This window comes from Ciconia boyciana, chromosome 2, assembly GCF_034638445.1.
Source record: "Ciconia boyciana chromosome 2, ASM3463844v1, whole genome shotgun sequence".
In the NCBI taxonomy this organism is placed as follows: Eukaryota; Metazoa; Chordata; class Aves; order Ciconiiformes; family Ciconiidae; genus Ciconia; species Ciconia boyciana.
This window is the reverse complement of record NC_132935.1, coordinates 25,482,997-25,771,354: the sequence shown is the minus strand read 5'-3', so window position 1 is coordinate 25,771,354 and position 288,358 is coordinate 25,482,997. Positions and strand designations below refer to the sequence as shown.

General features: G+C 41.9%; 2 protein-coding genes and 1 long non-coding RNA gene across 7 annotated transcripts; all 3 read left to right on the top strand.

The window, feature by feature from the left end:
- Positions 1-801: 801 nt before the first annotated feature.
- On the top strand, positions 802-10,010 carry LOC140646861 (uncharacterized). Its single transcript, XR_012040588.1, has 3 exons — positions 802-2,162; positions 7,715-7,924; positions 8,450-10,010. It is a non-coding gene; the product is annotated as an uncharacterized lncRNA (long non-coding RNA).
- A 36,325-nt stretch (positions 10,011-46,335) lies between these two features.
- SDC2 (syndecan 2) lies at positions 46,336-108,519 on the top strand. Its single transcript, XM_072852139.1, has 5 exons — positions 46,336-46,661; positions 96,726-96,837; positions 103,930-104,063; positions 104,862-104,997; positions 106,269-108,519. The coding sequence occupies exons 1-5, from the start codon at positions 46,602-46,604 to the stop codon at positions 106,430-106,432; spliced, it is 606 nt and encodes a 201-aa protein (XP_072708240.1). The 5' UTR covers positions 46,336-46,601; the 3' UTR covers positions 106,433-108,519.
- Positions 108,520-118,762: 10,243 nt separating this feature from the next.
- On the top strand, positions 118,763-285,231 carry CPQ (carboxypeptidase Q). 5 transcript variants are annotated; one of them, XM_072851189.1, is made up of 10 exons: positions 118,853-118,902; positions 120,122-120,223; positions 126,873-126,942; positions 142,806-143,262; positions 159,464-159,671; positions 185,508-185,715; positions 226,906-227,017; positions 244,255-244,346; positions 254,404-254,605; positions 284,643-285,231. In XM_072851189.1, the coding sequence occupies exons 4-10, from the start codon at positions 142,836-142,838 to the stop codon at positions 284,801-284,803; spliced, it is 1,410 nt and encodes a 469-aa protein (XP_072707290.1). In that variant the 5' UTR covers positions 118,853-118,902; positions 120,122-120,223; positions 126,873-126,942; positions 142,806-142,835; the 3' UTR covers positions 284,804-285,231. The 5 variants fall into 5 exon arrangements, with proteins under 5 accessions (XP_072707289.1, XP_072707292.1, XP_072707293.1 ...); XM_072851188.1 differs by lacking the exon at positions 120,122-120,223 and having other exon boundaries at positions 118,763-118,902; XM_072851191.1 differs by lacking the exons at positions 120,122-120,223; positions 284,643-285,231 and adding an exon at positions 284,238-284,324 and having other exon boundaries at positions 118,763-118,902.
- The last annotated feature ends 3,127 nt before the right edge of the window (positions 285,232-288,358 follow it).

Sequence of the window (288,358 nt, the reverse complement as noted above, 5' to 3'; positions counted from 1 at the left end):
CATAGTTCCTAATAGGTTGGGTAAAATTACCCTGAACATTACTATTTTTCTTGTGTTGGACCATTCATTTTGCTTGGGTTTTATACGGTGTCTTAAAAAAATCTGACAGCACTGGGAAAACAAACCTTGGGGAATGATTTGCAATTATTTATTGTTCGGATGTTATGTGTGAACGGGTGACTCTGCAAAAGAGCCCACAAATGGTTAGCGTTTATGATCTGGATAAGACATATGGGAGGCTGGAAGATAATGACTGACACGGGGGAGGAGGGAGAAATATTATTATACTGATGTTGTGTGAGCACTGTAGAGGAAGTGAGCCTTTAAAATGTGAAACCTCCAGCACTTGAAATGATAAGCAGTGCCTACACAAATCAGCTTGTGGGATCTGTTTCTCTTGCTAAATTGCCTTTGAAGGTTGGGGGGTTGTTTTGCTTTCAGTTTCCCCAGGGAAGTTTTCCCGCCTTTCTAGTCTTGTCCGCTGATCAGAACTACACCCCCAGATCTGTAGGCGTCTGTATTCCCGTGGCAGGCTATGATAAAGCCCAGTGGTTTTTTGCACAGTATAAATGATTGTACTTCCCTGTAGGTCTCGAGTTCAACAGCCACAGGAGACTGAGCCTGTCAGCAAATGAGCCCTTCATGGCTTCTGCTTTTTTAGTGAAGTGTGGGTTTCATTGCTCCTGACAAGTGCATCTCAATATAAAAATCATGTGTGCAAGTTGACTTTTTTTTCCACCTTTTTTTTTCCTGTGGAAAACTTTTCTTTGCCTTCCTGTATTTACTCTCTTGCTTAGGGACCGAGGACTAAACACCTGCCTGCCAGCTCCGCTGCCGAGCCCAGGGCTCCCCCTTCCCTCAAGGAACTGCATGGACTTTCAGCGACTGGTTCATGTTCAAGTGGCCTTGGACAGACTGAAGATCCTGAGAAGCTCCTCCATCATGGCCTGCTTCAGCCTTTCCCGCTGTCACTGAGCTGGAATGAGATGTGGGCAGCTGCCGATCTAGGATAAGGCCACCAAAGCTGGGGGAGTTTTACCAGAGATGGATCCATCCATCCATTTAAGTGAATCTAAGGCCAAGTTACTCAGGTTGCCTATTTATGCCCATGATTCACTAGGTTTGATTCAAACAACGAACTACAACATTGCCTTATACTGCGGGCAGTCTGGGTACCCAACTCGTTTAAACCCCAGTTTCTTACTGGGGGGGGAATTGCTTAATGCAAGGCTGGCACCTGGCCCTGTGACACTCGACTGGTATCACAGATCAGTATCTCCAGCAATACCAAACCTACCAGCTCAACAGGGAAGACTATATCAGCTCCCCCAGCCTAGAGCCACATAAACGCCTTTTCCTTGCAGAGCAGCCACTGCCTTCCTGAGCTGGCCCAGCCGGAGTGCAGGAGCCAGCCATGCCAGGAAAGCACGGGACCTGCTCTTCTCATGCTGCCGTGGAGCTCGCACGCCACCGGCACCATGGGATATCACAGCCCGGCTGCCGTTCCTGCTCTCAGCTGGTGGCCAGACACACGTATCGAGCCTTCAAACTCGACTCAGGCAACAGGCACAGGGGTGGAAGGAGGACAAATCCCAGACATATGGCATTCTCCCTCTTTTCTATCCCCTAATCTTTCCTCTGGCAGCCTGTGTTTGATCACTAGCGAGTCCACGTCAGCTAATCAGCCCTCACAGTGTGCCCTGAGTATCTCCAGCTGGTCCTCACCAAATGGTGAAAGAAGTTGCCGCGCTTGGACCTCATGAGAGAGACCCCTGGGCTCCCCTCAGCTTCCCCACGAGGGGAGGGTGGCAGTGAGTGGACAGGCGGACAGGCTCTTACCAGCCCGGCACACACAGCACCACATCGGTGATGGGAAGTCCTACCAGAGAGCCCCAAACCAGGCTTGAGTTATTCTCCAAACCTCCCGGAGCCTGCAGGAAAGAAACAGGGTCTTGTGTTCACCAAGCACAGAGCCAGCTACCTCCAGGGGTGGGCAGTGATCCTGTGAGTGCTGGATAAGTACAGCTAAGAGCAGCCAAAGAGGACACCAGCTCCAGCAGAAATGTCTACGTGAACAGTCGGGATGGAGCAGGAACTTTACGCCCCATCTCCAGATGAGAAACTACAGACCTTGAGAGACTGACTCGGAAATGGGACAAAAGGTAGCAATTGTGTTTGTTTATCATTGTAAAGATCTGCCTCACCCTCTGACTTCACCCTTCCTGTTTCAGATGGGTCACCCTGCCCTAATTTTCAGACAATATTTTTGGATTTCACAGAGCCACGATGAAATCTGGATAAGTAAGAGCACAGAGGACTTTCCTGGTAGGTTTGCAAATGCAAGTGGGCTTGGATTCAAGTCTGGAGAACAATGTGGTGGAAGAAGTCCTCCTCTGGAGTACGGCATTTTCCCTACAAACCTCTCCGTTACGGAGGTGGCCAGTGGCAGGTTGCAGTGGCATGACCAAAAGGGCCAATACGGGAGTGCGTGGGGCTACGGCTGGAGAAATCTGACCTGGCTGTTTCCCGTTTAAGCTAAACCTCTTCCTCCCCATCAGGAATAAAGGTTAACTCAGCTGTGCAAACTAATTTCTATTCAGCCGCACGTGGCCATAAACTGTACGTTTTGTTCCTGACAAATATGAGTATGGTATTTGCTCTGAAAATTCACCGTTTCTCATGCAAAATCTTTCCCCTTGCCATTTGTCTCTGTGATATAATTTTGCTTGGCAGATGGACAGTGCAGGAGGGTGGCCAAGCTGTGTGGGAAAGAGTGCCCAGGATACAGGGTATCCTCTTTTCCTCTGAACTCTTGTGCAAGTTTTACTCATTTAATATGGTGAAATGCAAATGGAAGAAAAAAAAAGTTCTTCCAAACTGTTGAGCGCAAAGGGAAGACATCCTCCAGTGAGAGGATAGACGGGACAGTGGTGGATACAGCCCATGAAAGAAAACTGTTTCAAGTCCTTTTCCAGCTTGGAGATTGGATTTAACTAAGGGAGCTGTCGGGACTCAGAGCTATTATTCAAAGATGTAGCGTATTTTTTCAGCTGCCCTTGCTGTATCTGCTTGTCTTTGCTCTGGATGTAAGGGCATGGCATATAGACTTTCCTAACTAACTGGAAGGAAGCATCTATCTTCACTTGACTGATGGTTTTTACCAAAGAGCATCCATCGTGACCAGCATGTCACAGGACTCATTGTACAATTTTTGGTAGCCTTAAGGGAGGCGTTTCAGACACATCTCTCAGTTACTCAGCCAGCTTTGCCGCTGCGTAACAGAGCTCGTTGAAATGGGTCTGTCTCAGTCTGGAAGTCACTCCATGAAGAATTTTTCAAGGATTTGAAAATTTAATTTTTAAAAGCTTCCCACTCTCTCCCAAAATTGGCAGGCTCTGGCACCCTCTTTTTCTGGAATTATCATCTCTATCCTGTAAAAGCTATGAAATGACCTACATAATGTCAGTGAGGCAAACTGTTCTAAGAAATTTCTGCTTGAGCTTGGGAAGTAACAGAAAAACTCTTCACGTTAATATTTTATGTTGCAATGTCAGAAAATGCATATATATAAAAATACAAAAAAAATATTAAAAAGTATATATATATATATATATATATATATATAAAGAACATTTGCAAATCATTTCCTTAGCTCTGGGAGCTGGGAAAATAATGAAGAAAAGTTATTAGATAATATTATGCTGTTGGCCACAGAGCTGTTTCGAGGTTATTATCCAGCCTGTTGCTCTCGGCACAGAAGAGCTGACTTCACATTCTGCCTGTTCCCAAACCCATCACATTAAACACAGGACTAAACCACAAGCACAGAACCGAGGAGCATGGGAGAAATGGAAAAGCTATTCAAGAAGCTGGCAGTTGACAACAGGATCTTGAAAAATGATTTCCTTGGGTTCAACAGAATTTCTTCTTCCCCCGCTCCAGACAGGCTCTGCTAGGAGACAGCTTGGGCCACTGTGGTTGAACCAGCTGTTGAAATCCCAGCCAGCTCCTGAGCGAGCGAAAAACTAATCAGAAACTGCCTTCAGCAATCTCTGCTTTCCTGAGCACGGCTGTCTCCTCGCCCAGGCAACGTGCTGCCCATCGCCCAACCAACAGGCAGCTTATTCCTTCTCGGGCATCAAGCAGGTGCCTCTGTCTCCTGGCCCCCCGATTGCAAGACCCCTTGGTACTCATTTAGCAGCACACCCATGCCTCCAAATATCATTGTCTCTTAGCATGGGGATCTTACCACGCTGGTAGAATCACACCTAATAGTTTGATGAGTCCTATTTGAGATGAGATGATCGAGGCATGTTGGGGGGGTTTGTATCAGCATTTTAAGACTCCAGCAGGTCAACCCTTGAGGCTCAGTTGCAGCAGAACATCTTTAGGATGCATGTCAGGGCTAGGGCACCATTTTCAAAAGCACCACAGAAATGAGAGGCTCAGCTGGAAAGCTGGAGGAGAAGTCTAATCTGAGAATGCCTCTCCAGGGGTACCTTTATTTAGCCAGTGAAGCTTTTCTGATATTGGTACAGCTCTATTGGAAAAGCTTGGTGGTCTGCTAGGCTAGTAACATGAGCATGAGCCAAATCAGCTACACCAGGGAAAAGTTTCTGATGTTCCTTGGTTTACCCACGAGCTTCCTGCCAGCACAACACTATTGACCTAGGACCAGAGCTGTTTGCAGACCTGACTGACAGTACATCTTTGACCAAGAGACCAACGGGCCAGGAGGCAGAGCCACCTGCTCCAGGCCTTGATTTGATGATGGGTGGCGTATTGCCCGGGCGAGGAGGCGGCAGTGCTCAGGAAAGCAGAGCTTGCTAAAGGCAGTTTCTGATTAGTTTTTAGCTTGTCCAAGAGCTGGCTGGGATTTCAACAGTAGGTTACAAAACCTATTCAGAAGACCTCAATTCTGTCCGCTCCTTTGCCTTAGTGTTGAGTATGGACATGCACCCCGAAGACCAGCGCCAGCCCCAAGGCAGTCCTGGGTTCAAAGGCTGAGGCAGAATTTAGGTTCTTGAAGTATGGACTTTCACTCCCTTTAGCAGTCTCTGGCAATCCCATCCCCATGTCCTCACCTTTAATTAAATGGAGGACACTTCAAGGCAGAGGGACGACAATGCACGTCCCCTGTCTGTGCCATTGTTTGCAAGACCAATCTGGATTAAAAAGGACTGGTGTTTCCCTGGTCGGCTGCCCACCCTGGCTTGCTGCATGGGTGTCTGTGCCGTGGCAGAGCAGAGCACCACGAAGCCACCCTGTCTCTTCCAGCTGCACAAAGAGCTGAGCTCAAGCTTGCCCTGCCATGCGCCTGTGCTGCTAATCCCATGGAAAAGGCAGAGATGCTGAGGCTGGACATGTGGTTTTAGCAGTTTAAACATAAGCCCAGCTAGGGTTTACACTGAAGTCCTGTCCCTGACGTAGCAGCTGACACGAAGATACCTGTGGCTGGCACACTTGGGGTCCTCATGCCACAGAGGTGGCCCCAGCTGCAGTCCTCCAGCGGTCCTTCTCGCTCACATGTGCTGCAAACTCTTCTCCAATGATTAGATAAGAGGAATTGCCCATTTACTTTCATTTCAGCTGTGCGTGACTGGATCAAAGGATGTACGCTCTCTTTGCTCCAATTACACATTTTGGTCTAATGTAGTCCAGATGGCTATTTCATTTCAGCCTTTATATTTATTCATGGCCTTTCTATTTAACTTTCCTAAAACAAATACTCACTCATAGGCTTATATTAATTCAGGGACAAGAAGTGCCTCAATCAATATGTTGAGGTTAAGTTTCTACACCACAATAGGTCCTATGTACATAATTTCTATTTTTATTACCCCACTGCTAGCCTCAGATATATGAGCAATTTCTTTAAAGAGTTTACTTTGGCTTTTTCCTAAATTTAAACAAATTACAGCTCTCCTGATTATTAGATTTACAATATGCAGATATTCTTTCATTGACCTTTCAGTTAAACCCTTCTGCAAACTTTGGCTGAATCTTAGTAAATTTGCAAAAATACCAAGGAGCCCAAATGTTTGCCAACATGATATTGCACCGCCTCTGACTGTGGCTCGGGTGTCCAGCAGAGGATAAAATTTGTTGTCAAATTTAAGTGCAATCCTGCAACCAACGTGTGAACGCAAAGACTGGAAAAGCTCCAGAGACCAACGAGACAAGATACCGAGACTTTTCAGTTTACATCTACATCATCTTTCAAACTGGAGCTGAAGGTTGGGTGCTGTGAATTGACTTAGATGATGCCGGTGGAGAGCTGAAGGCAGCACCCAGCAGGAGGTGTCCAAGGAGGGGGCAGTGCCCTGCGCTGGGCTCAGCAGCGAGCGGAGGGGAGGTGGGAAGTCACTGTTTAATCTGTCTGGCATTTGATTTGGGCTTTTGGTCCTTGTTTGGATAACGGGATTGCAATTCCTCTCGGTACACTTACAATAAGAACATCTGAAACTCGGCTGCAGCCAGGCAACAGACTTTCATTTTGGGTAATCTGATTTTAGCTTTGGTGATTAGCTGCTCTGTTGTCAATGGCCAAATCTAATTGTCATTGTAGTTTCTCTTCTGGAGCCAATACGTGCTAACATCTTACAAGCTGGGTTTTGCTTCACACCTTCTATTCTCAAGTAATGTCTCCCAAGACATTCGCAAACAGAGAGGAGGTGATTTCAGACCTAAGCGTGAGGAAGCTGGTAGCAATCACTTGTCAGTTTTTCTGTTGCATAAAATGGACACAGTGAGCCACCTTTTAACATTCTGGGCATTAATATGGGCTGGAAAATCTTATATATATATATATATATATAAAATATATATATTTAGCATTCCTAATATAAACATACTTTTCATGACATATGTTAGATGAAGTTTTCCAGAACCAGAATTTCTGCAGCATTTTACACGCATATTTTTATGTCTGTGAGTGACTGCTCTAGAAATCAGTGTGAAACTGGGACTAGATGGGTCTCCAAGTTTCACTGGAGATTAGTTTTTGTTTGTAAAACAGTTTCCTCCAGAGTTTGTTTGATATTAAAAAAAAAAAAAAGGATGGGGAAACAATTTATTACAGCTTTTCCCTCCCCTGCCGACCCTGTTAAATCAAAAGGCCAGTTAGAAATGTAGAGTTAGCTTAAATACAAATCCTTAGCCTGGAAGGAAAAGGAGACAGCAACGACAGTATCAGGACCTGTTTCTTCTAATGCCACTTTCCTTTTGGATGGACTTCTGCACCAAATGAAGCTTTAGGCTTAGATCTGTAGCCCAGCTTCCAGCCCCACTGGCTGCTCCTGGGAGAAACTATTCCAGTCTTTTCCCTGGCTAAAAGCAGAAATAAAGTGCTGTGATGGCTTGGAAGGGCAGATGAAAGACAGCCTGCTCTGTTGTGTGTGGTGGGATAGCGTTGCTAACACCACATGTGTATAAAACAGCATCCGTACAGCACCGCTCAATAGCCTTTGGACTCTCCGCCCATGGAGCTCCCTTTGGGAAACTCTTAAAAGCCGGTTGAAAGTCACCCCCAGTCCATGCTTCAAAGAAAACCCCAAAAAACCACACGTGAGAAAACAAGCGCTTTCCAATGAAATTACCTCAGACTAACTGGAAAAGCAGGAACAGTACACAATCACTCTCAATACAGCGACATAAGAGTTTGCCTGCTACAAATTAAAGTCCATCCATCTGTCAATATTTCTTCAATTTCTAGGCCACCAGCGTGCTTGCTTATCCCCAGCTCTGAGCCACGCCAGCCGCCGTGGGCGAGCACATGCTGTCTGCGACTGCCAGGATGGACGGAGGCAGGACCTGCTGGGCTGGACGCCATCCCCGCCAGCCCGCTGAAGTTTCTATGTGGCTAAACTGCTCCTACCCCACTGCTAACGACCCTAAATGAGGCATCTAGTTTGTTTATAACAGGGTGGGTAAGGCTGGGGCTGGCCTCAGGTGCTTGACCTGGGCAATATTTTCCCCATCAGTTGGGGACTGCTCCTCTCGCTCCCATCGGTCCCCCATCAGCACTGGCTGCCACGGGCAAGGGACCACCAGTCTTGGTGGCAGCATGTGCAGAGACGGTGTGGGAACAAGGAGGAAAAGAGGAGAGGATATGGGGTTTTGAGGGCTTATGAGATACTCTTTCCTAAGGAAGGACGGGGAGATTGTTTCACTCCAAAACCCCCATTGGCAAAGTCTTCGGCAAAGAGCCTTGGCTAGAAACGCAAACTGTAGCTTGGCTTCAGAGTCACTGTGCATGCCTTGGGCAGTACAAATACTGTGTACAATACAGTACAATACAAATACAGTTGCTGTGGCTATAAGAAGAACTGTTAATTAGTCAATTTTCTGGGTAAACAATAAATACACATGTTACGATAAAATCTGACCACAAATTTGCTGGTTAGAATTTCTGTCCCTTAAATAACATCTTTGTGAACATGTTTTCCAGATGCCTTCCCAGACTTACCCACGCCAAACCACCAGGTACTTTGGAGGGCATAGGCTCGCGTGGGGCCAGCAGCATGGGAAGACAGCACAGCATTTTGGGTTACTGTCACCAGTCCCTGCATTAACAGCTGAAACCTTCTGCAAGAACTTGGATTACAGCTATTTGATGCATCCTGCACACACACCTGTAATGATAGCATAGAAATTGAATAACTGTTAACGGTGTTGAAAAGAGGAGCCAAGTTTCTTAACTGTTTGCTGTTATTATCTTGGATTCACTTTCCTTTATTGCTGTGATTTTCTTTCCTCTGTTTTAACTCGGCCCCACGGGCCATCTTTAGCCAGATTACTGACAACTGATTTAATCGGTGTTATAGGGATGAACTCTGAGAGGGTCTGATGGCATAGCACGAGCTGCCTGGAGCTGGCAACCAGTCATAACGTACCCCACTTAATTTTCCTTTTCTATTTATTTTCGTAGTGTTGAGTGTTGATGCTGTTCTTCATAAGTGGATTGGTTTTGGACAGCAACAGGATGCTAAACAGTTTTGAGAGTTCGTTATTAGTTTTAATAAACGTCACTGTAGTGCCAGATGGGAATTTAACTCATGGTTGGAAATCAAGAGGCCATCAGTCCTAACACCCAGCTTGGCTGGACAGGCTGGGTCAATTCTTCTTTTGGGTACCTCTGTGTGGAATAAGGCAGTGAGAGCGCAGCGCTAGGGAGCTGGAGGCAAAGCAGGTCATTAGGAGCCATGTGTCGGGTGCTGGGGAATGGACCCTGTGCCAGGCCAGCTTGCACCCAGGGGCAGGTTTGACTCCTTCTGGCGAGGCGTATGCTGGGGAGAGCGATGTTTGTGGGTGGCACTGAGTCAGTGGTGCTACCAGCTCTTCTGGCATGAGATCAGTACCTAGGAAGCATTAATTTTAGCAACAGAAAGTGACTTTGTGTTAAGGGGAAGTACACAGAGAGCTTTGAGTAAAAGGCACGTGACTACAAAGTAGGGTGATTACTTCCGAATTGTGAAATAAATGAAAGTGACTTGTATATTGTCTTTCTATGGTGGTACTTATAGACAGCAGTTGTGCAGCAGCATTTGAGTTTCCTCTCTGGAAATACACTGTAGACCACAGGAAATTGCTAAGTCTAAATAAACGGGCTTATTAACTAAATAGGAAAGCTACCAAGTCCGGACTCCGTGTGATCACATTTCCCATTATATTCTGGGAACTGTTTGAAACTCAGGCAAAAATCCTGAAACTTAAAGGAGCTGGAGCCACGTGGACTGTCCCTGACTTCAGCACAGCTGCACGAGGACCGAAGCGTTGAGTCATGCAGCCTTACTAGTAGATATCTCGCCGAACCTTCACAGTGTGGGATCTCAGACAGCTCTGACTACCTGAAATTTTGGATTGCAACTCTCCCATTTCCTTGCCATTTTCTCACTTCTCTTACCTTGTTATGGAGGCTAACTTCACACTGTGGAGCTAATTGCTGCTGGCAAGTCAGAATGTGATACTTGTCATGTGCCAGAAATTGCTGCAGCCGAGCATGCCTGCTTCTGAGATGCCACCGAAATTACTTGCCTTGGAAACACTGCAGGTAATGGCAGGATTGTATTAACTTAATACTGCCACGAGGAGAAAAACAAATCTCAGCGAGGCAGGCACAAGAGGCTGGTGCTGCCCACAAGACATATTGGAAAAATATCATGGTGAAAAAATGTTGTTTTAAAGCCATTTGATTCACTGGTTTCCTCCTTGGAAATGTAAAAGAAGTGGAGAAAAATACCCTAGAAATAGAACAGAACTAGGCAATACTCACGTTCAGGAATAAGAAGGAACCTTTTGCTGCCAGACCATGGGCAATGATTGACTAAATGCCATCATCAAAGGTTAATATCTGAAAACAGTACTGGCCAGCATTTCTGTAGCTCTGCACAGCATGCCAGGAGTCGGCTGTTTGATGCTGCCAGCAGTCCTCTGGGAGCACAGCTGGTACTGTATGGATGGAAAAACACAGAGCCTGTAGCTTCCTAGGAACTTGGGGCTCCCAGGTCACTGAGAAGTGGTCCAACAACTCATTAAAGTAAGTCCTTTACTAAATGGATCAAGCTTCATCTTAAAACTCTTTGGCTTCTTTTGTTCCCATGGCCCTGACTAGGAAGCTGACCCACAGCCTCCACGTCCTTGGATGGCTAGAAAAGGACTTACAGACAGCAGTTGCCCAGGCCTTGCTTTGGTGAGCTGGAGGAGCCAGCCCGATGCAGTCCTGTCTAGTAAGAAGAGACTGGGGCAGCCAGAAAGCCAGAGAGGTGGGAATGCTCTTCAGGAAGCTCCTGAGGTGTCATTCCCCTCATTACCCAGGTCAAGCAGCTGCCCAGCTGTGCTGCATCTCCCCTGACCATGCTCCTGGGCTTCCCTCCTCCAAAACCCGCAGCAGGGACAGGAGGGGTGCGTGCGGCCAGCTCCTGCCTTGCTGCGCGTCGGGCTGCCCCTGGCACGAGCCCTGAGGCCCAGGAACTGAAATCCTCCTGGTTTGGACAAGTTAGACGTGGCCTGCTGCTCCTTCCTTGCACTTTTTTTCAGGCTTAGTTCATCCTTTCCAACTGCTGGTAGCCAGAATTGAACACTTACTTCTGGGTTACATCTTACCAGTGGCTTGAAAAATAGTATTGACAATTCCCATTTCTACTGGAAATGTCTCACTACTTACTGCACTGTCTGTCACATTGCACTGGTGATTTATAGCCTGACAATAACTGAGGCACCTACATCTTTCCCTTCCTCTATTCCTTTTAATTCCTGGTTTATTGTAGGAATCCTCATTTGTTACCCCTGAAGTCCTGAATTCCCACTTTTCATTCCACTTCTTTAAGTCCCATCTATTACCTGTGCCTTCAGAAGAGTCACCTCATTCCCCCCATCCAATATCCCATTCCAACCTGGCAATATTCTGGAGCTCTGTGTCACAGCCAGACTTTTTTAAGCCACTCCTGTGTTTTGTGTCAAGACCACTTATGAAGATATTAAAAAAAAAATCAGTTCTCAGTCTAATCTCTTAATTAATGATTCATAGTTTTCCATTACCTATTTCTTTTTCTTTCTCATTGTGATTTCTCATTGAGATCCCCTCTCCCCCATTTCAAGAAATAATTCCCCTTGTGTCCTCCAATCAGTTGGTTCACTGAAGTCCAGACAGATGAGATCTGTGATCCGTAAAATTTCCATCATCTATATGATCAGCTCCTTATTAAAGAAAAATCTCTACATCTACCATTTTATCCCATTTTCCAGTTACAGTGCTTGTAAATACCTTTCCCTACAAAATGTATTTTAAATTGTGCAGAGCCTCCCAGAACTGGACTTCATGGGGGTTAGGGAAATAGTCTGAGGATTACCTAGGTGGTTCTCCTCTCTGCTCCCTTTTTAAATATAGGGCTTTCAGTCTCTTAATTCTCAAACTGTCCAGTGCTGTTCCTGATGTGAGGGATTTACTACAACTCATCACTATCAAATCTTCACTTTCACAGAGCAGGTCTTCAAGGAAGACTTGAGCAGGCTGAGCTCTCTCAGTATTGCTTCTTCCCTGATACATCATGGTATTTGATGATAATGTGGGTGGCTAAATGACGCAAAAAGTGGATTGACTGAGCATTTTGGAGGGGATGTCTACACCCTGCAGAGAAAAGACAAGGCACAGAGCGGATGGGAAAGGGCATGGCTCTGTCAGGATGGCAGGGGGCCAGCCGAGAGGCTGCCCCAGGTCGCCTTCAAGCATCCACCACTTCTGCTCAGCGTCCCGGGCTGAGCTGTGCTGGAGACTGATGCGCCCGCTCTGCGCCATCCCATGCAGCACATGGCTGTGGAGGGCAGAGACAAGCCCTGCGTCGCCGAACGAGAGCAAGTCTCTGGCTCTGCCAGGGAGGAAATGAGTTCAGGCCTTAAAGATGAGAGTGGCAGGTCACTCTTCCTTTGTGGAAAGGAGCTTTGATGTGCAGCTATCTCTCTGTCCAATTAAGAAGCAAGGCTAATGAGGGCTGTCCTGCAGGAAGGCTGCTGGCCATCGCCTGAGCCGCTGCACAGCCCAGAAGCACAGCTCTGGGCATGAACCCGATGGGACTTGGCTGACGTTCACCTAAACACCCTGCAAACCCCTCCGGAGTCAGCCTCTCCAGCAGAAGAGCTGGATCTTGACATTGATTTCAAAGCGGGTTTGAATCATTTGCAATTTTGTATTACAGCCACGTTACGCTTGAAGGCAGAAGTGTCCACGAGGGTTGTTCAAATCCTATTTTTCTTCTGCAAACAAAGGAGCCCTTGATACCAAATGAGTGACTATATCCCCCAACTATGCTGGCCTGTCTAAATATGGAGATATTAGTAGGCATTTATTTTCATTGTCCGAAAAAGGAGGAATTACTCTTTCCATTTTTTTTCTAAATTTTAATGGGGAAAGGAAAAAAAAGCCATTTGGACAAGGACACTTTTTTATTTTCCCAAGAAAAATTACTTCTCTGTGTGCAATACTGGCCTTGCTTCTGCAACAAAAATATTCTTTCAGGATATTTTGATTATGTCCCTTGGGGGGACATCATCATCAGCTGTTTTCCAGATGTTTTAGTCCTTCTTAATCATACTTTCTCCTAGCCGCGAGATCTGATTCAGAGCCGAAGAACGTCATCCCATCCGGCACAGCTCTTCTGAGTCCCCAGGAAGTGTTTGGGTTTTGTAGCTTACAGACACGAATTTAATTAAAAGATAAACTGAAATAAATCTATTTACAGTGTAGTTATACATACAACACGCCATTGGCAGTCTAGAGCTACCAGCATTGCCACTAGGAGATACATGTTCAGGAGTTTATATCTCATGTATTTTATGCATCAGGTTGAACTTTATAACTCCACCCCGGGGAATGCAGGGTGCCTTGCTATCCTGAATACTTGCTATCATCAGAAAATGTTCTCACCTTGCTGCCCACCTCTTTGTCTAGGTCATTTACAAGTCTATCGAACAGCAGGTCCCAGCACAAATTGCAGAAGTCTCTTGGTAACCTTCCTCTGTTGCAGAAAGTTATGTTTCATTTCCTCTCTTGTAACCAAGCCTGCAGTTTCCCCAGGGCTCTGGTGAGGAGTTTTGTCAGAAGCCTTTGGTCAAGGAGCCCCAGCAAGCCAGTCTGATTCTCTGCATCTGCCAAGAGTCAGTGCGCAGCCGTTCCTCCACCAGCTCCATGACGCAGGGATCTGCCTTTACCCCAAACACCGGTCTTTGGCTTTTACATTGAAGTTCTCCATCAAAAAGACTGTTTTGCCCATTGCCCCACCCTCTGCATAGTCATTTATTCCTGCACGTAATAGAGGTAAACTGCTCCTTAACCAAAACTGTACCCTCCACATTTATTTCCTATTGTATAATAATAACGACTTGTTGTATACTCCTGCTCTTAAAAGTAAATTGGCTGTGTATGTCTCAGGGAGTTTACACAGGGCCTTGTTCAGTGAGGCCCAAGCTGTGAATGACACCTCTGGGATCCCCCCGAAAGCCTAACGTGCAGATGACAGCCCTTCTGTGCAACTCGGATCGTGTCTGCTGCACACATTGCCATCCTGATGTTTTCCTTGCTCCACTGAGGGATGTAGTCCCCAACTAGCAAAACAAAATGTAGGAGAATTTGTGAAAAATTAAGCTCTGACTATTTCTAGAAAAGCAGGTTGGGGATTTTTTGGAAAAGTATTTTTTTCCATTACTTTCTGTAAAAATTGAAATATTTTCTTTTCATCGTTCTTACATTATTCTTCCAGGAATTTTTGTTTTGAGGCATGTTGAGTTCAATGAATTTCTCTTCTTTTCATTCATAAAGGACCAAGTTGTACAAACACATGAGCATGGCAGAGCTTTATGGGGAGTGGACACATACAGCTTTGTACACACTCTCACTCTCTGTTAGCTTCCTAGAAGCATATCAGCCAATATTTTTTTTCTTTCAGAAGGGAGGGGAAAAAAAAGATCCTGTTTATGTGGACATTGAAAATAAATATTTTTTAAATGGATGCCAAATGCTAGGCTAACAACCTTGAGAGCTTGGCCACTCCTCCTAAAAATGCAGATGAAGGGAAAACTCTCTAAGAAGTTTCTCCATGTTTTACTCTGGATTTTTGCAGTCATCGGACTCCTGGGATTTGCAGTTTTGGGAAGAAGGATGTGGTGTGGCCCCTTGGCTTCACAGAGCCTGAGAGCGCACAAGGTGTCCTGTTGCCAGACTGAAGACAAGACCTACCACCTCCTTCCCACTCCCCCATCCCCTCTGCTGGGCAGAGCACGGCAGAGCCATCACAAGTCAGGCTGAGGTCATGATGCCACCAGCATCCTGGGATGAGCCGAGAAACCCTGGCGCCGACCATAAGTACCTGTGTGCCTGGGCTGGGGAACTGGCTGGGAAACGTGGTCCTGCTGGGCCGGTCTCAGCTGATGCGGTTGCTCATGTTTCTCTTATTTTCCTCCGCCATATGTAGACACATGCCAATACCTTCCCAAGGCTTGTTACTAGCCTGTTCTGAGCACACACATTGTCAAGGTTTGTTTCATCCTTCCTGGCCATCTCATTGCTTCTTTCTCTTCAAATACATGTTGCCAGCCAGCTGGGATAGCGGGTCTTATTTATGTGTCCATACTTCGGCATTTTGCTACTGCACTGGGGTTGTGACTCCATCCATTCTCGCCTTCCCCATGACAGGATCAGAAAGGAGAAAAGAGCCCAAACATCACAATTCTCAGAAATATAAGGTAGAATAATTATTTTTCTGCCGTTTATTTTTGTCTCCAGTCTACCACTGCCATGGGAGGAGAAGCCCACAGAAGTGGACAGCAGAGTAGGTGGATTATGCGAGCCTGTGCACAGTTCCCGCCACCGCCGACCTACCTCCAGGGGCTGCAGAGTCCCGCAGAGTTGGGAGGGGAAGTTTTCCTGACGTGGGAATGCCTGAAATTGTTTGGGCACCTGCTCACATACTTCCACAAGTCTTGGTTAGGGGGAGAAAGGACCACAAACCACAGGAAGAAAACATATACTAAGAATTGCTGGGCTTTTTTTTTTGCTTTTGCAAAGGAAGCGGATGCAGGTAAGCGAAGAAAGGAATGCAGTTTCTAATTTCTTGACATTTGATTATTCAAGTGCATAAGAGGTACAGCAAAAAACTAACCTGCAGCTTGGCAGAGTACAATACCATTATCCCATAGGAAGTATAGACCGTTTATTTCGGTGCTCTCTCTTTCTGATTTATAACTCCCATGTAAACTCTGTGCAGACTTCACAGAGCAGGACTGTGGCAGGTTCAAGGATTAAGGTCTTTACTGTACAGTTACATTAAAACAAACCTCGTATTTGCCAGGGGCAGCCTCCAGTTTGTTTTCATAAAGAGGAAGTGCACTGAACTTCTTTGTGGAGACTTCACTTATGATCTTCCTCATTTTATTTCCCCTTCATCTTAAAATAGACCTTTTAGGCTGAAAGTTGATGGTTCCACTTTGTACATGGAAAGCATAACAGAACAGTGTGAGATGAAGTGTTGGAGCTAGTCCAGAATGACGCAAGGAAGAAAACAGCTTCAGCTGCAAATGCTGAACCAGTCAGGATGTGAAAATCATTTCTCTCCTTCAAGCTGAAACAAAAATGTAACTGAAAATATAATTTCTGGGCAGCATGAGCAAGAGTCCCGGGATCAGTTGTAAAAAAAAGGAAATTGTTTAAATATATGAAGTTTGTGTTAGGACCTGTTGGAGGGCAGACAAGAAGAAATTATTTCCTAATTGTGCCATACATTGTAGAGGTTCTCCTCATTTATTCTAGTCACATACATACGCACTGATTCTTTTACTATGAAGAGTTATTTAGCCCACAGCGAACCACATTTCAATGTGCATGCATTGTAAAACCACTATAGGAAGAGAGTTTAGTGAACAGTTAATGACTTCCTTAAAAGGATTAGTACAGTTAACAGTTGAGAGGATGTACAGCTAAATATGGCCCTTATAAAACTTAGCAGATTCCATTAAAAAACAGACGTGCAGGAAGTGTCTAGTTCCTATTAGAACTGATTGTACACAGTTGCATGGGAAGAAATAAATTTAGTGTACAGAATTTTACATCACATCCTTTGAAAGCACTGAAATTCTCTGGGGTCCACAAATCTGTGCATCTGGTCCACATACACATACATACACACACAAACAATTAACTGGCGTGCAATTACTTTAAAGGAAAATGTGCATCTAAAAGTCAGAGCCTACACATCCTGAAGTGAATGGCAATGTCCTAATGACGGCAGCAGTCCTGGGCTTGGTTGCACCCGAATCTGCAAGTTAGGCTCTCCCTTTATTGATACTGCACTCACCCAAGGGGCTCCATGTCTGTGCAAAAGAGGGGGAAATCCATTCCTGTAATTTCTGTGTTAGAAAGTCATTCCATTCTCTTCTTTGATCTAATTTTCTATTTTGGAAATTAAAAGACAGCTAATGCTAAAATTTCCTTCATTAGATCGATCATTTATTATGAACAGCAACTATGCATTCAGTCTCACTCAAGCTAATCGATTTTATGGGGTTCTGCATGTTTATTTTCAAGGTATTTTCACGAAAAAGATCTGGAGCCAGAATCATCTAGCATTGAAAGGTGGCTGTTCACAGGAGCCTGAAAAACCTTTCTCAACTGTATTTGAAATGATTTTTTAATTCATTTGCAAGGACATCGGAGAATCAATTTGCCTCTAGCCATAGTCCTGACGCCAGCGGGTAAAGCCAAAGAAATGACCCAGAGAGCATCAAGACAAATCCCTGATGAAATTCAAGGCAAAATTGCCTACCAGAGCCTAAAGAACTGGACTCAGAGGATGTTCACGGACCCAGACCCAAGCTTTTTATTCCCCAAAGAAGACTCACTTCCCATTGACACCCAGTGAAGCTTCAAGCCTGTGCTGTGAGGATGCCCCAGCTGGGTTCAGGACCTTAGGAGGAGGGAGGTTTCAGGAATTTTGGGCTGCCTGCAGACAGTGCAGGCTCTCACCTTTGAGCAGTCGCTTGGGCTGCTCTGTGGTCCACAGTGGGGACAAAAGTCATGAGGGGCTTTCTTGCTCCTCATGCTTCCCTGAGGCCTGGCAGCTGAGGAGTCAACAAGGAAAGAATTATTTTAAACCAAATATCCTTGGAAACTCTTACTCTACAGCACCCCAAAATAATGATGGGGTGCCCAGTCCATCATAAAGAGAGAGGTTAAAAATTCAGATTGACAGAAGAAAGCAGCAGCCATCCGACCATGGAAAAGTCCTTCTTTGGCAGGTTGATAACAATGTATCTCTGGTAGTGACTTTTTTTTCATATTCTAAGAAGAAAATTAAACCAGTGTGGCAGACCCATCTGGCCTCGCAATACCAGTAAGCAAGAGGGCAGTGAAGAGTATCACTATTGCGAAGAAGAAGGTTTAAAAAATGAAAAGAAGAGGACTTTTTCATTGTGAGGTCTGGGTTTTATGTTGTATTTTTATTACTACAGATGGTTTTGTGTGGAATATGATGGCTATCCTGCTGTGTTGGAAGAATTATGTTCAATTTAAAAGCCTGAATTTCCAGTCTACAGGTTTTGTAGGAAATAAACAAACAGTTTCACACAGGAAATGAGCAGAAGTCTCTCTGCGGCACACAGCATTTGCAAATCATTGATTTGTCATCTGATATTTAATGCCTTGCATCGAGAATATGGAGACAAAAAGTGAAATTGAGTGAATGACACTGTCCAGCACCTGCTACCAGGGCAGAATTAGTCTTGGCTCTGACCAAAGCCATGCCTTGGCAGTTCCACAGTCCATTAGCCAGCATACGGGGTTGTTTCCACTGGCATGTGCTGGCTTTGGTACAAAGCCTGCACAGCAAAGCCTCCATCCATGGCACTAGCAGGCATTTCTTTAAAATGATGTTACTTCAAAGCTCTGGGAGCACGCTATGTTATGAGAATTCAAAGCAGCAGCAGAACATTATTGAACTGCATGCCTAACTCATTGCTATTATTTACCATGTGGTAAATGTTAAATATTATTAATAAATATTATGATTTACTATGGATTTCAAGAGCCCCTGAGAACCACAGGAAAAGAGCTGCAGCAAGTTTTTTGATGTTCTTCCTAACTGTTTCCTAACAAAGCCTAAACAATTCTCCTCTTTAATACTACCCAAGCAACGGAAATGTTCAGTAACAGAAATATGTATCATTTTGTACAGTGTTGCTTAGAGGATTCCTCAGTTGAATTTATCAGGTGAGGACAGGATATTGCCATGTTAAAAGTATGACTTCCCTACATCAGCTAATCCGTGTTGCTTCTTGGGACATCAGTAGATTGGAAAGACATTTTAGTTTTACCCATTAATAGCAGCATCAAGCTTTTAATGAGCAAGCTTATCTTCAGAAACAGCACCAACAACCAGCTTGCTAAGAGCCCGTGCAAAATGAGTGGAGTCCCCAGCATCTCTTGTCACATCCCTTTTCCAACTCTGTTGAAGTGCTTGGGCTAACAGCCACTCTACCTGTGACTTTTGCATAGTTTGTCCTGAGTTGGAGTGATACATGTATGTATTTACGTATATAAAAACATAGGCAGGTTGTAGAGGTGTTGCTTAGAAACCTCTTTTAGCAACAGAATCGGCAGAGATCTGCTTCTGCTGAGTCTGAGTCATAACTACTTAACAAGGGCTAACATGAGCTGCTGCACAAGACAGCAACTAGCTCTGGCATGACTCTTGTAGGGCTGCCACCAACCTCTTCCTTGCCCTTTCCAGCCTAACCAAAAGGCCACTAGCATTGCTGTTAGCACAACAGAAGTCCTAGTACATATGAAAAACCTTATAATTTGCCATATTTGCCCAAGATATCAGTGCAGGCTCAGGAGTTTCTTGCCTCTTCCTGCCCAACATCGGCATTTCTGGTGTGATTCAGGCTGCTGGTCCAAGGGCAGGCAGCAGCTGCCCCAGTCCCGCAGCAGCGTTGCTGCCATCTGCAGTCCTCTGTCGTGGCTTGGACCTGCGAGGTTTGCCCAGTGTCGTCGAGGATGGAGTTCGTCAGCTCAGTTCTGTAACGTCACCTAGCATCATGTTCCCAGGCACAAGGACACCGGCGGCCACAGCTGTCTCTGAAGCCTTCTCAGGCAGAGTGGCTGTCTCAGCAGCATTTCCTTCCGCTCTCAGGGTCTGGAGAAGTTGACACTTTGCCCACCCAAGGTGACATCCTCATACAGGCTGAGCAAGGTCTCCCAAGCACTTTCTCCATCTTCAGTGCAGGAGATATCCATCTTCTTTCCAGCTGACGGTTTGTTCATTCTGTCTTGCATCATTCTCTGCTGCTTCAAGCCAGCAGCCCTCTGAGCGGATACACGACAGCCACCCTCCAGGCTCATGTCATGCTCTTCACAATGCCCTTGCTCTGTGGAGAACCTGTTGTGTCCCTTCTGTTTCCTACAGCTCCATGTAGGGCAATGTGGCTTTTCCCACCATGTACCATTTGGTGCCGTTTCTGTGTGCAATCCCAGTTCAGGCTCCCCAGACTTTTCTGCCTGATGCCTCTTTTCTGACAGCCGTGGGGGTGCCTGCTCTGGCTGTAGGACCGGGACAATGCCTGTCGTCTGTAAAGTTAATTCTGCATTGAATGGTTTCCTTTGCCTGTCACAGGTTAAACCTGGGGCTTCCAGCTCCCTGCTACAAATGTCTTCAAGACACAGGTCCTCTCAGTAAAGATGAAGATCAGAAAAAGCTGGGAGAGGTAGGATTTATCTTCATAACAAGCACTGAAGAAAGAAATTATAGTTGTCAGAGCTGTAGTGGCTTTTTCTCACAGCCATTTTTATACACTAACGCAGTGACATGTTGAGACTCGTGTAGTTAGACCACCACACTATTGCTTTGACACCACCAAAAGCCCATCAGCCCACGGTCTTCTCTGTGGCAGTGGTGGGTCAGGGTGACGGTCAGTCCTTCAGGACATGCTTCAGGAGCTGAGGGAGGCAGCCTGGCAACTCACATTGTCTCTTAAGAGCAAACCCTTGGGCTGACTGCCTGAATGACCCTTAGGTGAGGTTTAGGATGACCCAAGTGATGTAATCCTAGGAAAATCTCAAGTATATCTTCAGGGGAGGGGTATTCTCCAGAAGCCCCAGCAGACAGTGTGGGTGCCCATCCCTCTCCCAGACTAATCCACCAAGATTTTCCCAAATCCCCCCACAATTCACCTGGACACTGAGGCCACTACCCTCTATCTTTAGCATGCCACCACTGTTAGCAGGCCTCTTTTACCTATGGAGATGGGCTATACCTTCTCAGTTATTGATTTGGCAAAGCCGTAGGACCACAAAACACCTTCTAGAAGGCTGTTTTCCTAAGAAAGGCTCCAGCAAAGGAAGGATGCAGCCAGGCCTCAGCCAGGCTCAGGACACCTATGCCTGGCTGGGAGGTGCTGGGTGGTAGGCTGGCCTGGGAGATCACACAGAGGGCTTGTAATCGTGCCTGTGACCTCCTTGGAACCAGCCACAGTGGGTGAAGGTGTTGACTAAAGCGGTTATTGCAAAGCCAACATAAAGCAAACTGCCCATCTGAGAACACGTGTGAAATGGGATGAGGAGTAGAAGGTGCTGGCCACTGGTGGTCTGTACAGCAGAGGCTGTCCCAGCAGCCCAGGCTCTGGGGCTTGGCTAAGGAGAGGCTGGTACTGCACCAGAGCCTTGCTCTGTTCCCTGAGGAGCTCCAGGAGGAGGATGAGAGGAGCAATGTCTGAGGTCTCCCCCAGAGACATTGTCCAAGAGCCAGACCTGCATGCCACCATGAGTCTCCACTGGCAGTTTAGCTGAGAAGGTGGTTGGAAACATGGTGCAGCAATAGACCCTGACTCTGATGGCAGATATGTTGACTGTGCATTAAGTGAGGTCATCTCTTCTGTCTTCATTTTACTTTTATATTCACTCTTTCTTGCTTATAATCCCTGAATAGAGCCAGCCTTTGCTAGACTGAGAATATAAACACATCTTTTTATGCATATAAATTCAAGGCCAAAGCACATGGCCGTGAAATTGGAGACAAACAGGACAAACCATCACAAGCAAAGACGTGGGACGCCCCACTCAACTCCTCAGAGGCCACTGGCTCCCAAGGGGACTAGCCGAGAGGGAGGTGGCACGTCCCTCCAGCCACCCTCCGGACGTGCCCCAGGGCCAGCAGCAGTATCAGTCCTCACCCCAGGCTGGCCAGGGCTCCTGCCTTTGCAGCAGCTGGCCGGCCGCCGTGTCCTCAGCCCCGTGTGCCCGGCTCCTTGCACCTGAGCGCAGAACATGCACGGGGTGTCAAGGGTCTCCCTCAGGGAACCCCTAACGACATTAATGGGTGCCTCCAAGTGCAAAATAGCTGCAGCAATGCAAATTGGAGGGGGATCAGCCACTCAGGTGCTGCCCCTGCACCTCTGTGGCTTGTCACCTATACCGAGTCATAGAATCATAGAATGCCTTGGATCGGAAGGGACCTTTACAGGCCATCTAGTCCAACCCCCTGCAAGAGCCCCCAGGGAGTACGTCAGGTACAGTCCTGGCTAATGACTGGTGACATCTGCGCTTAACACTGGTCAAGCCCTAGCCCTGCCTTTCTCAAAACAGGCTTAATAATTATTAACTTCAGGCTGGATGAGGAGAAAACAAACATTAACTAATAACCTTGATTTCATAGTATACACAAAACCAGTTGGTTTTTTTTTTAGTGTTGGCTCCGCTTGACTTTCTATTTGCCTGGGAAATGCTGATCTGATGCTTTGCCCCCCTTCCTGCAGTTTTATATGGAGGGAAGGACAGAAAATCTGGAGTGATGAATCAATGATGCAAAGTGAAGTCGGAGATGTGCCCAAGTCAGCGGGTACACGGCTGCACTGACAGAACCGGGGCTTCTTTTCTTCCCCTTACCTTATGAAGTAATTTGCCATCATGTCAGTTCAATTGTAACTAAACCGGCTTCTTTTCTTCCTTTTTTTTTTATGATGCACTCTGCAGTGCTTCGTGTAGCCTGAGGGTCTTGAATGGCATGTAAATGGATATTTCCCTGCAAGCTGCATTCTGCCATACAATCACCATCGTCTCCAAAGTCTAAAAAGCCAGAGCATGATGTGAATTATAGGCTTTTCTTCTCCATGTGGGGCTCACAGCTTATAGTCCTAAATTACATTTTGTCAGCCTGTTAACAAAGCAAGATAGAAGACCATTAAAAATAAGCTGCGGTTATGTAATTGTTCATGAGTGTCTAAATATTAATGTCAGGACTCTGCATAATGGCAGTGCTCTAAATAATCCTTTTTAGCCTTTGTAGTTTAATCTTTATTCATATTTTATCCATTAGTTACCTTTAAATAGCATGGTCCTTTTGATAAGTAAGAGGCTGTGAATAACATTCACTGAAATTTCAACATTCTTGACTTTCACTGCCGCAGTTGGAAATGACCGTATTGCTGAGGCTGCTTGGTCTTTGGTATTTTAATTGCAAATGAACTACACAACCTGCAGCAGTTTAAACAACAGGAACAACAAAAAAGCAAACATCCCAGTGCCCATCTCCTGCCTCTATCTACTGTCTGCAGAGGTATTTGAAATCTCAGCCCACTTGCATTATCAGCTCTTAACTCATACCACTTTTCTACACGGTGTTATTTACCGGCTTCCAAAGCTTACCAATAAAATGCTGCTTCAGTGATGTCAAGGTGATGAGATAAAATGATAAAAGGCAGCAATTAGAAGCTTTCGTGCTGTGCCTAACTAGCTGGCAGTGTCCACAACTGATCTATTGTGTTAGTGAATTGCCAGGCTTGGCTGGAGGCCCCAGCGGTGGGCACCATGTACGCTGTGACATCCAGCTGCGGAAGAGGAGGGTTCCATTTATTTTATGTGCTCTCAATATGGGACAATCCTTACCCTACCAGGGCTTTTATCTAGAAGAAAATACATGAGCAATACCTGAATGCAAGGGGTGTGATATTTGCACATTACAACAAGGACCTGAAGTGATAATTCACTATGTTGTGGTAGCAGGCTGGACCTTGTGCATGGGCAACCAAAGCAACCCGACAGATCCTTCTCCTCCCGTCCTCCTTACCTGTCAGCACATCAATTTACCATATGGTAGCTGCTCTGCCATGACGGGGGGCACGTGCAGGCTTCATCCTGCTGCATGGGCAGAGCACATGGCCACCAAAGATGGTTTCCCCCTGCCCACCACCCATCGCACCACGGCACCCAGAGCCGTGCCAAGACCCCTGCTGCTACGTGAGGGGATCTGGCTGGAGGCTTGGCAAGCGGCATGCGCGGGAAGGAGCAGAGACAGGACCTGGATGCGGCCAGGGGATGGGTCTAACAGGAGACGAGCTGACTTTGGCTCACAGCCCCATTTGTAGCTTTTGCTCGCAGCCCCGCATGGCGAGGACAGAGTCTGTGGGGCGGCGCTGCGAGAAACTGGCATCGAGTACTCATGGTTTTGGTGAGGCAAAAATAAATTTCATAAATATCCTAGCCCTCCATTTCTTAACAAATGCAGCGAGAATCTCATTGCTTCAATATTTTGTAAATAACTGACTGTATCAGCTGGTTATAAAGTTTTGAAATCTGTTTCCAAAATGCTCAGTAATTTGTTTGTTAATTTAGATTGCACTTACTTAAATAAAAATAGCCAAGCAAGAGGGATTGAAAAACTGCAAGAGGACTTCCAGCAGGGGAACTGATACTGTTTAACTCACTCCATCATCGTTGTTTAGGACCATAGCCTTTCTCGTGTCCCCCCAGCGCCATGGGAATGCCACACAACCACCTGAGTAATAGCTGTCGTTAAGGAATTCCTCAGCATTAGATTTATGGGCAAGGATATTTTCTAGGTTGAGACACAGTCTTGTGTCTGAAGATCCTATTGTGAAAGCTTTGCCATTGCAGTTTGGTTTATAAGGAAGTTGTGACAACCATACGCGCTGATGAGAAAGCACTACACGCTGGTGCCAAATGATTCACGGTGTCACACTGGAGCCTGTTGCAGAAATAGCTACTGGTAGCAGAGAGCATCCCAAACTCTGGCCTACAAAGCAGATCCTACAGTGTGAAGCACGTGGAAGTGATTCTCTCTCCTTACTTCCAGCTGCTGAATTGCTTAAAAGGTTGCTAAAAATATGACTATTGCTTAATATTACCCTTATATGTAGTCTTTCTGCAATATCATCTTGCAAGCTGTATGGGGAAATCCTCCCACCCCTGTGACAAAAATATTTGATAACTCTTCAGAATCTAAATTTTCCAGTGCAGGCATTCACTTTCCCTATTTTAAACACATCCTTCCTAGTTTGGTCAAATGAATGTGATCATTAGCTCATCAACGAGGTGAAAAGGAACCCTCAAAAGAAAATACACCCAAACCCTCACTTTTTGTTAGCCTCAAAATGTGCTGGCGGCTCCTGCGGTGGGGGAGGACTTGTGGGGAGGGCTCGCTGCCAAGCTTTGCTTTTCCACAGCCTCAAAATCCTGCTGGGCACTGGCACTGCCCAGCCCTTGGTGGAAGAGTCGTGGAGCAGCAAGGGGGCACGGTGCACTGCTGCCCTGCCCCAAAATACCTGGGCTGAATATCACCCTTTTTTTGGAAATATCTATGTGGATGGCTGGTTTTATGTTATATCAGGGCTTCTGTTGATGGTAATAACTTTAAATGACAACATAAATTTTCACTCTTATTATCCAGACTCTCTAGAGCACCCCAACATCCTGAATTAAGGCAGAAATAATTAGGTACCATTGCAGTTTCTAAATGTTATTTGATTTTGAACAGCAACTTTAAGGAAATCAATGACAAATAAAAATTCAGTGCTCTGATTTTTTCTGTTGAGGATTTTGGGCTGCTAACCGAGCACTAAATCAAGGCAGCATTCAGAAATTTGGTACCATAATGGGTGACACTAAACATTTTTTCAAGCTTTGCAGAGGGGTGCAAAATGATATACTTTTCACAGTAAAAGCCTAGAAACTGCTTGTGCATACAGTATTTGCACAAGGTTAATATTTTCTTTTTATGTTTGTGCCTCCGCACGTGCCCCTACACAAGTGTGCCCACGTATATGCACACACACAAAGTTGGTAAAAGAAATCCACATTTTTAATATTTTTTTTTAATACTCTGGGTTCAGTTTGCTATGAATGGTGGAATTATCTTACTGGCATTTTGACAGTGTTTGGACCGCTGTCGATGGCTACAAAAATCCCGTGGAAGTTTGATGAACTGTAGAAGAAATGTGTCTTTGCAGCAGAACGGCATTGTTTTCTGTCTGTTGTTCTCGCCTCTTCTCTTTAAAATACTTCAGCCATCTAATCCGGGATCAGAAATGACACCATGTCACTTAAATTGCCAATCGCGCAAAACAAGTCCTGAACAGAGAGCAGCTGAAACAAAAAAAGTTTGTGCACAACCCGTATTCTGTAAATCATCTGTCCAAGCAATTCAGTGACTGCTTACGAATAACAAATACATTTGAAGAAATGGGTGGAGGCTTACAAACTGACATGATAACCACCATCCAGGGTGAAGTATTCACAGCCCCCAGCAACAAGTACTTTATGATCAGGGAAAAATTGGAGTGTGGTACCTAGGAAACAGGTAAACTAAGGGGGGGCAGATTTAGACTGGATTTAAGAAAGAAATTTTTTACAATGAGGATGGTGAGGCACTGGAACGGGTTGCCCAAAGAGGTAGTGGAGGCCCCATCCCTGGAAACATTCAAGGTCAGGTTGGACGGGGCTCTGAGCAACCTGATCTGGTTGAAGATGTCCCTGCTCTTGCAGGGGGGTTGGACTAGATGACCTGTAAGGGTTCCTTCCAATGGAAAGCATGCTATGATTCTATGAAATATTTCTAGGGGAGTCTGCAGTGACCTTTCTGGGTTGCCTGGTATTTTGAATTGGGCAAGGTTTTTGTGGATCCTTGCAAGTTCCTACGAAGCTCTGATACCTCCCCGATGTGCCCCTGCCTTGGGGAGCAGGGCTGCAGGAGAGAGGACGGCCAGCCACCATCTGCTTCAACATAGCTGAAAGCAGAGGAAAGACGATGCTTGCCCCATGCTTTTGGATGTTTCCAGCACTGGGCAGGAAGTTTTGCTGGGAAACGCTGGCAAAAGGTACCGGAGACCTTTGCAGGAAGCACAGGGAGGGACGGCGAGGGAGGAGGGATGCAGGGAGAGGTTCAGCGGCGTGGCCATGCAAGCAAGAGCTATCGCCCAAGCAAGGGCTGACGCATTGTGCCTTCCACGTGGCTCTAACCCAGGCCCCAAGGCAAGGAAACCACTTCCTTTCTTATCATCATGTCTTAAACACAGCCTGCAAAAAGCATATGTGAAGAAGCATGGAGTAGTTACGGTTTTCAACAAATGCTGTATGCATGCCAGAAATAGGATTTAGTTCTTTGCTGGCTTCCAGTTCGTGTTAACAAACTACACTGAAAGCGATTGCTGAGCAAAGGCAGAACCAGAGTGAGCCACAGAGGGCTGAGAGGCTGTGAAAAATGAATGGCATCCCTGCCCTGCTACCCAGCGTGAGTGTGGGCTGCACGGTACCGCTGGGATCCTACCAAGTACACTCACTGACCAGGCATCACATATTTTCCACCTCCCTAACCGAAAAAAAAAAAAAATTGCTATTTTCTCTTTGAAATCCTTGGGAACTCTGCTAGAATAAACTCTCTAATCCTGTTTGAACAAGTGTGATTTTATATTCTCAGTGTTTGCTTTGCGTTGCATTACAAACCCCCATAGCCACTCACTTGGAAAAATGCTTGTGGCTCAAATACGTTGAATAGCTAAAAACAAACACTGTTTACTCTTCTGACTGAATTAAAAGCATTTCATTTAAAGTGTTTACAAAATCTTCTACATATAATAGGAATTCACTGCAAAGCCAGAACAGCGCTTTTAGGACTTTTTGAAATCGTTGCCGAGTAATCATGGTAATTTGATTATGTTAGCAAGACTGTTTAAAAATTCAGGAAATTGGGTCTCTATTCAGTAAAATGAAAATAGGTTGTAGGAAAGAGGTACTCGGGCATTAAACGCTACAAGACGTTCTGCTGTAAATTGCCAGATGTTCCCATGCGGCGTACTGAACGTAGTGAAAAGTTTTGATTGAGGATTGCAACACGCTGTACAGAGTAATCAAACCACCCTCAGGCAATGGGATGAAACTCCTTGTACCCGGCTGGAATTATCCAGTGCAGCAAGTTCCTGTAATCTCCTGGCTCCATGCATGGAAGCGGCTCACACAACCGACCTAGCGCACACGTTAAGAGTTTGTCACTTTGGGTTTCATCAGTCTGTGCATGTGCTTGGCAATAGATACCAGCTCTGGACAAACACTGCTCATTGGAAGTCTTGTTTATGTGACTGCATGCCCTGTGCCTTAAGTACCTTCTGTACCTGCCCTGCCTGCATGCAGGAGCCATTTAAAATTAAAATTGCTGTGAAATAAGTCCTGAGGAATTTGGCTTTTATTGCATTTTTCACACTTGGGGTATGTAAAACTGCGGTGGAAATTCATCAGCTGGTAGCAACCATACAACCACATTGCATAGGTAATTCTTGGGCACAGCAGCTCCGATGGCTCTGGATGCCTATTTCAGCTTGTTTAATGGTCAGAAGGAATTTTGGCGACATCGCTGGGGTTACACATTCACTCTTCTTGTTTCGAGGAATGCCACAGGATTGATCTCTGACCTGGAGGGCGACACAGAGGTGACCTCCACTACAGGAGGTAGTGGAGGTAGTGGTACCTCTGACCTCCCTTCTCCAAAGGACCCAGCTGGGTGATGCTCAGAGCGGCAGCCCGCCAGTCCTGGGCTGCTCTGTGAGTGCCGCCCTCAAGCACAGTGATCTTGAAGCAAATTTTCCTACTTGCCTATGCTTCAGTTTTAGCAGCAGATATACTGATGCGGGCCAGCCCTTTCCCCTGGAGCTGCCAGAGGTCCCCAGCAATTTGGTCAGGATGTATCACCACAGGAGCAACAGGAGGATTTTTATGCAATGGGCACAGCTGGAGAAGATACACCTGCACTGTGCCCACTGTGGTTTCGGACCCGTTTCCAGCTGGGATAAATAACAGAGCTTCTGGGAATGCTCTGCACCTGCGTGGTGTCGGAGGGGCAGCACCAAGGGCAGGGGAATGCCCAAAAGGTGAGGTGCAGCGGTTTCAGCTGCCCTCAGGATCTGGTGTCGGTACCAGAGGGCAAGTGTGGACTACCTAAGCTGGAACACCGCTGAAATCCAGAAATCACTAAGAAAAGGTGATTCCTCCCTGGGATAGCTGTGGCCATGGGCTGCCTGGGTCTCCTTTGAATCCTTCTTGCTGGTGTCCATTTCCACGAGAGGCTGAACCTTTCTCTCCCCCCATGTGTGCAGATTTCAGGAACCTCTGCAGGAAAACCTCCAGTTTCCCTTAAGTCAGCGTGCCATCACTCGTACCTTCGCCATGTCCACCATGGTGTGAGCAGGCATTTCTGGCTTCAAATGATGCTCGCCCACCCTCTCTAATCTCAGTTTCTACCTGTTTATCCCTCACTTTTGGGAAACTTATTGTGAAGCTGGTACAGATGTGAACCTCCACCCACCAAGTCATAACTCTGATGAAAATCCCTACACCATTTATACCTCCCAAGGGTTTTTCTTTAAGCACTCTTGTCACCAGCACATTTGGGATCAATTTCGAATTTTCATTAAAAAGGCATACTCCTTATCTGTTATATTGTCACTACTTGGTACATCTTTCTAATACTCTTCAAAGAGCAGGTCCAGACTAGAAACACATGGTTTTTGTAGTCTGTAGAATACCCTTTAACAGTTTCTCCATGGAGTTGTATCATGGTGGGGTTACTTTTCTTTATTCCTTTTTGTTGGTGCTGTGACCATAAACTCCAGCAAACTCTTGTGAGAGATACGCAGGCAGGGAGGGCACCCCAGAAGAGCAGGCTGGCAGAGAAGGGCAGGAGGCCCAGTCTGCATGGCTGTTTTCATATTGTGCTGCACCATGGACCATGCAATGCCTGGGCATCAAAAGCACAGTTACAGAGGCAGCAAAATACAGCAAGAATTTACGAACATGAGTGTAGCTGCATGTTGCCATCACAGAGAGCTGGGGGGACGCTGCTCTCGGATGTTGATGTGGAGGAAAGCATCATCGTGTGGCATTCGTGGAATTCATCTGTCCTCTCTCCTGCTATTGACACCAACAATTCAGCAGGTATAAATTCAGGGTTTGGGAGTCTCTTTAGACAGAAAGGACTCGTACTAGCCTGTAGTGGACAAGGACTCCCTGCAGGGGCTTGCACGTCAAGTCAGATCCTCAGCCAGCTACAGGTGGAGGGACTGAGTCCGTCTTGGTCTCCCTCCTTTCCTGTAGCCTAAACCCAACATCGATCCTGGCAGCAGCTCATTCTGTGCAAAGCCCTTCAGCTGCCGGTACCTGAGGGGGTTTGAAATCAGGCTCATTGTGCTCATTCAGCCTTGTCTTCTCCAGGCAGGACTGACGGCAGGGGTTGGAGTCATGCACCGCCGCTGCCCAATGCCACAACATTAAGGACTTGGCTCCTCACAAAGCCCTTTGAAGGCATCGGTTATACGGTGCTCCTTGGGCACAGAACGATGTGCACATAGCTTTTTATTGATGTGATGCTGGAACACCAAGAGACAGCAAATTGAATTTAGCCTCTTAATAGCATTTATTTAGATTTGCTTTAGTAATGGGCAAGAATAAGGGCCTAAGAACCCAGGAGACTAAAAACCTTTTAGACGCTCAAGATCCTGAGCAGAGTGAGGTGAATCTCCAAATGTCACGTAAAAGGCACGAGTGACTCGGGACTGTGCCCCGGCCACTGGCAACAGAGGGAATCCTGTTGCCTCTGAAGGAGGCGAGCACATGACAGCTCAGAGGTGTTTTGTCCCCTGGCTTTTGGATACTACATGGCTTAAGAACAGGGGTCATAAAGACAGGGTCTTAACTGGCATGAAAATTAGCTTTCTACATATCTATAACAAGCTCTCTCTCTTTTCCAAACATTTTGTAAGAAGCAAGGGAGATTTTGCAAAATCCATACCTTGACTATCAAGGCTTGAAGATGCAGTGTTCTAAGCTGCTGAAAAAGTATAAAATCCTTCAGCAATGGATTTATCAAAATGCTTAAGTGAACTCTTCGTAATGTGAAGTGGAGCTAGTATCCTTGATAATATGGTTTCTTACTGAGTTAAGTAATAACATAGGATTTTTGAAGCAAATCAGCTCTTGGAGCCTACTACTGTCACTGTGCTTTTTCATCTCAGGAAATTCTGGGGACTATAACTGGTGAAGATTTATTTCATTGTGTACTTCTGAAGAAAAATCCATGTTAGAAAACAAGGGCTGGAGCTGTGGCAGATGGTGCTTTTCTGGAGAAGAAATTAGTGTTTAATAAAGATTGTAATAGTGTGAACCAGATGTTCATCTCACATTTTATCTTTGAAAAGATTTGGGAGGATGCGAGATAGATACATATGTGCATCACAGATCTTGAAAAAATACACAACTGGATCCCCAGGGGCTCATTAAGGGAGGAGTAACTTTCTGCGAGCCATCAAACTCAACTGAAAAAGCAAGGTTTGTTTAAGCTGTGACTAAATATCTCCTAGGAACTCCCTTTCACCTTTCACATGGACAGAGCACTCCAGAAGAATAAGGGTAGCAGTAATTTGGTTTTCCAAGGAAAATGGTGACTCTAGTTTCATCAAGTATTTTGGAAAATAATACTTAACTAAGTGAGGAAAGCTCGTAATGAAATGCTACTCTTATTGGGCTTTGTCTCGCTCTCCACTGGGATGCAGACGTGAGTCCCTAGCTATACAGGACAACATTTTCAAGTGCCCTAAGTATTGGGCCTTCCAGCAAAGCACGGCTATATTTATTGTGTCTGAATTGCTCCTGCTACGTGACAGCCTCCCAGTCTTCAGTGAGCTGTCCCAGTTTCTTCCCGTCTGGTGGAAAAGTGCTCCCACCCCTGCAGCTGAGCTACCCGAAGGCTCAGCCTCGTACTAGGTGCTCCTGGCAGAGCAGAGGCGTGAGGTCAGGGCTCCCAGTCTGGTGCCGAGGTCTTGTGACATGACTATTTTAAAACCTGTGGGCCTGTCACTCCCCTGCCTGTGCCACGCACCCCTCCCAGGGTGAGGCTTCACCTCGGCTGCCGGCAAGCAGCACAACTGTGCTTGTACTTCTGCTCAGGTACGAGGTCCTCCCTCCATCCGTCTCCCAGGGCTGGCTGGTGTGAGAGTGACTTCACTGGATGTGGCTGTAGAAGATCAGATATCTTGACCTTGTTTCCCTCTTGCATTTACAGTAAACAAGTCCTTGATTCCAACCAAGATCTCCTGCCTTACTATCTTAGCAAAAATACACCTTGCTGTAGTAAAGGAGCTCTGGATGGATAAATGCCTACAAACACCTCTCCATGCCGTGACTGAGCCACTTGCAGTCCCAAGCCAATGAAGCTGCCATCGGTGTCTCTAGGAGTCGGATGCGATCCCTTTGTTTTTAGGTGGAGGTTCATTCCCAAAAGAGCTCGTGCAGTAAGTACCGATGACGGCAGCGGTGTTACTGCAGTAAGAGCAGGTGCCCATCATAAGATGTAGTATTTATTAACGGCTCCTGTTGTTACTATAAAAGCTGTAAGTTCTACATGTACGTGTGAAAGGTGAGGTTAGTCAATGACCTGTAAGGTGGTTATTTAGCATTATCATCTCTCTGTGTGTACATGTGTTTATCCATCTGGGAAAAATTCAATTAAAAATGGAGGCGGCAAATATTTCAGCTGCAGCACAGCCTTGCAGTGCCACGGCTCCTGGCAGTGCTGGGAGCAGCATCCCGGGAGCAGGCAGCGCCAGGACGGAGGCACCAGCACAGCCTCTGAAGCAGGGTTACTCCTTTGGTTGCGCTGCAGGCCTGGCTCCTGGCTCCTCGTGGGGTGGGGACAATTCAGGGGTGCTCTCCGATGTCAGGGGCCTGGCAGCACCCATGGCTGCTGACCTGGGAGCGGGGGGAGCTGGAAGCCCTGTGGGAAGAGGCTGTTCCTCCAGCAGTGGCTGCCAACCTGCTTCAGTCCTTCCTGCCACAGCAGCAAGAGCTGTTCTTCGTTCCCTGTTTTTTGAACAAGGATTTTGTCATAGCACTAAAATAACGACCAAGGGACTGTGAATTTTACTTAGGCCTGCTGTGATTTTGGGTCTCTTTCCTGCAAGCCAACAGGGAGACCAAGTGGGTACGTGCAGGAGAGTCTCCATTATGTGGAGGGAGACCCTCTGAGTTCCTGCTGCCCTCCTCTAGCACACCTCTGCAAGCCTGCCTCAGCATCCAAACAAACTCAGAAAGCAAGGATGCTCAAATTATGTGAGGCACATTGGAGAAGCACATGGGAAATTATCTTACCTTAAGTCCATGGTGGACATAATTGCCAGGATCTTTTTTCTGGGCATGGCATTTGTACTTCTGCATGTTGCTGGAGGATTCAATGCCATGGCCATTTTTGCTGTTAGAGCTCAAGGTGTACTATCTGAAGAACTTTGCAGTATGTTTTGTATAAACACAAAAACTGCATTAATTAATAGGATTTTAATTAAGAGGACGAGCTACATCATGCACACTTAAATTGCTTTAGAACTGATTTACATCAATTTCTTTGCTATTAGTCAGTTGTAAATCAATTAAATATGTCCACACAGAGGACCTGACTGGTATAAAATGCAAGACTGATTCACAGATTGCTTGTACTTACATTCCAGTTCAAGGTCTCCTCGCAGTGAGGCCAGACGCTATCCTGTAAACAACACACTTATCTTTTTCAGCTTATTGTTTTCTTGTGGCTCAGATACAAAACTGAGCTACTGTCATTTGGTTGTGGAGGAAATGCTTTAGCTTAAAGCTCTCCCACCAGAGTTCATGCTGAGTTGCCTCACCTTGCAACTAGAGCAGGTGAGGAGGGCACACAGATGATTATTGACATCTATGGGAGCTCATCTGATGCACGGTTAGTTACTTAACTCGGTTGTCTGCTGGAGCCCTTGGACTAAAATAAAGGTTATTCTCACTGACAGCATCTTTTGTGCATGCAAAAGCACAGGAGAGCTCATTAAGGACTTTATTCTTTGAAATTCTTAGGAGTCACACCAAACCCCCATGGCTACTATATGTGTCCTTCCAGAGTCGGAAGTTAATGAATTTAAAATGTTCATTACAGAAAAGAAGAAAGAAGGAAAAATCGTAAGTGTAATCATCTAACATTAGTGAATAATTTGGAAGGGAAATAAAGATACTTTTTTCAATGTGAAGATATTTGCAAGGTTTTCTAGCTTTCCTGTGCTACTACAGGCGCATTGCAGCTTGTACTGTCAAGCCAATCCTACTTCTGTGAATAATTTCATAAGAATACTAGAGTAAAAGCAGCTGTGATCTCTGAAGTGAGGTTCACTCCAGAGAGAGCACACGAATATTCAGAGCCCTCCAGCACAGCTTGGGAACAGAGGCTCGTTGGTGACCAAGGTGCAGCTAGCATTACACCTGGAAATCAGCAACATCATCTACCTAAACCATCTGCATATTTCTATGGCTTAAAAAGGACAATGTGATTCTCCTTCTTTGTGCCCATTGCTAACTGTTAACATGGGAAAGTCATACCGAATTTAAACTAACTGTTCAGAACTGTTGAGATATCCTTCTCTGCTTGTCCTTGCCAGTTGCAGTTGTCCATTATCCCTGATCCTTGTTCATGCAACATCTAACGAGAGAACCTTGTGGGACAGAAGCAACAATTTTCCTTGTGCCTAAAGAGCTGTTGTAGCATTTCAGGCAATGTATAAGCAGATAATTTGAATAGCACGTGTGTTTACAATTTTCTTGGCCACAGAAGACCTCTTCTTCACCTTTGTCCCAGGTTCTGTCCTGAAGGACTCCAGCACTATGCGGTGTCCATTGCACATTAATATGCTGGCAGGGGCAGCTACTGCAAGCCAGCATGCAGAGGAAGAGCAATCCCAATGGCACACACATGGGAATATTCAAGGGGCTTCTGTTACTCATATGGGTTGCCATTAACAAAACCGGGCCTTTATGATAATGTTTATGACTGTGCCTACTGACCCACATAAAGAAAGAGGGGAAGGAAGAAAGCACCCACTGCCTTTGTCAAGGTGCAGGAGATAATTCCCACTCTAGTGCATGTTACTCTTTTTTCTCCCCACTGCTTGCACCCTTCTCCCTCCCTCCTATCCTCCCATTTCCTTCCGCCACTACAAAGCCCTTCAAAGATCAAAGTCATCATTGACCATGAGTTTGCACAATGTTTCTGCTTTGACACTGGCTGGGAGCCAGCTGGCATGTGTTAAAAACCATCATCAGAATCTGTTTAATTACTGTTCCCAATGCAGTGTTTTAACAAAACACTGGAACGGACACAGTTCCAGCAAGCTGATGCCCAGTGATGGGACACTGCAGCAGTGCAGCCATGACTTTGATGTTGGCTGTTTTAATTCTTTTTTATTTCATACTATTAATCCACTTTTTGGCCTGCTTTGAAAAGTTGTCTTTGCAAACACAGTAAAAGCAGATCTCTAAGATTTTACCCAATTTAGTATAAATTTATTACTAAAAGAAGTCCCATGTAGATTTGGATTCAAAATATATCACTCACAAAAAAAGACACTCTTTCTGCTAGGGCTCCCCCCATCTATGACCTGCTGCTGGATAAGGACACTCTCCTGGCTAGCCTTGGAGCTGGGGGTTAGCACGGTGCTCGGCTGCTAGAGGCAGTGCTTGCAATTAGTCTAACTGTTAATGAGATGATAAACCCATTGTGGCTGCTTCTAAGCCTTTTCCTGACCTTTGATATATGTCTTGACTTCTGGTCCTGCCCATAACCATTGGGTGGTTCCTCTGGCTCACACCTTCTCTGGGTTCTTCCCTGATCCATGACCATGTATTCTTGCTGCCTCCGGGGGATCACACACAGCACAGGGCAGGTCAGATCACAGAATCACAGAATCACAGATGTGCTGGGGTGATAGCTGTGCAAAAAGCAAGTGTGGAAATCTTGGAAAAAGATTTCTAGCCTACGGCTGCCAAGGCACTGTTAAAGATAAGTGCTTAACAAGTTCCCAAGTGCTTCCCAAGCATTCATTTCTGCATGGCCTACAGGCGACTCGCACAACCAGCAGGGCTAAGGAAAGAGATCTACATGGGGAGGAGAGCTCCTAATAACGCCGTTTCTCCATTAAAATTTGGCCACTAATACAAGGCATGATTGAGAACGCTTGGCCCAAAGCACCAGAGAACACAGCAAAACCCTGAGCGTCACGCTGCTGTCAAGTGGGTGATGAGGTGGCGTTGGCTGGAGCTGATGTTTGTTGTATAAATGATCGGTGGCTCAAAGCACCAAAGAACACAGCACAGAATCACCCCAGATGCGCCCCAGGTAGCCAGTGGTTACCTGCACTGAAGGACCTCGTGCTGTACCTATCTGTAGCCAATGGCACATACCTCCCTGTCACCCACAGTCTCAATCACCTGCAGTCAGCCAGCCCCCGGGCACGTGCCACCCTGGTGAGCAACGCAGTCTGGCACAGGGATGCTCACAGCTACCGCTACCATTGCAACAGGACAACCAAAACCTCTACCCTCCTCAAACTGTGCAGCTGGATACCCTCCTGGTCATTCCCCATTTTGTATCTAAGATGTTGCACCTCTGGTGGCTCTGCCCACATGCCTCTGTGGTCACACTTGATCAGACTTGGTCTCCTTGACTGGAGGAGGACAGATTCAAAAAATCTGCATAATTGCCCAGAATTATACCACAGGATTGACAGCCACAACACTCCAACCAAGTGCAGCCAAACTGTGGAAATGTAAAGACTACATGGAGCAGGATAAGCCTCAACTATCTGGTAGCAGCTGAGCATCCAGCCCAATGTGCAAGGGAAAGGTGAGAGCCTTGCTGTGCCACTCCAGCTGGAAATGACATCTGTGAGGCTGCAACACCGTCCACTGAGAGACATAATCGGGGCAGTCTCTGGCCAATGCACAAGTTGTCCCTGTTTTGAGGAGTGAGATTGTGTTATTACGACCACTTTGACCACGGCTAGGTACCCGTCAATCTTCTTGACACCCAGGAATCTGAACTGCAGGGGCCCAAGGCTGGATGGGGATGACAAGGCAAGTCCTGCAGCCGAGGACGTTGCTGTCCTGAGAGACGCATCCTCTTGTGAGCCAGGGAACCACTCCTGCCGCTCTGCAGTAGATGGCCTCTTTGGCAGCTCGAGGGACTGTGAATAATCCTTTTGAGCTCCTGCCACTAGTCCCAAAGTGTGATCAGTATGCAATGACGCCAGTGACATAGTCTGAACCTTCTCCCACTTCGAGTGGCTGGGTTTGAACAACAGTGACAAGAAAAAGCCAGCATGTAGGGGACATTCAAAAGGACTGTCCTTCACACAGATCCTGTGACAGGAACACAGTCACCCCCTCAGATCACAGGACAGAGTTGCACACAAGTCATGTGTTAGGGACTTATTGTCCTGGCATACCCACCTTGCCCCTGGTTCATGTGACAAGTGCATCTTCTTGTTCTGCTTCCCACATCCCATCACACAGCCTGATGTGGACCTCAGCCCTGAGAAGCCTGAGCCCCGGGGTCTTGCTGCAGGGCTTTTGCCCATGCTCAAAGCAAAAGGCAGATGGGGCAATTATTCATCCTGCTCATGACTGCTCAATCCTGGGGCAAAAATGTGCCTTCAAGATCTCCAGGATGCTGGACTGGGAGCCTCGGCATCCAGGGTCCCCCAGCAGGACACAGCATGTGCAGCGGCTGGGGCATGCAGCACTGTGTCTTGTGACGTGGTCACGTTTTCACTTCTCACTTCTCACTCCTCTGCTGTTCTTTCTTGTATATTAATAAGCTTCATCTCCTCCATGGTGGAGTTGATGGAGGGTTAACTGCTCGGGGCTTTTGTTCAAAAAGACATGAGAAGCTTCAAATACTTGGTCACCCTATCTCAGCAACTGGGGTCTGCAAAACTATCTGGGCATTATCCTGAGGATGAGGGTAAAATCTTGCCCTTGGAGAGGTCAAATGAGAATTTTATCATAGATTTTATCATATCCCTGGAGCTGACATTTCCCCCAGTGAGATTTCTAGCACTTTAACTGGGTGTTCAATTAGAAAGACCGCACATGATGCTGTCGGACTGGTGTTTAGCTTTTCTGCTTCCAAGCCTGGCTTGACCTAAGACAAGAGCTGGGAGTGGAAGGGAGGAAGGAGAGACAGGCTGGGCAGGAAACAGAGTCCAGTGAACTTTTACAAACCTTAAACAACTGCAGTTGGCTGGGATTCAGGGTGTGAGATGGACCAAGGTTCAGGGTGATTTATTTTATCTGGAATTGTTTCACATCTCGGGATGTAATGTGTGGGGTTGGCTCCCCCTCCAAAAGAAAGTAGGTGTTCCGAAGGAGGCTTTCAAAATGATCATCCATTTATCTGTAGTGCAGCATTCGCCTTCTCTGCATTCACAAATTTGGAACTAATTCCCTGTACGACATAGCATTTAATGAGTTTGTCTCCTGAGTTCTGCAAAGCATTTAAAATCCTTTTGATGGCATTTTCTCTTTAGTAATTAATGTCTTATCAGTGAGTTTTGCAGAGAACAATGGCCTGATTCTCCTCCGATGCCATTTTACATCTCTGTAGCTTCACTGACTACAAATGAGTTACTCCTGCTTTGCATAGTGTGAGAGGAGAATTAAGACCTTAAGCCTACCACTGTTTAATCACATGCTTTGAACTCATTTTCTCTCATTCAGAATTTGTCCTTTGCTTGCAGCCCTGCATAATTCCCATTTTACTATCATTAGGAAGCTGGTCATTATCGAGAATGTGTGTACTACCCTTTGATTTCAGAACTCCCAAATGAGGGATGCTCCAGCCAGGGGAAGCCCCACACCACGTCATCTCACGGTGGTAGGTGGTGGCTCTTCTCCTCACCTGGATGTCAGACTTCCCTCGGGGACTGCTCTACAAGCACTGAGGGACACTGGTCATTATTTCATTTCACCCCTAATAAGCAGCCTCTTCTACATACCTGATCAGTTTGCAATTACACTCAAAAAAAGAAAAGCTTGTAACATGAAAACGAAGCTTTTTCTCTAGCATGGAAAGTCCAGCTGCATTTTCTCTTAGAAACAGTCAGACCATAGACTCTCCTTATACTGCAGACTAATTTGTTTTGATGCTAACAGGGTGTATATCCTGAGATTGAAATAAATATGCTGAAACACGTATGACCTGGACACATCTTTATTTTATTCTTTTGGCTCCAGATCCAGTTCCATCCTGAGAAGGTAAAAACACCACCAACACAGAGAGAAACAGAAATGCGAAAAACCCAAATAGCTGTGATAAGGCTTGACATAGACAGATGCTCACTTGCTGTTGGAATATATGTTTTTTAAACATATATTTATATATTTATACCTGAACAATGAAGTATGAGCAGGCAAGAGGTAGCAGATACTGTTTTAAAATACTTTCATCAATTATACACAAATCTGGACTAACTGTAGCATGCTCAGGATATTATATGGGCAAGTCCTGCAGTATCTGTTTACTCCCATAAGTTAGGAGGTGATAAGTGGTGTCAATTAATTCCAGTGATTTTTTCATGTGTGCAAGCATTACTCATATGGGCACAGATTTCCAGGGCCAGACAACAGAAATCAGTTAACCCAAGTGTGACATGTTGTGCATTATATTTTAAGAGTAACATTAAGAAAACCTTTGCTATAAAAACATTTAAGCTACAAAGCAAAGTGCTTGGAGAAACATCAGAATTAAGGTTGTCCTTGCAGCTAATGCCTTATGATACCATCTTTAATTACAGACGTCTTTGTCATTGTCTCTGTAGCTTTCAACTTCTGCAACAAAACGCTCCACGGATCTTACTGACAACATTATCTCTCACTACACAGCCTATTATTTATGCTGATCATCCAATGCAGAGAGTTGGGGCAGGCAGACATCTTCCCATCGCTATTTGCTGACAGCAGAGGAACGTGGAGCCTTACGTCCGGCGATGGTAATTTCGAGGCCTGGAGGAGAACGCAGTTGCCCAATGATGGGCAGTCATCATCTTGTCTACGGCAGGACCGTCTCCCTCCCCTTATTCTCCCGCCCTGCTTTCCTCCCTCGCTGCCCCTGCGAGTGTTACCTACCGTGGGTGCGATGCCCTGGCGCGTGCCCCTCTGTGCCAGCGCCTTCCTCCACCCTCGCTCTTGTCCTTCTCCCACTGTGCTGCTCCCTCCCCATATCCCCCCTCTTCCTCCTCACTCTCCAACTCTTACAACCATTGCCCCTCTCTTTATTCCTCCACGAGTAAATCAAATTCCTTTCTCTTCCCCCTCACTGTGCAGGCACACACAGCAGACCTTGTCTCGCAAGTGCTGAGAGGAAATCTACAGCCAGCCCTTTTATTTGGAGACCAACCGCAGAGAGATGTCTGTGGCTCTGAGCTGGAACATGCCTGGCCTAGATGGGATTTTTAGATGTCAGAATTTAACAGGTCTCTACCAAGCACGTACAAACTGCAAAGACAGTAATGCTTAGACATGGTCCAAATTTGGGAATAATTTCCCAAATGTGTTGAAAAGCAAATTTCTGGTGTTTGGTTGACTCCTTTTGCCAAATTTTTGCTCTTTGCTTCCATGCACGGAGGTAAAACATCTTCTCAGAGAAATGTTTGAAGGAATTTGTCTTACCATAGACAAAATAACATACTTTCTCCTAACCTTGCTCTTGGATACAGATGCACCATTCTTGATAAAACTTGCAAAACAAAAATAAAATGAAACAAATAAAGTCAGCCGGAGGCTGATACCCAGCATAGGAAATTTCAGCTTGATGCATTAAACTTTGGCAAATGTATAAGCAACTGACAACAAGATATAATAATGAAAAAGTGTTGGGCAATCTCTGCACCTATAATTCATAACTCCTACACGTTTTAAGATAATGGAAATTACTCATGTTCATCAGGAATTGAATAGATGCCTCTGTTATTACTTGTATTATTCAGTTAGCAACAGCAGCCAAATGTATGTCTAACTGACTTTCATTAACTTCAGCAGTATACCTGGCAGAATTAAAATCTATTTCAGTTCAGCCCTTCCGTATTTTTCTCCTGATGTACCGCATACAAACCTTAACCACGATATCATCTTTTGGGATAATAAACTAAATCAACAATGCATTTCATTTGCAGGGATCATCACGTATGAGACACTTCCAGGTATGCAAATGTCTCAGGCAAATATTGAGCCATGGCTCTAAATGAAACTTTCAGAGATAAAGAATTATCTTTTGTATTTTAAAGGTACATTTTGTCCTAATAGAAAAAAAGGAAGTGTAATAGCCTTGGCTAGAATGGCAGAGCGGTAAATTTTACCCTCAGGAGGCCAGCACGAAGTGACACTGAATTTCTTACGGCAGTTAACATCCAGAGCCAAAGCTGGGGATATAATGTTTCTTTGGCCAAGTTTCATAATTTTTTGGTGGTCCTAGCTGTCAGTATTGTGTCATTCGCTTTGCTTATGGTGCTTGGTAGGCATCTCCCCTGGAAAAGAGACCCTCAAATCAGCAAGGGACTCGAGGCACGTATTTTACATCTAAAAGCTTCAGCAACTTGCTGAAGAGCAGGGAATGAGACCTGCTCTAGGAGCGCTGCCAAAGCCGGGCTTTAATGCCAGGTGTAAAGGCTTTCTTTGAATCTGGATGAGTGACTAGTTCAGATGTCCCCCTCTAGGCGGGGGTCACGACTTTCTGAACGTAACTCTTCTGGAAAGCTGGCTAACGCCATTCTCGCCGAGCAGGAGATTACTCCAGATCCCCCCCACCCGCCCCTCCTGCAGCATCCCCCTCTGCAGCCATCACTGGAGCAAAGCCCCCAGCCTAGGTTTCTCCCTCTGTCTCTTGGCATTGATACTCACTCCTTTGGTTGCACAACAACAAACACAAACCAGCTCCATTTTCAGGCTGCTCCTGGACTGCTTCACCCAACCCACCATCTCTTAGGAGGCTGCTGCTTGTGCTCTGCCTGTAATGCCAGCCTTTTATTTTCCTCTTTATTAGGCCTCCCTACCACTATTCTTTTCCACGGAAAATGAACAAAACAGTTTTGTTTGCTGCAAGTTTTCTGTTGTCAGTTGTTGCCCAGCTAAGTTGCACACCAAGCTCAGACTTTCTCTTGCATTCATATAAAGCCCAGCATTATAAACCACCTTATAAACCACATACAGTCCAACTGTATGGCCCTGGCAGTGCCCCAGCAGACACAACAAGCACTGGTTGCTCAGTGGTGCCCTTAGCTCCTGCCATGCTGTTGTTTCAGCTATCAGGGAGCGCCCGGTTCTGTGCAGACGTATTTTGTATTTCATATCTAACCAAAATAAACAGATAGATGGAATAAAAAATAAATAACCTGCATAAGTCTATGATTCAGAAGCTGCATAGCAGAAGAGGCCTTTGAATCAAAGAGAAACAAAGATGTCCCAGGGTATTTTGGGGACGCTTAGAAGACGTACCCTTGGAACAAGAGCCTGTTGCAGAATGATGCATGTTCATATAATTACACTGTTAAGAACTGATGCAGAAAAGAACCATACAGTGATGTGTTACCAAAAATTGGTGCCACCTCTCCTGTGGTTCAATGGTCCCATGAGCACCAGTCCCATCCCACCACACATCCCTGAATTCAGGTCATAATACAGAAATGAACACGACTGCACTTGCAAATATTTAGTGAGACATTTCTATAGAAGAGATGGGTAGTTCTATTGTTCTTAAATTAGAAGTATAAAATTTGGGAGTTTGGGGATGTAGTAATAAATCTCACTCTGAACTGTCCTACCCACATAGTTTAGCAAGTTTATTTCAGATCATTGCTGGCATAGGTTCAAACAGATTTAATGTCAGCTGCTTTCTTCCTTTTCACAGGTTCTGTTACTCTTTGAATAAGTTATTTGGGAAAATTTGCCACCTCTTATGACCTTGGAATGTGATGCCAAGGCTATTCCATCCTGGGCACAAACAGAGCCACGGATCATTTATACAACAAACATCAGCTCCAGCCAATGCCACCTCATCACCCACTTGACAGCAGCGTGATGCTCAGGGTTTTGCTGTGTTCTCTGGTGCTTTGGGCCAAGCGTTCTCAATCACGCCTTGTATTATTGGCCAAATTTTAATGGAGAAACAGTGTTATTAGGAGCTCTCCTCCCCACGTAGATCTCTTTCCTTAGCCCTGCTGGTTGTGCGAGTCGCCTGTAGGCCATGCAGAAATGAATGCTTGGGAAGCACTTGGGAACTTGTTAAGCACTTATCTTTAACGGTGCCTTGGCAGCCATAGGCTGGAAATCTTTTTCCAAGATTTCCACACTTGCTTTTTGCACAGCTACCATCTCTTTCTAACCACAGCTCTTCCCTAAAATTCCAGTACCTGCATGGCATATCCCACTAAAAGGGTCCTGCAAAGCCCTGCCTGTGCTCTGTGGTACTCCTAGCTTTAGAAATGTTTGTGTTTGTGTGAAGTCACTTGGTGCTTTGACTGCACAGTGCAAATGAGCCAGAGCCAGGAACATAGGCTACAAATCCAGAAGGTTTATTTCCCCCTAGGAGAGACCCAGAGCTGAATTTTCAAATTTGGTGGACATTTGGGTTATAGTTGGGGCTTTTCTATAGTTGGGTAGCTGACAACCACATTGCACACACTACACGCAAGGTCCTCTCGTATCCTTCCAGCATATAACACATTTTGTAAAAATAAGGCTTTTGGTGAAGTTTGTCCCTTAATCTGACATTAATCCCACTCCAGGCTCATTTGACTCGACATCGGGGTTGTGATTGGGTGGCTGGTGCCTCTTGAAGGGCTGGGATGCTGGGGGTGGCACAAAGGCAGCGTGATCGCTGCCTGACAGTCTGCATCAGAAACGCCAAGGCCTGCAGCTTTCTCTTAGCAGCTCCATCTCATCGCCTGTGATTACCCTCTCGTCGCAGTTCTTATTACATAATTCCTTTGGGTTAAAAACACTTGGTTTCAACTTCGTGCTGGGCTTTCCACTTGCCTCTGTCCCTATAAAATCAGGGCAGCAAGAGGAGCAGGTGCCGGAGCACTTGCCTGTGATAAGGTAGCACAGCCGTTCTCCATGGGACCATGCGTGGAAATGCTGCTACCACAGTATGGTGCTCCCAGCCGGAGGGCTCAGGAGTGGGGGTAGGGGCAGCAAGTGGGTCCCAAGACAATCTTTTGCTATTTCTGTGACCTACAAGGGTTATTTCTTTTCTCTTCTTTCCTCCTCACGCTCATTTCTATCTTTCCAAATCATCTCTCTGGCTTCTGGTCTTCAGTTCTGCTCCTTCTAGTTTTAGTGAGTGTGCTTAGCTTCATGCTTGGCATCAGAGATTGCCCCCGCATAAGTTTAAGGATGTGTGTAGGCATTTGGAGGTTTTGCAGGTCTTAGCCCGAGTCCTTCATGGGCACTGCCCGTATGGACACTCGTGGTCCATGAGGAGCCCATTAGCTGCTGCTGCCTTTGCCTGAGGAAGGCCTTCCCTTAGCTGGTTGCAGATGATATTTTGGTATTTGATAGATTCTACTGAGTACTAAATCCCTGATAATCATGGATTGTTACATGAAAGAAAAGGTGAGCTTGGTTTATTTATTAAAGATGTGCCTGAAAGGTCTGAATGCTAAAAAAATACCCTACTGTAGTAAATCACCTGCCCCTTGGTGTCTGACAACCCTTAGGATGCTTCCTGTACTCAGCTTCTCTGTCTCCACATTTGCTCTTTTATGTTATTTGTTTCTAATGTGGCGTTCTGTTTTCCTGCTGTTAAGGATCCTGCCAGCATAAGGAATGCTATTTCTGGTTTCTGCTTTGACTTGGGGCAAGTTGCAACCTCTTTATCTCTCCCATCCCTGCAGATGGGGGTGCCTGTAAGACCCTGCGCCTATGTGAGGTTCTACAGATTTGGCCCAAGCAGAGTTTTCCTCCCTTTGCTTCACTGCACTTCACTCACTCGCATCAAACACTGCTGAAATCGTTGCTTAGTTGGATTGCAATCCTGCTGCCTACCAAGGAAGAGGATACACAGAATTGGGTCCTAAGTATTTGCAACATACTTTGAAGGAGAAGGATTCTATTAAGCAATCTGTTTAATATAAGGAATATATTAAACGATCTGTGTGTGACACCCACGAGGAGCAAACCACTGAAAATCTTATAAGATTTCAGTGGGGAATACAGCCTAAAAATCAGTGACTCGGCAGGTCCGGAAGGTGGATCTAGAAATAGCAAGCATGGCAACTGTTGAGAGGTATCATGTTCCTGGGACTGGGTTGCGCGCAGCGAGAGAGCTCCAGGCGTGGCCACCTACCCCTCTGGGGACAAGGGTCCTGCCGCTTCCCAGCACAGAGCCAGCCGCTGCACCCACACTGCACAAGGATCTCCAGGGATGTGTGTTTGCCTGGGAGAGGCTGGGAAGGTGATGAGTGGGGTGAGGGATTGCTTGTGCCAAATTAACTTTATTTTGTTACATGGCATTCCTGTTTTGATAGGAAGGCAACCAGAGCGGGAACTGAAGGTGGTTGGGATCTCAACACCACCCGTCAGCTGAAGCGCTCCACAGAGCACTGGGCAAGCATGGCGAAGGGCGTGGAAAAACATCTGCCTGGGAAAAACATCTGCCCGGGGAATCCCCCTGGGGTCTTCTTTCCCCCTCCAGGGCTGGGGTCCTCTAAGAGGGATAGGTTTTGCTAAAACAAAAGAGACCATCACGATGCTTGTGACCATTTGACTCAGGCTACAAAACGCTGCCTGCAGCCTTTTGAATTAAATCACAAGTGGTAGTTTGCAAGCGAGGCTGATATATTTTGCTTTCCTGGTCATTGCTCCTTTCCCGTGTCCAATGACTGATGTAATATATGGACACGTTCAGCGGTGGAAACATGCTGGCATAGGCGAGTGTATCGGGCTGAGGCTCCTAAGCTCTGCAATACCACCATTTTCCCCAGTTGAGAAATACCACGGACTAGTCATAGCAAGACTTCTCGTTTTGGCTTCTGGAGCACACATTCTTGGGGCTGTCAATTCTTGCAATATTTATTTTGAAGACATAGCTCCTGGATCCATGTAACTAGGTGCAAATCGCAGCCCTCTCTTGCTTGCCACCCCCTCACACCCCTAAAAGTTTCTAGCCTTCTTGTTGAGGGACAAAAGTCCGAAAAACCGAACCGTGGGGCAGAAAGCCAAGTGGAGACCCCAAATGGGCTGGCATTTTGGGACACCCCCCTTCCCCGTGATTTTTAACTCCCCCAGGCCTGGTTTTTCCGGCACCTGACGCTGCCACCCAGGCTACCTCGGGGAGGTGGCGCGGGCCAGCGATGCGAAAGCCGGCGGCGGAGCGCTACCATCGCGCGGCAGCGGCCAGATCTCCCTCGAAACGAGGGAGCCCTTCCACGTCCCCGCTTTTATAGCGGGCCAGCCCTCGCTCGGCCGGCCCGCGGCGCTGCTCATGTTTTCCACTGGGGGGGAGGACGAGAGAGGGGAGAGCGGGGCGGCGGCGGAGGAGGAGGAGGCGGAGGAGGAGGGGAGGGGGGAAAGTTGCTTGAATTTGCGAGGGGCGAGAGCCGGCGGCGGCGCGCCGCCTCCTTCCACTGGCTGGGGGAGCTGCCAATCTGTGTTGTAATCCTGCAGGAATTTCTGCGGGGTTTAACTGGGAGCCGCGCCGCCGCCGCCGCGCACTCGGGGCGGAGGGAGGGCGGCGGAGCCGGCAGCGCGCAGCCTGCAGCCCGGGCGCCCCAGCGCCGCGCAGCATCGGGCCCGCCGGCAGCGGCGGAGCGGAGCGCGGAGCGGAGCGGAGCGAAGGAGCGCGCCGGGCCGGAGGGCGCCCGCGGCCCTGCCCCGCGCCCCCCTGGGCGCCGCCGCTCCCCGGTTTCTCCTTTGTGCCCGGCCCCGGGCGGCCGCCGCGGGAATAATGCGGGGCGTGTGGCTAGCGCTCACCGTCAGCTTCGTGGCCTGCGCCTCCGGGCAGCCGGTGAGTGCCGGGGCGGGCGGAGCGGAGGGGAGGGGGGTGGCAGCCCCGCGGGGCGCGGCGGGACGGGATGGGACGGGACGGGGGCGGCCGCCTCGGCTCCGTCTGCCGAGCGCGGGGCGCGCAGTCCCGGCCCTGCCCCGCGGCGTCGCCGCCCGCCGGGGCAGCGGGCTGGTTCGCGGGGGCATCTGTTGATAGCTGAGCGCTCTGTGAACAGCAGGACCCCCCCCCCCCCAAAAAAAAAAAAAAAAAAAAAGAGACCCCTAACACCCACGAAGCCAAGCGGAGCACCCTGCCGCCCTCCAGCGAGCCTCACCCGAAGTTTGCCGCGACGACCCAGCCGTCTGCCAGCCCCGGCCCCCCCCCAGTGCCTCCTTCCCTGCCGCCGCGGGTCGGGGGGCTGCCCGGCGGCCGTGGGGCGGCGGCGGCGCGGGGTTGGGTCCGGGAGCCCTCGGGGCGCTGCGTCCCGCGGGGCTTCGTACCCGTCCCGGCCCAGCGCTGGGAGCCGCGGGGCCACCGTGTCCGAGCGGCCGCCCGAGGAAGACATCGCCTCCGCCCGGCTCCGCGGCGGTGAGACGGGAGCGTCTCCTTGCAAACTCAACCCGCCCCGGCCGGTTGCTAAAAAGAGCAAAGAAAGCTGTAACTACCCTTGGCTGCGCGGCTCGGGACCCCCCAGAACCTTCGGGTACGCCGCGCTGCTGCGCCTCTCCTTGCGCGGGTGCGCAGCGCTGCGCGCCTCCCGGCCAGCCGCCTGTCCCGGCCGCGGAGCCGCCGCTGCTCAGTGCCGGCTGCGCGGAGCCCGAGCCCGCCGCTGGCCCCGCCAGCCCTTCCCCTGCGGGCTTGCTGCGAGATACTCGGAATAATGCCGCTGTTGACACTTCTGCCGAGCCACAAGTGTGTTTGCTAACCGGGGACCTCTGCTTAATGCCATTAACTCGGCTGCCGGGATTTGTACCTCTGGAAAAGCCGCTCTCCGGCGAAGCGCTCCCACCCTTCCGCGGCACGGAGCCGGCGAAGGCTGGCCAGAGGGTTTTAGACTTTTCCATCGGTGGATCTGAGATTGTCGTGGGGGAAGGGGGCATGCGGATGACACGGTTGCAGTGTTTGGGCAAATATTAGGAAATAATAAATTGAGGTTTCGGTATGAAATTAAAAAACCATGACAATTTAATCCAATTAAAATGAGCTGCTCCACTGAACTAAATAATGTCACTAGCTTGAGTTAACTTTTGAAGTTGTCTAGCTATTGTATAAATTAGCCCAGTCACAGCCTTCGTGAAATCTGGCTCATCATTAGGGATTTCTAAGGATACAATTGCAAAACACTTTTCTTAAGGACTAATTAAAAAAGGGTTGTGTGGAACACCGACTCGTGTTTCCGCTAAGTATAACTGCACTGCAGAAACACCCTTGGCTAATGAGGTACAATATACTTTTAATTTTATCGAAACGCTGTTATTACGAAGTCCTCTGATGGTGTAGTAACTATTAAACTGCCACAGTAATTAGTAAAGTATTAAGTTTTATGGTTTTTTGCCTTAGGATGAACACGCTGCGGCAGCGTGAGGCGGGTAGTCGGGGCGTACTGGGGCAGGGCGGTTTGGGGGGCAGGGGGAAGAGCGAGGGGGGGGAGCCTGCCTGGCCCTGGTGCAGCACCCTCGCTGCTGCCAGAAAGTTGTGGAGAGATTGGAAAAGTAAAGCGAGGGTGGGATTTTTTCCTTTCCCCTGGCCCCCCACCCTTTTTTTTTTTTTTCTTTCACTGTGTCTGGCAGCAGCTACGTGGTCCCTTAAGGTAGGATTTTGTAGACCGGTCTCTGGGAAAAGATAGATGCCAAATCTCTCGTCTCTGCAGAAGACTGTCCTGGTGATAAGAGGAATTGTATATGGATGCTTAAAAAAACCTGCTAGCTCTCTGGAGCACTGTCAAGTAGTTTTAGCTCTAAATTTCTTCTCCTTTGTTCAATTCTGATAGTTATTATTATTATCTAGGCAAAGCTGTAAGGTAAAGATCTTGTTTCTGATGAAGTAAATTATCCAGGAGTTTTTGGAGCTGGGGAGGGGAAGGCAGCAGGAGATTTTGTTTCCGAAAGCAGTGAGTTCCCTGTGTTCGCTTCATGTAACCAACAAACCCCTTTACTGGGGTGGGCCAAGGAGATGTCAGAACTGTGTTAAAAATGTACTGGAAATGAGACCTGCCACGGAACCTGGGAGCGGTTTGTCCGTGCTGGGTGCACGCTTTATGTGCCCTGACGTGGGCTGTCGCGCCGCAGATGTGCTCCGGTGCGCTGTGCCGGCTCCCCTGGGGGAGCAGCCATTTGGGGACATGGTGGGGACGCAGAGGGTGAGGGGGAGCCTGACCTGTTCGTGCCAACCTGCGCGTGGTGGCAAGCGTTGCAAAGGTGGTGGATCGCAGGCAGGGCATGCGGGGTGGTTTGCTGCCATCAGCAGAGTGTGCAGTGAGACGTCAGATGAGAGTGGGGTCTGGTAACCCTGGCAGGCCTGGAAGGACATGGGGGATTCACCCAGGCTTGGCTGAATGGCAAAGAATAGCCTTTTTAGCTACCTTGAAGGTTTTCTGGTTTGCTTTTAGGAGAGGGAAAGAGAGCGACATGAAACTGCTGGAAAGAAAAGGCCAACTCTGTAAATGAGAGGCCTGATGTGCCTTCTGAAAGGTTGGGTCCAGTCCTGATGATAGCGGGAGTCGGCTCTTGCTGGTTTTAACAGCACCAGAGAGCAGCGCCAAATATCCAGCTGTACTGGTCAGCTCCCATTCGGAAGAGGCTGATAAACCTTTCCGTTTCATCCTGGTTTGCAGCAGTGGGACGAATGGTTTTCCAGAGCTTGTGTGATGGTCTAATTCTCTCTGCAAGCCCAAGCACGTGTTGGGAGACTTTGCTGGCTAGCGGGTTGTTCTGCGTACCGCAGCGTTACAGTGCTGATCTCCTAACAGGAGGTTAATCGCGGCTCTCCTCTTCCTCAGTGAGGTTTCTGGAGTTTGGAGACTTTGCTTCACGTCAGCAATGCGTGTGTGGGATTGGTTTTTAGGCTTTCAGTAGAATAGAGCACTGGGCCATCAGCATCAACTGGGTGGTCTTTCTGGTTCTTCTGTGAGCATGCGAGCACTGATTTGTTGGCATAAATGTAGTTATTGAAAGATGATCCAAGGGTAATATTTGGTATATTATTCAGAAATATTTAGTATTTTAGAAGCACGATGCTATCATTTTCCTGCATTTGTTTCTAATGGTTACTTTGCTTTTGGAATTTGGAAAATTAATAGTGTGTTGGAGAGGAGGAATGTTTTTTTGAAAAATGCCGCTAGACTTTGGAGACAGTAATTAGAGGAGAAGAGAGAAGGGCTGAAGAGATAGGTGGTGTTTCAGATTTATATGCCGTGCGTGTCTCTCCTAAGCATGTTAAATCTGCATTGCCAAGTAAGTTCCAAAGAAACGTAGGAAATTTTTTAGTCTTGATTTATTTCCACCCTTCCTCAACTCACGTGAGCTTTTTCTTCTCACTGTAGAATTAATAAATATCCATCCATTGCTTTTTGTGGCTTGGCAGCGCCTCCAATCAGCCAGCAGCATCTGCCATGGCTGCTTCCCTTGCTCTGGCTGAACATCTGGGTGCTCCCATCCAACAGCCGCCTGCACTGCTGTGCTCTGGAAATTTGGGGGAGCTCTGGTTTTTGCCACCAGTCTTGGGTATTATGATTCTGGTGCTGCAATGAAGCCACCCCTTATCTGGATGTTCTCAGGAGCTACTTTCTGGGAATAGGTTTCCCTCCCAGGTTAGCTTATCTTTTGAAAATTAAAGAACAGATGATTCTTGACCCGAGATCAAACACTGAAGCAGTTTCTCTTTTTAAGATCTTAGCCTCGAGGTCTGCATTGGAACTGACTTCATATTCAGGCCTAAAGTGCAGAGATGTTTTCTCTGCATTTTTTTCTAGATCCTTATCGAGGAAGTAGATGAGAACCTCGTCTTCAGGAGCAAGTCGGGACAAATATCTCGGGGTTTGAAGTCGGGTACTGGGATTGTGGTTCTTGGGCAGATGATACCTCTGCGGTAGGTTTGAGGCAATTGCTGCAGCTAATGGGATAAAGATGGTGGATTTTGGAGAATGAGCCATAAACCTTGGGTTTGTTTGAAGTTTTGATGGATCTAAGTCTCTGTGGTCCTAATCTTAAATGTAATCTCAGGATGACCAGATCAAGGCCTAATTTCTTGGCTAGCAGAGGTGTGAGTTTTGAAAAGCCCCACTTCAAACACACAGCTACAGTCTAATGCCTCCAGAGAGGATGGTGGAGGGCTACCTACCTGCTGTCATTGGTGGGGAACATGGTGTTTTGTCAGGGAATCCTGAGCCTGGAGAAGAGCTTGTTCCTCCCTGCAGCAGCTGAGCTCTCTGCAGAGCAGCCGGTCATTTGCAGAGCTCTCTGTTTGCCCTGCTCTTCATGGCCAATTGTCTTTATAAAACGTCAAGCAGAGGCATATGGATGGCATTTATTAATTACATTATCTCACCAAATTGACTTTTGCCATTGACCAGTTTAAACATTTTCCTTACGGCAAAGAATTACAGGCTTTAGTAAGGCTCAGCGGCTGAACAAAAGGCTCTTGTCTAGTTACGGAAAAGTACTCTTTTGTCTTCTGAATAGCTTTGACTGACTATGATTTTTAACAGAAATGTTGTGTTTGAGGCTGACAAGCTTATTCAAGGCCGCATGTAAGACCCTGCTTGAATGTAAGTCATAAAGATGTCCTCTGTGCTGCCGCATTTGAGAGAGGATGCACAAGTCATGAGCAAGCAGTTTGGTCCACATTCAAGTTGCTTTGCTCTCCGTGTTGTAGCAAGTATGAGAGAATTACTTTAGGTTGTTCTGCGAACAGCTTGTTGTTTGGTTATCTTTGGTCCATGCTTACAAGATTATGATAAACTGCTATCTATAATCTTTTCAGGACTAGTAATTTATTCATAGGTTACGTGGCACTAACAGTGATTTGGGAACAAGATTTCTCTTGCTCCCATTGAAGTATAATTTGCAATCTCTCGAGTAAAGACTGCATTAGTGTTTGACCCTGTAATAATGACATTTCTCTGTACGTATGTTGTTTTCTTTATTAGCTCAGCCCTGAGGGATGCTTTCAAAAGCATACTAGATATTTAGGCAGAGATACAAAATACATGTAATCCTCAAAAGTATTGGAAAACTGATTGCAGTAGGAGAAAAAATAGCGTTTAACAACCGTTTGCAACAAGTATTTTTGCACTGAACAAATGATTTTTGTTGACATCTCAAGTAGGGGATTCATTTAAAGTGAAATAGTGACTAATAGGGCGGTGATGAATCTGGAGAACTTGGCCTTGTCTGTAGATAGGCTATTAGTGTGTCACGTAAGCTGTGCTTAACTAAAGCCTGAGCTGGACGCTCCATCTGAAATCACTATTTTTAGTTTATATATAAACAACTTCTTCAGAAATCTCCCTTCTAAGCTAAATTGTTTTGTTCTAAAGGTGGATTGATTTGGGAAAGTTCAAATAAAAACCTGTTTGGCTGTGTTTGAGTTGTGAGCTTGAAGATAAATACATACTTTGTACTCTTATTAAAGGTAGGGAGACAAAGGGACTTGCAGAAGGTCAAACAGCCTGTGGTATACACAGGAACTGAATCAAAATGTTCAGAAACCAGCATTGTGATTAACAACCAGAATGTATTGTCTGTATTTAAATACTATGTTGTCAGACATGTTTTGTTCCTGCTTGATTAACCATAGTAAAGCATAATTTTCTCTAGAGGTGCTTCCACACTCTTGGAGGTTGCTTGTCACCTTTCAGATTGGTGTCAAGTGGCCCATCCCTAATTTTTGAAGTGTATTTCGGAAGTGTGACCGTAATGGTCTCGCAGAGCTGTAGGAAACAGTGCTGCTAAAGCAATATAGCCTGGGAGGTGAAGTACTTCTTGGGGAGCAGTTGGGTGCATGACTGGTGTAGCCTCAAGACTAAGGATGTTTCGAGAGAGAAGAAAAATGTAATGTGCTTGCTGCCACATGAATGAATAACCTAACTAGGTCTTCCATCTCTCTACCTTCCCCAGGATCCTCTCTGGTATGTCTGCTTATGTCCCTCCATTAGTTGCACAAGTAGAAGCAAACTCTCCTTTTTCTTTGGGCTGAGCTGCATTAAATCCGGCTGTGGTAACTCTGCAGTACCTGCAGGAACAGCTGGCTGGACACAGCAGCTGGAGGGCACAGCTATGACCAGCCAAGCCCTGTGCGCTCGATCTCTTTTGGCTTTAAGAGCTGAGTCTTGTTTGCTTTTTGGACTGGGGTTTGCAGGGGAAGGCTAATAATGGGTTTGAATACATGGCGTATCTTGCAGGCTGTGGAGAGGAGAGATGTCCAGGAGATTCTTCCTTTGCTGGGTTGTTTATCCCTGCTTGCTCTGGATGTGGAGATCCCAGAATCAGTGTGTCACTTAAACTGATTACGAGGTGAAAGCCTCCGCAAAGCCTTTCCTTTCAAATCCCTTTTAAGTGTTGTGCAGTTCCACATTCAAATATGCAGCTGCGGAGGTGTGACATTGATGGTGTTCTTACTATTTAAAATGGAAACCTGCAAGGGAAGCAAAGCGGAAAGGTGAAGCTAGTTCAAAGTAATGGAAACGCATCATCATTGGGACATCTGAAAATCAAGCTTCTGTTGAATATAAATTTGTGACATTGCATAAATAAAAATAGGTATGGCTTATCCCTATAAATAATAATAGTGTATAATTCCTGCAGCAAGGATGTGCATAAAATAACGCTGCTGAGAAGCAAGATTCTGAGTTTTCTGTGGAAGGAAGGTTGCAGAACACCCAGGTCCTGTCCTGGCCGTGGGACTCGTCTCCTCCCAGTTGGGAGCTCAGGGGCACTCGGTACTTGCCACGGGTGGCAGTGCAAGCACAGTGAATGGAAGCGTGCAGCAAGGAGAAGGAGCATCCATGGACAGGGTGTGTGAAATTTGGTTATGTTAGTAACTGGCTTGCGTAAGTCTCATTGTAAGAAAGTGAAAAGTTCTCAAGAACTGCTGTGGCAGCATACGATGTTAGAAGATTAATGCTTTAGGATCACTAGTGACTTAAGCATCTGTAGCACGTTGTCGTGGTTTAACCCCAGTCAGCAGCTAAGCACCACACAGCCGCTCGCTCACCCTCCCCCCTCCCCACAGTGGGATGGGGGGAGAATTGGAAAAAAAACAAAATCTGTGGGTTGAGATAAAGACAGTTTAATAGGACAGCAGAGGAAGAGAAAATAATAATAATAATAATAATAATAATGATAAAATAATGTACAAAACAAGTGATGCACAATGCAATTGCTCACCACCCCACTGACTGATGCTCAGCCCATCCCCAAGCAGCGATCGGTGCCCCCCAGCCAGCCCCCCCAGTTTCTATACTGAGCATGACGTCGCATGGTATGGCATAGCCCTTTGGCCAGTTGGGGTCAGCTGTCCTGGCTGTGCCCCCTCCCAGCTTCTTGTGCCCCTGGCAGAGCTGAAAAGAAGCTGAAAAGTCCTTGACTGGTGTAAGCACTACTTAGCAACAACTAAAACATCAGTGTGTTATCAACGTTATGCTCATACTAAATCCAAACCACAGCACTATACCAGCTACTGGGAAGAAAATTAACTGTATCCCAGCTGAAACCAGGACACATGTGGAAGTCACAAATCTCTTTCTCCATGGTAGAACAAGAAAGATGACTGGTACTGGAGGTAGATAGGAAAAGTTACTAAAGTGCCATGTATATCTTCTAAATTCTTGTCTTTGGTGGAGTTGCTTATAATTTTCCAGTCATGTGCTCTTTGATTATTTCTCATCTATGAAGGCTGATTTTTTTGAATACAACATCTGAAATTTCATGAAATGAAACTTCTTGGCGTACGTGTGAAGTTAACGTGTTCATGGAGACTGTCTTCCACAGAGCATTCAGCACTAAGCTCTCTGCAGCTGTTGCAGTTCTATCTTGGAAGGTCTTTGAAACTTTGTGTGTGTGTGTGTGTATTTTATATAGATCTTTATTCTACATAGATCTCTATTTTACATAGATTTTTATTTTATATACTTTTGTGTGTGTATCTTTTACAAAAGGCAGTGTGTCTTTCAAGTGTCAGGAAAAGAAATGCCCTGCAGAACATGAGGAGGACTCCCAGTTAAATAAACAGAACAGAATTGTTCTCAAAATTGTCTTAATTCTCCTGGCCTGAATTAGGATGGGAAGAGCAGCTTCTCTGACCTTACTTACTAGGAGAAAAAGCCTAAAACAGAAGGTGGTCTTTACAAATGGTTTTCCTCTTGTTTCTTCACTTGTGATTTACTACAATTTTGTAACAGTTCTCCTCCCTATGTATGATTTGATCCTCTGTAGCTGCCGCAGGTGCTTATGGTTTGATTCTCCAGCACAGCCTCCCCTCTGCCCTCAAAGCCCTGGTAAGGGGACATGCATGGTCGTTGCTGCAAAAATGTGAGTGACTTGGAAAAATTTTGTTCTAAAGAGAAAAACTGGGAATAGTGGTTAGCATAGGTCTGTACCTGACCTGGCCAGGCTGGGAGGTCACACCAGAGCTGTTGAGACCCGAATGGACTCCTGGCTCGGCTGAAGTTGTCTGTCCATGATGCAGCTTGGGTCAATTGAATTTGCCTTTTCCTCCCTTTTGACCAAAACGCTTTGGTGGACACGTCTGTCTGCTGCGTGAAAACGTGGCAGAGGTCTCCAGAAGTTTCCAGAGAGTTTGGCAGTGAGGAGGAGGTGGGTGAGGAAGCCCAGTGGCAAACCATGAGATGGTTTCTGCTCTTCTGGTAGGAGCTGTGGTCCTTCCTGTGGAGCAGCATAGAGTGTCTGTTGGCGTGCAGAGGGGAGGGATGACATGAGGGCGTTGAAGAAGCAGCAACTCTGAAAACTGACTATAAAAAATACACTGATACCATTTAACAGCCTTATCTCCAACCTATTGAATCATGTTGGGATACCTCATTACCACTTAATGGCCTGACTGTGCAGGGTTTGAGGGTGAGGAAAGTAGGTACCATGGCCACCTGTTAAAAACAGACTTAACCTCCTTAAAGCATGCAGGATGTTGGAGGAGACAGGGTGTTAAAGTTAAGTATGACTGGCCGTCTCCCCTATTGGAAATGCCTTTCTCCCTGGTGGTGTTTAGTGTTGAAGAACAGGGCCATGTTCTGCAAGGGGCGATCTCTGTGCCTTTGCCGAGGGTCAGGCTCACTAATAAATAGCCTTTCTGCTGGGGTGGGGAGGCAGAGCTGTGCCCGTGCCACTGTGCTGGGCCTCACGGGATGAAGGGAACTTCTGAGCTCCTGGTAATGCAAGAGCATCGGGTCCAAAATGGTTTGAGACAGTACTCTTAACAGTATTGCTGTGCTGAAAATACCACTTCTCGTCTGTTTTGTAACTGTAGGGCATTAGAAAGGGGAAATGACCTTTCTTGCCTTTTGTTCCTGTTCTTACTGTGACTCACAACCTGAAAAGCTTATTCTACCCTTGGCTTATTTGGGGTTTTGTGCTTTCACTAATGCTGCTTTCTTGACTGTATCTCTCCCACTTAACCAAGAGCTGGTGACTTGGCATCTTGGTGTAGGTCTCTTCTGGTGGACACCTGTAATTGGTCTTCTGCCTGGTGGCATAAATTGTCATGTACCAAAAGCCAGGTAAACTTAATAGTGATGAAGGTTTCCTGATGCTTTTTTTGAGAACCATGAATCTTGCCTGTGGGTTAAAAGAAGTCTTCTGGGCTTGTGAATATTTACTAATGCTACTGAGGTCATGTGCCTATCATTTTATTTTTTGTTTTTCTGACCTTCTCTGTCTGCACTGGAAGAATTAGGCAGCTTTGGGTTATGACAGAAAAAAATCTTAGTTTGGGAAAAAATGTGGTGCTTCTATAATGTACAGATAGGAGTCTTTGTGATACTTCTTCACCATGTTACTTCTTGCTGTTTCACATTAACATCTGAGGATCTTATCTCCACTGGTTTAAATGTGTGAAGGTATTTGACTTGAACCTGAGGAAGACTGAGGAGAAAACTTCTTCTGGCAGATGCTGTCAGTCTCAAAAAAAGTAGGTGGGATCCCTTGTCATGAAGATTGTGGCTGTACAGACAGTCAGAGCTGGCACAGTTCCTGTGTAGTAGTGGCTCGCATGACATTTCTGTATTTGCGATCAGAGATGAAGGGGTCCTGAGGGAGGATTAGCAAGAATATTTTTTGGGATTTCTCTGTGGCTTCCTAGAGATGCACAGAAAAAGCTAATCCCCCTCTCTCTCTCCCTCTCTCTCGTTATTTAATTCAGCTAATCTAATTGGAAAACCTCCGTAGAGCAGTCTCCGGCAGCTAGCTGTAGCAGCTGTACAATTAGTAGTGTCACCTAATGGGAGAGCAAAACAAGGAGTGGTAGGAAACTGGAGGTGGATGTTTCTGTGTATCTTAACAACCCTCCCAACAAGCAAGCTTGCTAGAGTTAACTCAGCTGTGAATTTTAAGAGCGTAAAAAAAAAAAAGGAAAAGTCTGAGTTTTTAAAGACTTAAAATTCTGAATGCCTCAATTTTCTTACTGCCCGTCTTGTTATGCTGTTAAGCTCCACAAAAGGTGAATTTGACCCCAGAGTTACTGTTTTGGCTATATAACCCCCTTTTACTCTTTGAAGCATTCAGTTTTGGGGTTTTGGCATTGTCATAGTTAATTTACAGATTAATTTGTAATGAAGTTTACACAAACATGTGGGGCTGGTGAGGATGTGGGGGCTGGTGGGCTCTATTGCCCATTCCTCGAGGTGTGAGCCTCGAGGCTGGGTGGGGAAGAGGTGTATAATTAACACCTTTATGTATCTGGGGACAGTTCTTTGGCCTTTGCCCTCCCAGCTTGACTACTGGAGTATGCTTTATTTGGGGATAGCCCTGAAGCCCATTAAGAGCAGGAGCTGGCATGGAGGAGAGCGTCAGCCCCGGGGCTGACCGTGCTCTGGCGGGGCAGGAGGTGACGGAGCCGGTGGCAGTGATTGCTCCCTGGCCGCACGGTTCAGGGCTGTACATAGGCACCAGAGGGCAGGGACAGGTTTGCATTTGAATTGCCAGCTTGGCACTTTCTAGCTTTACATCATTAATTACATGATGCTAATGTCATTTAGCCATACATGTATATTCAAGGAGTGTTTAGTTAAGAGTATGTGGGGGGCAAGTCATAATTTCCCAATCTGTGCGGAGTTATGTGGTCATCACATTTGAAATGTGTGACCCATGGTTAGAAAGGATGGGTTTTGCAAGGGCTATTAACCGAGTGACATATGTCAGGGACTGGAAAATGTAAGCTATTTATAATTATCCACAGGTGGAGAGGGAGGCAGCAATGCACAGTACTAGTAATAATTATCAGCAGTATAGAAGTTCATCTCTTAAGCCATTGGGTCTAATGCTCTAAAAAGTATTTGATCTGAAGTCTGGCAAAGCCTTCAGATGGAGCCGTTCAAAGGCATCCTGACCTAATTTTGCTGCAGAAGTATGCGAGCCTTCCTTGTTCCCCTAATTTCTTGCAGAAGGTTTCAATGATAAAGTCTTCATCCCCTACACGTGCATATATTTTACCACAGAGCATTTGAATAAAAGCAGCCATTACAAGCCAGGTGGTAAATATAGCATGCAGCTTAACAGAAATGACCTTCAATTAAGCAGAGGCGGGTCCTTCTCCTGCGCTTTGCAGTTGTCAATTAGCTTTCCTTAAGACTTTTTGTTATTTGCTGGGTCTTTTTGTGACTAATTGCAAAGCCTGAAGTGCAGTGCTGGCTCTGAGTGTACGAGTAAAGACTTTCTGTTATGCTGAACATCTCTGAAATGTGAAGCAGCTTATAAATAAAAGTTTGCTTTCTTTTCCAGGGAAATAAACCATTAAATTATAAAACATTGTCCACAGACCTATGTAAATTTATCAGTTAAAGCATATAGCATAAGTGCTTTGACTTCCCTTTGGATAAATCAAAGCAGATGTAACAACATTATGTCTTAATGGGTTTTTGTCTTCAAAAGAAAATGGGGAAAAAAGAAGTCTATTTTTCAATGGGTGGTACGATAGAGCGTACTGCAGCGATGGGTAGTGCTCCATGTTATTGTCTGTGTAGCTGTAGGCTGTTTTTTATCAGAAGATAAAAACAAACAAAGCAACCTGAACTGAGGGCTTTTAAATTCTAACCTGTCACTTTTACGTTTTCTCATGCCATCATCACCGCGGTGGTGGTGTAAGACTACCGGTTTCCTACCAGAAATGTTGCTTTTTGTTCAGTGTGGGGTTTTTGACTCATACTAATGGTATTTTTGAGCAATGCCATGCAGTACACGGTAACTAATGCACTTAATTGTAATTTGTATCTTAAGTTCTTTATTTGCTCTTTTTCTCTGTAATCTCTTATGCTTCCAACCTCATCAGACTGATTTTTTTTTTTCCCTTTCTCCCTGCTGCTTTTGTGCTGTCAGGCAAGCCAGGTAGCTGTTAGCATTGGCACCGCTCTTCAGTCTCGTGTTGCAAGTACAAGATCCAAGAGCAGAAGAAAAGGTAGATGAAAAACTGGGCCTGCTTTGGTCCTTTGCCCACCCTCAGGAATCCTTCTGCTCGCTCAGCCTGCGGCAGTGAAAAGGGGGGAGCTGGGGGGGGACCGTGACGGGGATGGGATGGTTGGGAGTGACCGAAGTACTGGCAGAGCTCTTGGCAGGGACGAGATGCTGGACTGCTGGCACGTCTTGGCCAGACCATAATTCAAGGAAAACCCTGGAGGTGACTGGTCTGGGGTGGAAAAGAGTCCCTGTATCAGGGATACTAGCTCCATCTTTGACTCGTCAGCTGTGTCGAACAGTACTGGAGCACGTGAACCAAGTGTTTAAGCAGACGTGGATGATTTGAGCACCGCATCCCTCATCCCTTTTGGTTTTTGGAAAGTGAGTGTGTGGAGCCAAACTTTGCAGCTTGGCATTCCTCTCTGCTCTTCAGGTTTTCTTGGAAGCTTTTGTATTCTCCTTTCAGACTAGGGAAGGACGGGAATGGTGGGTGCGAAGTGCTGATGAAGCCGGTGCTCCTCCTCTGACCAACAGCATCACTTCAAAACTTATTTTTGTGCAAATCACCATTTGACTGTTTAAGTGATCAGTAACTGTGCTTGCTCAAATGGAGGGGGAGCCGGCTGAAGTTAGGATTAGTTGGAGAAGTATCAGGTTACTGAGGGCACTGTAATCAAGGTGACAGCTGCTTTCCGTATGCTATGCTGAAACCAAATATCCCAAACCGTTGGACAGAGCCTCACCAAATACATTAACCTCAGTGCTTTTACTCTTTCCGCAAGTTGGTGGAATACTGTTGGCTAATGAAATATTGGAGTGCTAATCTCTTTCCATGGATACCAGAGGGGAAAATGTGGAGTATTGCTGCCCCGAGAGCACGGGCGGGTGCTTGCAGCAATGAACGCTTTCAAGGCAGGCAGCGCGGGGAGGGAAGCGGTTTCTCCCTGGGGTGCTTGTGCTCCCGCTGTAGGTGCTGAGCGTGGCAGGGCGGGAGGAGGAAGGGTGGGCTCCAGCGCGTCCAGGGGGATTATCTGCGGCTCAGCAGCTGCTCTCTGGGTGCTCGCTTCTCCACACCCTGCATGCTGAGCAACCTGCTAACACAGCCCTCTCTCCCTCCCACCCCTTCCGAGGTATTTACACTTGCCCTTAAGTAACCATTTCTTTCTTTGGCTGCTTAAGCTGACACACGTTGAGATGCTCAGGAGTGAAGAATGGGAGGCGCTACCTGAAATAGCATTGGTGTGCTGTTCAGGAGAAGCGTGTTTGAGCAGCAGGCTATGAGAGTCCTCTCTGAGCTCTATTTATACCTCACTTCTAATATACTAGTTGATTTTATTTTATTTTTAAACAAAAACTTCTGCGGGTGTCTTAGCCACAGAAAAACACAAAAATACTTCGCTGGGTTTTGGGTGCAGTTTGTTTCCAGTGATGAAGGGCAAGCATGTGTGGGGAAGAGGTTTATGTGAAAGAATAAGATAAATGAAGACCATGAGAAATTACTAGTCCTGGGCTTTATTGTGGGATTGTGACTAAAGTTTTAGGAATCATCCTCTGGCACAAAGCCTTTTCTTAATAGGTTCCTTTTCAGAGAAAACTAGTTTTAGGCTTGGTTTTTGGATTGCCAGAGCCATCCTCCCGGAGCAGTCAGAGGGCTGTAAGCCCTGCTTTCCTTCAAGGCAGAGGGGTCCTTTTCCCAGCCCTCTGCGGAAGGGTCTGCTGCAACAGACAGCATCAGAGGTTGAACTGGGAAGCTTGAATCTGTAAAGACAGCAGGGATGAGAGATTTAAAAATTGCGGTGGGGAAAGGCAACAATAACCTTCTAATTGCTGAGCCTCACTGTACAGAAAGTGTAGCTTTAGCTGCTTCGTGCCGACCGCCACATCCCCTTTCTGGTTAGGATAGGCAAGAACAAGGAGCAAAAGGACTCTGAGAAGATCGACTTGATTAAACTTGAATTACACAGGTCTGAAAGTTCACCAGGAGTTTCGCTGAGTGCATTTTAAGAGTTGGCTGTAAAAGCCCGAGGCAGGTGGGGCTGCAGCGGGAGGGAAGGCGGGCAGTCTCCAGCTGCAGGGTTTGCAGGAGGCTCCTTCCTCGCCATGACCTCCCTCCACGCAGCCCTCCTGTTCCACCGGGCTGCCGGCACCACTGGAAACCTCCCCTTTCCCTGGCCACAGAGCCGGCTCCAGCTTATGGAAAAGCATGTCTGTATCTCACTTCATTTGTGGTCAATGATGTGAAACGTTTCCAGAGTTGAGAGCACGCACTGAGCAGTGCTGATATTCCCGTCAGGGCGAAGAAACGGGGTGAGAGTTAAGGTATTGGTAGAGCATGAACTCCGTATTTCCTGGCTTGCAGCTGCTTGGTTGTTTCAAAGGACCTAGCTTATCCTTTTATCTTTTCTCAATCACACCTAACTTGCGCGAAGCCTGTGCTGTGCGGGGACTGTGTTGGAAGACGTGCGTTTTGAAGCGGAGAAACTGCTCAGCAGTGAGGAAGCATGAATATCTGACAAACAACTTTTGTACCTCATGATTTTTACTCTTAGAAGGTCTGGAGCACTAGGTGCCCCAATAACAAATCTCCCATGAGCAGAAGACTAAGCAGTGTAGGCCACGACAGCCACGGTTGCATGCAGGCTTTCCCAGGGGGACTGGTTAACCTGAACCCTTGCAGGAAGGATGGCTGGGGTGTGCCAAGTCCCCGCTCATGCGGCAGAGATCCCGCACACCTCCGTTTTCAAAATTCTTGAGGTTTTTTTTTTCCTTACAATGCAAGTAGAGGCTGAAACTGGAAGGCTGACCTCTTGCATGAGGTGGCAGCTTCTTCCAAGGGAGAAGGAACAAACACCAAGGAAATTAAGGGGAGAAGTGTTCCAATAATAATTTTTTAGGGCTATTCTGTTTTCTTTTTCCGTGATTATTTTTAAACTTCTCCTGCTGGCAGTGTAAGAGGCATCAGAAGAAGGCAGTGTGTTCATTAGGTGTGGTGCAGGACTTGCGAAGCCTGACCAAAATGAATAGGCTTCACTGGATGGTCATTGATTACATGCTCTGGAAATACCTCCTTCATTTTCTCTTGGGGTTTGGGAGATAAAGGGGGACTTTCTTTCAGCCCTCCTACTTATTTAAAATAATATGCTGGCATGCCAAGCAGAGCAGGATTTATTTTTTTTCTGATGCTGGGAGAAGCAGCTCATGATTAAGAAACTCTGGCGGTTTGTGACTCTTAGTTTGTTTTCTTGTATTTTTGATGCTTGTGTTTGTATGCTAAGGTGTTCACAAAAGCATAAGAAAGTGTATTTTCGGGAAAGTTGTGAAATGGATGACATTTTCCAAAAGGACAGTGTGTCTCTTTTGGCAGCATCATGGTCAAACAAGTAAATATGTATTTTGGTAAGGAGCCTAATTTTGAAAACGTCTATGGATCTGTCCCTTCATACCCTCCTTAGTGTGTTTGTAATTCCAGGCAGTCTTGGAAACACCACAGATGTCAAATCCAAGTATTTTTGGGGTTGGTTTTTTTCATATTTCATGAATTGAAAATTACTTTTTAATTCTATGATAAAGGTCTGGGTTGCTGCATGGTAAGTACACTGGATTTCTAGTATAATTAGCAGAAGTTAGGGATGAAGTAGCCCAGAACTCCAGTAGTGTGTCTCAGCACTTTCTGTGGAGGAAAAGGTAGCTGAGTACCAACTTCTGTTCATTTTTTACCTCTCAGCTGAAACCGTTGCTACCAGAGTTTATTTGGGTGTTTGTATTTCCGAAGTGGAGGGTCTGCCCTCAACAAATGAATAATGTGACAGTTTCCTCTGCTGAAAATTTGGTAGAGGGGATGGAGTAATTCTGCGCTGCTGCTGGTGATCTCTTGTGGGTACGGAGGGCATCGAGAAGGTCAGACAAGGAGACAGGGAAAGAGGAGAGGAGAGCCACAGTATGACTTTACATGCTGAAAATCATCCTGTGACTGCTCACAACCGACTAACGCCATTCCAGAAAATTATGCATGCTTTGGAAGTGGCTGCAGCAACGGATAGGAGAGAGGCAGCTTTCCCTGAAAAGGAGGAAAAAAACCCAAGAAAACCCACTTGCTGTAACTTTTCATTCCTTCTACTTTTGTTTTTGTTGTTTTTTGGTTTTCTTTTATTACATGGAGGACGTGACTGCAGTCAGTTCCTCGCTGTACTCTGCCCAAGAGCCAAGCGAAGCACTGATGGAGAGTGTGCGGGTACCCGGCACTGTTGCTCCCAGCAGAGGTGCCAGGAGGTGAAGGAGTTGCATCGTCTCGCCAGTCCCTGAGCCGCTCACCTCCTCCAAACCAGTGCTTCGTCAGGGAAGCGTGATAGTGTTGCAAGTAATGTTGTGAGACATGAAGGCGACAGTGATTTATTTGTGGGACTCCAGAAAAGATGATCTGGGGAAGTGGAGGTGTGTCTGCTACTGTAGCTGCTCTTGTGAAAGCAGAGGACAGCTTTCACTAGGAGAAGCGGGACAGAGTGGCAGGTTGGAGCAGAATATTCAGGTGGAAAAAAACCAAATACCCCTTATGGTATTTCACATCTGAACTGATGTGAAAATACGCAAACCGATATGGCTGTTACGTCAATACTTCAGCATAACATAAGAAATTTCTAGCTGCTGTTGCAATGCCAGCAAATCAGTTACTGCTCTGTTCTGCTCATGTATGAAGTAAAGTACCTGTATTTTATCAGTTTTATCTTTGGAAATCTATGTGATTCAGGGCTTTCAGCATATGAATTAACCAAGTTAAGGGTTATGCATCACAGTGCATATGGTTATAATGGTCTTACGTGATGAAAATCAACTAATATTTTATATGAGCTATTAAAACTTATTTAGCTTTTATCTAATAAATATGTATTAGCTTCTAAATATCAGTCATTCATGCCTGATAAATGAGCTCCTCCAGGAGGCAGCTTCAGCTGGGAAGGCATCTCTCTCCTGCCCTCTCTGCACAGTTCTACATTAAGCAACGTCTTTCCCACCTGCTGCTTTTTGCCCGTGGTTGGAATGTCCCTTTTCAGTGCTTGTCACCAAGTCTGGATGGAGATGTGGGCATCTCGTGCTTCCCAGCACTGAAAAAGGGGCCAGTTCTCCAGGACAAATCCTCTTAGAGATGTGAATTCGTTTGCTTTGCAGGGAGGATTGAAATGGATCATCTGCTCAAGCGATGCTGTGATTTCTCCTTGGGAATTTAGGTGGATATTATGGTGTCACACAGCTGAGCTTCTGAACACATTTTTCTTTTTACAATATGCTTTTAAATGTCAATATACTCATCTCTGAAGCTTAAGCATCCAGAATTGACAGGTGGTTTTTTAGGACTAGACAGTCTTTGTGGAGAGGCAAGTGGGAAGGCAGTACTAAAATAAAGCATTAGACTATTTGGGATTGCTGGTTCAGCTTTAGTATCGGGAGATGACAAGTCCGGGCGTACTACGAATGCCATTTTCCAGGGCTTAGTGGGCCATGTGAATGCATGTAGAGTTCGGGGTGGAGGGGGCAGGATTTTCTACAGAACAGGAAAACAATAATTCATCTGTGAGCATTATGGCTGTTTGATGGCAGGGGCAAAACTCCATTTATATATGAAAGCATCGTATGTTACAAGGGGGGAAAAACGCAGGGCAAGAGGGAGCCAAAAAGAATTCGCGAGAATTGTATTGGTTTATTAAGAAACAACAGACTAGGTACAAACACACCAAAAGAAAAGATCCACCCCAAAGTCTAACTGATTTTACCATAATCAGTGACGGCCTAGCAGGCTAGCCTCAAACAACAGCTTGGGATATGCTGCTGGGTCTTTTAAAAAGAAATCATTGGTAAGTGGTATTTTGCTGATGCATTAAGTGGTGGTTTGCTGCAGAATTGCCTTGGGGAATCAAAACAAGTTACGGACTTTACTTTTTCACATGTAAAGTTTCTATTGCCTAGCAGTTCAGGGATTTCCATGCATCAGCATGATCTGCACGGATTATGGAGCCAGATTTAGTTATATGCTTCTACCATTTTAAAAAGTCAACACTTTTAGCAATTTTATATGAGGAACACTAGATACTGTATTAATTTCCTTTTCAGTCAGTGTGTTCTGTGTGGGGCTTTATTTATTTTTTTTTAAAGGGACCGCAGCATATGAAACTTTGAGGATTAAAAGTAACTTTCAAGGGTGTAATTACAACGCAGTTCTCTGCTGCATTACACTTGTTTTGTAAACTGTCGCTATGCAGCTGAACTTACCCTTTGAATGAAGCCTTATGTACTACCAGAGTTAATATTTAAACCAAACCACACGCTTAAAATTGGCTACCCATTACCCCAGTTACATTAAATTAGAAACTTCGGTAACAAAGTGAAAAGGTTCTTTTTTTATAGCATGAGCTGCTTTCCCACCCTCAGGCAGCAAACTTATTTTAAGTCTCTTGCTCTGAAGAAAATAGAGTTCAGTCCTCCAGCTGCACACGGCTGTCTCGGCGCCGTGAAAATAGAAACCGGTGCTATCCCAAATGCATAATTCATCCCATAGCTAGCAGGCTTTCATGCAATACAGTAAATGGCAATAGCTCCTTTGAGTGTGCCGCGGGTGAAGAGTGGCACCGGGGCTGTGGTGCCTGCGCTCGCGTGCCCGTTCCCAGCTCAGCCTCTTCCGTCCTGCGCCCGGTGGGAAAGGTGTCCTAAGGACGATGCGGGCAGCTTGGCAGCCTTGCCGGGGCACCCGGGGACCCCTCTGCTTTTGGCGAAGTAAAGGCTGACCTTGCAGCCACTTAATTTATGGGGAAGCTTACCCTGATGTTGTCTTGGTTGAATGCAAAGCAAAGAGTTGCAGAAATGAACAGACCTCAACTTTGCTGGTATCCTTTGGATGAAAATATATTGCTTCAAGCTTTACAGAAAATGATTATGTTCTGAATTTGCGTAGGAGAAAGCAGTTTTGTAAACTATGTAACTGCTGTGTGATGTATTTTTCTGCCTTTCCTCTGTTCCACAAATCAGTACTTGTTTCTTCCCCTCCATCGCATCAGTGTTACTTGTTACTGCCACCAAAAATGGAGAGTTGGGATCAAGATTGTGTTCCCTGTTGGATATTCAAGTAGCACAGCATAAAGTAGCTCATGTTAATAGCAAACTTTTCCTTGTCTGCTTCTGAGCAAAATTTTCTAGAGCATTTCTGAATTTCCATTAAGAAATTTGGGATACTCTTGCTTTTACTCTTGGTTATATCTGAGCAAATGCCATCAACATGAGTGAAGTTTGTGTTGTAGTAGTTGGAGATCTTACTCCAGCATACAAAAAAAAAAAAAAGCTGTAGCTTTGGAGACACTGAAGGATGTCTGAAGGATGAAAGACGCTGAAAGACACTGAAGGATGTCAATCTCAGCTAGAAAGGGGAATACAGCAAGGTGTTTTTCTTACAGAATGAAAACATAACAAAGATAGCTGACCTGTTCCTTGTTTTGGTAATAGATACATACATGTCTATTTCTCTACTACTTTGATTTTTAGAGGAATAAACATTGAGCAATGAAAATAAAGATGATATCTCAGAGAAGGGTAGAAGTCTAGGTGGCTTCTCAGCAAAGAGAGGAAATGCTTTGAAGTCTGTTGTACAGGTGCAGAGTGACAAGCATGCAAAACTTTTCATTCATTATGATGCCTTTCAAAAGATTTTTTTTTAAATAGGCTTCACCAAAGTGATTCTTAAAAAAAAGAAGAAAAAAAAAAAAGTGGTTCCTTACTTGCTCACACCTCTCTTCACTCCTCTGTCAAGCCATTTTTGTTGCTCTATCTCTGTGTACACATAGGATGTAGATTTGGCAGAACTTCATTTATTTAGGAAAGTAAAGTGCTTTGGTCATGCTAGGTATCCATCAGTGACTCTGACGGATGCAGAGAAGTGTTGATTGTTTCATGGTTATGGCTTGAGGAAGTTAGTCCACAAATAAAGTCGATGCTTGAACCAGTGGGAGAATGGCATTCAGAGAAGTGTGGCCATCTTAATTTCCCAAGTGTGTCCCCAGTGCCAGCAGTGGGATGGGCAGCCCTCCAGCCTGAGCCCCACTGCCAGTTTCCTGTGGGGCTGGTGCCCCAAGCCCCCCATGGCACCTCCCCAGCTCTGCTGCCAGCTGTGTCCTTGCTGGGGTGGAAGAGGGATGGGCATATGGCTGGGAGCCCCATGCTGCCATGTGGTCCCTGCTTGGTTGCCCCACCGACCCTTTCCTCCTCCTGTAGCTGAGGGTATCGGCTGCCCTGCTGTTGGCGTGTGATGGCCACGTGGGATGAGTGCTGCCTGGGGTCTGCCGATGGGCCAGGGGCCACAGCTTGGCCATGTGGCCTCAGTAGCTGAAGCCAAGCTAAATCAGGAGGCTTGTGGATTTCAGTCATCAAGGCAGAGAGCTGAAGCTGGCAGCAGTTCCTTTTTGCAGTGGTCAACATCTGTTAGTGCGTGTGCATTGCTCTGCTGGACGATGGTCTTTTTTTATGGTGGGATTTAGGACAACCTCAGTCTCCACTTTACGTATGACTAGATGCTGCTGAAGAACGTGTTTTGGTTGTGTAACACTAAATAGTGGTTGATCCATCGCCTCACTTGGCTCTCTTCAGCTTCTGGTGATTGTCGACCTTCAAATAAAACTTTGTGCAACTGCAATACAGCTTGTGTTGTGACAGGTAGAAGCTGGGCGCCAGCTGGGCCTTGTGTGTTAGATATGTGCAGTAGATGCTGTCTGGGGAGGCTGGTGGTGATGTTCAGGTTAGATGGATCCCACGCGTTACTCTCTGTTATTCTTGCATCTATCTCATTTTCTAGGACCTCTTAATTGTTAATAGTGCCAAATAAAAAGATCATAGGGGTTTAAAGTACAAGCACATACTTGTATGGTGTCTTAAAGTATTTTAGAGTTGCAGATAAGTAAGTAACACAAAAAAATGAAGATAACTTGTATTTTCAGAGCAGTCCTTTACAACATGAATTGAAAAAAAAAGATAAAAAGGCAAATCAGATGCAGTCCACAACTTAAGCACATGCTCGAAGCATGCTGAGCGAGCCGAAATGGGGTCCCTGGTAGGACTCCTTGTTTTGCATAAAGTGAGGCATGCATGGGGGCATCTGGTGGAGGTCCAAGCTCAGAGCCACAGGTTGTGGGCAAGCCCTAATCCAAAAGTGTTAGCAGGTCACTGGGCCAGAATTGACCCCGTGTGTTCCCTGGAGGGTTTGTTGGCTGTGTTAAAATGCTCCACAAAGTGGTTTCAGGGTTTTGGATTGATCCAAGACAGGCCAGAGCATGCTCTTGTCTGCTGGAGATCTGTTTATTTATTTATGAACTAACAAAATAATGTAGTCAATTTTAGTGCTCTGGAGGGAGGAGAGAATGGTACAAAATTCAGTATAAGCACTGAATGGTGTGAACACTTAGACTAACACTGCGCAGGTTGCTTTATTCAGTACTGTATCTCAGTGACGAGACTGTGAAGGAAGCAAAACCCACCAAGGGGTGCGCTGGGAGGAGCAGCCTGCATAGCCCAGGCTGAGCAGGAGGAGCTGACAAACTCAGAGAAGAGGCAGCTGTCTGCCTTGCAAGTTTGTCCTAAGAACCATTGCTGCTTTTAAAAAATGAAAAATGAGTCAAACTATATATACCGGAGGCAGTTTATGTGCTGTGTTTGGCAATTAAAGTTAGGAATGCAGCTGAGAGAGGGGATGCAGATCACTGCAGACAAGCGTGGAATTGTCTCAGTGGAAAAGATGAGTAACTCCAGAAGAGCCTCCTGTAGAAGTGGCTCACTTATTTTGGTCAGCCCTTCAGAGAGGGAATTGAAATGACAGACATCTATGAGTCTTGACAAGTTTCCACCATGCTAACTGGAAGAAAGGATGTTTCTTCTGTGCCTCACGTGAAGGAAAGCAGTGGTTGTCATTGCCTGTGTAATTCTGTTACCTGTCATTCCTAAGTGTGACTGAAGCACAACATGTATGCGATGTCCCCGTTTTGGTTAAGTAATACTTTCCATCCCAAGCTCTCCTTGCAGACTTATTTGTGAAGCACTCTTGTTTTTCTAACTTGGTAACTGGCAATTGCCTGCTCTTCTCTCCTCCCAAATCCTCACCCCCGCCCCAAACTCAAAATACTAAGCAGCGTAAGGCATCTTGCCTGTTTCTGGAGCTGCAGCCCAGGCCTGGCTGAAGCCCAGGCTGTTGGATGGCCACCGCCTTGCTCCTGCTTGAGGATACTCCACAAGCGGTGGGTGTTTGCAAGGGCTGGAATCGCACCGTAGCACCTGGGAATCTGCAGCTGTAGACTTCGGTCTAGTGTTGAGTTGGCCAGCTTGTACCAGGTGTAGGTACTGGTCTAGCAGTGCAGAGGTTGTGCACATCAACCTCAGTGATGTTGCAGATTTGGGTCCTCCAAAGTTGATGCCACATGTGACACGTGGACTGAGGCCTTAATTCTCCTCTTACATACTCACCATTCCTGGAAGTTGTTTATATTTCTGATTCTGTTCTTTGTTTCCTGCCGGAGAAGCTTTGGTGTCGTGTCCCATATAGATCAGGCACAGATGAGGTCTATTTTATTGGGGTGGGGTACTTCACTTGAAACTGTGCTCGCTCCTGAGTCCCTCTGAAGCTGGTTGCTCTGCCCCTGGACTGGGGAGCCGGCAGGATTTGTAGGCACGTACCCTGCGGTGAGTGCAGTAAGGTCGTACCTCCGAAGCCCGTAGTCAGTTCTGCTCCGTTCCAGAGGATTTGGCTTTGCCAAATCCTTCCCGCTCTGCCGTTAGGCCTGGCAGATGAATACGATTAAAAATAGATCTGGCTGCTAACTGCTTGAATTCCCGGGTGGCTGAATTTCCATGTATTAGGACTTTCATGATAATTTATCCACTTGGGATGTATTAGCAATGAAAAGTCACCTTTCTGCAATCACAGTTTTATTCATCATGTTTTATATCTGCAGTTGCTCAGCCTTTATGTCACTCATCTTTGCTAGTAGGTGGCTTTTGCTAGTGTAAAATTTGAGGTACTCTATTGAAGAGAAGCTATACTGGGAAATTACACCTTTATTACACCTGCCCTAGTATATCCTTTCCTTCCTTTCTTTCTCCATCTTTCTCATGTCACTTCAGCCTCAGAGCTCAGGTGATGAGACCTCCTTTGCTCTCTGTTAGTGAGGCCTTCCTCCCGTTTGAGGAGTAGCCAGCAGGCAGCAACCTGTACCTGGATGCTCACCAGTTACACGGCAAACCCTGGCCTGGGTGCGCGAGGTGCTCGCTGTGGTACCCGCTTCTCCCATGGGCAGGTCTGTCTGGTGATGGAGGGCTGGTCTCCTCCTGAGGCTGCCTCGCCAGCAGCGAAGGGAGGATGATGTCTTGGAAGGTAGAAGAAACTGATGTGGACTGCATCGCAAAGTGGTTTTTCTTTCTGGCAGCTCTGGGTTTTTTTACTGAAATTCCAGCAGCCATGCTTTGTGCGTGACTCTTGGGGAAGCAGGTTTCCAAATCGTATTGGTGCAGTGACTTGGCTGGTGCTAGCAGTTGATATGATCTTTATTTGTCCCTCAAGGTGTGTGACACCTGCTTGTGTGATGTTGATAAAAGCAAAATATGCAGGAGCAGTTTTTTCCTCTCCCATTTTCCAAGTGAAGCTTCAACTTTGGACCTCTCTCCTCTCAGATACGCCAAGGCAGCACACCTCAAAAAAGGTGTTGTGTGAGTTTGAAAACACAGTATAATCTGCAATGTGGGGTTTCTGCTAGCATGACACCTCACCCTGCTTCGCCAGCCTTTTGAGTAATTTGACAAGGAAAGTATAATTTATAGTTTATGACATGTTTATACAGAAACAAAGGTATTTTACCATAGACCCGCATTTTTCACTCTCTTCCTATAACTCTCCTTAAACTGCTCAATTTTAGAAAGTGTATGCATTACGAAGTTATTTTTTCCGGTTTTATATCCTTTACATATATTCTGTGGGAAGTTTTTATAAAAGTATACTTTTTTTTTAACATCGTTAACTTCCTGTGTCATTTTCTTCAGTGTTGTACGATACTGAATGAACATTCCTCCTGTTTCTTGAAGCATCTTACCTTTGTTAGTGTATAATGTTTCTGCAATTCATTAAGCTTTATAAGAGTTTCTTTGTAGTGAATTAAAAGAATTGCAGGTATTTCAGGAATCTATGAATAGCTATTTCATAATAAAAGGCTAATAAGAGGGGAACATTTTTTTTCCTGGTAATCTGAGTTTCAAGAGAGGTGAGTACTAAGACCTCAGTGTTATGGCCTCCTTGCTAAAACTTGATACTTCAGCTGTATAAAAGAAAGCTGTAGTCTTCAATGAGATTGCACAGAGATAAAAAGACAGACCTGCGCTGTGTCAGAGTATTTCTCGCCACAGCACCAAGCAAGCACTGAGGTCTCTATTTAAACCAGAAGTGACAGCAGTGTTGCCTTCAGCATGGCCAAGAGCTAACGTAGAAGGAGGGGAACTGGATAACAAGTCCCATTTGAGCGCCTGTAAAAAGTAAATAAACTAAAGTACTTGCAAATTCTATAGTATGCTACAAGTCTGTCTCTGGTAAGGAGTGTTAAATAATTATGATTTGGAAAGACATCTCAGGATGACCATTTTACCTTTTAGAAAAGTAATTCTGCTGGGTTTGCTTTGCTCTATATGGTGAATTGCGGTAGCTGCTGTGAGAGCCCTTCAACCTTAATGCCTTCCTTTTAGGAAGTGGTATTGCTAATGGGAAGTTGTACAGATTAGGTTATATCAGTGCCTGCTTTCTATCAAACAGCCTGGCAGGAATTGCTGCATTCTCTGCTAATAGATTCGGTCCTCTAATGGTGTATCTTTCTAAATGCAATCTCAAATGAGATGCTGTAGTATGACTTTTGTTTCATGGCTGTACTTAAGTGATTTAAGCCTTTAAATCATGGAGGCGTATTGTGCTTCAGTTTACTTACGTTTAATTTTTAAGCAGGGATTCCCTTGAGCTAGATACTCAGTTTTACTTAAGGCACATAATAAGGTAAGTATCAGATGTGGATGATTGTTTAACGGCCATGGATTTTCACAGTATAATTAAGGTTAATGTTTTCCTAAACTTATTTGGTTTTGTATCTTTTTCAATTAGTGTCCAATATAAAAGATAGGTTTGTAGGCTACCTCTGTTCTAATTTTTTTTTTCCCTAATGTGATTTAATTATTTCTGAGGGGGAAAAAAACCTCTCTGGTTTGGCTTCAGTGTTTCAGCAACCTATAATCTTAGAGGAATATGCTGAAGCCTGAATTTGGCTACACTTTTCTTTTTCCTCTCTCATCAGTAATGACCAGGAACAGGATTCCATAATTTAAGGCTGCTTCTTCCAAGGGCAGTAATATTACCTGTGCCGTGGGTTCAACCCACACAAGGTGGGTTTCATTACAGATGCTGAACAGGGGACATCTCTCAGTCAGTAGTTCCAAGAAAATAAAGGTCTTTTTTTCCTGTTGTCAGAAGCAGCCTTAGGATTTTGCAACTGGGGAAAGTTATCCCCAAATAAGTAAGTCTAAATTTACACATAGTACTTATGCTGTATTAATTTTGAAAATAATGCTCATTCCTTCCTAAAGTAAGAGACATTTGATTTAATGCTACTGGTTCAAGGCAGTATCAGCCAGACACAGACATGTATTTGAAAGCAGTAGAAACATTTAGATGATGTCTCGCTTCACACAGAAAAAAATTTAGGCCCAGAGAACAGAGTTCACTGAGCAAGTTTAAACCAGGAACGTGTTTTCTGCTTTAAAAGGACAGAACATCCATAGAGTATGCAGCTTGCTAATGACTTCTAGTTACCTGTGACTGTTGTTATTGCAGCAACTACACTTCATGTGAAAATCAAGGAAATTTAGAAGTATATGCAAGTTTTCTAAACAAGATAAAGATTAAAAAAACCCCTTCTGTCCCCCCCAGCCCATGTTCTCATCCTCAAGCTGTTGTGAGGAGTTTGTGTATTATTTTCTGTTCCTCACAAGAGGTACTTGTATTTAAAATAAATTAAAAGCCCCTGTGGGAATGCCTGTTCTGTAGGAAGCTGTCAAGGCTTTCTAGTTGTATATGCAATAAAGTGTACGTGTTACTCGCACAGAAGTTAATTGCTCCTATGTTCAACTTAATCACAGACCTCAAGCATATAGAGGAATTAAAATCTGGGACTTGTCCTTCCTTGGTGGTGGCTGGATTTTGTGAGTGGTTTGTGTGTGTGTGTGTGTGTCTTATGTATAGAGCTTTATTATTTTCTAAAATTGTCCTTTTATCCCTTTTAGAATTATTGCAATAAAGCAAAATGCCTATTTTTAATAGAAGTGAGTGCAGTATGGAGTACAGTCATGCATTTATTTATTATTTTTTTGATTGCCTTTACAAATTACCTTTTACATACTGTACTGCAGTGTGTTAGTAGGCAGTCTGATTTATGGTTGAAGAAAAATACCATTGCTAGTGTTTTTGAGAGCCTGGGAAGGAAGGAAATAGGCAGCCTTTCTGGTTAGCTTTCAGTGGAGTGCTCTGAAATGCTTGGCCTTCAGTCAAGAGAACAAAAGCCGTCTTGTTGGTTTATGAGGTTTTGGGATGTGCCTACACCCTAAAAATGTTGTAGTAGCATTTATTTTGGAAGCTTTATTTGGAGCTTTCATCAACACCTTGATGAGGAGGGGAGAGCTACTATCAGCTGCCCTGCCTGGCCAATTTCTGGCTGAATCCAGCCAGGAGGGAAACATCAGTAATAATGCATCAGCCTTTGCAAATCCTGCCTGGACCTGTCTTTCCGGCCTTGAAGAAAGAATGAGATGTTCACCAAGATTTTCTGCTAATCTCTGTATAAATATGGCTGATGATGTGTGCAATGAGAAACTCTGGAAGTAGAAGACCTACAGGTGTTTTAACACAGGCAGCTGGTAATGCTTCACTTTGCTGTCTTCAACTGCCCATCTAAGATCCAGTTTAGGATTGCAGCCTGCAAGTCCTTTTTAGTGTCCTTTGAAGACTTGCCTTGGTTTTGCAAAGGGACCATGTGGCTGAGAACTGCTGAAAAGCTACATGTAAATCTCTGCAAATCACTTCATAGCTATGTGCACTGAAATTATAGTAAAGCTTGCTCTAAATCAGAATATTTTCTCCAGTTCTTATGCTATAGGTATGACTAAGGTGACATCTTCTAATCCCATGCCTGTGTCTACAGGCATAAGACTGAAAGTTATTTTCTATGTAGTTGTGGAGCCCAGGGCTGGTGAAAATGCTGATCTCTCACTGCAGAGCCAGGACAGCCCAAGCCTGGGGAGAAGGGTGCCCTCCTCTTTCCCACCATGCCCTCGTTAGCTTTTCACCATGGAAAAGGGGAGGATTGTTCCTTCCAGAAGAAGCTGTGGCTGCTGTAGCACCCTGCGCTCCCATGGGCTCTGACATGGATGTGTCAGAGGAGGCAGGGGATGAGGGGAACTTAGTGATCTGTAGGAGAGCTCAGCAGGGTGCTGCACAGCTTAGACATGCTCCTTCACTGGTGCAGGAGCTATTGCTGGTTCTCAGGGTCTTTCCCACAGCAACAAGGGGAAACAGTTTAAGCAACGCGTAAGTTGTGGTGAGGAAGGCAAAGACTGGGGTTCTTGGTTTTCTAGTTATTAGAAAAAATGTTTAATAGATTTGTGTTACAAAGATATTAGAGGAGTTCTCGCTTCTATAAACAACAGGTTATTTAAATTAGCTTTGAAGGTTTGGAAACTTTCTTTTTCTGTGCTTGGCATTTTAGTTAAAAAAGGCAACCTGAGAAAAAGATTCTCAAATGTACTTCTTTTATCCTGTGTAATCGTCTTGCACACATGGGATACAGAAGTCTGCGTTGACATCTGCTGTTGTGAGGAGCATCCGGGGGTTTGGCCCGGACCTCGTCATCCGAGGAGTTTCTAGGTGGTGTAAGTGGACTCTAGAAGACCTGTTGGGTGACAACCTGGAGCACTCTCCAAAGCTTGCCCTGCTGTGCAGGAGTTGCTGTCACTGAAGGGTGATAAGCCAGGCTTCACTCATGTTATATTCAGTACCTGTGAATAGGGAGTGTGTCCTGAGGTTAAAAAGCTGAGCGTTCCAGAAGTGTTTCAGACATCTGCGTAACCTTCATTCAGGGTCCTTTGTCTAGTATGCCACAGACCAGTCCCTGATTCGGAGACAGCCTCCTCCTTCTGCCTGCAACTCTTGCCCTCCCAGCGTGGGGCAGAGAAGACAAATAATCTTAACTTTTTGTGCCATTTGAGATACCTTCCAGCACTGGGAGGTCCACACAGTCCTGGAAGGTGTGAGAGGACCTGCAGGAGGCATGCGTCCATCTGGAGCAGGAGCTGGGGACAGGGCGGGTGCCTGGGGCATCCCAAGCGGTGCTATGTGCCTGTCTGTATTTAGGAAGCTCAGCAGGGTTCCCCTGCTTGCAGTGACTAGATTTCCACTGATTAAAATAGGATTTTGGACACTGAGCTGAAGGCAAATGCCTGCCTAAAAGTAGGTGTCTTTGGAGCTGAATCCTTCGCTTTAAGCCTGGCCCTCTGGGTGGTTGGGGCTCTCCAGGAATGGGTTTTAAGTTCTTCATGCTTGTTTGTGCTTCTTCTCTTTTCCTTTTCCCCTATCGCTGATGAACAGCGATGGTACTTCAGCTTGGGGCCAGGAAGCACACCAATATCCTGTAATTGCCTTTCAGACGTTAGCTGGGAAGTTGTTTTTGTATAATTGTCTTGTTTTGTTCTCGTCTTGTTTGTTCCCACAGCCTCCTATTACATTAGGACAATATGTCCCTCTTGGAAGGTTTTCTAAGCCATTGTAAGGTAATTTCATCTTGCTGACCAGGACACCGTCATCTGTAAGTGCATTATATGCAGGTATCCGTAGGGGGTTTTCATACTGTGTGGGCATTTATCAATAGCCTGGCTTGAAAGAGAAGAAGGTGTCACAGGAATAAGAACTGGAGTGCTGTCTTATGCTGAGGGAATAGGTCCTTATTGTCTGTAGGTAGAATAGGTGTATAATTACCAGAAATTTCAAGCACTTTTTAACACAAGCACATCTCACATTTACAGGTTGGCCTTAGGTCAATTTTTTCTGCTATTCTGTAATTGATAGGTATACAATGCTTCTATCAAAGAGCATAACGTATAGTTATGGTCCATGAAGGATTTAGTAGGTAAAATGTCGCTAAAATGATAATCAGCATGTTTAACGGCAGCAGTTTCCTGCCACACAATTTGGGTTTGAGTCTTTTCACCGCTAGCGAGCTCCATTAGTTTCTCATTTCACACCTGGGAGATTTCTGATGCTAACTGTGTTGCAGAATTTCAAGAGGCTGTCTCGCTTGCGTTTGGATCCCGGTCTTACTGCCTCTGTTGATTTTAAGAATGAAGCTAACTTTACGTAGAAAAGAACTGTGAATTTTTAACTGGTTTGACTGGTTTCTGTCTCATTGCATGGTAGATACGGGATGTTTAATTTTAAGCCTTAATGGATTACACTTCATTCTCATTGTGCATGAGAAAATAAAGTAAAATACACAGTCTGCAGGTTTTACGAACCATTACATCCTTCCAAGATAGCGCAAGTCTGAATAATTGTGTATCTTGTGGATTTTGATTACTGTATTGCGATGCAGCTACTCCTTTGGTTTCCATTCTGCAAAGCGGCACGTGGAAAATGTTATTTCTAAAGCATTATGTTCAGCGTGCATTCTCCTGTACACACTGGATGGCATTGAGAAAGGATCTGATGTATGTTACCATTCATTTAATGACTGTACAGGGTAGAATTAACAACTGGAGGAGAGTTGCAGTGCTCTGAGTGTGGAACAATATAACTTTCATAGTGGTCATCAAGCGACTATAAGCAGTATAAGAAGAGGTAAAAAGTTTACCTGGAAGAATTTTTTTGGCACATAGTACTGTGCTAATTAGCCAGCAGAACTGATTTTCTATACAGCTGGGTCCACGCATGTAGTTGCATGACAGTGATGTCTGGGTGCTTGTATACTTCAGAGGTGAAATAGCTGCTATTGTACATGGCCAGAGAAATACCACTTCTTCTTGCTGAAAGAACTCTGCAGTCAGGAATTATGCTGCGGTTGCTTTTTTTTCCTTCCTTATAAAGTGTCCAGAGAAATGAATGCCCGCTGTCCCAGTCTAGGGACGAGTCACCTACTTGGTTGGGTTATACTGTGTCATTACAGATAAACAGAGGTCTCTTATTGGAACCGTCAGCTGCAAAAGTATGGGTCTGCAGCCTGAAGTTGTGGAGTTTGGGGTTTTTTCAATGCATCTTATGGCAGCACTGAGATACTGAGGTTTCTTTCCAAGTCTCGTAAATGTGCTGTTGTCACAGTAATTGTTATCTTGGAAAATGCAGAATATCTGCTGGCTTTGCAATGTGCCTCTCTACTGTTTTATTCCAAAACTCATTCAGACCTACTGGAACCTGACGTTATAGGTGCCATTTCAGTCAGAGATTGACTCCCTTGCTTAACATGTGTTGGAAGGACTGTTCAGTTGTTAACTCTTAACTGAGGAGCCTGAATTCAGACATAAAATCAGGACTGTGAACAGCCCTCAGGAGAATATACCTCTCTCCATTGATCTGTAGAAGGACCTTTTGGTCCTAAATTTAGCTACTCTGAATCAAAGTAAAGTTAGGTGCCTGAAATACACAGTGACTTTATGTCTCCCCATCTCCTTAGTCTCATCTGAGAGTGCTGCTGTATTAAAGCCCTGAATTGGATAATCCAGCATGAGGCCAGTGGTTTCAAAATTACAAGTGAAGTCTATTTGTAGTGATGATGCTAATTGTACAGAGATATTGAGAGGGAAAGGAATGTGCATATGACTCTTTGGGGACTCACTTTGATCTTTTGCCTCCCTGTGCCAAGCAGAGAGGGACACAGAGAGTAGGAGTAGATGCAGATAATGCTGGAAAAATACTTTAGGTTTCATCCAAGGCTGATGTTGTGTTTTAGGCCATGGCACTTTCCATCAGGCCAGCTGAAACCCCCAACCCACGCAGGAGGCACCGTCGAGGTTGGGTGACTGCAGTCGGCAGCAGAGCTGAGCACCGGTGCTGCAGGGAGCAGTGCCCTTCTGCGGGGCTCCTTGTCCTGACCAGCCACCATGCTGGGCGCTTGCCAGAAACTCAGAATTTATTGATAAATAAATACATGCAGCAGGAGCTGCCTTTAAACTAGTTGTCAGCTGAGAGATGTGAAATTAGCGACTGATATCCCTGTTATGGAGAACTGATTTCACTTTTGCTGTGTCTAAATTGAATGATGTAACTTGTGCATTTGTGGGACAACCTGTCTGCCCACTCCACATAACGCGAGAGACTCTGCCACGTGAAATCTGGCTTTGGGGAGGGGATGGAGGAGCGAGCAGGTGAGGGATGTTAGTCATATGCTTTATATACCATGTCAGAGAGCACTGCAACAACCTATGGACAACAGAATAAAGGAACATGAAAAGGTTCAGCATTAATCCACTCTGGAAGCCATCTTTTGTGTCAGAGGGATGGCCTGGACCTGTCTACGTCCAGCTGGGGACGCAGGGTAATCCGGGTGTGCCCCTGTCACAAGGTGTGCTGGGCCTCCGGGAGCTACCCGGCTTTAGCTCTGGCCTCGCTCCAGCCCGAGTCCCATTCCTGGGCCAGAGTGCCCACATCTCTTTCTTGGCCTTCCCCCACTTAAATGGAAACACCTTTAGTTTTCTTGAGCAGGGACGTCAGCTGCTGGCACGCGTAGGTTTTGCTGGCAGGGTCTGTGTAGCTCTGAGAGTGAGGGACACTTACATCTTAACCAAAATGTGTCAACACAGATTATGTTGTTGAACGGAGTAGGCCTTTGAATCCCCAACAGGACAGTCGTAATCCCACAGTCATTACAACATCAAGCAACAAGTCTGAAAAAGATGTCGAGTTTGATGCTGTTGCTCGGGGTGGCTTCAAGCCGGAGCAGCCAAGCTCCACGGGTGGCACAGGACCACAGCTCATCCTGTGCTCTCTTCTGAGGTGCTGAGGTTTCAAGGAGTGGAAGGATGAGGGCTCTGATGGGATACTCTGCTTTGCTTTGGCAAGCCCTCAGGGTATTTATTGCAATAATGCATTCAGAGGGGAAATAACATGGCAAATAGCTGCCATAACTGGAGGTTTCACGGTATCTTCTGTGCTTTGCTTTGAAAATACAAGCCTGAGACTTGACGTGTGCCAGGATCGCTGTGAATGCAGACTGAGTCTGTGTTTAATTCCTCTTTAGCATTGGGTTATAAACAAGGAGTATGTGCCCTGGAAATTTTTCCAGCTGCTTGCAGAGAAGCAGTAATGGAAGCTCAGTGTTGAGATTGATTGATTACTCACAGATTATAGAGCAGCAATTGCAGACAGTTTTACTGTTTAAACACTGCTTGGTATTAAACCACTTTTATAGCAGACTGGAAAGGCAGATGTCCATTTAATCCGTTTGGCTCCTTCAGCACTGGATAACGTCATGAATGACAGCCTTCTCCAGCAAAATGGAAACCTTCAGCTGCGTGATCCAGGGGAGTAGGCTTGGAAGCGAGGGAGAAGCTTGCTCCTCTTACTGACTCCTTTGGTGAACGTGAGCTTTAACTTTCAGATGATAGGGCTGATTATAAATTGATAACAGGATATGATATATCCTAGGATATATAGGATACTAGATATCCTGGTTATAAATCAATAATAGGATATTAAGTTGAATTCCTAGGATAGTGTAAGGTGGAGAAGTGGTGAGAGGTATCCTAAACTATCCCTTTATTTGAATCTCGTGTCTTGGTTTAAAAAAGAAAAGACAAAAAAAGCAGTACTACTGCAGCCTGTCCCTCAGCATACAGACTATATGTAGTGAGGTTTTGTGGTCAAATCTTCTAAGTGCCGCTTTTATACTTTGCTTTGGCAAACGCCAAAGGACTGCAGTTGGCTGTTGCAAACTCAAGCGCTTTGCATTTTGTGTTGCCTCTGAATCGAGGCTGTAATGAGCAGAGAGGGGAACAGCACAACCCCCTTTTATCCCTACAAAATGGAGTTTTGAAAAACCAGGCCCCACTGGGTGGTCGGTGCTCGCTGGACTTGCTGTAGAGCTGGCACAAAGCGGGCTGGGAGAGGTTAACATCCAGCGGTGCGTGCCTGGGGACACCTCGCTGGAAACTTCTCCTCAGCTTTCTGGTGACAAAATGAGGTTTTGCACTCTGAATGCAAATGGTGTGCTACTTCAAACCGGCCCTACTGGGAAAGTAATGAAGAAAATGCCGCATTGTCTGTAAAGGCAGGCCACGGCTTGCCCAGAGGGTTGCCTTTGGCTCCTGGCACCGTTTGCTGCCTGCCCGAAGCCGGTGGCTGCTGAGCCGGTGCGTGTGACGAGCGTCAGCGTCCCCCGGGCCCGGTGGCTGCTGGCACCACGGGCGGCGGGGCAGGTGGGGCAGGCCCGTCCCTCTCCCTGCCCCTCCCCAGCCTGCGGTGGAAGAGGGAGTGACCTCCAAAATAGATTTCAAGAATATTAGACTTGCAGAGCATGGCCTGGCCTTTCTTTTTGAAAACTGTAAACAGGCTCATGAAGGAAATGGTGTTTGAGCAGAAAATAAAGAGCGAGTCCTGGCTTCCCAGCAGTCTTCGTGGCGGATGGGGCTGTTGGCAGAGCCTCCGGACTCTGCCCTCACCCTGGTAATTGAAAACTGAGGCGTTGTCCCGCAGCTTTGTGCTGTGTTTTGGGGGGTTTATGTCACTTTTTTGGTGTTCTTCCTCATGACCGTTCATTTTTTCCCCTTCAAACTGATTTTAAAAGAATGAAATGGAGGCTTGTTAAGCCTTTTGGTTGCATAACGTGCTGTATCTGAGCCGTAAGCCCGTGGTAATCTGCTCTCCCAGACCATCAGAGGCTTCCCCGGGGGACTGCAGCACGGGCCTACGTGTGGACACATATAATTAATAGAGGAAAGACAGCCCCTGCCAGGAGCTGGACCAGGGCCGTCGGTCTCCAGAAGGGCCCGTGCTCCGTCAGGCTGTTAAGCGAGCAGTTTCAGCACAGCAAGCTCTTGGGGTGCCAGTTTATCTCGATAAGCTAATTTTTCTGCAAATGAAGTGCAGCTGTGTGTTCCACTGGACGAGTGTCATTAGTTTTCGTGGGATGTGTCTGGTATGGACTCATTTTTTTAAAAGAAATGAAATGAGCTGATGACTCTGCTTTATCAAAATGCCAGTAGCTGTTGCATTCTTCTGCCTCATGGTCTTTGTTTATCATGTCGGTATGAAGTCGAATGAACTTCTGAGTGACTTTTAAGAAGAGACGTCAGCTACTGACATGAATTGAGTTTTCAGCAAAAATGATCTTCACCTCCTCATTTCTCAAATGCTTCCTGGTCGTTGTCTGCCTTCATTCAGTTATTGTTGCCAAAAATGGCATATGAAAATCTCTTTCTAGAAAATCTCTTCTGTCTGTTCAAAGTGAGTAAACAAATGCTGCTTGCTGTGATGTAACATGTTGCAATTGCCTCCTTGCAGTTGTCTTCACCAACATGCCATAAAAAGCAGCCTCCATTTATATTATTTGAAATATTGTATTTATCGACAAGTTCTTGAGCAAATTTGCTCATGTATGTTTATCAGAAAACCTTATTTACGCACTTCATGCCTGCCCTATGAAAAGGGGTTTATTCTTGATCAGTGTCTAATTTGAGAAGAACTTAAATACAATATCATTGTGTGACAGAAAACTCCTCTACACTTTCTACTGAAACCACATTACAGGTGCATTCTTCTATCTAGCTGTATAGATGCATATGTTAAGATGTTCCTTTGCGCTGCATTGCTCTCATATGAAATACAGCCCTTGACCACTCTGTTTTCTTAGATGTACATATGCAAGTGTCCTAGTAATGTTGCAAAACTATTCTGTGTTGTCTTGCTGTGGCAGATCTGAATGTCTTGCTGTATGGTCTCCCTAAGCAGAGTCTTTACACCTCCCCTCTTTGTCCTCAGATTGTTTTTAAGCTCCCAGAACCTAGGGAGATGAGCAGGTTTGTGCGAGGTCAGGTCTATTAAGCAGCCAACATCCGTAACAGGCTGATGAAACACCTTTTTGCTTGTTCCATTTCCGAGTGCCGAGTGACCCTTTTACTGAAGCAAACAGAAACAGGAACTAAGAAGCTTTCTAAAGCTATCAGTGTAGCAACCTTTTTTATTGCTTGCAGAGAAAAAACTGTGGTTGGAGTTAAACTTTTGTTATTGATCTGGGGTTAGTCTTGTAAAGTGCAATTGCTTTGGACATATCTGCAATGAAACCTTAAGGTAATTTGTCCATTTGATTGATGGCTATATGGAGCAGATTGTGTGCTGTATTTTTGAAGCAGAACTGTCGGAAATAAGGTGCAGATAATTGGAATACATTCGTGCTTTATCTAGAATAACTCAGGGCTGACAGGTTACTTATGCGTTGTGTCCACTATTTTTGTCAACACTTAACCATGTTAAGTAGTGTAAAGATGCCAGTGCTGAATTAGTTGCTTCTGTAAAATGTTACTTAAAAGGTGTTATTCTGATACTTGAAAACTTTACTGAATTGATAACTTAGAAAACATCTGTTCTTTCTATTCACTCCACAAGGTGCAGGTTTAACAAGGAAATAGGAAAGTTGATCTAACATCCAGAAATAAAATATCACTAGCAGAGATTTTGTGGACTCAATATATATCAGTTTAAATCTCTTTCTTTTACCCTTCTCCCTGGGCAGCCTCCTCTGTATGTCTTGGCCCGCAGCTGAGAGTCTAGTTATCAAGTGTGATACAGAAGTTGGTATCAAATCTAAATCTCTCAGTGCCTGTGTGGGCTGTCACTTGAGTACATTTTATAGTGTGCCCTTGGATTAAAACAGGGTAGGTCTTAGTAGTTCTGATGACACTGAGGAGTAGAATGGGTCACTGGCCACACAAGCTTTCAAGATATGAAACTTCAAAGTAAAAGGACGAGCAAGAGTTGCTTCCCCAAACAGGATCACCCCATAAATCTTTTTGGTAAGTAGGAAAGTAGAAGCAGCATGGATGTGGCTGCTCGACTGTAGCTATTCATAAGTTACAATCCAAGGAAGACTGCTGTCCTAGCACTGGCCTTCTCGGTTGATACCTCCAGGCACGAGTTTGCAGAAGACCATGAGATTGCTTTTTGATGTGTGCTGATACGTGTCAGGTTGAGGTTTGCTTTTCCTACCATGCCACAGAAATATGGTCCTCAAACTGGAGACTTTTATCTGATAAGGGATTTAAGAATAAAGCAGAGTGTTTGGTTTTTGAGTTTGAAGTATGAGAAATTTACCTTTCTTTTTCTTCTTCCCTTTCTCACCTCCCAAGCCAGGTGATGTGTTTTCTTACTCAGTAGCTAAATACACTTGCTAGCTTCTGTTTCTCTATGATATATATATATTAAAAAAAGAAAAAAAGTGCCAACAAGGCAAAAGAAAGCATGCAAGTTAAATAGCACGGTCCTGAAAATATGTGGATTTGGTCTGTTTTGTCTGCTGTGCATTCACGTTGCTCCCTCTCAGGAGGTGGTTTAGGTGTGTAGCCAGATTCCTGGCAGCAGGGCAGTGATCTGTAGGCTATTAGAAGCATATCCGGAAAGTGGAGAAAAAAAGAAATAAAAAGGGAACTTGACAGACCCCTTTCTGGTTTCTGCTTAGTATCTCCCTGTTTTGTGCTGTATTGTAAGCAGTGCTTTAGCAATAATACAGACAAAGCCTAACAAAGAGACTTGCTTGCTGGCAGAAAGTTGCTTAAAATAACTTACTGAGGATAAAGAGGCTGCCCAGGTCAATAATGCTGTGAAATCCTCCATGTGTAACAGCTCCAGGAGGTTTTGTAGGCATATGGATTTTTAAAAGCTTTAGATAGTTGATAAGGCAGTAAAGATTGTAGAGTGCTGCTAACCTTGTATTGATGGTGCTGGGACAGTTTTACGAAGATTCAGAGTTTGGCTATAGAAATACTGAAATATTTGTTCCCTTCAGCAGAATTCTGATTTAAAGTATGAATGCTAGAAAGAAAGGGTTGTTCTTTGTTAACAGATATTTAATACCATTAAGAGTCTTTGTTGTATTTCACTCTTCAGTCAGATCAATGACTGTTAAAAATGCTGTCAAACAACTTACCTGGCTTGCTTTCCTTTAAATCAAGGGAAGCTAATTTATCAAATATAGTGTAATTTATCCCTACCTTCATTATGAATGTAATTCTTTTGGTTCTAGTTTTACATTGCATTATTTTTAAAACATCAGCTGAAGGTAATCAATATGAAGCTTATTTCATCCAGTTTTCATTAAAGGTAGCCACTCATGATAACTGGGAGAGATTATGTTATCAGTTCACTAATCCTTCAATTAAAGCAGCAGATTTCTTGACCATGCTTTAAACCAAAAAATTGTAACGTGCTGTTTGAAGGTGGTCCCTTATGTAATTCCAGTTGAAACTTTTATTTTGAGAAATTCCTCTATGTTCATCTTCGGAGTTGTTTGATCCATGTTCTGCCACATCCACGTGCACCCCTCATAGGGAGAGAGTAGCACAGGGGAAAGGGGCAGGAGCTGGGGTTGTGGTGGGGAGGAAACCCCTGGAGAAAATCACGGGTCAGCCTTTCCACTGCTCGTGGAGTAACTCTTATTTTAGTGTACCTTATACTATGTGGTTTCAGCTTGATGCTTTCTGTGTACGTTTGTGGGGTTTTTTAAGAGCAGATGTAATGTTAGATGGTTCTTAGGAATATGAATGCATGTTAATTGTTACGGTGTGCAGAAGTGTCTTAGAGCAGGTATGGAGGCTCACAGCAGACTGCCTCACCGAGGCTCTGCCTTGTTTTCTCTTGCTGTGCAGTTGATATGAGGTCAGCCAGCTGCAAAACCGTGTGGCGAGAAATTCCTAACGATATAGTTCAAACTCTCTTTTAGTGGTTCTGCTCAGTGTATCCACCTAGTTTCCGAATGCAGCCCTGGGCTGTATTTGTCTTCAGAAGAAATTGTCCCCTTGGTTCCCTTGCAGTGATGCTGCACTGCAAGCCCCAGGGAGCCACCAGGAAAGTCAAAGACGGAGGGAGGGCAGGAGGGAAAATCCTTCCTTCTTGCCTCGGCCCCAGCTGGCTAGGAAGTTGGCTGGTGCTGCAGGCAGGGTGCCATGTCCCCCCCCAGCCCAACCTGTCTGTCGTCTTTGGCTTGCGTTAGGTGATGCACCAGTTCCTTCTCCCTGGTGGAAGGAGGGGAGTCGTGCCTGAAGGGCAGCATACCAGACAGAAGACTGCTCCTGAAGCCACGTAGCCTGTACAAGCCGCCGTATCTCTGATTTCACTCAACTGCTTTTATAGTAGAAGTTATTAGAGTGATGTTTAATCCCATCTGAAGTAAATTCATTTCTTATCTTTGTATGCATCAAAGAGGGTATGAACACCAAGCCTTTGTAGCAAAAATTCAGTTAAGAAAGACGGGATCAGAGTGCCGAATCCAACAACTTAATCTTGTAGACCAGTGAGATGAGTGGGTGTTAGACTAGTTGGCACCTGGAAACAGCAATAAAGTCATCTTTGTTGTCTTACTGTTTGGAGATCTGGAACACAAAGAGGTATCTTACAAGGATGTACCTGGTCTCTCAATGCTTTCTGTGTTTGCTGTCTCTGTCTGAGAAGACTATACCAGTGGAAAGAGTAGCAGTGATACCATTTATCCTTTTGGCTGCATAGATTATGGCTTCCGGCCTAATTTAATCAAGTTTTGGATTTACCAGTGCTTTTCCTGCCAGAGGACAAACTGACCCCCTAGCTCTGTGCTTCCAACCACCACCCAACAAGTTGGAAGTAGTTAACTGGATAAATGAAGTTGTGATCGTTTTCATGGACTGGAGAAAGAAGTCAGCACATGCAGCACATTCTGCTGGCTAATGCAAAGTTCACATTGATCTGCAGTTCAGTTTGCATTTTGCATCATTAGACAGTACCAGTTTTGAGCAGAAAATCTTCTCTGTCAGCACCTGAAGTAGGATAAAGATGATGATTTGGGGGTTTTTGTTTGTTTGTTGGGTTTTTTAAAAATATTTGTTTAAAGGGTGATTCTTTCCTCTCGTGTTGAGTGCACAGCCTGCATATTCTGTTGTAACAAAACTGGGAGTCCTGGTACAAAGGTGTTTCATTTAAGCATACCTAAAGCTTATTTGAGCTTTGATTTCCTTAAGTAAGAATCTAGTGAACCTGGGATATGAATGTGTTACCACCAACATTGATCTCAGTTCTAGAGGATCCAGGATTCCTCTTCATTTAGAGCAGTTTATGACCATCTTCTGAAATAGGTTGCATGTGTTTGTGGGAGGGAGGGAAGTTCCTTCAGCTAATTGCTACGATAGCACATAATTTTAGAAAGATCAAACAGATTTTAGATCTACCACTGGCCATTTTTCCACCTGTGGGGAGCTTTGGTGGGATGTCACCAAGAGTCTGCTGGCTGGAGGTGGCAAACAGAAGTGTCCGCTGAGAGATTTGCGGACCTTGTTGTTCAACGAGTAAGTCTCTGGTGAATAACAGGTTGTGCATTCAAGAATTGGAAATGCTCACTCCTTAAACTGTGAAGTCTGATTCCTCCTCACCTCTGAGAAACTTCAGTTGCCATACATTACCTTTGCTAGTAATATTTAATTGGTGCTTGATGTAACTTTAATAATATAGTTGGTTTATATGTAATTTCCCTGTTTATGTGAAAGGAATGTAATTGATTGAGACAGTTTATTGCGAATTCTTGCTACTAATGGCAAAAATATCTTAAGTTAAATGATTCCACGTTAGTTGATTCTGGGCTCCTCACATGGGGTTATTTTGTTGAAATCCACGGATTGGAAGGGAATCAATATGGGGCTTTTGAAACTGGTAGAGGTTTGCAGTGCTCCCACTACGATTGATTACAGCTGCTTTTGTAGGGCTTTAAAAAGAACAATCTGTATTAAAAACATCATTCATTGGTATGAGCTCGAACAGCTCCAAATAGGTTTCCATGGGGGCTGCCCTGCAATTTGACCATTTCAAGGGATTGCAGTAATCACCAGTGGGCCAGGGCAGCGAGGCAGAGGAAAGGCTATTAGGTGGGGAGTTATTGGCATGCATGCCAAAGAGGTTACCCTGGCAGCTTTAATCATTCATCCACATTCTCAAGAGGAGGGAGGAAAATATAAGTGTTAGTTCTTCTGATTGATTAGGAAAAAGGATCAGTAAAGCATGAAAGGAGAGGGGAGATGTGCGTGGAAGAGCCAGTGCGCGTTAGATTTAAAAGCACTGACTGGGGCAGGTACGTGTAGTTATGACCTATGTACCAAAAGCTACCTGCTTCTCCCGTTCCTGTCAGACTTGTGACTGGTGGTTCAAAGACAGGCTAACCTCTTCATTCAGCATTTTCAAAGGAGCACATTTAGCTTCTTGGTCACGGCTGTGCCTTAAATTTAACCTGTCTGCACATGGGCTGATGTGTCCTTAAAAAAATGATTAGCATTTTGAGCTGTGACAACGATTTGCATGGTGGTTTTGATCCTATTTTTGGTGAAACTGATGGGTGCTTTATGGAAAACGTGCAGAAAATTGCTATGCTAATTGAGATAAATCAATCCGTGATGCACATTGCTGGCTGCTGGCTTCTGATGCTGTTTCGCCTGCACATTGCCCTTTAGTATTTCAGTCTGGAGTAGCGCTTCGGAAGCTGATTCAGCTGTAGCTCTTCTAAAATAGTTTCCCTGTTGTATCATGCCTACGTCAAAGGCAGAGTTGAAGAATAAACTGTTCTTTGCACCGATTGATGGCTTGGCATGAAACTGAAAGGGCTTTGAATCTTTTAATTTTGGGATTCCCAGAGAAACTTTGGTATTAAACTTCTACTTTTATGTGGGAAACAAGAATTGCTGTGTACTGTACCTTGACTGTTAAGCAGTCTTGAGGTTTTCAAGGTAAAGGAGACAACTAAACTGCAGTGTTCAATTCTGGGTTTCAGGTACAAGGAAAGACCTGTTGGTGCGGAGTCAGGAAATGTGATACAATGTCAAATCAGGGGATTCACATAAACAGCACAGCAGTACTGTTTGCTTGGGTTGGTGTATCAGATTTGCCCTGTCCCTCTATCATTTCTAAGTAACCATTTTTAAGTTAGAGTAAGTTTATGTGGTCATTGGATTAGGAAGGTCCCTTGGTCCTAACCTGTAGCTTGTGTGGAGATGATCTGACTATGCAGCTCCTCAGCGGTAGGTCTGGGGAAGGACCAACAGGGCTGGTCCTCTCTCGAGCTTGGGCTTATGGCATGAACTGCTGTAGAACTGCAGGAAACTTTCATTGCTGGAGAAAGAAAATAAAATGCTGCAGTTTCATATTCTGTGATCCAGGTAGCTTTTACTTGCTGAGTTGTGATATGAGGCTGTGGGACTTCTTCTGAGGAGACTCTGCCCAGGTGAAGAACTGCTCTTCACTGGGGTATAGCAGTGACAGACATCCACAGAGGTAAAGGTTTGTTGTTCCAGAAAATTCTGCATAACTGAATGAAGATGTAGGTATCTTCTTGCAGGGTAGATGATGAAGGCATCTTTTGTAGGCGCAGACCTAACTATGGTCTCGCTCACCTAGCAGTCCTTTAATACTACTTCACATGGGCTTGAGCCTAGTTGGATAGCCTAGGAGGGCTGTTGGGTAACTGATGAGGATCTCTTTTTGTTAATTTACTAAATATCTGTTGCAGCTGGAGAGCATGGAGCAAGTTGATTGATCTGTCCTTCATCATGAATCGTGCTGTCGGTACTCATGCGTAAGGATAGAAAGCTCTGCCTGATCTTGCTGCCGTGCTTGCTCGCCTCCCTCCTGCATCTTCATACAGCAACCTCTGTCCCACCCTGGGCAACTCAGTTTCTGGATAAGGGATTAGATTAATAGACTAAAGTTTGGTCTTTGTGCGCATCTGGTAGATAAATGATGCACAAGTGGAAATCGGACTCTGTGAAAAGAAGTGGAAAGATAGAAGCTTTTTCCATTGGAATTTACCTCAAACAGGTCAGAACTTTAGAGGACATTTGTCTTTCTCCTCAAAGCAGGACAAGACTCAGCTCTAAAGCTGTAAGCAGGCCAAAGACCCACTACACAGATCTGTGAGCCTTTATAATGGGAAGAAAAACATTTTCAACTAAGCTTGAACAAGTTTTCCTGTTACTGTTTTAAGTTCTGTTATCATATAACGTACCATACGGCATGTAATTACACATCAGGGAATATTTCTAAAGGCACAGATGACTGTTAGAAAACAGGCACACAAGTTTATATGACTTCATGAAGAGTGTGAACTTAAATCTATCAACTGCAGCACAGTTATTTCTTTGGTGCATGGCCGTAAGTGAACAGTAGCTGATGTGGTGGTGGTGGCTTGTTGGTGTCTCCTTAACCCGGGGGGCTCTTTGCCTTGGAGCATTTCCCTGTGAGCACCATGGATGTGGTGTATTTTCTTTAGCGGGAGCCATGACATAGACTGCTGAAATGCCTGATGCTGGCAAGAGTTGTTTTATTACTGCCATCCCTGTCAAATACGCCTCTGTTTTGGTAATTAGTCTGGCGTAACAGACTGTGCGCTTCTTAAAAGCCAGCATATTTTGACTCTTGGCTCTGACATGAGGCAATCTCTGTAAATCAGCTCTTTTGGTAGACTCCTCTATTGTTGAATGCTAGCGGTAGTAGAAGCAGTCTGCAGTACTTGTGTTTATTTTGGGCTCTCCGCCTTTCCTCGGCAGCCACGAGCGGTCAAACCCTTTCTTTATCTGTCGTGAGAGATTGGAGGCCTAAAGCTATAGTTTTGTGCAGCATCAGGAAGTTCTTCTGCATGAGGTACAAGGAGCGTGAATAATCTTTCTGGCATGTGCTCCAGCCGCAGTAGCGGCTCTGCGCTGCACCAGACAGGGTCTCAGCCTGCTGCGCTGCTGCCGGCACTGGCACTGTCCCCATGGGCAAACACCCGACTTACAACTAGTAGGGACACCCATACAAAGCCGATTTACTCTTGCAGCCTTACCTGAAGAAGGGAGGCAAACGTTCTCTAAGATTTTAAAATACTTTTGGAAACAAGTTCTCCACAATGAGTCACAGCAATCAAAGCTTGTTATTTAATTGGCCAAAGCCAGCGGTGGGGGAGGAGGTGGCTTTTGCAAATTTGGTCCAGGCAGTTCCCATCGCGAGGCTGGTTTTCACATTGGGCACATAGATGAGCAGGAGGACTGGCATGGGAAGGCAGCAGCCTTGGGGAGTGCTTGGAGAGTTTAAGCCATTCCAAGGTAAAACTGGGAGATGGTAACTGTGTCAAAATGGTTCAGGGGAAATGAGCAATGCAGACGTTGGCTTCTGTATTAAACCCTTGCTCTCAAACTTGCAAAATTCAGTCTGGGGCTTGTCGTTATGGAAAGAATATTTTTGCTGCGATCACAGTTACCCAGACCATGGTGTAGAGCAGCTTTACTGCGGCCAGTAGCCACTCCGCTAACATCACTGTTGTGCAGGCAGTGTGGTTTCTCCAAGGAAGAAAATGGGGAGTCCTTAGAGTGTTGTGCTTGCATTACGTCACTAATTATTAGTGTCTTATTTCTGAAAAAATCCCACAACTGCCCACCACCGTGCCTCCCACCACAGGTTCTGCCGAAGGCCCCACCACAGCTGGCACAGTGCAATGAAGTGGGGTTTGCTGGGAAGAGTTTGGCCTGTGAGTCCTTAAAAGTGGCCACCACCACCCTGAAAAGAAATAGTGGGGACTAATTCTTTCCTTCCCTTTTCTTCTGTGCCCAGTGTAGGTCATATCAGTGAAAGGAAAGAAAGGCATCTGTAATAAGACAATTAGTGGTAAATATGCCTCATAACATAAAATCCTACTTGAAAATTACGTGTTTGTAGCAGGGTACATGCAGGCAGTGTAAGGATGTGCAGGCTGAAGGAGGTCGATGAGCACTGCCAGAGCCAGCAGATGCTTACCTCTGGGAACCAGTAACACAAGGGGAAATGGAAGGTGGATGCTCTTCTGGTTAGCATGTTTCTCTGGGAAAACCTAGTGCTTTGAGGTGTAAATCTGATTTTCAGGTTTTGTGCTTTATAGAGTTTTTTTATCTAAAATCATGACTCTCATTCCTGGACAAGGTTAATGAGGTTTTAAGGGGACAGTGTCACCGGTGACATAGCTTTCCTGGTGTGATGAGGGAAGGCAAAGAAATGGCAAACAATGATAGCAGGACGCCTGCTGGCTTCGGGGTCGGCAATGCTGAGGTCCATTAGGACTAACTCCTGTTGGGTGGCAGATCATAGTTCCTTTTTCAGGAAGCCTAGGGGGAAATATAGCTTCTCCTTTACACAGCTGCCTTTTCTCCTGCCTTCAATGGGAGTCTCTGCAGTGGCCCTTGGGCTTCAAATGAATGTATTCAGGTAGTTAGCTTTCCAAAAATGGAGTGTATATGAAGAATACATCACTTCAGTGAATTCAGACTCACCAGCTGAACATGCTTTTATACAAGCACTAATAGAACAGCACTATCTGTTAATAGAAGAGGAAAATCTGTTTTCTTTCTCCTTCTTATGTGTAAGATTTCCACCTAATCAACAGCTGTAATGCTTGCAAATTTTCAGAGCCTTCTGGCTTAGATATTTGGGATATAACATCACTTTTAAAATATTAGTCTCTGGTTCTGTGCATACTAAATGGGTTACCTCTAAAAGACTTCCATCTGGGGAAGAAGGGAGGCAATGTACCATTAATAACCCAGCTGCAAACCTCAAATTCTCTGTCCCATACATATACCCAAAAAGGCAGAGAACAGAAATTTGAGTGCATCTGTAAGTAATAAAATGTTTCCTTCCATATGTCAGTTACTCATCGCTCTTCCGTCCGAGTTTCAGCCACGACAGCTATGGTAGACATTACTTCTTCACTGCTCCTCACACCAGCTTTCTTGGCTTCGTCCACACAGCATAAATGTCTTTAATGTCTTACTCCTAAATCATCCCCACGTAATGGGAAGACTGACTGTGACAGCAGCACTGGAAAAGGGAATGGCTATTGCAGGGCACTTGATACTTTTTTTTTTTTTAAATGAAGCATGCCATCCTTTCCTCCTGTTGACTGAAGATTGTTTTCAAGTTTTTGCCGTTGTGATTTTGATGAATGATTTATGCCTTTCATGAGATGATGAGTCAGAAAAAGGGTTTTTTTGCTTTGTTTCCTCTCTCATTTAGTGTCAGAATGAGAGCTTTTTTTATTAAATATATCCTGGATGATCTAAATTTATTAAATTACAAATCATTAAAAATGTAAGCTTGAGTAAAATAAAGACTTTGAGATTTCAAATTCAACATATAACTGGTATGGGAATATCTTTTATCTGGTACTTAATGGGTGCTAATCTACACTACATCCATGAGATTTAGATTTATGCCAGTGTAGTCAATAACCAGACAGGAATCAGTGATCATTGGCATGTAGCATGTGAAGTATTTAGGTCACAGGATTTTGCAGCATTATGTTCCTGGAATAAAAATGTAAGTGGGATAACAATGATGGGCAAGAACGCAATCTCTGTCAAGAGGTAACGAGCAGTTTTTGTGGCTTCAGGGCCAGATTAAAGGACTGATAACAGAGACATCCTTGCCTGGTGTTCCTGCCGTTTTAATAGATCTGAAAATAAGGCTGTTACATAAAAGTGACGTGAGGGCCCTCATTTCAATTGTTAGCCATAGGAAATAGTCCCTTAAATATTTGGCCTTCATAATAACTAAAAATAGATTTATGGAGTTAGAATTTGCAAACTTTTTTTATTTTTCCTCCTAAGCATATTAAAGTGCTAGTACAGACCTTTCTCTGTCCAAGCTTACTGACAACAGACTTGTTTTTCCAATTTATCTTTTGTGAACACCCTGGAAGTAGTCCACGGGCCCCCATGGATTCCCAGCTGACAAGCGAGAAAACATTTCTAGAGCAAATATTAAATCGAATTTATTTTTACATAGCATAAAATTACAAAGCATAGCTTCACTGCTTGATACTCACTTAAGCACCATGAAGTATTCTTTTATTTTCATCAACCGTCTTTCATTTTTCTGAGCTTAATCTTCACAGAATTATTTTTAACGGCTATGCATTTTTTGTTAACTGTTGGGCTTTTCTTTTTATTCTTAACCTTAAGGCAGTTTTTCATTCCAGTGGAACTAAGGCAGCTACGTGCTTCTGAGCAACTGGGAAAAGAGGTGCAAGCTGTGGGTGTAGACAGGGTGCCCCTACCCCAAGTCTACTAGCCAGCCTGCAAAGAGAGTCTGTTTGGGGACAGCCCAGCACATTTGTCTGTGCAAATGCCTGGGATTTTTAAGCCAGGGTATGGTTCTTTGTGCCTTTGGTTTGAGAGCGTGCTTGTGTCCTGCCCAAGTTCCGCTACAGAAGAATCGTTCGTACTGGAAGCGAGCTGAAGCAAGGGGTTCTGGCCAGAGAAGCTGCAGAGCATCTTCCTCAGTTGGAGCTTGATGTCTGATCTGAATGCATTAGGGGTTCACTGTACCATATATTTCTCCTTATAGTAAATACTGTACTGGAGCTATAAGACTGTGGGGAATAGCTTTCTCATTCTAATGGAGTTGTGCCATCCACAATACTAGGTATTAAATAATGTTTCACATTGTATCCTTTGCATCCCCAGAATAAAATACAATGGATGCTCGAAGTGCTGGTGAAAACTATCCAGGCTTTTCTTCCATTTCTGTCCCTCTGTTTTCAGCTGGTTTAAATCTTGAGAACATCTCAGCATAGCTAGAAATGAAAGCTTCTGGCAGCTGAAAAGCTGTAATTCATCGAAAGAAAGGGAGTGAATATGATGGTGGGGAGCCTGGCTGACCAGGCACTTGCAGCTTGGGCTGGATTGGGTTAGCTGCTCAGCTGTCTTACAAAAACCAAATCTTTAGGAGAAGTGTCAGGGATCATTTCTGTATTCTCTGACTCCTGTGAGGCTAGTAAGAGCAAAAAAGCAGGGTTGTTTGTTTTGGAGGGGGGCGTAGTTTTGGGGTTTTGTTTGTTTTTTGAGTTCTGCTAAGCTTGCTTCTGATAGACAGAAGTGGGAAATAGCCTAGGGAATAAATTGATTGGTAAGTTCATATTTTTATCCAACACTAAAAATTCTGGGCACGGATGTGTGATGCTTCTGTTCTCATGCAGACTAATTTTCATTCACTAACATTTGCAAACTCGGGCTGTTTCTCAGCTGTTGCCAAATGCTATTGGCAATTCCCATTGTTAGGAAAATTCTCCAGATAGGTCTTCAAATTTTTTTCCCAGCATGGCGTTGGGTAATATTTACTACCTCTGATACCTTTTGAATATTGTATGCCTTTTCTATACTCGTGGGCAGCCACCTGCATTAAATATGTTTTGTTTTTTCCTGCCTGATATTGAGGAGTGGGCTGTTTTGTACCACGATTGTGGCTGAAAGTAAAATGGGGTGAAGTGGCTTGGTCTGTTGTGGCAGCCTGATCAACAGCAGGATATTTGTCCCGTGACAGGGAGTTGTTTTCCTATACGGAAACAGTCTCAGCTGTGTCTTAATTACAATACCACCTATACACCTACCGAGGTACTTCAGGCCTTCCTTTGGAGACATCTTTTAAAGGAATTAAGTCATTTGATGGTGACCAGACATCGTCTTGAATTTCTGCTTTGGACTGCAGCCAGTTCCAGGCAGACCATGTGAACTAGCAGCAGCAGATGAGAGCAGGCCTTTTGTAAACCTATCTTAAAAACAGGGCTTTTTTTCCCCAACATATCCCACAGGTAAAAGCTGCCACAGCAAGTGTAGACGTTGACCGAGTATCATGTTGTTTTTCTTTTCCTCTGTAGAAGAAAAACAGGGTAACACTTTTTTAGTTCAGAGCTGTTCAGCGAAGTGTTAGGTACCCCCAGTGCAAAGGTCTTTTACTCTGAAATACTCTAATAATACTCAGGATGGCCTTTCTGCTTTCCATGAGGAATCATTTTTTATTGTAGATCAAATTGAAGAGCAGTTTTCTGCTGTGAAGAAGCGTAGAACAGGAATCTGTTGCCAAAAACCTCCTAAAAAAAAAAAAAAAAGTCACAAATGTCTTCAACAGTATTTTTTAGACTTCTGGGAAAAAATTTACATCGGAAGGTCAGAGGTGGGTCTTTGCATACAGGAGTTACCCCTTTCACAGTTTGGTACCCCTTTAGGAAAGCTACAGTGAATGTTGGGTAGAATAAAATGGGCGACCAATGCCACGCAGTAAAAAGTAAGGTGGAAACCCTTGGGACTCAGAGCAGCAGGTTTGGGCGCTTATATGAGATACAGAACAGATGCATTTTGGTATAGCATTTTGGTATTTGGCTTTTTGACTTAAAACTCCATTTGCAACTGTCATACTTTTTTCAACAAGTCATGGCAAAAAGGCTGGTAAAAGTAATAGTAGGAAAAGCGGCAGGTACCTTCTCAGTCATCACAGATACATGGGTCCCATAAGGAAGTTTATGCTCTGTTGAGAAAGCGCAAGCTGCTGTGGAGGAAGACAATTTCTAGTCTTTCAAAGCTGGAATTGTCAATCTAAAAGGATGACTGATACCTTGTTCTATTATCAGCTTATTTTAGCAGAATGTCTTTTTAGTGGGGAAATACTTGCAGATATAAAAATGTGCTGAAAGTCCCAATAAGCCAACTTTTTAGACTGTTGAAGCTACAGCTAAATTTTAAGAGACATGTGTTAATTTAGGAATTGGAGCATCTTGCCTGACCAGAATTTTCGAGACGTGCTGTCCGATCTGGCTGGAAATGTCATAATCCTTAATCAACAGCACTGTCTTGGAAACATTTGTATTCTGTAGTCTCAGCTGTTTGTTCTAACTTGTAAAGAGTTTCGTGAGGTTTGGCTCGATATACCTCCGAGATGGTTTTTGATTCATGCTCTTGTTGCTTCCCATTTGAGATCAAATGACAGACTTCACATGACAGTCTATAGATTTCTATATTTGAGATCTTGACAGAGGGCTTCAATCCTGGGATTTGCTTCTTTCTTGTTACAGAAGCTCTGCAGAGTATATTGCAAATCCTATTTATTTATTCATGCATTTAATGAAATGAAGTGTGATTTGAAGGGGGCTTGCTTCCTAAAGATTGGGTGGTTTCTTAGTTTTCATTGTGCAGCCTTGGATTTTTTTTTCATGCTACAATTTTACAAATTTCTTTAACATCTTAGATTAATGCATTGCATAAACTGAAAGTATAAGCTGTTCAGTGTGCCATCATCAACTTCAGAAATAGAAGCGAAGATTAAGAGACTGTTACGCTAGAGAACTGTTATCTTTTTAACCATTCCCTCTTATCTGTTTTCCAGAGAGCAGATTTGACCTCTGATAAAGATTTATACCTTGACAACAGCTCTGTTGAAGAAGCATCAGGCGTCTATCCAATTGATGATGATGATTATTCTTCTGGGTCAGGTTCAGGTGAGACAACATGTCACAATTTGATTTTAAAAGTGTAAGAAGTAATACAATTATTTGAGGAAAAGCTGTGCAGTTTTCCTTTATAAGCTGGAGATTATACTTTCAGTGAGTATCATGAGTGCTTGGTGCTCTATTTACAGAGCACTGAGCACCCCTGAGGGCTGGGTTTTAAATATTAACTTTCTGGTCTTTTCTCTTACTCCTTGGTTGCATCATTTCACTGCGTTATTTTCTCTCTGCCGTCTCTCTGCTTTCCCTCTGGTTTCTGTGTAGATCTCTCTGGAGTTTAGAAATAAGGATTAGAGAAGGCTTAGTTCTCCCATGGCATAATGCTAATTTAGCAGTCTGTAAGAAAACATAGCAGCAGCAATCTTGTTTTCTCTTATATGCATTCAGGTTCATGTAAACATGGTGTCCATTCCTTTTTTTTTGTTGTTCTTTTAAATTTAGAAGTCTAGATACTGCCAAAAACATGACAGTTTTCTCTGAGGTAATTACATCCATGTAGTGAATAAAGAAACTTTTAAACATAACATTCTGAGTTCTCAGACTTAAACACTCATTAGAGGCATGTAGCTAGCTCATCATTTTTAAAAAAACTGTCAGTCAAACCTCATTAATCATTTCTCTTAGAAAGCCTCTTTGTGGAGTATCTTCTAGACTAGCTGGGAGGCTCCAGCCATAAAAAGTTAAGCGCAGGCTTTTATAGTAGTTCTGGAAGAGAAATTTCCTTATTGTTGTGAGTATTTGCTGAGCTGTTGTGGAAATCCCTTTTATTTTCCAAGTGTGTTACTTATTTGTTTGTTATTGCACTTTTTGTAATCTGTCTTTTGATGTTTATACATACTTGTGGATTTTTAAAGGATGAGCCACTCTTGTAGCACCTTGTCTTTGTTACCTTGTAAGCCACAGCTGAGATTTTTCAGATGGATTTTTGTTTTTTTCTTTCTTTTGGTGATTCAAAGATATGTTAAAATGAAGTCTGCAGAGGTCTGATTGTGCTGCCAGGCAAATGCAGGCCCATCGTCTTTGGCACCTGGGTGATACCTTGCATTTTGGGAGTGCTCCACAGGGGCAATTTGACTTTCCAGTGTGATCAGAGGCTTAATTGGACTTCCTTGCTGTAGACTTCTTTGAGGGGTAATTTAATATATAATTTGAAAAAAAAATATTAAATTAACAAGTCAGTGATTTCATCCAGTTCCCAGGACTGTCTAAGGAAAATTCTGATCTCCAGGAAAATTGACCTTTCAGTCAGCATCCCATTCTGTTATGTCTTCAGATGCTGGTGACTTTGCAAGCTTCAGGAAAGGAGACAGGTTGACAATAAATAATGGTATGGAGAATGGTCTGTTTGGGTTTTTTTTTCATCCCTCTGTGGAGTGTGGCTGTTTCTAATATGGATGATTCAAAATGCAGCCCTACTTTTGAAGTGGGAAGGGCTATACAAGAACTGGCTTCAGATTTTATTAACCCATCTCAGTGGTAAAAGCCAGAAGGACAGAAACTACCTCTAGACTTCACCAACAGTAACACCTTGGCTTTCTCTTCTCTCTTTTCCTGTGCTCAGCCTTGAGCCATGGGTGGAAGATGTATAACATGCACTCTTGCTACCTCTGGCAATCTCTGTTTCTTTCCTACAAGAAAACAGGAAAAGTCTCATTATAGACTGAGACTAGCTGGATGCCCCTCCAGAGAGCTCATGTGACAGTACCAAAATCTAATACTTTTGAACAAAGGAAGAACTCTAAGTTCGAATAATCTTCTGTGCAACCTGTGGCCCTAGTTTTATTCACTTAAGAAAAAATCTCAACGGGGAAGCAAATTAGCATCCCCTCCACCCTACTCATCCTATACTTACTGCTATCTCCGTTTTATGAAGTAGAAAGTGTCCTGCAGATGTACCAATGATCAATTTTCCTCATATTATGTTGAATGGGTCTCTCTTTACTTGATACTCAGTGATGTAGTGTTCTTAGCAGGAAGAGCCTTCCCACTCAAGAGTGGTTTTCTTGCTATGTAATTCCACTCCAAGCAAACAGATCCAAGATGACAACATGCTGACTCCTTTCCTTGGTATGAAAATTGTTAGCTGCCACCAGGCCTATGGAGATAAACAGGAATTGTCAGCACCACCGTTAATGCCCTTGCAGGTCTGCAAGCAGCATGAACATGGACAAATGTCACTGTAAGCATGACACATTTCAAACTAGAAATTGGCTGAGGGCTTTTTGTAAGGAGAAAAAAAGGTGATAGTGTTCTGCTTTTTTTCTTTTCTTCCCTTTCATAGCCTCTTTAGTCTCCATGTACGTTCAGCTACTGTTGTGTATTTGCCCGAGTGTTCAGTCCAAATCCATTGGTCAACAGTTTCTGAAGGAGCCATGCCTGCTTCCTGATTGTCCTATATCAACAGCAGAAAGTCCACAGTGCTTTCATTAGTCCATTGTTTCCTTCTTGCAGTCTTCATCTGAGGAGCTGCCTCAGTCTGTCATCACTCTTTTTAGTGGTGGTGTTTGTATATAGCATAATAATAAAAGAGTAAAAATAGTTTTCCTGCCTATATACAACTTGAAATGCTTTTATAACTACTGTTACTTTTTCCTCTGGCATAAAAGATCTTAACTGAGCCTTGGTCTTACAGGTACCTGGAAGTAGCTGCTAAGCAGCATGACTACCCTTATGTTAAGGAAAGGTACCATCTCTGTCAGATTTATCTACAAGTTCTTTGGAAAACTATCTGTCTGGTTCTTGTGTCTTCTCTTAAGTTAACTCATGATAGACACGTTTCACAATATATAGATCAGAATCTCATGCAAATTTTTCCTTCCCCTTCTTCTCTTCCCCAACTTAATATTTCTCAGTCAATACCAGCTCGAGTTGAGAAGGTTAGCTCAGGATGAACTAGGTCTAGACTGACATTGTGACTGGGAACTGTTCTTGAAGGAAAGTTATGGTGGTGGGGTTGGAGCTTCTCCAAGAAACACAAGAGCAGATCTGCTTTGGCTCTTGACCTAAGGTGAAGCCAAAGTTACGCTGCGGGTCAGGGAGGCAGTGTAGGAGTCCAGTGGCAGTGTGGCGTGGGGCTGGGTGAGGGGTGGTGGCTGGGCCGGGGGCCATGGTTCTGGGGGTGGAGGCACGGGCGCTCTCCCAGGTGCTGAACAGGAGCTGGCACGGGGGCCATGGCCGGCGCTGGATGCTCGGGGCCCTGGCGGCGTGGCAGTGTGCCCAGCAGGCACTCCAGGTGGGGCGACACACCCTCTCCTGGTGTGCTTCCCCTCTCATGGTGCAGGCAACACAGCAACTATTCATTTTCCATTTCCTAAAGTCCCACTCATAAGTGCCTTTCAGATTGGCTTGGAGCAAGAGCTTCTTCTGTCCACCTGCTACACCAGCCCTAGGCATGCTTCATGACATTGACTGCCTGGCTCTCCAGGTTCTTTAACATAAAAACCTACTGTGATACTGTTTGAAAGTGTGTTTTTGTTGTGCTGGACAGAATCTTATACTTCAGTATAGTTAGGACTCTTCCTTTTATTCTTCAAGTTTTGTTGGAGTTTTTTTTCCCTCATCAGGTGAGAATTATCAGAGACACGACATCCTTACACTGTCTCCATTTATTTCAGCTGCAGTTCCCTGATAGGGCACTAGTATTATGTTTACAGTGTCATCTCTGGTTGCCTAACACTATGTTGATTAAGGGTTGCATTGGGGACTTTTCATGTGAATAGGGGTGAGATAAGCCAGCTAAAAATGTATCATTCTGGTATGTGTCACATTGATGATAGAGATGGAAGGTGTGAAAGAAATGGTGGGTATGTGTGTGCCCACCTTATGACAAGTTTGCTTGCGGTGGTAGTACTCCCAGAGTGTGATGTGCAACAGCAAACAAACATGATGCCAAAAGATAGAGTGAAATGATTGGAATTTTTTGGTAGGAAGAGTTAATCACTGGGTGCTTTGCAAGTAAGAGTGCTAACTACCGTGGGCTTTTTGTAGTATACAATAATTTAAGCTGGCGCAGTCTTGATTTCCTGACAAGTTTCCTCAAGCACCAAGAGTGTGAAAGAGCATTTGCGTTCCTGTCACCCAAGGGGCAGCTAATAGACACGTCACTGAGGGCTATGTTAGATATTTCCAATACTGCAGCACAATTTAGAGCTATTTTGACCACTATGAAGATAGCAGTTGGGCATCCTGAAGAAGTTGCAGTGGATAAAAGACGGTGTGTGATGATTGAGAGCCCTCAACTCTTTACCACAGAGATGGCCATGGGTTTAATTACTGCAGGGTTTTTGTGGTGCCCTCACTAAGAGGGCAGTATCTATTTGTAGAGATACTCAAGGCAGTTAATACCCAGCACCATCACCCAAGCTGGCCAAATCCAGAAACCTTCTAAAGAGACAGTGATCTTTTCAAGAGGAAGAAGTAAGCTCTTATACGCCAACCATTTCGCAGTATTCCTCTTAACAACCTAGTTGGAAGTTATGCTCGTGCCACTCTGTAGGTTTTTTCTTTCCAATCCTATTTGGATTCAGGAAGGGGGGTGATTCTCTTTTTTTTTTGTTGTTTTTGTTTTAACCTTTTAGGGAACATGATACTATGTAAAATGCTATTGCTATGTTCTGAAGAGTATTAAAGAGGGTTTTTTGATCCCTCAGTCCTATTTATGGGTAATTCTGAGAATACTACTGTCTGTTTAGCAAGGGAAATGCCTTCCCCTTCTTTAGACCTACTCCATACCAAGCAGAGACCTGTCTAGATAAAGCTAGTTAGAAAGCAGGAACCATGGGGATGTGTCTGAGCTGGTACCTGAGTCAGGCATAAATGATAGGTGTTTTGGGGATCATCAGGACTCCCCTGAGGCCATATGGAAGAGGAGTTGGGTACCTTTGGTGCAAATCTAGCAACTAGTCCAGGAGTTAGATTAGTCACCTATTTGTTGAGAGACCAGAGATCTGCTTCCTCTATAGCCAGAAAGGTTCAGAACAGTAACGCTCACCATTTTATCTGGCAGACGCAACTATTGCCTGAAGGTGGCATTTAAGGATTTGGAGGAGCAGTTGTGATTAAATGCGACTTATCATTTCCTAAAAAAGAGAAAATAAACTTCTGTACTCTCAAAGTGTGTTTTTATCAGATCTCTAATCTGATCATCAATTTTAATTTCCTTGACTGTGAAAGTCTTGTGTAATATGGAGGAACTTTGGAAGGTAAATCAGGCTGAGCTATCCATTGGGCCCTTATTTCTAAAAGAAAACTCTTGAAGCAAAGCCAGAAAAATTTTCCTGTTGGATGCCTTTCCTCACCTCTGTTTTGAAGCAGGATGTTGTTTTTTTGATCTTTGAGTAGCATTTCAGGAAAATACCTGATTCTTGTTGTGAGGTCTTTATTCTGGAGGTTGCACTGTAATTTTGGTATCTCTGAAGGTTTTTCCAGTATTAGTCTGTGCCAGTAGCTTTAATGTAGTACTTTTTTTAATGATTCCAAATTTTCTTTTCTACAGTACAGAAGTTGTTTTAGTTATTGTCTTGTTAACACCCTTCCTTCCAATGCCAAATGTATGTAAGTCTTGACCATGAGTTCAAAACTTTGCTATTGTGCTCGGATTTTCAGCCTGTTTTCTTTCTCTACAAAAATAACATAAAAAGTCAGTTTGGAGTGAGTAAGTCATACTATTCTGTTGTAAGAGAATATTTTTTTTTTTTTGCCAAGAATTACTCTAACGCATATTTGCTGGATTTATTACCCAATAGTTACTTGGGTAACCAGTGTCTGTAGTGAGCAGAACACATTGAGATTCCTAAGGAGTGGTCCAAGAAGAGGTTGATTCTTTTCCTCTTTCAGGTCTTGCAATAATTTAGTCTCTTGTCTGTGTCTTCTTCCTTCCAGTATCACTAAAGGATATTTATTAGATATGTCCATTATCTTATTCTAAAGGAGCCTTCATACTCCAGCAGGGCTTTGAATGTGGAGGAAATTAAATTTAAGGTCATCTTTAGGGAGTTTTCTGTCCTCTTAGTCTTTATTTCAAAAGAAAAGAGCTTCTGAATTATGTGGAGTTTAAAAACATGTGCATTCCTAGTGACTGGAACATAAAGTAACAGCAGTTTTCCTGTACATAAACCTAAAAAACCAAGTAGTTTCTAAGAGTTTAACAGATTTGCTATACAGGAGAGATTTTGTTGTTGAAGCAGTGTGTTACAGGGAAAAACTGTTCAGTTCATATAGTTTAAGTCAAGTCACGATCAAAGAAGTTTTTTGATTGATTTATTTATCATATGTAATTAACTGGCAATCATTGAACTATAGTTTTGGGCTCAATATCAGCAATGCAACAGATAACCACAATACCAGCCACTTACAAAATGGTAATATGCAATGACAAATTTCCAGCTGCTGTTCTGTAACTGATCCCAACATGTGCCACGCACACACAGACTTGTGTGCGCACACAGACATCCCTCTCGCAGGCCATGGAGTGTGCAAGCCCCCCTTGTCTGGGTGTGCAGGACCCCCTGCCTGCACACCCCTGCTGTGGGAGACACGAGTGCCCCCAGCCCCTCCTGCCACCCCCAGGACGTGACCCTGTGCCCCCGGGGTGCAGGTCCTGGGGGTGTCCCCGTGGAGAGCTGGAGGTGGCTTCTGGGGGCACACACGGGGTGGGGGGTGGTGGTGCCAAGCCCCGGCAGAGCCCCCGGTGCCACGGGCCACATCAGACAGGGTCACACCAGCCCTGACGGCTGCTGCTTCCACTCCAGGGTCTCTCCCTGTTACAATTGTTCATGTTTTTTTCATACTTCCTTTCAGGCTGGTTCCTTCTGTTTCAAAAATATCGTGGTAATTTCCTGGTTACTGCTAAATCTGGCTGATGGCCCCCCTTCCTCTTTCATGGGATCACTTGGGGCAAATATCCCCTGGCAGTTTGGGGCATTCTGTTTGCACTCGCATCTTTTAACTTAGCAGGCATTGTCATCTAGGCCATTTGCCTAGGGTGGGCTGTGCAAGCACCCCTACCTTGGTGTCATAATAAAAAGTGTAATTGGTCTGGAAGAATTTCACAGGTCAATGATATGTCACCTTTTTTGTCTCCAGGTGCTGAAGAAGATGAGGATAGTGCAGTGATAACAACATCCAGAACAATTCCAAAGTTACCGACAACTAGTGATGCATCTAGGGCCGAGACCACCACGGTGAAAATGCAGACCAAGGTGCCTGCACAAACAAAGGTGCGTGGCTGGAGAGCAACACCATTTACAATGGTTCTGCTGTACCCCATTGGTGGCTTGATGTTAACTTTGATTTACATGGATTAAAAAGCCTCCACAAGCTTAATGTTACTGCAGCCTGTTACATGAATACAGAGCTGCTCAGTTTCTTTCCTGCTAGAAAGTCTATGTAGGGACATCTGGATTTCACGTGAAAGAAAAGAGAGATGCAAAAAAGAATATCTCATGATACACAAGCGGTTTCTCATGATACCTTTGAGTCTGAGCTCTACCTTTTTTACATCTCTTTAAGAGTTATTCAAAAATTCTACATGAAACTTCCCTTCTCAAAGGAGAATGTTGTGTGGTTTGGCTGTAGTTTGAACACTTGCCAGGTTCCATTTGCTATTTCAGTATTTCCTTCTACCACCATAGGTAATATTGTCTAAGTTACCCTCAGAGGTGTTCTGAATATAACATACCTGATGTGTTAATTTCAGAATTGTTATTTCATTCAGAGGCTGTTATTCTGATAAACACAGGCAATATTTAACAGCTGTTTGCTAAATATACTTCTGGGGGTTTTAAACTTGTGGATAGTGTTTTTCATTCCGACATCATGACAACAAATAGATCCAGTTGCAATGTCTAGCACAGCTTTCTGCAGTCAAAAAGCTTCCCATGTGTTGTGTTTGTGGGTATTGTGGAGTACGCGTGCAGAGCCACAGCTTCGTGGCTGCCTGTGGCGGGTAGTGACTGTGCCGACTTGCAGTGCGCCTTGTCTGTAAGTGATGCTCTGTTTTCCTTTTTGTGCCACAGTCACCTGAAGAAATCGATAAAGAGGAAAGGCCCGAGACAGATGCCAAGAAAAAGAGTGATGAGCCAGGGGATGACACAGACGTGTTCACCGAGAAGCATTCAGAAAACCTCTTCCAGAGAACAGAAGTTCTGGCAGGTGAGGCATCGTTTGCCAAGGTCCATCTCGCCAGAAATACCACTGAAAACAGAGGGGTTCCATATCAAATAATGCAAACTCAACGTTTGTGTTTTCTTGATAGATTCTTAAACACATTCATGGGGTAGACAGTGGTTGATCTGATGAGAATGAGACCGGCATCTTCTGGAGTTATTTAATAGTGAAGTCTTGCTAATTGATTTGACACCCGCAAGTTGAATGCTGCCTGATGAATATCTGGAGCTTCCACAGCTCAGAAAGGGAGTTGCAATTTGGATTGATGCTTGCGGTGCAGAAATATATTTCTCACCCACACTCCCGAGAGCACATCGCTGTCTGGTCCATCTGGTGCAGATGGATGCTGCCTGGGAAGAGCTCACGGCAGGGGTGGGTGGATGGGTAGATGGAGAGGGATGGATGAGCGCTGTCCTTAGGATACAGAGGGTCTGTTTCCATGCATGACCCAGGGAGGCACAGGCTGGCCACAAATGTTTTCACGTGGCTTTCCTACCTGTGAGGTTTTTTTGGCATAAGAACAATGTTTACAGGTGTACTTTTCCCCCGTGTCCAGCGAGGGGGTGTTGGGAGCCATGAAGGTCACACAGTTTTGGACCGCATCTTCCTCTGAGCACCAAAATGTGAAATAGCCTTTAATATCGACACTAGTGGAAGCACGCGGGTTTGCTCTTGAAGTCTAGTTGGAGTTGATACTTTCTACACACTCCCAAGTGCATGATGAATGTAACGCCTCTGTTCCTACAGCTCCATGAAATGTTCTCTCCTATTACTCATCAGCAGGAAATTCATTTCAGTCTAGAGTCAGAGTGAAAACTGATGGAGAAAAGGGAAAACCCATTTCTTAGCTACTGTAAGAAAATAGTTCTTTTAAGGCTGAAAATGTTAACTGTTGAAAAATGAGTTTGAAAGAAACTTAAATGTTGTTATAAATGAAGACAACTTTATGCTCTGGCAGGATGGGTGGCTTTCTTAACTGAGGTTTTGGAAAATTTTTAATAACTTTTTTTAGAGCTGTGCATTGTTGGATCACTCACTTGTAGGTGGAATGTCCTTTTAAATGATTGCCTTCATAAATACAAACAGGCTTTCTGAGAGTATATTTCAGGATACTAATAATCTAAGACAGTTGCGTAACAGGAGCCCTTTTCTGTAATTTGAAAGTAATGGCAAACTCATTGTGTGAGATGAAAAAGAAACGTGGTGCTAAACTTGTTTTTCCGGCATATTGTGAATCTCTGTTTCTTTGATTACAGCTGTTATTGCTGGCGGAGTTATCGGTTTTCTTTTCGCAATCTTCCTTATCCTGCTGCTGGTATATCGCATGAGAAAGAAGGATGAAGGCAGTTACGACCTTGGTGAACGTAAACCATCCTGTGCTGCCTATCAAAAGGCACCTACTAAGGAGTTTTATGCATAAAATTCCTATTTAGTGTCTCTATTTATGAGATCACTGAACTTTTTTAAATAAAGCTTTTGCATAGAATAATGAAGATTTTTTTTTTTTTTTTCATTAAAGAGCCATTATGGCACCTTTATGATAAAATCCCATTGTATTTAAAACTTTTCATGTATTCCTTTAAAAATGTAAAATTAAAACTTAACATTTGCAGTGTTCTGTGAATAACAGTGGCAAAGCATTATTTTATAAAACCATTGATGTTCACTGAATCATTTTTAAAACTTTATGCATAAATATAAAATAATGAAAATGATTGTTTTATCCTATGGTTCAATGAAAGTTGTTTAATTTTTGTCGGCATGTCTCAGATTGATCTTACAAGTTCGTTTTTATTTCATTAATTTATCTGTTTCCAAAAAATGCCTTTTTGTAGTTGTCATGGTGCAATTTGTCTTCAGATAATTCAGATAACAGTAACTTTTAGTGTAAATGTAATTTTTCAGCTATGTAAACTTTAACCTCCACTTTGTATAAATTTAAGTGTCAGAATATCAGTTTTACACTTTGCATTGTTTCTCAGCGTACCTGTAGCTTCAGTGAGATTTGTAACAGCAAATTAATGTGTAAAATTGGATTATTACTACAAACTGTATAGTCGTATTCTTACTAAACAAATCTCCTGTAAGGAAGATTTGGAGTAAGCTACTGACAAACCTAAGCAAACCCAAAGACTCTAACAGTATTTTGAGAAGTTGCTGCAGATTTCTATGGCCACTGTATTTGTTAATTATTTGCAATTTGAAGGTACAAGTAGGGGTTTCAATTTTTGTTCTTTAAAAATGCATTTAAGTTGTAAACGTCTTTTAAAGCCTTTGAAGTGCCTATGATTATATGTAACTTGTCGCAGACTGGTGTTAATGAGTATATAACAGTAAAAGAAAATGTTGGTATTTTATAAGCACAGACAATTCTAATGGTAACTTTTGTAGTCTTACATGGATAGACATAATTGTAATTTGGGAACATAAACACTACTGAATAAATCATGTGGCCTAATACTGAGAATTCCATTGTGATATACTTTTATATGCTTTTCATTTTATGTCTACTTGCTTATGTTTTAATGTCAGAGTACATCTAGTAGATCTTAAAAATCCAGACCAAAAAAAAAAGGCTGTTGATCAGGCTGATCCTCGGACCAGATTTATTGCTGAGAAAAGTGGGAATGTTGAAGTCTTGCATCTGGTGTATGAGTTATGAGTCATTCAACCTTTGCATTATATTTAATGGCAGTATTGACACAGACCTGTTCTTCCTGCAAATGTTGTTTTCCGTACTGTAAAATTCAAAGGAGTACCTGGTTTCATTTATTGTGTATATCGGTTTTCGATTTGTTGTTCTGGTTTGTTTTTTCCCTGGCCTTTTGGAGAATTTTGGTTTATTCTGCTCGGACTCCAGCAGAAGAGTTGAGACAAGTGGAATATCTTCATAAGAGAAGAAAGAAATATTCCAAGTAGAAGAGAAAAGGCTCTGTTGCTTAGACCACAGATAGGTGTCGGATAGAGGGGCACGTGGAGAAGACGATAGTCTGCCTCCTTATATTATGCTTTGTAACAGACAAATGGCTTCGTCTTCTGCTCTGTTAACCTCCTCAATTTTTATTTTTGAGATTTCCAAAATACAGGTGTTCAGGACGTCAAGCTGAACTGCTTCTCAGAAATGGCAATGTATTGTAAATAAGATCTGGTAGCTCTTCAGATAAGAGTTGCGTAACTTGTATTTGTTGCTGTCCCAAGTTCAGTGGTCATTTAGGAACAAACGAACACTATCCTGTGCTAAAATATTTAATATATTGCTTTTTAAATTACTTATACTTACTGGCAAGTTTTTCAAAGCCATACAAGTTCAACAAGTAAAAACAGGGTAAGAATTTAACAGGTATATCTTATTGTGCAATATTTAGTGAAATTCAATTAGTAAAATAACTGCTTGAAATAACTGTGCCAAGAAAAGAGAATTTCTGGCAAATGCTGTGCCACTGCTGTAAAATAAAGCATTTGTTAAAGTGCCAAAATAAAGTCTACCATGCCTAAACTAATACTTTATTTGTATAGTCTGACATCCAGTTTTTTGAAGCCCACTTTGCTTAAGGTAGTAGATCTGAATTTTCTTTAAGGGTGCAATGAATATCGCTGTAAGTATAGCTATAAATATTAAACACTAGATAAATTGTCTCCTCCTTCTTCATAAGTGAATTGATATTAAGAAGCTGTTTTCTTTTTATTTATATTGTTAGACTCTGCCTGTATACTATGCACAGGACACTTTATCCAAGGTAGACTTCTGTTGTAATTATGCAGGCTACCAAATATTATGCTTGTCAGGTTCCTCCTGCATCTGCTTACAAGCAGAAGCAATGGTAAAGTTTCAGCTCTATTTCACTACTCACCTTTTTTTCCCCTACACATCCATTATCCACTCTGTTATACGCAGAAGAGGTGTAATGCTTCAGCTATGTACGCAGACTTAAAATATCACAGTCCTCCCACCCTCCCTAACAAAAAATTGAAACTTCTTTAATGTGCAATAGGCGTGATAGTAGCATTTATCATCTCGCAATCTCTTTGCCTTTCTTTTTCAGTGCCAAACCATACTATTGGGGAAAAATTCTAACAGAGCTATCATCTCAATTATAAACGTCGGTTCAGTTTTCATCAGGCTGAAAAAAACCAGGCTGATGCAGACACCCAGCTTCCAGCAACGCTGTTCAGAAGAAATGGGCAGCTGAATGCACATCTCTTACACTGAGCGTTCCTAGCACGAGTTAGTCTTCAGTTTTGCTTCCCTTTTGTTTTCCCCTTCCTGGATGTGTTTCTAGCAATACTCTGGCTACTCATGGATGTTGCTGGGCAGCTGGGAGTCCCGGTGCCAGGCTGTGGATGCTGCGCCACATGCCCGCAGCTAGCAGCGGCATCTGTACCTCTGGGATGGCTTTTCCTAAAGACCCTTGGCTCTTCTCTGCTGGAGCTGCTGTAGCAGCTCCGAAATTCCTCAGCAACCTGATCCGGCGCCTCCTTGTGATTGATAGGCTCTAGTGTTTATCAGAATGCCATTTTGCTTTGATTTACTCTGGGTTATAAATGGTTACTTCCTCTTAGATTCTTTGCAAATGAAGCCCGATGCAAGTAACGTAAAGCTTATGTTAAAAGCAGTCTCTCACCTTTGCTTTATTCGTGGAGAAATAACTTCAGAAGTTGAGTTCCTTGTTCCTCTGCTTGCCAGCTTTAAAAGTGAATTGTAGCTCATGTTTACAGGCTGCGTTGCTAGTTTTTTCTTCACTTTGAGCATTGTACTTCATTGAAATAGGATAAATTAAAACCAAAATTGTCCTCTTGTATCTCCTAACAAGAGAATAGCATATTTGTCACTTTGGCTAGTTGTTGCTCTTCTTTTCCCTTGGAGCTGTGTATTGAAATGATGGAGTGCAGTCTTAAATGACAGATACTACTTTTAAGCAACATATGGAATACAGGAAACTTTTGTAAGGAAAGAAGTATCCAGATAAACATTAAACAAAAACTATTGGTGTGAGGGAAATGATGATAGCATGCTTAGTATTACATTCTTTGTTCAAGTAAGCAAACAAGGAGAAGGGGAAAGGAATCTGAGGGGAAAAAGATCTCTAAGGAAACTATTCTTACAGATGAAAATAATAGAGCAATTTTTTTTAAACTTGCAATCAGTTATATTTGTTACTTAGCACTTGCTTAATCAGACTGGCATAATGTCCTTTAAGGAATTTGCAATATTATTGTCCATTTTTAATGAGCTTTAATATTAGTTTTGTTACATTTAAGCTTTTGCCTGTGTATGACCGAGCTCTGAACCTTGGTGTGAAAACTCCGTGCTGTGAACTCTCCGAGCATTGCCTTTCCAAAACTTTCTTCAGGTTGAGGAAGCACAACTTTGCTGTACAGATTGTCTGAGAAAAGGTACAGCAAGCATCCCCCTCCCTGGCACATCTTTTAGTCCTGGGATGGTTCATGGCTGGAGCAGAAGAGCGGTTTTGCTAAGGACTGGAGCGGCAGAGGGGGATGCTGACATGTGCGTTTCATTTCCTCTTGCCTCTTGGGCTGACCAGGCGCTGGGTTCAGCTGTGTGGGTGGGAGTGGAGGAGCTGTAACCCAACCCTGCCAGTGGAAAAGATGCTTTGCCAAGATTTCTTCCCCTGTGAAGTAAAGTTGTATATTTTTTGCTTTGAAAACAAACAAATGATAAAACCTAAGCGCAGTAGAGCTAGAAATGGAAACGTGGGCTCCTGCCCTGACTGCTGTGAACCAATTTCACATGTGCATCGGATGTGCAGAGTAGCTGCTTGCGTGGGTGGAACTCTGAAAAACCCTCTGTGTGCTTGCAGTATCTGAGCTTAGTTTCTAGCAGGGATGTGGGGGAGGGGACAGGGCCCATGTAGAACTACAGACATTAATTTGGGGTAAGTGGAAAGAAGACAGGAAGAGAAACTGTCCTGACAGCTGACGTTTTCCACTGGAAGTTACAAGGCATTTTGTTTTCTTTAGTGGTTGCCATCACACTGAACTTGCTCTTAACAGGGAGAATCTGTAGTCAGAAAGGTGGGCAGATGTTGGTGTCATACCCTGAGAGATGCTCTTGGTTGCACACAGCTTCCCAGCACATCGCAGATCTGTGCTACCTGTTGCACATGTTGCCAGTCGCAGCTTCTGCTGGCTGCTCACCCCCAGGATTTGCAGAAGAACTGGTATAGCAAAACGGGTGGAGGATCTACAAGGTTGACCCCACACACCCTCTGCTACCCACAGGAGATGCTGGGAGGGCGGCAGGAGGCAACTACTAGGGTGCTGCATTGCACTTGGAAGGGTCTGGGTTGTCTTTTGTCCATGGCAGGTGGGAAGAAACAGATGAGACGTGCAACCGGGGCTTTGTAGTTGAGATGTGCTGTTGCATATTGAAGCAACTTTCCATTTCTTCTCCATGCTTGGGAGATGTCAAGCTTTCACTACCCCTAACTCCTTCCATATCAAGTGTGTTTATGGCATAGCCTGCAGACTTCTGGAGTTTTTTAATTCACATTGCAGCTTAAAAACTGTGCCATAGTTGGGCTGGGGCTGAGGGCCACTATCTCTCATGGCTGAAGGTCAGGTCCAAAGAATTCCTCCAGCATGGCAGTTCAGGCCCAGCCTGGAGTGAGAGGAAGTAGGAATACTTGTGAAAAACTTCCAGAAGAATATTGCAAAACCTGTAATAGTTTGTTGAAAATAAACAGAGCCCAAGTTCTCTGTAGGGGGTGACTTTAATTCATTTAGATTTCTTCTGGGGCATTAAGCAATTTTTTTTCCCATGGATCTTTTGTTGATTTGTTGAATGCAAAGGAAGGTTCTGATTTTTTTCTATTTTTAGTCCTAAAATGAACCAAGCGCTGACGTATAAGGAACAATAATTCCGCCAGACAAGCTACTTGAAGCTTATCTAGTGGTGGGAAACTAAGCTCAGTGGAGGAGAAAGTTCTGTGTCCTAGTTACCCACCCACCTTGTATGGCCATATGTAGTCCTACGGTTTGGTGCCTGTTTTCCTGAGCTCCTGTGGTGGAACAGGAGCTTTCTCTAAACACTACAGCTCCCCAGAGGATACCAAAGAGAAATCGGAACAGAGTTACTTTTTGATGTTTTTGTGTCATAACCCGTAATACTAACGCTCAACTCCCTCCTACTCCCCTTTCTAAATATAGCGGCAGGGGAGAAGTCAACAACCATCACACTAAACAGTACTGAAAGAATGTAAAACAGTCCAAAGTTCAGTTTTCATCATTCATCCCTGTAATTTTCGTTACCGCAGAGCTAACAGAAGAGTCTCTTGTGAAAGGAAGAGAAGCGGAGCATGTGCTTCCTTCTGGACCAGCCCACAGTGCCAGCTGAGTTAACGCTGACTTGGGGAAAAACCTCTTCTTGGGAAGGAACAGCTTCTGGGGCCGAGTCTCAACTGGCTGAGGGCACAGCTTATCTCCTCCGCAGACCAAAACGCTCGAACGAAGGACCCTGCCTTGACCTGGTGCCTTGCTGCCAGGCTAGCGGCTGTGCTACCTTCATGCTGGTGAGGCAAGGCTTCAGGAGCAGTTCTAGTAAATCTTCGTTATCTGAGCTGCACCCCGTAGGAAAACCTTCCCTGAGAATCACAGTCAGCTTAAATTATTGACTACAATCAAAGCAGCAGCAAGAAACCTTTCCTTGAATCATCAGCTTTCACCTTGTTTTGCATGTGCTCAGATATTTTCCTAAAGAAAATTGGTTTTCATCGGCTGGTAAACAAGACAACTTGTTAACTGGTCATTTAATCTTTACAGTAAATTTTGTACTTCTTTTTGCTCTGCAGGAGCACGCACTATTTACATATTTATGACATTACAAAGCTTAACTTCCATTTTTATATTCTAGTGTTTCCATTCTGTTATGTTAAAAATGGCAAATAAATATTTATTTACCAGCTGATTCAGTTTATAGCTTTTATTTGTTTCAACTTGCTTTTCCATGGAAATAGAGATTTCATTAAGAATGCATAAAATTAGCACTTCTTATAAAGTAAAATATATTAAGCACATCAGAACAAAGATTAGCCAAAGCATTTTGACTTTAAAGCATATGTAATTATTGGAAGTAACTTATTTATTAGGCAAAAGCATTTTTGCTAGTTATTGAATTGAGTAATTGAAATCACAATGTCTGTTAAGACTTTAAAACCAGTAGGTCTCAGTCTTTCTTCTTTTTTCCCATAGGTTGGAAGAGTACAAGCTTTCCTGCTTTTTCAGCTTCTAAGTGATTTTATAAAAAAAGCCTGAAAATAAAAAAAAGAGAATTTTATACCTACAGAAGAGCTGTCAAAGAGTCTAAAGTTTTCTTTTATCATCTCAAAAACTGGTTACAGGTGCTCAGCCATGTGACTTCTCCCAATTCATGGTTTGATTTTTGTAACAGCTCTGGCAGTAGACATCATCCATTTTTCTCTGCCAGTCTGTGCTTTTTATAACACACATTCAACCACTAAAAGCTAAGTGGAATTTTATTTCAGCCTTTCCTGATGGGACTTTTAATGCAGATTCTGAAACTCCATAGACTTGTTCAGCTCTGGCTTTTCTAGATTCTAAGAAATATACGTACCTGTCCTTAAATAAGCAATATATTCTTTTACACAAGGTCTTAGTATATCAGCTTTTCACTTTTCAGCATGTGTGTCAAAGCTTTCAAATTGTGATCAAATTTGAGTAAGAATCATGCCATCTTCTAAATATATACCATAGAGGATCAGAAGAGGACTCCAAAACTTTAGTTAGTTTTGATAGTAACATGTTGACTCTCTTGCAGAATCACATTTTTTTAAAGTTTAAATGATTAATGCTATATTATCGCTGCTTGACTTGACCAGCCTGTTCAGGGTCTTGTAGTTAAACCTAGAATGAGATAGTGGTGAAGCTGGGTCTCAAAGCATGCATCCACACACTGAGTGGGGAATTGTGTCTAAAAACCCATCACAAAATGCCTCTCACTTTTGGGCCTGTTCAGATGGTAACAAGCTATTTTGGCACTCAGTTTCTGTCCATCTGTCTAGTATCTGCCACTCCAAGAACGCTCCCCTTCCCAGTGCAATGGCTGGCTGAAGCATCATTACCCAGAGAAGTCACACTCCTCCTCAGCCTCCTGTCTGCCTCTGTTAGATGGATATTTTATTGGCTCATCCTGTATGAAGACAGTCTGTAACATGTTCAAGACAGTTGAACCCAGACCCAAGCTGTGCCCAGGGAGTAACTGTGTTTTCATGCAGGGTGGTGGGGTTGCACTGGATGTCCTTTGAACTCGGAACTCACCATTACAGTAGATGTGTTATGAAAAAAGGGCTGCTTTGGTACATGGCGGGGTAGAGAATTCCCTTTAAGTCCTTATATCCAGAAATAAAAGATGTATTTTTATCTGCATTTTTAAAAGTATCTATGGATTTAAACTTGTTTGGGACAAATATATGTTGAGTAAGTTGAACCTGGATTTTGAGCAAGTTGACTCTGGATTTTATCCTCACAAAAATATTGAGATGAATAAAGGTACCTAGCTGTAGTGGAGAGAGTTGCTGAGAGAAACTACGATTTAATTCCTTCATTGTAAGGGAAGTTATTTAGAGCAGTATTTAATGTATTTTTAATGCAAATATATGATAATTGATGTTAGGCATCCAAATGCCTTTGCTTTGTAAACACAGGAGTAGAGGTGGACTCATGTATATTGCTGGACCAATTGCTACCTGAAGACTGGAGATCCATAGGAATGCACAGAGAAGGCTCCTTGCACCTCTGGTTTCACATCAGGTGCCCACGCACTGCTCTCCACCCATGGCAGCACAAGCCACACAGTTTATAAGGAGATTCAAGTGGGAACACTTTCCACCAACGCTTAACAAAAACCTTCCTGTGGCATGGCAAACCTTCCTGTGGCAACCTTCCTGTGGCAAAGCTATTGCCCCTGTAAGTAAACTTGTAGTAATCTGCAGGAGAAATTACACTGCCAGTCTATGTCTTACTAGCAAGTTTTGCTGCCAGAATTTTTGTGGGGTCATGAGTTGCTGGCATTTTTATGTCCTCGGAGCATGTGTGTTCATCACTGCTTTTTTGAGGTGCTGCATGCCCTCGCTGCAAGAGGCTGTAACAGCAGAAGGGCTGCTGTAAGGACCCAGGGCTCGCAGCTGCCAACATCACTGTGTTCTTGGAGCATGTATACAGTGGCATCATTTTGCTAGTAGCTATACGTTGGCTTGTATTGTTCAGAAAGGAGATTTCACTTCAGCAGGGGAAGCTGAACTTTGTTGGCTTACATCAACTTAGTATGAGAATGCATAGAAACTTGGGGCAACTAATGCCGACTTCTGACAGTAAACCTGCGTGGCACTGGACAGGCCCCAGCTAAGATGTGTCCCAAGCAAGCACGCCCTAGCAACCCGCTGCTGGCAGATGTTCTGCTCTCAGCTGATGCTGCTCTTGATACCCAAAAACATGAGTCTCTGATGCAGCAGCAGCAAAGCTAGCAGAACTGTACAGAAGAATAGCTGCCACGAGGGGCCTGCTGTTTTTCTTGCACAATGTCCCTACCTTTTTCCCCATTCTATGCACTATTAAGATATATTTATTTGCTGCCAGGCTGCATAAATAGAAAGATGTACAAGTCAGGGTCAAGCTTGAACACTTCTTCCTAGGAAGAAATGAAAAACAGCACTTTTGGAAGCTTAGGAATATTTCTTTTCAGCTCCTTTAACTGAAAAAGAAGAGGAAATAAAAGCTGAAGTTTGCATTAATTAGCAGTCCATATTTACCTGCCTACATTGCAAAGCAACAAAGAAAAACTTTAAATGAAGAAAATACCTTCTAGTGGTACTGAAATACAATGTGGACCTAGAGGAGACTTTTGGGAGACAAAAAATGGAAAATGCTTTAGTAAAGTAAATAAATGTCATAAAATGAAAATTGAGAGCATGCTTCTAAACAAGGGTAGCTGGTATATTGGCAATTCCTTCAGGCTGGTACAGTGTGCTCCCACTTCAAACACCTTTTTTGTTTGGACCTGTGCTGGCAGCTTTTCAAAGGAATCTCATGCTTTCTTCCCTCCCCCTCCTCACTTTGCATAATAATTAGTATGTGAATATGCCTGTGATTTCTTCTTATTATTTTAATGTAGTCACATTTTAGAGACTTCAATAAAGTTCAGAGCTCCACGGAAGCAGTCCTTGCTCCAAAAACCATGCAGCCAAAACGGATTGGAAAAACAAAGCACAGCATAATAGCATCATCCCCATTTTGTACAGGGAGAAGCGTGGTACCAAGTGACTGTCATATCAGAAGGGATTCAGGATCCATTCAGGCGGTATCCTCTGCCTAACAGCAGACTCCACCAGTTGCTTCATGTACTGTGTAATAGAAGGTGAAAAAATCCAGCAGTAAAAAGTGAGATCTGTCCTCACATAAGATTTCATTCCCCTTTCTAGGAGTTAGATACTGGCTTACTCCCTGAAGCACCAAGTTACAATCAGGTAATTATGATTATTTTTGACATTCAGATTTATCAAATCCCTTTCTTGAATATTAAGTTCTTGACTCTGACGCTGTTCCTACCAGTGTAATCATAGCAGTCTTGTAAAGATACATCCATATGGGGACCTTCAAGCACCTGAATAGTCTTAATGAGTTCAGAAGTATGCAAGATGGATCACACGGGTGATTTCTGGGTGGGGGGGGCTAGGATTTTGCCCAGTGTAGCTTATGAAGTCTGGAAAACTGAGTGCAGGTCTCCTTAGCTCCAGCCTCTCCCTGATTTACAATTACAATCCCGAGGAGGGAAGAACAGCCATCTGAAAGTCCCGAAGCTGCAAACTAAAGGAAAACAAAGCTATGCATTTAGTGAATAATGCAAAATATGAGAAAATAACATAAGAGATGGGTGTGATGGAAATACCTTTCCCGAGGCTAAGTGGGTACTGATGTGTTTCAAACCCATAAACAGATTTGTGTGTGTTGCTGGCTGAAGAGGTTTGGGTTTTGTTGTTAGGTCTCTTTTCTTGCTCTTACTTACTGCTTCTCAGGCAAGGGCAACAGAAGACATGAGCAGTGTGCTCTCCTCTTCCCTGTGACCTGGGATTAATGACAGCCATGACAAGATTTCTCCATCCTTCTGACTATTTGGTGGCAGGGAAAAAAGATAGCTTATCATCATTCATCCTTGACTGTGGAAGGATTAATAAAGGAAGATAACTCAGGAAAAAATAATGGGAAACCAGGTGATTTAATTGTAAAGGAACAAATGAAGAGAGAAGGAATTCCTCCCAGAAATCAATCCAAATCCTAAATTTGAATACTACAAGTGTAGTTTCACATGAGCTCCTTCATGCAGACCTGTGCTATGTTGTTTCTCGTTGCAAGCAAAAAGGAAAGCCCTGTGTTGATGGTTAAGTTCAAGACATTGTGGGTGCAACAGCCAGCCATTGAGGATGGAATATTTTCTTGCATGACCTACAGCGACACATTTAGAACTACTCAATCACTGTGTATAATCTTTCCAGACATATAGTCCCAGACAGACACTTACAGTTTATAGGGCACGATATGTAAAGAATACACAGAATGCACAGGAAAGAGACAGGTAGATCTCCAATAGAAATTTACTTGTTCAGCATTTTTATTTAAACAGTTATTTCGTCACCCTCAATGGAACAGGGCTCTCAAGAACTGCAGCAGTTTGGGAGAAACTTACTGTTGCATCCCACGGGCATGCTCTGTTATCTGTATAGCAGGGGGGACAGCCCCAGCTGTAAAAATGTACCATCCAGATTGTGCACTGAAAAATCCAAGTGAAAAAATACAAATGAGTCACCTCAAATAAATGGGTGGAGGAGTCAGGTTGGCAGGGACAGGCATTATTTTATAATAATGTGTGTTTCAAATCCCTCCTCAAGGTACACACCCATGAAGCTCATCAGTATTACTCTTTTCACTTAGGCAGAGAGTTCATGAATATTGGAATACTGTGTTGAATATTAGAAGGAAATTCTTCACTGTCTTCCTGCTACAGCAGCTTTTTGGAAATGCACCAAGGGCTTTGAGCCTAAAAACACCTACCTGTAAGCACCTGGGTAGTCCCATTGACTTAAATAGAACGAATCGAGGGCTTCAATTCAGGTGTTTGCAGATTAAGACCCATGTTTGTATTTTAAGATCTTATCTACAGAAGAAATTGCACTCATTTACCTAAGTGTTTTTATAAACACACCTTTATTTAAATGAGTGCAATGTTCCTTGTGCAGAAGGCCGCCCCGTGAGAAGCGGCGGCCCTGCCTCGGCTCCCCGCAGCGTGAAGGCAGTGACGGCTCTCAGCACGCTGGAAAGCAGCGAACGACACGGTATTGCCGCCATGCTGAGGTACCCAGCGAGCAGGCCGCTGCCACCGTGCAGGCAGCAGGGAAGCCTCCTCAGGCTTCCTCCGTTTGCTGTACGTCCTTGCACCGCTCACACGACCCGCCCGCCTACAGAAACGCAATCCCGTGTGGCAGGCAGCCCCTAGCTCCGAGGCGGTTCTCCCCGGGAAGGGCTGGTGACGGTGCATGGATGGGAGTTTTCAGGCCTCCTCCCCGAGAGGCTGGGGTCGGGCGGCCTGAGGCACCGCGAGGCACCGCGGCCTGACCCGCCGGCAAGGGGGGGGACGCCCGTCCTCGCCCGCAACGCAGCGCCGGGGCCGGCCCAGGCTCTGAGGCGGCTTCCACGCGGCTTCAGGCGGCCTCGGCGCAACCGGCACCAGCCGGGCCCGGGCCGCGGCCCGCCCCCTTCCCCCAGCCGCGGCGGCTGCGGCTCCTCCCCCTGCCCCGTCCCCAGCCGGCTGGGCGGAGGCGGGGGCCGCGCTGGCTCCGCCGCGGCCCGCTCGGCACGGGGAAGGTGCGTGTTTGTTCTGGTCCCCTCCTCCTCCTCCTCCTCTTCTCCTCCTTCTCCTCCTCGCAGGGGGCCGCGGGCCCCGCCCGGGAAGCGTTCGCCCGGCCCGGCCTGCCGCCGCGGGAGCGGGGCTGGCGGCGCCCCTCCGCCGGGTGCAGCGCTCTGCCGGGGCCGCGCTTCTCGCGGGGGGCCCGGCTCCGGCTCCGCCGCCTGGCTGGGGGCGAGGAGGGGCACGCAGGCCGTCATCACCGGCGGGGCTCAGCCCCGTCTCCTCCTCTTGCCGAGGGCTTGCTTTAAAGTTCTGCCAGCATGTGCTGGGGTCCCCCCCCGAAGTGGGGCCTTCAGCCGCCGGGCCGCAGCCTCGGGTGCTGCCGGGCCAGCCCTGCCCTGGGTCGGTGGGCCGGAGCCCCCCGGCCTGGCAGCGGGGCGTTGGGCCCACCTCGCGCCCGTCCTGCCACCCTTCTCTGGAGGGAACAGACATCAGCTTGGTCGCCCTCCAGGAACACGGACGCTCCATCGCGTGACAAAGAAATGCCCACTTACCTTCTCGTTCCTCGTATTTAAAAACAAATAGCGACCCGGAGTTGTAGGTGGCTGTCGTGCACGTGCTTGGGGGACGTGTGGTTGGCGTTAGGCGAGGCACGGTGCCCTGCCGTGGTCTTGAAACCAGCAGAGCTGAAAGCTATGCCTGCTAAGCTGAAAGCTACTGCACACGGATGAAACCCATAGGTACCGGATGGGTGCATTAGGTAGTCAATGACGTTTTACAGCACGCTGCATAGTGAAGAGGTTCGAGCATGTAAAGTAGTTTAGTGCTTCTGAGTAGGAAATTTTAGTAACTAGTACCCATTAGATTTGTTTTGGCAGGACTTTAAAGACTACCCTTTTAAAATTGCTGCAAAAGGGAAAAGTATATAAGAAGAGAGGCATTTTTATATATGTATATACAATTTTTATATCTGTGTATATGCATATACATATTTTATAGAAGTACTAAAATATATATGAGGGAGAGAACAGTGAGATAAAACATGAAAAAATGTAAGTTCTGCAAGCTGAATCAGATTTTACTAAGGAAGCGTTAGATACGGAGGAGCCTTTTGAATCCGGTGGTTGTGTCTGACAAGTTACAAGTCTGCTCAGAACCACTGAAGAGAAAATTCAAAATACAAGCACCGGATTTCTGTTTTCTTGTTGATTACTTCTTTCTTCCTTCAAACTGCAGAATTTTGGGACCTGACTTTCCTAAGTGCTGCATGAACACTCAAAGCACCTGGTCAGAGAGGGCCGTACACATGCAACACCTGAAATCCTGATTTCTTGTTTTGTAAGCCTTAATTTTCAAAATTTTGCATGTCTGTGGTTTTCACTCTGTTCAAAATTAGATTAATATTTACTGTTTCTGGAGCTTGTTCCACATCTGCTCACCCTCTTGTATCAAAAGACTGTAAGAGTGTTGTAATCTATTGATGAAAGGGCAGCGTGTGGGTGTTTTTTCTTATAAAGCAATCCTTGGTATGACTGTAGAACAGATCCCTGTATGGGATTGGAAGGACTGCTTACATCTATGTCTATCTAGAATGTATCTCTCTATTTTAGCTTGAGAAATTCTTAAGATTTAAGCTAGGGTGACAAAAGTTGGCCTTGATTTTGCTCTGGTTATTTTTCTACGAGGATGAAAGCTTTTATTAAAAGTCTTTCTCCTGCTTACCTACTGTCACTCCTTAAAATCACCTTCCAGTCTTGTCTGTTAGATTATTATTTTGAATGAAACCTCAAACACTTCTTTCCCCAAAGAAACCCTACAAAGCCAGCCATATCCGTGAGACTTCTTACATCCCATGTTTCTTTGTAAATTTTGACTAATTTCTTTAGACACATCCACTCTATCTTGGATGGTGTCTATCAGTTGTGCCTTGCAATCAGTTTTACTTTACCCAAACTTCAATCTTTCAGATGAAGTCTGTGCAGATAAACTTGGATCAGAGCCACTGCAGCTTTGGAGCTTCATACTAAGCCTTTGTCTTACCCAATCTTATTTCTTGGTTTTTAAAATATATATAATTCTTTTGAACAGCAGAACAATAAGACACTAAATCAGATAAGAACAGATTGCAAATCTGGGCTGGGGAAGAACAACCTGGCATTGACCCCTGTTGGGAGACATCTGTCAGTAAAAGCTCATATAAATTCTTACTTGTTTTATAACATGGTTTTGCAAATGCCTGCATGTCTTTAATGCCAGATCAGGAAAGGAAGCAACTTACTTACACAGTCTCTTATTGTTGATATAATTGCACGAACTCATAATGCACATGGGATTCTTTTATCTGTTCCTGCTATAGTGTATAAAACTTTCTTGTTTTAAGATTGAAACCTTTGTCTTGTCATTTCTTCCTTCCTTTCCAGTTGTGGGAGGATGAAGATGAAGGATGGCAGTACATCTAAGAGATAGCAGCTGCAGGGGTGAAAAATTTTGCTTAAAAAAGTACTCTGTGCGTAGAAATGTACGAAACAATTACAATCTTGAAGCTCTACAGTTCTTTCTGTTCTGTTTTGACAGGAAGTACTGTCTGTCAAAAACTGCATTGCAGTAATCTTTCACTTTTTTGTTACCAAATGTTTGCAATAATCTCAAAGTACTGAAATAAATGTAAGTTCTTTCTTCAGTTGACCCCCAGCCACTTACATTTTCACTGTGGTGGCAGTAGTGAATTTTTAGCTCTGATTCGTAATCTCCTAAATGCCAATTACTTGATTAAGTTAGTATTTCTGACAGAATCTGTGGAGAATGCTCTGGTCTTTTTTGTTTTGAATTTACAATAGAACAAAAAATTGTATGTCAGCTTGAGAAAAATGTTTACCTTGTTAACCTGTAGTTTTAAAAATTATACTTTAGGTGCCTTGATCTTACAAGAGGCTTGATTTCTTTTTCTGAGGCAGAGAGAATGGACCAGTGGTGGGGGGGTCTATTTATTTATCTGTTTATTTTATTCTTTATTTTGTTTGGGTTTTGTTTTTAATGGAGAGCATTGAGACATCCAGCTCATTTGGATTCTTTTTTTCTGTCCTGATATTAATAATAATAATATTTTCTCAGAGTCTTTTAAGTCTAATTAACATAGATGTGTTTGATGAATTTTCTCCACAGTGGGTGTGAGAGAAAAATGTGAAAATCCCTTTGGTGCTGTTGCTGCCAAAGAGGGATTCAGTAGAAGTATCTAATGAACAGACATACGGATTAAAATACGTCTCTAAGAAGTTGTTTATATATTTTGGCAAAATGTTTCTCTCTACTACCCATTGCAATCAGAGGAATGGTAAAAGGCCTGTGATCTTAAAACCTGATTTTAAAAGATACTAATGCTGTTTTAGAAAAGAAAAATTCCAGTCAAATTTATCTCAATTCTTAATTGTCTAAGATAAATTTTAAATCAATAATCTTTATGCTATAGCGAGAGGAGGTTACTCTCAGGTCACCTATCATAGACATTTCTTACATCATAGGAAATATAAACAACTAAGATTTATTTTAAACTTGCCTGAGTGACCATCCTGCATTCAGTACAACAGTGGTAGTTTCCACCAGCTCAGGATTTGCCCAAACCTGGTTTGTGACCCCACAGATGTAGCAGCATCTTGTGCAACTGAGAATTGTGGTGACCCTTGTGAAGCCTGTTTTAGTACTTACGTGAGAAATCAGTTCGCGTTTAAGTATATATGTAGGGTTTTTTTTCCTTCTCCAGTTTCTGGTTATGGTGTCTGATCTTTTACTCAAATGTAGTGATAGTACATTTCCTGCTAGAACACTCTGTGTGAAAGGGAATGAGATCACTCTGCCGCCCTCCCCCAGTTTTTCTAGCTTTCATCTGCTACATGTATATTGATATCCTGTGTCTTTAATTTTTGTGTTAGTTTTTTTCAGAGGAGGCACTTGACTGTGAATTTACATAAGACAAGTGAGTCGACAGTAATTTTGTGTTCCTAGTAGCCCCACAAAAGGGGCTTATGTAATATTATGCGTGTGCCAATAGACATTTGAGAAAGAAATGTGCTTTTTTGAGGCCTTAAAATGAGATCTGAGCCAATAGACTCTGTTGGGAAGGCATCCACCTTTTTATCTGTAACTTTTGAAGACCAAAGCACAAATTTGATTTATCTGTAATGGTTTCCCCTTCTGCTCTCCCCACGTTTTGAGATTAGCGTTTCTGATCTTGTTGATTTTTACTGTTCTGCATCACCGGGCTCACCTTCTAGTGCTCTCTCTGGTCATGTTCTCCCATACAAAACACGAATGCTCTTCTGTGGCAGACTGCGAAAACACTTCTCGGAGTTTTAATGAAATTCTGTACTGTTTTGGAAGCAAAAAGAATTGTAAGTTACTAATTTCTTTAAGATTGATCATATACTGCAACGGGCTATTAATATTTTCTCTTATGACAACTAGATAAGGCAGAAAAGTACATTACTAATCTCAGGTAATGTATTCAGTGCTGCCGAAAAATACACAGAGCAGACAATTTCTACCTCAGTGATGCACTGTGAGATACCCTAGAAGGAAACCAAAGTCAACTTGATTTTAATTTCTTGTTCAGTTTGGTTGTCTTGAAATAGTTGTTGGGTAAGGAATCTCTGGAGGGTTTTCAGAAGCAAAAGAGTCTCAGGAATAGGCTTGGAAAATTCTGTGCAGGCTTTGAGTTGTCTAATTTACCTGGCAGCTGCTGCAGAGGTTTCCACCCCAGCCACCCTCCTGTTCCTTGGCCACCAGTTCTCACCCAGGTAGCAGAGGTGGTGGAAAGAGCAAAGCTGTCTGCTCTTCAGGCTGCAGGGACTTCCACAGTCCAATCTTCCTTTGAGTAGTACATCCCCATTTTCTCTTCTACCATTAACCTACTGGTACTAATGCTCATGATTAATTTCTGCTAACAAAGAATAAATGTTTTTCACTGGATTGGTTCCCAGAACCAACCTGCTGCCTGACCATATGGATGAAGTTCTGGTGCAAGTGAATGGCAATTTGGAGGGCAGAGCCACCGTAGCTAGGACCTAGATGGACTTAGGCACAACTGATCCAAACCTTCTGTTGCCCGGTCCATAGGCTGGTAAAATATACGTACGCTGACTTTAATATATGTTACTACCGCAGCTAAAGTCTGTGATTCGTGCTTCATTTTGGACTTACCTGTTATGGCTGAAGAGAAAACTTGCAGAAAGCGTGGTATCAGGAGTCTCTCTGTGGCTGCCTTTTAAAGAGTAACCAAGTGAGGACCGATGTGCTTGTTTCCAGCAAGTGATGCTGCCTAAGTCAGCAGATACATCTTGCTTTGCAGTGCGATCTGGTGTACGCTACAGTTGTGATTATTAAAAAGACCTGACATAGCCAAACCCAGCATATCTGATAAGGGTGGATCATACAGGGCTAGTTGTGCGATTTTGGACTGTTCCAGCAAATCTGGTGATGAGAGAGGAGAAAGTGGTCAAACTGGAAGAAACTTCGAGACAAGAGCTTATGCTGAACGTCAAAACATCTCTTAAGTTTGCTGTGCTAATAGCAGGTGACAACGGTGTCTTCAGCCTCACATCTAAATTTTGATGGGGACAATGAATTTTTTGTTTCATTGGAAAAAGAGATGGTCAGAACAGTATGATTATCTTTCTGTATTTCCATCTGGCAGTAGGTGAGCTGAAAACTCATTCGCAAGTCTTTTTCCCTAGAGGAAAAGGTATTTCCCAGTGCTAAGTGGTGCTTCTGTTAGCAGTCCTCTCATTGCTCAAAGTAGGTCTTATTTTTTGGCCCAGAATATTAGTTTTGAGTAAAAATAATCTATTTGACGGAACAACATGAGTTATTTTGTGTTCATAAGCGAACAAGACTTTATGCTTTCTCTAGTATGGGAATTTTGGCATGGCTAGAAATGATCCCCCCCCATCATACTCTCCCATCTTATGTTATTTGTGAAACGGATTTGTGAAAATTGCTTTATGGTTTAAGCTTTTAGGCCAAAAGAAGTCAATGCATGTTTTAAGCTTTATTTGAGGAGCTATCATTATCAATAGTGACATATCCTATGTTTCTTTGATCCAGATCATATGACAAGTTTTATTTAAAGTAGAAGCATAAAAAAACCCCATACAAAGTGAATCCTGTTTTGCTGACCCTGACGTTAAGTCAGGAGATGAACCCGGAAGTTAAAAATGGTGTGATGTATGTGTCTATGAAGCATATCTGACTTTTATATGCTCGGTTTTGTTTGTTTTTTCTTTTTTTTAAACCAGTACTATTTTCTTGTGATTATGATGCAGCCCTCTCAGCTATGTCATCATTGCATTACACACCACACTCTTGTCAGTCCCACCATCATGCATTTGCAGGCATCAAGGGTTTACCAAAGTCAGAGCAGTTATGTTTCGGGGAGTAGTAGTCAAATTTTCTATTTTTTTTCTCCCCTTTCACATGCTGCTTTATCTCCTTTGGCTTTTCCTCATTGTTGTAATGCTGGAAGATACGGCACTTCTCCATTGCTTCTGTTCTCGGTGCATTGGTATTAGAATTAAATGTATTCAGACGCCTGTTTTTTGACAATCCAGAACATGCAGCCCGGTTGAGCAGCATGCAAACAGGAATGGGGGCATGGGAAAGTTCCTTTGAAGGATGTTATATAAAAATAACTATTGGGAGCTTATCAGTATGTGAACTGTATATAAGAAAACAGATGCACATGCATACTGGGTAAATAATAATAGCTACAGTAGGCATCTGTCTAATGCAACTTCCCAAAGTTACCAAAATGAAACATGCTGTCTAACATCTCTTGTCCCTACAGACAAGCGGCATAGGAACAGTCAAAGTCAGCTAATACTAGCTTTTTTTCCTGGAAAACATTTTCAGCTGTGTTGAGGTAACAGCTGGGCTGTTAGGTGCAAGCATTGCTGCAACTGGGAGTGGTGGTCTGTGCAAGCTCAGCTGCTCTTCTGAAAGCAGGAGGTAACTTTGCTGTAGAAAAAGCCTTAATCTAGGAATTAAATGGGATAGTAAACTTAAGAAATGTAGGCTTCTTGTTGACCTTGCCTGCTCTCCTGGTGATTATATCTAAGTACTTTGTACTCAACAAGTAGGGCTTGTTGGCAAACATGGAGTAAGGGATGTAGGATTAGTGTTACCATCAGATCTGTTCCAATGGATAACTGGGAAGTTGCTGTCATCAGGGAGCAGAACTGATACATAATTCATTCCCCAAAGCACTGTTTATGTCCCAGCCTGGCTTCCAAAGGGTTTCAAAGAAGAGCTTTCTGAGGAGTGACCCTAATATGGAAATTGTGGAAGTGTGGATGAAACTGTCATCCTGAAAGGAACAGCGCTTCATCGAGAAGTCAAAGATGTCTTTTTTGGCTGCTCCTGAATGAAGGAGTAGTTGTAACTTTGTGAGAGCTCTACCTGATCAGTTGCCCCTGATCAGTTGCAAGCTGATATATGTGATAAAATCAAAACCGAGTGTAAGTGATCCTCCAATACCAGTTTCATTTTAATTTGCAATTGTGTTTTAGTTCATGAGGAGACTGACATTTGCAACATCTGGATTCACTGAAGGCGGCAGAGGCTCTATTTTTTCCTCATACTAGTAACACTAGAGCCCCAAATGTTAAATAGTCTCTACTCATGCTGTGGATAAAGCCCTCTGAATTTTATGCAGTTATGACAGGGCAAATGTGCGGTTTTGGAAATCACCATTTATAGCTAAATAAAGTGCTCTAAGTGGGTTGATTCTGCAAGCTTTTGTCTGCTTAATGATTGGTCTTTTGTCTAGAAACATTTAAAGGCAGCGTTCCCAAAGCTGTGCTTGCAGAGGGCTATTTAACAGGCAGGATAAAAGCCAGAGGTGTCCTAATACCTGGCGTCCCTGCCCAGTTTGATAACACTGTATCTGAATAGAAATTTTAAGAGTGTCTAAATAGCTTCACTTTTTATTGTGTTCCAGGCATAACACCTCCAGCAGACCCAGAAGGAGCTTGTGGCTGTCACGTGGCTGTCAATAGCAGAAGGATAGGGTGAGCAACTGGGGTCTGGAAGTGGAGCTGTGGACTCTCTGGGCTCTGCTTGGTTGAAGTTCCTGTGTGCTTCCTGAGTTTGGGTGTAGGCACTCACCTGGGTCTGGTGTGTTCATGGCAGCAGTGGTGAGCTGGTTTTCTCAAAGATGGCCAGTGTAAAAACTTCTCTGGATTTTGGGAGCTGACATGCAGGTCAGATTGCCTTATGCAATCTGAACTGTGCAGAAGTGTTTAAGACCTAGGAGGAAACTTTTGGCTGTTTTATTTGCTCCTGTACTTTCTTGGCGTAATTTAATCTGTGAGTATTATTGGTCAAGTGCAGTGTCAGAATTATGTCAGTGCAAAGCCAGGGAGATGTCTTAACATAATATTTGCAGAGAGAGGGTTGATCGCATTCTGTCTCTAGTGTTGCAGGTGCTGTAGAATGTGTGCCAGATGTGGTACAATGTGTGCCAGAAAATGACATGTATGTATACCTAGTCAGCTTATGTTTGCCAAAGTCAGTATCTTCCCTTAACATGACACTCAAGTACAGTATCAGCTTTTGTATTGTCAGATTCAAGACCCTATTAAACATCTGGATCAAAGAAATGGTACCATGGATAGTTTGGCAGCTAGAACAGAGAACCTGGGAGGATTTTAAAGGATAGACCTCCATTTGTTTTTCTAATACTATGAGATTCAAACAATAATTGTGTTGAGAAAAGGCAATTTCATAGTTCATTAAACTACCTTCCTTCTCAGAAATATTTTTTGCCATTTTGGAAAGCTGTCTCCAGGGTAGCTCCTGAATATGTTTTAGCAGTGGTACTTTTTTCATTTATTCTGAAGCTGCTGTTGGTATTTGTGCATGTATATTCTATGGTATCTCTGCAAGTATAGCTGTGTAAGATCAAGGCATTTATTTTTGCTTGCACAGTTATCTGTATTAACATTATCTAAAACATATTGTATTATATTATCTTTTGAGCTTTTTCTAAAGACTTTCCCTGATGAACAATTGAAAAAAAATTACTTTCTGGAAACTGTTGGCTTCACGTCTCTTGAAAAATGCTGATCAAGGGCAATGGCTAATATTCCCGAACCTGAAAACTATACTGTAGGCATATTTAGCTTTATAGATAATTCACTGTGTAAGGATCTTACTAAATAGAAAATGTTTATAATATGTGATACCATTAGTCCAATGCTACTGCCCTCAATTAAATATTTTAATTTGAGCATATGAATGGTATTTCAACATACAAATGGCTAATACAGCTACTTTTCCTGGTGATACTTCTGTGATACTGATACTGAGACAAAACCACCATTCTCTAAGAGGTGCTTTAGACTCTTGATTCCACTTTGAACATCCGCTCAGGTTTATGCTGTCACTTTTTGGCTGCTTCAGAGAGAAGTTTTTTCTGTTTCATCTGTCTGCTTAGAGTGGTAATTCATTGAAAGATATTAAGAAATTGGTGTTCATTGAGGTGTCAGTTATTCTTTGGTTCTGAGCAGTGTGCACCTCTCTTTCCCCTTAAGAAACAAAAGACCTGTAAGATACTGTAGCTAGTATACCAAGCTGTATGTTTGCGAACTAAATATTCAAAATGAACTTTAAATTTTGCATCGAGGTGCTTGCACATGAAAAATTATACATCTAGGCTTTCCTGTACATATTTTCCCATGCTCAAATTTTGTCTACGCAGAAAGTCGTCGATACTTATCTAAGATTAGCTAACCTATTGCAGCTCAGTGTAAGCTGTCTCACAGGTCACCTGCATGATGGGTCTTGGGAATCACTGCATGAGAATTCTGGATAGAAACGTGCCAGCTGTGTTAGTGTGTGAACAAAAATAAATTGAGAACAGACATTTTCAGATATTTATTACAACATACCAGATACAGTAATTGTTTACATTTAGAAGTATTTTGCTATCCTCTATTAAAAAAAAACAACACAAACACATCTTTAAAAATTAACTTTTGGAAGTAGAATTGCATGGCTCAGAAAAATAGGAATTGTCTTACCCAGACTCACTGGTGTCAGCATTTGTCACTGTCCTGTCTACATAATTGTTGTGTTTATTTTTTGGTATGTTCTTTGTTTTGTTGTGGTTTTGTTTTATTTTGTTTTGTTTCCACTTTGATTTCCAGTTAACTTTTTGTAATACGACCATTTGCTTCATTGCAGCAAGCTTTTGATCGGCTCCTCTTGGTAGTGTCAGGAGAAAGGGGCTGAGTGGTCATGCTAATTGAAATGCCTTTCATGTGGCAATTGCGTCACTTAAGATGTCACTTCTGGGTCCCTCCTTTTCCAATTGTTTGTCCATTTTATCTGTCTGTAGTTGTAAGGCCCTAATGGCACGCTTGTCTCAGTGTATCTCTGCGGTGAGTAGCACTGTGGACTGTGATCCTAACAGGGACTGTTGAATGCCACTTGAAATTAAAAAAAATGAATATTAATATGGATAGATGTCTTTTGTCATAACTGACTTCTTTTGTCCTGCAGTAGCAAAATTGTGTGATAATTTTTTGTCTCTTAAATGGCAGTAAAAAGTAATTAGAAGTTAAATGCACAATCGGAACTGCCTTATGCACGGTAGCCGTAGTGCTCCATGATGAAATGTGTGCTGCACTGGGGAGTAGCTTTGATGAAGAAATGGTGTTGGAGCTTTCCTCAACATCAGAAAGAGGTCTGGTTTTGCTAATTTATTACTCAACATTGGCTAAAACCCAGTTTTCTATCAATCTCTTTACGTAAAGTGTGTTTATTTTATTTACAGTCTGTTCATTGCTTTGGTTCTTTACATTTAAACTTTTTAAGTTTGCTTTTATTTGTACGTTGCAGTGCAGTCTGCTGTGGGATGGTAGCCCCAATTTTACATTGTCACTGAGCTGTAGCAATTTATTTCTGATGTTGATATGTTGGAATACGGTATGATATTTGAGTACCAGTATTATGCCCTAGTGAACATGACGAAATCATAAACGACATACTTCATAACGTATCTCATTGAAATTAATATCCTTTCCCACCCTTAATATAACTAAAGAAATGTGTGCATCATAAAGATCATTTTTCTGTCAATTGTAATGAGAAATTCTTGACACTGTGCCTTTTTCATGTAGTTGCATTTACAAATTCATCCTTTGTTGCTCTGGAAAGGGAAGGCTCGGTGGGCATATCTTACAGTAAGCAGGCAAAAGAGTAGAATATCAGTTTTCTTAACAAGTCTGGCAATATGTTCACCAGATTTCTCAGCTTCACAAAACCACTTGAATGCTGATACTATAGCAGTATGAGGAACATACCTTTTCTTGTGACTGTAGAGAAAGACTATGAAAAAAACTAACAAATAAAAAAGATGTTCAGAAAAATTACAGTTATTTTAGTCTGGAAATTTTATTTATTAACATTCTTAAATACCTCATCGTATTCAGCAATGCTGAATAATTATTGACTTAATTTGGAATTGTGGTGCTATTTATAGTCTGTAAAATGAGATTATAGGTGTATGGAGTAAAACAGCTAAAATGGTTGGATACTTTTGAAAGTGTTGGTCTTGCCTTTTTTGGTCTTTGAAGCATTTAATAATGTGCATAACTTTGCTCTGAACTTGTTGACTTAAAATGAAAAATTTTGTTTCATATACAAAGCAAAAAATGCTTTGTAGCTGTGTGGTCATAGAGGAATATTATTCTTGTCATGTATGGAAATGGTAAGAATTTAACTTAAGAGTTTATAATTCTAGAGTGGTATATGATGTATGTAGGTGAGATTATCATCTGGCGTAATTTTTGTTAAGGCCAAACAAGTCACTTCATCAGAAAACTTGGCCTGTTGCACTCCATTACATAATTAGTAACTAAGGTTACTTATTTTGGTGGTTCATTTTGGCAAATATCCCAACCCTTAGTAGTGTATAGTCACCTTTAAAACTGAGATTTAATTGTTGGAAGGAGACACTCAAAGTATTGGTATTTTCTGGCCAAAATTTGGAGCAACGTAAAGCATACGTGTATTCTGTAGGACTGAACAGCCTTCTGCTGGAACGCTGCTTGGAAGAGCACCAAGAAGTGCCTGTGAGTGCCAGATACTCGGCATTTTGATGGCTTTCAGCTTTCAGGGGTGGCAGGCCAACTTGCAACAGTGACAGCCATGCAGTGACTGTTGTTAACGAAACTTGGTTTGCTCCTCTTACAATGTCCATCTGTCAGCTTTAGCAGCTTTTGCTATCCAGAGATATGGATTGATCATTTGCTCATAGCTCATACCTTCTGTTTTAGGCTTTATCCTGGTATGAAGATAGGCTTCATCCTTTGGCCAGATGCAATCTGCTAGACTTTCAGTAAAAACTCAGAAAGAAAATATTTAGCATCAGAATTGCAGGAATTTAACTGTAAGTAAAGGATAGAAGATGTCTTGATGAACGTGTTTTCAAAAAGGAACTTGGTTTAGAATTTTGGGTGATAAATGTTTAAGTATGGGACCTTACTGGCAATTCTTGTCTTTGGTGCCCCTTAATTTGTGGCCTCTTGTTTCTCTCTCTTGAGTACTTCATTCTTTTCCATAGCCTAATTCACCTCCTCAGATAAGAAGATACAGAAGAGGTTGTAAGAGAAGATTTCTGTGGTTATATTGCTTCAATAAAAAGGGGGTGCTTTTCTCCTGTACGAAAGGCTGAAAGAACAATATGTGGTTTGTGTCTCAATTCTGTATGAATTTCATGAAAAGAAATAAGATGTGTGTCTATCCCAAAGGCCTTTACAATCAAGAAAGGTTCCTTAAATTAGTAAGAGGCCACTAATATTTTGTCTCAGAATGGGTGTGTGTGAATATATTTATTTTTTTCATAAGCCAGTCTTTCTATGTCTGAAGGCAACCTGTCTTGTTTTTTTGCACTAGAGCAATAGTTATGGACTTGAAGGAAGTGTCACCAAAGTTGAACATCAAAATACCAGATAATATAATTGCAGCCCTATTCTGTTATATTTTTATTTAATTGTCCAAAATAATCTCCCCCCGCCCCAGTTGTCTTTCAACGCCATCAGCTGGCATTAGCTATGTACTTTGGCATTCATTGTAACATGAACAACATTGTGTATTTCGGTGTCATTGTTTCCTAACTGCCTTTCTTTCATTGAATATTTCTGTTCTATTCAACTGTTCCTGTCTAAAGATCCCACTGAATTCCTGTCTTTTTCTTGTGAAAAGATAATGTACTGCCTTTTGAGAACTGTTTGTATTTTGAATGCTCATTAAGAATAATATCATCTGCTATGTGGCCTAGGCATTGTTGGTGATAATGTTGTCTTTTTTTTTTTTTTTTTTTTTTTTTTAACTTAATTTTTGTTTGGCTGTCACTGCTTATTAGGGAAGTAGCAGACTCATCATTTCTGTAGCTTCGCTAATACAGTACTCTGCACGTGGATTACGGTGTGATTCTTCAGGATTACTGCCATCCATTTTAGCGGCAGCTACTGAATACAATTATATCAAGGTAGCCTGTTACTATTCTGAGGCTTGCAGGTGAAGAAAGAGTGAAGTGTGGTTCCTTTCACTGCTTCCTTCCTATGTTAAGCTATAGTACTTCCACGATATAGAGTATAAATAGGGTATGAACTTTTTCTTTTACCCAATGGGGAGCTATGACTGCAGTGTCTCTGGGCACATTTGGACTTTCTCTGTTTTAATCCTTAGCCGCCTTTAAACATTTCACTTCCTATTCTGTCCACGTAAGTCAATATCACTACTTGGGCATATATGGTCATACGCTACTAGGTCACACTTATCTTTTCAAGAGTACTTGAAAACTTCAGGACATATCTTCAGTTGTAGCAAATAAAGATAGTTCTTCTGAAGTTGGTAAAGGTAAAACAGCTCATGATTTGGTGTTTCCTCTGGAGTTTTAGACTTTGTGGTCCAAGTAATAAGATTTTGTATTGTATTCAAAGTCTTGTATCCATATTGTGTTGTACTCTTTCTTTCCTTAGCTTTAGATGTAAAAAGGCTTATTTTAAGGACTTTGTAATGTAAGTGATAACTTTGACTGTGAGCGTTCCCAAAGCCAAGATTTTCTAACTGATTAAACGTTCTCCCAGATGAGGAATCTTGACAATTCTGGAAAAGCAGTCTTTGAGGAATGTCTGCTTTTCTGCTTCACTCTTCAAGATCATAAAGCTTTCCCCCCTGCTCCCCTTATCTTTCTAAGAGATGGAAGAACTCTATGACTTTATTTTTAGGCAGAAATCTCCTCCTCATTTTGCAAGTCCACCTAGCCTTCCAGCCATGCTACTCCACAGCTGTCACAACAAACTTTCTTTCCGATGCTATTAAATGTATCAGACATCACTCTGCAGTATGTGAGTTTGTTACCCTGGGGCTTTTCAGTCTATTCTAATGTTATCAAAACCACTGTGTGATTTCAAGGTTTCCTACATTCCTTGGAGGAAAATCAAATGGTACATGGTTAGGAAACTGATTAGATACTCTGCAGATTTAGCAGATCTCTAGCAATTAAGTGGTTAATATCCTCAATTTATTGTTTTCTTTCTTCATTTCCCATAACCATGACTCTTGTGAACTCTCTGTATCCTTTTGTCTGTATTTTCATCTGGGATTTTGGGAAAACTTTGCCACACTGGAGAAGCATTGCTCTAGCTTTGTTTATCCTATTTTTGTTCCCTCTGCTCCTCTTTCAGTTATCTGATTGATGTAGACAGTGTTCTCATCTGAGATTTTTTTTTAATCCTCTTTCTCTCATTCTTTTCCATCTGTTACATTTAAGTAATTTGTATTGTAATGATTTTAATGGTGGTAACACCAGTTAGCCTGGTTACACATTGTGTGTGCTAAAGCTGTTTTATATAAGGGCACCATAAAAGATGAAGATCCCAATGATCTTGCCCTTTAGCATCAAAGACAGTAGTTAGCTACAGACAAATGGATCAGACAATAGGTGGAAGCATTCTTAAAGTAGCTGCTTAGCTAGTATTAAACACATCTTCTTATGACACTGTCTGCACTACCAAAGTACCATTATGCTGTATGTTTCATGCTCTTATACTACTCATTGGAGCTGGAAAAGACTTAATTCCTGCCTTTAATTTCTCCTTTTCTTCTGCATACCTAGAACCTTTCTCCCTTGATTTTTTAAATCCTTTCAGCTTGTGTTTATGGCTTCCTTTCATATTCTGAATCACAGATTTAGGTTGGGAGACATCTTTTGAGCTCATCTAGTTCAAACCCCCTGTTTAAGCAGGGTCAGCTGCAGCAAGTTGCCCAGGCCTGTGCCCCATCAGGTTGGGAATGTCTCCTCATATGGACACTTCACAACCTCTTTGGGCAACCTGTTCCAGTGTTTGACCACCCTCACAGTAAAAAAGTGCATTCTTGTGTTCAGATGGATTTTCATATGTTTCAATTTGTGCCCATTGCCTCTTGTTCTGTTGGTGGGCACCACTGAAAAGAGCCTGGCTCTGTCTTCTTTGTTCCCTCCCATCAGGTATTTATTGATGGAACCCCTCCTGAATCCTTTCTTCTGCAGGCTGAACTGCCCCAGCTCTCTCAGCTGCTCCTCATAGAATAGATACTCCAGTCCCTTAATCATCTTCATGGCCCTGTGTTGGACTCTCTCCAGTATGTCCATGTCTCTCTTGTGCTGTGAAGCCCAGAAATGGGCAAATACTCCAGGTGTGGCCTCACCAGTGCTTGAGAAGAGGGGAAAGATCACCTCCCTCCACCTGCTGGTAACATTCCTCCTAATGTGCAGCCCACCAGGCTGTTGGTCTTTGCCATGAGGTTGCATTGCTCACTCATGCTCAGCTTGTCCACCAGGACCCCACGGTCTTTCTCTGCCAAGCTGCTTTCCAGCTGGGTGACCACAGCCTGTCTTGGTGCATGGGGGTTAGTCCTCCCCAGATGTGGGACTTTTCATATCCTCTTGTTGAACTTCATAAGGTTCCCGCCTGCCTATTTCTCCATTCACTCTGAGTGGCAGCACAACCGTCATGTACATCAGCCACTCCTCCTAACTTCGTATCATCTGCAAGTCTGTTGAGGCTGCACTCTGTCCAAGCATCCAGATCATTAATGGAGATGTTGAAGAGTAACTGGACCAAGTATTGACTTCTAGGGGACACCGCTAGTTACTGGCCACCAACTAGATGTTGTACAAACAATCAAAACCTTCTGAGCTTGGTTGTTCAGCCAGTTTTCAATCCACCTCACCTTCTGCTCATCCAGCTTATACTTCATCAGCTTCCCTAAGACCTTATGGGAGAAAACGTTGGATGCCTTACTAATGTCAAGGCAAATAACATCCACTGCTCTCCCCTGATCTACCAAACCAGTAATTTTGTCCTAGAAGGCTATCAGGTTGATTAAGCATGATTTGCCCTTGGTAAATCCATGCTAACTATTCTGAGTCACCTTCTTGTCCTTCATATGTTTGGAAATAATTTCCAGGAAGATTTTCTCCTGTCACCTTGCCAGGGATTGAGGTGAGGCTGACTGGCCTGTAGTTCCCCACATGTTACTTCTTGCACTTCTTGAAGACAGGAGTGACATGACCTTTCAAATATAATTGAGAGTGGCCTCACAATGACATCAGCCAGCTCTCTCAGCATTTGTGGGTGCAACCCGTCAGGCCCCATGGATTTACATATGTCTAATTTGTTTGAGTGCTCCCTAACCTGGTCTTCCTCCACCAGGGGTATGTGTTCCTTGCTCCAGACTTTCCCTTTGAAATGTTTTGCTAGGATTTTGCAGGAAGAAATCTCTCTTTCTATGGACTATGTTCAGACCACATCCTTCCTTCTGTATATGGATCCAGGTACTGCCATGGCTGGATGCCCACTATCCACTCCACCTGAAGCTAAAAGAACTGGAACTGTTTTACATTACTGCCTTTTAGCTTTGTACTCATTTTGGACCACAGAGTTTCCATGGTCTTCTAAGCATAGTCTTCGGAAAGCTGAGAGCCTATGTAACCCTTTAAGCTGGAGATGATTAAGCCCTGAGCCGTGCTGAAGTTTCTGAAGAGACCAAATTCATCTGGCGTAAACATGCAGTGTGTAGTATGTGAAGGGCTTTCAGTTCTGCTCAAAATGGAAAGAAGAGCAATGGTGGCTCCTACTTTTTGCTTAATATGTCAGTGATTAGAAGTCCCTTTGAAGAAGTGAAAGGTGGGAATTGTAGGTTTTTACATGGTCTTGAGAGCTTTACTTTTTACGAGATTATCCTAAACATGAGGCTGCAGGCAAGGCTGGAACAGGACCATTCTGTGTCCTTTCCATGCATGCAAGTTTTGTAGGGTCAGAGAAATAAAATAGGGGGACTGTAACCTTCTGAGGAGCATTCTTGCCTCGTGGAAGGGCAAGGGGAATCCCAGGTTCTCATCTCTGGTTTAGAAAATGGTTATTTTGTACTAAAGAGCCATGGAATGAGATGCATTAATAGGGCTGGGAGAAAGGACTGTACTTCCTGAAAGTGTGTTTTCTTCCTATCTCATTTTGCTCTAAACTTCTACTGAAGAAATTCAGTGAATAATTAAATGCATCGAACAGTTGTGACTGTTCTATAATTTTTTTTAAATTTGGCTGGCACTGCAATGTTCATTTGCTAAGTGTAACTAGTGAGATGTGCTAAAATCAGTAGTTTCCCTTCCCAGATGATTCATTGGGGTGATAAACTTAATGTTGCAGAGACTGGGACAACAGATGTGCTATTCTTTCCCTGAATTAGCAGCGGAGTGATTCCTGTATTGCAGTCCAAGTGAGTATGACATTACTTTACCTGGCAGGGAATTATTTCTGAACACTGCTAGCTTTTGGCCAGATTATGCTGGACTATTCAAGGAAAGCACAATAAATTACGTTCCCATTCTTGTGTCCTTGCCTAGGGTTTGAATTTAGTTACACTCCTCTTACAGCTGAGTGGCATATAGTGAAACACTGTGCATGGTGGGAGTACGTTACGTCCACAAAAGCTGTGGAAACATGTCTGTTCCCAGTGTTCAGTGGGAAATTCCTGGAAAAAGTGCAGCTCTTAAATGCAGCTCCTCTGGGGCAGCCTTTGGAGTGAGGATGCTGCTGGTTTCGAATGAAGCCAAGAAGAGCAAAGGAAGCATTTCTTAGTTAAGGGAAATGTGATAACTGTGGTTTCATTTCGCCATTGAAAAAAATGCATGAAGTTGGTAGCTGGGGGCTCTTTGAGGTTGCCAATGCTAATTAAACAATCCCCCTGTGTTATCTGTTTAACAACTAAATGTATCAGCTTTGTCTGGTAGATTTTGCAAGCCCTTAAACAAACAAAACCCCAAACCTTAAGTTTTTGAAACTAACTCTACAAAGTTGTTGTCTTACTCCACTCAGCAAGAATTTGTCTTATGGCAGAAGTCAGATTATCTTGCTTGCTTCTTTGTGGATAATGAGCTTGGCAAAAATCAGAGAACGAGCGTGGTCATCCTGAGAAAATTACTGATGTCTCTAGCAGAGAATGTCTATGAGCATGTAATTAACTGGTCCAAAGGGAAGGAACATGGGGAAAGTACAGAGCTTAGCAATAAAAATACACCAATACTCTCTGTGTAGTATAACCACAAATAAACAGTAACTCAGACTATAAAAGGCTTTTTACAGTTCTCTGTCAGTGTCCTGAGATAACCCTAGAGTCTTCTGCTCCTGGTTGTGTAAGACCTTTGCCCTGTCTGTCTTCCAGAGAGAGAGGAAATCTGTGATAGATTTGTCATTCATAGATGAAATCACAGACGATTTTTGTTGTTCTTTTAGGAAAATGACACTTCACTTCGAAGAATTTGTTGCTGCCTTGATCTCAAGTTTAGGGAACATTTGAATAGTTAAGGAGAAGAGCTTAATATTATATTGCTAAAGCTATTGTTTAACTTGCTGTTTATGAAAAGACCCATAAAGACCTATGAAGGACTGTCAGTTTGTACTGGTTATCATATGAGTTAGGCTTGGTGACTCCAAAAATTTTGTGTGTGGTTTTTTTTGTTTTGTTTTGTTTTTGTTTTTGTTTTCTTCTGGTGGTTTATAGATCCTAGAACTGTGGTTTAATCCTTTCACTCTTTCTGTATCTTAATTCTGCATTGCACAGCCAGTGTTTCAGATGGCATCTTACGAATGCATGCCTGGTGAGTCATCCCCCCTTCTTGGGAGCTGATCAGACAGCTCTCACAAAAATGTTGTGGGTTGCCTCTTCTGTTTCCCATTGATGAATCCATGCTTCTAAGTGCCTGTACACTAATATACGCAATATGGGGAATAAATATGAGGAGTTAGAGATCTGTGTGCAGTTGCGGGGCTATGATTTGTTGGGGTCGTGTGGTGGGATAGCTTACATGACTGGAATGCTGCAATGGATAGATACATGCTCTTCAGGAGGGACAAGCTGGGAAGAAAAGGAGGTGGAGTTGCCCTTTATGTGAGGGAGCAGCTGGAGTGCTTGGAGTTCTGCCTGGGGATGGATGATAAACCGAGAGCTTATGGACAAGGATTAAAGAGCAGACCAGTATGGGTGACATTGTAGAGGGTGTCTGCTATAGGCCACCTGATCAGGAAAAACAAGTAGATGAGGCCTTCTGTAGACAGCTGCAAGTAGCTTTCAATTCACAGGCCCTGATGCTCATGGGGGACTTCAACCATACCAATATCTGCTAGAAGATCAGCACAGAAGGGTATAAGCAATCCAGGAAGTTCCTGGAGAGCACTGATGATAACTTTCTGACACAAGTAATAGAGGAACCAGCAAGGAGAGCTGCTCTGCTGGACCTCATACTTACAAGCAAGGAAGGGCTGGTTGTGGTATGAAGGTCAAAGACAGCTTTGGCTGCAGTGACCATGAGATAGTGCAGTTCAGGATCCTGAGAGCAGGGAGCAGGGCAAAAATCAAGATCACAGTGCTGGACTTCAGGAGAGAAGACTCTGACCTCTTCAAAATTCTGCTTGATAAGAGTCTTGTGGGATAAGGCCCTAGAAGAGAGAACAGGATCCCAAGAAAGCTCATTAACATTCAAGCATCACCTCCTCCAAGCACAAGAATAGTATATTTCAACAAGCAGGAGGTCAAACAAAGATGCCAGGAGGCCTGCATGGATAAACAAGTTGCTCCTGGCAAAACTCAGACATAAAAAGGAAGTGTACAGAATGTGGAAGCAGGGACAGGTGAGCTGGGAGGAATATAGAGATGCTTTCTGAGCATGCAGGGATGGGTTTAGGAAAGCCAGAGCCCACGCTGGAGCTGAATCTGGCAAGGAATGTGAAGGGCAATGAGAAGGCCTTCCGTAAGGGCATAAGCAGCAAAAGGAAGACTAGGGAAAAGGTGGGCCTGCTGCTAATGGGGCAGGGGACCTGGTGACACAAGGCATGGAAGAGGTTGGGGAACTGAATACCTTCTTCACCTCAGTTTTTATTAGTACAGCCAGCCTTCAGAAATCCCAGGTCTCTGAGACCAGGGGGAAACTCTGGAGCAAGGAAGAGTTACCCTTGCTGAAGAGGGTCAGGTCAGGGAATACTTAAGAAAGCTGGACATCCAGAAGTCCATGGGCCCTGGTGGAATGCATCCACAAGTGCTGACGGAGCTGGCTGATGTCATTGCAAGGCCATTCGCAGTTGTCTTTGGAAGATCATGGCAATTGGCAGAGGTACCTGAGCACTGCAAGAGAGCAAAAGTCACTCCTATCTTCAGAAGGGGCAAGAAAGAGGACCCAGGGAACTACAGGCCAGTCAGCCTCACCTCAGTCATGAAGGTATGGAACAATGAATCCTGGAAATCATTTCCAGGCACATGAAGGACAAGAAGGTGACTGGGAATAGTCAGCATGGATTTACAAAAGAAAGGTCATGCTTGGCCAACTGGATAACCCTCTGTGATGAAATGCCTGGCTTAGTAGATGAGGAGAGAGCGATAGGTATTGTCTGCCTTCACATTAGTAAGGCTTTTCACACTGTCTCCCATGAGATCTTCTTAGGGAAGCTGATGAAGTATGGGGTGGATGAAAAGACAGTGAGGTGGATGGAAAACCAGCTGAACAGCCAGGCCCCAGGGGGCTCTTGCCAATGTATATAAATACCTGAAGGGAGGGTGCAAAGGGGATGGAGCCAGATTCTTTTCAGTGGTGCCCAGTGGCAGGACCAAAGGCAATGGAAAATTGAAACACAAGAGGTTCCGTCTGAACATCAGGAAACACTTTTTTACAGTGATGGTGACTAAGCTGGAACAGGTTGCCCAGAGAGGTTGTGGAGTATCCCTCCCTGGAGATTCTGAAAAGCTGGCTGGACATGGTTCTGGGCAGCCTGCTCTAGGTAGCCCTGCTTGAGCAGAGGGGTGGGACAAGAGGACCTCCAGAGATCCCTTCCAGCCTCAACCATTCTGTGATTGTGCCATCTGCACTTTCCTGACTTTCCAGAAGTTATGCTTTAGAGTTACAAGTGCTTTCGTATAGTAACATATAGGAAGGGTAAGCATTCAAATTCTTGGTACCAACTAGACTCTTTACTGAGGGTGGTAATTCAGCTCCTCCTGGCATGCTTTGCCACTGTTAAGGTGAAGCTTCTTTGGAAGAATAAGGTGAATAAAAACCTAAGAAAAAATGATAAGTAAAGTGGCAACTGTACAAACTACCAAACTTACATTTGAATTTCCCAGATTCTTGTTTATTTCAACACGTTACTTGAACAAGGGCAAGTCAAATGAGTAGTCCCTGCAACTTACACTGAGACAAAGATTTCTAGGTGGAAATACAAATACACTGAAACTAATAGAGGTCTGGAGAGGAAATGGGACAAGATATATATTAGATGTGATGTCAGAATTCGTTGTCTGTTACCATAATCTCATTATTTCAAAGGCTTATTTTTATTATTTATTTTTAGTAAATGCTGGAAAATGGTCCAGAACAAACATCTTGAGAAAATGAGTTCATCTATTTGTGGTTCATTGTAACAAACATAGGTGGAAAGGTGGTTTCTTAGCTTAGATCATTCAAAATGGAGCTTGCAGAAGCTTCAGATACAACTGTGGCACGTGCTCCCAGAGGCACAAAACTGGTATAATCTCACTGTTATTCTCTCAGGAAATGGCTCAACTGCTGGTTTGTTGTGTGGCTTCTAGTGGTGGGAGTTAATTCAGGAATATCCTGCAATCAGTGTTCTGTGGCGGTCAGATGAGGCAGATACTCTTGTCCCTTCTGGCATTATGATTTACAAAGCTATTTGGTTATTGTGAAATTTGTGTACTCCATGAAATGACTGAGAATTAATGCTCAGTTAAATCTCCTGTAGTGTGCAATTGTGTGAAAATAAAGGAGGATGTTTTGTATTTTGCATGTGAATATCATATGTGGATATAATATATGCAAATACGTGTGTATATATGTACACACACACTCATACGCTCCCCCCTAACTTTGTACTGGCTCTCTGTATGCATATAACATCATGAACCAAAAATACAAGGTGAGTATGTTGTCATGATTCCTCAGGTCAGTGATTATAAAATGAAGAGTATAACTCCACAGAAATACTAAATACAAACAAGGAAGAAGGATAATGTGGAAATCTTAACATCAAAAGCTTTTAGTAATACTTCTGCCATGCAGGTCTGATTTAGCCATGTTTTATCCATAGTAGCCAACTAATTAGTCCTTTGCTATTTGTAGAACAATTGTTTCCAAGAAAAACATCTTTTGTAGAGTAGAGGCTAACATTTGCCTTTAGTGTTACTATTTTTTAAGGCAAATTACATTCTTTTTGAAAAATACCAGTATTTCCATGAAAGTCTGTGAAAATGGCAAAAGTGCTGAATCAAAATTTTTAGGGTTAGGGTTAATAATTGTCACTTCACTTGGCTGTAACTAATCCTTATTTTTTTAAGTCTCATAATAGCTTCAGCTATAGAGCTGATTTAAAGGCCTTACTTCTTATTGCTAATTTTTATCATTCAAATTGCAGCCTGATTTAAGTTCAAAGGAAAATAAAACAATTATATTTCCTTTTGTGTATATCAATAATGACCTCTATATTTTGCGTTTGGATAATCATACTTCCTATGTTACAAAAGAGCTTTGCAACTACTCCAATTAATAATATAGACAAACTGTTGTGTTTATGGGATTGAAAATTTGTAAGATCTTAAAAATTAGAACTTCTAATGATAAGACGGATGAACTATAAAGTGTTAACAAAGATAAATCTTGGTATTCAAATGCAGGATCAGCACTCCTGGTGCTGCACCTCTCTACAGTGCTGCTGAAGTCAGTCCTTAAGAGATACACCAATTAATAAGAAATTGTTTTACTCTGGTAGTCATGGATTTATGCAGTGAATAAATTAATGCTTTCTTCTTGGGGGCATTGGATCTAAATTGCTCTGACATCTTTCTAGTGCTATAGAAAGTGCTTTCCTGATTATGAAGATAAAGAAGCAGTTTTATTCATTAATGGTTTAAGAAATTTTTTGTCCAGATGTTTTGTGTGAAGACATTTGATTTGGCACTTATGGCAAATCCTGCTCCTAACAGAAAGGAGATGCAAAGCTCCTCCTTGATGGGAGCAGCCCTGGGTTTTGATTCAGTGAAGGATGTGATTATTTAAAGAGATGCAGCATTCCAAGGATGTTTCTGAGGACCACAACAAAGGTTGTGTCCAGTGGTCTAACTATCTTTTTCATTTGCTTTCAATAACTGTGTCTCCAAGTTGAGTTTACTTTCCTGCTGGTTCTGATCAAAGCATTTTCATGATAAACTGATTTCTTTTCATTTTGGTCTGTCTGCCAATCCAAATAACAAAAAGTATTGCTGATAGCTGTATGATTTTCTTTTTAATATTCTTTTTTATTTCTTTTTGTCTCTTCAACAGGCCATCTGTGGAAAAGAAAAAAGAGAAAAAATGAAGTATGTATTCCTGATATTTTTCATTAATTTATTGCCACAGTATGCTGGGAAATCTTTGAGAAGAGATGACAGTTACCTGAAAACGTTTGAAGACATTAAAAATGAGATAGCTGGCTATACTGATATTGCTAAAGCTATTATTGATCTTGCTGTTCATGGAAAAGCTCAGAACAGATCCTATGAAAGATTAGCAGTTTTTGCCGATACCATAGGACCTAGACTCAGTGGTTCGAAAAACCTAGATGCAGCCATCAAGTATATGTTCAGTGCCCTGCAGGAAGACGGGCTGGAAAATGTGCATCTGGAGCCTGTGAAAGTACCACACTGGGAAAGAGGAGAAGAGTTTGCAATGATGTTGGAACCAAGGAATCACAGCATTGCTATTTTGGGGCTTGGGAGCAGTGTTGCAACTCCTCCAGAAGGTAACTCTTCCTTTTGGAATTAAATATCCCTTGCTTTTTAACACCAAACTGTATTATACCCCTAACAACTTCTTCTCTCAACGGACAAACTGACGTTTTCTTCCTGCTATAATGGTTCTGCAAGACAAGATGCTATTTTTTCTGTGACTTTTCTGTATGACATGGTTGTGAATGATGCAGTTTGGTTTAATTCAGTTTGGTTGAACCAGCTTGTAAAATTAGAGTTGATTCCTGAACTCTCCATTAAATCTATACCCTTTTGTTTAGCACTGCTGAACCTCATTTGCAAAGGTTCTGCTCCTCCACTGAAGTTGGTGGGCAATTTGTTCTTGTGATTTAGGGTTTTCCAGCCCTTCTTTTTTGTTTTGGCCAGAGAAGTTCTCCATGGGGTGTTGAGCCGACACGTGATTTCTGCTACTCTTGCTGTGCCCTGTCCTGCCAAACTCAGCACTTCACTCTGGCAAAAAACAAGACAGCAGGAAGAGGAGGAGAATCTCATGCTGAGCTTGGAAAGTGCCAGCCCCTCGCTAAGCATGGCAATTGGTATCTGTTTGTCCTTTCCTTCCCCCCACCTCCTGCCTCTTCACTCGCTTTCTTGTGCTTACCTTGGAAAAGTCTTTGGCACTTACCTGTTACTGAACTGTGTGTTGCCTTTTAGTGGATCATGTGTGATACATTACTTTGAAAACAAGAATGATCATTAGCTGGGCTCAGTAAAATTCAGGTGTTTTGAGCCCCAAAATGTTAGCTTGCTTGCAAATGAAGTGATTTATAAGATTCTGTTTTTGTACATATTGATGTGGGGCTTTCTCAGGATTGCTATTTAAAGGCCGGATGACAACCTTCTTCTGTGACGACTCTCCATAAATAACAATAGACTTATTCCTAGACCATTTCAAAAGCATTCTTATTCTTTTATGAGAAAATAAATTTAGTTTAGGAGATAAAAGGTAACATGATACTCATGTTATGAGTTTCTGGCTGAGAAAGAGATAGACTGGTGGTGCCATGCTCTGCCCCCCCTGAGACAGGAACAGGAGCAGCAGCAGCCACCAGTAAGAACCCACGATCAAGGGGATCCTGTATCCCCCCGCCACCAGGCTGGAGGCAGCAGCTCAAAGGAGGAGAGTGAATGGAGGCAAGTCCACGCTCGTGGTGGCAGGCGAAGGCCCTCCCTGCCCACCTCGCCTCCCCAGGTGCCTCTGTACAACAGGTATGAGGCCCTGGAGGTGGAAGGCCAGTCAATGGAGGATGGCGATGACAGTCCATCTACACCAGAGGTGTCACCCAGGTCAGAAGAACGTACCTCTCGTATTAACACCACCTCCACAAGGAAGAGAAGGCAGGTTATAGTTACGGGTGACTCCCTTCTGAGGGGAACCGAGGGTCCGACATGCCGGACGGACCCTCCTCTTAGGGAAGTCTGCTGCCTCCCTGGGGCCCGGGTGAAGGATGTCACGAGGATACTCCCTAGCCTGGTACGGCCCTCGGACTATTACCCCCTACTGCTCTTCCATGTGGGGGGCGATGAAGCTGCAACACGAAGTCCTAGGGCAATCAAAAGAGACTTCAGGGCCTTGGGACGGCTAGTAAGGGACTCTGGAGCACAGGTTATTTTCTCCTCTCTCCTTCCAGTTGTGGGCAGTGACACTAGAAGGAACAGAGACACCCAGTCTATCAACTCATGGCTCCGTGGCTGGTGTCATCGCCACGGATTTGGTTTTTTTGACAACGGGATGGCCTACACAGCACCAGGTTTGCTGGCATCTGATGGGATTCATCTTTCTCAAAGGGGAAAGAGAATCTTTGCTCAGGAACTTGCGGGGCTCATCGACAGAGCTTTAAATTAGACTCAAAGGGAGAGGGGGATAATATCAGGCTTGCCCGAGGGAAGCCGAGGGACGACGTGCCATGGTTAGAGGGAGCGGGTGCCAGTGAGGGCACTCAGCATGTGTCTCTGAAATGTGCTGGGTACACTGGGGCACAGCTGAAGTCGAACAGAGTTGAGCTAGGGGATACTGAGGCAATAGGAGCCAAGAGGGAAATGCCAGTGAAACGCCTCAAAGCACACAAGGGGTGTTCCTCTATGAGGGAGACACAGACGACAGCCCAGCTGAAGTGTCTCTACACCAATGCACGCAGCATGGGCAACAAGCAGGAGGAGTTGGAAGCCATTGTACATCAGGAAAACTATGATATGGTTGCCATCATGGAAACATGGTGGGATGACTCGCACAACTGGAGTGTGGCGATGGATGGCTATAAACTCTTCAGGAGGGATAGGCAAGGCAGGAGAGGTGGTGGGGTAGCCCTATACGTTAGGGAGTGTCTGGATAGTTTACAAACTATCAAACGCTACAGGCTTGGGGAAGAGTGGCTGGAAAGCTGCCTGGCAGAGAAGGACCTGGGGGTGTTGGTTGACAGCTGCCTGAATACGAGCCAGCAGTGTGCCCAGGTGGCCAAGAAAGCCAATGGCATCCTGGCTTGTATCAGGAATAGTGTGGCCAGCAGGACTAGGGAAGTGATCGTGCCCCTGTACTCAGCACTGGTGAGGCCGCACCTCGAATACTGTGTTCAGTGTTGGGCCCCTCACTACAAGAGAGACATTGAGGTGCTGGAGCGTGTCCAGAGAAGGGCAACAAAGCTGGTGAAGGGTCTAGAGCAGAAGTCTTACGAGGAGTGGCTGAGGGAACTGAGGTTGTTTAGCCTGGAGAAAAGGAGGCTGAGGGGAGACCTTATCGTTCTCTACAACTACCTGAAAGGAGGTTGCAGAGAAGTGGGTGCTCGTCTCTTCTTCCAGGTAACAGTGATAGAACGAGAGGAAATGGCCTCAAGTTGCGCCAGGGGAGGTTTAGACTGGATATTAGGAAATTTTACTTCACTGAAAGGCTTGTCAAGCATTGCAACAGGCTGCCCAGGGAAGTGGTTGAGTCGCCATCCCTGGAGGTATTTAAAAGACGTTTGGATGAGGTGCTTAGGAACGTGGTATAGTGGTGGTCTTGGTAGTGTTAGGTTTACGGTTGAACACGATGATCTTAAAGGTCTTTTCCAACCTATACGATTCTGTGATTCTGTGATGCATAAATTTTTTAAGAATTGTAAATTTTTGTGATAGTGAGCTTTCTGTTTGAAACAAATAATGTATAAAAGCTGTTTTGTTTAGAAAAAATATATAGCCCTTCAAAATACAACAAAGTAAAACTGGGTAATTTAAGATATGTTTGGAATAAATCTTACTTGGTTTGGGAAACTGCTACTGTAAATTTTATCTGAAGTATTTCTGTCATATTGAGGTAAACACATGCCTAAAATGCAAAACTAAAACCATTAATAATATCTGTTTATCCCATTATATGTCTAAGGCTTAGTGCTTTGATAGGAGAATATTTACAGCAAAGGTTAAACCTACAACTTATTTTATATCCTTTGCAGTCCTATTCCAAGATTCCTAAAAAGGAAGCTAAAATTAAAATGGCATTTTTGCTGTTGAGCAAGTGTTACTGAACCTGCAAAGAGAAACTGTGATTTAATCTTGGCAAACATTTTCACATCCCGAGAAGTCTGTTTTTCGCTTCCCTTTCTTAGTTGTGTAGTTGTTTGCATGTGACTGGTCTTACTCCTAGTTTTACCTTTTTTCATTTAGAGGGATACTGAATTTACATGTTTAAAAATGCTCACAGAGGCTAATCGTGTCCTTCTTTTTCATCTGTGAAGATCATCTTATACTGACAACTGAATGGTTGGGCTAGTACCTGTGGCTGGTGATGTCTTGGAAGATACGATTGTATTATCCAGTGATGGTTTGTACTGAGTAATGTTAAAAAACCCATATTATTCTTCTTCACCTTTTTCCTTTCCTCTGAGATCTGCCGTGTTTCTGGAGAGGTGTATGTGTTGGTGCTAGAAGACTGCATGGCAATGAGATCTCTCAGAGAAGAGCGGGCAGTTTATCATACTTGGTGGAATAATTTTGATTAAGTTACTTGCCTTCTGACTTAAAATCTATCATACTGTTTGTGGCTGTTATGATTTCTGGTGGTCTCATCTTGATCTGTGCAAGCTGTGACAGGTTTTCGTGCTGGAGGAGGTTATGTGGGGTAGCTGGTCCCTGGTGAGCTCTTGGCCCTTGTTCTTCCGATCGCTGGACTAGCCGCTTGGCTGACGGAAACGCCTGGTGAGAGCTGCTTGTCACCAGCCTCTCTGGGCAAGAGAATTGCAAGGTGTGCTGCTCGGAAAAGCGCCTGTCCTAGAACTCACACTCATCCCAAGCACAGAATAAAAAAATGTGTGGTTAGACTATTAAAACCACCACCTCATCACTTCTGAGGAATTCATTCCCAGATCCACTCCCTCTGCTCTAAGCAGCGATTGTCACCATGCCCTATTCCTGAGAAAAAGGGATAGGCGGCTGCCCTAAATCACATCGGAAATATTTGAACAATTTCCCTCAGTGAGGGAATATCAGCAGCTCTGATTTGTCTTGTTTTAGCCAAGAAGCTGTGGGAGTGTGAGTCATCTTGTAATCAAAATAATGCAACTCAATATGAGATGCTTGATGCTGATTCTCCTGGCATTGTGCTGCTGTTGCTGCACGGGATCAAACCAGGGAGATCTACCACTGCCATGCCAAGCTTTGCCAGAGGAATGGGTTAAAGGCTGAGGACTGGCTTTCAGATGTCAGCTCCATGATCTGGCCATTGGTGCTTGGGTTCTGCCCAGGGGCAGAGATACCCGTCAGAGCTGCCTCTAAAGTGGACTGTGCAGGTGATCCCTGAAGGTGTTTGGTATTAGCTTGATAGTTATTGCACTCTTGAAATCAGTGTTCCTATCAGGATACATTTCGGACCCCTCAGATTACAAACCACTGTCTCTGTAAAGCCCCGATAGATCCCTTCCTTGACACTACCTGATGCCTACTTAGAGCCAGAGGACACCACTGGCTGGACTTTTTGTCTTTTAAGGTCTGGGGATGGGGTTAAGTTGAGAGGGGGTGACTCCCCTGTCCCAGCAGGAGGTACAGGAGACCATTTCTTGCTTTTTCATCCTCTCAGTTATGTCCTGTATTCCTTCCTTCCCATTATGTGCCCCCAGGCTTGAGACATGATGAGCTAAGAAAATAGGAAGCATTGGCAGAAACTTAAAATGTTGCTTCTCTCTGGATGTGCTTAGTGGTTCATGCTGGACTCGGTGGCCCCTGGTGCCCTCAGAGCTCCTCCTGGAGCTCAGCTCTCTGAGCTAGTGCTCTAAAGGGCTCTTTATTAACATGGCAATAGCCTAACAGCAGTTAGAAACCTGGCTTTGGATGTTGGAAATTCAGGGTTTATTTTCCCTTCTGTCCATGGAAATTCAAACCAGTGTTTCCTAAGAGTGACCCAATGGCCAGAGCACACGCTGAGGCTGCTCGCTTTCCATTTCGGCATACGCCATGTGAGTGTGTGGAAAAAAATCTGCAATCCTTTGGGGCAGGAACAGGAAGGCCTAAATAGTAGCAGTATTTTAGCCACGGAGCCCGAGCCAGCATTGACTCCAGGATACAAGAAATGTCTCTTGCTGCAGGTCTTCTATCTAACCCATGCCTATGGGATTAAAAACCTTATGGGACATGGACAGAGCTTTGCCCGTTTATTGGATTTGCTGGGATTTGCCCACTTTGGCTCAGACATGAGTTTGGCATAGAGCTGGTTGGCTAACTCAAGGTTGGAACAGTTCTGATGATGTGCAGGAGATGATGTGCAGGAGACCTTTCAGTACCTTGTGATCTTGTGGATAAAACACACACTTCCCTATTTTCTTCTTCAGGACTGGGCAACATGCCCGGATGTCAAGTTTCCAGATTCAGTCTGATTTACACAGCAAAAAGGGGCAGCACAGAAAAGGTTAGATTTTTTTACTGAAGATGAAACAAAACGTTTTCCATTTCAGTGTATCCCAAGATTTGAAGATGTTGGGTCAAAGAGAAAGTTTCCACTTCCTTTGATCTCCTTACAAGGAGGGAGTAACTGTCATGCCTGTCTTAGCGACAGAGAGAGGAGAAACATGAAACTCGGAGTGACCTGGATTTCCAGAAGTCAGCAGAGATTGAAAATGGTCACCACCTCGAAGAAGGGGATTTCTAGGTAACAAACAGGATTGAATGTTAGAAAGTGCTCTGTTTAGGGAGCTGACAAACTGGAGGTTTACCATATTTAGTCAATGTCCTTGTCTCATTTCCAGTGTTTCAACACTGGCAAAACATACAGATATATATAGAGAGACTGTGTTGATTTCTGGTAGTACTGATTATATCCCCCAAATTCTGAGGAAAATAGATATAATTGTTGCTTTGAGAACCCTATAATTGAAGGAAAGTAGTAGTTTAGCAGATGTTTGACCATAAAGTATCAAAGAATTCATATTTTTTGCCTGTGTTTTAAAATGCACTTTTTTTTTCCTGATGGGTGACCCTGCCCTTTCATTTTAAAGAGATACTGACAAGCAGAACCAACCCCAGAATGCAGCCTGCCCAAAATGTCTCCTCAAAAAAGGAACAGTCTCTGGTTTCTATGTACTGTTTGTTGCAGCGAAACTGAAATAATATAAATATGAAGATGATGTATTGGCAGACTTTTTTGTAGTTTTTGAGTTCAAGTCGTGGGTTTTTTTGTTTAACTGTCAACAACATTTGGTCCAGTCTTGCTCTTACAGAAGGTGGTGGGAGTTTTGCCACTTAGATAGTATGAAAATAGTTCCAGCCTGTGATTTATAAAATGGGGATAATATGTGTCTTGAAGCTGTTGAAGGCGTGTGCTGTTGCTGTAAGCTCACAGTCTTTTTAAGCCAGGGATACTGCTGAAAGAAGTGGTCTGGCCCCAGTCCTGGCTGATGTATTTTTCCCCAGTGTTGACCCTCCTTTTTTCTCAGTGGTGAAGTGGATTAGGGAATTCATCTAGATTAACAAAAGGCCAACAAAAAAGTTAATTTTAATGTGTATCAGAGGAATTACCCTTGAGTTGCCAGCATCTTGGATGACCACTGCGTACTGGGAGAGAAGGAGATCCTTCTGGAGGGACTTGGGTACCCCCTTTGGTAAGGGGTCCAGTGCTGAGAACAGAGATTGGAGAGAGTTGTAGGCATGAGAGCACAGTGTATGGCAAAGCCCTCCTTCTGTCTTCACTGGAACCCTCTTTTTCTATGTATGAGGAGCTATTGATTCACATCTTGAGACCATGAGCCTCAGTATTGGGTGCCTGGATTGTTTATCATTACTTAGAGCAGCATTGCTTGTGGTATGATAATTATGCTCCTGTTTTTCTTGGAATGTAAAAAATGACATCCATGAAGGACCTCAGATGCTGTGGTATTCAGTGGCCCAGCGTCTGGGCCAAAAGTTAGTTCAGTGGCATTTCAAAGATTTAGAGAGTAGGAGTAGCTGTGTGGCTTTGAGGTGGACATGCTGTCTGGGAAGGACATGGGTTCCAGTTGCTGCTTTAATGAACGTTCAAGTGAACTGTACGGATTGGCAATGGCAAAAAATTGAATTTTCAGGTCTTGGCCCTTTTCAGTGTTGCTGAGTTGAGGGTGGTTACCTCAAGGATGGTAAGCCCAGGCTGAAGCTCCTGCCTCACACTAATGGAGACAGGATTTGAACATGATTTTCTGCATGCGTGGGGAATGCATGCACAGCTGGGTGGCACTGCTACCTTCCCTCCCAGGGGACAGCCTACAGTGACTGGCATCTTGACTTGCTAAGGAGGGAGTGGTTGCCCTCGATACTTGATACTTCCTGCCTTGGGCATCTCTGCTCTCTGAAACTGGCTCTTCTGGATCCCGTTCTTGGGTGCCTGATTCTTCCCAGACATTGCATAGCAAGCCTGTGTCCCATGCAAGGCTGCTTCTGGGAGAACCAGACCTGTTGCCCTGCTCTTTTGGCATCCAAGGCTTCATGCCTGGGATCATAGAATCATAGAATAGTTTGGGTTGGAAGGGACCTTTAAAGGTCATCTGGTCCAGCCCCCCTGCAATGAGCAGGGACATCTTCAACTAGATCAGGTTGCTCAGAGCCCCGTCCAACCTGACCTTGAAGGTTTCCAGGGATGGGGCATCTGCCACCTCTCTGGGCAACCTGGTCCAGTGTTTCACCACCCTCCTTGTAAAAAATTTCTTCTATATATCTAGTCTAAATCTACCCTCTTTCAGTTTAAAACCATTACCCCTTGACCTATTAAAAAGTTGGTCCCCATCTTTCTTGTAAGCTCCCTTAAAGTACTGAAAGGCCGCAATAAGGTCTCCCCAGAGCCTTCTCTTCTCCAGGCTGAGCAAACCCAACTCTCTCAGCCTTTCCTCTTACGAGAGGTGTTCCATCCCTCTGATCATTTTTGTGGCCCTCCTCTGGACCTGCTCCAACAGGTCCCTGTCTTTCCTGTGCTGAGGGCTCCAGAGCTGGACTCCAGGTGGGGTCTCAGGAGAGCCAAGTAGAGGGGAAGAATCACCTCCCTTGACCTGCTGGCCACGCTTCTTTTGATGCAGTTGGATATGGTTGGCCTTCTGGGCTGCAAGTGCCCATTGTCAGCTCATGTCCAGCTTTTCATCCACCAGTACCCCCAAGTCCTCTGCAGGGCTGCTCTCAATCCCTTCATGCCCCATCCTGTATGGGTACCCGGGGTTTTCCCTGACCCAGATTCAGGACCTTGCACTTGGCCTCATGAATTACACATGGGCCCACTTCTCGAGTTTGTCCAGGTCCCTCTGGGTGGCATCCCGTCCCTCCAGCCTGTCAACCGCACCACTCAGCTTGGTGTTGTCTGCAAACTTGCTGAGGGTGCACTTGATCCCACTGTCTATGTCATTAATGAAGATATTAAACAGTACTGGTCCCAATACAGACCCCTGAAGGACACCACTTGTCACCAATCTCCATCTGGACATTGAGCCATTGACCACTACCCTCTGGATGCGACCATCCAACCAATTCCTCATCCACCGAACAGTCCACCCACCAAATCCATATCTCTCCAATTTAGAGAGAAGGATGTTGTGGGGAACCATGTCAAAGGCCTTACAGAAGTCCACATAGACAACATCCATAGCTCTTCCCTCATCCACTGATGTAGTCACTCCATCATAGAAGGCCATTAGGTTGGTCAGGCAGGACTTGCCATTGGTGAAGGTATGCTGGCTGTCTTGAATCACCTCCCTGTCCTCCATGTGCCTTAGCATAGCTTCTAGGAGTATCTGTTCCATGATCTTCCCAGGCACAGAGGTGAGGCTGACAGGTTGGTAGTTCCCAGGGTCTTCCTTTCTAACCTTTTTAAAAAAGTGTGCACTGTTTCCCTTTTTCCAGTCTCCAGGGACTTCACCTGACTGCCGTGACTTTTCAGGTATCATGGAGAGTGGCTTAGCAACTACATCATCCAATTCCCTCAGGACTCTGGGATGCATCTCGTCAGGTCCCATAGACTTATGTATGTTCAGGTTCGTCAGGTGGTCTTGAACCTGACCTTCTCTTACAATGGAAGGGACTTTGCTCCCCCAGGTCCCATCTTGTGATCCATCCGCTCAAGAGGTGTGGGAAGAGAGGTTGCTAGTGAAGACTGAGGCAAAGAATTTGTTGAGTACCTCAGCCTTCTCCTCATCCGTTGTTACCAGTTTGCCAGTCTTGCTCATTGTGGGGGTACGCTTTCTCTGACCTTCCTTTTCTGGCTGACATAACTGTAGAAGCCCTTCTTACTGTTCTTTGCATCCCTTGCCAAGTTCAGCTCCAGCTGCACCTTGGCCTTCCTGACCCCATTCCTACACAACTGGCCAGCGTCCCTATACTCTTCCCAGGATACCTGTCCCTGCTTCCACTGCCTGGGCATTTCCTTCTTGCCCTTCCGTTTGACCAGCAGGTCTCAACTTATCCATGCCAGTCTCTTGCCTTCCTGTCCTGATTTCTTACACCTGGGGATTGAGAGCTCTTGCGCTCTGTGGAAAGCGCCCTTAAAGATGTGCCAGCTCCGTTCTGCTCCCTTGTCCCTGAGGGCAGTTTCCCAGGGGGTCCTATTGACTAATTCCTTGAAGAGTTGGAAGTTTGCTTTCCTAAAATTCAGAGTCCTGACTTTACTCTTCACCTGACCCATATCCGTCAGGACTGCGAACTCCACCAGTGCATGATCACTGGAGCCCAGGCTGCCTCCAATCTTGATGTCACCAATTAGCTCACTTGCGTTGGTCGAGTCCAGCCCCCTTGCTGCTAGGATTTACTGCTGCACAGTAGGCTGCATGTTACTGAAACCAAACTGTTCTAATGAGATCCAGTACTTGTTGGAAATTGTAAGTCATATTTGTCAAAAATGTAACTATTATATAGCGTTTATTTTTCTCTATGTTCTTTTTAAAGAATGGAGTAATACATTTAGTCTTTGTGCTATGCATCAGAGCTGAATAGCCTCATATCCTTTTGGATAACCCTCCTATGCAATTTTAGTTTCATGAAGTAATTCTCTTTGCTGTTCCACAGAGTAGGTGAGGTCACATTTTCCAGAAGCATATTCAGATTTTACAAAATCTTTCTTCCTGATAAAAGCCCTCTTCTTTTTTTCACAGTTCCTCTAAAATGTTTACTCTTTTCTTCATATTATAATTCTTATATCAATACATATTGATATGTGTTGATAGAGAAAATGTGTTTCTAGGTGTTATTTTAAATTTTCAGTATGTGCTAATAATTTTTGAGGGAGAAAAAAAAAAAAAAGTGATGATATGAATCTTTCATTTGCTTCAGCCTGACTCCAAGCCTTAATTTGATGAGTTCATTATGGACCCAGAATTTGGGTTTGTTTTTCTGAAAATCTTGTTGAATTATGTGGGGCATTAGGGGAAAGCTGAACTAGTTCCTGGAGAGAGCTGAAAAGCAACATGTTTTTAAAAGAGGTAAGATAGAAGTTGAGGGGAAAAATGTTTTCTGGGCTGATTTTAGAGGATGCTGAACCTGAATAGGATATAATGCCAGGTCCCTAATCTTACTTAGCTTTCAAGAATATATTTGCCTTTTTCCTCTGCTCCCCAAAACCTTATTTTCTTTGACCTGTCTCAACAACTACCTTTCTTTCCTATCTCCAGACATATATATCTACTTTTTCCCTGTTGCATGCTTCATCTTCTTACATCCTCATCCAGGAGTATTGATCCTGGCACATGGTCCAGTTCTGTGGAGGGTGATGTGGCATCCAGGGTCCAAGACCGCCATTTTTACAGGAGAACTGCATATCCCAGCTGCTACATTATAACTTAGTATGTGCAGCTCTTTCCTGTGACACATGCAAAAAAATTTCTAGGTTCTCTGTAGCTGTGAAAGAAGCTACCTTGCAAATAGGCACAAGACAGTGCATGTGGGCCATTTCTGAAAGAAGTAGAGGCATGGTACTCTTATCCTGGGGAGATGGTCAAGTCTGATGGACAACTGCATTTAGCCAGGCTAAGGTCAGAAAAGCTTGGAGCTACCACCTGCATGTGCTTAGGGTTGGCATGGAATACATTATACCTTGATGTGGCAGCTTCCAGGCTAAATTAGCTTTTTGGGAGAGCTGAGGTGGAAATGGAGAAATCTGAGAAGTGGCATCCATCCAGTAGACAAGAAACGAGGGAATCAACATGGTCTGATGTTGCTGGTCTGTGAGGCAGGGCTGCGATTATCAGGTAGGCTTCATGCCTTGCTCTCGTGGTGTGTTGCTGCTCCTACTGTTTCTTTGTATTCTTCCTACCACAAAGAAGTGTCTTGATTTCCTGGTCCTGGTGTCCTGATACCTGGTTCTGATGAATGGGGAGGTAGCACTCTGTCTCCCTCTTGCTCTCATGACTGCAGAGGCTAGGATGTGTTTCAGATATGTTCTTCCCCAGTTTCAAAATCTCCACCAGTACCAGAACAGTTAGATGTGTTGTTGACTTTCTGTGTTGATATTTCAGACAGTATTTTATGCCTAGGATGTAAACATTTTAAATATGTAACACACAGGGAAGTTTAGCAGAGACTTAGTTGATGTAGTTTTCAGCTTTGTTGTGTCTAGACCTAAAAATACTGTATTTTAATTGTTTTAAGCAAAAACTGCCTTGCCCATCAGATTATTTATTTGACAGTGGCAGCTTCAGTGCATGTGGATTATCAGCATCACTGTTCCATAGTGTGATTTGTAAGAGAAATCATAATTCTTATGTTAACACAGTGTGAAGTAAATGAAGTTTGGAAGGTACGTAGGGGTGAGTTGTTCACTTGCTGTTATTAAAAAGAATTATTGTCAAATTAATGATGGCTGCATTTGGTTTTGTAACTAGATCTCCAAGGGACTGTTGCTGTTGACTGGATAACAAAAATGAGACTGGGGAAAAAAAGAAGAGAGTAGGACCATAATTGAGTAATCAGGAAATTATTATCCAGTAAGATTAAACAGTATGCAAAAGGGATTTCTTTCTGGCTTTGCTAAATTCTTTTAATACAGCATTTCATTGTAACTAACTAGGTTGAATTTCTGTGTGTTTATGAGCTGAGTGGTTCTAGGTTAGTAATAAATAAAAACCAATAGAGACTGGGTTCCCAAATGCAGGAATTCCTGATATTTGATACGGTAAAGTCTTGCAATGTCTTGCCCTGGTGTGGCCAAGAACAGCGACAATATTCCGTATGAAGTTTCCTTGATGTTTTAATAGAGATTCATCAGTTTTTAAAATCTGATGATAGGGTGGATTTTCCTTTTTTTTCTTACTCTTCTCTGAAACCTGTTACTAACACAGACAGATGCATAGCTCCAGATACTAAAATGGCTTAAATGTTCGCTACATTTAATCTTGGGGAGAATAAGTTATCTCGTGGGGAATTCCCTTTGAAATAATCTACTTCTGGCATGATTGCTGGCAGGTAAGCAGGTGCTAGAAGGGGACTCCAGGCAGAATTGTTCATGCCAAGAATCAGACTTCTGATGTATGGCAGTGTTGCAGACAGCTGATTTACAGGTGCGCATATATATATATATGTAATTGGACTTTCTGTAGCTAATAAAGAGTAACAGTCTTGCCTTCATCCTGCCTGTGACAGATTTTAGACTTTGCTAATGCATACCGTGCTATTTATTTCAACTGGCAGTGTGATCATTGAAGTTGTGGCATATCCAAGTGTTCAGATAGAAATGTACATTTCTGTGTACAGGGGACTTCGTAATATATAATTTTGTTGGTAATTGAAAGCTGCCTGCTTGTTCCCACTATTAACACCCTTCCTGTACCTTAATCCGCAGAAATGACAGGGTACAATTTACTGTTTAATATGAGAAATGAGAGGAAACCCATAGTACTACATAGATTCTTTTGCTCACTGGTCCAATGCAACAATATATGTAATGTTTCACATGGTGAGAACAAATAAATAGTCTTCAATTTCATATAGTCAGCCAAGTTTATCATGTTCATAATTCTGTCTTCTACGCCTCATGCCCTTTACTTAGGTAATTCCCTAAATGCTCCGTATTCATCTCTTAGACTGCATGTGTTACAATCTTTGTATCTTGCTTAAGTAAGCAGGCAATCCAGCTCCCTCCTTACATGGGTTTTCTGAAGACTTCTGTTCAATAACGCACAGCCAAGCTCTGGATCAGATAATGATAGGAGTAAGAAAGAGATAGAACAGTTTTCAACATGGGAAGCAGAGCCATGAGGCACTGAATTGGTACAAGATGCTAGGGGTAGAGGTCGGTTAATTTGCTTAAAGGCTCAGTAAGGTGGGTCATTTCCCATTTTGAAAAGGAATAACTCGTTCCCCTTAAACTGATAAACTATTGGGGTATTTGTTTCATTTGCACAGGAGGTCTTAGGGTGGTTTGTGTATGTGTGTCCACAGATATATTTAAGATAAACATTGCTCTTGTCACTTCAATAGATGAGACTGAAATGGTATAAAATGGGACTAAAATGCTAATGAGACATTGAATTAGTCATAAGTTACACAAGAGTGAAGTTTTATTTTGTTATGGAAAGCACTGTGATTAATGCTTTATGTATACCGTGCTGCTGTTAAGTTAAACTTGCAGAGAGAACCTTTGTTTTGTTTTGTCAAAGGGTGGCTTTATTTAGCTTCTTTGGGAACATTCAGAAGTAGAGGTATTGGGCTGGAGTTTGCAGCTCTGCGTTCTTTTCCTTAGCTTTAATTCCCACAAAACTCACTGTACAAACTCCTGATGCCTGTCATCTAGGGAGGGCCATAAATATACTTCTCCATGATATTTCTTAGGGATTATAGATAGTTGCTAACTGTCTGTAGCATTCTTTAAAAATCATCCAGAGTTGGAGTTTGTTCATTAATGCAGGAAAGTAATGCCAAGAAGAGTTACACTCCTCGCTTCCCTTGATGAACAGGCACTAATACAACATGTGCCCTTCCAGTGCCTGCTGCATGATCCAAGGGGAGCATTGGGGAGAGCTAATATGAAATACGGATTGCAGTATCAACCTACTGAGACCATGACTTTTCTTGTGGAAAATGAAATTTTGCAGATACCTGGCTTTATTTCCAGTGGCACGGTTCCATACCCAGAATGATCCTGTCACTGGGATACTCCTTAGGTAGGCAGCTGAACCTGCAGTTCATTAGAAGCAGCTGGAGTCTGTTAGCATGCACACCTACCTGCCAACAACAACTAGTAAAATTTGAAGGTGATTCTCTGGTTTGGCGCTCTCTGTCTCTTTCAGTAAAGCTAAGAATCTGAATAGTTATTCAGTTAAAATTTTTACACCTCTCACACTAGGTTGGTTGTGTAGCCAAAACTCACAGGCTTTTGCTGTAGCAGTAGATGTCTCTTGCCCTCTTAGTGGTGCACTCTTAAGAAACTAAACTTTTTTGTGTGAAACGGTTTCTTTAAGGTTTTGAAGTATACTATAGTTTGATCTTCAAGAAGCCACGAGCCTGGATACACTGGTGCTGGGAGAGATGATCTTCCTATTTTTCTATCAGTTCTTCTCATGTATTACAGTCTCAAATACAAGCCTTTGAAATCTTCTCCAAATAATTCTTATACCACAAAAAAAAAAAAGAGGACTTTCAAGGAGAAAGAGGACTTTCAAGGACTTTTAAGAAGAAACATTTTCTTCTTAAAACACGATAGGTTGAGTTCTTTGACAAATCCTCGCTAGACATTTGTTACTAGTTTTAGTTTTCACTGACATGTTTTGTGGCTTTTAGGTGAAATAGACAACACTAAAATTTCAGGCATCCATTACTTCTTCTGTATTTAGAAGAAAAGTACCAGCCCATGTTGTTAAGCAGTTTCTACTTATCTCTGTAACCAGTCAACAAAATTGGATTTTAAGCATAGTGGTCATTTTAATGAATCACTTCTTAAATGCTGTGAAATATAGTTCCTCAATTAATGTTCTAAAAAGTTAGAAGGATTCTTTGGCTTTGGGAAAAACTACTTATCTATAAGATCCTTTGTTTTTTCAAGCAAGATAATACAGCAATTTAAAACTATTCCAACTATTAAAAACAAAGAGCTGGGTGGGATCTAACTTACCATGTGTGAATAGTCCTGCAGAAGTACCTGCCTGTGTTCTCTGTATCATAACTGGGAAAGATGGGTTCCTGGGAAAACTCCTAGAAGGTGATCCAGTAGAATTGTGGTATTCTCCTGAATTAAATATGAAGATTTATTTATTTATTTATTTATTTATAAGCATACTGCAAAATTTGTTGAAACTGCAGAGCTTTAATTTAATTTCCTTTATGGATTAAATAATTCTGTAAGTGTTTCAGTCTAAAAATATGTGCTTCCAGTTGTCTTATGTTAAGCTAAGTTGTTTAGCAACATATCAAAACAATTCCATGAAAAGATAACTATCCTTTTTTATTAATCCCGTAGGCAGCTTTTGCAAATGTTTTTGTACTATAAGTGATTGCAGTGAGGTGTTAAAGCATGTGCGGAGAACAGAATTCCCCCCTTGTATCCTTCTTGCCCTTCAAGTTATGTTTTAATACCAACCTGACAGCATGGTTTACAGAACTGTGTGTACTTGGTTCAGGGTGCTATTACAGCTATTTAGTACCAATCCCTGATGAAGCATTTCACATAGTCTTCCTTTTCCAGTAAGAAGTTAAATCTGATTTCTTGTGTTCTGCACAGTCTGTGCTTTTCTGTCTGTTAAAACTGTCTGTAGGAGAGTTGTAGGAAAGCAATGTTAAAGCCACTGTAATACTTTCTTTCAGGAATTACGGCAGAAGTCATAGTGGTAGCCTCTTTTGATGAACTGCGCAAAAGAGCTCAGGAGGCCAAGGGGAAGATTGTTGTCTACAACGAACCTTTCATCAATTATGGCAAAACTGTGCGATACAGATCACAGGGAGCAGTGGAAGCTGCTAAAGTTGGAGCAGTGGCATCCCTCATTAGATCCATTGCTTCTTTTTCTATTCATAGGTAAGCATTTTTCTCTTTTCTCCCTGTGACTCACATTTTAGCCTTTAGTTCACATGTCATTTCTGGGCAGGCATTTTTGTTCTCTATGGCAACATTTAGTTGCCAGTTACGAGTGGGTGTTCGGTTTTGAAACTATTGGCTGCACAAGAGTTCTTTTCCCCAGTGCTTTGTCATTCTTTCAAAATGTTTTAATTTTTTGTTACTGATCCAAATTTTGTATTATATTTGTTTTAAAGAACTTCCTGCATTCTCAAGGCTACCATAAATATTCTGAGATCAACCAAAATCAAATGTCTTTGTGACAACACGTACCAGACTGTCAGTGATGATATGAACTGGTCATTCTGTATATTTGACTAGAATGTAAGTGTACAGTTGTTGAATTTGTCATTTTCCTAGCATGAGGCTGACTTGTACTAGATGAAGGAGTAGTCTGCTTTGAACATAATTATTTTGAACACTTTAGCAGTAAGGTTTGTAATTTTCACTCTACTTTTTAAGTAAGATAGGTTGAAATAATGATTTCTTAAAAATTAAGTGTTTTTAGATGTCTTAATATGTTACTTATTATATATAGTTTTAAATTTCTGAAATGAGCATTTTTAGTTTTCTGTGAGGTGCTATATTTTGTAATATTGTTCTCTTTTTGGACAATATATATTGTCATGGTTTAACCCCAGTTGGCAGTTAAGCACCACACGGCCACTTGCTCACCCTCCCCCCAGCCTGCAGTGGGATGGGGGAGGGAGTTGAGGAAAAAAAGAGTAAAACCTGTGGATTGAGATAAAGACAGTTTAATAGGACAGCGGGGGGAGGGGGTGGGGGGGGTGGGGGGCGGAGAATGTACAAAACAAGTGATGCACAATGCAATTGCTCGGCACCCGCTGACCGATGCTCAGCCCCTCCCCGAGCAGCGATCGCTGCCCCCTGGCCAACCCCCCCAGTTTCTATGCTGAGCATGACATCATATGGGTACGGAATAGCCCTTTGGCCAGTTGGGGTCAGCTGTCCTGGCTGTGCCCCCTCCCAGCTTCTTGTGCCCCTGGCAGAGCAGGGGAAGCTGAAAAGTCCTTGAGTGGTGTAAGCACTACGTAGCAACAACTAAAACATCAGTGTGTTATCACCATTATGCTCATACTAAATCCAGCACACAGCACTATACCAGCTGCTAGGAGGAAAATTAACTTTATCCCAGCTGAAACCAGGACAATATTCAGAGCAGTACAGGCCATTTATTCCTCCCCCTAGTTGCCCAGTGACTTCACCCACAGAGAAGTAGTCGTCGGTAGCTAACCTGACCCTGCATGTGTACCACATCATGAACCAGAATCGTGTTCTGTTTGGATAACGTCATGGTTTCTTTTTGATCTGTGCGCCTAGGTTTTCTTTCTACAGAAGTCCAAGCTGGGAAGTGGGAAGGTGTGGTATGGCTTTGGGTTTTGCTTGAGGCTGGGACAGGGAAGTGGCTTGGACAGGCATCTGGAAGCATGCTTGATTCCACCATTTCAGACAAAACATAAGTGGTCACATCTCGGCAGTATGAGAAATGTGCAAGCCTCACCATTTGTGGTGCTTCAAGAAGTTTGAGAAATGCAGTAATGCCAGCTAACTGTATTGGATCATGTGCAGAGGACAGCTCTGCTGCCAGTGTAGTTGCTTGGTAGCACTTTTATATGTTCCATATTCCCCTAAAGAAGCCAACATTACCTGTCTAAAATGCTTTCTCAAAAGTAAGGTACTTTGAATTCAGGTAGTATCCAAACTATACTAGTGTATTTCTTGATGCCCAACAGATGTAGCAATGTTTACAATATCTTTTCTAATACCTATAATTTTCTAATAAATTTAATAATAATTAACAGAGAGTAAAATACGTTTCAGAAACAGTTTTATGAAAAATGGTATGTTTTCAAAATAGTCGTATTTGGTATCATCAAAGAATGTTGCAATCTATAATCTGTTGATTATCTGAAAACTAGAAGATGATCTGAACACTGATCTATCCAGTCCTTAGTTCTGGTGCCCTGCAGAGGTGTTGATTTGAAAGTGACTCTTTGTATCTTCTGTTTGCCAGACTATTTATGGAAGTGCATTTTAACATGTAATGGAAAATTTAGAGATGAGGAACAGAGGTGGAGACTGAAGGTAATAAAGCCTGTTTATTAGGTCTGGGTACTGGCATTACAGCTATTTCAGAATTGAATGAAACGAGAGGAGAAACAGATGCGAAATGCATGTTTGCTTAGAAGTATTGCATCCTTAATTGAGGCTGGGAGCCGAGGTGTCATTCCCCAAAGCAAATTCAAATTTAGATGCTGCAAGGAGGCATTTTATAATGAAATGTACTTTCTGTCATTTCTTTGTTTACCTTCACTTAGGGTTTTTTGGGGTGAGGGAGGGATTGGTTAATCTATTTTTTCCTGTGTTAAGGGAGGTACTCAGGTCCAGTCTGTCACTTTTGCCACTCCATGATGCCTAGATCTGTTTGTCTTGTTTCTAACAGAAAATAGGTATTGCTGTAGGCAGGATGGATTTTCTTATCTCCATGCCTTCTCCTGTGTTTTCTCTTTATCACCAGCTGTGTGTCTCCTCGTCTGTCCTACTGATGTGCTGTGCTGGGTGGACTCTGTGCTGGATGTGGTGCTTCTTGTCAATCAGTGTCTGGGGCACTGTTTGTTCAAGTTGCTTGCCTTTTTGATTGACTGATGGGAAATACTGTGTTGCTTCAGGGAGCAGCATGTTAGAAGGGTGAGAGATGAAAGGTAAAAAGCCAATAAAAGACTTCTAAGTGTTGTGAAAGAAAGTCTTGCATTCTTGCAATTCGTATACTGCTGCTTTGTTGACCAGAATCTTTACTTCTTGGGCCTGTGTGTTTACATGTGCACCTATAATGTGAATAACTGCTAATGGGATTGTGGCAGTTCTCCAAAACATCCTGGAAACATCTTAGAAGAAAGTATTCTCCTTCTGGTACTGCACTATCCTGCTTTCCTCAGGTCAATGAAGGGTGGAACTTCACAATTTTCCCTAAACTATATCAGCTTTGGTGTGGGGTTTTTTTTTAAGATTTCAACCACTTTTGGACAGGGGATCACTTATTGTTATTTGCTTACTCTATTTGCAATGAATTAAGCTGGCTGGAACAATGGAAGCCACTTTGTGGTGTGATTTTTAGGTGATCTTGCAATGTGAATAATATTGATAGGTTAAAACTAGGTACTTTCTAGTGGATTAACATTTTAGGCTTATTAGGTCTGATTATTAAAGCTTACTGACAAGACAGAATTGGTAAAATCACAACATGAATTAAATCAGTGTTCTGTTGCTGCAGCTTGATGGCTGTTCCTTGTTCCAGAGATGCCAAGCAGCTGCCACATTGTCAAGGGCAAAAAGTGTGAAGGGAACCTTTCAGCAGGGATTATGTGGGCAGCTTATTTTTCTTTAAGGTATGGTAGTATAGTTATGGAGTGAATGAAACCGCTTGGGGACTCAGGCATCCCAACTCTGAATGAGGGCAAGAAGGGATGAACTTGAATATACTCAGGGAAACTCATTGCTGTGTTTATATTACGGCTCATGCCAACTCATTGGTGACAGTGAAGGACTTGAAGGATTTGTTGTTGAGTTTCAAGGAGTGGATTCATTTATTTAAGACAGAAATGGTAAGTGAATAGGAAATAAAATTAGTAACAGCATCTCCCTTGACCTATGAAGAGATGACAGTAGTTACATGGTTCGTATTGCCATGTTGCACGGCAGTTGTGTCTCGTGGCATTGTCCCCATGTGGTGTTAGAGTCAAATAATTCTCTTGCTACTTTATAGGTAGCATGTAAGAGTGGGTTTTGTTACTTAGGAGAAAGTCACTGTAACAGGTGGGTAATTTTCCCTGCCCTCCCCCCAAATGGTATGTTTATAACAGCCTTTTTGCCAGTAACAATTTCCTGAAGCACTGGCAATTTGGTGGTGAAAACATTTAAACATGGATATTAGGAGTTAAGAGTAACAGAACTATTTTAAATGAACCTTCTCAAATAACAGGTATTATTGTAATCAGTCAACGGTATCCATAGTATTTGGCTTTTTTGGAGAAATCTTGATGTTGACTTTTTTTGCTTTAATAGATTGACTATGCTGTGATTAACGGTCTTGTACAAGTTAAAGTAATACATACATTTACTGTTGTGTACAATAAACTGATGAGTATTTCCCAGTTTGTAGTGGATGTTTTTACAGCAAAAATACTCAATTTACAAGGCATGGTTAAAAATGTGGTTGTAATAAGCTAGCCATAAGTCTGAATTTTTGCTTCCTCGCTGTATGTTTTTAGAGTATTTTATAGATGAAAGGTATCCTTTAGCTATTGAAATGGTCCAGTCTTTATCCTGTGGTGAATGTACTCTTAGGAATCTAAAACTGTAAGTAAATCCTTCTGTTCCTCGAGAACCACAGATTAGATAAAGTCGTAACACTGTGTCTTGTAATAATAACCACTTTAAGGGCTCTAGAAAGAAGCAAAATTGAATGTTTTTCAAGAACTCAAAAAGAAAGTTCACAAGAATCCTCAGAAATAAATGCCAAGAGCCCAATTATTATTTTTTAAATGCTGCAGAACAATCTCTCCAATATACAAGAAATCCAACAGGGAACATATTACAAGGCCAAAATAGACCAAGTAGTACTTTGACACAGTCTGGAGACTGTTAACAAGGACACATACTTGGTCAAGTTCTTCTCTTTTTGGGCTGAATGCAGAATCTTATCTGAAATAAGTTAGTTCTTTCACTTTCTCTCTCCTTCTCCAGGCTACAGGTGGCTAAGACCCAATGTCTGCTTGTGAAGCTCTAGTAATTCTAATCAAAAGCTGTGTCTGGATGAAAGCTGAATTAATGAGTGGCACAGTGCAACTCAAGATTTATGGCAGAGGTTGCATGGATAGCCCGAGTGGATGCACGTGACAATTAAGTGCAGGCGTGCCAGGGCTAGAATATCATTTCATGGAACGTATGCGAATTTGAAAACTGGTGCTTTTCCTTTGCCTTAATTTCCCCCTTTAGGAACCTCATGTGGTTTATTTTCTTCTACCATGTATACTAATGTATACCTTTTTTGTATATACGTTGTACTCTCAAAGTACATTTTCTTTTCCTTGTCTGTTTTTCCTTTTATTCTTCACTGCTTTGTAAACAATTCATTCCCTTCTCGATCTCACTGGCAATGTATTAGTTAATGTAATTTTTCAGCTCTCAGGTGCTAGCAAAGTGATTTCTTACCACCTCTTCCTAAGGCTTGGTCTGCTGCCTTTGGTTCTAAATGTGAGACTTGCCTGCTTAAGGGGACCTTCCTCCTTTCCCTAAAACTCCATGTCTAAGGAAAATAAGGGCTTATTCACATCAGTAGTGGCAGACATGCTCAACTTCTTCTGCTTGTTCTGTCAAGTTTTCTGAAATCTGGGATGGTACAGGAGTTTTGGTAGGATTTCTTTTGCTTTTATTTGTTTTTTATAATGAAGAGATGCATCTGTCCTTTAAAACGGATGTCTTATCTTTGAAATACTGTATCCTCTGGTCGTGTCATGAGCCGTGAAGGCTCCTTTCCCTCCTGTTCTGCTCCTCCTTCCACAATGAAAGCCAGTATACCTAATTTTTTACTACCATCTTAGGAGTCTTTCTTCCTATGACCCGTTCTGCTGTCCATAGAGGGGGAGCAGTGCCGTGTCCATGTAGGACTGTATTTCAGCTGGTAAGCACTGGCTAAGACTTATGTGTGAGCATGAGAGCAGTTCTCTGTTAATATGGGACTTCATGTGACCTGAGCCCAGTCTGATCATGAGTTGTAGGTCAGGTCCTGAGCACCTCTATCACTCTGTGTGCACGTGGTCTAGCTAAGCAAACCTGTATTTCCTTCGGTGTATCATAGCCTGGGAGTCAAGTGGGTGAAACAGGTCACTTTGCCCTAGAAAGTTGCCCCTGTTGCCCGTTAAATGGCCTGGACCACCAGCTGTTATTTTCAGCCAAAAAAATTTACCTGTGTGGAAATTTCTGAAACTTAACCTACATCCTAAAATAATTTCAGAAGCTCTTCAGCTAACCATTTCATTTTTACTGTCTTCTTTCATTGTGGTTATTTAATAAACAACACAATTGCTGTGAACAAGCGAGCGTACAGTAGCACAAAATAGGAGTTAGGTTTGTCATCACTTTTTCTTTAGTAACACTGTCTGGCGTGGCATGGGACTGGTCATTCAGTTTGCTGCTCAACTTAAAAAATTAGCTTTCCTCAGGCATTTGAGTTTAACTAAGATTGTTCGCTGCCTCTGGCACCTGTTGAAAGGAAAAGAATGAAATTGGTTTATATGTACAAAATGAAGTAGAAGGTTTGTATAATTAGTTTTTGTAAGTTTTTGCTTTACTTCCCTCTGTTCCCCCAACACTCATACGCACCTTTTTCTGATATGCCTATAGCACCCTGGTAACTAAGTGATTTTCTGGGCTGCTGAAGCCGTGCAGCCTCAGTGGCATATCTGGGCACATTCAGGGGCCAGCCTGGCTGATGCTTGCAGGATGCGTAGCTGGAGAGAAGCCGACACGTAACATCTCTGGCCACGCGTACAGGCTTAGCGTGCGTGAGCTGCCAGTGCCCTGGGTGCATTTGAATTTTGGTCCCCTTCTCCAAGTGCTGTGTCAATTCAGGAATTTGTGGTTACTCTGGCTTTTGGCCTGTTAGTGCATGTGGTATGTGAGTTAATTTCCTGCAGTTCTGTTCAGTCCTCTCCATTTTTTCTTTATGTCTACTTAAACTAGCCTTGGGCTCTCAAGTCTACAGGGGTGGGATGTATTTTAGTCCATCTGTAAGCCTGCTTTCTTGTTTTTTGGTTAATGAAACAATCTTGTGTCTTGTTCTCTTCGGATTAGGGAAAATATTTTACTGGTTGTCCAAACTTTTTCCTCTTCTAATTGCAAATCATTTTTACATCTTTCAAAACAAAAATCCTTGTGTTGCAATGCAGTTTTTCCATCTGATGATATAACTAAAGTAAAAATCAATTTTTTAAAAAAATAAAGCTGCAATCAAAGATTTAGGTGCAACAGTTGAGACTGAGCACGTGTTAGTGGTTGAGCCGTGCTGGGTGCACTTATTGAGCACATCTTCTGGTTTAGTTTCATCAGAAAGGGATCTAGCACTGGTGCTTAGAGACTGCTTGGTGATCGGGCAGCCAAGGATTTTGGGAAGTTCACTTCAAAAGCTCATTCTTTATTCAAATTAAAAGGCTGATATATATACCATGTGAGACATTTAAGAAAGTCACATCATCTGTACAATAATTTAAACTGTTTATGGTGTAATTTCTATTGTAGTGGCCAGAGATGTGCCCTCTGTGATATGAAGATTCACTTTATCAGTGCAGGTTGTAGCTCTGGATTATCAAATGGCAATTCCAAGAGGGAGCGCAGGGACAGAGCAGAGGCTTTCAGTAAGTCAGGGAAGACAAACTTAGGGATATTCGCTGCATGTCAGCCAAGTAGGTCTCCTTGATGCTAATACGTACGTAAAATCAAAAGTTAGTATTACTGAAAACTTTTTGATAGAAATGGCTAAACGAGATTGCCTTTTTGTCAAGAAAAAACACTGAGAAAGATCTGTTTTGAAGGGAGAAAGTTACTGGGTTAAGTTTCCAGAAATAATGTTTTTCAAAGGATGTCTGGGACACAAGACATTTCTCTGAATGTAAAAGTAAACTATTTCTATATTCCTTGAGTAAAAAAATTTACTATATTTACCTTTTTTTCTATTTCATGTGACAATGCTAAGCTGGTATCTGCAATTTTCCTTGATTGCGTGTAATGCTATGTTCTTTGGTCCTCGTGCATACTATTATGAGCAGTGCCCCCACTCCTGCTTTCAGAGAGCTAGCTCTTGTTGGAAGTACTGAAAATAAAGAGTTTGCCTATATTATGTTGGGATCTGATGCCTTCATTTATTTATCTGAGAAACTTTCTTTGCTCATTACCATCTTTCAGTGACAGAGTACTTGTTCTTATTATTGCCTTGTTGTGGTTTTTAAGTGTTTTTTTTCCTCCCTAGCATGTGAGTTTTATACGTACAGGGTGAAGTGGTGAATGTGTGCGCTGAAGAGTTATTTTCTTTCAACGTGGAGGAGAATGCGGTTGTGGTCAAGGTAGCTTAGAATTGATCTCTGAGGGAATTGGAAAGCTGATGAACCTGATTCTCCCCTGCTTCATATTGCACGTGCTCGCTTTTGACACTGCAGAATTGTCTAAAAAGTGTATAAAATTGTATAAAAGTTCTCCTTCTGAGTAGGCAGCATCTTCTGTCGGCTTTGTGCAGGCTTAGGCAATGTGAGAAGCATAAAGGCAGTGGAAAGCTGGGTGATAACTGTAGGGATGTAACAGTAATGCTGTAGCATGACTGAAGAAATCAGGAAGCACCACTGATTATTTGTGAACACTTTTCACTTATGGGATTAGCATAGCGACAGGAATTGTTCATAGGAAACCTCTCACTGAGAGACTGTCCTAAGGCAATATCCTGTGGCAATAGGATACAGCAGTATTGTCTTCTATTGTACTGAGGGACCAGGAAACAAGGATAAAACCCTTGTTTGTGGTGTAACAAGAGGAAATAAGAGCAAACCATGCCTTATAAGTCTCTGGTGAGCTCGTGGAACATTGTAGTTATGTTTCATAGCACTATGCATGCTGTCTTGCTGCCCTTAGAGATAGGAGTTGGTGGTGTGCTGTGGGATTTATTTTCTTGCCCTGCACTTAAGGGCTTTCCCTCCAAGAAGTCTGTATATGTTGTTGACTGACAATTCATTAATTTTTACTTTGCTTCCTGTGTTCCCTGAAGGCCAACATGCCAGACTGCATTCTGCAGTGCAGTCTTTGTGCTCACTTTTGGGCAAATCGTAGCTGTCAGCAAGAGAACTTAGATGTCCCTAGAAGAAATGGAGCCTGTGCTTTAGGAGATGATCATATCATACAGTGGGTTCTGGCTATTTGAGCAGTGATTAAGGAGTCAAATTTCAGGTAACTTCATAATAGTGAGAAATCTGTAGATGATGTTTCTGCAGTCCCTATCTCTCTTTGGCTTTTGCCAAACTTTTGCCTCTTTTTGGTTTGAACTGCATAACTCTTCCCCCCCCCGCCCCCCCCCAGTAGACAGGGCTTGATGTGACATCTGAAACCTCTGGGTAATTTCATACATTTGGCATATTTGTTTTCTTACAAAGTCAGTAAAATGCTGATGAGACTAACAAGGGCTTTCTCTACCTCCTCCTAGTTTTGGCTGCTCCTGTTCAGGAATATGTTGATGTAATTGGGAAGAGTTTCATCCATTTAGTGTCTAGTAATATAATCAGTGTTCTGTAACTTTGGCAGAGTCAGATAAAGGGCTAGTAAAATCTTTGTCAATAGTCTCTGTTATCCAGAAAGATGCTGTGAGGATAATGGTCCTTTTGAAATCTTTGCTTCCTCACCAATAGCTTCCCAAGGCAAACCTTTATCAATGTAGTATTCAAGTTTTTTTTTCTTCTCTTCTGGCCCACCTGCTTTCCTAACATTACTGACTTACACATTTTGTTGGTGGCTAGATGGCCACCCATATCAGGAATAACATGTGTTAACTCTGGTCTTATTCGGGTACCATGAGCACCCACTGATTAGATTTGGTAATATTCTGGAGTTAGTAAGATTTAAAGGAACAGTTTTATTCTGCCTTTGCATTACTGGTTCATGTATATAAAGATGTTGACCATATAAAACTGCCAAGTCTTGGGTTTCTTGTACTGATCTTTAAGGAGTTACAGCTATGCTTGCTGTGGGTTGAGTACTGGGAACTATAGCAGTTTCTGTGATTTCCTCTTTTGCCCTAATCAGCTCCGGCTTTCTTTGGTGCTACCAGCCCCATCTGAGTCTGTACAAGTTGCTGTGCCTGCGAAAGCCCTGTTAGCAAGTTCAGAACCATCTGACATGATTGTAATGTCTTGATCCATCAATTGCAAGTTCTGTTTTAATGTTCTCACAATATTCGCTTTTCTTGATTACACTGACAACAAGTGTCTCACTAGTATGTGACGACCATAAATGCAGAGGATTGAAGGAAAACCTGACAACGAAAATGCCGATAAAGATTACAGAGAGGGATCTGAGTAATACAGTGCCAATGAATTATTTTCACAAGGGGTGTATTCATTTTCAGCTGCTGATAAGATCTGAGAAGTATGTGGACTGTCATTTCATTTCTCTGTAATTCTGCGTGTCCTTTCTGTGTAAGTGCAGCACTGAGGACTTCATCTGGAGTGTTCATCTTCAGAGCATGTGAGCACGTGGCTCTAGACAACTGGGAGAGATTAAATAGTGCCAGAATGGTACAGAATTGGTGTTTGGCGAATCCTAGCCTAATACTCTCTTTTTCATTAAAAAAAAAAAAAAGAAAAAAAAAAGAAAAAAGAGAGTAAAGGCTCTGTTTCTTGATGTATTCTAGGATTAGCTCCATTATTTTCAAGTTACACAGCAACTCACTTTTTGATTTTGGTCCAGGCAATGCTGAAACAGCTTATACAGAGGTCTACTGTATAGATTCACCTGCCTATCCAGTTTTATTATTTTCATTTCTTATAATTGGTTTTTCAGTTTGTACTTCCCACTGAGTATTGTTTCTACTTTCTGTATTATTCAAGATACTTTTTCAGAATTTATTTGGTATTGTTCTTAATCTGATGATGTTACTAAAAATTATCTACATATTGCAGAACAGTTTTACCGTGTATATATTGAAGTTTTATTTATGAAACATGTTGTATCTGCTGTGAAACATCTGAATTATTCTTTTCAAGGTTTAGTGCTGATTTCCAAAAGTGAACACAGGTTTATGTAGGACTCCGGCTGGATTTGTGTGCTTCAGAATCTGCCTCGTGCATACAACAAAGTGTTTTGCTTTGATATGTAACCTTTTACTTACGTCATGTAAAACAAACAGGCAGACGAATATAGGTGCCAATACTATAAAAAATATACTTAATATGCTAGTCAACTGGTAATATCCACAGTTGCTCTGGTTTATGCCCCAGGCATACAGAGGATTGGAAATGCTAATTCCTCATTTTGTTTTGCCTTGTTTGCTCAAACATGTGAGCAAACGTGTATGATTTGCTCCAAAATACTATGATTTCTCTTTACAAGAATGCTTTAATTGTTTTTCAGGGGGTAGGGGGCCTCTCGATTTTGCTGGTTCTTCCACTTCCCACAGTCTTGCTTGTGGCTTGTCCATATGGTAGGGTATTTCTGTGTTATTTTATTAGATGTTGTCTTCACATAGGATGGCCTCACCCTGCTGTGTTAGCTCTACTATGATGTATGTCAGGCACTTAAGTATGATGAGCTAGACCTGTTTGTATGATGAAACCCCTTATTTATGGCACACAAATTTTAACTTGTGTTTTTAGGAAGTCAGAGCCAATTATTCCACAGTTGTTGTTCAGAATTGTTTTCTAAACATAGCCTGATGTTGATGGCCAACAGTAATGATGGGCTCTTCCCTGTAGAAGTAATGTCTTTTGCCTTGTAAGTGTAACGATTTCAATTACTTTAATCCTTTTCTCCAGCTTTGTTTTCCCCTTCAAATCCAATCAGTCACCTGAGCCTCTCTCTTATTGTGTCCATCTTGTTGCATCAAATACTAATCCTTTGGTCTTGCCTGCAGGGTAGGGCTAAATGGTGAAAATCCTTCTCCATCTGGTTTATTAAATGAGAGGTGCCAACTCCTGTCTTTGCTCTGCCAGTGATGCCAGCTTTGATTACTTGCCTGTTGTCCTCTCCTTCAGGCACCTTATACTTTCTCTCATTTTGTTTCTATATTTAGGAGGATGGTGCAAACCTGAAGCCGTAACTTTGTTCTCTTCCAACTTTCCTTTTAAAATCTGACCTTTGGTTTGGTATTTATAGATAGTTCCCATATGTCATTAGCTGGGTAGGTGGCTAGGGTCTGTGACTTCTAAACTGTTTCACTGTTACCTTGCTTTCCTAGTCACTGTTTGCAGTCCTTCTGCATTGGCTGTCTAATATGAATATTGCAAATGCTCTGTGAAACAGAGAGAGGTTGTCTTTAATATGTTTCTGTTTATTAAGCAGGGTTGAGCTTTGACTGCAATTCCTGGATTTTTAATCTACTGTGGTCACAAAAGAAGAACATTTATTCTAAGAATAAGAAACAGAAAGGAACCACATAGTTTCTGATTTATTTATTTCTATTTGGGTTTCATCACATTAGTTTGCTGGTGACTGTGAAGCACAAAAAATATACCTCAACAAGAGATACTGAAACTATTGTACTGTTTAGCTCTGGAAAATCCAGATTGATTCTAGACATTTGTTCACAGGACAACAAAAGATACTTTTGTCAGATGAGGGAGAATAATAATGTGAATTAGCTAAAACCAGGGATTCTGAAGTTCTGTTCATCACTCTGCCTTGCGTCCCTGTGGGATCTTGAGTAGCTCACAGTAACTTCTCCCTTTCCCTGTTTGCAAGCAGCGGTAATATTTTTTTTTAATGTTAATTTAGTGTAACTTTTGTACAGTTTACTGTAAAGAAGACAACATTAAAAGTTGACTCTTCTAAACTGTTATTAGGTAGTCAATAGTAGATTCTGCAATAATTTGCCTGTGCCAAAAACAAGTAATGGTTGTATTATTACATAACAGTGGGTGACTACTGCTGATAAATAATCCATTATGTAACCATGGGTTTTTATTATGAAATAAAATGTAATGTGTTTGATTGTTAACTTCTGCTAGATTGAGATTTCAGGTTGACCTAACAGAGATCTGTGGGAAGGCTCTGGCAGGAGGTGAATGACAGAGAATATAGGTCGTTACCTTGAAATATTATATTTTCAAATGTAAATATTTAAAAACAATTGGTTTGCTGTAGCTCGAAGATTTGGGTTTTGAGTTCAATTCAGTAACAACTCACCATGGGAGAGCTGAAGGTGCTGGAAAGAGCATGAAGGAGCTGGAATTTCATAAAAGTACAAGGCTTTTTCTTAGTAACAGCTCTTTATCATAAAGAACAACAGGAACTTTAGAAATCAGGTCCTGGAATTCAAATGTGATTTTGCCAAGTCTGAGGTTTGGAAAGAGTGAGCTCGCAGGTGGGACATAAGGGAGGTTTTAGCTGTTCTTCTATAATCTGTGTATTCCTTGCACCTTTTCAGGGAGTAGGCTGTGATCCTTCTTTGAGGAGGGTCTGTGTCTCCCTCTAAGTATCTCTCCCTGCAGTCTCCAAAGAAGGAAACAACAACTTTCAGGGCTCTCAGTTTCAGGCTCTGAGAAGGCTGCAGATGCTGCTGGGGTGACATGGGAGAGCCAGAAAGAATGTGAAGGGACCAGGCAGCTTGTGTACACGCTCTGTATCTCCAGAAAGGGCATTAGAGGGCTCTGCGTTTGTGCTCAAGCCCGAAGAACTTGTGCAGGCATTCAACACTGTCCAGATGCAGCCAGCACCTGGAGTCCAGAATCCTGGGCTGCTGGGTTCATCTGAGAGACCATCCAAGCTGTAACTCCACAAAACTATGCTTTTTTTCCCTCTTCCTTTACTTAGTTTATAATGCTGACAATCTAGGAAAACAGAAATGGTGTGCTGCAGTGTCTGAGAGAATTCTAACATTTCAGTCTTGCCAGAAATGCAATGTGAATAGGCATACCCATGAGAAAACTTTAGCAGAGCTACTTGGAATAATAACTGCAGCTGCAATTTATGATTTTAGAAGCGTAACTGTTTTTCAGTGCCTAAAATCAGGTTTCAGTCATGTAAATCTTTGTATGGTACTTCTCGGTGACAATCAGTGATGGATTCCTTTAACCCTTACCCATATAGAGCAGTACCTTTTATTCCTCGGATATTTCAATGTTACTTAGTGGAATGACTTAAGAGTTAGTGAAAAGACAGTAGAATCCAGGCAGGTGCAAGAAGATGACAAGGAATTGGAGAACACCATTGTAAAGCATCCGACTTCCAGGTAATGCTTGTCTGTAGAAGTTTCCTGAGAAAGGAAAGGAGAATGTCATTCGTTCCTCTGAGGGTCTCCCCCATAAGGTGTCTAAATTGAAACAACTAGGGTAATTGGTCATACTTTTAATACAAAAATTTAAAAAAGAACAATTTAAAATGCTTAGATCAGTGTCAGCTCATCATGCGATGCGCTTGGCTGTGTATCTGTATAAACAGAAGATGTATAGAAAGAGAATGTTGTTACTCTTAAGTCAACCTAGCTGATTAAAGAAAATGTAATGGGATTTCAAAGCACTCAGGTCAGTTTGGTAGGCTTGGGTAACTGTTGGGTATTAGAGAAAGTATCTGTGAGGCTTGAAGGGGTTTCTAGTCCAAGTATGTTTGTGGCTGAGAAATTCTAACCACAAATACGCTATTTTTTCCACCTCCACCTGAGTTGTTCAGAAGGACTTTACATGGTTAGCAGGGAGCAGAGCGCGTGAGCTGGACAGCCTGGCTGTTGGGGTTTCAGAAGGATGCTCCTATACAGGCCTATCTTCCCCAAATGTTTGACAAATCACAAATTTCCAAGGAAGAAGATGTTTTATCAGCGTTTTTGCAGCCACATACCACATAATTTCTGATTTATTTATTTCTATTTGGATTTCATCACATTAGTTTGCTGGTGACCGTGAAGCACACAAAATATACCTCAACAAGAGATATTGAAACTATTGTACCGTTTAGCTCTGGAAAATCCGGATTGATTCTAGACATTTGTTCACAGGACAACAAAAGATACTTTTGTCAAATGAGGGAGAATAATAATGTGAATTAACTAAAACCAGGGATTCTGAAGTTCCATTCATCACTCTGCCTTGTGTGAATTAACTGAAACCAGAGATTCTGAAGTTCCATTCATCACTCAGGCCACTCAGTAGTTTCATACCTCTGGCAGCAAGAAGTGATACTGTGTGATTTGCAGTGTACCATGGGTCAGGTCAACCATCAACTGTTCACTGCAGGTGAACAGTTGATGCAGGTGAACTGCAGGTGAACAGTTCAGTGGTTAAGTTGTGGATCAAGCACTGTCCTGTTAAACCAGCAGTTTTGTTAAGACTGGTATTAATCAGTGTATGGGCTATATCACAAGATTCACCTGCAGGTCAGTGAACCTTTATCTTCACGTAGATGAAACTATTAAAAGCCTGCTTTGAGGGCTGGGTGTACAAAGGCTTTGCAAGCTGCAAGTGATCTTTGGGCTGCACTTACAGAACAACTGCTTTAAACTATGTGATAAATAGTTATGAACTGCACACATTCAGAGTTGTTCTGTAGAATTCAGTATCTGTTTATAGACAAGCTAGATTTGAAACAAATACCATTTCCAGCAAATAATTTAAGTAACTCCACTATGCTTACACAGAAGCATAGAGTAGCACAGAGTATTTTACAGAAACAAATTTTCGCTTGACAGCTACAAGTTAATTCAGCCTGTGCGTATTAGCTTGTAAAACACAGTCCTGCTTCTAAAATTATACGATACACTTCTTTCTAAGTGCATACAGGTTTTTAAAAGATTTTCTATTTATATTATTCATGAAGTTATATATGTGATCTCAGTGTTAACATTAATCATTAACAATCTGTAAGATATTTTCCTGCATAGTGTTCTTCAGGGGTGAAAAATCATTCCTAGTTAGCATCTGAACACTGGGAAGAAAGTTCCAATTTTTTATTCTGTTACTGTCTTGCAGTGTTGCACTAGATGGGCTTCAGTGGTTTCGTATCTGGGGCTCTAAGGCTGTGGTGTGTGCACAAGTCTGTGAATGCAGGTGACTTGCTGCATGCCCTTCCTCAGGGAGGCTGTCTGGGCAGAAGAGGACGGGCGGGTGAGGAGGAAGCGGGGAAGCCCGTGGTGCCCCCTGACAGCGCTCTTCTCCTGGAGCTACCAGAGGTGACCTTGGAGAGCTGCGGTATTCCCGCGGCTGTCACTTTTCAGGTAGTCTGGAATCTCATCATGTCCCTAAATCCAGTTCACCTTCACCACCACAATTCATCCGATCTGACTGGCTGTGTGCCCGTACCTCTTGGTTAAGGTCCAAAAGCATTTGTATATTTAAATTTATGTACAGGCTATAAAAGTCATTATCATTATTGTACATTCCAACAAAAGCCTCCAGCCTGCTACCTTTTTTCCAACAACATTTTCCTCAGCATCATGAATTAATTAATGAAACGGAAAGAAAATTGTATTGTTTCAGACAGCCTCTCTTCCAGCAGAGACTCTTGTAGGCACTCTTCATTAGATATTAAAGAAATACATAAAATGTAAGAGTGGGATTGAGAATAATCTTTTCTCTTCCCTTCAGCAGATGGTAAATCAGCATATCTCCAGGATTAAATAGGAAGAGCACAAACCTTCAAACTGTAAGCAAAATAGTATGAGTATATAGTATGTATTGAAGAGCACGACAAACTTGATACCTAAAACAAAACAGTGAGAAAGTGTTGCCATTTGACAGCAATTTCTCTTTTTCTTTTGAGGAAGGAAAATGACTTGAATTCTCAAGACTTATCTGTTTTCTTGGGAAACCCCTACATTCATTTCCTCATGGCAGCTGCTGTGTACCAGGTGTTCTTCCTGCGTGCTCCCAAAGAAACCACCAGCACAGGAAGATCCCCAGAACTGATTCAATCATTCTCTCAACCATGCTTTGCACTGGAAAGATTTTTTTTTCAGCCTGACACTCTTCATTTCCCAGACACAACACTAATTGCCAGGAAAGGAGCTGTTCAGAGGAAATATGTACCTATTGGGACATTTTATATTTCATCTGATGTAGATTATGAAGCTTTTGGGAGAATCTACCACAGTCAACAAATGCAGCTGGGGAAAAAGTGCTCACACTTGGCATGACATTTTGCCATGCTGCTCGGTATTTAGTCCTAGTTCACAGGAGTTATTATAATGTTATAATAAGCTTTAAAAATATATTCGGTTGCTAAAAGGAACTTTTCTGTTTACAGTGGATTTCAAGTTTGAGACTGAAAAATTCAGGGTGTATCTGTAACTTTGGAGCAACAAACAAGACTTGCCGGAGTTTTGAAAATAAAAACATATCATTTTATTGGAGAATGAGTTTATCAAATCACTGTAATACACTATTAGATAAAGTATCCTTATCACTTAGAGTGTTGTTGTATAATAGGTGAACTAAATAGGCAAATATAATGATCAGGTGATGTTAAAATAGTTCCTTTCATGTGGCACTACTAAAATCTCTCACTTGAGGGGAAAAATAAGTGGTACCCCCTCTGTATTATTTTTACTAACATACTTTTTATTCTCTTGACCTGAAGTTATTTTTTTTTCACTTGAATAGCGAAAGTGTTGGATTGTTTAATAGAACATCAAAAAGGAGTTTAATCTATAGAAATAAGATCTGTGGGAGTAAAAGAAGCATGTATGGGGTGAAGATGTTTCAGAGTTTCAGTTTTCTTCAGCAAATATAGGGGCTCACCCAGACAAGTGTCTTGCAGTGGCTTTTGGTTTACTCACTGCCCGAGACTGCATCCAGTCAGGCCCTTTGCTCTTTCTTCTCATATCCAGTCAGTTTTTAAAGCCTTTTTTTCCCCCCTTTCTATTGAAGTTAATGGAAGATTTCCCACTGATTTTCAGTGGAAACAGGGTTATACTCACAAACAGCAGAAAAGATGACTAGATTTCTCCATTTCCTCTCTTCTGTTTCACTCCTGGGATTTACTTCCATGCTATCTATGGTGATGATACCTAAGTTATTCTACTGTCTAGTTTTTTACTTTTAAAAGCTTTCCCCTTTTATCCATCTACCCAGTTGCCTTTGGTGCTAAGATACTGTTCTTTCTCCTGCTGTCTTCAGAGACTTGTTTCCCCTCTGTCATTCCCATTCCTACCTTGCGGATTTTTTCTAGACTGCCCTCGTACTCCTGTTGACCCTTAAGTCTTACTTTGTACCCTTTAAAAATGTATCTCCAAGAGCCTTTGTTTGCATTGCCCCAACCTATTGTAGGGAAAATCTATTCCTAAATGCATTTGAGTTTAAGATAGGTTTGTATTTCAATTTTTTTATGGAAAACAGTGTCCAAAGAGTGTACTGCTCTGAATGGTGTGTGGTGTGGAGAAAGAAGGGAAGAAGAAAAGCTGCATCCACACTCTCTTCCGTGTGTTTGAAACTTTTCCCTGCATCCTTTCAGACCTTGCTCCCCTCTATTTACTTGTGTGGTCAGCTGATTAAAAGGAAGAAGTTTTATAGTGGGTAAGACGGGTATTCTCCATCCCTACTCTTTTCCTTCAGCTCACTGAAAGTGTTGGCTGCGTGTTACTGTCTACCATGACCATCTTTTGAAAGGAGGAGGAACTTCCCCGTACTGTCCCATAATATATTGTATTCAATGCCACAGGAGGCTCAAGTTTCTGGTGTGACTTAATATATATGCCTGTGTATGGGAGAGCTTGACCTTCCCGGCTACTTACTGTCTGCAGTGAAGCAGAGACTTGGAAGCATTGATACGGTGACTGATCCTACCGTGAAAGCTCAGATGCCTCTTCACACCTGTTTGTGCCTGATAATGTAAGAATTAATTATCAATAACAACAAATGTCATTAAATGGAGGAGGTACGAAGGCCAGATCAGTATTCTAGACAGCTAGCTGTTATTTAGTTTATGTATTGCTAGCCCTGTGATGCCTCTTTGTCTGATTCTCTGCTTTCCAAATAAAGAAAATGTTGTTGTTGTTGTTGTTTTGGTTTTTCTGTTTGGATTTATTTATATCCTTCCTGTAGGTATAAAATATAACATCTGTTTCCAATGAGGTTTTTTTAATTTGTCCTGTGTGCTCCCTGGTCTCTGGTGATAGAGGGGTCACTGGAGATATAAATATGGCTTCTGCTCAAGGCTGAGAAGCCAGGAGTTGAACAAAAAGTAAAAAGAAACCCCATGAAGCCAGAAGCCTTGCAGCTGCTGGTAATTAGGATTGTCATTGGCGTTCCCTCCAGGAGCCCTCTACTAACATACCTATGGTAGCGTGCAGCAGGCAGCTGCGTTCTCACAAAGCGGGGATGTAAACACAGGAGGAGGGAGCTTGGTTGTTCATGTTGAGCAGAAGGAGGCCAAACAGGTGTATGACTTAAATGGTTCCCTCAAGGTATTGTCAGCTGCTGGAGAGTCATCCTCATGTCTGTAAGATGCAGAAAGTTTCTTTTTCAGTTGAGGAGCAGCTGATGCAAGCCTCCATTTCCTACAGACGTTTGGAAAGGATTGTTCAGACTTTCCTACTTTCCCAGCAGTTGGATAGTCCCAGGGTGGAATTCATTGGACTTGCTTCATTTGATCATTTTACCATTCACAGTTGTTTTCTGCTTCTTGTTTGACAAACCGTATCTAATCGACGCTATTTTTTAAAAAATTCTGTGGTTATCATAGAATTCCCTTGATGCGTGTGGTACTGAATATTATAATGAAATACAAACATATACGTGTTAGTTGCATTCTGCAGCCTAGCACATATGTAATTGCATCAAAGCTGTTATGCTTATTTGGTAAAGCCTAATTTTAATGAGTGCCTAGCACTGATTAGATGCAGTTTTCTAAATGTTAATTTAAATGGAGTCCATGTGGTAACAGAGTAATGCTGTACTCTTTTTCAAAGGGAGTTTTCCTTGGTAAGGCCAATAGTTTCTGGAGTCTCTCTTACACTTCATTAGACTTGTGCAGATGCTACATCAATTAAAGGTTGGTGCAAAGTAATCTGGAAGAGACTGTATAACTAGACTCCAAATATTCTATCCTTGGTAACAGACTGCTATATTATTTAAGTCCGTATTTGTACCACATCGTGTTTTTGCTCCGTAGTTTCTTAAAATTTTCTGTGCATATTCGTATTTTGTTTCAAATTTAACAGTCTTGCTATTATTTCAACTTACTGTAAACTAACAAATCAAATCCTACAAAGCCAGTATAAGAAGCAAACAAAGCAAGTGAATCTTGGGACAAATGATGACAGAAACACAAAATTAGGCTGAATTTATTTCTTTTATATTTTGCCAAGTGACTGTAAATGGGGAATAGTCTTGATTGTATTTTTAAAGACCTAATCCTCCTGAGAAGATTAACAATACTTTTGACATTTTGACTAATTCTGTTACGGTTTGGCCTCTCTATCCAGATAATGGTGAGAATCTTAAAAGAACATACACAGTCTGAGTGCGCACAAGGACAAGTTTTGTTTTTTAAGGACTTTATGGTGCTGGAAAAGGGGATTTACTTGAATGGAGTTCAGCCCTTGCCGTGCTGCTCTCAATGAAGAGAAAGATACAGGAGTGATGTACTCATGAGTAGCTATTCTCTGTAGCTAAGCGGGAGATCAAGATGTACAGTTTCCCTTCTGTTTTGCTGTGGGATGTTCCATCACTCCTTTAAAGTGTAAAGCTTTGTATGTGAGGGGCTTTTCTGTAATAGATAGAATATACAACTGAAAAAATAGAACCAAAGTATGAGGAGTTAAGGCTGTGGTCTTGCTATGGGTATAGCTAGCGATCAGTATAGTCATGGTTCCATTCAGGAATATATTTTATGATTTAAGTCAATAATAACAAACTAGCTGACCTGATATGAATGTTTAGTTTAAATGTGGTTGGTACAGTGAATATGGCATGGGTCCTGTAGAAAATAGGCAGTCATGTATGTAATTAGAGTCTCACAATGTGTTTGTATGGGTGAGTAAACTAAAAATACTTTGACAACATTCATTTTGTATTTCCCAATCCTAGATTGCTTTATGAAGTTGGTGTGAAGAATTGTGCATTGGGGGTGTGTGTGTACACACTATGGCTTAAGTAGATCTTTGTAAACTTTCATATAACCAAGTTTTGGGTTTTTTTCTTTCAGTCATGTTAGAGTTCTTGTAATGTCATGCTTACTTCTCCCTTTAGGAGATTGCTATCTTTGCCTGAGGCTTCAGCTTGAGATGTGTTTTCCATCAGAGCATCCAGTTTAGCTTGAAGCACTGGTTCTTACACGGTTTACTTGTCCTTGGGCATTTTAACTTATCTTAGAGATAAGGGTTGGTAATCTAGGGACGAAGTAATGAAGCATGCAAGGTCAGCTACCACAGTAACAAGAGTTAGAACTGACCTGACACCAGCAGCACATCTTTTCATCCACACCTTTTAGTTTCTCCTCATTTGATTATTTTACTCAGAAGAGAAACTAACTAGCTGCCTCTTGACTTTTTATCCTTCCTTTACACTTTTCTGTAAGATGTAAGCCACATCTGTTTCTTACTAATCATTTGATGTGCACTTCTGACAGAGAACATGCTTTATTTTTTGGAGCCTTTCCTCTGCTTTGTTATTCATACTGTGATACTTCTCTTAAATACATTCCAAGATGTGAAATCTAGGGGTTTATCAAAAGCAAGACCCAACCACTTTCTGTATCTGAATCTTGTCAGCTGTTGAACAGGAATGTTGAGACTGAGTGATGGTGAGTTTGTATTAATGTTAATAGGTTTATAAAGGATTAATCTAGCTACATGTGTTCAATTTTTAAAGTAGTTTAAATATGGAGATGAGGTGATCCAGATCTAAAATCAGAAGAACAGGTGCTTTTGTTAAATAAAAAATAATAATAAAAGAACTGCCCACCCCCTCTCCTCTACTAAAGATCAAACTATGGTATTGGAGTATGGGTATGTTAGATATTAAATGGCCTAATTACCCTTAAAGTTTTGCAAAATGAATTCAGGCTTGCTGGATGACAGCATTTTCAGAGAGAGTGTTGAAGCAGCAGAAGCTGATGTCACACCCAGGTGTTAGTAGGAAACACCAGAGATGCACCTTGCTTGCCTGTAGGTACCAGTGTTGCAAAGATGAATGCTGATTCTGAGTCGGAGTTGCTTTGTGGTCTCCCTAGCTGGTTTTATGTGATGCTTTTCTTTCTTTTCTTTTTCAAGGGGCAGGGAATGGTAAATGCAAGTCAGATTTTTTAATTTTTTTTTTAGTAAAATCCTTTATCTTTAGAAAGAATAGCCACAAAGTCATGTTTGTTCAGACTCAGTGGAAAAAAAAATCTTCCCTGCCCAGCAGTACCAAAATTCTTTCTCCTGAACCACATCCTCTTTGCCCTGTTTTGAGCCAAACTCAGGACTGTTTCTCTCCATCTTCATCTGTTACACATAGAGTCTGCTAGTAATTTCTTTTCTATTTTGTTTAGTTAATTCTTGCTCAGGACTTGCCATATGGTCAGCAGCCTTTCCAGTTTTTGGTTATCTCTGCATAAAAGGGGCTTAATTTACTTTACTGAGAATTTTTTGATGTACTCTTTGATACTTTATTAAGCAATCTGTTATGTAGATATACTTAACACATGGCGTGTTTTGCATGCATGTAAACCTTAATCAGGTATATCCCAGGTTGCTTAAGTGTCTGCCACAAATGTTTTCTATGTGAGTTCATCTTGTAGCATGAGGAATATACAGGACCATGATATTGCCTTGCACCTTTGTACTGATAATGCTTAAGGTCCATTTGCCTTTTTGTAGCAATCATTTGGACAGTCATCCATTCCCTTCAGGTGCCGGTATCATCTGAACAGTTGCTGGCTCTGCCTGCCTGGGCAAAAATGTCTTAATTTGGGTAGTTGGGTTTAGCTTTATAATCTTGGCAAAATAGTAGTTTGAGCATAAAAATAGCAAGACTGCCAGGTGACATCAAGGTTTATTTTTTGGGCTAGCTGGGGTAAATTTTTTACCTGCAAACGTTCGTTCATTTGAGGTGTGTAAGCATGCGTACATTTCAGTGCGTTGTCAGAAGCTTTATTCACAGTTGTGGTGGAGCGTCGGGATTGAGCATCTGAAAGAAATGTAGTTGCTACTTATATTGGAGAAACAAATACAGTTTTGGGGGTTTCTTTTGTTGAGCATCTGGGAAATAACAAGGGGAGTGAAATCAGTACAGGTGGTGATAAATCTTGAATTACTGCAGTTCAGCGTACAGGGCATGTTAGTACTAAGACGTCATCTTGCCAGAAGACACAGGTGAATGGGTTCATTTAAAATGAGCAGAAACTGTTTCTACTCAGCTGTTGAATGTAGGGTTTTTTTGGAACATTAATACAGGAAATTGTCATCTCTCTTTTTTTTTCAGTGTGTTGTTTATTTTATGTTTTTTGGAAAGTCTCCTGGTTAACATGCTGGGTATATCCCCAAACACTCAAAGAAATATTAAACATATGCAGCAAATTGTCGCAGTTTAAAAGTGGGGGTGAGGGGGCCTTTTTTTTTTTTTTTTTTTTACAGCGACCAAGGGAAAGAGAAAAATATGAAAGATCTGAATTTATAAGTCTGCATGAGTTTATCCCACTCAGGGGGGATTATGTGGCACATGAGATTCTGAGTACCAGGGTAACTCTGTTACTTCAAAGGTGAGCTATGGGTCACCCGACCTGCAAAGCTGATGAGGAGAAGGGGCACTGGCCTGCTTATGAGGTTCAGCCATAAACAACTGGGAGCAATAACTTCCTAAACTGTTGCCACCTAATAAACAGATCTGTCTACACTCTGAAGCAGCTCCCCTAAGACCTCTGTAACTGATTTTTAGTATTTTGTTTTCAAATAAATGTTTTTACATACCTACTCTGTGGGTTATGTTATTGATTACAATATGACTTGTTATGGTTGAGAAGGATTTATTCTTCTAAACGAATAGAACTGAATAATCTCTCCCATTTTACCTAATCGAGATCCTTAGAAAGTAGATTTCGCCCTTCCTCCTCACCACATCTCCTCCAGGAATTAAGTGGCTTTTTTCCAGTTTAGAAGACTTAAAAATCCCCCATTTTAAAAAATTTTTTCTTTAAATGTATAGAAATATGTGCCTGCTACTGTACATAGGCTCATAGGTGAAGATTTTCACATATTGGACGTGATCTTGGGCAACCGGCTCTGCGTGGCCCTGCTTGAGCAGCGGAGTTGGACCAGATGACCTTGAGAGGTCCCTGCCAACTTCAATGTTGTTATATGGAAAAATAGTATTAAAATTTGTAAGAGTTGATGTGAAGAATGTCTGTAATCTGGTTTGAAAGCTTCAACTCTAACCCTTCTTCATAGGGTAGCATGTAGGTAAAGATATGGTTTAGCTTTAGAGATTTCCTTTGGATACTTTATTCACTGGCATTTCACTGATAAAGTCAGAATTTAGTAACTGAGACAAACAGACAAATAGGCTATTCATAAGAACATTGAGGAAGCCTGAATATTTTACATATATTGAAAATGCCTCTTGAGTAGTGACTGAAATGTGAGAATTACAAAGTAGACCTGAAATAAAGGGTTGCAGATGTATTATTTCAGCTTACAGATTTACTGCAGAGGATGGACAGTACTGAAGAGCTGCTTATTCAGAGTTTTACCCTAATATTTCAATGCATAGTTTTAAGCTTATTTTAGGATTTAGGACATGTAATTGTATAACAGTTGATTTCCAGTCATTATTGCAGTATCAGAATGGTTCTCAAGTGTTCATCGAGTCTGTCTTCTTGAAACAAAGAGTATTTTTATTCCCTTTTTTTTCCGGTCTGTGAAACAAAGAGTATTTTTATTCCCATTTTACAAGTGGGAGAAGAAGGCAATGAATGATTTAATATCGGGAGTATTTGTGAATTTGGGCATACCTCTAGATCCTGATTTCTCTTTGTTCCCACACATGGTTTTTTCCGCTGTATCTGGCTTGGTTATACAACTTCACTTTAAAAGTGTTGACTTCAGCTGCAGCTGTAATGCTCAGAAGTTCTGCAGGTTAGATCCAAAGATCTCAACAGAAGCACCAGAAAATGAGAAATATACAAATAACGGCCGAATGTGAAAAAAACATTGAAGGAACTTGTTAAGGGCCTTGTCCGTTACCTTTTAGTGCTGCTGTGGTGTCAGATGTGGAATCACTCACTCCAGTTAGCTCTGCGCGCAGCGGTGGTAGAAGGAGCCTCTGGAAAGGAAATAATTGTCTTAAACAGTCATGGAACTGTCTGCAGCTTTCTGAGAGGAAAGAAGTCGCTCCGTATCACACTGAATGTCTGAGGAACTTAGTGATTCGTTCCACCCCCCCCCCCCCTTATCTCCACAAAGCATAGCTATTCCTAAATGGAAGATACTGAAGCCTTACATCTAGTGGTGCATATTTTTCTTCTTCTTTGCATAATTTGTGTAAAGTTAATTGTTGGGGTTTTTTTTTAGTTCTCTTTCGTCTACAGGTAGTGGTTGAAATCTTGAGTGTACTGAGAACAAATAAGTGTGCATTTTTTTTATGGCCTTACTGTCTTATTTTTCCTGAAGCCTCTGATATTAGTGCTCTTCAAAATAAATCTCCAGTCTGATGTTGAAATAGTCGAAGTAGTGAATTATAATTTCATTACTTGTCACAGGGAAAAAAAAGCACTTCTTACGAACTGTTCACTTACTGGCTTTTCGGTGCTTTTCTTCCTGATAAAGCAGTGAAGTGTGGTATCAGAGGATTTACTACTGTAATGTCAAAGCATGGCAATGACCTAAATAGAGCTGACACAGAATAGCTTTCCAGACATATGGAATGGCGACAGTCAGATACTCTGATTAGTATAAAAACACTTGAAGTATTTTATCGAAAGGTTTATTTAAAAATAGTAAATATATCCTTTTTGAGAGTCTGCTGGGGGTGGTAGTGAAAGTATTCTTTTTAATAATTCTATAATAATGATAATAACTTATGGAACTAAGTTGTTAACATTGTGTTTTTATTTTTCTTTTCACAGTCCACATACTGGGTGGCAGAATTACCAGCCTGATGTGCCCCGGATTCCCACTGCTTGCATCTCTGTGGAAGATGCTGAAATGATGTCACGGATGTCTCTCCGGGGCACTAAGATTGTTGTGCACCTGAAGATGGGGGCTAAGACCTATCCAGACTCTCCTTCCTTTAACACTGTGGCAGAGATAGTTGGAAGCAAGTACCCAGAGCAGGTGAGTGAGAATATACAAAAATAAACTTATTTTGTTCTTTAAAAATATGAAAAAACAAAACCAAAGAACAGCCCTTCCTAAGAAATCCATCAAACGAGTAACTCGTAGTCACCTACTCTTGTACATTTGAGACATCTCAGCTTTTCAGTCTTTTTCAGGTAGCAGGTTTGAAACCACCAGGCTCAGTTCTAATGTACTAGGATATATTTTAGAAAACTATAAGAATTACTGTGTTCTAAGAACAGGAAATTCAACTAAACTGCACACAATTTAACCTCCTCCTTTTTGTTTCCCTGCCTCAAAGCTCACTTTAAATAGTACCATCTATATAGGCTTACAAAGAAGTGTGTATGTAAGCAGTAAGTGAAATCCTATCACTATAAAGAATACAGTAATTGTTTTAAATAACAAGTAGTAAGTTAAGGTTTCCATAATGATTTGTGCTTGGAGTTTGCTTATTGTCCTGTTAATAATCTTCAAGTGATTTCTTGATCAGGCAAATAAGCCACGTTCTGCTGTCCGGAAATAAAATTGTTTTGCCTGAGTTTTTCCTCAAATGTAAAAGTGAATGCAGGATGTCAGTTTAACTTTTTTGAAGATGTTTTTTCTTGTGCTGCGTTTAGCAGGCGTTGTATGTGTGTTAGTTTGGAAGAATAAACCATCTGTGGTAAAAAGTGTCTGCAAGTTCTGTTTGAACACTAGTTAATCCTAAATTGTTGGTTTCAATTTTAAGACTTTTCCTCTTGCTTTCTCTTTTCCTCCAACTTCTTAGCCAAAAATCATACAAACTAAATTCATGGTGCTGAAGGATTTGTGCCTCGTATGAGGTCTTCTATGTCAGCTTATAACATGGAGTGATTTTTCTGGCAGTATGGTTTATTGTGAAAATGCTGATACAACCTCAGTTACAGCAGCACTAGAAATTGCTGCTGAAGTACATCTACTGAGCCACGATTCTTTTTTAAACATTGTAGTTTTCTAACTTCAATGGAAAATAAGAATGACTATCTCTGTCCTTTAAACCAGACATAGTTCTTACAAGATTTTATCTTTTCTGAGATAGTAGTTCTGCAGCTCTGCCTTGTGATGTCTAGAGATTCTCAGTGTTAGCATGAATGTAGTTTCAGAAGCTTGATCCCTGGCAGGGAAAAAGTAACGACCATTGTGGTTGATCGGTTTATATACCATCACCTATGCGTTTAGCTTCATGAAACATATGCTTACCAAGTTAATGACAATGCCCCAACTTCTAAATTAGGGTACAGGTACTTTAATTTTATGTCATCTGAATTTTTAGCAGTGCTTCTAACCAGCTAATAGGCTGTCTTTCCTGAATTATGTTTGGTGTATTTCAAAATGACAACATTTCAATTCAGATTATAAAGTGTCCAAATGTAACCTTCAAAGATGCATTGAGATGCTTGCATGTACTTGATTTTCTCTTTGCTGTCCTGCTCTGTTTCTTTAAGTAATGAAATGGATTGGGATCTCTTTACTTCTTCCACTGAGAAGCTCAGTTTTTTGAAACACTGAGTAAAGACTTATTTACAAGCCCCCTGCTGATGTTAATGGGAGTGGTAGTGGACACACTTTGAAAATGTAACCAAGAAACAGAAAAATAAAACAAGTGAATGTTTAGGTTTTTTAGTACTCAGTTCCTCTTGGAGCCTTAATAGGTGCTTCACCATGCTCATTCCACTGTGTTACTCCGGTAAAAATGAGAACCATCTAGCTATTTAGGCAATAAAATACATTGCAGACCCAAACTCTTACAAGGCCTTTTATGCCTAAGTGTTTCAAAATGCATTACAAATCCAGGGAAATAGAAAGGTGCCATTTCCATGGGCCAAAATTTCAGTTTAAGTTTTGAATTGAAACAAAAGCAAATCTGGATCTCTGAACTCTGGGTGAGAAATCAGCAGTGGGTGGTATTGCTCTTACAAAGATCTAAAGCAAAACAGTTTGAAATTAGGCTGAAGCCTGTGAAACGTAACTGGTCACAGGTATTGCAGCAAATTATAACTTAAAAAACTGGAACTTAATTGAAAATGAGGGTCACTGTGAATACTGAAGAAGTCTGGTGAGAAGTGATACAGTTCTAGATGTAACTGCATGTTAGGCATGTTTGTATTCATCTATATATTGGCCAGAATTTAATATACTGTGTGATTTGTAAATAATTCATTAATTCCTCTTCTGAGATTTTAGCATGTTTATTAATATAGTCACCAAGAACCAAAATCATATTTGTCTGAAAATGTTATCTGTTACAAGCCATGTTGAATATTATTACTAAAATCCTTGAAAGGGGAAAACGATTTATTGGTTTTTCTTACCTTTTTTTTGTTTTCTTTATTTGCCCACTTTTGCAGCATGTCCAGTTCAGTTTCTCCTTTTTAAGTAGTTTTCCCAAGTGTTTTGTGTGGATCCTTTCATATAGCAATGGAGGAAAAAAAAGTAAAACTAGGAAAATGTTAAAGTAAACAGACAAAAAAGTAGTTTAAATACTTCTGACATATTTTCCTAAAAGTTTGCTTTATTTTAGACTTAGTGTTCTTGAAGTCTTGTAATACATGCTTTGTTTTGCTGTTGCAAGAAATGTTTGATATCATCAAAATTGATACTCAGAATTGTCAAACTTGCAAACCTTTGTTTAGGCACCTCTGCTTATCTTTAACACATTGACGTTTCTGAACAACTTAAAGCAATAAAAGAAATATAATTACTGCTTTGTGAAGCATCAAGCTCTCAGGAATGCATTCATCTTCAGAAGTGATGATATGATATGGGTGCAGATGTCCTGTTGCTTTTTGAGGCAGCTCTGCACCCAAGGCACGCAGGTACTTTTGAAAAGTTAACCCACTGATACTTCAGGTTTCTGTTTTGCTTTATCCTTTCTGTTTGGCCAGTAGCAGTAAGCAAATGCTTTAGCATCAATTGCTCCAACTAAGAAAAATGTACTTTGAAACCTACTGTAAGTTGCAGCTTTGCACTACCAAGTTTTCAGGTGGTGTAGAAAGCATCTGAACAGAAAAAGGAAATGGATTTTGTCATGCTGTCAGTAAAGTTCAGTGTCTCACCAATGTCTCTGTTCTATTTATCTTTGTATTATCCCTTCTAAGTTAGGGAAGGGCTGCTCTCCCCAGACAGGACCCTTCTTAATGTCAGAGCGGGCATGACTGTGCACGTTCTGAGCAGACATCCACCATCCTCGCTGTCAGTCCCAAGGTCCTCATTTAGTGCCTGCTGAGCTCTGAATCCCTCTAAGTGCCCAAAGGAGGTGAGCCTGTCCCCATAAGACAATGAGTTCAAGATCAGGCTTTTGTTCATATAAACAAGTTGGAAGCAGTGGGACCAAACATGCTATGACTTGATGCCCTGGCAGCCTTTCTGAGCTTGGGATCTCATTCTCACGGTGCTTAGGACAGCAGCGAGAGTGGAAAACCTGTGGGTTGTGGGACTTAACATAATTAAGCCTATATGACTGCTAACAGTTGAGCCAAAGAGTTTGTGAAATGGGAAAGGTATGGTAGCAGAACCTGCTGAGGTCCAGGCTGTTGCAGGTTAGAGACATTTGCAGTCCATTCCTGACTTTTATCTTGGAGAAGGAGTTTTTGAAGCACACTGTTGAACCTGGGACCGTGCTGTTAGCATCCTTTTGTACTGTATTGTGTATTGGTGAGATGTTTTATTTAAACTATGTAAGTTGACACCGGACACTGACTGACTGAGAAATTCACAAGTTAACTAATGTGGTTTTCATTTGAAATTCAGGCAGACCTGGCAGTAAAACATGTTTGTCTTCTCATTTTAATACAGATGTAACATGCTTGGTCTTAAAGTGCAGAAGTTCCTGTCTCTGGGGAAATGCTATAAATAGTGGCTGTTTCTTGTTAGTCTGGCTTCAATGTACCTAATGTGCCAAACACAGAACCCCAAAATACTTGATTAACTGAAAAGGTATCAAAGTGGGTAAAGACATAACTCTTCTATAATCCTAACTTTCAGTATCTTTTCATACTGCGTATTTCTTGGTGTGCAGTGCTGTTTTACTTATAGTTACTAAGTGATGGGAAAACTGTTTCCTAAGTGCCCTACAAAGTACGTAAATTTAATGGTTGCTCGTTATTCTGTGATCTAGCATAAATACTGTAGAGCACAGAGGGGCTCATAAGTGTCTTTTTTGGACTCCTGAACAGCTGTTCCAGGAATTCACTCTACACTGCTTTTTCGCCTCCTGTTTTTATGGAGTGCCATATCTACAAAATGTACCATTTGAAAAGCAACTCTATTTTGAACACCACAGGCATAAAAGACCATTGAAGAATGTACTGTAGCTTTGAGCCAAGTTTGGACGGCACTTTGAAAGTAGCAGTCCTAGGAATGACCTGAGAAACGGAGATGCTAAGGTAATAGATTGCGAAGTTCTTTACCAATCCATGATTGATGTAACAGAACCTGTTCTACAAAGGAAACAGCAGCTTATTTACTTTTTCATTCTTCTTCCTTTCCCTGTTTCAAAAATCAGCCCTCTCTCGGAATTTGTGATACTGGGCAAAGCTCCAGGGAACAAGAGAACATGAAAATTGTCCAGGCTTCTGAGCCTGTTAGGCATTCATGCACATAAGGGAAGAAATAATTTGTAGACCAAAAAAAAAAACCCAACCCCAGAAAAAAAAAAAAGACTTCTCTGAAGATGTGTAATACTCAGTACAATGTTGTTTTATGGCCTGGCATCAGTTCTACATATGTTAACAAAATGTCTATCCATTAGCCCTTTGATGTGGCTTCCAGATATCCCTATGCTCAAACTAAATCATGCATACAATAGAGCTTTGAGTAGAAATGTTTTAAGAGCCTGGTGCCATCACGCTATGGCTACATTATCACATTTTCTCCATGTGGATTGTTTTGCTATTTGTTCCAAAATGTTGAAGGCTTTGTAAGTGCACTTCTGTGAGCCTCTCTCCTGTGACTGTAAGCTGATGCCTGCCACTGCTAGAATTTAAGAGAATTTAAAAGAATTTAAGAGATGATTATGGAGATTGGGTTTTGAGAGTGCCAGCCCATTACTTCATGATAGCGAACTGATGGGAAAGAAGAACAGAAATGCTGAAAAAGAAACAAGAGAAGGGGTGAACAAGGAACATTGGCATCATTAGGAAAAGTTTTATTTTCTTTGAGGTTTTTGTATCAATAGTTGCTGAAAGAAGTAGTACCCTCTGTGTATGTGTGTGCGTGTGTTTTATTAGTAATAGGACTTTGTACTATTAATTGTGGGGGTTGTTTTTATAGTGTGCCTTGTGGGAGTGGCAATATTGCTGTCATTTGTTTTTAAATAGAGGTCTTGACATGATGAAAACAAATTAATATGAAACTGATATGGAGGAAAATATTTATTTGTAACTTTACCATTTTAAAAATGTGTTGTGTTTTTTTTTTTCTTTTTAACTGCCAGAAGGCCTACCAAATTTTAAGTCTAAAGTGCATGCTACATTTTGTGGTGTAGAGTTTGGCAAATCTTCTAAAGCTTGAATTGCCCATTTAAAACCCAAGAGCTGACTGAAAGCATTTAATTCTGCTGGGGAGAACTTGGCAATAGTTTGCCTTCTGACTCTGAATGACCAATATGTCCTAAAGTGGGCATGTTGTTTGGAAACCTCAGTATCTGTGTATGCAACAAATCCATCTTATAAGTGATTTGTACATATGTGGTTGATGTTATTAAGGGGAAACTGTTAAAAAGCGTTGTACTACTTAGAGTGTGTGTCTGAAATACTGGTGGAACAAGTGAATGTGTATATGTGGAAGAAAGATTCAAAATAGCTTACATATTTTTAAAAATAATTTTCCTGATATAATTTTGCTGGAAGGCGTCAGGTCAGGTTCACAAATGTAATGTGACCTTTGTAATGTTCAGATGTTTTCAAAATGACTAGACCATATCTATAAATGGGCAGCTGAGAGTGGGGGAGAGGGCTGGGATGGTAGCAGTCTCTGCTGATCTTGGAGACACCTGAAGTTACTGGGTCTCTCAGCTTGGTGATGCCAGAGCAGAACCAAGGGATGTGCTCCACTGGGTACAAGCAAGCCAGCAGCTCTTTGACAGGATCCTCCTCTTGCCAGCTGAGGCACAGTAGCCGTCACTACATATGAGCTATTGCAATATGAAGGAAAAAATGTATTAGTTTTAGCTGCCATTGACAACTGCTCTCTAGAGGGAGTAGGACCTTCTTAGAGTGTGCTAACTCAACTCACTGGCACCCAAACTGGTGATATCCTAGGTTACTGCAGCACCAGGGTGACAGTGATAAAGGATGAAGACATCTGGGTGGCCTTCCTCATTAGAGTCAAGTGGAGTTTGGAGGAATTGAGTGCTGCTGTCACCCTGCTATACATGTTTCATTTGGATTCTCTTGAGGTAAGCTCAGCGTGCTCTCTGCCTTTCATCTGAGCCTGGGCATAGATACCAGCATATACACTTCAGCTGGCTGCCTACCCCAGCCTCTTTCTCTCTTTGAATGCAGTCTGGTGTCAGCCCAAAGCTACTTGCTAGACCTTTGCTCTGTGCACTACTCTGGAACATTTGGTTGGATTTTAACTTCTCTGCTTCTTGAACTGCAACCAACTAAATTGTGAGACTAGAAGTTAAAAACGAACATTTAGGGTGCTTGTTCTATTGGCTAGTCAATTTATCTGAGCACAGAATTTTGTAGTCCTTTTGATGATGTGACTATAAGCAGATGCACTGTAATATTTTTTCTTCCCACCCATTCCTTTGTCTCTACTCCCACATAGCAGTGTAAAGAATTACTTGGGATTTTATTTGAGTAATAATTTACAAATAGACTTAGGGGTTTTTTCCTCCACATTGAAAAAGTTGTCTTCTAAAATCACACTGCATCCTTCTTGCATTCTGTTATGCAAGAGTATCTAAAGGGTAGTCCTGGGTTTGGCAGGTGTGATACGTGCCTGAGGCATGAAGTAAGAAACCACAATATTGAGGACGAAGGAGGAAAGAAACTATATCATGCGTTTCATTATGAATAAGTAGGTGCCAGAAATACTAGTGACAAGTGTCAAGGATTAGTTTAAAAACAACTGTTGACTACAGAAGTAGTCAAATAGCTGTAGTCGTATGTTTGTATTTGTTAGGTGCAGGCTGTATGATTGACCTTGTACAACAGAAGGAGGACTACCAAGATAGTTCTTGTCCTAGTGAGTCTGCAGTCCAGGAGATGAGTGCAGTGCTAAAAAAAATATGTATTTTCCATGCAAGTCTTATGAAAAACTGCATGTCTAAGAGCGTGTGGGTTGGATGTAGAGGGCTGTTCAACACAGATTCAGAGGTTCTCACACATGGGACCAATGTGGAGGAAGACCTGACAGTGAGATTGTAGATGGTGGACAGAGCTAACATTGTTAATGGAGTGGAGGGGAAATGCTAATAGCAGTGAAATCTAAAATGTTCAGGCTGGGGCTGAGGTGAAAGGGAGAAAGAACTTGGACTGCTCAATCGCACAGAAATACTGACAGTAGAGGTGTTATGCTAAGAAACGTGTGGTTGCAGCAGCTGAGAGACATGGTTACTCAAGGATGTAGCATAGTATCCAGCAGAGTTTGTAGTTTTGGTTGGCAGAGAGACAGTATTCTTGAGAAACACTGAAGCGCTGCAGAATTGTGAGTAGACTCGTTAGCGTTTCATGCATCGCATTGCTGCTTTGTGAGAATAAGGAGTGGGGAGAGATGGTGAAAATGATAAGCCGACCACAGCTGACGTGGTCTTTAAGAGAATTAGGCTCAAGACCTTGGTTTGCTTCGATAGTAGGTGCTTCAAACGTTGATGTCATTCGTTCTTGGGGTTTTTTATACCATTGTTACATAGTTTTTTATACAATTTCATCAGCCTAGAAGGAGTCCCCTAGGCTTCTGAGACCTTAAAGGCCTTGCATTTTGCCACTGCAGCTTTATTGTAAATGTAGTCACAATGATGCAAAAGTATTTATTATGGTTTGGCAAAGCAAAATACACTGTAAAGCACATTATACCAATAAAATTTGTCCAAAATGATTGTTAATAAAATGTTAAAGATCTTGTGAGGCTGGCAGACATAAATCTTAATTAAAGCAAAGAATGAGTTTTGTTCATAGAGTTTCTCAAGTATTATCAGTACTTATACGAACACTATATCATGATGTGATATGTAAGCTATCTAGAATTTCATTGTAAACAAGTATAATTCTAATTCATTGTAAGAGGTAAATGGAAACTTTGGAGAAATTCCTGATTTACATGGTTGACTCTTTTCAATAGTACTTGTCAGAAAAGTAAACTGGTTTATGTGTTTAGGAATGAGATCTCATTTCTTATTTATTGAAGTTGCAAAGAAAAAAAAGGGCATGTTACAGGATCTTTAACAGAAAATGTATTTTGTACTACAGGTTCTGTAGGCTTGCTTCTTTATACATGCTGAAAAGTATGTTCCTCACAGTCTGCATTTGCTTTTCCCACTAGTTTTTATTCTGTTGTTTATTCCATAGACTGGTTTACAAATTTGAACAAAAATAAACTGAAATGCCTATTCTTCTGGTAGTTACATAGTCCCTTGACATCTGATTTCTATCACAGTGTTTGAATTTACAACCAACATTATGAAATACTAGTCTCAAGAACAGTGTACAGTGTCCTGGTATAAATTACTCAGAAAAAAACCTCTATGTCCCATTTCATCTAGTTATACATACATTATCATATACAGAGTGGAGAATGGAAAAATATCATGATGTAAGATGAAATAGTCTGTAAACCATACTGCTTTAGAAATTCACCAAATCAGTGTTTTTTCCTAGAGTGCATATGAGCAAATAGAAGTAGGATTTTCCTTGTATTTTAAGTATTTCAACTCAGCAGGGAGAAATATTAATGCTATCTCAGTGCTCCTGTATCACTTAAAATTCTGAGCTTTGTTTTTTAATTGTGTACCTGGTCTAATGATCATTGTGCTTAGTTTCTGCTTTCAGTGATGTTAACTGGACAAAGATTTTTCTCATCCTCTCCGTGTGCCAAGTTTAATGTTCTGCTTGTGGGAGAAGGTATTTCATGAAATAATACTTCTTCATTGTAATGGAATTTGTTGCTGTTACATACATATATATATATATATATATATATATATATGATAGTTTTAGGGCACCTTCTTCTGTGGCATGCTGCTCAGCAGAATAGAGCATATTCTACCATTCCAAATGGGAACCGTCTGTCATCTAGCTTCTTGCCAGGAGAGCGATTACTGAGCTCTAAAACGTGGTGTCCTCCCTCCTCTTCTTTCCCCTTTCAAATAATCAGGAAGAGGACCTGAGATCACATTATTCTTTGTGAAGGAAAGGAAAAACAAGATCTTGAACTGTTGACAATTATGTTCCCCTCCATCTTATCTTACAAACAGATACTACAGCTCGTGGTCTGTTCTGCTTGTATGATTTTGTTTCTTGGCATTGTAAACCTGAAGTCAGGGATGTCTTGGATTTATGTTCTCCACTTCTGCCTGAAGTCCACTGACCTCAGTTTATATGCTGAAGTGCTCCAGGGATCTGTTCACTTAGCTGGAATTAATGTTCAGATCATACTTTATTTGACTGTCTCTTAACACGTTCTGCAAGTTGTTCTGCAAGTCTTTCTGGAAGACTGCAGCTGTTATACTGTGCATATAAATAGGCTGTAGTTAATAAGCCTATTTATAGCAAGCCCAAGTCTGACAATTTTTTTCTCATTCATTAGAGTTTCCAACCTTCAAATAAGTTCGACAAAATAATTGGATTGCACCCTTACCCACTAGGTGTGATGCATTTACTTTTTCATTGATTAATTTGGTAGTTTAATTTAAAATTGCCTAGACAAATTTAAATGCTGAGTTTCAGGGAAGAGATACAACTAAGTATAAAGAAATATAAATAAGCTGGCTTTGATAGGTTGATTAAATTTCAACAAAATTGGTAAGGATAATATTCTAGATTATATGAAATTATATAAGCTTTATATTTTTTTATCTGTGGACTTTGTTATGCACACAATTTCCTGCTAGAGATCAATGTAACAGCCCTCCCTGCCCCTTGAAAATACCCAGCAAGCCTTTCAGAATGCTTGAGATTATTTGTTGTACAAAGTCAGCAATGGCTAACACTCAAATTACTTCCATTTTCATTTATCTGTAGCAGGTTTTTCTGTGAATTAAGAAGAAGTCAGGGGATGTTCTTGGTTGCACTTCAGTGTGACCTTCTGAATCTGGTGGTGACTGGACCAGGGTGAGGGAATGAACAATGTGATTGCAGGTGTTGCCAAGGTCACAAAGATAAAGTACTAAATACTCTGGAGGAGAGAGGAGCGGTTTAGAATAATCTTGGCAAAGTCATAGGAATCATCAGTGCTTACCAGGATGAAATGCGATCTGCTTTTCTTTAGGAAGCAGAAATTGAATGTGCAGTGTGCCCCTGGCAGAGTGGCTCATACAGGGTCCTTGCCATATTTGCTGAGAACAGTTGTAATGTACTTAGGACTTAGCAGGTGTGGTACAAATTGTGGCATAAAAGTAATGAGATGACATCCAGCTTTTCCTTGGAAAAGCTGTCTTGACATGCAAGCAAGCATGTTTTAGACAGATCCTCAAGTTGAGCGGTTGAAGGGTCACACTTGAAGAACGTGTTTGTACAGAGATGAGTGGAGGCATCTAGACAATCTTTTGTGAGTGCGAAAAGCTCCGGCTGCTGAGAGAGCATCTGATTGGCATGCTGTAATTGCTGCAGTTTGTTTCAAGAGCCTCTGCACTAAAGAGATAGCTTTGTTTATCTAATTATCTATGTAGCACATTTAAAGCTCTTTTAGTGACCTTTCAGCATAGGATTCTGCAATATCATGAAGCACGAATGTTAGCTATTTAACATCTAGCCAATAATATGTAGATGGGGAAATACATAATTTGCATGTCTGTCAAATTGAATCACTTGCTGCTAAATTCAATTTTGTTAAAGGATAAAGGAATCCACGTTTGTGTTGAAAGCACAAAGAATTTCAGTTTTGTTTTCTAATGGGAAACTTTTCCCTAATTGGGAAAGGCTGTGTATGTTTAAAGGCAAAACAACAAAAAATTCCAACCATACCTTTCCCTGCTTAACTGAGAATCACTTAATGCATTTAATTAAGATGATCTTTGAAAGCCACTAAGAAATTGAAGAAAGAGCTGCTGGCTTGCAGTAATTTTAGCTGTTTAAATCTAGTGGCATTGAAACTGTATTTACAACAATTTAAACAGTTTCAGTGGTTTGAAAGAATCTTCATCTATAATTGCATTTTCATTTAAATGTGTGCCTTTTAGGAATAGATAAGGGTTTCTTCTCTCAGGGTGGTGCAAAAAGATACTAGCATATTTTCAATAACTTCATTTTGCTTCTTTGAGCGCTTTAAGATCTCTTGTTGAATCTTTGAAGCAGAGAACTGATCTTTTTTTTTCTTTTCCCTTATCTGAAACCACATATTTAATTGTAATGTGGATCGTAATTGCTAATACCAATTTAAAACTGAGACGTTGAACCAAGCAGAACCAGTGATCAAGGGATTATCCACACTGTGTTGAATAAATACAGTGTGGAGCTGTATGGATGCAACACTGACCTGGGATATGAGTGTAGTGACAGAGGTAATGTGATGTCTTTCACATCATGTAACTCAAAGCATCCATCTTTTGTGGTATAGAATAAGAGGTATCTTTTCCCTCCTTTTCCTTGGTGAACCAGCTGCAGTTATAAACTCTATCAGAAGATAATCCACAGAAATGGTTTACCTGAAACAATTAGCATAATGCTGTGCAATTGCTCTAAAGCTGACCTACTGAATTAGTAATTAAGAAGCCTTAGTTTATCTAAAGTTCTCTAGGCAGTCCTGTGAAGAACTTCCATTTTTTCAGCGCTTTCTTCATTTTCTCTGCACTGTCTCAGGTTTAATCAAACCTTTGCCTCTAGAAGAAAATAAAATGATTTTCTGGTACAGGTTTAACAAACATGCATCTTTAATGATTTTGTTCTGCAGGTGAAATTGGAATTGGTTGGATGTGTGTATCAGTACCTAAGATCAATATTTTAAGAAGTGATAAATCTAAAATGTTTATCACAATCTTATCTGAACCTTGGAAAAGGGATCTGAAAGTAACTAGCCTTTTTTTCAGAGTGTTTTACACTCTTTGTTTTCATGCTTTTTGAAAAGAATAAAAATGAAGGAAAAATGTTAGCATAGATAGATAGCAAAATTGAGTCAAACTGTGAGCAAAGGAATGACATAATTCTGCATCACTTTTTCACATGCATAATAAATGGTACAAAAATATGTAATTGTGATGAATAAAAACACTCTGTAGGTAACCTGCCTGTCACAAATTTACAAAAACAAAGCAAATGTGAATTCAAGATACCACGATGTGACCTTCTGTTTCAGTCTTGGACCTGGAGGTACAACCTTCATCACTGGAACACTACCCACACAACAGGTAATGCACTGCAGTGCTAAGTTTGCATTGGTGGGGATGCCAAATTTCTAGCTCCCTTCCCCTCACATCCTGTCATCGTAAACCAGCAGCCTTCCCTCAGACGTAATCCCCACCATCTGGCTTACTGCAGTCCCTTTTTGAAGTGGTGTGGATAGTCTTTCCTCCTTCTTGCATTTGTTTGAAATTAAGTGCAGGAAGAATTGTTGAGCTGTGTGCTACAGCCAGATTCTTGCGCTGTGGCCTGCAGAGTACCAAATGATGGAAACCTTTTTGGTGGTCAACAAAATGAGTCAGCTGGTGGACAGGCTGCAGTTCTGGGAAGAGGAAGGAAGTGCTGTGCAGGTCTCGAGCCCGTGACCTCTGTGGCTTTTTGGCTCAGCCAAGAACGGGCTGTCATTTTGTGGGCCAGGAGCACATTTTTGACTGAAGAGCTGAATGGAAATACCCATTCTGTTTTTTGCTGTCAATCTTATTTATTTTTGTGATACTTTAACTGTGTGCCTGCTCTGCTGTTCCCCTGCTGAGTGCCTGCACGCATGGTGAACGCGCCTTCCCCAGCGTTGCTGGTTTGGGCTTAGGAGTGCTGGCTGTGCAAGGGCAAGTCCTGGGGAAAACTGAAGGCAGGCAGGGGTTGGGGTTTGCCACTGATTGTTTCTGAAGAGATTTTTCCTCTTCAGTTAAGCACTTGATGTAATTTATGCAGTGCTAGCCACATGAGGCACGTTTATTTCAATTACAAATTTGAAGTAATTGCTCTCTGAGTTCAAGGTGACCTACAGAGGGTTGTCTCTCCTACCCAGTATTGTTATCTCATTTCTGATTCATGTGTTGAAAGGAAATGGGAGAGAGAAGTATTCAGAGAGTAGTTTCTCCTTCAGGTATTTACGCGTTAAAGCAGCTCCAAAGAATGTGCCAGCTGCTGCTCTGTCCTGAACCTCTAATTCCCAAGCAAAACCAGAGAAGGACTACTCAAAGGCTGCTAAAGCTCATCTGTCAGAATTTAACCTAGAACTGGCATGGTCAGTGTCCAGGCCAGAAGATGAGCCACGTGTGTTGCAAAGTTAATAGTTAAAAGAGAGACAACATTCATGTCTTCCTGAGTTCTCTGCTAAAATGCTTCGAGTCCTTCCTGAAGCAGTCCCCATGGGTGGTGATGAAACCCCTATCCTTCAGTTCTCTCTTCCTGCTTTTCAACAACCTCAGAGAATTGTGGGGTGAACTGTTAAGACACCATGGACTCAAGCACCAGTAACATATGGATGAGACAAGTCTACATATTCTTTCTTCCTCACCATGTATTTCTGTAGTAATAGGACCAAGACTGTATTGATCTTGTGCTTAGATGACGTTAGTTCATGAATGAAGAACAGCTAGATGAAGGTGAGCTTGACAGAGGAGAGTTCTGGTGGGACAAAAAGACATTCTGAAGAATCCGCAGACCTAGTACTTCCGTCTTCTACTGAAGATATGTACCCTATACTGATAAGTGTGATTTAGTCATATTCAAGGTATTGAGCCTTCTCTACTGCTCTTCAATTTTATGGGCCTGTGCCATCTAAAAACACAGGATGAAAACTGTAAACTCAGTAGGTATGCTCCTCTTGTATGATGGGCCACATTCTGACAAAGCTGTTGCAGGACATGTTACTTCTCAAAGTTGGTCCAAGCCTGTAGAATTAAATTCCTCAGGAAATAAGGGCTTTCACTGACCTTTTGTTCAGAGAAAGGCAGCTTCCTTTGACCTCACTTTCCCTGTCATAGAAATACAGCACCATGTACATCTGCAAACACTGTTCCTCCAGCAAAAATAAACAAAACTTTTTAGAAGACATTCCAATATATTTTTGTCCCCTTGGAATAGGTTAAAGGACAAACAGTATATGGCAGATACTCATCCTGCAGAATGGTACACTGCCAGTGGGTGTTTAACACGTACTTGTTACAGAGATTAATAGACAGACAGGGCTATTCTGATATTATAGCTATGAATAAAGAATTTTTTATCTATCTAGTTTTGAAAAAAAACAGCTAAGGATGGATCTAGTATTAGATTTTAGTCCCTTACTTTATGTCTTAAGTGGCAGGGAAAGATCAGGCTTTGGGAGTAGGGGGTTCTACCTGACTAAGGGGCACCAATCCCATGAAAATCTGTATGGAAAATTTAGGGCCTCACCCCCATAGATAGGCTGGTAGGTGGACTCAGGATAAGAAGCAGGAAAATGGCATCTGGCTGAAGTTTTCTCAGTTTGTATCTGGGTTGCAGAAGCATTTGAGGAGATGTTTTCTTCCTGACAGTAGCATCTGGACTGATCAAACGTTTGGAAATACAAATCACTGGGGAGTAGTCTAGCATTTGTATTTCCCCATGTAGAGAAATGTATGTCCATGGTGGTAATACAGCCTAGAGCAGCCGTCCCTGTGAGGGTTCATGCACAGGACCCATCAAGTCAAAGAAACTCAAGTCCCCAGTCCAAGCATGCAAGTTCTGCTCTTGGATGAAGTCATTCCTTTGCCTGGGGATTCTCTTGGATTTCATAGTCCTTGCGGATGCCCAAATATTTGTGATGCTAGTAATCACTGGCTTAAACTTAGTTTGCCAAAAGATGCAGTAGGCCAGATCCATGACTCATGATGGTCTGTATCTTTTTTTTTTCCCCTTTCTTTCTTTTGCTGGAAATTAAGCAGCTTTTCAAAGACTCAGCAAATACCAAATAGCAGCAGCCTATAGGCTGAGCTCCTGTCGCAGTGTTCTGCTGACCACAGTAGTTTCCTGCTGAATGCAGAATCAAGATCTGATGTTCGTACCTTAATTTTAATGCTCTACATGACTCTACTGTCCATCTTTAAATGTACTCTTAAAAATCTCTACAGTTAGTTTGTCTGCCAGTGGACAGGTAGGAGACAACTGCCAGGGGAAATGAATATAGATGATGAAGTGGATTTTCCCAAGGAAAAAAATTAGACTTCATATCCATTTATTAGAATTCTAACTTTCCCTTCTGCTTGCATCCTCCTTGTCCCGACCAAGCATGTCTCTGAGTGAATAAGGTTATTTTTTTACTTACAGTCTCGGGAAGAGGGCTAGGAGGAAGGGATTTCTATTTTTGTGTTCATGGGAATATGTTGGTACCAAGGAAAATATATTCTAAATTTATTAAAAAAAAATGCTGTATGTGCTGAATCCTCTTTTTGGTTGCTGAAAGTTTTGTGTTGCACAGCCTGGCTTACATACTTTTGAGAATAATCTTTGGCTGGAAATGCATGTTCTGCACTGAAAAAGGAATATTTTTGTTCACTTAAACCTGCTCATTCCAAGAAGAGTTGGAAGACTTTGGGAGAAATTTTTGCTGCGTAAGATGCTTTGTTTCTGGGTGTGATGGCTCACAAATAATATATATCTGACATACTTGGGTATGGAGTTACATTGTTCTTGGCGATCTAATCAGGAAGATATTCAGTGAATGTTATCAGAGCTGGGAATGGACCAGAACACATATTTATAAAACAATAACTTAAGAACAACTCACTTTTCCTTGAAATTCTAATCCAGCTGAGTTTCTTAGTAGACTTTTATTTAAATTATATCTCATAACCAAAGTTATATCTGCAAACTCCATTTCGATTAAGGTTTATAAAGCTATTTATTCAAGAGACTGTGCGGAGGACAAGGTGCAGTGACTAAATCCAACAGATTCACTTGCTGTTTGTTGGGGCACTTTTTTCTCTCTTACCTCTACCACTGGTAACCCATGTAGTGTATTTTCTGCATTATTCTGTATTAACTGAACATACTCTCAATACTTAAGTGTTTAGAGATGCCTTTTGAAACCTGTGACACTGTTTTCGGTTTTTTGCTGTCTTATAAGGACGAAAAATACTGCAACTGAAAGTAGATTTGGTACTTTTGATTTACGGTCTTGTTCGAAAGCGTACGTGAAAGAGGTTCCCAGTGATGCTGCACTCAGGAACTATAACTCTTCTAAAGATAAAAGAAATTGTTATAGTCCTTTCACTAGCTAATTTCTGCATGCTGTAAATGGATTGCTCAAGGGAAAAAGAGTTTGTGACTTTAGTGCATTTTGTGCAGCAGTTACTAGGCTAGACAGAATGATTAATAAATTACTGGTTTAGTAACTTGGAGCGAATCACTTTTGCTGTAACTGAATTACTAAAAAAATCATGCAACAACAATGAAAGGTTTTTACAGCAAAATTAAATATTTTGAACGGTGCTTTCTGTACTTGACAGACTAATGTACCCTTTTTTTGGGAATAAATAACTTTACTGTTAAAGGAGGGGGGGATTTGGGATATCATACAGAATTTGAACATTGTAGAGCACTAGATTTATTAAGATGCCACAAATGATTGTGCTGGAGAAACACATCTCCTTCTTTCTTCTTTGATGCGGTTTTAGAACGGGAATTGCCTTAGTATGCTCTTTCCCACCCTCCCATGCTGTGATAGCAAGTCTGCAGGATCAGCTCAGTGAAGTGGAATCTGCACTCTGTAAAGCTGACCAGTGAGGGGAACGAGGCTAAGTGGAGATGCATCAAGGCCTGGTTGCACCAGTATAGTTATACCCAGTCTGCTCCAGTTTTAGTTTGTGGAAGTCCATGGTACTGGCAGTGTCATCATGAAGTTGGGAGAACTGAGGCAGGTGCTCAGGAAGCAGCAGTTAGGTGACTCCATGAGAGAGATGTACTGTCTTATACCTGGAGCATCAGACTGGTTTAAAAGAGTCTTTTGATCCTTATTTATTTTTCCTCCCTGAAATAAAGTGTGAAGTTTCTCTGACAAGGATATAGGTCAAATGTTTCAAGGTTCCTCCTGAGTGCCTGATCTAGAATGGTCCTTCTGCCTGTACTTTCCAGGCAGAACAACCAGAGGCATTCTGGGTTTTAATTTCGTGACTTGGTTTGTGTCCTTTATGCTGATCACGTTTCCTCTAAGCCTTTAGGAATCTCAGCTAAGTTCTTTTGTATGTACAGAATACTAAACATTTGTACATGCTTGTTGTTTAAGGGTTTTTTGAGCACGTTTTTGTCAGTTTTGTCAGTGGACTTAATAATGAACTGTGCTTTTTGTGATACTTCAAGTGAGCAAACAGAGTTCATACAGTTTACTTCTGTGTTTAGCAGTTCCGGCAGAGAAACCAAACAGCCGTATCTGTTTAGGCTGCCTCCATTCTGCTGAGCCTTTGTAGCCCTGCCAAAGTTCTCCACATCACTGAGCCTCCCCGTGAAAACCAAAGACCACTTCACTTTGTTCATGGGGCTGAAAGCCGCTCGCAGTGTGGGATTTGGGGAGCAAAATCCTTTCAAGAATGAATTACACTCAACCAGTTGGAGTCGTCAGAGGAGTAAATCAAAGGGATTATTTGTTTTGACTGGTGCCTGATTTGTTTTTGCCAATATTATGCTCGGTCAGAAAATTAAAAAAAGCCCCTTAATTAAGTGTGATATTTTTATAAGAAAAAAAACAGGCGGAAGAATCTGGCTTCGCTTTCTCTGTGTCCTCCGTGCAGGAACTTTATCGGCTGAACCATACTGGCTTCTTTCTACTACATGTTGTAATGGACAACAGTCATGCTTTAAAAATTGGGTGAGAGGAGTATGGTTTGTATAATATAGTGATTAAGCAGAGGGCAAAAGAGTATACCTATCTCTAAAAATCTGATCATGGGAATTGCTCTGCTTCTATAAATTGTTTATAAAGAACTAAAAACAAAGTGACAGATATGCAGATGACCATGATATGAAGTGGGCAATGCAGAATGATTTTAGGGGGAAAAAACCTTCTTTTGTTTTTCAGTTTTCTGAGTATTTGAAAGGAACTGTGATGGAATATAACATTAGACTGTAGAATTATTAGCAAATATCCTTACAAATAACCACTGAGGAAACTACTTCTCATGCCAAGACTATTTCCAGCAGGTTGTGCTTGTAAAGCTACTTAGGAGACTTAAGGAAAGAGAATAGGAATGAACTGTTGCTTTCAACATTGTTAAAGTATGTTACAAATTGTGCTGAAATAGTCAATGTTACTAGCTCAGAATTCTCACTGCTGAGCTACAGAAGTCATTAATTCTTTGATTATGCACTTAAGAAAGGTTCGATAGAACTAGTTAAATAGGCTATATAATGGCAAGGGAAATTTATGAGGAACTGCCACTGTGTAACCTTTGGTAAAGAGATTTCAGGAGGTAAAACAGGTAGGTGTCTTTATCATTTTATCATTAGTACTGGATCAGTTGCACATGCAGTGAACTCGGAAAGAAACATACCTAATCAATATTAATGAACAGCATTTTGACACTATTCAGTTAAATTATAGTGTTAATAGCTAGAAAATATTGATACTGTGAGTCCTGTTGGATTCAAAATAGATTTAAACATTTAACATAGCTTTATTAGATGGGATAAAATGTTTTTGAGAAGGCATTTGAAAATTTGGTATTTACCCAACAGCAGGGCTGAAGGAGGGGATGGGAAAAATCTGCAATTTTAAAGATCTGATGGATGCCACCTCTGAATCTAGACATAAGATGTAACTGTATCTATGTGAAATTACCATGTTAATTCATTCACAGTTGAATCTTTTGGATATTGAACTGGCAATGAATGTTTTTTAGGTAATGCAAAGTTTTGTCGGAACAGAAAATGTTTTGAACAGTGCTAGTAGATGAGGTTTAAAGCTGCAGTATTTGCCTATTTGTTATGATAAATGTTTATAGTGTGTTAGCTGCAGTAGTTAATAATAACTACTTAAAGTTTTGTACCCATTGCGACTTTAAAATCAAGTGTGGGGAGCAAAACTGCTTTGCATTCGCTGGTCAGGCACTTACACTCTTTTTTTTGGAGAAAGTAATTTTTCTGAAAGTGTACTGTTAACTTGGGCAACTTTCAGTCTTATTAAAGGGGACAGAAATTAGCTGTATTTTAACCAGTATTATGTAAATGTTCCATCACACTGAATGTTGGTGGTGACACCACCTGTGACCTCAACTGTTCTGTTGTTTCCTGTGCTCCACCAGCTGCAGCTGTGTCACAGCACTGCCCGCTGGCGTTGTGTCATCCTTACCCGTTTTCAGGTTCAGGTCACTGAGCATCTTGTAATAAGGACTGATAGTCTGAAGCTGAGTAGATGTTCTAGAGGAATGAATTAAATGGGTTTATGGCTTTGGCTTTAGTCCATGTTGCTGAAAAGGTACCATCTGCTCTGGTAGAAGGGTGGAGTTTTGCAGGCACTGAAAACCCTGGGGTCAGGTATCCAAATCTTGCAACCCAGATACAGCTACCCACATGCAGTTACCCTCTGTGGGAATATTTGGTACCTGCTAAACTTATGGTCCAATAATAAGAAAAGGAGAATGAGCGGTGTTCTCATCTAGAACAAATAATATGGTTGCCCTCCCAATTCTGCTATATTCACATAGCTGTAGTTGCGTCCATAGTATCCCAGGTTTTCAGGACACTTAAACAGGGTAGTTACTCTCCCAAAGATTTTACAGTTGTAACTAGGGATGAGGGAAGAGTTAAGTGGATGACACATAGGGAGCAATTAAAATAACTACTTTGTAAAAAGTTTGGAAGTACGGATTTTGAAATAAAAGTTCGAGAAGTTCAGAGCAAGTACAGAAAGCTGTTTGACAGAAGTGGGGGAAGCTGAAGGATTAAACTCACTAAGAGGATTTTGAAGCATGGGGAGTGACATGGTTGGACAGTAGAAAGAGAAATCCTTTTACTCTGTTGTGTTTAACTGAGGAATTAAGAGTGTCAGGGAAAAGGAGGTTACAAAGGGGAGGTAACAAGAAAGGATGGAGAGAGGTGTGAATCACGGTATGTGCACAGGGAATTAAAACAAGAACGAGATCAGAGGGCAGTGAGAGAGGAGAGACACAAGTTTTTTAAATCCTGACACAGAGAGAGAAATGAGAAATGACCAGTAATAAATTGGAGAGTCTTTTTAACTATTCAGCTCTTCTGAACTGAAGTCTGTTATCATAGCCAGCATTTCTTGCAGGCTCATGTAGGTCTTAGAGGTGTCTGCCAGTTGGCCTTCTTGTGCTCTCACAAACTCTCCTCTTCAGATATTTTGTTCTTGATGGTTGCATCTAGATTTAAATTCTCTATATGTGGTAGTTTTTTCAGCCCTTTCTGTGACTAATATTTTCAAGAACAGGTAGTTCCTTTCAATCACTTTTTCCCCAGGTTAATACAGAGGTTTTCTGGAATACAATTTCCTGGAGCTGCCACACCACCACATGATGCAGTTGCAAGGATTTGTTGCAATTTAGGTATCTTAGGATGGGACTTCATCTGGAAGTCCATCTTTAGCTTTCAATTTTCAGTCCCGCAAAAGGAATAGTATTGATTACTTTAAAGGAATTCAGTGGAAAGAACACAAAATGTAGGCACAGGGTAGGGAATGACAGGGGAGAATGACTGTAGAATCATTATGTATTTCTGAAGTGAGTGGGTTGGTGGGGGAGGAGGAAAAAATGTCTGCACATAGCATGAATAATTGCTTGAGATAAACTGAACAGGGAATATTTAGATGGAATATCGTGAAAAGCTTCCTGAGAGAGGTGGTTAGCTGTCTGCAGAATGGCCGATCACTTAGCTCCCCAAGTTTCCTTGGTTTGTGTTTTAAACATTTCAAATGCTGCAAAATACTGACAAGGAGAAGAGTTTGCTGTCATATTGCATCTCTTCTGCCTCTAGTTTTTAGTCTGTTTCTGTTAGTTCCACTATCTAATTAAACAAACTTCTACTTAAAAAAGCAAAACACATTCCAATGTATGAATAAATAACCTTTGCTCAGCTGTCTTCTTACTGGAAAGGCCTTTGGATATGCCCAGTCCAAAGAGGAGAAAGGGCTACAGGATGGTGGGCTGTCATATCCAAATCTCCAGGCTTGGAGTTGTGAACTGTTGTGCTCAAAGCTGAATTTTCTTTTTTCCTTAACCACAATGGTTTTGGTTTATGTTCAGTGAAGGTCACAGCAGTGTGTCAGTTAGAACTAGTGAGGGAGGTTTTAATTTTTAATGGAGGATTGTTTCCGTGACCTGGAAGGTTAGGGAGAAGAGCACAAAGGAAAAACAAAGGAGCTTCTGCCACATCTGCATGTGCAGCCTGCAAAAGAGTGATGATCTTCATTTGATAATTGCCCATCCATGTAGTAGATAGTGGTGTATCTACTACTCCACTACAAAGGTAGTGGTGTATCTACAAAGGTAGTAGTGACAGAAATTACACAGCTGTCAGGAGAAGACTCCATTGCAGTTGTCTTTATAAGACACTTCTGGAACTGGCTGAACTTCTGCTGGCCTTGCACTTGCAGCCTTGTATGTCTTTGATGCTGCTTTGGTATTCACAATGTGTAGTTAGTATGTTTTCCTCTTTGCTCATCCAACCCTTTGATCTCTTCTGTTTTGATGGAAATTGAAACTAGCCTGGACTCTTTCAGCAGCTTTCTGGAGATGATGGCTTCCACCTTCTGAAATAATCCATCTTCTCCCAATATACATTTTGGTGACATGTTTTTAGGACTCCTTAACATGCACCTACTCGTGGTGTAGTAAAATCCAACTCTCAAGGCAAGGTATTTTCAATTTTCCGGTGATGTTAACAGTGACTTGTCCAAACTGGATACATTTTGCTGAGTTATCTGAAAGCTACAATGAAATTCTTTTAAAGACAGTTTGTCCAACTTGGGGATAAAGTGGGATCTAGCTGTATTTACATCTAAGTGTCTCATGAAAAAGAGAGGTGAATTGACTATCTACGGTCTAAGAAGTGTTACATCATGGGGATACTGGAAATTTGAGGACATTTGCTGAACATTGGTCCTAATTGCTAGCTATTTACATGGAAAATTAATGGATGGAGCATGTTATATAAACCAAAAGAAGTAATAAATACTGTGAACATTGCTTGGTTCAGATGGATGCAGCTAGACTAATCAAAACTATATTTAAACTGTGTTAGCTCTAAGTGTTTAGACAAGATCCAACAAATTGTTTCTTGGCTGCTGTAGAGAAGGCTTATATCCAGCTTCAAAGGCTTTTACACAGGGTCAGAGTTTCCTTATGTTTCCCTTCTATAAAACTCATGAGAAAAAAGCTGTGTCCTTCTCTGCTTTCCCGCTCTGTTGATATGAGTGTTATTACTTGCACTAATGTCCTGAATGCATTGTTCGCTACTTGTCTTATGCATCCCCTTTCATAAAAATTAAGGGGCTCCCACCCTCAGCCACACTGGTCCAGAGAAAAATGTTTTAGGTTATTGTACAACTTTTACTCAGATTTTAATTTTGTAATCTGTTAGCACTGTCCCTGCTTCCTTTGTGCTTTTATTTGTTTATTTTTTTAAATCTGTAAAAATTTACATTTTCTTGCTTTGGTGTAGGAGATGTTATTTAACATGCCATCTATTACACAATTTAGGTATGTGGCTAGTGCTCAGTTGCTCCAAATACTGTATGAGAAGCATCTTGCCAGCAAGCACTGGGAGAGGAGAAACTTCAGACCACACCACCAGGCATACACAATGGCTTCTTTGTGCCTGTGGTTAAAATGTTCCAACTAATAAACCTAACTAGTACTTTCATTTATAAAGGATGCACTGCCAAAGCCCTTGACACTGAAAACTGTAATTTTTTTCAGTAAATATATATGAACAATAATAAAAAAAAATTGCAACCTAATTAGTAAAATGTGACCCTTGCAGAAAAAAAACATCAGACCATGTTCCTTGTTTACTAACCTGCTGCCCACAGAATGTTGCTTGGAGTCATTCTCTGTAGAGACTCACGCTTCCCTGGCAAAAGCTTGCAGTCTGTCATGGTAGGCATCTTCATTTTGAGAGAAATGAGCATATTGTCTGTATATGCAGGGAACAGCTTTCTTGGGAATCAGTCAGACTCCACACTGCACCAAATCCAGTCATTGTCCCCTGCGGATGTAAAGTACACATCTTTTACATTGCCTAAAATCAGTGTAACGTACGCAAACAGTGCTTTTTAATCAACAAGTGATTTCCCACTGTGATAGGGAGAGGGAGGGAATATACAGGGATGCTGGATGCCACTAAACACCATGGAAGTGATTCAGATGTGATGGATTCTGGGAAACTCCATGAAATAAAATAGTCTTTGGTTGTAGGTTCAGTTAGAGAAAAAAATAAAAACAAAACAAAAAACACTAAACAAACTTAGAATACAGTCCAGACCCTGCAGATCATGTGGAAGGGAGAACCGGGAGTAATATATTTTTAGCTCACATATTAATTTCTTTGAATGTCTCTGACATCATGTGTTGCCTGGATTAAAAACATTTGTGTTCAAAAGATCTTTTGTCTCCTATATCTGAACAAAACCCAGGTATATGTTCACTGGAATTTCAACCACTGGTCATATGGTCACGGTTAAATATTCCTAATGTGGTAATAATACACTTAGTAATTTCCCTTCTGTTGACAACCTTGGAAAAGCAGTTTTCTTGCTATTGCTGATTGGCATGAAGAAAATGTCTTTAAAAATACATAATAGTAGTCTGGAGTCAAGAAACATGATTTAGTATCTAGTAAATTGTGGGTTTATGAAAAATTGTGTATAAGGTCCTGGACTTAGGGGGAAGGCAAACACTTTGCAAAAACAAAATGCAGAAGCATTGAGAACAGATTCTTTGTTTTACTTTAACACATTGTTATTACTGGCCTAGATAATCTCACCATCAGTATTTCCCCTCAAGTATAAGAAAATGTACTTCTCTGGTTTTGGTATAATTCCGGGTTCCGCAATGTTACTTCAGAAAAGGAATTTGCTACAAATGTCATGCTAAATGAACTTGAATCTTGTAACGCTTTATTGTGTTTTGTATGTGCATGCACTTTCTCATATTGAAAAACATGTGCATCTCATTTTATATATATTGTTGATTTAAGTCTTTGATGATCTGAGACTAGATTCTGAAAACTAAAAATTTAATAACTTGTGGGACATTTTAAGGGTACTTGAAATGTTACATGTCTGGTTAGAATGCATACACACGTCATATCTGAAGATGTATGGCCCATTATGAAGTTTCGAAGATGAATGGTGCTTTATGAAGTGTTTTCTGGTTTTCTTCTCTGTTTCCTCCACGGTGGTCAAGCTGTCAATAAATAGGCTCTAGGGGCTGAATTAATTGAGAGGAAATTGGGGCTGAATATTAGAGGGGCAGGAGAAGAGAATGAAATCAGATGATAAAGTAGCTTTCCAGGAACGTGATAAAATCCCTGCATGTCTTATTTTCAGTGTCTCTGGTTGCGGAATGGAGGTTGCCCTCTCCCCTCCGTCCTTACTATGAGTAGTCATTTTCCTGTCTTTCAGATAAAGTTGCTCTGATTCAGCCTGAGTTGGGCAGTGGGAGAGGAGAGGAACGTCCTGACGAGAAAAATGCTCTCTCTGTTGATTTACCTGGTAGCCACAGTGACCCACTGAAGGTGGCCAATCCCTCCCACCTGTGAGGGAAATCCTGTCAGTGGCACTGGGGTCCAGATTCCACCCTGAAGTTTAAAAAGTGGGAGTGGGGAGAGTGGGAGGGAGATTTTAGTTACAACCTGATACTTAAGCTTTTCTTGCTTATGAAAACCAGTGTGGACATAAGAGTGTGACTGCTGATCAAGACGGTCTGGAGAGCAAGCAAAGGAAGGTCTCCAACCGCTGTTATGGCAGCTACGGTGAAGGTGGTGTGGGGACACACAAAGACAACCTTGTGATGGAAAATCATTGGCATCTCTAGCACAACTTTTGTTATTACATGAAACGCCTGTTTAACGCCCATCCTTTGCCAGTGCAGTCCTGCTCAATGTACCTTGAGCTTCTATTTTGCTTTGTCCTTCTTCACAGAGGAAACTCAGGTCTCTTGTATCCACTTAAAAGCTTTTCTGCAATACATTTACAGACTGGTTTTCAGTCCTCAGTGTTTCCTTGGGCTAATTTGGAGAGATTGTGTCCGTAGTACAAGAATCTGCTGTAGCTGGATAGACACAGATCACTGTTGAAGCAATCTAGCACGCTTTGTGTGTGTGTGTTTGTTTTCTGAACTTATGGTACTCAGTTGTGTTTTCACTGGTGACATGCTCAGAGCAAATGACACATTACAACACCACCAGCTAATACCTGTTCCCAGGCAGCGGTTTATATAAATTTCTTCCCCTCAAACCTATGCTGATTTGATGATACTGGTAACAAGTCATGGCCAATTCTGGTAACATACTTGAATTGGAGTCAATGCTTTCTACAGAACTGCAGAAACTTTTTATCTGCAGCTTTCTTTTTACCTCATTTGACTTCTTTATTGTTTCTACTAACTTCTTTCCTCACATCTTTTTAAAGAAAAACATTAGCTAGCTTTTTTTGGGAAAAGTATGTTTACTGGAGAATGTAGAATAACACTGTATCAGTTGTGGAACAGAAAGTAGCTGTAACGTTGCTTGTCAGGTTGCAAAGTTTGTAGGCAAAGTCCTAGAAATATTTCCGTTCTGTGTCTTTTTGCCTTATGTGTGGCTCAGTTACATTTATAATGGTGTAATTATGGTAGCAGTGTTAGTATTGGATGTCCTGCAGCTGGGAAGAGTAAAAGTTAGTTACCAGAGTGAGATCTGCAACTACACTCTGGGTTGTGTGAATGTAGGTGGTTTCAGAAAATGAGTATGCAGCTCACATGTTTTGGGGATATATGCATTGCAGAAGACCTGTTCTTTGGAGGAGCTTTTTCTAAGAGGGCGTCTTTGACACCTGTTGTTCAAGTAAGTTATCCTGCCAAGCTGAGGGGTTTCAGTATGACAGCCCACTAGCAGAGTAGTTTTGCCTTTTTTGCTCTTAGTAATAGAACAAGTTAATTTGTATTTTATTTCATTTGTAACATGCAAAAACCAGGTAAATGCTTTTGCTTACTGTTGTTCAGGAAGACCAGTGTAATAAATGTTCAAGTTTCCTGCTTGTCCTGACCTTATTTTGCAATCAACATTTTTCAAAGCCATAATGAAAATGTTGTCCAATGTTACCACCTTTGAACCAACCGGCGGCTCACATTCGCTTCAGTCTGTCCATGCCATATGTGGACAAAAAAGGAACTGTCTGCATAAAGGCTTCAGTCTCTTGAGAAGAACATGGTGGATATAAGAAATGCTGGCCAACCTTTGAGCATCTTTTATTCTTTCAACAGGAATGAAGCATCCAAGAATGGCATCCAAGGAGTAAATTTTATAAGACATCAGTGGGAGGAGAAGAGTTTAGAGAGAACTACAGATTTCTATCAGTTATTCTGAAATTGTTGTGTTATTAAATCCACTAACATGGGAATAAAAATTGCTGAATGCACTCAAATGATAAACATATGAACCAGATCTTTCATGCAGTTGCTTCTGATAACAAGGAAAGGAGTGGATGCGTTAGGAGAATCTTGTTCCTTATGTCCCTAATTCTCTGTGTGCAATATTGTCAGAGGTTTATTTCAAGGCTAGAATAAGTTTCTTTTAACATTCAGCCATTAAAATATTTAAGCAGGTACAGCCCTGATGTAATCTTAACTAAACATGCCTTTCAAGCTTATTAATCCGGGACGTATAATCAGTTTTGTGTACTACTGTGATAAGCATTGTGTTTAATTTTGAAAGTTAAAGGCACAGAAACTAATAAAATTAGAATAGGAGCCTCTGAGAATGGTGCCTGAAGGAGAAATTAAATTCATTTCAACACAAACAGATATGAAATGAAGTACAAATAGAACAGCAGTAATAATTTCAGTATGACACAAAGTTTCATTAAAAAATTCAACAACCTTCATTGCATTCAGTGTCAGGGTTGTGGAGGCTGAATGAATATAGTGTCTTTTCAATGCATATTTTGGAGGTGATTGAAGACTGCTGTCTAATAGCACTCAGTGGTTCTTGCCAGCTGGTTAGCCAGTGCTATACAGGTGCCAGAATTTCTGTGAGCATACATTCCTCTGTCATGTGTGAAATTGGGAGTGCAGGGATAATTAAGTAAGTAAGTTATTTCAGCTTGCAGCCGTAGGAAGAGAAACTAGAGGTAGATGGCATTGGCAATGAGACACACAACCTTTCAGATCAAGGTCAGGGATTCAAATCTAAGGTGAAGTGTCAGGGAGTATTAGTTAGCACTGACAGATTTTGAGTGGCCTAGGGACATAAGTTTGATGTTAAGTCCAACCAGACAGAAACCCACATCACACAAACCTATCTGTATAACCTGGACCTAGCTGGTGTTTCTGGTGCTTTTCTTTCCAATTTCCAATCTGTAGCTGGACAAAGGGAAAAAAAAAATCTGCTGTGAACATTTTCACATCAAAAAGTTTCCCATGCTATGGAGGACATGAAGAAATTTGTGCCTGTGAAAATGTCAGAGATGATACCAACCTGCAGCCATTCCTGAGGTGCTTAATAGGGGGGAGATGGAGACCATTATGCAAAGCACGGCTTGGCTTGATTCCAGAGTGCGGCCATGAGGACATCTCTCCCACTTTCAGGATGAGTGCGATAATCACTCTGTATGTCCCTTGCAATGAATACTCAAATGTTTCACACGAGCTGGACCAGTTCCAAATGAGATAACTTCCATTTTATGGTATCCCTGCTTGTGGTAATCACACCATGATTTTGGAAAGAGGCAGGACAAGGGACTTGTATATCTCCTCCCTTTCTGTTACTGCAGTTGACTTGTTTTTCACCTGTCTCCAGGGGTTGTCCAGAGCTATGAGTTACCCATCTGCTGCCTGTTCTGTGCAAGGGAAACACTGGCTTATGCCTGGCATGAGCACGTATTAAAAGATGACAACAGGCAGTAGCCATACACTGTCCAGACAACTCATGCACCTGAACTGCTTTCCAGCCTTGTGCTATGCCAAACGTCTAGAAGTCCATTTTTTCCTGCTTTGCTACAGATGTACTTTGCACCAGGTTTTCCGAAGTCCCCTGCACTCCAAATGCATTCCAGAGCCCTTGCATTACTGGTTCCAATAAACCAAATCTCTTTTGACTTTGAGCAGAAATTCCACCCTAGGAATCACCCTGACAACAGTTGTCTGACCTGGTCTTTTACAGGAATTGTTTGAGTTTGATAAAGCAGTCTCTTCTCCATCTTGGTGAAAACTTGAGTCAAACAGACTTTGAGTTTCACAATAGTATATAAACAAAGAAATCAAGGACAGATAAACATGAAGGGTGAGCTATCACTTTGTATCAAAACTCCAGGTTTTTGAGATACACTAATGGGAACTGAGCAGGGAAATCGGTCAGTGTTACTTACAAGTACTTAGCTGTGTCTCTGTGAGTACGACTCTTCTGTTTCTGTGGTGCTGTGCACAGGTACTAGAAATTGTGGACTGAGTTTTTGTTTGTGTAAGGAGATACAGCTCCAGTAATTTCAACATAGGACAGGGACTTTGAGTGTCCACTTCTTAGTATTTTCCATGAATGCTGTCATAAATATAGGAATACATGTTAATCTTCACTATATCCCTACATAATAAACAGTTGTTTAGTCCCATTTTACTGATAAAGAGATCAATACAATATAATTAACTAATTTGAATTTAGAAATGAGAAATTAATGATTTTCTAAGTCCACATTTAAGCCTCAATAGAAACGCTGTTTTAATTATCAGAAACTAAAAGAAACCGAAGGGACTATAATTGGTGAAAGAAGAATTGTAATCTGAAAATGATGTTGAGACTTTGAAGACATCTCATACACCGACCCTAAAAGAATTGCTTTACATATTGTAAGATAAAGACTTTTTTTCATGTTGCAAACTGAATAATGTCCTGTTTCCGTGGGTTCTTGCATCAGTTCATAAAACTATTAGACAAAAATTGCAAATGATTCCATAAAACGGATTTCATACCAACTTTAATTTTTACCGTGATTTTGACTGCCCTAAGTAGAAAAGAGGTCTTTTATCTTGTGCCAGTAAAATACTATATTGAAGATTACAGTTGTACTTTAGCTGTCTGGATCTTGAAGGACATACTTGGGTTTGGCAGAATTGATTTCCAAGTTGTGTTCTGCCTTTTGGGTCTCTTTAATGAAATTTTCAGAGCCAAAAGAAATGTGGATTATTTATAGAGTCAGAAGAAAATTTGAATTATTCATTCTGGAATCACTGTCATAATTACAAAGAGAGACCTCTGGAGATCACGTAGTCCAACCCTGTGCTCAAGGCCAGGTCAACTAGAGCAGGTTGCATAGCACTTGGGTGTTGAATATCTCCAAGGATGGAGACCCCACAGCCTCTCTAGGTAGCAGTTCCAGTGTTCTACAACCCTTGTAATAAAAAAAAAAAATTCTTATTTCTAAATGAATTTCTTGTATTTCAGTTTGTGCCTGTTGCCTCTTGTTCTCTCAGTGGGCACTACTGTGAAGAGTTTGGCTCCATCTTCTGTACATCCGCCATCAGGTATTTATACACATTGATGAGATCGCCTGAGCCTTTTCTTCTCCAGTCCCAGCTCTGTCAGATGCTTCAGTCTCTTGATCATCTCTGTGGCGCTTGGCTTGTTCCAGTATATTCATGTCTCTCTTGTTCTGGGGAGCCCAGAGCTAGACACAGCACCCAGATGTGTCTCACCAGTGCTGAGTGGAGGGAAAGGATCACCTCCCTTGACCTGCTGGCAACACTCTGCCTGATGCAGCCTGCGGGGCTGTTGGCCTTGTTTATGGCACAGGCGCATTGCTGGGTCATGGTCAACTAGTTGTCCACGAGGACCCCAAGCTCCTTCTCTACCAAGCTGATTTCTAGCCGGTCAGCCCCAGCCTGACCCTTGAAAATCAGCCAGCTCTCCTGGACCCTTTTTCTCTCCAGGACTATCTCCCATAGACTTCTTACAACAAGGTCCTTGAACAGGCTAAACTCTACTTTCCTGGTGTCCAGGGCTGATGCCGTGCCATTTGCCTTGCTCCTTCCTCTCAGGATCCTGAACTCCACCATCTTATGTTCACTGCAGACCTTCACATTCCCAACCAGTTCTTCCTTCTTTGTAAGTATCAGGTCCAGCGGAGCATCTCCCTCATGGGTTCCTCGATCACCTCTGTGAGGAAGTTGTCATCAATGTACTCCAGAGACCTCCTGGATTGTTTGTGCCCTGCTGTGTTGTCCCTCCAGCAGGTATCGGGATGGTTAAAGTGCCCCATGAGGACGAGGGCCTGCAAACCTGGGGCTTCTTGTGTTTGTCTGAAGAAGGCCTCATCTGCTTCTTCCTCTTCAAGGGCTATCTGAAGCAGATACACCGCAGTGTCACCCACATGGGTCCACCTGCTAGTCCTGACCCACAAGTTCCCAAATGGCTCATCATCTGGCCCCAGGCAGAGCTCCAGGCGATGCCACTGCTCTCTCACACAACGAGCAACTCCCCCTCATCACCCTCCCAGCTTGTCCTTCCTAAAGAGCCTGCATCCATCATTTGCAGCCCTCTGGTCATGCAGGCCATCCCACCATGCCTCTGGGATCTCAAGGAGATGGCAGCCCTGCAGCTGCACGCAGACCTCTGTTTCTCCTGCCTGTTCCCCATGCTGCATGTGCTGGTGTTTCAGTCATCACTTTGTAGTAACTTCCTACCCCACCCCAGTGGGTTGCTGCGCTTCTGGAAATGCGTGAAGTTAGTGCTGTGGTGGGAAGTTTATTCTTATCGTGGTTTAACCCCAGTCGGCAGCTAAGCACCACACAGCTGCTTGCTCACCCTCCCACTGCCCCACGGTGGGATGGGGGAGAGAATCGGGAAAAAAAGTAAAACCTGTGGGTTGAGATAAAGACAGTTTAATAGGACAGCAGAGGAAGAGAAAACAATAATAATAATAATCATCATCATCATCATGATAAAAGAATGTACAAAACAAGTGATGCACAATGCAGTTGCTCAGCACCTGCTGACCGATGCCCAGCCCATCCCCAAGCAGTGATTGCCACTCCCCAGCCAACTCCCCCAGTTTCTATACTGAGCATGACGTCGCATGGTATGGCATAGCCCTTTGGCCAGTTGGGGTCAGCTGTCCTGGCTGTGCCCCCTCCCAGCTTCTTGTGCCCCTGGCAGAGCAGGGGAAGCTGAAAAGTCCTTGACTGGTGTAAGCACTACTTAGCAACAACTAAAACATCAGTGTGTTATCACCATTATGCTCATACTAAATCCAGCACACAGCACTATACCAGCTACTGGGAATAAAATTAACTCTATCCCAGCTGAAACCAGGACAATTCTGCAGTTTAAGAGAGAAGCAATATGAGTATGGGAAAGAGAAATTAAAATGTTATGTACACATTAAAAAAATAGTAAGGAATAATAAGAATCTTAAAAAAAACTGTGACAAATAAAAAGATAATCTTAGCAAAATTCTGAAAAAACTAGTGCAGATGCCAGGAATGTAGGATAAGACATAGAAATAAAAAAGGGTTACAGTAACCATATGAAAGACTAGTGGAGTGTTTTAGCATGCTTCACAGTGAAATCCTTTATGTAGCAGAGGAAGAAATGGCAAGAACCTGGCCTACCCGTGGGTTTGTGGAGCAAGAGGACAGCATCAGAAGAGCCTCTGTCATAGGCTGGAGTGGCAGCTGTGAGCACAGGCCTGTCAATCTGTGACCATGAAAATACTTAGTGCTGGAGAGTGGGAAGTTTTTGCCATCACAGCAGAAAGGTGTAGAGCCACCCCCTGCTATAGAGGAGCGAGGACAAGAGACATCACCAGTTCTCATAGATCATTGTGACTATAGAAGTGGGATGATGAGACAGTTTCGGGAGAACTGATTACGTGATGAGCACTCCTTTTAGTATGTATAATGGTGAGGGACAATGGTGTGGTAAAAGGCAGGAATTTCATTTCCATTGTGTCCAGCTGGTGGTGATGAATCAAGTAAAAGCTTCTGGAGGTGTAAAATTACGAGGCACGCTTGTGAGCTGACAGCATTCAAAATCCAGTTTGCCTTTGAATGCTGCAGAGAGGGCTCAATAGGGCATACTTTAAAAAATCTTACGTTATAATAGGTATTAGGAAAAATATTTTCCTAAGAGCAAACATTGAAACAGTTTGTCCAGAGAGGTTGTGGCATCTCCATCTCTAGAAATTTTCAAAACTCGACTGCACGAGACTCTGAGCAATCAGATCTAAGTTGACCCTACTGTGAGCGGGGTGTGGAACTTGATGAGCACCCAGAGACCCCTTCCAACCTCAAGTATTCTCCGATGCTCAGTGTCTGGCACTGGGACATAAATGTTATGTTTTGAATCCTCCTCTCTTATAGTCCTCTGATATTATAACCATCTAAGGGTTGTTTTGCCTTGCTTCCGTTAGCAGTCTTCTTGGGGGATTTGTAAAATTAAATCCATTTTCTTGAGGACAGTTCAGAGGTGGCTGCTCAGGATGGCTTTCAGGACATTTTGGGTCATCAGAGTGCTCTAAGGCAGTGCTAGCAGGGCACGGGGTCTGACTTAAGGGGTCCTCTAGAGTTCTGGAGAGGAAAAAATAGTTTTGTAATTTTTTGGAGAAAAATCTACCATTTCTACAGTTTTGGAAAGTGATGGTTGCCAGTAGTGCATAGTATCACAGTGTACAATTAGGACAGTTTTTGTAAATGCTTCAGTGAAAGAAGTAGTACTAGGCATTAATGTTTATTTTATCTGAGATTAATTTTAATATCTGGTAAAACAAATTTCTAAGATAAAACATTTGTGAATGTTGCTAGATCTGTAGGAATGTGGTAGAAGCCATATAGAATGTGGTAGAAGTGCCATATATATCCCTAAAGTGAAAAATCTGTAAATACAAAGACTCTCTAAATTATAAAATAATCTGTTTCTTCATACACAAATAATCTACTACATGTGTAAGGGAAGTCTTCCTTTGGTCAGTGTAGAAAAAGGATTGTTTCTCTCTGCATATCAGGTCAGACACTGTTTCAGCTTTTGTATAGGGGCATTTGCAGAGATTCTTTGCTGATCTTTGAACTAGAAAAATAGCAGCTACATCCTCATCTTTATGCAAGGGTAAGTGATATTTCGGTGATACCTGGTTTTGTTTAGATGTAGTTATTGTTATGATTTTTCCTCTTAAAACCTCTAGAAGGTGGGCTGAAATGTAGAAATTAAAATATTTTTGAAATACAGTATTTTAAAGAGTGGTATTACTTCTGAAATGTTACAGCTCAGGAAATAGGCAATGAAAGATTCTCGGGAGCTTAAATATGGAAATGCTAAGTCTTGAAATCCAACATTTAATAAGAAAATGGTAGTAATTTCAATACTTGGTTGTCTTTTGAATGCTTATATAGTTTCTATGTCTCATTACCTTTACTACAATTCCCTTATCAGTAATAACTTATTTTCAGACTAATTTTCTCCTTCACTGTCCTATATACCATAAATGATATCAGCCCATGCTATTTAACTGTGCAATGGTTTTGAGATTCACTTCAAACAGGGAGGTTTGGTTGCAATACTTTCCGAGAACATTTTATTTTCAATCACTTTTACAAAGTAGAGATTCAGCTTTAAAGAGTTTACTGTATATTGTGACACAGAGGCTCTTTGAAGGTTAATCAGCTTTTTAGCAATAATAGGGTTGGATTCTTGTGTGACTGAGTCACTTCTGTTTCATGTGCAGATCTATCATTTAATCGGAAGCCTGGAAGTGAAGACTTACTACGCTGCATATTAAGTAGAAAAGACAGTTTTTGTTTTAATCATTTTTTTCTTTCTGAACTTCACTATATCTTTAGGACTGTAAATTAGTTGAGACAGTTAGCCTGATTATTTGAGAACCATTCCTAATGTGCGTGAAATCTAATAAAAGTGAAGTCATATTATTTGGACACCAAAGCTAAAAACTAATTTGAAGAAATATTCTTATATATACAAAATAAAATCTTCTAAATGTGGTAATGTTCCTGATTTACATTTAGGGCATGATTTAATCCAATTGCAGTTTAACTGGAGGCAGTTAGTGTTTTCTTAAAGGCAAGTGCAGAAACTCACAAATCTTTTTTCACATATTTGTAGCCCAAAACAAATATTTGGGAAATGGTCAGGGTAGACTTTTATGAAGAGTTTTTACCAAGTAAGTGTTTTTTACAACTGAGTATCTCTAATATAGCTCCGTGCTTGAATTTAGCTGTTGAAGTTGATGGAATTACACCCAATAGAGTAGTACTGTGTTCAAACATAACTGGACAAAGTATTTTTTTCTGGTAGTAATGAACCGCACATTTTTAAATACAAGAGAGTTTATATTCCAATACACACACATATATATATATATATATATATGTATATATCTAACCTTGCATGTAAGTCTAATTCTAATCCTATGCCATATAGTGCTGTGTTGCTGATGGGCACTCGACTTCGTCAGTTTTGTCTTCCCTGAATGTTGAGACGCTGAGCTTGAAATAATGGTAGTATAGATACAAAATGCAGCATGCCTGCAAGAACTATTTAAATGGTTATCTTTATTATGCAGTGCTTGAGAAATTTTATTTGAGTCTCTATCCTGCTGTTGGAAAAGCTGGGTTGGATTCCAGAAAGAAGGATGATGTGTGATGCATTTGCTGCAGTCTGTGTGCTGCTACAGCACATAGGATTACAAGTTCTGATTGTTTAGATTTCAGAAGGCCTTTGATGGAAAAGCCAAGGGACTGATTTATAAAATCTTATGGCATGATACAAATAAATAACTATTGTAAGTATTTTAAAACTTGAGGGATTTTGGTTTGTATACAGGAATGTGGTTCTGCCCGGACACGGGGTATCAAGTAGGAAGAATAGATAACTCTTTAATTTGTCATTTGTGTGGGTGAAGGGAGAAAGGTTTGAGGTGGAGTAGGGAAGAGAATGGGTCAGGGCAAAAAACCTAATTACACACCAAAATTTTATGCCATTAAGATGACAGAACTTTTTCCTAAAAATGAGAAAGAGAATACAGTCTGCAGACTAAGAATTACTTTAAAAGAGGGAGGTGACTGTGGACAGTAGTGCCAGCTTTGCTAGTTGGTTAAGCAGTAGAAAAGCATATTGCTTCGTGTTGCCATTTTCCAGAACATATTTGCAAGCACTACTGCGGATGATGCTAAAATGTCCTCAAACTGCCATGCCAGATTTACTACTCTTAATTTACAAATCTGTATATATGAAGACTTCGTTTAATCATAGTTTTGAAGGCAAGTTAAGCATGATGGGCTTAAATTTAGTCCTGCCAGCTGTTTTATTTGCCCACTAGTTAGGTACATGATATGCTGTCTTTCTCTTTTCCCTTGTTCTCATGCTGTTAACACAGTGAAATGAAGAAAATCTTTAGATCCTTATAAACTGAAGCCATCTGGCAGTTCATAGTTGTCTTGCTATCCAAATGGGTAGATTACTCAAAATGTACTGCCTATGCTTAGGAGCACAGGCCTGAATTTGGTGCTGGGTTCCTCTGTCTGAGAAGCTGGTATTAAGAATTTTTCAGTCATGGTTTAGTTAGCATCAGAAATTTTGCTTGGGAGTGGGGAAGATAGGAAATTGTGAAGTGAGAGAGTGTTTGTGTGAGTAAAAAGAGTAATGAGTATCTGGGGAAGGAGAGAATTTATAGGCAATTTTTTTTATTGGATTGAATAGGGGATCCTAATTTTTATCTAACTTCTGTTTTCCTCTAATACTGGTCCAAACACAAATCAACTGTATGTGGAGTTCATATGTGTAAGTTAAGTATTGTACAAATATCCCATGCACTGGGAGGGGATTCATGCAGAAAAAATATCCAGTCAAATAATGTAAGACCTTATTGTGGTACCTAGAGCTTAAGATGGACCTATTTAGAAGCAAACTGGAGGAAAAAGGACCACAAAAATTTGAATAGAAATGCTTTTCATGAGTTTCCAGGTAACTGGGAACTGGGCTGGAACACCGTAGACCTGTGTTGCCTGAGCAAACGACTAACTCGTGGCAGTATTTGGCTGAAAATGTGGACAAGCAGTTGAAAAGAACTCGAGTTACAGTCTAGAACACTTCACTGTTTTAGCTTGAAGTTTTGGCAGACAGACACTTGGAGTTTGAATGTGTCCTAGCTAAAGATGCTTGATCTGGTTCTAATATCCTGTTTAGTTCTTGGTCATCCCATTCTCTGTGTATGTGATCCTTGTTTAAGTTTTCTGTCCTCTCCACACAAGTTAAGGTGCTCCTTATCTTCCCTGTCTGCTGGAGGAGGATGTAAGGAAAAATGCTTTTCAGTGGTTTGGATAATGAAAGTTATTACTAAGCTTTTCTAAGAGAATGTGTTGATAGCCAGATTCGATTAATAAAGGTCCTACTTTGTGGACCCTAACCTCCAACCCTAACCTCCAAGGATGAAGTCTTCTTGAAGGTGAATGATGAATGATGACTGATGATGAAGAGGAATGATGACTTCATTACTCTTCTATTACCATCTACCTCAGTGACATGAAATAACTTTGCATGCTGGTTTTCACAACTTGATACAAATGTTATTCTAGATTAAATTCTATGATTGAAAATGTTGCTTACAATTCTTTCCTAATGTTTATTATTTATGATCTCTAATGTTGCATAGAAAGAAGCCTTTGCCTTGTACTTCAACAGGAGCAAGTGAGATTAGGGAGACTAACTAAAAGTGGAATAGACTTTTCTTAAAATTCCCTCTAACCAAGCAGAAGGTAGTTCACCTACATTTTATGAAGTTACTGCGTAACAAATGCAATACATGTGACTATATATGGAATGGGAGATTATTTTTTAGTGGCAAAAAACATCCTGCTTAGAAAAGGATAACTCCATGACATATGTAAATGTATGTGAATAGGTGGTTCCACTTCCTAATCTTCTTGGGTTTAAAGTATAAAATATATAAATATATATTTATATAAATATATAAAATATAATATAATGTAAATTTCAAAATATTTCAATATGCTTGATTGAAATGCTGGGCATGACTTAAAGGCATCCAATAGAGGTCATAATGCTGGTGCAGAAGGAAATAGAATCTTCTATTTGAAATGTTTCCTGCAGTTTCACTTCTGTTGTGTAGTCTCAGGACTGTGTCTAGAATAGCATTTCTTAGCTGTGTCACTGCAGGAAAGCCAAATCTTAAGTTGTCATATTGCATGCAAGCTGTTTTATCCTAAATTTATTTTTGATCAGTTTGGCAAATGTATTGCTCTATTTGTACTGTCCTATACAGTTGCTTGTGGTTTCTCTGTATATTTAAAACAAATAACTTATACTTACATATACTTACTTACATTGCTTTGCAGTGCTTACATTCTGTTGGCATGTGCTGACGTTCCTATAGGGATGTTTTGTGCAAATGTGATTAGGCTATGTGTAGATTGGGAGCTGAGAACCACATAACAGATTTGAAAGCAATGTGGAAAATGCAATAATCGTACATCCTTGATAGCTTTAACTGCCTTCGTTATTAGCCCACCTGTACAGAGAATTATAATACTATTATTTTATAATATTATTTTAAATAATATAGTGGTTTAGAATGAATTTCAGAAATATTTCCGTTCATTGCCCAGACACATTGTATCTACTTAAAGACCAAGACAAACATAGTGGTTTTGTTATTTTATGACTGTGTCTTATTTTAAGAATATCTATGGCTAGATATCAGCAGGATCACTGAAACTTTCATTTTAGCAGCTGCTACAAAAGCATGATAGTTTAAAAAAAACAACTGTTTTGAAAAAACTTTCACATAGAACTACATTGGTTGTATTTATGTAATTGCTCTTGGCATCAGCTTAAGTAAATTTAAGTAAAGGTTCATCCATAAAATTATCTGAGTTTCTCAATCCACTTGAACCTTGATCTGTTTTGGTGTAATGTTCTGGGGCTGGTAAAGATGCTTTATGATTGAAGTCTGTAACCCCAAATGGGATTACACCACCACCTTCTGATTCAGAATTTCCTGCTGTTGCAATATGTGTTGTTTCACAGAAATGAGGACTAATTCCCTCTCAGACGCTCATGTTGAGATTGCTGCCAGGGAACAGCATTAGTGAGGTCTTCTTTCACTGCTAAAGACAAGGCATCGCTTCTGCTGTAAACTTGGTTCTCTCTGAATGAGTTTAGAAACTTGTTCTAAATAATTCACTTCAGCTTGAAGCTCTGTTTCCCAGGAGAGTGAATAGTTATCTTCGTAAAACCAATTTTTCCTTTAAGAACAAACAAACCACATGTCAATTTTGAAGTTGTGGAATAGACGTCCTGTATACCACAGACAGTTGTGCTTTCACTCAGAGCCTTTTCTGTTCTTTTTTTATAATTATTATTATTTGCAAGTTCCTTATTGAGTGGACAGTAATGAGTCTGCATCAGTCGGCTGCAAAGGGTGGTGGTGTTTGAGCTCTGTCCTCCCTAGGCAGGTTGCAGTGGGGCTGCATGTGCATGAATGAACTCAAAGCAGAGCTCATTCATGCATTGCCCTCACCACCTGCAAGCATGTGCATGTGTGTGCTTAGTCCTCCCTTATAAGAAAACAAAAAGAGCAAGGAGTACTGCAGTGAGCACTTATTTTCCGTTCTCATTTCAGAAAGGTTTCTACCTCCAAAGCTGGCATGGCTTTTCTTAGATTATCTGGTTGCAAGCTATGTTGTTATTGTAGCAGAGGGCTGCTGCAGATTAAGTACTTCTACTGCAGGGCAGCATCCCTGGAAAACGTGCTATTTGCAGACTTTCACGCCGGGCCTGGGAGAATCATGACATTAAATTGCAGGAATACCTCCTGAGTAAATCTAAGGCTTTTACAGAAGGGTCTGCCATCAAAATTTAAGTGTTTTTGAAGGAGGGGAGGTTTTGGAATAAAGGCTGCAGCATGTCTGTCTACTACCAAGAAAATCAGTCTGTGCTAGAAAGCAAGCACATGTTGAGTTAAGGCTGGATAAACAGAAAAGAGAGTTGAAACATCTAAGAAGGAAAGAGTAAGCTGCTCTTCAGATTTTGATCACAAGCTTTTCCAGCTTCTAAGGCATGACACTTCTGGTTTTTGTAATACACACATTAATAAACATTTCATAGTGTATTTTATAAATTTAAAGGGGTTTGGTGCATTCTGGTTGGACATATGGCAATACAATGGGTATGACTAGTAATTTATCATGGCCCTTGTTTAATACAAAGGGGCCTTTTAGTTGTGTTACCTGAGTTCGTATTTGGTTGCATGAAAAAACACGGTTGTTTGATGAGCACTTGATGCTTTTTGTCTTACCATGATCTGTTTGTCCATTATTTTTAATAACCAGTGAAAACATACTAAGATTTCTCTCATGTGAAAGGGAAAATAGAGATCTTCGTGCTTGGGCCCCAAGTTAGTTCCTTGCAATGTTAGCTGCATGCTTGACAGCATAGGCTCTCACCCTCCAGGGGTGATAATAGGAAAAACTCATTATGTTCCCATTTTTAGTGCTAGAGTAGTTGTCCTGTGATGAATGAAAGCTGAGATGATACGCCAGGAGATTCTCATCCCTTAAGGAAAAGAAGGTGGCAGGAGGATTGAGTATTTTTCACCTTTTTCTAGATCCCACAATTCTGAGACCTGTTTGACATTAGCCCACCAGAGAACAGGAAGCATCCCTTCATTTATGGCCAGTTCTGGGCAGGACACAGGCAGATGCTCCAGGGTCTCCTTCAGTTTTTCCTCAGTGCTGAGCTGTCATGGGTTGGATGCTTCCACCCTATCCCAAGGGCACTCTTTACTGGTACCAGTTCTTCAAAGATTCCTGGGGCACTGCAGTGGCTCCCTGCTCTTGTTTTTGTCCTATTGCATCATTTTACCACACTGCCTGCTCAGCTCAGAGTTCTCGTCCTTCCTTGACCTCTCCATTGCAATCCTAGATCCATCAGCCCTACAGGTTCAGGACCAGGTAGGGAACTGTCTCACTTCCGGTATTGGTCTGATGCTGCTTGCTGACATTTGAAGAGTTCAGGTCTGAAAGTGGGTGTTTCTGGAGATACGTATACTACTATACTGTAGCCACAAAACTTTCTTTTCAGAAAACCCATCTGGGACTTTCTACCATGTTGTTTTTAATTTAAAATATCCTTATGACTAATGGAACGATAAAATACCTTGTCATTGTTGTAGCATATAGGGGATCCAGTAATAAATTAGAGGTCCTCTGTGACAAGTACCATAGATATATAATAAAACAACAACCTCTGTCTGGGAACACTTCAGTCTAAGTTCATATTTCTTCCTTATGCACCAAAAAATAGGGTTAATAAAATTTCATGCCTAAGGGCTTAAACAGCTGGAATATGAAAGAAATTTTCACCATTCTGCAATGTAGTAGTCCTGTATCTCTGGCAAGTATGCACTTTGTTAATGTACAAGACAAAACCTTTAATTTAAACATTTCGCACAGCATATCTAGTTTGATTTAGGCAGTGGTTTGAAGCAGTAGGATGCATTTGGTCATCCCAGATTTATATTCAGTGACTAGAGGACGATGTTTTAGTTTTATTTGAAATGTTTCCTTCCTCTCGTTCTAAACTAAAAAGCCAAATTTATTACAAAATCATTAAAATGCTAAAATGCTGAACTGACTTTTCTGATTCAGTGTTTTCATGTAGATGTGTTTTCTCATAATTGGTTTTCCAGATTGTATTGGTCAGTGGACATCTGGACAGCTGGGACGTTGGGCAGGGAGCTATGGATGATGGTGGTGGAGCATTTATATCATGGGAAGCATTATCACTCATTAAGGATCTGGGTAAATATTTAATTTTAAAATAGTTTTAATGCATTACATTTCCAGGACATTTTGTATGTTGTCTAAACTGGATTTTCTATTTTATCCAGTCCTCAGAGCATAAATATTCATACTTAGTATAAATATTTTGCAAGTTTGTCTGTTAAACTCCTTCTTTCGTCACAAGGGTCATCCAAAAGCAACACATCAGTCAATGATCTAGAAAGTGCTTTGAGCCTGCATGGTCACCATCATCATAGAATGAAAGTTCAGTGTAAGGTATAATATCAAGGTACCTTAGAAGGAAGTCACTCCTTTTCATTTTGTCTTAATGAGTTCCTCCCTATTAATGAAGAAGAAGCTTCATGAAGTCACAGACAGCCTTCTGATTGATATTGTTCTCTGCCTTTTAAGCAAACATTGTCATTCAACGCGTTCCTAAATCTTTCACTGTCCTACATGTTGCTTTTACAGCGGCTACTCAGTTAATTTAATTCCCAACCCCTTACGTCACTCTTGATAACTTCTCAAGACAATTTCATCTAAGTCTCTCTCAAGAGCATGTAACTAGGATCGGATCCAGACAATGATCCTGCCTCTGGTCTTTTCCCTCTCATTACATGTAAAGATATTCAGCAAAAATGATTCTAAACTTCACAGAAGTTCATACTTCCAATGTATATATTCCGGTGGTTTTGTTTTTTCCTTGAATGTTCTTCCTAAATAAATTTATGTCCTGCCTGGACTTGTTCCACCAAATATTGATAGATAAATCTATACCATCAAACTGGTGCATTCTCAGCTTTGCACTTGAGGGATGATTTCCTCATTATGCTGCTTTTACATTGCTGTGTGCTTGCACTTTGCTTTGGACTGTGACAGCTGATTTCCTTGGCAAAGGTAATCCAGGTCAGAGGAGGCACACACTTGAGTCTCATCACTACAAGGGTACAGTTCTGTCAAATTTGGCTTAACCATGGTGACCTGTCAAATGTGGTGGGCACATGCAACATTGTGCCAAAGCAACGTTTGGCACTGAGGCCTTGCACACTGTAGTGTCCTGCTACAATAGGTTTGTGGGATGCAGAGCAACATTCTGTTTCCAAGGATCACTTCTTTGAATCATTCTTGGTAATCATCAGCAGGGTGACAAGGTGACTGGGTTCTGGAATTTGGTCTGCAGATCAGCTGGACTCTTCTGAAGTTGACATTCTAGTACACAGGCTGTCAACCCTGGACTTGCTGGTCTCCCTCCTCCAGAATGTCTGCTCAGCAGAAGTATGAGTTGAACTAAACTCCCATGCCGTCAATGCTAAATGTAGATAAAGAAGGAGAGAAAGAGGAGAAGAAGGTTCTAGCCTGGATATGTCTGTTCCAGTAGTGCTATGGATAAAATACCAGTGTGAACTTGCTCAGCCTACTACCTCCTGGTTTGCATAGCCCCCCTTTGTGGGATCTGAAAGGCCAATTTCTTCTATTCATGGGCTTCATCTGACTTGTGGGTAGAAGTGGGCTGCAGACAGTGTGTTATTGTAGAAGGGCAAGGTTTACATATGCCTAGATAGGGTGTGTTTGGTGGGAGAGGTGGTCAACAAGGTAAGATGAGATTGGGCCAGTGTATGTGCAAGAGTGAGCTGTGGTTGCACAGTCATCCGCCTATGTTCTCCAGACATCCAGCCTCTCAGAGTTTGGTCTGGTGTCCTGCTGTTCCCAGTCTGCCAAAGCGTAGTCTGATTTCTGGTCTCCAAACTGCAAATTCCAGTCTTACTGCTTGATCTGTAGTTTTTTGCTGGTTTTACTACCATATGGGCTTTTGTCACTATGCCCCTCAAAACCGTTCAAAACCGACTTCTTAGATTGTGAAGTTGATACCCAAGGATGCTATTCCCCCTTCATCAGATGGAATCTATTTTTCCTCATTATTCCCTTTTTCCAGAACTGTAACCTGTGGTCAAGAGGAATGCACCACGTATTCATTAAAAACTAAAATCAGCTGCTGCTCCTGCTCTTAGCTCTGTCAGAGTTTAATAAACTAGCTTTCCCTGCTTCCGATCAGAAGGATTTGCACACTTGAACAATCCCAGTGTTTCTTGAAGAGCTCTTTGTAGACAAGCTCTGTTATGTGATTAGCCACTCTCATACTGCAGTGGTGAACATCAGACATCCTTGTGAATTCCTATTCCTTTATTTTGCATTATTTGAACCTCTTATCTCTCATTTTCCCAGCCTCGGAATGATTGGAATATCAGTCTGTTACTGAAAACAAAGTGCATCTGTTTTAATTTTTGGTCTTTTAAAAGTAAACTAAAGAGGATTCTTCTACAGAAGAATTCAGGCCTACTTCTTTTTGTGTTTTTTAATCTTTCTTTTATGATTCTTGGAAAATTATCTATGCTCCCTCCACCTTCAGGAAAAAAAAAAAAAAGCTTCTGTGTTTGCTGACTCTATCCCATTCAGAATAAACTGGTTTGCGTCTCGTAAGGGCAAGTTCATGGTGGCATTATATAGTTCTTATTCACTGGGTTTTCCTTCACGCATGGCTGAAATGCATCATTCTCTGCTTGTTCAAATATTTGATTTCCTCTGGTGGTAGCCTGTGTGTTTGCTGTGCGACCTGTGGCGAAATGCTGTTTTCTCAGCTGGGAAATGCCAGAGCCTTTGCTGATGCCCTCTGTTCTGGCCAGCTGTTGTGTTCAGCTCTTCTTGTTATACCAGTGTTCTGCAGGAACGTAAGGCTGGGAGAAGACTTCTAGGCCATCACATCGAGCCTGTAGATAACCATGGGGGATAAGGCCTTTCATAAACTGTCTTCCATAGTAGATTGGTTAGTGCAGATTTTATATCTGTTGCTGCACATAAAATCTGACCAAAAGGTCAGCAAAATAACAGATGTGCAGATTGTGTGAGAAATTAATTAATGAGTTTTATTTAAAATCAGTTCCATAGATTGTGTTTTGAATGAGCATTATATTTTGAACTGTGGAGACTTGGTTTAATATCTTTTTGGACCCTGATAAATTTAGTCTCAGACTAGTCCACCAAATACATTTGACGTGGGCATAAGCCAACTCAGCTGGCTTGTCTGTATGCACGTGTAGAATTTTTTTACTGTGTACTGGGAGTCTTAAAGCCATGGTGCATTATGTAGCCATAAAAACTGTGGCTGCATTTACCAGAGTATAACTGATCTTACAGCTATGGTGACATGATCTTAAAGCTGAAGGGAGCGTTCTGAAATATGAATTCTAGAATATGAAGTTTGTATCATGTAGTGAGAAATACTGCCACTACTTCTGCCATGGTCCATTGGTTCCATGAAAACAAGATATTACTATGCTATTTAAGCAGTTTTTTCAGTGGTGATCTAATAGCACTTCACCATGATATCACTGTGACCCTTGGACGTGGCTGGTGGACACAAGTTATGCCTGTTAATTAGGGTTTTGATAATTCCATGTAGTACTTGAAGAATGATTATCGTTTAAATACCATTCCGTACTTTCAACTCCCCAAACCGTTTAATAGTTATTGGCTGAGGACCAAATACATGAAATTCATTGAAAAATCATCAAAATTATAGTTTAAGATGATTATATTTTATTTTAAGCAGTGCAGCTTGTTTTCTTGCCTCAAGTAAAGTTTTTTAACAGTTTTTGCTTTTATTTCTAAGTAACTCAGTTACTTAATGTGTTAGCCTTTATATTTCCTGAATCTTCAGTGTTAGCTTTTGGTTTTTTAATTGAGCTGGCAGTTTCTCTACCATCTTGATCTTTTTTTCTTTCTGGTGTTTTTGTAGATTTTCAGACACTGTAATAGTTACATGTTCCCTACAAGGACATGTAACAGTACCACAATCTGAAATAGTTTTACACAGTCTCTTGGTAGGATTTTTCTTCCCATTTCACTTTTTGACTTCACATGAATGGTGTTTCTTTTTGAGAGAAAAGGAACTACATGAAGGCCAGACTGAACTGAAATAATTTTGTATTATATTACCAGAGAGTGGAATAGCAAGATTTAATTCATGTAAAATCCCATGTATAAGTTTCATAAGAGTAGTACCTTAAAAACATAGGGCCAGATTGTGAACTACTGTAGTTTTTGAATACTGTTTAGAGCTATAACGATTCAGTTAGACCTGGAAAGTAGAAGAGCTAAAAAGTGGAAAGTTTCGAGTTTGAATACTTTGCTTCTAATAGCTGTAATGTCTCTCTGCCCATCTCCACACAGGGATGACGGGAAGGGGGCACCTGCTGCAGGTGCTGTTCCCTCTCCTTCTCCAAGGAGGAAGCACAGGCAGCAAATTCAGAGCAGACGCTGACTTTTAGATGGTTACATTTCAGCAAGGTGAATCTTGCTCCAAGTGGCTTTTCTACAGCTGCCCTGTGCAGAAAACTGAACCCTCTCTCTTCTCTGCTGTGTGACTGCAGCTTCACTCTTGAAACATCCCTTTCAGCAACGTACAGTTAAATGTCTGCACGAGCTTGAGCACCTCTTGGTACCAGCACTGGTTGTAGACATCTTCTGACCGGAGTAAACATAAATGTTTTAATTAGCGCACCCGTATCAAGTTCTCTGTATCAGCTATACTCTCACAGCTGCTTGCTTTGCCGGTAGCTAATCTCAGAAAAATTCACCAACTAGTGGCCATATTGACTAATGTTATCCAAAGGGGTCTTTTCTCCCGGTTAACACTGAAGTTTAATGAAGCACAAAGGAAAGAAGAACAGCATTTTTTTTTTTCCTGGAAGTCTTGAAGCTTATATATGCCGCTGATCAGCAAGATCTGTGGCAAGCTGCTTCATGGCATATGTGATTAAAAAATGAAGAACTGGAAGTGTTTCCACAGAAGTTGTTTATGTGAAGAAAGATGAAAGTTTCAGCTGGTTATTGCTCTTTATTCCTTTTTCTGGGAATAAAGATGTCTTCAGAGGCACTGAGGCAGTTCGTGAGCTGGTCTGAACTGGTAAACTCCCTTTCCTTCAGTGGAGCCAGGGCTGTTGCGATTAGCTGAGGATTTCTAATGCTTAAGAAATTACCCTTCATAACTGCAGGCAGGGTGTCCGAGGCAGAAAGCTTGTGCAATGTGCAGTTTGCCTGCAGCTGTGTCTGGCAGCTGTCACCCTCCCCAGTCCTCTGCAGTTTTTAACCTTTTGGTCAATTGTAACTAAATTTGATAGAGGCATAGAAATATTTAGAATATGAAGTTCTGATACTTCGTTGCAAATGGGTGATTGAGGAGAGATGCATTTATGTCCCGACTGAGGGAGAGGCAGGAAGAAACTCCGCTTTTATCCTTTCCTTGTGATGATGAACACCTGGTTAATCAGCACGTGTGTAGCTTTGGTGTAAGCACCAGAGCCTCTTTCTTTGTAATCCGTCTGCAAACTCTGTGTGATAGGTAGCAAATATTGCTACAGTGGTAGTGAGAGTGTTGTTTGGGGTAATTTAGACATGGGAAGGCACTGGGGGGGTTTTAGGGAGGAAGGGCTGAGGGGTTCCTGTCTTTAAGCTGAGGGAATCCGTGGCGTGTTCCATGAGCTGTGATGTGGTGTGAGGGCATTTGGAAGCTGTAGGAGAGACAGCATTCAAGCAAATTGGGGCTTTCTAGTTTTGCAGAACAACAGCTGTGTTGCTAACTACAGTCTAGAAACCTCAAACCCAATTTGTTTTCAGGTTGCATTTATAATTCTCCAATTTTACATTTGTTAGTTTGCGTGCAAAAAAGGTGTCTCTGGAGGCGGCCAGCACCATTTACTTCAGCATTTTCATGTTAGTCTGGTTAATGCTCTGGTGTAATTTGAAACACAGTTTCTCTTGTCCCTGTGTCACATCAGGTTTACAAAAGAAGCTGCCTTTCCATGCAAGACAAAAGACTGGTTAAGCAGCTATTCATTAAAAATCACCATAAAATTACCCCTGACTTTATTTTGGTGCTGTGTTTTGCCTGTAGTTGGCTATAGAGGTTGGACAGACAGCCTGTGGGACTCGATCCTGCTCTGGCTGTTGATTGCCAGTTTCTGTGAAGGAGGTATTTGTGTTCCTGTCACACCATTTCAAGCCTCCTGCTGCCACCATGCCAGTCTTGCTCAGGACTAATACCTGTGTACGATGTATTTGAGCAAGAAGCAGGTAGTATGTATCTGATGATTTCAGAGCTTTAGCCAGTGCTGCCTCTTTGCTCCTAATCCAGCTGTGTTGCTGCATCATTTGGCCGAGGGGCATTTGCCAGCAGAGGCCATGGGCGCTCTGCCCTGCTCCCACCCTGGGGAGCACCCTGCCAAAACCACCTCGCTCTCCAGTGCTAGAAACGTGGGACTTCCATCCTTAAAAGGAGCTTGAGGGAATTGATTAACAACAATAACAGAGAAAGGTCTTTAGAAGATGGTCGTATGGCAGTGTCAGCTTTCCAAGCATAATATTTTATGCCTCCTAACTGCAGTAGAGAGCCCACTGGAGTTAGAGATGCAGTCAGTTTTGATGGATGAATTTCACTGCTTTCTTCTGAAAAACTTCAGACATGATAACCATTGTGTCTCTTTTTAATAAAAACAGCTGGAGCCAATTTTTTTTCCTGTTGAGAAGAGAAGCTGACGGGGTCTGCTACTTGACACTACAGTCTAGTTTATTTTCACGGTCTCATCTCTGCTAGCACAGGAGGAATCAAATAGTCAACAGGTCCTTTGTTCACATCCCAGGTTTCTTTCAGCAACATTTACCCAAAAGCTCTCTCTCCTTGTTCAGAAATGTGTTTTCTACCTTTCCCTGGCTGTGTTTGGGTCTCGCTTGCTCCATCGCTAGTCAACTCTTGGTGCCCTGCCAAGCCCAGAGGTGCACACGTGTCCACCAGCTACTGCCCAGTCTGTGTGTTTACAGGGCGCATCTTCGGAAGAAACACAGTGGCTGTGCTGTGAATTTGCCAAATCACAAACTTATCCTCTTTCCCTTCAGTTGCTTGAACCGCAGCAGTGTAAGGCGTTGCCAGTTATTGCTATCTGAATTCCTGCCTGTGTTGAAGCAGTCGGTACAGACGTCAGGAAAGGCTGCACTCCAAAGACCACTATAGTGATGGATTGTGATTCAGCGTAAACGTTTCCCCACTTTTGCTGTTGTCTCGTGCACTGAGCTCATGTTCAGTCATGTCTGCGTGCCACATGAGACCAGGAAGTCTCCTGCTCAGACTGTACCTCCAAGTGCTTCTGGGAATCCTGGTTCTTCCATGTAAAAAAATATTTTCTATGGGGAGCTGCCAGAGCCAGCGAATACCAGGCGTCAAGTAGATGAACAGGGCACAGTTTCCTCTTCTGCACCCAGGGCAGGATGCCTGATGCCATTGCTGCTAGAGCAGCCTGATGAAGGAAGGATGATTGTTGACAAAGCTAATCCCAGCCATCACACCTTTTGCATGGCTTTCCTACATTCCTAGACGATGATCTACATGCACATGAGAAAGGGAGAAATGTATGGTGATATGTGCTATGCGTACTTCCCTCTCTTTGCCAGCGTTATGGGGAAATGGAGTTTGATGAGTCAACTTTCCTATAGATGTAGACATGGATCTGGTACAACCAAATCTCTATTTCATAGGATAAAGGCACAGAAAACTACAGAAATGTTTTAAAACAATGCACGTAAGAATTTCAAGGTACTACCTGAATTACATTTTATGTAACTCATAAGGAGTTGATTAGACAGTTTTTCCCCCTTAAAACTTATTTGAAATTGTAATTGTAACTCTCCTCTGAATTATACCCATGACTAATGTGACTGGAAAACCGTAAGACAGATTTTTATGCAGCTCACCGTAGTCTTTGTATGAAGTTACATTTCTCGAGTCCAAATTCACTGGCTAATATATAAGGACTGAAGATATGTTTTATTAAAAAAATGATCACTGGAGTCATTCCTTTTCTGTTAGTTTAATTGAAGTCATATAACTGCAATTTTAACCTACTTGCCAAAAATTTTGTTAAATGTTTTTCTGAATTTCCTATAGCTGTGGTGGTGTAGTTGTTTGCTGTCTAGGAGGTATGTTGTAAAACATGATTAAATGACTGCTTTTACTGTAGATTTTTTTTAATTATTAAATATGCCTGATCTTAACTCCTTGTTCGTACATTCTTTCCACTTCCCCAAAGTTGCATATTTTATCTGACCTTCACCTTTTGCAAAACTATTCAATCTACTTGGTATGAAATATCTGCATATGCTGTTACACTACAACTGCATTTATTCCTTCATTTCAACATTTGGTTGAATGCATATTTGGCAAATACTTAAATCTTCAGTTTCCATACTGGGTTGGCATAGCAGAGGGGTGACTGCAGGCCTACAAAGTTGTTAATCTGGCAGTAAATTTAGGCATACAGACCTCCATAACAATGTTGCCCTATGTCCTGTGGACTGCTGCTTCTCCGCAAGCTTTAATTCACCCAGGAAATTCAAGATAAATTGTGTGCTTTGTTTATCTATAAAAATCTTAAAAACCTGGCAACAGAGGCTATTGTGATTTTTTTTTCAAATTTGTAAAGTGGCTGACATGGTGAAATGCTGAAGTACTTCCCAGGTGGAGTCAGGGGCATCTTGTCCTTACTGTCAGTTTTTTTAAGGTATGTCTTTTCAATATGGGGCGACAAGTGTGGCTGGTGCATTTTCTGACTCATCAGCTCTGAGGACAGTCTAACAGATTCGAGTTTTTTCTAATCCAAAGAGCAGGGCAGCAGAGGCAGAAGGCAGAGCCACCACTAAATAAGGTCAAACCGTGGTTGATGCTTATAATCCCAGAGTGAGGGAGCGGGGCCCTGCACTGCCTTTTCCCCTCCACAATTTGATGAGATGTCCAAATACCTTTAAGGAAGGAGGTTTTCCTAAAGCGGAATAAGGTGCATTTTAAAGGTGGACAGTATCCTCTTCTTTTGAGGCACTTGGAGAACATGGCAACAGGATCAGAGCAGGGCAGGGGGTGGAGGAGTGCTCTGCTGGCTGGAGGCTTTGCTGTTTTACCCGTAAACAGGCAAGTAGCGTGTTTTGGGTTTTTTTTGTAGACATGACTTGTATTGACTTTATGACACTACACTAACCAGTTCTTTGTTTAAAACCCCATGTGCAGAAGAGCACGTTTGTCAGCGCTTCTCGCCTGAGCTGTCCCTGAGCTGTGCTGGCAGGTGGCAGGAGGTGGCAAGGACATGGCCCCCAAAGAAACCCTCGCTCTGGCAGCGTTGCTGCCTGGCTTGAGTGCAGCCCATCGCACCGGGCTCTGGGCTGCGCTTCCCTCTTCTCCCCCCATCTCCCCAGTCAAAAGGCTTAATCCATGTTATTTTTAGTTACTAGACTTGCAAATCATTCACAGCTTTCCCCTCCAGTCTTGTATATCCAGCTCTTTCCTTGACATTTCCTCTCGGATATTCCATCGCTTTCTTAAAATAAATCTGCCTACAACTTCTCACGTTTCCCACCTCCACTATTCTATAAATCTGCCCTTCCTATTCGGTCGTCAACTCATCAGCCTCCCTAAAAACAGAAAAATAAAATTGCTTGGATTAATCCCAGCGTCTCGCTGCACTGCCATCAAGGCCACTAGCCCGCCACTGGAGCTCTGCAAGCCCCAGTCCTTCCCCAGCCCGGCTCACCTCAGGCCTTGCTGTCTCCCTGCGCCTCTTTGCAGGGGCCTGTCCAAAAAGCTGCTCCCGCTCTGCGGCTGTCGCAGAGTCGCGTCCTCTTACCCCCCAGGGCACGGCTCTGAGCATGCCGCCAGCCTCAGGTGCGATTAAGCTGCAGTGCCCAGCTTGGCTTCTGCCTCCACTTTCATTTCCCACTCTCCAGCCCCTGACCTGCCCGTTTTCTGTCTTCTTCCTGTGATGCCACGTCTCTTCTCCAGGAAATGTCATTTCTCCTTACTTTATTTCTCTTTACCTTCAAGACTCAGAGGTTTACTCGCTTCCCAGCGCTATCCTGTGCAAGTACCTTGTCCTCAGTGCTGCAAACAGAACCCGTATCAACAGAGAAAAATCATGCAGATTGCATTGCATTAGACTAGTTTAAGAAGAAAACAAAGGCAATTTCCCAAGCAAAAAGCTGTTTCCCAGTCTAATTTGAGCTTCACTAGAGAATTAGAATATATCATAGTCAGGGTTTAAGTAATACTAAAAGGTTTTTTAAAAGGTGTGCTTTGCCGTACTTTTTGAAGCTTATAACTTTAATAGCCTTAGATTTTCTCTGTTAAATCATTATTTTTCACTCAAATAAAAAAACATTTCTTTTTAAATGTCTAACTAGACAGACACTTTTCTGCACAAATAGTGAGATTAGTTGTCTGAATCACAGAGGATTGTCTTTCTAATAACAGAATGAAAGCCAAAATCCTGCTGGTTTAGAATGGAGATGACTTCATCTTCAGAGGAAAAAGTCTGGACATCCTCGATTAATTGCATTATTGCTGTCATCCTACTGTAAATTGCAGTTTATTGCTATAAGTGTGTATTCCTTGAAATTAGCCAGAGAAACAGGATGCTAAAGGGGAAGAGCTTTTTCTCTAAAACAGAGCTTGCCTATGCCACAGAATACAGAAATCAGGTAGTATTCTGTAAAATACTTGGGAATATTGAAATCTTCCTGTCTTCTACTTCAAAAGCTATCAGAACCCTGTCAGAAAAGCAATATAATTGGGTAGCAAATGTTAGGAATTTATGCATACTCACTTTATTGGGACCTTAGTTTATTGGGACCTCTAGCAGAGGCCAAAACTGCAGAGTAAGCGTGGGCTCTTACTCTGGAAATACTATGGAAGGCTGCAACACCAAAACTTGTACAGTTACTACAAAGAAAAAAGAAGGGCTTAGAAAGTTATTGTGGCTTGGTGAAAGTGACCTTATTTGATAGTTCGCTTGAGGTCTACTCCAGAATAGGGAATATTATGACTAAAAATATCACTGATATAAAAAATAGGCAGTGTAATGAGAATGCAATGAGAGCTAAAATATGTAACTCGCCGTGAAGCCCAGCAGTTTAATTAAACCAGGAAATAAAGCATTTGCTGAGATTCTGGAAATTTCAGAAAATCTCCTGTTTCCCAGTCTGTTAATGAGTGGAACAGTTTCCACTTTAGCAGATAGAATCTAAAAGAAAATGAAAAAAATCCTCTGAATATTTGGACAGATTAAAAAAAAAATTAACAGAGCATGGCTAGTTTGGAGGGGATTTTAATGATGCATAAAGGGACTGCTAGTGCGTTATATGCAAAAAAGAGTAATTAAGAATGACTATTGATACAGCTAATTTGACCCTAAAATATACACCAGAAATTGCTGCTTTTTTTTTTGCAGAAGGCTGCTAGTTGCAAGAGACTTGGGAAATTTCCATGAAAACTGTGCAACAAAGAGCACAGCAGGAGAGAGGATGGGGAAAGCAGGAGACATAGCATGGAGGAGACTCGAAGACTGAGACACAGTTTTCTAAGACACTGTTTTCAGACAAACCCAGCTGATACTGCAGTAAATTAAAAAGGATGAGGACAAGCTAGTAGTAAAGAAAAATGTAAGTGCGTGCCTCATTAGAAAGGATAGTAGTCATGTGTTTAAGTTTGTCGATGCTGTGTGTGTTCCAACTTCAAACTCTAAACCTGCAGCTTGTCATCAAAGGAATCCTTTAAAACCAAAATGCCGTCACGTGAACGAGCCATGGATGACTGGTGTATTAGGTGTGTATCAGGGCCCTCTGCAAATTGTTCATGGAATAATTTCTAAGATAAATTTGTGGCACAGAGTATCAAGTGAGAGCATGAATGTTTCGTAGTATGCCTGGGAGAAAATAAATGGTGTGCAGCTAAAATGTTCAGCTCCAAAAAGCAGTGGATGGGACATGGACAATAATCTGCTGCAGTTAAAAGCACAGAGTTTGAATTTGGTAAGGTCATTGTCTTGCTTGAGTAATTTCAGCTGGTATGAAGCACATTACACAAGTGGAATTTTGCTATTGTAATGTAGCTGAAGGAAGGCAAGTGTTTGTACATTATTGGTATTACATCATTAATACATTACTGGTATTACATCAAGGGCTTAACCAGAGAACTTATTAAATATACCGTTTCATTCTTGTTTACAGAAAACTATGCTGATACTTGAAATGGAAGTAGATTGTACCACTGTGTTTGACGATGAATTCTTGTCTTCTTTAGGAAAATATGGAGTACTGGTTTTATTTTTATTTTATGCTGTGGCAGAGGTTTTAGAAATTCCAGGCATTTTATGAGAAGTACTTGCATGATAGAAATATCCCAACTAATGTCACACAGTAAATCCCCTATGTCTAATCAACTGCAAACCTGAAAAAGGTAGGGAGTGCATTAGGAATTTAATGATTGTCAGCAGTGTCATCATGTGTCTTACTACTCTTTGTATCAATACCCTTTTAAAGAAATTCCAGGCCATAGGGACATAATGCAGAAAAATGTGTCGCTCATGATGTTAAATGCAGCAGTGGACAACGCCTGAGGATGATATATCTGTATATACCTCTCCCTAGTAGCTCCTGAAGCAAATACGTCAGTGGCTCAGGCAGTATTAGAGTAAGGGATCCAGTAGTGCAATTTCTTCTACTTCTTCTACTTTAACAAAGCTCAGTTCAAGGCTTTGCTGGGCCATTTATGCAGGGTCTTGGGAGGGTAAAGCTGGCCAAGCTCTAAGAAACCTCATGTTCTTCACAGTTTCAGAGCACATGGTGGGGGGGCTACAGTAATTTTCCATTTTATTGGATACAGGTGAGCTTCAGCCCCATCTTTGTACTGCTAAGGAGCTTCTCCTGTTTTCAACTAATGCAACTTCTTATGAACGTTCTTAAAAATCAGGAGGGGTGGGAAATAAATGCAGCTTTCAGACTGAAGAAATAGAAATATACTTTAGAAATTAAAACCAAGAAGATAATATGTTACCACTGAATACACTATAAATGCAAGTTAAAATACTTTACCTGTTAATCTACTCACATCAATTTGCAGTTTGCTTATATGCCTCATGTAAGCTGAGCAGCTATTTGATTTGCTTGTGGGTGATCCCAGTGCCTTGGCTTGCAGGGGAAAAGATCCTTTTTCACAAAGGTGGAATGCTTTTTATATTTTCAAGAGCTGATCAGTCTTGTAACAACATGATGGCTTCTCTTGAAGAAGTCTGATTAGCCATCGTACACTGTCTTCTTAGAAAATACTATTTCTTTGTACTTAATCCTCTCCACCAGTAAGGATTTATGGTTATAAAGTGGGAAAATATTTACCAAAGGAAATTCAGTATTTACACTGCTGATCGCTATTTTGATTTTAAAAAAGGCACAATTCAAGTTGTCCCTCCTGGCTTATGTGCTATCTTGAGGGTGAGCACATTTTTTTTTTTTTACATTACATGTGACAGATGAGCATAATTTGTCGTGCTTGTACCAAACCATACATTTCAGTTTTGCTATGTGGGAATATCTCAATTCTATCAAGCATGAGCAAGATATGTAGGACACAAAATTCAGGTCTTGTATAGCATCCTGATAAGTATCTTATCACAAGGAGATCATCCACATGTGTAAGAACCTGTGTGGATTTAATAAACAGTCACATCTAGAAAATATCCTGAAATTGATAATTTAAAATTAATGTAAAATGTGTGTATATACATATATGTGTGTGTTTGTAACACCTCCATGTTATTTGCTGACAGTTGTCTTTTACACAAGTTATGAAAGAAAAGCTTTTGGCAATAGATTTCATTATAGCTGAGGCTGAAGTCAAACTGATTAGTTAATACCACTTAGTTACAAATCTTTTTTTCTCAAGCATTTGGTATTTTTGCTAACGTAGGCTTGTTGCTGACATCTGCAAGTGTGAGCACTCTATGATAATTTAAAAGAAACAAAAAATAGAGTCAATAAGAGCTGCAACTTGGTATGACTGAAGTGTTCAGAGCAATCATAAACTATGTTACCTGGAGAAAACAAAAGGGCTAGCAGCCACCCAGCACAGAGGGAATATAATACACCCAGTGTCCTGATGTACTTGCTACACACGTTTCCTTAGTCGTAGATTGACCACATCAATGTTTTTACTTCATCCTTTAACTTAGTAGCCCAGGTGCTGTATAGTATTTCTTATGCTTGGGATAAACCGTAAGAATGTAGAGGCTGATCAGTAAAATGCACCTTTGTGGTAAACTGTGACTATGTTTCCCTGTTAAGGGTAAGGTAGAGGGGGAAGAAAAGCTACTTCATTTTTCTAAAACATTGGAGATTTGTAAATTAATCTGTAGCTGGAGGAGGATCTATAGTTGTTTTGGTTTTGATTTTAGTTATGTGAGCTTAGAAAGAACAGTTTATTTGAGTACCAGCTATGACCTTCTGAATGTATCCTCCTGTAAACCCCTGCTATTCTTTTTATTGGGATGCTGCAGTAGGATGGAAACTGTGGGATTTTGGTGTTTTTGAGAGATGCTGAGCTCTGCAACTTTCATTTGAGTTAGTTACATAATCTCAGATCCAAGTGACCCAGGGAGGACATGGTAGGATCCCTGCAATGATCCATCAATGAATGCGGTTATAACCTGCTGCACTTTGCCAAAATGGTGGTCTATTTAAATGTTCTGGGTAACTTTAATTTTTTTTTCTTCTGATGTCCTTTTTGTTAGACTATGTAATATGTCCTTTATATAGATAAAAAGAAAAGAGGCATTATTTTATTTGTAAAACAGTTTTCCTTCATTTTAATATTTGCTACCTACCCCTCTACACGGTACACCCATCACAGAACATAGTTTTCTAGTCCACGTGCTATTTTATCATGCCTTTTCAACACATATTTAGACTGTGATCTGCAAGACTTCTGATTTTGTGGAGATTATACTTTGCTTAGGAACCAGTAGTTTTTAAGAAGCAAGCCAAAACAGTTAAACTTCATTTTAAAAAAATTGTAACTTAAGTACAGTACTTCATATTTTTTAATAAAAATGTGCATTGAGAATATTCTTAGCAATTTTACTTATGAATATTGGATTTGTTTGATGTTCTTTGGTCAGAATAGCTGCTTTTTTAATAACAGGTAGATAAATACTTCTCGCTTTCAGATTAAGATAATGAGGAAATTAAATTTTCCTCTGTAGACTATGTTTTGTATTTAAAATAACTGCCTCCATAGCTTATATATATATTTTTTTTTAACTTGCCGATTTAATTTCAGTAGAACACACAAGTGAATCTGCTGACAGAAATCTGTGAGATTGAAGGAGCTGATACACCACCTCTGAGACTGGAAAGACCAAAGCTCAGCAGGGCTTTTTTCTTTCCCCAGCTTTAATGGACAGATGCAATGACGGGCTAGGAGAGGCCCATAAGTCTCTCAAACTTTTTCCCCACAAGTGAGCTGAGACCTTCTCAAGCTCCTGCAGAGCAGGAGAGGTCGGCCAGGGTTACAGCCCGTTGGAGCCAAACGTGACATCCCTGATCACTGACCCAAGACCCCTTTGGACAGCAGTAGCAGACCAAAGCATCTTGATTTTTGCCTGGGAGGAGGCAGGAGATGCTGCTCCCCTGTCTCAAGCATCTCCTACCAAAGCTTCTTTCACAGCCTTGGCGTGGTGGGCTGGAGACTGGGCTTCAGTGCTTTTGTATTTTGTGATACAACAAACACACCTTTATTCACTGCTTAAACTGCAGTGCCATTGGGACCATGCTACAGGACTTCCCGCTCTATGCTTTATACCCAGCACCTTTTCTTCTTTAGAGCCACCTCTTCTAACCAAGCTGCTGACACATTTGTGGTTATTTTGGGTCTAAAGTCTTTCCAACTTCAACCCGATCGCTATTTTATTATCTTAATTTTACTTTATTGGCCATCTGGCTGATTTGAAAAGCAAAGGAGGCTAATCCTGTACTGTCATGATTTAGGAGAAAAGCAGGGAGTCCACTGGGATGCGTGCAAGGGGGTTGTCTTTAAAATAATGAGGTTTGATGACCTTTCTGTTTACAGTCAGCAGATCAACATTTAGAAAATACACCTTTAAACCACTTGTTTGCGCTTCCTTCATTATGAAATATTGGAAAATCCAAGGTGTCTTCTTCAGATTTTGAGTACTCCTTGTATACTCTGCCTTCAGTTATGAGGATTGCTGGCATGTAGTTTCGAGAAAGATATCTTCAGTTGATTTGCATTGTGTCAAGAGAAAAAAAATGAAGGTCAGGTCTATTTGTAAACTTCATCCATTTCAGCTAGGAAATGAAATAAGTTTTGACAGTGATACCGATATTATTTCTCCTCAGCACAGAAGTGTGTGTGGTAATTTGTACTTTATCACTTGTGATAGTCTACCCTCACTGGTTTTCTTTTCTTTTTTTATTTTTAATAGTTTTGAGGGCTTTCTTTTTGCTCGAACATAATTAGCTTTACACTGTACAGAGAACAGTATTTATTCTTTGTCTGTTTGCTCTTCTGTGCTCTCAGGTTTGATGTCTCAAATGTATTCGTTTATGAATAGAAGCAATCAAATAAATAAAGGGCAACAACTTCTATCTGTTCAGATCTGCCATGGCAGAGACGGTTTCAAAATTTATCTGAGAATCTATCTTTCTTACTGAGCTACCATAGCAAAACACAATGGCCTTGTGTTTGCCTTGTTTTAAAAAGCCGTGCATACACTCAGCAGTTGATTGTATTTCAGATTCCAAAGTACAGATTGTTGCTTTTCATTTTCCTGATAAAAAGCAAAATAATATTGCAGACCCTTAGTTCTTGAAATGGGTAGACATAAAAATCCAGCAGCTCATTTTCAATTAATTGTAATAGATTAACCATGACAAAGCAATGGTAATTCTCATGAAAATTTGATTTGGATCTGCTGAAAGCGGACACGCGTTACTTATGGCAGACCACCACAATGACAGCAGCATATGTCTCGGAAATGTATCAAGGTAGTTATTTTATGTTACGGTTTTCAGACACTTACAGTATGTCCCTGAAATGTGCTTCTCTTGTGCTACTGCAGGTGGTAGCAGCACCACAACAGCCCACTCCTTCCTCGCGTGGGCTCTCTCCCCACACCCCAGTCCTTCCCCCCAAACAAACAGAAAGTGCTCTCAGCAACGGAACCCACACTTGAAATAGGTTGCGTTTGGTGAAGGTAGAGATGACTGAATGGAAACCCAGGCTTTTCATCCATTGGGGGGTGGAGACCAATGCAAAAAATGCTCAAATATATGGATATTAAGTACTAAAAACAATATTTAAAATTATGTTTTAGGACTTCGCCCAAAAAGGACTCTGCGCTTGGTGCTATGGACAGCAGAAGAGCAAGGAGGAATAGGTGCTGAGCAATACTATCAGTTGCACAAGGTAAATGATGTCTTCAGGTGATTTGCTTGACAGCACTTTTCTCCCTAGTCTCGTGACTTGCATATTATTTTTGTCAAAATGTTCAGCTTAATATCTAACCAAAAATAGTGATTCCAGTTCTGCCTGAAAGTATATTTTCTGGTTTTAATCATAAATGTAAACTTCCTTTTTACATGTAACAGAAAGTGATGCAATCATATATATACATGTTCTGCTTGACCTAAGATATTCTGTAACAAAACTGTTCTGAAACAGATATTTCGTGATGATATCTGCCATAGCTTTCAAACAATGCTAACTTTCTGAGAATGAATGATGAATGGTCCACATATGTTGGCAATATAAATACATTTTGTTTGCCTTACATATTTCTGCTTTGTTGCATTTTCCCATGATATTTTACAATGTAAAACATAATACACAGAAGAATCTTTGCTATCTTATCTTAATAGTGTGTAATCTAAAATACTCTTTGCCAATTATTAGTTTTATGCGATCTAGAACATTTTAAATGGTTGATTTCTGATGATGTAAGGAACACAAACTCTGTGACTGGTTATCAGGGTAAAAACACTGTGTATTGTCACATCTGTCTCTCCTGCCAACAACTGCCTTTTCAAAGTACATCGTGACATAAAGGGCAGTTGCATAAAATTATTTTGTAGATAAGTCTATGTGTGGGGAAATTTTCCCAGAAAAATTATGCTGTACCTGTGTAACTAAGCTAAAGTAGTTATCTTTTATTCTTTTCCCTAATTTAATAGTATTACTCTCAGCAATGGTTAATATATCCAAGGCAGAGACAAGATGAATGCAAATGTGTTTAGGAATTCACCTGCTATACAATAGTACGAAAGCAGACTTACAAGCAATTCCTAAGAGTATGTTTTTAATGGTAAGCAACCTATCAGAACAAATAAATGGAAATTTCACTTTGAATCAAATTCATTGTGATGAACAAAACTAAATCAATTTGCATCTGCAACAGAGTTGTCAGAGATAGCATTACAGGGGTTATGGTTTTCTGGCTAATTGATGAACAGTCAATTATTCCCACTAACTTGTTTAAAATTACTAATACGTGTATTTAACTACCCATATATGATGTAGTTCCTCCTTATATCTCCAAATTATGGGGATAGCTCAGCTCTCTCATTTGGAAGAGGTACCTAAGAGCTTGCTTTCTCAGCTTCAGGGAGGTGACAGGTTGCAGTTAGGATGTATTAAGGACTCTGGATTTACCACTGGTACTCTGGTGTTCAGCAGGATTAAACTAGAATGAAATGTTCTGGAATATGTAGCACAGGAAAGAGATGCTTCTCATGTACAGAAGTGCATTTTGGAGGAGCTGGAGGGATGCTCTGTGCCTAGTGCACACCACTCATGAGAAATGTATCGTCACCTCTGTAGGTTTCCATGTCAGCAAATAAGCTCCATCCTATGGTGGTGTTGTCAGCAACACATGAAATTGTCTCATGCACGTCTCATCTTTTGCCAAAATGTCTGCGTTTCACTGTTGTCTCTAGGATTTATATTCGGATGTAATATCAAAAAGCAGGCTTAAGGATCAAATAGGGAAATATAAAGCAGGCTGGGTGTTGTTTGAAAGATATTTGGTTACTTTGCTTTTAAAAAAATGAGACAAAGATGCATCCCAATTTTTGCTCTGCTGATGCGATTCCATCTGGATGTTGTGCTCTGCGAAGAAAGCCCAGTCAAACTTCACAAGAGTTTGTAATTTACATGGAGAATTTAAGCAGAAATGACATCCGTCTGTTGTTTCTTGTTCTTGTTCCCCCCCTGCCATGTGATCTGGCATAATTATAAATTGATACAACTATAGGACATCGCATTACTCATAATAACAAAATAAAGCAGATTAATACTGTACATTATACTTAGCATGAAAAATAACTTAACCTTTTAATGATTTACTTGTGCAAATTTCTGGCAATTAGGATAGTATGGCATAAACATTGCTTGCTGATGGTAATAAGTACAAATTCACTGAGTGGTATTTAAAGATGCCTTGTTAAATGAAAGATGGCCTGTATGACTCATCTACATGACTTTAGTTCGCTACAAACAAGTAGAAATATGAATGCAGTAATTCAGTACAGACATGGATTTCCTTGACATTGTAAATTAGCTCCTCATGTCAGTGCAAATGTGGCAGGGGGGAAGAAATGAAGACAATATAGTACTGGACAAGTACAAATACTCTTACTTTCGTAGCTTATTTATTTTTTCTTTCCATTTAATTTCAGGTCTTCCTCATCTGTCATTGTAGGTTGCCACTGCTAGAAGGTGGATAAGTTACTGCAGAAATAACTGAGATAGCAGCATAGTGGTTTTACTATGGTGCCAATAATTAACTCAGATCCCTGCATAATAGCATTATTTATATCACTCAAGTATTTCTGTAGAGCCCAGTATTATAGTTTCTGATTATTAAAACTAGCGATAGGGTATATTGGGTGTTAAAACTTGTAACAGAATGTAAGACCTGCCATACTGGGTTGACCAAAAGCTCAGTCTAGCGTCGTCTCCTGTTTCTGATAGCATCCAGTAAATAGATGCTTAGGAAAAGCATGTTTGCCCAACGGCAGTCAGAATAAGCTCAGACACATAGATTAGTCATGCAACCATGCTTTCATTTTATCACATATTTTCTGGAGAGCATCTCATGATCCTTATCCATTGTTTCCTTTGTATGATTTTTCTAAGACATTTCCAAGAGTTGAAAGCCAAGTATCGTCCAGCAGTTTCAGTGCCTCCGTTAGTGTATGGGTACCTGCTGCCCACCAGTACATTGCAGAGCACCTGCTCAGTTTTGACCATGGGGTAAAAGCCTCCCAGGGGAATCACCAGCATCTTTGCTCCCAAAGGAGATACCTGCTGAAGTGCTCACTGCTTTTAACTGTTAGCCAATAATTAGATTTAATTCCAGACTGAAAAAAAAGCCTGATTTTCCTTTACAGTAAAGACCCTTTATCTTGATGAAGGGTAGTGAAATTAAAGGTTCTAAGTGTAAATCAGGCTCCAGATCTTGGGGTTCGACACTACATCTGTCGATGTACTGGGCATCTAAGTCTTTGTCCAGTGCTTAGTGTTGTGTGACCCAGTTGCTGAGTAGGGCTCTTGTGTACAGACAATACAGTAAATAACTTAAAAAATGTGAAACATTGGATCTGCTGCTTTCCTTTCCAAGTTGAATGGAAGAAGCAGGAGGAACCCAGTTTAGTAATTCCGGAGGACCTCATGTTGCAGCTATTCAGTACAGATTCTCCTACAACCTTTAACAACGGTACCTGAGTTGGGTTTTTAAGCAGGGTTTTTAAGTTTTTGTATGTTTACTCTTCATGAGGGGAGAAAGAAGTAGATGTAATGAAGTGGCTGTCCTCCTTTCATTGCTTCGGACTAGTTTCTGTGAAAGATTTGTGTACCGTGAAGACAAGGTTACAGTTATTTACCCAGCTGAATTAAGGGACTGTGAATGGCTGATAGTATTTATTTGGAATAGAAGTATTGCATATAATCTCCTGGGAAAGCAAATACATTTTGTAATTAGAAGACTAAGAGATCCTAGGCCACATTCGGATTTACTTTAGTAACTGTTGTGATCATTGGAGGCATTAATGTGTTATGAATTTAATTCAAACTGCATTAGAGAAAGCATTATTAAAATATTACTGCATGCTTTTATTCCTATCTTAATGATGTTTACAGTACTTACCTAAATTTCTGGTGCAAATGCCATACACTGTTTTAACTTCTTAGGAAAGGTTATGAAAAATATCAGTCACCAGTGTTTACTGGGGTTTCCTTTTTGTGTTTATTACCAAGAAGATTTGATATTTTGCCCAAACGAGGTCTGCCTGAAAACAGAACTTTCTGAAATGCTGGTATCTTGTTGCTAATTTAAGTACTCTTTGTTGATGCTCACATGAGGTTTCTACTGTGATTTGCTAATGAGTTACTTTCTCTAAGAAGCAAATATCAAAAAAATTGCTTGTCACTTTCAGGTGAAATGATTCTTCCCCAGAAAATATTGGCTCCTCAAACCCAGAGTTTTCAGAAAACTCCTGTGTTTCAACATCCTGTTTATTTCCCAAGGTACCAAGTACTCTGGTGAAACGCGAGACATGGATTTGTGTGTGATTTGAACCAAACACATCAAGGACTTTAATGTGGGTTCTTTTATCCCAGTGAAGTATGTTGACCATTTGCCTATTGACTGTTCTCAGGAAATATTCTCTGTAATCAAAAGTTCTGTAAATTCACTGCTTGTTGTTTTGACTGCTGCTGTCCTGCTGATCCCTTTCATTGAGAAATGAAAGAAATGCATAAAAAGAGAAGTGTGCAGTTAACAGAATGACAAAAAGAAAATAATTACACTGTATTCTCCAGAATCACAGTTAACAACCAGAAGTACCCTTGATTGTGTTAAGCACAGTAAAGCTAGCATACTTCTACAATTATATTTTACACCAGTTCTAGGTCAATAGGAATTCATAATTCTTAATATTGAGGTGTCACAGTCCTAGTGAGAGCTGCAGAGGAAACGAGATTTTACTAAAACACAAAAAGGGGTTGATTCCTTACCCTGTCTGAAGCAGGGAAGACCCAGAATCAGTCATAGCAGTGTGTCTCCTGGCTGCCTGGTCTTCCATTCCCTGCGGGCAAATTTCATACACCTCTAGTGTTAGGAGAACTTTTGTCTTTGTGCCTTTCCTCCCTTTTCTTTCCCTCATGCAAGTAGCAGAGCTGGCCTCTGAAATGTTGTAAACTGGTGGAGTCATCTTCTGAGGTTAGCTGCTCTGCTTTCATACTCCAGGCAGATGCACCCCACCACAGGTCCTTGGTGCTTTGGGATGTTCTGCTGTAAGAAAGCTGGGCTCCTTCTGTCCAAACTCGCCGCAGCTGTGCAAGATACAAAAAATTGTTGCCTCTTCTTGACTCATCGTGATGAGCTTCCTCCTCAGTGACTTCTTTTCATTTTAACATTGCACCTCTTATCCAGATGAGAACCTAAAAGCATTCTGCATAAAACCAGGAAATATTAATGATGTGTGCTGTGGTAATTTCTAAGGTGTTGCTGATTTATTGTTATCAGTCTGTTACTGAAAGTTAAAAAGTACTCACTTGCTTATTGAAAGCAGTAAAAGTTGTCTTAAGTTGAAAGATGTAAACCACAATTTTTAATTTTGGCAGTGTTGCCTATTTTCAAACGAAAACCTAAAACCTTTCAAAAAGGGACAGTGGTGGGACAGAGTCATTCAGAGTCATAGACAGTGTTTTGATACCCTTGTATTTGAGCAGTAAAAGGGCTTAAGTTATGGAACGTTTTCCAGGAAGAGCACTTTTCTTTGATATGACTCTTTGTCAAAGAAAAAACCTCCCAAGACAAGGCTGCAGATAAGCTGATGCATACCTTACATAGCCTGCTGCTGTCTTCAGAGCTGTCTGCTTTTTCTTGTCTGTCATCCCGGAGAACTTACAATACTGAATGGTCATCTCTGTGAGTGCTGGCAAGTGGCTGCAGAGGAAACAGTAGCGGTATTGTACAAGGCAAGACATGCTAGTAGTATGTTTTTACTGAGTGAAATGCTAATAAGTACATGACCAAATCCTGCTCCAGGGCTGTTGAAGTTACTGGGACTTTTGTCATTGGCTTCTCGGAGGTCAGAACTCTGTAACTCTGATAGAGAGCAAGCCATAAAATCTGTGAACTTTTTTATGGACTGCTTACCCGCAAAATGTTGCAGAAAATTATTTCATCTTTTAACAAAGGTATGAGCCGTATTCATACCTTGTCATCTATCAAAAATCGTGCTAATCTTCAGCTTTACAGCAGCTTTCTCCCATATAATGATGGGGTAATTTACAAAAATTTATAACTCCCAATCTTCCTGATTTTCCCTGTCTTCCTTCAAAGAGTGTGAGCAGTATGATCATGCTTGTGGCTGGTGATAATTATGCCTTGATGCTGGCGCATCTCTGCTTCCTAACAGCTGTTCTGGTGTTTTTTCTCTAGTTTCCATTTATGCTGGTTTGGTTCATTAAATAATCTTGATCCCAAACAGCAACTCAAAATTACACTACACCATGTTTATATATTATTAAATACTTAGAGTATATTACTTATTTTATTTTTTTCTTTTCCAGCTGTCACATTCACTTAGGTGCTTCCGGTGTTTTCTCTTGTCTTTCCTGTAGTCTTAGTTACCAGCCTAACAAAGCTGGGTGTTGATTTAAGCATACTTTTAGTACCGCAAGTGGGATGACCGTCATTTCACCCTAAGTTCTGCAACACGGTTGTTGCCATGCTATACTTGGATCCCAACTGCTCCGAGTCAAATATTGGAATACAAGAATACAAGTGTTGGTGTTTCCTAAAGTTAAGTGTAAATCAATAACAGAAAGCTGAAAATGCACTGTCGGATTAACTGATGTCCCTTATTACTGGAACAAATTAACCATTAGTCAAGGACAGTGCTTTGCCATTACAGACTTTAGTATTTTCCCTGTAAAGTGGTGATTTTTCTCAGTGGAATGAAAAAGAAAACCAGTAAATGAGCTATTGGACAAGTAATAACACTCTATTTTAAATAGCCCCAAATTACTGAAGGCTTTTAGGACAGCTGTTCCCTCCCTTGTCCTTTCAGGTATCTCACTGCTTTAGCTGGGTAAGAGGAATTGCCATCAGTGACTTGGTAGATTAGTCATGAGATGTTAGAGTCTAGTTTAACATTTGGTAAGAATTAACAATTGGGATTTTGACTGAATAAGTACCTACCTGTATGCTTGGGATTGCTGGTGTTTACTCTAGATGGGATATGTTTCCTACCGATAGAATACGAGTCATGTATGACAAGAGTTTGTTTTCTTAATTTAAAAGATTTGACTGTAATTTCATGTTTTCAAGTGTTTGCCTTAGAGATGAGAAGCACTTGTATTTTTAGCTTTGCTTAATAAAGATAAAAATAGATTGTTTATAACAAATAAACAAATAAAAGGAATTAAAGTTAAAAAATTAAAAATAGGAGAAGTATTGGCAAGGATCGTGCCTATTTGCATATTCAATGAAAATAGCAGGCTTTAGAAAGCCAATTTTCCCATGCAATATTTATTGTAAAGTTTCATTTAAAAGTTCAGTCAAAGAGCTAAACATGATAAGATAAAGAGAGGTGACCTCTTCTGTGACTGAGTCATAGGGAGACAAAGGATAAAAGTCTGTTTTGATGTCCAAAGAAATAGGCAGCAGGTTACACCAACAAGATTTAATTTTCTGGTATGTGCTAAGAGAAGTGGCACAGTATCAAGATGCAGCAAATGGGATTACTTTCTGAAAACAATGCGTACTGAGTTCAAAATGCTTATTTAAATGATACGTTCAGTATGGGGAAAAATGAAGGAAACGGCTGTGCCTGCAGTTATTTTATAAAATCTTACTGGTTTGTTTTGCTGTTCCTTTGAATTAGTCAAGGGAGCAATGTATGGTCTCACCCCGCTTTGCTAAGCGGCAGTTATTCCTGCGCCATAGAGGGCAAAGGACAATAGAGCATCTTCCCTATAGCATATTTTCCAGTGTGTATTTCTTTCTGTGTAAGTAGAAATGCCAATATACATGTACAAAAATGGGTATCATGAAACCAACCTAACCCCCTTTTTTTTAAGATTGCAACTTTCAAACTCAACAGTGAACAGTTTTATAATTAATCTTATCTTCTAGTGGACAAAATAGAGAAAAAGCTTTCTAAAGGATACGTGGTACTTCAAGTAGTTGTGACCTGTTTCTTTTTTGTCCCCCAAGGAGTCTAGTTTCTCTCCCCAGGGTGTCCTGTTTTCGTGCCACTCCAGCACGTTCTCAGAACTGAACGGCTTTCTTATAGAGCAAGAATATGGTGTAATGTATTCTGGGTGGCTTGTTTTCTCAGTTTCATATTAAAAACACATGCAAACATTTGTATGAGAAAACACAACTGAAGACTTCAGTAACGCTGCTATAGTAGCAGCTTATGACGTTTTGGAACTTAGGAATTCTGTTCTTTGGAGTGGTAGGTGATATTTCTTCTTGGTATCCATGCTGTTCCCACGCTCACTCTTCTTCTCACCTTACCGCACTGAATAGTCCCTTCCACTTGCCTTCTTGCTCCTACTCATAACAGCTTCTCTAAAAATGAGCAGAAGTCCTGCTTTGAAGACTCAGCCAAAGAGGCTGATTCTGAATGATTTCTATCATGGTATTTATGCAGGGCTCACTATAATTAAGTAAGCTTTTGTTGGCAATTCACCAGCACACTGAAATGGGTATTCTCTTCCCTAAGTGTTGCTGCTTGGGCTTGTGATATAAAGAAGATTTACATTTTGAGAAATTCTTTCTGTTGTACCTGTGACTTTGGAGCGTTATTGGTCCCTTTTACCATGCACTGTGCTTTTCTTGGCTTGCTTCTCTCCCACTATGTTCAGAGGGTCCATGAATCACGATTTCATGTTGAGGCTCATGACCTGTAATACTGCCTTTGATGATAGGCCTAGACACCACATGTATCCTAATTCTTTACATTTAATCTTTTATAAACTGAAGATTTTTTTCATTGTATAAAAATAGTGATTGCCAGTTTGGAGACAACGTTGGTTATTTCCACCTCGCTTTCCAGTAGTTGGATGGGTGGACAGGTAGGTTGGTTATTTTAAGGTATTATAACATTTACAGTTACTTCATCATATGCAAAGATTTTGTATTAAATTTTTTAACTGCTGGATATATTCCTAAGTTAGAAGTGAATATCTCTGCTATGTTAGAACTTGTTTCACTCAAAAGAGAAAAGTTTTGGGAAAGTAGAATGTAAAACACAGTTCTTGGCACATTCTATAAAGAACTTCTGAAATCTTACGTATCACGTTCACAGCCACCTGTGGTTCATATTTGGTTTTATATCCAGAAAAATGTGAAAGAATTCTTTACTGAATTGTAGGCTTATGTAAGCTGTTAATGACATGGATCTGTTACGTACCACTATCACATATCTCCTGTAATGATTTTCTTGTAATAACCCATGACAGCCATAAAATTATGGAATGAGATCCGGGCATAGGAGTAAAACCTCAGGTAAGTTCTCTTAGTCACATTCAAGATAGTCTGAAGTATAGCTTTTTTTCTGCCTGACCTGGCCATAAACTGTTTTTATTTTGCAAAAAAAGTTACATGCCTCTCAAAAAGAGCGAGACCTTTTTTCACATAAAGTCCCTAAGTACTTTATTCCAATTAAACCTTTGTGACTGAACATTCTGAATGTATGGGAAACAAATAAATGGCTCTGGATGCTAATTTTTGTTCTTTTAGCTAAAAAGAATCTCCCAAGTGCACACTACCAGCAAATGTTATTATGCTGTTTATATACAAAATCTTAAAATTTCATATTTCCTGTAAGGACTTACCTCAGAAGCACAAACTTCCCTTAAACCAGACATTATTCCTTCAGGTCAGGAGGAACCTTGGCAATTCAGTCCTCCAACTGAAGTCAGAGTTGACTACATGGCATATTGAAAATAATGTGTTTCTGAAGAGGCAGCAGCTGGTTTTTTTAAATGGGATGTTCTTCACAGTCTAAGCAAGCTTTGAATGCATCTAATTGTAAAGCCAACCAGACTGCGTACCCTCCCCCCTGCAGCAGAATTTCCGAGTTTCAGGTCTGAGAAGAAAGTGAGAGCTGCAAGTGAAAACTGAAATACGGTGGTAATGGCTTACCTTTCTAGGTGGCACTTCAGAAGTCTTAAAGCAAGTATTTGGGATCAGCAGGCCAGTCATGTTGTGGCTCCTACAGAATATTGATGCCTCAGAACTGAACTTGAACTGTTTCAGCGTTTTCATACAGAAAGATTAGGTCCCTTCATTTATGCTTATAAATTAATATACATGATCACAGGAAACATTGCTCTGCTTCTTAAACAAATTTGTTATGGTATGCTCACACTGACGTGCAGAATCTAGTATATGGTGCCAGTTAAAATAGCAATCACAAAACAGTATCTTCTTTCCTTACATGTTTAGGAAAATATCTCCAACTTCGATATCGTCATGGAGTCTGATGAGGGCACCTTCAAGCCATCTGGACTGGGTTTTACTGGCAATGCTAAAGCTCGGGACATCGTGAAAGAGATCATGACTCTGCTGCAGCCCATCAATGTTACAGAAGTTTACGATGGCGCAGATGGAACGGACATCGATTACTGGATAAGAGACGGGGTACCCGGTGAGTGTTCTTTACAGGTGACACCGCTCCTCCTGTGCAGTGGCACATCAGATGGGTGGTCTGGTGTTCTGAAAATAGTAAGAAATGCTTGCTCTCAAGGAGTAAAATTTACCGTAGGTAAAATGAGGAAATGTTAAAAGGTAACCAACAGAAATAGGACATAAAGTGCATTTGAGCTGCAGTTTAATAATTATATAGATTATATGTAGCATAACATGCCTAAAATCTTCTTTTTGGCTTTAAAGATTTGTAATAATTAATCCCAGACTGGTGGTTTATAAATAGTAAACTAAGGCAGAGGGGAATTCTCCAATGCAGAACAAATAATTTTTTTATTGTTATTATCATTTTGACTTTGAAATACAGGGCTTTTTATCCCTGTTTTATATGCTGAAGAAACAATGTTTTTGAGACATGACATTTAAAAGGTTATGGGGTGTTAAGGCGTGCTAAAGGGGTAAAATCCTGCGATGTTTGAACTGATTTAGGGGTTTGCTTGGAGTATTGTATCTGGCTCCCAGTGAGGAGCAGCTTGTTGGCAAAGAGGCTTGCAAGCTGTGAGAGAGATCCACCACTGGCAGCCCCCCTGTGCCGGAGACCCCACACTAGCACAGGGTCTTGCAGAGCACAAGAGTCCCAGTTAGAGGCCAGCCTGGGTGAAGCCTTAGTGAATTTCCATTTTAGTTTCCACACTTGAATAATAGTAGAAAGAAAAAAGTTTCATAACACTGATATTTAAAAAATTATGATCAGTTTTAAAATTTTAACGTTCTTTTTTTCCAGTGTTTTATGACTGAAGTAGGCTGGCACTTTTCTCATGCTAGTTTTATTAGCAGCTACAATATGCTTAGAGTCTCTTAATAGTTGATTAACTGCCTTGTTTTTCACCTGATCTTGTGGAAGACGCAGTGGGTGATGGGATATATGCTTCTTATTTATGGTCAGAACCCTTTGCTTCTCACTCACCTGGGGTGTACAAAGATACCATAAAGTTGACTGCCTCGAAAAATGTATGGATATCTTAATTTTCAAAGGAAAATATCTATGCTGGGCAAGAAGTATGGGTGAAGGGATGTTGTTAAACAGCTAGGGATTCATCTTCAGCTGGTGTGCTGCTTTCCAGGTGAGGTGCAAGCTGTTCAGTGCAGTGCCATACAGCTGTGACACTGGTGTGCACTCAGGTTCTTAGGCTCTGTAAGCCTCTGTGAGATGCCTCTGCACCTTACATGAGCGTTAGGACCATGTGCTGAGTTGAGCTGAGAGACTGTAAGTACTGCTGAGAGGCTGTAGCCATGCATCATCCTCCACAACCTGTAAGCGCCTGTGCAAAGACGTCTGGTCCAGAATTTCAGACTGACATGTCTATGCTGTAGTTGGAATATGAGAACTTACCATACAGCCTGTGTTTAGAAAATGCAGGTGTATCGGAATGATTTCCTAGGTAGGGTGTTGGGGCCAGAACGTGGAGGACATTACAGTCAGTCATTGGGGACTTCCATTGTGCTTCCCGTCTGAGGGCGACAGATTATGGAAAGAGAGAGAAGAATTTAGCATTCAAATGCCTTGTTTTCAGTTGATAATTGTGGGTGGTGCTTGTGATGACAGTGTATGTTGAGCTCTTGTACATGACTTTTCATCAGCTGAGGTGCACCTGGAGCATGAACAGCTACAGCTTGCCATGGTCCTCTTCATTAGTCACCTGGGCTACATGTGTAACGTACACTCAGCAGGAGCAGGGCAGAAAAGGGAGCCCTCTCCCATGGTCATCTGTACTCCTCAGAAAGCATAAATTATGAAAAATATCATAAACTATAAGCTCAACCTTGGGAAAACATAAATACACCAGAATCGAGACCTCAGTTTTTAAATAAATCTGATTTGCTTTCCTATTAAAAATTTGGCACATTAATTGATGATGGATTTTTTTTGCTATCTGAAGCTTTGATTCATTTAACTTCCTGTTAAGCAAATAACAAAGTGTTCTTGCAGCAAAGGAACAGTGATTCTTTTCTTCCCCATCGAGCCCCAGTGGGAAGGAATTAGCTCCACTAAAAGAATTTCGGCTGCTTTAGATTGTATTTCATACTGTACCAGGGAGAAGGCTAAGACATCTTGTAATCTTCACGCCTTGTCTGCAGTATTCTCACTGCTCGAATGAGCCCTTATGGTATATAATAACATTGGAACAAATTGAACACACTGTAACAGCTTTTATAATTTTGTCCAATTTAAACAAGCAGTCAAGTGTTGACAGTTCATCAATTTTATTTAAATATTTTCTTGAAAATACACTTGGTGGCTTTGTTTCTGCAACAGTGAGAGAAATTATGGTGTACTTCTTGAACAATAAGGATTGTTTCTGACATAATTTCTCTAGAATTTTTCTCCTTTTCGGTGTTCCTGAGATTCGCCTTTTTAGATGCTATTAAAATTCTGCTCCTCCTGCTCCTTTTGGTCTGAAAGGTCCACAGAGGGCAACAGTATGTGTGTTTTTCAGAGCTGTTCGTAGCTGCTGCTGAGACAGGCGAAGTGACTCTGGCTCCTTATACTCTGCTATTTCCAGCATGTTTATTTTTAATGGGCATGCAATGAAATGTTATTTGTAATGTTACTTAAACATATTTGCAAGAAAACAGCGGTGACTATTCTGAGATTTTAGGATGAGAGAGGCCAGGAAAGTTCTGAGTGCTTTGCAAACCATAGACTGAAGCTTAACTAATACCTCTAAAGCACAAGCAAGGTGATCTGCACGTAACACAGCAGTTTAATGCTTTGTGACTGTGGAGTATTAGAAATATTTCTGTCAGTGGCCTTTACATTGGATTATTTTGAGAACAGTTCAGCCCAGCGATGAGGAATGTCTGTAGCTGTGTTTTTCTACTGATAGCCAGTTTTCAGCTACTGAAAATATTTGTGTAACGTTTGTTTTGCTTTTTCATGAAGTATAAATCAAATGAAATGGGGGTTTTGTGGTGTCGTATTTTATGCTGTGGTTTTACAGTTTGAGGTGACCATTGGTCCTGAGACTGCTCCTTTATTAATTATGCAATTATCTTTCTCAGCTTTCTTTTTAAGACTTCAGTTATGTATTTGTTTTTAGTTAGGGATACATCTAAACTGTGATACATAAAGCTGTTCCTTTGCAACATGAGTCCTAATCAAGTTTGGCCAGAATGTGCAAATATAGGTGGGGAGATGGATTGGTTGGGTTTATTTGTTTGGTTTCTTTGCATGCTTTTTCACAACAGGCTTCTTCAGTGTCTGAAAGGGTTAAAAAACCATAAAGCAAGCCCTGCTAGACCAGTGCTCAGATATTTTTGTTGAAAAAGCAAGGTATCTGATGATCACACGGATGCTTCGAACATGATTTAGACCAGTTCCTGAGGTCCTAAGCACCAGGGCTGAGTCAGCCTTCCCTGCAAACCTTCAGAAACTGAGAAAGGGGAATGAAGTGATTCTATTTGTATGATGGTATCTAGTGAACATCAGTTCAGCTTTAGGTGTTAGGGGAGAGGAAAAGGGGTTCTCTCCTATTTTTGCAGAGGGAAGGCTGTTGTGACACAGTATTTCCAGGAGAGCTGGTTCAAGGATGCTCCTTTCTGCTGGCTCCTTTCTGCCAGGGAGGTTATCTGTTGCTGCAGTGCACTTGTCTGTTAGGAACTGAGCTGTATTTGAGATTGAGCTGACCCAGGACATCAAATAACTCCCAAAAGGCGTGTGGCAACTCCTCTGTTTAAAATTCAACCAGTGACCTAAATGTGAAACTCCTTTTTACAGTGTCACTCTGAACCTTGATGGTTGTTCCTGCCTCTCTGTCTCCGCAGTGACAGTGTCTTTCTTCTTTGTTACATTACACAAGAAGAGGAATTATTTTTCCAGAAGCGAATAAACCAGTAGTTCACCTAACTTTAGTGTTTATTCAGAAATCAAAAATTCATTGCTAACCCAATCTATTAGTCATTTTCTTGGAGGTGGCAAACAAATACTATCATATATAATTTATCTCATTTTTATATTTTCATAGTGCTTCTTTATTACCTTCATCTAAAATAAGATGTATTTTGGCCCTTAGACACAGGACTTTGACATGCACGGTTTCCTTTCTTATTACATAAGAGGTCAAATCCTTCAGTTCCACCCTTTTCTGGAGCATGCTGCCCACCTGTCCCCGCGTCCCCTTCATCCCTTGTAGCACCAAACTCCAGTGAGAGCCTGCTGGCGTGCTTGAGCCAAATCTGCTCTTCTGCTCGGTGTCAGCCAGCGGTGTGTTTCAGAAAGTAGTGTAATGGGAAAACTCCCTGACTTGAGGTTGTCAGCTGGGCATGAAGAATTGGGTAAACTCTCTATTTCCCAAATTATAAGTAGGTAAACTCTGTTCAGTCTAGGCTGTATCACTGTTTGGAAGTGGTACTCCCCTGTGATGCATGAAGCATTGCCCTTCGGCATACCTGCTTCCTACTCTCTGCAGACTTGGGCAGACTCTTTGGATCCAGTTTCTCAGCTTCTTTTTATTGCCAAAAGAATAAAAACTGTAAGGCAAAAGAGGAAAAATCAGATTCAGAAGTCTAGGACTTCATAGGACAATGCTGAAAAGCCTCTGGCTTGGTCATGCACAGGTAAGGGACGTTTCACTTGACAAAGACCTTCCTATAAGATGAGGGAAAGAGAAAAAGGTTTCCTTAAAAATAGACATTAAACTTAACTTCCTCCCTTTAATATGTAGCATTTGTGTGACTCGTGATCTGACATGTTTAGCATAGGGTATCACATGGAGAGCTCCAGTTATTTGACTGAGTGACTAACGCAAGTGAAATGTCTCCTGCTTGCTCATAGTTGGAGCAAAGTTGGACAAAGCTCCTAAACACTACTCACAAAACTAGCTTTACACGTAGTATTACAAGTACTGAGATAATTTTAGTTACTCCGCAGTTGCTACATTTTTGTACTTGCTGAGTTCCCGCTGCTCTGGGCATGTGTTGAAGCACAGCACCAACACCAGCCACTATGGGCCTGGTTTATTTTTGCTTGGAAATGAGGGGTAAGGTGCTTATGGTCTACACCTATATCTTGCCTGAATCTTGATCTCAATAAGTCTGAGATATATCAGCACTGTTGTGTGATAATTAGCAACATTGTATTGCTTTTTCCAGGTCATTTGTTTCCTTTTAAATATCTTGTTTTATCATTGTGAAAGGAAATATGGTGAATGAGTGTGTTCCACTGCAGAAGTCAAATTTTCTGCAACTTGGGAGGTATTAAATTAAACCAGTATGCTAAGAGAACAATTATAATTGCTTGGCACTTAAAGAACCTACTATAAGTGCTACAGCTATTAGAACCATTTAAAATCTTGATTGCAGAAAGAACTGTGTGTATTAATCTGTAAAATAATTCATCTATGCTCTAATTTATCATTGTTCCATAAAAATGGGCTTTTGAAATTAGAAATTACTCTAGAGTAATTAAATAAATTTAATATGCTGCAACTTTTTATGAAGGTGGATACCTTAAAAGGCTCATAGTTTAACATAATACCTCAGTTATATTAGCCTTTCATATGACCTTTTCCACTTTTAATAAAGTTAATAAAGTCTTTGAGACTAATCATTTAATGAAAGGACTAGTCTGTAAATTATGGTATGTTTTCTTATTAGTTGTTATTATTCTAATTATTTGACTACCAGACAACCTTGACTGTACTTTACATACAATTCTTTCCACTTGTGTTCTGCTTGGGCTAGAATCTTGTTTTGGCATATTGGAGTATGGGACTACTTCTAATAATTAACAGGAAGCATCAGAATGGCAAGTTTGTTTGTTTCATATAGACTTGACACAGAGCATGCAAATACTCAGCTGGGGTAGCACCGTTGAGGAGAGGGATGGAGTTGGGTGATTAGGCACAGTGCCTGAATGCAAATTTTACTGGTACTTTTAAGAGGGCTTCTGTCATATATTTCTCACTAGAGCATGTACATTTCTAATGTAAGGACGCAAGGCGGTCCTGTCAAGTCAAAAATAATGTGTCATCTTTGGGGCAAAATAATTCATGATTGTAGCAAATACTTGAAAACTGCTCATTCACACTTATTTTGACAAAAATGAAGACTAATTCTGAATGAACTTGCTGAAGTCTACCTTAACTATCAATTCCCACTGTTCAGTAATATGTTTTAAGAGTAATTTATTAGAGACTGATAAAAATACTAAGAAGAGAAAGGTTGACACAATCCAGGGTGAATGCTGCAATTAGTAGCAGGTAATACTAAGTGGTTTTACTTCACTCAATATTAGTGACATTTTAGTGAGAGCAAGATCACAAAAGAACTGCAGGAAGACTTGAAAGTCTAGAAATCGTACCTTACAGTGAGAAACAGAAAACATTAAATCTCTCTCCATTTATGCAAAACTATGTTAAGTGATGACTCAACTACAGCATACATATTAGGCTGGGAAACGATTTTTCTAATTACAACACCTTTTTCCCTTATTTTAAAAAATAGTCCATTAGCATTTCAGTCTGTCTGAGTGTAAACAAATTCCAAGTGGAAGGAAGCAAACACCTTCCTCCAGTAAGGTTAGCAAGCTACAGAAGCCCCTTGCAGACTTGGTGAATTCTCCATCATTTTGAAAGTGTAAAAGAAGACTTGGGTGTCCTTCAAAAAGTAAAGGGTAAATTCAAGCAGGAAGAATGGGCTTGATGCAGTAGTTACAAGGTGAGGTTCTTTGCCATGTGTTATGCAGAAGGTGTGATCAGATGGTAATGGGTCTTGCTGGCCTTAAAAAATATGTGAATCTGCCAGTAAATCTTACAACCATTTTCCATAATGAAATGCCTTCTTCCCCATTTAATCCTCACCTGTTTCAAACAGACTAGCTTTTTGAACATCAAAAGCTCTTGTCTTTGATTTGCACAACATTTAGATAATCCTAATTACAATTAAAAAAATAGAACTATTGTTAACTTGCCAATCCCAGAGGAAATTTGCACTGTGAAACGAAAAATATTTGCAAAACTCTATCATACATTGCTGAACAGCTTGAATTTCTTATTTTATTTCTAGTTATTCTCTTTTCTTCAGTATCTGTGATGCGTTTTATTTGACAAAGTTTTCTTGGTGGTCACAAGCTAAGAATTAGAGCAGATGGGTTAAGCTGATATTACATAGCACTTAAATTTATCTTTTAAAAAACTGAGGCAAGGCAGCTTTAAAATAATCTTATATGAATATTACAATAATGTAGTTTGAAACACTGACATTCTAATTGGCTTTTAGAATCCTAGAAGAAGTAAAATTGTTCCAGTGCATTCAACACTGTACAGATACTAAATGAGCTCATTAATCTAGTAATAAGAACTTAAATTAAGGTGTTTCAAATAAAATCGTAAATTCTAATAGTTCTTTCACTTTTTGGCTAGTGGACTTCTTTCTCTTAAAGATACTTTGTCACTGTTCCTTCTGTGAATATTAGTCAGGTTGAATTTTTTCCTTACTTTTAGATGCTTAATCTTCAAAAAATTACATGAGGTGGATTGGTGTAAAAGACCCTGTTATTAAATAGGTTCCTTCTGTAAGCACACAAAATTTCTAAACGTTTCAAAGATGGTCAATAAATTTGCTCCTGCCACTCACCTTGCTAGTAGGAGAATATGCTCTGTCTCAGAATAGAAACACTGAAAATAGGTAACTGAGAATCTCATTTGTATTTGGGGTGTGGTTGTTTTTATTCTGGCTGTGCCTCTGAGAGGCATATTAATTCTCTATTGTTTTCTGCGTAGGAAAGCTGAATTCTGTTTCTGTGGGTGGGAATATTCTTTTCATATGGAAGCATTTGCCATTTGTTGATCCTAAAAAAACAAGTGTCCTACATTAACACACAGAGCTTAGTGTTAACATGTTAAATAAGCAGTTTGGAAGTACAAGTTAGTTAAGCCCTATTCCTAGAACTGTCCCTGACTTCACTGAAGCTCATGTAAATAATGAAGTAAATACAAAAAAAAAAGGGGGGTTAATTTGTGTTCTGTAAGGAAGTTGGAGGTGGAAAGTGTTTGCCAATGGAAAAGTGTGAAAGTTAAATGTGATTCCACTTTTTTTTTTTTTTAACCTTTTTGGAATTTGACTGTATGAAAAATAAGACACATTCATAGTGTGGAAATGTTGGGATATTTATCACCAAATGTGTAATGATCCAGAATGGCTGTTAGGAACAACAGCAGAAATATCTCTGGATTCATGGATTTCATTCCTGGAAAACAAACTGTAATGGCATCAATATTAAAAACAGAATAAAAAATAAACCATTCAGTAGCATTCCAGGAAGACCATGCGTAAGCTGCTCTTGATGGGAGGGACACAGGTTAAATGGATTAAGATCTGGCTTGCAGCTCTCCAAGTAGTTTCCTATATGAAGTCATATGATGAGTGTTTCTAATAGGATTCTTAAGGGCTTGGTACATCCTCAACTATTCAGAGTTTCCATTGGTGGTTTGGAATCAAGTTTAAAATTACAGCAAAACACAGCTGATGTAATTGCTGTTGGAATGATAAAGCATGATGAGAACAAGCTGATCATCCAGCCAGGGTGATTATGTTAGTGTGAGTCCACTCTGTCCACTTTGATCACACATTTCTTGTGCTGGAGGCCCAAAAGAAGATGCAATATTTAGAAAAAATCACTTCCCTGGACCTGGTGGCTACCCTGCTGCTAATGTAGCCCCATACATTACCTTCACTGCCACGAGGTCTCACTGATGCCACTTGTCCAGGAGGACCTGCAGGTCCTGTTCTGCAGAGCTGCTACCCTGCTAGTGCTCCCCCAGCCCATACTGCTGCAGTGGGTTGTCCTGTTCCAGTACAGGACTTTGGTTTTGTCTTTGCTCAATTTTCTGAGGTCCTTGTCAGGCTACTCCTGGATTTTGAGCTCTCTGAACAGCAGCTCTGCCTTCCAGCATACACAACTGCCCCTTCCACAAATTTAATGAAGATGAGGTCCATCCCTGTCCTCTGTGTAATTGCTGAAGATGCAAAGGGTACTGGCCTGGCATTGACCCCTGAGGGTCACACCACTCATAACCAGCCACCAGTTAGACCTCAAACTGTTCATGACTACCCTTTGAGCCCAGCAGTCTGGTCAGTTTTCCACCCACGTTTATTCCACCCCTCCAGTCCATAATTTTCCTGGGGACTGAGGTTAGTTTGTTTGGCTTATAGCTCTCCGGATCCTGCTGCTTTTTATTTTACAAAGGGCATAACATTTGCCTTTTTTCAGTCATTGGGCCTTCCCCTGATTGCCACAACTTTCCTGAGATGATAGAAAGCAACCTCTCAGTGGCATTGGCCAGCTCCCTCATGCAGCTCATCCAGTACCATTAATTTGTATTTGCCCCATTTATTTAAACAATCCCTAATTTCATCTTCCTATACCATGAGTAGTACCTGTTCCCCCTTCTTCCCAACTCTGCTGCCAGGCAGAGACCTGAGAGTTCCTTTGAAGTTTAAACCACAGCGATTACTATCTTACTATTCTTTCGTTACTCATTATAGCTAATATAGTGAACAATATAGCACTTCCACGGCATTTTTTCCCAAGGAATCTAAAAGTTTTCCATGGAACGGAGGCTGTAAAAACATCTTGACTGACTGTGCAGGGCACATTGGAGGTTTGAACCAAGTATGTTTTTGATCCAGGATCAGAAAGCTTTTTAGTGAAAGAGCTTCAGATATTACTCAGAAAACTCGTCCCTTCCTTAAGCAGCAAACTCATCATGCTTGCATTTGCAGGTGACATTTTATGTGTAAATGTCTGAGGCTTCTGAAGAATGCTTTTGATAGTAGAGCAAGCTGAACAAATACAAAGCTCAGAAATCATTTATAGAGACATCTTCCTCAAAGGAGCAAGTCCAAAATTATTTCAGTGGCACTCTCTCCAGGAAATCATTAACATTTATAAACTTCAGAATGGGAACCCTTTTAACTGTTTGTCTTCAAAACTGATTCTACAGATTTGGTCCACAATGCTACTGAATTTCTGAAGAGCAGAATTTATTGAGCACCTTTTTGCTTCCCCAGATACCTCTCTTTCCAATGAGACTATGTGTGTTTTCATGTAATGATTCCAGCCAATTCAGCCAGAAAAACACTGTGTGTGAAAGAAACAGAATATACATTTGTATTTTGTAGTGGTACATCCTCAAGAAAGGATCGTGGGGGGCATAGGAATGCAAGCGAGAAGGTACGGGGTTACTGTTCTGGCTCCAACATGAGCTGCCATCATCACCAAACAATTTTATGCTTCCTCAGTTTCCCTAATGATAGCAGTTACGTGAGGGGTGCTGAGGAGCTACTTTTTGTCTGTAAGGTGCAATAAAGAGGAAGGAGTCTTCAATATCTTCCTAATTAAGCTGATCCGTCTTCTGCTGGAATCATCAGACCTTGCATTTATTTAACACAAGAGCAGCTTTAGCTGATCAGATGTTACGGACGCATGTAAAGAAAATAGCGGTGTATGTGGAAAGAGCTTCCTACAAATGTATTTTAGGGACACATAAACAAATCTGTCTGCAAGGACAAAGCATGCACCTCAGCGCGAGCAGCAGTTTATTCAAGTTCTCCATCCAAAGAGCCAGAAAACCTAATTAAGAATTATTATCCATCAGGACCAGTCTGTCCACAGCTCTTGGCTGTTTGCAGTGCCCGTGACAGCACTGTCTCAATCACCATGTAGGGCTTGGAAATCCACCAAAGAAAATGGGCACTTTTCCTGTTGCTTAGCTGGCTAAACTGGATTTTAAAACAGTTCAGTTCTATTAACTATATTAAATCCGAGTAATGACCTCAGGTTTAATATAGAGCAGAATTTTTGTAGTTGCTGCTGTTTTTAAAGAAAGCTGAAGTAAAGAAATAGCTGAAAGCAGGGATTTTTGGACTCTGGTCTCCAGACTCCTGAGGGACTGTGGATTACTCCTAAAAATGTACAACTTCGTCTGCTTCTAAGAAGAGAGCAAGTTTGTTGTCAGTGGGCTTGATTATCCATCTGTTGTCGGTTGGGATCATCCATGTGTTAGAAAATGTTTACGGATTTTAAAATTGGAAGCAGTTGAAAACCATTAATGTGGCATTGTGAAGGGGAAAGAAGTTGAGCAGCTTGGTTTCTCAAAGGGTAGATTCTCCATCCCTACGAGCAGAGACATGAGAGTTTAGAGTATTGGCATTTTTACAGCTATCCCCAGTTCCCTCGGGGATGTGTACTGTACAAACATCTCACCTGCTGGAAGCTACTGGAAGCAATTTACAAGAGTAAATTAGAGCTACAAGACAGAAAAACTAAAATTATCTGAAGGTAGAGGTTATTGTGAAGAATCCTAAAGTAAAGTGGTTTTACCTAAACAAGGATTGTCTGGATTGCCTGCCTGCTTCCAACCCCCCTCTGAATCCAAACCCACAGCAACAACCAGAGCAGAGTGGAAGGTGCTGGGAGCAGGCTGAGAAACGTCAATGCTCAGTTGCCCGTCTCTGAGCAGACAGATGTGGAGAAACTAAAACTAAACATAGCACTGGTGAAGTCACAGAAGTAATTTTCAAAATTTTTTTATTCCTTGTATTCCCTAAATGGGAAACTTCTAGAGGTAGGACTTTTAGCAGCATTTTCCACACATGCATGCATTGCAGTTCATGTGAAATATTTAGGAGCAGGGCATTTTTCTGATGTAATGTTCTTATTTCTAGGCTGTCCATAAAATGCAATGAGGTTACTCCAGAAGTTTGATGTTTAGTTTAATACTGCATGCAAGGTCCACTTGGCATAGTGATCCTGAATTTCCCTCTGCCTTGCAGGCCAAACTTGGCTGTAGTCATGGGTCCAGTCAAGTGCCAGAGAAAGAAGATCTGTAGCCTGTTAAGGAGCTATTTCATGAGAAATGTGTACAAACAGATGAGATGTCAAAGAACCACAGAGCTGGCAAGGTCTCTAGAGAGCCTCTAAACATCCTCCTTTCCAACACGGTCTTGCCAGTGCCTGTGTCATTTCTTTCACATTTGTTTATGATGCTCGTGAAGACTTACTATAATGGAAACCTTATAGACCAGCCGATCTGTCCCAGTGCTATTCTTAGTGCTTAGGGAGGTTTTTCTAGTACCTAACCTAAGTCTTTCCTGCTGCAATTTAAGTGCATTAACTCTCTTTTCTTTCCCTTATGAGCCCAGAGACATGGTTATTTCTTTCCTTTTGCAGCAGGCTTTTATGTGAAGTTGATTTTTTCCTTTCTTGGTGTAGTAGTTTATACTTGCCCCTACTGATCAACATCCTGGGTTTTTTTAAGTGTCTCCAGTTTGTGAAGATTGCTTAACAAATTCTCATCTTGCCCTCAGTGTCCCTGCTGTACATCCCTGGTTGGTGTCATCTCTTAGCGTAGGAAGACTCTACTCCGTCGTTTTGGTCTATAATGAAAACATCAAATAGCCTCAGACCCCTGTGGTGCCCCACATCCTTCCATTTTTCACTCCCTAAGTACACTGTTCATCCAGTTTGGACCAACCTTATAATATACATCATTTTCTTTGTCTCTTCTGGTGTCCTCGGTGATTAACATAACTTTGAGCTTTTATACATGTTTTAATGGCATCAGAAAGTTAGTTGAAAGGGAGCCATCATGTATACTGAGGACACACACTGAGGTGCCGGATCATATTATATTCTGGTAGCATCTGGAGATCCCAGTGCTTTTGTGACTGGCATGAAAAGCATTGATCCTAGGTGTGTGTTTTGGGGTTTCTTCATAATTAGAATGCATTGCAGAAGTAGTTGCTGTAGGTAGATTAGCTCTTTAAGCCTTTAAGGAAAGAAAGATATTGAGAAATGCTGATTTGCATAAACAAGATCTATTTTGATGAAATTGTAATAGAAAATAACAGAATGGTGAGTTCAACTAAGAATAAACATTTAGTTAAAATTTAGAACAATTATAGAAACTATTTTTTTAAGGGTTTTTTTTCACATATGTATTAAGTCAAGAAAATGTGCATGATTGGAGTATTTGGTTTTACTGTTGTACTTCACTTTGTGAGAAAAGTTTGGGGTGCCTTTTATTTTCTTTGAGTTGGGAAAAGAGAAAAGCAGAATTGTGTCATTTGCTGCAAAATGAAAAGCCCAGCTTTTCCCAGCTCTGCCTTTTGTTGTCTGCCTGTCTTAAAGATTCCATGAAACTGCAGTTCTTTGCATCGTGTATTACTGCAACAAGATAATATGGGTTACAAATTATTAGTTTAATCAAAGCAAACCAGTCCTTATACTTTACAAGCTACTCTCTGGAAATTGATGCAGACGCGACCCAGGCTAGTTCCAGCTTTTATCAGATTGTCCAGTCATGTCTTTAGGTGAAAGCCACCACCAAAACTATCATCATCTCTGGAAAAAAATGAAAAGTGCATGAGAAGTGTATATGAACAGCACAGAAAAGGTGAATAGTTATACTCTATAATATTATATTATAGGCAGTGCCCTATTACATTATAGCGAGTAACGATACACCTTTTATAATATACCTGGAGGATCAGAGCATCAACACTAACCAGAGAACAGACTTAAGACAAAAGGACACACTTCTCTGGACAACACGTAACTGAATGGAGGAAATCAGCACCACAAGGTGTTTTGGCGACCAGGGTCAAACATAAATTTAAAAAGGAAGGTGCTGCATGGGAGAAAGGTCCAGCAAAGGCTGTACAACACAGTGATATGAATGCAAGTTCCTATTCAGAAGGTCTGTAAAACTGTTGATGGCTGGACACATATGCTGAAGGAAGAGACTCTGTTTCTCCCATTCTTTCTCACAACATTGGCTGCTACCAGAGGCAGGGTAGCAGGCTGGCTGAACCTTTGGGTTTTTTCCCAGTCCAGCTGTTTTTATGTTCTAAGTAGCGCTAGTCTTCATATAGTCTAAATATTGCTAAATAATCCAGGTAGCCAGGCTCACAGTACTCTTTACCGTCAGTGACCTTTTAGATGCAGGAATGTTCTGCGTGTTATTTAAAGTGTTAGATGTAAATTATGATGCAGTCTTTCCTTTGAGCCTTTGTTTCCGTATAATATAAATCTGAGGCACTCGTCCTGCAGCTGGGTGCCTGCGGCTTCCTGCTGCAGCACTTGGCCTGAGCTGAAAGGCAGCGTAAGGCAGATGGGAAGTGAAAGGGGAGAGGGAAGATGCAGTGGCTGGGGTAGTGCTGTGTGGAGTCTTAGGCTTTCAGCTTTCCAGGCTAGCTACTGTCAAATGTGAAAGCATCTTTTAGTTGGCTTCCAGATTTAGGCCAGAGATAAGCAGGAAATATTAATGATACCAGTGATCGTTATTGACTCCTTGCACATTATTTCTGTTCTGTGCTTTAAAAACGCTAACCAAATCTGCAAGCTGATGAGATGTTGCAGCAGCAGCCCTTTGCTTCCAAATTGCAGAGACTCTGAAATAAGCTGAATGGGTTTGAAATTAAAAAAAGAGTTATTAGTGTCTTTTCATTTGTATTTCAGAGCAGAATTAAGGCGCCATGTACGCATAGCATGTACAGATGTCACCAAAATAAGTCTTTAGAAAAATACTCAATGCTGGGCAGTTGCTGGTGTTTGTAGCACTCAGGCTTTAACTGGTGCATCTCGCAGACTGACTTGGGTCCTTGCATTAATAGCAGCCCCTGGAGAAACAGGCAGCAGTCCTGTAGGCTGCAGTATGTACCTATACAGTCTATACCCGTTTCAAGCAAGCCATAGCACAGTCTTGTTTTGTCGTCTCTGTTCACAGCCTGTATGCAAAAAGCTGCAGAAATAGATGACCTCTAATGGCTAAAATCCCTAGTATTGGCAGAGCCCAAGTTAATTCTTGGGGTGTTTTTTTTCCCCATGCTGGGCAGGTTCCTAAGCTGTTTGCACAGAAATGTCACTGCCAGCCTTGAAAATTGTTACTAGCTCTCCAGCCGCCATTACTCCGGAGCTTGTAGCTTCCAGCAGCATGAAGGAGATCAGGTCTGACAGGCCAGCTCTCGCTCTCTCGCTGTGCTGGAGTGCGAGAAGCACAGGATGAACGTGTCAGGGCTTCGACACTCCGCTGCAGCAGCTTGTTTTCTTGGCCTGAAAAATTTTAGCCCTTCTGACTTCTAGCTAAGAAACAGATTTCATTGTGCAGCTAAAACTAATTGGCAAGTTTTAGACATCTTAATCTTGAAAACATCCCAAATTATATACGTCTTTAATTTTAAATCCCTAAGATGTGCTAAATGGGAAGCATTGAGGAAAGTTAATTAGTCTGCCTGCCTCTTCCTTTAGTTCCTAATTACTCTGGGTACTTTTCTTGTCCACCAAAACCTGCTGGCTAGATTTTAGGGCAGATGTTAATGTGCAGTTACAATTAAAAGCACATGCACTGGATGCTGTTGAAGCCTTCAAGTGCTCTGCATTTATGTCTTTTATTTCAGGATGCTTCAGGGAAAGAAGGGATCATCACGCAGTCAAAAATGTCATTTGCTTGCTTTCTTCTTTTCCATGCAGCTCCTCTGTTTCGGTCAGACAAGTAGCTTCCAGGAAATCTATTAATGGTAAAACGATTTCAAGACATGGTGCAGTGTTTTTGAGAACATTATCTTGGAGTCTGTAAAAACTTTTTCACTTGGTATACTCAACCTAGTAACAATTTCATTTCACTATCCCTTGGCCCAAGTAATGACTTCAAGTTTCTGATCAGAGAGCAAGTGGGAAGGGACTGTGCATGGTCCTTGGGGCCTGAGCTAAGAGAGCACTAAGAAACACTCCTGTAATAATTTAACAGGTGTGAGAGCTCCTGCCTGCCAAGCCAGCTCTCCTGCCTCTGTGGAAATGGGCAGGATGGCTCCTTCGCCTGTGTCTTGTGTCGGTCCTCCCCAGCCGGCCGTGTCTTGGCTTCACCTCCCCAAGCTGTGCAAATCATGGCTTGGGCCCCTCTCTCAGCCCTCCTTATGGCTTACCTGGGCAAAAACGTCTGCCTCCCTGTTTTAGGTGTAGAGCATCCTTTCTGCAGCAGAAAAATAGGACAGTATTGAATACATGTCCCCGTCGTGGATAGCATTATTACATGCCTTTTGCTGCTTTTCTCTTGTCATTCTCTTTTCCTTCTTGATTTGCAGTGCATTTTAAATTCATTGAGACAGGAAAAGGTGTGATTGCTCTTTCACTGTTTCAAGAAGAGGATATTTGGCTGCTCCATTCGCTAAAATAGATGGCTGTAAAGGCACTCTGGGTGCCTCTTCTAATTCCAGATAAGCCTTGGGCTCTCTATGCAGCGCAAGACAGAATCTAATTATTGAAGTAATTATTATTGCCTCGTCTGCTACACTGTGTTTTTCCAAACCCAGAGACACCTTTGGAGTCACAGCTGTGGACCCTGCTGGCAGCGGTGGGACGTGATGGCAGTCTGTCAGCCAGGGAATGATTTGACTGTACTTACCTGGAATGAGTTGCTTATTTAAAATCTCACTTGTCTATTTTTTGACCCTGAAAAGAATATGTGACAGCAGAAAGTTTTCCCTTCTTCACTCAATGCATTGTGATTTCAATGGCTGCATTTCTGAAAAGGTGGTGCTTTTTTTTCAGCTCTTCTGAGGAACCTGATAGTAGCTAAGTCTGAGGTTGGGCTACCCAGGACTAATAAGACCTGCTGGGTTTTCTTCTATGTCATTCCTTGTAGGAGTGGGAAATGGAAACTATTCAACCAATAATCATGCAAGACTATTTTGCACCGATGGATCTTAAAGAGAGAAAAATCAGCCTCTTTTTCTTTACTGTCAATTCCCTGTCAGTTTTAAAGTGAAGATGTAAAAGTAAAGTGGGGATGTAAAAGTAAACTAAGTATTGGCCAGAGTATAAAAATTTTTCATCCAGGTGTTATTTTTAGGTAAGACCTTTAGTTCCAGTTTGACTGAGTAGTCATTGCAGTCCTTTTAATTTTGCAGCATGCCATTCTATTTAGCAAATGCACATTTGGCTCCTGAAAGATTTTAAATTACATGTGAGTTGGTATATGTGTATGTATATGTATATCTATATGTATGTGTTTGCTGTGTAAAAAAAGTCTTCAATTTATGTATTTGAAAGGAACCAATTGTCATATCTAATCTTTTCCAATGAAACCTTAGTATTTTTAACTTTTTGATAGACTGTAAGGTTCATCTATATTCTCAGACTTCTCTTAATGATGAACATAGAATAAGAAACATTTTAATTGATTTATGAGGTGTATATTAGTATAGTAATCAAAAGAAACGCAGATTGGTAAGGATAGAGATCTAAATCCATCTAATCTGGGTTTAATGCCCCAAGTGCTGGTCAAATTGGATTCTGGTTATGAAAACTTGCATTTGGGGAGCCTCCTATGAAAGGCAAGTGTACCAATGGAGAGATTAAGATTTTTTGAAGGAATGTATTAAATTCTAGCTTCTTTCTATTAAAATCATTATAATCATTCAGTAATAATCTTGCATAGATCATATCACTTGTTCTAGGCTGCTAACAGTTGTCATCACTGGCTCTTTTTCGCCTTTGCATTAGGCTATAGGTGGTGGTTGCATGTAACACCATAAACAGCTTTACAAGAGAGTGTTTGCGCTTGATTTCAACTACATCCAAATCAGAATGGCTTTGATTTATACAGTTGTAAACACTGTCCTAAGTTTTAGCATGGTCACAATATATCAGAAGGATGGTAGGGAGTGTTTAATAGAGGTTTGTTTACTCTGTATTGTGTAGAGTCTGGTCACTGTTACCAAATTATCTGCATTTGTTGCATCATATGTGAAGTGTCGTGCCATTTGGAGCTGCTGTGAAATTTCTGTCAAAGCTGCACTGAGCAACACAAGCATATAATTTAAAACAGGGCCTTGGACTTTTTTATTCCCATATGGTGAAAAATATGTATTGGTTCTTGATTTGTGCAATAATGTGATTGTGATGGAGACAGTCAGATGGCATCTGGAAGAGGATTTTCAAAGCTACGCTCACAGCTCGGCATTCGGGGCAGCTGGACACGCTGGTGCCTTGTTCTGCTTCTGTAAAGTTTCACCCAACTAGTCTTTGCCTTTTTTTTTTTTTTAATGGGCCCTTCACCCATATAGATTTAATTTGAATGAAAACAAAAAAACGCCCCTCAAATTAGTAAGAAAACAGCATGTTCTGTGCATGGTAATACAGAGAATGCAGTAAGCCTGTCTTTAAGGCAAATGCTATTTCCAGTTACTGGTATGAGTGAAGCTCTGTCGCTGAAAGCAAGCAGTTTAACCTTTCAACTTAAAATTAATTGTCAGCTTCTCTTAGTGTTCTTTCTAAGCTTATTTGATTTCTGTTTCACTCTTAATATATTTGCATTTTGACAAGTCACTCCTTGTGTTTGCACCATGGCAAAACAGCTATCACAGCAACTCTAATTTACAGGTTGGAAGAACCGTGTTATTTAGGGACATTGCTTTATTTACTCTGTCATCTTCTAGGATGAGTTCTGCTGTGTGGATTAGCCAGAGCCCACAAACAGTTAGTAATACACTGCAGAGTCAGAGCAGGTGTAAGGAATTTCTGTCCTTCCCTCCCTTTAATTTCTCCTTTTCTTTTCCGAATGGGGCCCCATGTAATTTCATGAAGCGTTAAAACAGAGAAAGATTCTGAGATTGCAGACAAAAGTGTTGCAGCAGGTGTCTTCATTGTACCTTAATTCCTCTTTTTTTGTTAAAGTATGTTGTTTCTTTGCAGCTTTGCTGACAAAAATATGCAATTTATTGCTTAAGAACATTTAATGGTTCGAATTGCTTATTTTCCTTGCTGCTACTTTGTGTTCACAGCCTGTGGGACAACAGGATCTGTAGACCAGAATGGGAAGGATTACTACAGCTTTGTTTCAGAAATGTCTCAAAACTCCCAGATCGGAACAGCCCTGAACCTTGCGATAAGATCAGATCTGAACTTTGTTTCAAGTACCTCTCTGTTTTTCTATTAATAATGAACTAGCTAAATATACACTAATTTGTAGATCAAATGAAAGAGGTATTTCATCACCAATATCTGGAGCATCTATAATTTATTAGGAAATAAGTTACATTGGTTTAAAACTCAAGTATGCATTAATCAGAGTAACAACAGATATTTTGAAGGATATTTTGTTATCGTAGTCATAGTATTCTTTCAGCCTTCTCTAATGGTCCTACATCTAAAATCCACCATGACCTTGAAGAGTTTGATAATCTCAATGGGGTATGACAGTAAAGAGACAGTAAAAAACATTGCTCATCCTGTTGGTGTGGTTGTATAAATGCACAGTTGCTGTTCATGTGATATAAAATATAACAGACTTGTATTTTGCTTAGGATGTGGTTTACTTACAGTAGGGTGACCATTTGTTTTTTCATAACTAGGTAAGCACCAGGATGGTCATTAACAGGCTTTGTTCACCATCTGGGCAGAAGAGAGCTCTGCTTAGTTGAGTCCTATGAATATTGGTATTTCTCGGAGTCAGCTACCTGCTGGGCAGGGCCCTACAGGAACTTTGTGATTAAACATCCAGTTGTGATCCTATCTGGGAGGGGAGGTTAGAGCCCGAAGGGAACTTCAAGGGAAAGCCACATGTTTCCTCTCCATCTCCAGCATCCTCTGGGAAAGCAGACCTAAAGGCTTGCATAAAATTGGATTGTGAAATAGCTTGGCTTAGGAAATAGCTTAGGAAATAGCTCCATCGATTTGTAAAATACATGGAAGCTTCTTGAACTGATTGAAATGTAAGTGAATGCAGTTACTGCAGACAGAAATGCTGCTCAAAACCCCAATATGTGGGTCATTCTCACAGTTCCCTCTCCCCACATCTGCCCTTCAAGCCGTCCAGGGGATGCCTCTTTCCACCAAATTTCTGGGGTGGTTTGGAAGCTGTTGGCACAGGGTGGAGCAAGTGTCTACCGCTGGGTATTAGCAGGAAGTTCTTTGGCTGGCAGAGGACGGTGAAGAAAGCACTTCAATACTTTGGGTTTCTAAGCAAGTTTATAACATCAGCTACGTGGTGCAGTCATACAAAGAATATAGGGACATACAGAAATGCATTTGATTAGGAAAGATAGTTTACATGGGTCCAAGTCTTATCAAGTACTTCACTTGACCCTCATGGGTGACATTTAAAGCTTAATGGCATTAAAATAAATCACATGCTCAAACTTTTAACTGCTTTGCTGAGCTGAGGCATAAACAAACACATGAAAAAGAATTCTAAATTAGAGAAATTGTCAATTTTGCAATGACTTTCATACCTCTCACATGGTGTTTAAATGAGAATGCAAAATATAAAGGATTTATAAATCCAACAACCAGTTTTAAAACTATCAACTTTGTTAATTAGTCTCTACATAATGTATGTAGCCACATACCTCATTTTAAAGAAAGCACAAATGAAATAAACTATATTAAAATATACAGAATATATACATACGTATACAGACATCTAATACAAGTATATAACCTTTCTAAAATTGAAATGCCCTAAGTAAGGAATCCGCTAAATAGGGATCTGTGAATCACTGAACCAGGGTGGTCACAGAGCCAAGAGAAGGGCTGCAAAGACAGAAACAACAAAAGTAATTGAAAAGTCCGTGTAGCCTTTGAAGAAAGAAGTCATGCCTCACCAATCTAGGAGGGCTTTTTCAGAGGAGTTTATAACCATTTTTGTAGTTGGATCTGGTCAGCAAAGTACAGTTGAGTCTTCAGAAGCTCCTGGATCAAAGACCTTTAGAGAAATAAGCTACTGTGAGATAAGAGGTGTTTTCTTCTTGTAGAGTAATACCTGATTAAAAGAAGGTAGAAATAAATTGTCAGTCTTCATAATGGAGAAAGGCATTAGGCTGCCCAGCCACCTTTTTTTGGGACTTTGGATGTTCATCAAATTCAATGTTAGCTGCAAAGGGAGTGAATAGTAAGTTGGCAAAGTGTGCTGATGACTACTTCAAATACTTAATTTCAAAACTGATGCTGACTGTGAAAATGTGACAGTAATCTCATAGTAGAAAATGCCTAAGTAATACAACAGCCAGTGACATTTTGTTGTCAATAAATGCAGAGTAACGCAGTATATGTGCTATGCATACATGACAACAGGATCCGGACGAGTTATTTTCAAGAAGAAAGATCTGGGAATCACTGAGGATAATTGTCTGAAATTGCCAACTCAGTAACCAGGAATGGTAAAAAACACAGTGTTTTGTGCTACTGCGGAAAGAAGAGCAAAGGAACAGAAAGCATCCTTAGGTAATGTGTTGTGGTACGCCGCAGTCACATCATGAGTCCGTTCACACGCTGGCGTTTGTGGGCAGTTTGGGCTTCTTGTCTCAGGAATGGTGAAAGAGAATTAGAAAAGGGAGAAGAGTCACCAGCAGCCTGCATCTTCAGAGATATTAAATAGTTTTCATATGAGGAGGATTCTTCAGCTTGGGAAAAAGCTGCGGAGGTAGGGTGTGATAAAAATGTATTAAACCATCCATGGTATGGAGAACATGAACAAAGAAAGGCAGGGTGCTACTTCTGCAGCTCACAAAGCGAGAACTGTAGTGTGCCCACATGAAATGCTCGGGCACACAGTGCGTTTTCTCAGGAAGCTGTGGTGGGCAGAGGTGTAAATAGGTTCAAAAATGGGATTAGTGAGCCTGTGGAGGATCTCTCTGTCAGAGGTAGCCAGCCTGCAAGTGTGGGGTTGCATTTGGGTGGTGCTTGGCTGTTCAATACCCAGGTAGGAAGACTCACCCTTTTATTTTCTTTTTAAAAAGAAAGCTTTGCTGATTTAAGACAGCGGGTGGATGAGTGGAGGCAGAGCTTCCAGTGCCTTTTACTGTTGAAGCTTCATCTGTTTGTTGGGCTTTTTCCAGTCAAGGGCTGTTTAGGATATTATTTTGGAGTCTAGTCAACCTGTGCTCTATGGAGTAGAACAACTTCCTTCCCTGAGACCTCATTTCACAGGATTTTATGCGAGTTTAGATTGAATCCCCAGCTGTCACCGGTCCTCTGCCGCAATGAGTGAAAGGTTAATGCGTTGCAAAAGTAACTGTGATAATCCTGAGCTGTAATTTAGTCTGTTTAGTAGATCCAGAGGATTAATTCTCAAATGCATTAAGCAAAACAAGAAATAATGCATACTTCATATTGTCTCCCTTACACTGTAGTCTCAGTTAATTAGCCACTGAAACAACCGACTGAAAGCTTTCCCTCTGCCTTGTTTTTTGAATTACGAATTTTAAAGACTTTTGAGAGAATGACTCAGGAGGTGAAACAGCAGGGCTTCTGATGTTATTTATAAGCTCTGTACTGGAAACTATTTCAGTGTCTGCAGCCATGAAACTCAAGCAACTTAGCCTGTAATTTCATCATTTGAGACTAAAATGACAGGAGAACTAATGCTGTCAGCATCTGACTAAACAGCATTACCATTCTCTATTGCCTCTGCTTACTTGAAAAATGGGTAATGAAATAACTGGCATTAAAGCCAGCTGTCAACTACAGGTTATCCCATGAAAGAAGAGGTTAATATGTGCACCAAAGTGCATGCAATATGTATGGACATATGCGTACCCCCACACCCCTGTTTCATAGGAGCACAGAGCTGAGTTAGCACTCTGGTATGAGGAGAGGAATGCTTCTTGTCGTCAGTATTTTATGCTTTCCTGGTACGTAGCAGATTTTAACTGCACAGAAGGTTGTGATGCCTCTTTTTTTCCTAATTCCAAGTACTCAGTGTAAAAGAAAGGGACATATATATTTCATCAGGTCTTGCTTTATTTCCAGGGCATCGTAGTTTCTTAGTACATTCCTGAATAGTGTCATTGGCATTAAGAAGTCCAAGGTTGGAATAAACTTGATAATGAAGTAAAGGAGTTTTTCTTTTTTTTCTTTTTTCTTTCCAGCAAAAGCAGGAAACAAAAGCAATCTTTAATAGATGGGAAAAAAAAGGAATCTGCCTTTTGTAGCTAGGAAAATCACTGTGGAAATAAAAATAAGTTTTCAGATCAGGTGTTTGCGTTGACATCTTTCTACAAAGCAGTACCTTTGATAGTATGCAGATTTGTCTTGACAGGGAGATGAAGCTCGAACACATAGGTACTTCGAAGATGCAAGAGATGATACACATATAAGTTACCTTGCAAAGCCTTTTTTTTAGTTTCGTAAACTCTTGGAAACATTGAGCAAAATACCCCTTATTAAGGCATTTCCAACTTTGCTGTTAGGAGATAGTACAGCTTGCTCAGCAGGGCACTGGCCTAGGTTCAGATGTCTGGCATCTATTCCTTTCTCAGCTGCTGTGAGAAAATGAATGTGCCATTTCATCTCTGCATGCCTCTCTCATCCTGCAGTCCCTCTTGTCTGTTTAGAGTGTATGTTCTTCTGAGCTGGAGTCTTTTTTATTTGGAGAGGTATATATACTGTGTAAAATAATGGAGTGGCAATTCTGTCAGCTCCTCTAGGGACTACTGTAAAATGAAACCTAAAAAAGTTATACATTATTGTAATCCATTAGCATGTTAACTTCACTATATATGGCAATGTACATGTAGAGGTCAGTATCCCAAAGATCTAACTGTAATATTGAAGACCCAGCACATCCAAGAGAGGTTACACAAACAGTGGGGAATTTCCCGTGGTATTTGAAAGTTTCATGGAATAGTTGTGTTGCAAAGTTTACTTGAAAGCAAAGACAACTGGGAAACCATTGATAGGGCTGTACAGCAAACGTATACTGACTTCGAGACTCACATTTGGCTTCCTTTGGCAACTAAATGCTATTTGGGATATAAAAAAGAAAAGAAAGAAAATGTAGGGAGGAATGTAGTGCAAAATGTTTTACACTGAAAAAATACTCGGGAGTTACTATATACTTTCCCCCTTGAAGACATCTGTGTTTTATGGAAACTGCCTTTGTAATAATTCTGATAATCAATAACTAATTTTCCAGTCATTGTTTGCACAAATGACAATAATTTTAATGCTTAAATATCTGGCAGCAGAGTTTAATCTAATGGTGACTTATCACAGCAGTGCATATGAAGGCAGTAGTGCCTGATGGTGATTGACAAGAAGCAGTGGTCATCACTGACACACTCATCATTCATTTTGTGGTTCATTCATCCTTTTACCTCAATAGCAGCATTGCATCTTCTGAAGTTGGCAAGACAAAAATGTGGCAGACAGTTTATTAATGTGTGAAGAATTGGTGTTTAATGTGGACATGTTGTAAGGCAGGTAAATAGTCTGGTCATCAGCTAATTAATGTTCACATTGTGCATTTCATGCTGAGATCAGAAGCTAGAAGGGATGGGCTGTTTTTCAGAATTCCTCAACGTGTGTTTGTGGATTTTCATCAAGATACCCTTGCACAGCTGATTACTGAAAATACATTGTCAGTATCAATTACCAAAGCAGCTGCTTTTACCTGCCTTATGCAGTGCATCAAATTGTGTATGAAATAGCTGGTTATGCAGAGACTCATGAAATGAGTTCAAGACATGAATGAGCTTGACTTGAAGAATTTGTTTATGGTGTGTCAGTTATAAGAGGTGTCTGAAAGAGCCAAGGAAATGGCACCATGGGTTAGAGAGTCCCACAGAAGGGTTGAGATTGGCAGGCACCTCTTGAGATCATCTCGTCCAACCCCCCTGCTCAAGCAGGGTCAGCTGCAGCAGGTTGCCCAGGACCATGCCCAGTCAGGTTTTGAGTATCTCCATGAACGGAGACTCCACAACCTCTCTGGCAACCTGTGCCAGTGTTTGACCACCCTCTCAGTGAAAAAGTGTTTTCTGGTGTTCAGATGGAATTCCATGTGTTTTGTTCCGTGATCATTGTTGTGTCCTGTCAGTTGGCACTGCAGAGGAGAGCCTGGCTCCCTCTTCTTCATTCCCTCCCATGTGGTATTTATACACATGCATAAGACACCTCCTGAGCCTTCTCTTCTCCAGGCTGAACAGCCCCAGCTCTCTCAGCCTTTCTTCATATGAAAGATGCTCCAGTCCCTTAATCATCTTAGCGGTCCTGTGCTGGACTCCAGTAAGGAGCTCCAGATGGGTAGATGGAGAGATGCCATTTCTGGAGATGGTGCCCCCGGTGTAGTGGCACAGCAGGTAGCGTATCTTACTCCTGCTCCATGAGGTAGCCACCATCTGGGGCTAGGAAACAAGGTCCTGATGGCATGTTCGTGACAGTGCCTTGGGCACAAACAGGACAAACGGAGAGGGTGGCAGGGATGGCAACGGTAGCAGCAAAAGGTTGACAGACAGCAGTTGTTATGTTTGGTTGCTGCTTCTGGTAACAGTGACTGTAATTCACATTAACAAAACAAAAAGCAGTGGACTGCTTTGGTGCAGTTTTATACCATTGCATTATTTTTCTCACGACTGCATGACAGTGAACCAATTCATGAAGAAACACTTGCACTTGGTGGCAAAGCCTGGAAGATGGCAAGTCTTAAAAGAAGGTGCAGCACTTGGGGGAGGGAGAAGGGGTAAACAGTATTTATATTTGAATGGTGTGTAGCAGGCCTGCAATACCTAGGATCAATATGTTTCCTAGGAGCTGGATTTGATCACAGGACACCTGCCTGCTGTGCTAAGGGTACCCCTGTGATTAATGATTTTGTCAGCTCAGGTGACACCAGTATCACCCCAAGTCCCCCAGTGCAATTTGGGTTTTCAAGGCATTTGGTCACAAAAGAGCATATGCTGGTTGTGCATATTTTTTAAATTGTTACATTTACGGAGTTGATCTGTTTGGCAAGTGCTGCCCTGCTCTATAACCTGAGGACAAATTCGGTTTCATCTGCAGCCTGCTCAGCGTGCAAGCTCACTGATAGGTCAAGTGTAAGGAAACAATCTCAGGAGGAGTCGAAAGCAGAAAAGCAAAACAAAATAAAAACCCACGACCTCCACAACAAAGAAACCAGAAAGCCCAACCTGACAAGTCAGAGGAGTTACTGAGTGTTTGCCTCTGACCCTACTTATGCAACTATTTCCCACAAATGGCAAGTAAGGTGGTGCCTCGCTGCAACAAGGAGAACCCTGCTTTAAGTTCCCGAAACACAAACATCGTGCTACTGAATAGCGGACTGCTTGGCCCCAGCAGCTGTTCCAGACATGAGATATATCTTCTCTGGCCCCTCTGTCAGACCCATGCCAAGGGATCCCACCAGGCACCTGAGGGATCGCAAGTGGCACTAAATAGCTGCCGTTAGGGTAACTGAACTGGACCACTGTACTAAAGAGGGTTTCCTGCCACTTTGTAGTGGAATGATGAATTATCTCTATATTATCTTATTGAAGCTGTAAATGATTAATTATTTTCAGTTTTTAATTTCCAGTATTTTTGATGCATTGAAATAATAAGTACAGCATTTTTGGCAGCGGTTTTTAACATTCCCTGTTTCCATGCCACAACATCTACTACATCCAGCTAAAAGCAGTTTCTCACTGAATTCCTTATTGGCCAGCAGTGTTCCTCATGTGATTCACATCACTGTAAATGTGAACAGACTGAAAAAGGACAATTAAAGAGGGTTGTTTGGCAAATGTCCCTTTTTTCTTTATGGGTGTTCTTGCTCTGCAAACAGAGGAAAGCAGCAAAGCACATAAAACGTGACAGTGGAGCACCCAGCCTGTCGCTCGTTTTTGTGTTTGAGTATTGGTTCCACCTAGAAATCAGAATTAAATACATGATACATGCCTACATAACACCTCCCATCTGAGGATTTTTAAGTACTTAGACCTTTCAGACTCTTGTAAGGCTGTATACTATCCCCTTTCTAGGTGGCTAGCATGGGGACGAGTGAATAATTTATAGCACGTCTACAAGACATGGCTACTCTTGTGTTTTACTTGACTGCTAGCTTATGTAGCTGGCAAAAATAAGCCTCCGTTCATTACTGGCTGTTGTTCCTGAGTGAAATGTTACCTAATAACAACAAAAAAACCCCCTTAGATCAATTTTAGGTGAAAGAACAAAATGGTTAGCAATTGGAGTTTTAAAACTTGTGTCTAGGTGAATTTTTCCAGTTTCTTTCAAGCTTCTGGAAGTGGCATGTTTGGCTTCCAGGCAAATTTTGTTTGAGAAGGGCTAATAATACAGTGACTATTGAGGATCCACTTTGGTCAGCCAGCTGATGTACTTTGAAACCTCACTGTTTGAAGCTTTATGCAGAGTTCTTCTCTCCCTGCCCCTGCCTTCTGTAGGATGGCTGTTTGTGCTCACAGCATTGCTTCTTGTGTTAGTTTTTTAGAAAAGGGGCTATAGGATCCCACAGACTTATTTAGGTAACCCAACATGACAGCAGTCCACGGAGCCCCGCAGAACTTCCCTCTTCACAGTCATCTGCAGGAGGTGATCTCAGTCCTGGATGCATTTACTGGCGAAAGGGCACTATTCAGTGTCTTGCCGCAGCCTGGCGACCTCTGGAAGCCATAAATATCTCTGGGCAGCTAACACCAACATGAAGGAGTCTCAAGTTTGGAGCAGGAGACACGAAAATTGCTTGCAGTCATATCTGTGCCCCAGGGTGTTCCATGTCTAGAGGCTTGCATGGGGCCCTCAGCTGTAAACTGTTCTTGTGCTCAAAGCCAAGAACATGGATTTTCACTTTTGTTTCTAATTACGTAGGATAAAACTGCTTTCTTAGGGTCTTTTCCTTAGTCTCACAAGATGTTTACGGGTCACTGACTTCAGTGCTAGCCCAAGACATGAAAGAGACAGCACGGCCAGTTTAGGAACCCCTCAATATTCTCTCTACTCACACACTCTCATGTTTCTTGCGCAGTAATTGCTTGATGCCAAAGTCAGATCATTTTCTGATTTTTAAAATCAATTTAGAGAAACAAATCTGTTTCAGCATTTCAGGGAGTTAAACATTACAAAGCAAAGGATGTTTATCCTTGTTCCGTTCACAGAGATAAAATTCTACTCTGTAAATCCATAGTTACTGTGAGTAGTGAAATGTCTATGACAAATTTCAGGCAACCAATTTTTGTCTTGAGTCTTATAAAAGTGCTCAAAAATTGTAATGGGTTTGCCTCAGTGGCTTAACTTGTAATGTGTCTGTAGTGCAGAAATCCATCAGTTAAAGAATTTATCATAGTTCAACCCTTTTATGGTTGTATATATTTAAAAGAATTCAGAATCAAATTTTAAAAGTGAATATAAGTTGACATAAATTCAATGCTAAAATTATTGAAACATAACTCAGCACCTGTAACCTACCCAGTGACTTACTTCTATGGGATTGCATTGCTTCAAGTCAGTAGCAAACAAGTCTCTTAAGAGCAAGAAGAGCCTCTTAAAATAAAATCAGTCACAGTACTGTATAACCATAGTCTACAGCATTTCATCTTTCTGCGTATCATCTCTCTTATGAAGGGATCTTCATTTGGATGGAATTATAAAATGCATTACCTCTCTTTTCCTTCTCTCTAAAATAGCAATGAAACAAGCAGTCAAAGTCCATTCCTATTACAGCAATAGAAACATGCCTGTTAACCACAGTGAGAGCTGGACTCTGTCCTGAATGGCTATATGAGTGATCAAAAGATACGTATTATAGGAATGTACAGTTATGCTGTGAGAAATTTTGCTTTCATTCTCTTCAAAAGCTTCAGGAATCTCAGGGAAACCAAGAAAAATCATAACAGTAAGTCTTACGAGCGCACATGAGTTTATGAAAGCCCTCATCATCTGATACTGATTTCTGCTGCGTGTAAATAAATATATGAATAATTTATTTACTTCATCTTTATAATCAAACAATCCTGGTTTTTTTCTGTCTTACTTGGTGTGGTAGGAGTAGCCTCAGTCTGTGTTTCCACCTGGGGCCCATAGCTCTTACTCATGAGTTCACATCAGTGCTTTTTCTCTGGGTTGGATGACCAAGCAAGGAGGGGATCCTGTTGTGCTAGGTGGGAGCTGTGCATCTCCTAGCCCCAATCAGCAGGCAGGCCAAGGGAAGCAACACGAAGGAATTGCAAGCAGTGAATCAGTGTGGTGGGGGAAAACATCATATTTAGTTATTTTCAAAATTTGGGGTGGCGTTCTGTTATGATGAGAGGGTTGTTGAGATTAAAATGAAGCAGATGGAGGCTGATAAAACCAGAGAAAAAGAGGCAGAGGTAATAAATAGAGAGAGAAGAAATTGGAAGGGGATGGGGAGTCAGAGAAGATCCATGGGGACCAGGCAGAGAATGGCCAGAGTGAAAATACCCCACTGGTGTCTCTGCTGCAGCGCCTGGTGGGGCAGCAGCTTTTCCTGCTCCTCTTGGCTTTGGTCTGCCTTGGGACCTTGAGTGATGCCTCACCGGCATTATTTGTGCTTCCTGAGCCCACCTGGCTTGGGGAAGAGTAGTCCTTTCCCTGCCCATGTGCCCTCGGAGGGAGTCATTTGTTCCTGAATGGGAAGAACTGTGGTTTCACCTAACTTGCTTCTGCCCCAGCTGATGAGGACTCCTGACAGCAAGGGAAATGTAGTCCTGGGCTATCTGGGTTACCCCAGGTTATCTGGAAAACTGCTCTGAAACAGCACATCCTTGTGATGAACTTCTGCTCAAAAAGCAGAAGCCAATTCCAAAGCTTTCCCCAACACTAGTAACAGCAAGAAGAGGATCCGAAACTCAGTCGTAACTCATCATTGGAGCAGTGGGATGAAGAAAGGAGGAAGCGCCGCCATGTGTGGGGTTACTGTAGGGACTTTCCTGCTTGGACTCTGGTAGTCTTAGAATAAAATGGATGTATACTCTTGCTGAGGAAATGAGTCTCCCAGGGGAAGGTTGGCTTTTCCCCGGTGTGAATTTTTGCTGCCTCATGCTCACTCAAGTCAATTAACCTAAAACCTACAAACTGCACATGCCACAGCTCTGTGCAATTATTATATGGAACTTTATACAGTTGCATGTGGATTTAATCATAAACAGACCAGGAATGGATTCAAGTTTATATTCCTGTTTAAATATTTGTATTCCTATAATGGAATACTGCCCATTTTTCTCTGTAGGTGCCAGCTTGCTTGATGACCTCAGTAAATACTTCTGGTTTCATCATTCTCAAGGGGACACAATGACAGTTCAGGATCCAAACCAGATGAATCTCTGTGCTGCTGTTTGGACTGTTGTCTCCTATGTAATTGCTGACATGGAGGAGATGTTGCCAAGGTAATAAAACAGCAAGAAAGAAGATTTCTGTTCTTCAAGAAAGATTGTGAGTCCACTAATGCATGTGGTCTACAGCTGTGGGAAATGCCATTTTTCACCCTGATTTTGTGCATTATTATGTCTGTTTTCCTCAAAGCACATGCTCTTTTACACATTCCTGTTTCTTTTTGCTGTTTTGATATCTTCCATTTGTGATTTTCACTTAAAATTTTTTCTAAGTACTTTTTAAATTTCTGCTGAAGGTATGATACCTCTTTGACTATGATATAATAACCATTTGTATGCAAAGTGATCCTGTGCAAGCAGGAAAAATATACCAAATAAATTTGTTGCATCAGAATAATTCATGTACTGAGTTAGTGTACACATTTATGGGTTTGTTTTCTATCTTTCACTCTATGCATTAGAATGATGTACTATTAATAAAACAGCCATTTCTTTTTACTGTCTTAAGATAATACTGTATTTTCTATATGGTTTTCAGGTTATAGGACAAATTAATCTTGGCTGGTTTAATGGTAATATATGGTAAAATGGTCAAATCATGGTCAAAATCCTAAAACAATAGGGCTTTTAATATAGTTCATTCAGCTCCCGCTGTTAGATCTTACTGAAGATTGCTTCATGCAAGACTTGGATAAACCAGGACATAAAGGATAGGAAGCCAACCACAGGACTCCCAGGTCTCCTGTGTTTCTTCGGGCACCTCCCCATGGAAAGCTGTGCGTGTCCTTTTCTTTCTAATGAAAGACTCGCCGTAGTGACATGCAGAGGATTTTGTATGGCAGTTTTTCTCTGAAATGCCATGATGTTTCAGAAGCAGCATCACAGCTGTGATTTGTGACCTTCACTACCTGCCAGCTGATATCTAAATGAAGTGTAAGAGCAGATTTTGATTCAGGCTGCTGAAGCCATTCCCAGCCACCCCTCTCTTGTGGGGATGCCCTTCCCTGCTGGAAGCCAGGTGAGAGAATGCTGGTACATGTGTGCTTTGATGGAGGAATTAATCTGGGAATTTGATTCTTGTATACTTTGCTGGGTTTTGGTTTTGTTTTTTTTTCCTGCTCAAAGATTATGAATATTCAGATGAGTTTCAGGGATATCTGTAGAGAAGATATAGCTGGTGCTGGGGAATATTTTAAGGCATATGATTTCTGCTCATTTCTTTGTGACATGATCCTTGTTTGTGCTTTTAAATTTTACAACAAGCAAACTTACTGATGTGAATAACTGCTGCAATATAATCAACACCAACCAACTAACGTAACAAACAACACAGAGTATTAAACCAAATGGCAGGCAGTCCCTGGTGCTGTTAATCAGTTCTGTAGCTGAGCAATAGCTGAGTGATGAGCCATTCATTTTTATAGAATTAATAACCATGATATCTGTTTACCATGATAATAGCGGTTTTACATCAAATTTATTAAATATTTCAATTTTCCCTCCAAATAATTTCAGGAACATAAAAGCTGCCTGGAGGTACTCTGCTCTTTCTTTTTAAAGAAACAGTATTGAAATAAAGTTAGCAAAAATTTCCTCTGCTTTCAAGGCATGATGCCTATGCTTCTTTTTTCTGATTAGCTTGACAAGAGCATAGCTGGTGGTGCTCACCACTGACAGATCCTCAGCTGTCTCTAAATCCAGCCTTTTGACCTTCACAGAATATTACTGACGGATTCCTGAACTGTGTTCCACATCCTTTTTCCCTCATGCCACTTTGTACATCAGAGATTCAGAAGGGTTCTCCGCAAAGTTACATTAATTGTTACAAATCTTAACCTCTTCTCACTTGGAAGCGGGGTTTATTTGTGTTTTTCTCCATTGCCTCAAGTCAAACGCAGAATCTTTCGAGTCAAGAATACTCTCTGCAGAGGAGAAGGCGGCTGTGGTACGCATGTGGTGGCACAGCGCATCCCCAGGTGTGCTTGTTGGCTCCTAGGCTACATAAGATTGGCCGTAAAAATTAAGACCTTGATGCCGATGAAGAAAATTTAACCTTCACATCAGCTTCAGATACACAGTTCTAGAGAGAAGCTTGGCAGAGTGGATTCTGAAGAAATGTTCAAAAATCAAAATTGCTGTCTTCTTTTTATAGAAATAGTGAAATTAAAAATATTTTAGTTCTCAAATTGAAAAACAAAGATCTTTTTACATGTAAAACCATTTTTCATTAAAATAAGACTTTGTCTTTTTGTTTTACCCCTTCTTTTTCTATCTGTAATAGTTCTCAGATGTAAAAGTTCAGCTATTCACAGTGCTGTCCTTGATAACCTGCCTGTTTGGATGTACCTCTCTCAAAAATTTCCATAAACGAAGAGATGCTAATAAATTCCTTTCCTTTCCCAGTGGGAGTTTGTACCTTCTGTGCAATAGCTCATCTTTATCCCTGCTCACTGTAGCAATTACGCTGTTTCAGTTGGTGGCAATTAAACATATATCAGTTGGTCAATTTTCAATTCAAGAGCACTTCTGAAGTGATCCAGGTATGCCAGCATAACTTTGCTTTCCACTGGCATGCCGCCTTTAATCTTTGAGAATCTTTCTCAACTTTAGTTGAGAAAGTAATAGCTGAGGATATTTTAATGTTACTATTATTGTCAGGGTCAGCTGCCATAAAAGCCTTAAGTATTTTGACGGCATTCTAAGATAAAGGCACCATGTGTACGTTTCTCTCCGATAAAACACTATCAGCTTTGGACTAGTTTGCTTTTTGCCTGCAAAGATCTGTGAGCTGAGAGTTGAAAAAACAGCGGTCGTATTTAAATATATGTCAAAAATTTAAATTTCAAATAAACATTTTCCTCAAGGTATTACAAATCTCTTGCATCCGCTGAGAAGAAGGGAGGCCCCTGGGTAGCCTTCCTTTCTGCTACAACTCAAAGCTTTCAGACATAGTTACAGAGGGACGAGGCCAATACATAATTCATTTACCTGACTAGACTATAGCACAAATGCTGATGAAAAGTCTCTTTTCAATACTGCATAATGTAACGTAAGTAATTTTGCCAGTAATAAAAGAATTGCAGGATAGGAAACTGAGTTGGTGCTTTTGTCCTTCATGTGTCAAGACATCATTGGAGTTTCACTGTCTCTTTGAATGATTCGGGTATATGTGATCCCACAAGATTTTTCCCTCCCTTAAAATAATTAAAAACAAAGAAAGAGAGCTATTTCCTGGAACAAGAGATGAAGTGGTGCTTCTGGTGCTGCTACACTGCAAACATCTCTGGCCGTATATTTACTTAGTATGCTTCCCCCATAACGATTTGAGACACTTCCATTTACCATGAGTAAATATCAAACTGATCTTGATATCTATATCTGTCTCATGAAATATACATACCATCTAAATGTGCCCAAATGATTAATTTACTGCTGTGTAATGATTAGCATAAAAATCTCATCACTGCACAGGATAGAAATGTTACCACTAATTGCTGGTTGAAGTGAACAATGTTTTCTGCATAGAAATTAATGATGCATGCATCGCAGCTCACTCTTGAATTGGAAAATTCAAGACTTTCTGGAAGAGAATCATCTTTTTTTTTTTTCCCCT

What these genes read in the sequence shown, in the direction of transcription:
- SDC2 (XM_072852139.1), top strand. Translation starts at nt 46,602, where the DNA reads ATGCGGGGCGTGTGGCTAGCGCTCACCGTCAGCTTCGTGGCCTGCGCC. An exon ending in CCTGCGCCTCCGGGCAGCCG is followed by an intron (nt 46,662 to 96,725) that starts GTGAGTGCCGGG and finishes TCTGTTTTCCAG; the next exon opens with AGAGCAGATTTGACCTCTGA. An exon ending in GAGAACAGAAGTTCTGGCAG is followed by an intron (nt 104,998 to 106,268) that starts GTGAGGCATCGT and finishes CTTTGATTACAG; the next exon opens with CTGTTATTGCTGGCGGAGTT.
- CPQ (XM_072851188.1), top strand. Translation starts at nt 142,836, where the DNA reads ATGAAGTATGTATTCCTGATATTTTTCATTAATTTATTGCCACAGTAT. An exon ending in GAAGCAAGTACCCAGAGCAG is followed by an intron (nt 185,716 to 226,905) that starts GTGAGTGAGAAT and finishes TTGGTTTTCCAG; the next exon opens with ATTGTATTGGTCAGTGGACA. An exon ending in GATAAGAGACGGGGTACCCG is followed by an intron (nt 254,606 to 284,642) that starts GTGAGTGTTCTT and finishes TTTTCTCTGTAG; the next exon opens with GTGCCAGCTTGCTTGATGAC.